Source organism: Leuciscus leuciscus, assembly GCF_965113295.1.
Source record: "Leuciscus leuciscus genome assembly, chromosome: 6".
Taxonomy (NCBI): Eukaryota; Metazoa; Chordata; class Actinopteri; order Cypriniformes; family Leuciscidae; genus Leuciscus; species Leuciscus leuciscus.
Window position 1 is genome coordinate 31,432,958 of NC_138730.1, and position 231,602 is coordinate 31,664,559.

General features: G+C 37.5%; 6 protein-coding genes across 10 annotated transcripts; 5 read left to right on the forward strand and 1 right to left on the reverse strand.

Annotated features, from left to right (window-relative positions):
• The first annotated feature begins 864 nt into the window (after positions 1-864).
• tnr (tenascin R (restrictin, janusin)) lies at positions 865-151,408 on the forward strand. Its single transcript, XM_082172606.1, has 24 exons — positions 865-1,155; positions 40,300-40,332; positions 74,877-74,929; positions 99,599-100,142; positions 105,374-105,847; positions 108,789-109,052; positions 110,748-110,863; positions 112,607-112,757; positions 117,056-117,325; positions 117,536-117,721; positions 118,516-118,605; positions 118,817-119,080; positions 120,842-121,108; positions 124,840-124,959; positions 125,039-125,182; positions 130,137-130,256; positions 131,135-131,278; positions 139,085-139,215; positions 140,757-140,889; positions 141,244-141,395; positions 142,480-142,576; positions 145,567-145,728; positions 145,883-146,046; positions 149,180-151,408. Exons 4-24 carry the CDS (start codon positions 99,656-99,658, stop codon positions 149,294-149,296), a joined length of 4,053 nt encoding a protein of 1,350 aa, XP_082028732.1. The 5' UTR covers positions 865-1,155; positions 40,300-40,332; positions 74,877-74,929; positions 99,599-99,655; the 3' UTR covers positions 149,297-151,408.
• Positions 151,409-158,957: 7,549 nt separating this feature from the next.
• On the forward strand, positions 158,958-165,811 carry kiaa0040 (KIAA0040 ortholog). Of its 2 annotated transcripts, XR_014206717.1 has the most exons (3): positions 158,958-159,162; positions 162,332-164,507; positions 164,562-165,811. XR_014206717.1 is itself a non-coding variant. In XM_082172714.1 (2 exons), exon 2 carries the CDS (start codon positions 162,859-162,861, stop codon positions 163,192-163,194), a length of 336 nt encoding a protein of 111 aa, XP_082028840.1. In that variant the 5' UTR covers positions 158,958-159,162; positions 162,332-162,858; the 3' UTR covers positions 163,195-165,811. The 2 variants fall into 2 exon arrangements, 1 of the variants encoding a protein (XP_082028840.1); XM_082172714.1 differs by having other exon boundaries at positions 162,332-165,811.
• A 157-nt stretch (positions 165,812-165,968) lies between these two features.
• tnn (tenascin N) lies at positions 165,969-200,162 on the reverse strand. Of its 3 annotated transcripts, XM_082172614.1 has the most exons (16): positions 200,035-200,162; positions 195,285-195,674; positions 193,433-193,807; positions 188,946-189,209; positions 187,979-188,161; positions 187,778-187,867; positions 178,150-178,413; positions 175,567-175,830; positions 174,014-174,277; positions 173,562-173,692; positions 170,339-170,477; positions 170,026-170,177; positions 169,808-169,904; positions 169,503-169,667; positions 169,258-169,421; positions 165,969-168,261 (listed from the first exon to the last, which is right to left on the reverse strand). In XM_082172614.1, exons 2-16 carry the CDS (start codon positions 195,667-195,669, stop codon positions 168,136-168,138), a joined length of 3,063 nt encoding a protein of 1,020 aa, XP_082028740.1. In that variant the 5' UTR covers positions 195,670-195,674; positions 200,035-200,162; the 3' UTR covers positions 165,969-168,135. The 3 variants fall into 3 exon arrangements, with proteins under 3 accessions (XP_082028740.1, XP_082028741.1, XP_082028742.1); XM_082172615.1 differs by lacking the exon at positions 175,567-175,830; XM_082172616.1 differs by lacking the exons at positions 174,014-174,277; positions 175,567-175,830.
• Positions 200,163-212,803: 12,641 nt separating this feature from the next.
• Positions 212,804-218,470, forward strand: mrps14 (mitochondrial ribosomal protein S14). 2 transcript variants are annotated; one of them, XM_082171789.1, is made up of 4 exons: positions 212,804-212,854; positions 216,934-217,082; positions 217,621-217,785; positions 218,017-218,470. In XM_082171789.1, the coding sequence occupies exons 2-4, from the start codon at positions 217,011-217,013 to the stop codon at positions 218,197-218,199; spliced, it is 420 nt and encodes a 139-aa protein (XP_082027915.1). In that variant the 5' UTR covers positions 212,804-212,854; positions 216,934-217,010; the 3' UTR covers positions 218,200-218,470. The 2 variants fall into 2 exon arrangements, with proteins under 2 accessions (XP_082027915.1, XP_082027916.1); XM_082171790.1 differs by lacking the exon at positions 212,804-212,854 and having other exon boundaries at positions 216,956-217,070.
• Positions 218,471-219,096: 626 nt separating this feature from the next.
• On the forward strand, positions 219,097-221,758 carry cacybp (calcyclin binding protein). Its single transcript, XM_082171788.1, has 6 exons — positions 219,097-219,257; positions 219,549-219,765; positions 219,858-219,954; positions 220,733-220,832; positions 220,925-221,019; positions 221,337-221,758. The coding sequence occupies exons 1-6, from the start codon at positions 219,240-219,242 to the stop codon at positions 221,494-221,496; spliced, it is 687 nt and encodes a 228-aa protein (XP_082027914.1). The 5' UTR covers positions 219,097-219,239; the 3' UTR covers positions 221,497-221,758.
• Positions 221,759-222,826: 1,068 nt separating this feature from the next.
• On the forward strand, positions 222,827-230,116 carry plk3 (polo-like kinase 3). Its single transcript, XM_082171859.1, has 15 exons — positions 222,827-223,127; positions 224,250-224,357; positions 224,454-224,570; positions 224,659-224,788; positions 224,885-224,972; positions 225,057-225,152; positions 225,507-225,705; positions 225,854-225,980; positions 226,257-226,369; positions 226,757-226,874; positions 227,600-227,683; positions 227,792-227,954; positions 228,134-228,263; positions 228,561-228,674; positions 228,804-230,116. Exons 1-15 carry the CDS (start codon positions 222,927-222,929, stop codon positions 228,999-229,001), a joined length of 1,986 nt encoding a protein of 661 aa, XP_082027985.1. The 5' UTR covers positions 222,827-222,926; the 3' UTR covers positions 229,002-230,116.
• Positions 230,117-231,602: the final 1,486 nt, after the last annotated feature.

The following is a 231,602-nucleotide window of genomic DNA, read 5'->3' on the forward strand; positions in this document are numbered from 1 at the left end:
CATTTTTCAATTACTTTTGTTTGATTTGTTCATTGTACAGTTGAAAGTCTGTGAATTTTGTCTGTAAATTTTGCCAGTAAACCTGATTTGCAATATGGGTTGAATAATTTCGATTGCAACTGTATATTCAGAAGAAATCAAATGACAGTTGGGATAAAACTCCTATTGGAATATGGTAGCAGTACATGCATAATCTTCTTAGACAGGCATACTCCACTATATTTAAAAGTACAAATTTGATCTTATTTGTGTAAACAGGCTGGTATATTAACATCCCATCATTTCGAGATAAATATATATTTATATACTTCTGCATTTTCAAAATTATATATATATATATATATATATATATATATATATATATATATATATATATATATATATATATATATATAAATAAATATAAATTAGTAATGAACATACAGGCACCAAAATAATGCCTCCTATAATGCCTGAAATGTTGTCACTGTATTTTTACAGTGAAACTGTGCCAACTAAAGCTGCCAGCTTTTACTGTAAATTTAGCTTTTTATATAGTGTGTGAGAGAGAATCCACATCTCATCCTTTTGTCTCTCTCTGTCTCCATTCTCCTCTCTCTACAGCTTTCTCTTTCAGAGCGAAGCCGAACTGAAGCTAGTGGGATTAGTTCTGGACTGGCTACTGTCGGCTATTGGAACACCCTCTAGAGGCTGCAAGAGGAGAACGCCAGCGCTAGCAGATCAATACAATGGGAGAGAGAGAGAACAAGACGGGGTAGAGAGGCATAGGGAGGGTAGGAGAAGGAAAGAGAACGAGAGCGGGGGGGGGGTGTCGCCGGGTGAGGGAGGGAGACAGAGATAGCGTGCATTTGCGTGCACGAGAGAGAGAGAGAGAGAGAGAGGAGGGTGCGAAAGGCGGATAGACAGAGAGAGACGGGAGTTAGTGCGAGAGCAAGGTGTACACGTTGCTCAGCCATCCTCATTGCAGCCGCGACAGGCAGCCAGAGAGGAGCTCCAATCTAACCGGTGGCAACAATAGACTACAGAAAACACAGCTTGACCGATCAATAGACCTTTGCCAGAAACATTGTGAGAGGGAGAAAGCTGCTCACGGACCAGGGTGGAGCAGATAAGGTGAAGATCTGAGGCAATTACAGCACCGGGTTCCAAAACTAGGTAAGTTGAGCGGCTTGTGTTTAATAAGTGCTCTCTTCTCATCGCGGCTGTGCTGTACTTGAGGGGACTGATTGGGGTTTGTGTTTTCTGCATCAGTCAAAACATTATCAATCTGAGCTTCAGAGATTCAAAGACTGTGTCTGATGTAACCGAAAGCTGTATTATTCTTCTATTTGAACATGCATTGAGTTGAATTCTTTAAAACAGTAGCCTACTCCAGAAGTATCAGTATGCATTTGTTGTTTTTGAATGACTCATAAGTGCAAGTACAGTGAGTAAAAACATTGCATGGATGGTTTTAAAGAAGTTGGTTTAATATGCCCTTTTGATGCATATTATGATTGGAGAACTTTTTTATTTTCAGTAATATCTGTTATTTAGATAATGACAATGAATATAAGTAATGAATAATGTATTTAAAATTGTTGGAAGAGAATGTTCTATATGATGCATGCAAAACTATATGGAAGTATTGAACAACTGACAAAATTACATACATATGCCACAATTCTGAATATATATATCAGCATATATAAACTGTTTAGAAATACAAATGCAAAACTGTATATTATGTAGAACATGTTTTTTTGGGTCAGCTCTATTATTTCAAAGTTTGACATATCCCAGCAATTTCCCTCAAATCTAGATGCAATTTGTTTCAAGAATTGAACACGTAGGATCTGATTGGTCTGTGCCTTTTTGCATAGATGTTTTCTGAATGCCAGCCTCACTGTACCCCAGAGTGAGCAATTATTCTGTGCAGTGGGAAAACTTTCCATCCAAATAGTTGGCGATGCTGTTATGGGCAGATAATGATGTCACATCCATTCTGTGGATAAACTGGCTGTTTATTTGTTCCACTACATCCTGTGGCACCTTTTTGGAGAAATATTCTCACTCTTGCTGTTGTTCATCCATTCCTCCTCCCTGCAGAGCTGCACTGTGAGGGATATTGTCATTTTTCTTAAGTGTTTGATTTGTCAAAGTCAGCTGAACATATTGTCCATGGGCAGAGAGTGTGGTATCGGCATTATATTAAAAATCTGGTGTGGGGGATTCTTTCTGCAGATTTATAGTGGAGAATAAATCTTAACACCTCAGCTACGAGACCTTTTCTTCACCGCGCTGCCATGTGAACGAACGATACCGCATGCCTCCCCACACAGTGTAAGATGAGAGCCCAGGGGTACATGGTAATCTCTCCGTAGGTAGATCACACCTCTCCGCTGCTCATTCCTTCCTTCCTCCTGCTCCTCTTTCATTAGTCTTAGGCATGATTTCAAAGCTTTCCCTGAGTCTGAGAATTCAGATAACGCGCTCTGCTCCCACTAGCACACAGGCCAATCTATTAAACATGAAGCCGTCAGAAGGCTCTCTCTCAACCAACAGAGTCAAATTTATGGAAATGTAAATCAATAATGTGGACCAGCAAATAGTACATTTTAAAATGTTTGCTTTGGCTGAAATGGCACAATCATTGCTAGGACAAAGGTACTGAGAATGGCACTTAAATGGAAAGACGTAATTCTAATCAAAATGTAGGCAAATTCGAATGGCGCTTACACACAAAAGAAGATATTTAGAAAAATTCCTTAATGTTTTTTTTTCTTCTCCTCCATACAATGAAAGCCAATGTGATCCAATGTTGTTTTGAACCCCACTGTCTCTCATTATATGGACAAAAGTAGTTCAACATTCTTCAGAATATCTTCTTTTGTGTTCCAGATTAAAAAGTCAGTCAGTTTTGGAACGACATGAGAGTGAGTAAATGATTACAGAATTTTCATTTTTGAGTGAACTATCCCTTTAAGATGATGTAATGTAATGACAAATCATGGCTTTCTTTCTGTGCTCATTAGTCTGCAGAGCTGTTGTCTATCCATCTTAAAATTTGAAAATGTCACCATGTGTTGAATATTCTGACCAATGAGGGGATAGTCTGCTTAGATGTGACTTTTATTAACAAATTTAGGTTTGTTTTGACATGTTGCCATGTGAAAGCAAAATAAACCAAGCAGAAAATACAACATTGGTCTCGGTTTCAGAACAAAGCAAACGGATGTTTCAGTATATGGTGAAAACATCCATAAACATGCATAACATTTTACTATAAAATACTATAAAGAAGGGGGGAAAAGATAGCCTATGCCATATAATTAATGGTTTTAATTAATTATAATGAATCAATTCTGTGAGGTTTTTGTAAGAAAAATCCATTTATTTTTCCCGAAAATACTAGTTAATGTATCGCATTGGACCGAAACTTATTTTCATACTTTTTTTCACCTTTTTGTTACACTTGTGGTGTTCCCAGTCAAAAATGACCGGCCTACAAAAAATAGCTTATAAAATAAATCATTCATTATACTATATTATCTCCCAATATTGGATTCAATCTTTTTGTCAACTTCTTCTCTTTCAATTAGGACTGGTTTTATATTTCTATTTGCATCTGATTAATCGTAGGCCTCATTTATCTGAGAGTAGGCATCTAATTGTTTGAGTAAAAAAAAAAAGCATTATTTATGAATAATTTTCACAATATTAAATAATATATATATATAAAAAAAAAAAAAAAAAAATGGCACTGTTGATCACACTAGTCTACTTTAATGTTTCACCAGGAAGTTTGTTTTGAAAAACTTTTATTTTGTACAAAATGGCACAAAGTTATACTTGTGGTGTTCCCGGTCAAAAAATCCGCATTATGGCCCCAAAAGTGCTCACTGGACCATTCAGAAGCTTAGAATGGCGCCTATAACCAATGCCATCATTATGTTTTGCAACAATTAGGTTGCGAAGGTCTTGAGACAGCTCTTTGCTTTTACCCATCATGAGATGTGTCTTGTGTGACACCTTGGCAATGAGACCTTTTTGTAGGCCATCATTTGGGACTGAACCAGCTGTTATTAATTTCCACTGACAGGGGGCTGGATTGCTTTTTAATTACTGTAAGTTTTCAGCAGTTGTCTTGGCTTTCCATGCCTTTTTGCGCCTCCCTTTCTTCATGTGTTCAATACTTTTTCCCTGTGTCATTTCACATTATTACACATAACTTAATTTCTGAACTTATTTTTGTTTGTTTCTTTGTATGTATGGCTTACTTGGGTTGTTACAAACATCTGGTGAAAAATTCATGTCAATAGCACCTTTGGAAATATATTTACTGAGAAAAATGATGACGTGTTCAATACTTATTTCCCCCGCTGTATGTGCATGTGTGCTTGCAAACATCGAGCCCTTGGACCTGTGCATGTGTGGATACACACGCACACGCACACGCACACGCACACACACATTAAAACAAACTATTTTGAGTATTACACACTTTTTCACAGAGAGAAACTTGATCCTACCCTGAACTGCATCTGACATTATCACACACACACACACACACACACGTACGTTAAAACACAAACTTTTTTGAGTATTACATTCCTTTTCACAGAGAGGAATTTGATCCTACCCTGAACTGCATCTAATATCCACTCATCCATCTGACATTGCCCCACACACACACACAGACACAGACACAGACACAGACACAGACACAGACACAGACACAGACACGTATGCACAAACTGGATTTACTCCTCAGTGACCATGTTTCAAAAGAATATTTCTTTCGTGTTCTTTGTTTCATCACAGTTTTCAGACAAAATATTATGACGTTGTTTTGGGACTAAAATGTACAAATATAGATGTTATAGCACAGACACATATAAATGCCTCACAGTGCCTTGCTTGGCATTCATTTTGTAGCAGCACAATGGCAAAGCAGCTCTGTGTGCATGATATTCTTCATCAGATCATTGATCAACACACTGAGGAGGAGGCGATGCAGGATGAATCTTGCAGTGAAGGAGCATTAGAAGATGTATCAGAAGAAGAAGGCACCAGATGCTGCAGACCTTGAAACAACTGATGAGCAGCAGTCTTCTGATGACGAGGGCCCAGCTGATGCTACGGTTACATTCTGGTCGAAAGATGGAATTCACCATTGTGCTTCTACAAAATAAATGTCAAGCAAGACACTGTGAAGTAGGATCAGCATCTTTATTTGTAAATTTTCATCTTTTTCTGTGTGAGAATGTCAAAGTCCCAAAACACAATGTCATAATATTTTGTCTGAAAACTGTGATGAAACCAAGAACATGAAAGAAAGATTCTTTTGAAACAGGGTCACTGCGGACTAAAACCAGTATGTGCGTGTGTGTGTGTGGGAATGTCAGATGGATGAATGGATATTAGATGCAGTTCAGGGTAGGATCAAATTTCTCTCTGTGAACATTTTGTGTAATACTCAAAATAGTGTGTGTGTGTGTGTGTGTGTGTATGCATGTATCAACACATGCACAGGTCCAAGGGCTTGATGTTTGCAAGCACACATGCACATATGTGTACATGAACATAATGAACATGCTCCTGAAAACTAAATTTTGCTCTTATTTTCAGTCATCCATTCACTTTTAATGGGCGTCCATTTTTTACCAAAAGTATAACTTTGTGCCATTTTGTACAAAATAAACGTTTTTCAAAACAAACTTCCTGGTGAAACATTAAAGTAGACTAGGGGGATCAACAGTGCTATTTTCTTTCTTTTTTTCCATATTTAATATTGTGAAAATTATTCATAAATAATGCTTTTTTTACTCAAACAATTAGATGCCTACTCTCAGATAAATGAGGCCTACGATTAATCAAATGCAAATAGAAATATAAAACCAGTCCTAATTGAAAGAGAACAAGTTGACAAAAGGTTGAATCCAATATTTGGTGATAATATAGCATAAGTGATTTATAAGCTAGTTTTTGTAGGCTGGTCATTTTTGACCGGGAACACCACAAGTGTGACTGTGCCATTTTTTACTAAATAAAAGCATTTCAAAACAAACTTCCTGGTGAAACATTAAAGTAGACTAGTGTGATCAACAGTGCAATTTTTTTTTCTTCATATTTTAATGAATATTGTAAAAATTATTCATAATTAATGCTATTTTTAAAAAAAAGAAAAAGAGATGCCTACTCTCAGATAAATGAGGCCTACGATTAATCAGATGCAAATAGAAATACACAACTAGTCCTAATTGAAAGAAAACAAGTTTACAAAAAGATTGAATCCAATATTGGGTGATAATATTGGGTAGCATAACAAGTGATAAGCTATTTTTTTATAGGCCGGTCATTTTTGACCGGGAACACCACAAGTGTTATAATGGTTTTGAACACAACCTGAGGGTTAATTTAATATAAACGCATCTGTGCAGCTGTATCTTGTGTTAATCATGGTTGCATAATAACATTTTCTGATACTTTTCCCTCTCAGTGAGATTAATTAACATGTAGCGGCATGCTTGTGGGTAACCAAATAGCACAACTGTGTTAGTCTATCAGGAAATGAATAATTTACATACTATTTCAGTCCAGGGGCTTTGCCTCTGCACAATGCCCAGCAGTGACTGTTGCAGAAGTTTCCTCTACTCTTGCTATTAGACTGCTAAATGGTAATTAAGCCAGGGCCCCATTTGCATGCACTCTGCGGAAGAACGCGAACATTAAAAAAATCGGACTGCATATATTGGACCACCTGAGGATCATTGTCCAAAATGAAAGCAGGTTGAGGCGGCTGCTCTCTATGCACTCCCTGTTCAACTGCCATTTAATGCCATTTTTTTTTTTTTTTATATCATCATTGACTTAAATACAGCTTAGCTGATGGATCACTTTATTATAACGCTATGGTATTGCAGTTTGTGTGCAGTTTTAATGCGCTCCTGCTGTTGAAATGACCCTTTTGAGCACAATTGTTCTCAATTTAATTACCAACCCTCAATGTTCAGCATAAGCCAAGGACACGCTAGGCGACGACAACTGTTTTTGCTGAAAAAAATGATACCATATAAAGGAGGTATTTCACATTTACCCCATCAAACATGAAGCTGTGGTCTGTTCTGTCATGGGTTCAATCTGTTTGATAAATGCTTCGCCGGCTCTGTGCTGTTTTGGTGTTCACCTTCTGATAGCCACACTAGCTTTAAATAATACCTAGGTACAAAGAGAGTTGGGGAAAGAAAATTACTTGAACACTTGCCCACTGCTTGTGCACCTGATTTTTTTTCCTGTCACCTTAACAATCTTGCAGATGATCCCCAAACTCCAGTTCAATCAATAGGGGGAGCCGGTGAGCTCTTGCTTTGGTATGAAAATGTGCTTGTGGCTTGATGATCATTTCAGAACATCAGACAATGACTGATCTGCAGCGTGATGCTCTAAATTAATGGGATTAATGTTTATTTGGCTAATCTGATTAACGAGTTAATCGGATTGAATTGTTCCAGAGTGTGCAAGAAATCCTGTTAGTAATAAAAACATATTCATCAACATTATTTAAAGGTGCAGTGTAGCGACACCAAACAGCATTATGAATATATTCAAATTAGTTTTAAACACTTACTCCATCTGCCATTGTTCAGCAAACATAGTCCTATCCTAAATGTATGCCTGTGAATAAGAATATAGCATGTCCATCTCAGTCGGGTTGCCCTAAACAAACATAATGCTATTCTTTTTAGTGCTGCTAATAGTGCAGAAATTACACACTTCCATTTTAAATGTGCTGTAAGAGAATATGCTTAGTTCTGCAGGACTTAGCTAATGAATTAGACTGCGTGCATACTCATAAAAACCCCACCAACCACAGACAAGTCAGCAAGCTCGAAAGCGCAAAATGATTTACTTGCAGAGAGCATTTCTGATTGGCTAAAACACTGTGAGCTGTGCATTTTACAGAGCCCGTCACAGAAACCGGTGTGATTTCTCAGTACACCTATTCCAGTGATGTCTGTCATAGTTGGAACATTTTATGCTTGGTATTCAAAAAAATAAATTAATAAATTATTAGTGGAAATGCACCAAGTCAGCACTTTAGGTTTTGCGTGTGTTTTTATTGGAATTATATCAAGTATACCTGACAGGTAGCTTGACAATATTAGATAAATTTCCAACTGCTGGCATATTGAAAAGCTTTGCTGAGCCAAAGAAAATCAGCAATCAATATAGGGCTAAAAACACTGTTATATAGTGCTCAGTGACAAAGAACATTTAACTTATCAGCTCGCATTCGATCAGGGCCAGCTAACAGGGCGATTGATTGCTCTGTAAAGCTCTGGAGGAAATGGAAGAAATGAATAAATCAGGAGTGATTTACAAACGCACAGATAAGAGCCAGGTATTTCTTAGCTTCTATCAGGAATGGTCAAGTGTGCTGATCTACTGTGTATGTGTTTGTAAAGAAGCAGCTAAAAGAGGACAGAAGTGAGAAGACAGCAGGTAGTCAACAGCCAGTTATGTTCATCTATACTGAGGGACATAGACAAATAAGACAGGTGTTTATTGGTTTAATTTGTCAATTGTTTTGTTGATAATGCCGAATTTGAATGCTGAAACTGAATGAGTTATTATGTGAGTATACATTAGGGTTGATCATTTAACATTTTCATGTGATTTAAAAAAAATGCATTATTGAAAATTACTGCAGGCAAAAGTCAGTGTGGATTATCTCTGTTGCACTGGAGGGTCTTCGGCTGGAGCAGGAAAACATCTCTTTTGAGTAGTTATCTTGCCAAGATTAGGTAGCCAATTAAAGAACTCAACCATCATTTCTAAATAAAACACGATTAGTAGACCAATGAAATTTAAATTAATGTCAAAAACAGTGCAAAACAAATTAAAACATAATTAAAAAAGAAAAAAAGATTAATGCTCAAATAAATATGAATGTGGCACCTCATTTTGATTTGCGCTCTTATTCAATGCATTCAATGAACCTTTTTCTCACCATTGTGATTAATTAATTTGAATATTATGCAATTCATTTGATTAAAATATATGATTTACTCGACAATGATATGCTTAAAACTGATACGTTTTTCCTATGAGTTTTTTGCATACAGAGACAACACCATTGTCAAAACGTTTCCCATTCACACGGATCCACGAAAACGACAAAAAAATGCTGTGTTCTGCTGCCAGGCCATTAGATGGCGATTAAACACTATAGACATGCATGTGCATGACATCATCGTTTTCAGAGATTCACGTTTTTGTTGTTTACACAGAGACCGTTTTTCAAAAACGTGCACTTTGAAACTCGCTTTCAAAAGTTTGCATTTTCAGGCACCCAAAACGCTGTTGTCCTGTAAATGAATGGCCAAAACGCATAAAAAGTATTACTTTTTGGTGTCGTGTCAACAGCCCCTTTTGATGGCCAAACTGGTTGGTAGATGTTATTTTTGAAATGTTTGTCTGTACAGACACTCATGCTATTGCTCTTAAACAGTTAAAACTTGTTTGTTTAAAGACTAGTCCATGCAGTTGCTGCACTGAAACTGTGATTTAAAAATACACACTTTGATTTGATCTGTGGTATACATACTGTATAAGTTCAAGAAAATAATAATGTTTTCTGATTTTTAAATTGCCTGTTTGTTTATCTCGTCCTAAAGAAACTGGTAAACAGAGTGCTATCATGACTTGTAGGGACTGTCATCTGCCAAAGTTGGCAAAATAGATAAACTGTAATGTGTTATCTCTTTAGTCTAGCACTGTAATTTTAGATTTCCAGCGTGGGTGAGGTCACATTTATTTCAGCCAATCAGGTTTGCTGCAGATCTTGCGCCTGTTAATTGACGTGATTAAGGAGTAAAACAATTATTTGCTCCAGTGAAGATTCCATCTGTCTTCAATTAGTTAGAATTGTATCATTAACTTAATATGTTATCTGCTCACAGATTTCCTCTGCTAAATGTTGGGAATGGAAATGTGCCGACTCGTGGTCACATTTTATTTGGAGCTCTGTAAACGCACACCCTCGGAGATACTGATGTGAACCTACATGTAATATATTAATCTTTCTGATACAATGTCATTTTCAATTATTGCTAGTATTCCGACATTTCAACTGGATTCTGGAAGAGACATGGTCAATGAATGCTGTCACAAGCAATCATTGACAATGTGTCAAATCTATATTGCTAAAGGACACAGGGTACTGCACTCATGCAAACGCACGCTTGCCATGTTAGAGAGAGAGAGAAACAAATACGTTAGATAAATCTTTTTCTTATTTTGCACTCCTGAATTGCTTGTATTCATTATTTCAGCCCAAGATGGCATAAAACAAATGATTTTATAACTTCTAGGCAGTGCTAGTAATTACATCAGTGGAACTGATTAAGTTCACCCAATAATTAAACAAATTTCATTGATTTCCCACAGAGACACAGTCCAGTTCACGAACACATCCACCATCCACTCCTGCTTCCTGTTCTCCCTGAAGCAATAGGCCAATCAGATGACTGCGGTTTGAGAAGGCCATAAAAGTCAGACACATTGATATTCTGTGCAACGGACTTTCCTGTCCTTTTGTCAATAGATAAAGATTGAAAAGAAGTGGTTTGTTGAAAAATAGATATATATCACACACAGCTCTTCTGTTGTAGCAGGAATCAGCAGATCTGTTGTGTGGATATTTGCTTTGACCTACTGTTTGTAGTTGTGTGGCTGGCTCATGTTGGTCTTTCCCTCGCTAGTTCTCCCCATCTGTGCGGGCAGATGGATGAACACTCCCACATAAAGATTTCTTTGCCAATTGCCATCCTTCCTGCTTTGTAGTTAAAAGAGAAAATTGAAGCATTTTTGGATCCTTTGTCTTCACTAAGCGGTCCAGCTATCATTTCATTGCCTCTTTCATGGACTTTTCTGGCTAACCATTCCAATAGTCCTGATTTGTCAGCTGAATGCATGTGAATAATATCAGCGTGTGTCTTATTTTAATGTACAAGTGCATTGTGATTGTCTGAGAGACTTGATCTAAACAAAAGCCAACTCAATTGCTGACGAGTGTAATATTTAAATAGATTCTGCCTGCCGAACAGAGTCGGTGAGGAATTTCGAGGAGACTCTGAGATTTACATTCAAATACGCCGCAGCAGTGCCATGTTGTCATTTGATGTAAATTCCTTTGGTCAACATTGTGTTCATCGTAGAAAGAGATGTTTGTAGTTGCCTCTAGGCATTTCAAAGAGACTTCTTGGACCGTATTTAAAATGATTAAAGACATGCAGTAGTTCAGCCAAATATGAATATTCTGTCATCATTTACTCACCCTCTTGTAGTTCCACATCTGCATGACTTGCTTTCTTTTCTAGACCACAAAAGGAGTTCAAATATTCATGCTGCTTTTCTTCCATAAAATGAAAGTGAATGGTAACCAGGGGCTATGAAGCTCCAAAAAAACCCCAAAAAACCACCATAATTTGTGCAATTTGAATATGTGCATATAAAATTTGTCAGTTTGTAATTGGTTGAAGTCGGCATGAAACGGAAGTTGCGATAGTCTTTTCTTCCCTATTGTGATTTATATCCAAGTGAAACGGCTTCTCGAACAAGAAAAAGATAGGGCAGGGTGGGATTTTGTCCATTGGGAATTGATTGGATCATTGGATTGTTGTCATTTGCTATTGCTGCTATCTCATGTGAGTGACTGGTTTTTGCGCCAGTAAACGTCATCAAAGAAGAGAAGTGATCTCATTGCACGTGGGAGGGGAAGTTGATGTAAATGTAACATTTCACAAAGATAGCATTATAGCAACATAACAAAAAGTAGGGGTGTAATGGTTCTCTGTAAAATATTGAACCGTACCGTCCTCCACCCACGGTTCGGGACGCACTTGCACCGAGGTTGATCTCAAATCTGATGACGCATCTATGATATGGTTTGTTGAAAATAACACGTAAAACAGATGTCAATGGATGCACATGCTGGCTCCCCAATAATACATTACAACAGCGATATCAAACAAACTAATTATTTATGGTCGAGAAAGACAATGCATGTACAGTATCAGTATTTTGGATACATGCATTATGTCTTAAAGAGACAGCAGCCTAATATTCCTGCTGTCTGTGTTTTTAATGTAAATCAAACTAAAAAAGACAAGGAAATCCCTCACAGCTCTGGATTGAATAGCTTTTGTAACTTTAATAAGGATTTATACAGTAAAATATGCAAAGTTATTTTACTTTTGATTATTCAATTATTCAATTTCTGTACCTGAAAAATAATGTTAGACCTACATGGAAAACCTGAAAAGCACTGTTTATTTTATTTGTATCTTTGCTCTCTTGTATTTATTTGTGCTGTTGCTTGTAGTTAGTTTATTTGTTCTTATTTTCTTTATTTTTATTTGACAGTAATCCTTTTTTCCATGATTATAGCACGTACCAAAACTGTGATACAAACTGAACCGTGAGCTATTTGAACCGTTGCACCCCTGGCAAAAAGTAATTAGAAACTAGTTGTGCTATTTTATTTGGTCACCATTCGCTTACATTATATGGAAAAGAGCAGCTTAAAATATTCTGCTTAACATCTCATTTTGTGTTCCGCAGAAGAAAGAAAATCATACTGTTTTGGACATGAACTGAATTTTTGGGAGAACTGTCCTCCATGCTGGATTCGGGAAAAAAATGAATTAAACTAATTAATAAATAAATAAATATAAAATGTAGCACTACAGCATGCAGAGTTTCTAGTAACATAAAAATAAAAATTAAATCTGTTCAAGAACTCAACCAGCGAATAGTGGGTTATTAATTCAGTCCAGTGCTTGCAATATCTAAAAGTATAATGTCATTTCTTTCTATAATTATTATTTTTATTTATTTTTTTTGCACATCACAAGTGTTATCCTACTAGTCACAGCTTTTTTTCTGTCAGGGTTGTTCCTCTTAAACAAGCAAGACACGTCTCCTTCTCCCCACTGCAATGAAGCTGAAATGGCCTGTGCATGTTTTTAAGCGGTGTTAATGCGTGCTGGCCTATGGAACACACATCCTTGGAGAAAACATCTCCAGTCTGATTAGCGTTTATAAAATCTAGCCACGGTCTGTGCAGTCTGACTTCATATTTCACATTACATTAACCCACCAGCGCAGCCCAGTACAATGAGGCTTTTCTGGGCAGGCAGTGTGTGCATGTGTTACACTGGAAGAGCTGTTATGAGGGAACGGACACGAGAATTGGCAACAGGTCTTTATTCTAATCAGGCTGTCTTGAATGGGAATAGAATGGGAACTATTTCAATGGATAGTTCACTCAAACATGAACAGTGTTGTCATTATTTGCTCACCCTATACTGTATGTTGTTCCAAAAACTGTAAAGAATATCCACTTTTTTTCATCTACCCTAGCTCTCTTTGGCACTTTTATGATCATTGTGGAGATAATTATCTGATTTTTCTGTCAGAAATGTCATGAATTAATAATTCTTTGGAGCCAGAATTTTTCAATGAATCATTTGATCTGGTTCACAAAACTGGTCTTAATGGTTCAGGAATCAGACTGATCTGACTCAATTATCCAGTTAACAACTATAATGACTTAACGTTTGATCTGAACATAAAGCTTACATAATGCTTCGTAAAATATGGACCGATTTTATGATTTTTATTTTTAAATCTCCAGCAGTCATTAACATTATAAACGAATGAAATAAAACATAAAGATTTCTCCTTTTGTGTTAAAAAGATGAAACTAATTTGGGAACATGGTTGAGGTCTTCAGCTGCACTGTAATAAGGCATTGTCAAGTGTTTCCGACCCAGTCTGCGCTGAATGTTTCTAAAGAATGACTTGTTGGTTGCAGGTGAATCAGTGTACCAGATGCAGCCTACAAAAGCTTCACTCGGTACAGGTGCAATATCAAAGACATTTTGTGAGAGGCACAATGTCCTTCACAAAGTATATATCCAAGCCTTTGACATGTTGTGAGGTGAAGCTATCGCCATAGGACATCGGTTTGCTTTGGTGTCATATTTGTTTTGCGCAACTGATTTATATACTGAAATCCTAAAGACAGAAACAAAATGACATTTCCATGCGTTACGCTCGATATTCACTTGACCTCAATGTGTATTGACTTTGTGCACTGTAGCGAGACAGAACTGACCAAACAAAATGCACACAAAAAAAAATGCTTTGACCTTTTATTGTCCGTGTCCAGATCAGGGACAAAACACTTGAACTCTATATGTAAAAATTCTCTATACAAACGCATGAATTATGTATTTTTAAAGAGTTTATTGGTATAAATACTGTATTTAAAATTAAGAACACTAGCAAACAAGGCTTAAGCTAGTCCCAGACTAAAATGCATGTTTGAGCTGTTTTAACTCAAAGTAACTTGCACTGACATTAAAATGTCATTGCAATTGTTTTGTGTTTTTACTAAGGCATATTTATAAAAGCTACATAAATGTCCTAATTGAACTAAGGTCTAATTCTGGCTTAATCTAAGCCCTGACTGTGAAAACAGGCCTAGGTTTCCTTAAAAAAATCTCCAGTTTGGGTAAAAAAAATCAGCTTTATACTGTTCTCACAGTCCAATCCTCAGAGTAGTCAGTATAGGCAGAGCTTCTTTGTATTCTGTGAACATTCAGCTTTGCCTCTGAGTTGAAATAAGAAGTTATTCATGTGTTCTATTTGTTTATTCATCTATTCATTATCAATTCGACTCTATCCTTTTTTGCTGCATCACATCCAGTTTTGTTCACACACTTTGTGTTCATCAACAGGCTAGTAGACTAACTGAATATTATTTATTTTTGTTCAAATAAAAGGATTACTAGTAGGATTACTAGTAGGATTACAATTTTAAGCATGTTTGGAAAGAAATCAAGTATAATATTGGTGGATCCTGAACTGCCAAGAAGTGCGTTCATTGTTGGAAAATGTTTCCCTCTCCATTTTACTGGTAAAATTGCCGATTTTTAAGACATTTAAGTTTGTCACCTAGTAGATGTTTGCTTTTCGCATTCTGATGGCAATCAAAACAATGAGTTTATGCTGCGTTCACTCCATAACTACCGTAATTTGTCAGAGATTATGTTATGCTTGTAGCGTGACTTGAATTTATGCATTTCAATGGCAACACTATCATAGCCAAAATGAATCTGCAGCAGTCAGGTGGTACAGGTCAGTGCAAGTTGTTTGTTCTTTATTATTGTAATGTTATGTGCATTGAGACATGAGGTAGTTTAACGCCGTCTCTCATGATGTTTTTGTTTTGCTCCCTGCTGTACGCGTTCATGTGTTTTGATGGAGGCGTGGCTTTGGAGACGCTCTGAAGGGAGTGTGTGATCTGATGCTTTCAAAGCTAGCTCGCTATTGTTAGCCTCTCCGATAATTGCCTACCCTACCTTTAAAACATTTAAGTTTGTCACCTAGTATTAGATGTGTTTTTTGTTTTGTTTTTTAAATGTATCCCCTTTTTTCTCTCCATTGTACTGGCAAGATTGCTGATATTTAAGACATTTAAGTCATGTAGTGCTTCTCTCTTGTCATTATTTGCATATGAAATTTGCATGCTCATTGATTGGATTGATGTACTTATTTTATCATGGTCATTGTACTGCATCTCTCACTATTTTGCATGGTGCCTCTGGGTGTGTCCAAAAATCCATATTATTAATCCGGCCTCGGGACAGGAAGCCTACCAACATTTTGTTCCTGCTCTATTGGTTTTAATAATTAATTATTTGTAGCAGAATACATTTTTGTAGTAGTCCTCTGTTCGTCAGTTAAACTGGTTTAGAAACAGATTTTACTCCACACTTAACAACCTCCAGCTTGTTGCTGGTCACTGAATCACATTTTTAGGCCCACAAGAAGTTGAAATCACCATAGTGAAGATGAGAAGACATCTGTCTATTGAGATAAGGCACAAACCATTTCAGAGCAGAATGGCAGCCGTTCAGTGCACAGACACACAGTGGTTTAAAAAGCAAGAAGCCTTTGAAGTTTGATTATTCAAATTAAAGCTAGTAGAGTTAAATGAGAGAAAGTGAACTGGAAACTCAAAAACAAAAACTATTGAAGGAAAGGAAAAAAAAGGTGTTTAATTTGTTTATTTTTGTGTGTGTGTTTTTTAACTGACAGCATTAGCAGTAAAAATACAATACTTCCATGTGCAAAGTTGACGCTTTCCAGCTCCTGCAGGACTGATGCCCGTGCAGATGTTTGTGCCGACCTGGTTGTACACTATCCAGCCTGCAGAGCCAAGAAGCCCTGAAAGGGATTAGATAAATGTTTTCTGGGAATATTTGAAGGAAACGCATGAGTCGTGCAGGGGCAGTCATGCTTGAAATTGAGTGAAATCACATATTCAGGCAGACATGTTGGATCACATACACACTTATTGTCAGCCTCTAGTGATCGCCCTCCTTCCTATGTCCTCTAGCCATTCTTATATCACTAGAATGAAGAAGCAACTCATGGGCTAGAATCATGAAGAGCCGACTATCGCGAAGCACTTCAAAGGTCACTGCGTTTCAAACTGACCATAATTTACAGTGAACACCTTTATGGTTGAGAGACCTTCGGACTAAAGAATCAATTATGTTACAAAAGAAACGGTGAAGTGGGGGATAAAAAAGTGGTCACATTTATATCATTAAAATCCTTTTGAAGAGGCAGAATGAAATCTCTGTGGACTTCCCAAGGGTTGATGTTTTTGAGAGAAAATTACATTTTTATCCTGGGTAACATCATTGCAGTTTAGACCTCAGCCTCGACATATGCCCAAACTTTCAATACAATTTGCATCTTATCATATTCTTATCAGTTATATTTAGGGTAACACTTTACAGAAAGGTCCAGTTTGTTAGCGTTATTTACTACATTAAGTATAATTTACTGCATTAGGTATCACAATTTTTACAGCATTTATTAATCTAGGTTAATGTAATTTATTTAATTAATTTTATTGGGAAAAAGAATAAAGTAACTACACAAATGAGTTAAAACATATTAACTATATTATTATTATTATTATTATTATTATCCTAGTAAAATAAATATTGTAACACTTTACTGTAAACAAATTGAAATCATTTTCTTTATTAATTGAAATTTAATTGCTTTTAATTGAAATGTTTTTCTTTAATAATAATAATTTTTTTATTATTATTATTGTTATCCCATTAAAATAAATATTGTAACACTATGTAATGAGGTTGAATTTTAAAGTAAATAAAATATTAAATTATTATTACTACTTCTACTATTTGTTGTTGTCATTGTTGTTTGCTGAGTATACCAACCCGACACAACAACATTGTGCAACAAATGTCATGAGTTTGGTACAGGGCTACAGATGTGGTCACATACAGTTGTTCGGCAAATTTTCATCTGCAAAATCCAGTCATTTCAATAGGAATCCATGCGATCATGATTTTTGCGCGAGTGCAAAAGATTTCCCCATGCAGATTCGACAAAAGGATTGAAGTTGGTAATGCGGTTTTACCGCACAGACCAACAGAAAGTTGCTTTTGTGATAGCTGTGTACATCGCTACAATATTGGCAATAGATAATTGACCTTTTTGCTTGCGAAAGTTCGCTAATGTGACCGGACATTATCTGTTTGTCCAACAAAAGGCAGACAGCGAGGGAAACCTATTTGAGTTAATCATTTCTGCCTTTTGATTTGGTGGCATTAATGGCACACTTCAGATTTAAAGGCAGATATAAAAGGAAAAATAGCTTTAGAAAAATGCATTGGATTACAGCGAACTACATGAATACCACTTCCTGTCATCTAACTAAACGTACCTGTCCTTTTATGTGGCGCAGCTGCTCGTTTAAAGACTTAAGCACTATATCTGTCTTCTCTGTACTGCTCAAAGTATCCAGACTGCTCAAATAAAGAATAATAATGCTCCGTGAAGAAGTTACAGCCTCATTCGAAGAGACTTCATTATAGACATTCCTTATTGGAAGGGGCTTAAACATATTTCTAAAGTTGCATTTTTGTGCGTCGTGATCCAGTTTAAACAAGCCTGAGCAGCCACAGTTCTCCAATTTCCATTTACCTAATTTTTTTCGGAACACTGCTCCAAAATAATCTAAGCTCGCCATGCTATTAAACAACAATAATAACAACTAGTCCTTGTTCATTGTGCCATATCTGTCAGTTGCAGTGCGCTGCTGGTGCCAGGAGACAAATTGGAAAGCCTAATTCATCCAGCAATACCCTTATACTTATGTTCTACAGAGGCAGACCTCAATATAATGCAGGAAGGATCAATAAACACCTCTGGGCTTTTCAACTGTTCTGTTCTGAACAAGCATGACAGTTATCAAGTGCAAGGTCAGAATTTTTGCTCTTTTAATCACATTTTGGCCCACCAGCGCATTTAGGTTTTCAGCATTTGAACATATCAAAACCAAAAATGCATATATTATTCATTCAGTGTTGCGTTGGTTTGTGCATGTTCATTATAATCCCAAGAAAGGGTTTGTGGAACTCAGAGAGCCACTCATGAAAACAACACCATACATTATTCTTCAAAGAAAGAAAAGAAGGGCATTCTCTGTAGACCATATCTGTTCTGCCGCTGTGATATTCATGTTGACAAGCAATGTTTACTACAGTTTGCTACTAGTTTGCACTAAATATTTAGGAAGTGGCACCTTTGCTTTCACAGATATTTAGATTCTAACCATTTTAAACTATTTAAAATCACAAGTGTGTGTGTGTGTGTGTGTGTGTGTGTGTGTGTGTGTGTGTGTGTGTGTGTGTGTGTGTGTGTGTCTTGGTAAACCCTACAGTATGGGGACAAAATGTCCCCTCAAAGGTGCCAATATCTGAAACCCTTGTCCTTGTGGGGACATTTTTGGTCCCAGAAAAATGCAGAAAGTTTTGTGTGATGGGTAGGCTTAGGGGTAAGGTTAGTGTAAGGGGATAGAATATACAGTTTGTACTCTATGGAATGTCCCATATATGGAGTCTGGAAAAAACAATCATTCACAAAATATTTTCAGATTTTCACAAAATATTAAACTGTTGAATTAAATTGATAATAATCAGAAATGTTTCTTGAGCACCAGATCAGCATATTAGAATGATTTCTGAAGAATCATGATTTCAGAAGGAAAGAGTTGATGCTGAAAATTCGGCTTTTAAACTTTTAAATTCATATTTTTATAATAGTTTTTGAGACTTTAAGATTAAATGTCTTGGTCTGGAACAAGGGTCTAAAACAATAAAACCGCTTACATTTGAAAAGTAAAAATAAATGAGTTTAAGTGACCTTCATTTACCTAAATGAAAAGACGAACTCTGTTAGTTATAATAAAAATGTGCAAAGATGTAGGAAAGCAGCCCTTACTCATTGTACTGGTAAAATAGTTGAGTGGGTTTAAATTTAAGCTTTAATATAAAATGTCATTTCTTTTATGTAGTTTCTTTGAACGCGTACAAAAAGTAACAAGAGAATGGCACTGGGCATTAAAATGAAATAAAACTGGTTTGCATAAATTTCGATTTCAATTAGGCAGGGAAGTGAGGGAGAATATTGGGGTGAGGTGAGCTTTATTTTTAGACAAAGCTAGCCCGTAGTGTCAGGACCTGCATAAGTAGTTCTCATTTCTTCTGTCTCAGATGTCTCAGAACTTCACGACCCCCACAGCCCCCTGTACTGTCAATGTGGTTGCCAAGGAAACGGGTGTCAGGCTTAGATGAAGGGTGTTGGAAATAGACAGGGGTTCTCAGGTCTGTTGCACTCTGTCCTGTGTTTCCCATTAGGTGTGGTCCACCCCGCTAACACCGCTGGCATTGCAGTAAAGAGAAAGACATGCATTATGAGTTTGTGTGCTGTTTTGCACAAAAAAAACTCCCTGAGGAGCCACTTTATGAATTCAGCGGTGGCAAAACCGGACTATGAATGAGTCCGCTGAGTCGCCAGATCATGTAACCACTCAATAAACTGCCAAATGTCCAGCTGGCGAGATCCCAGGGCTCCTGGGCAACTGCTGTAAATTAGTGCCCAATCCGACTCCCTGCTGACTAAGAAACAGTGTTTAGACTCTGTGTACCCACTGGCAAAATCGGCCCACCTGCTCACATGAGCCAGGGTCTGTGGCATTTCATCAATGCTGATGGTAAGAGCAGGGCAAATGTTGCTTCACCGGGGCAACTAAAAGTTCCCGTTTTCAGTTGAACGGTTTCAGCTGTCGTTCTGCCTAGATCAGCCAACCTTTACGTGGAGAAAGGGACTGTGTGTTCAGTCCTGCTCATTGACTATTTGGCTTGATACTGAGAGTGATAAAGGCCATCAATACATAAGCATGGGTGTGGACGGCCATGTTGTGATGCTTCCTTTAATACTGCTGTGCTGGTTTATTATTGCTGGATAGCTGATGTGATTCTGTGAAAAGACAATTTGTTTAATTTAATTGTAAATTATAGTCATCTGTCTGCTTGGCTTATTGTCTTAATTGACTTCAACCTACATTTGTTTACTGGATTCTTTCAACTCTGTCATTTGATGAAATTAATTGATACATCTAGTCACTCCAAAATTCCCACAAAGACTGTCTTTTCTTTTCTGCTCACTCTTCTTCCTTTATTTTCTCTTTTTCTTTTTTCCTTTCCTTCTGTTTTTCCTTCTCCATTTTCTTTTACTTTCTGTCTTATTTATTTATTTTTGCTTATTTTTTCCTGTTATTTTCCTCTTTGCTGAAACTTTAAACCAGTCTAAGCTGGTTTTCTGGTCTTAGCTGGTTTCCAAGCTGGTCTGTTTGCTGGTTTTAGAGAGGTTTTGGGTACTCTTCTCTTCTCCTCTCGTCTCCTCTCGATGATCATAGGGTTGCAGTAATTCTGTACCAAGAGGACTCCGCGGAACAAGAGGCAACATTGTTTACGCCCCACTTTTCATGCTGGGTTCTGTAATCAGCCTTTTATTTCTCTAGATCTCAGTGTTACTAATTATTCAAAACTCTTTTTGGTATCGACAGGAATAGGACAATTGCTTCTCCAGTCACACGTTTTAAGCAAACACTCTTGTCACGCTTCAAATACAGAGCAGTCAGTAGCCATTTAAGGGGTAATAAAACACTAGATCCCTGAGGAAAAGTGTTCGGCACTATTGGCAGAGGAAGCCGAATCTCAATACCTCTCTCTCCACCACATCCCCTTTCTCGCTGGCGTCCTGCACTTGCCAAGCAGCTGAAACTTTTGCACCGTCATGGAGATGTCAACAGTGTTACAGGCCAAACGGTGCTGCCACCTCAGCGACAACCATCAAATCCTTCTGAACTCCTTCCAAATCCATCTATCTTCCTAAGCACCCCCACATGGCTGGCAGATACTCGGCTTGGGATGTGGGTCTTGGCCGAAGAGTTCTCCTTTCATCTCTCTAAGCTTGGAGAGCTCTGAAGTGCACGTTTGGGGCAAGCAGCACTGCTTCTGTACCTGCGTTTGAACCTGCCATCATGCCTACCACGAGATGCAAACGTCTCCTCTGAGACACCCTTGCACATTTTTTCTGGCTTTACTGTCTTACTTTGCCCTTCTGACTCATAGGTGCTGGGTATCACTTTCATCTCAGTCTCCTACCTTTTATTAACTCATAACTGGGTTGCTGTGTGCCTCACTGCTGTTCCTACACACTGATAAAAAGCCCATTTACGTTGTGACATCACGCTGGGCTCTTGTCACTGTGTAGTTGAAGCAAAGGTGTATTGTAACGGCAGCACACCCATATGTGTTATCAAGCTTATTTCAAGAGCCAATATTAACAAGTTACAGTATCCACTAGGAATACACTGATACCACTTTTTCCAGAACATGGCCGATACCTATAGCTGTATTTTCGCTTATTCATATTCTTTTGGTTACCTAATATATTTAAAAATGACAAAAGCATAGGCCTATTCATTGATTTAATTTGTTTAGCAAATATATATTTGCATGCTTAATTATGATAGAGCAACAGAATGAATAGTGAAAGTAACAGAGGCTTGTACAATGCATTTTAACAGACTAGTTTATAAGGATGCACCGAAATAATAATTCTGGGCCGAAACTGACACTGAGGCATATTTTCAGCCTTTTTCTCTTTTGGCCAAAAACTGAAAATAATTTTTGGCAGCTGAAATTTCAGTGCATCCCTATAGGGTTTGGGTTCCATTCTGTGTAGATTAATTTACCACAGATTGCAAATTTGTAATAATTCTCTGTAGCTCCTGATCAACATTTTATAATTTGTCCATTATTAGTTATTGTAATCCATCAGAAACTCTTTCAGTGTGGAAGCCCAACAAGAGGCTGTATGCTATTGTTTCGCTTACAAGTCGCTTGTATGCGTGGCATGAAACAGGCCTCAGACTGGCCTCAGCTCCAACCCTCTGTGGCTCGGATCTGTGGGTTGGTGGTGCGTTTGTGTTGAATGATTAATTGTATAGAGAGCTGTGAAAATCACTTTGTTAATTGTGTGGGAGGTTGAAGGAATAGCACACAAGGATTTTCTCCTTCAAAAACAGCTTCTACCCGACTGCATCGCTTTACAGTTTTAGAGCTGTCCAAATAAATCTGTGTTTTGTAAGCGTACTCAGTGTACTCATGAAAAACAATTAGGAATAAGGTACTTGTAATTCCAGCATATTTGCTGGAAAAAGAATAACTCAACATGTGTACATAAAGCATATTTATCAAGACAGAGAGTATATGAAGAGCACCAGCAATTTGTATAGGTACACAATTCATCAAAGGCAATTGTTGCCAAGCAATACTCATAAATTCCTGCACTCTCTTATGTATGCATAGAAATTCTCTCCAGGTAGAGTTATGGCTGGGAAAAGATGCCTTAGTGTGTACTGTGTACCTCTTCAATTCACAGTACTTCAGTCTTTGACATGAAACAAATAGGTGTCCTTATATAGCCATTTATAGCCTGTCCTGAATAGAGCTACTCAGAAAAAAAAAAGCCATTGTATCTGTGTGTAAATGCAGTTTGGATGGAGGGGGAAGCTCATTTACTGTGCTGTCCTGATGAATGATATTGCTTACCGAGCGTACAGTTCGAATATCACCTTTTATGCGAGAGTGCATGATTGTAAAAGCAGATATTTGAATACAAGCTTTAAAGCAAATGAGCCAGTGAGCCAAAAAGAAACCGGTCTCCAGACTCTGATGAAAATGCTTGCAAAAAAATAAAAAAATAATGAAACAGTCAGGAAATCTTTGAGTGTATCCACAGAAGGATTCATCAAATACATGTGTGTGCTCGTGTTTCCTGCAGGCAGCACCAAACACACAAATGGAACCGGTTCTTTAAAACGAGTAAGTTGTTATGAAGAGTCGTTACTGAGTTTACAACTGACTCCCTCACTGAAATCCAACTCATTTTCGGTTATATATGTTTTGAAATTGGAAGTCAATATTGTAATGTGTACATTAGGTTCTTGAGACTAAGGGTGTTCACACTTGTAGTTTGGTTCTCTTGGTTCTTTTGGTCCGAACCAAAAAAGAAAATGCTACATTTAGTCCTGATTCACTTAGCATTCACACTGTCATTTTTTTCACACCAAACCTAAAGATACAAAATAAAAAAAACGCTTTTATGACATATATTTTATGACGTAACTTACCAAACATTCAAAACAATGCTGTGTGCTGGGCTAAATGCACTTGTTGTATGTGCATAAATGTGATGGTATTTTCTTATGTGTTGATATGTGATGGTATTTATTATATGGTATGGTATATCTTACAACAAATACAACATTACGTTAGTGTTATTGACTGTATGTTGTATTATATTTAGCCATCTTTGCTTTATCAAAGTAATTTTCCCCATCATACGGATAAAGTTGAAAGCATTTATGGAAAAGAACCATCATGACAGAAATTCACCAATGTATAAATTATAAGAAATAAAATAAAAACTACAATTTGAGATAAGAAATGCATCACATAACTGGAAGAATTAAAAACAACGAACTAGCGCTTGTTTGTAAGGAAGGTGTATGCGCGGTCAACACAGAATGAACGAATCACTCTTTGAGACAACTCGTTGTTCTCGAGTCATATTGAAGATTCGTTTAAAATGAACAAATCGTTCATGATAAATATCACTAATCAATACTAATGTCAGTACTGACACCAGTCTTTTCTTATTTGTTCATTAAATACATTGCGTTAATGATGTAAGAAGTTGCTTGTTTGAACATAAGAAAAGTAAGTCTCAGTAAATTAATAAAAAACATTAAGTTGGACCAACATAAAAACAAAAACCTTAGTTTTTTTTTTATGTAATAAAGTTAAGATAGACATACTAGAGTAAATAAATTTGACCTAAACCAACACAATTGTGTTGACTAAATTAAATTGTGTGAATACTTGCTTTAATTAAATTAAGTAAGGGTAATGAATACATCGCACCAGTGTGTTTTTTATTTATTTATTTTTTACCAAACCTGCCAAGTGTGAACACCCTGAACTGTTCACATGACAACGTTATAATTGAACATGCATATTTACAACAAAATAAATAAATAAATTAATAATTAATCATTTCTAAAACATAATTTAAATACTTTACAAAACTATTTTTGATTATTGATTGCCATAGTTGTAAGGCTGAAACATTTATATTGCACAAATACAGACAGGATCAGGGGGGTGACATCACAAATAGGATGTTTTCCAAAAAAGTACTCATACAAAATACAACCAGAAGAAACATCTTTATAACTTGTTATTCTATAATACAATGTTAATTCATTAATGACCTTTAGAAGCTAAAGAAAGAAGCTATGCACTTAATGAAGTAAATCACTTCTGAAATTTGGTATTTGAGTGATAAAGGTATTTAGAAAATAAAAAGGTTTTTGGCCCCAAAATGTTTCATTCTATGAGCCATATAGCTCAATATGATTTTTTTTTTTTGTCTGGAGCCCTGAGAAATGCTGACATTTCACTTACGTTCCCACACACACACAACAGTTCAAGAATCTTGTGTTCATTAGCGAAGTAATGAGCACAAAGTTATGATGGAGTTTTAGAATTCACTCCATAAACCCCATAAAGCCAATCTTTGCCAAAGAGAAATACCTCCTTTTTACATCCAGGAGGAAATATCACAGCCATATTTCACATTTTATTAACATAATTTTGAAGTTGCCCAGGGCTAGATTTGTATTTATACCATGTGAGCGCCCTGGTTGAATCTCATCTGAATTAAATTCAGTGCCTCAAAGTAACTGTGACATTTTGGCTGCATAAATATTATCCTCACCCTCTTGAACACTGATTAATTACAAGGCCTCCATAAACTAAAAGGCAACAGTTGCTGGTGTTTGCACTATATTATTGGCTTTCCTTCAGTTTTTCATTTTTCACAGTCTGTGTTTGTGGTCTCTGAGAACTGCCCAATTAATGTAATGTGCTCAAGTTTTTAATGCCCACTCTATTATAAAGCAGTTAAGGATTCCTTTCCATTCATATTTCCCTTGCATAACTTTGCCTGATCTTTCTGGAGGTGTTTCTTCCATGCATATTTAACTGCATGGGTCTGTACAGTACAGTGCGATAGAGAGTTAGATTTGTATGGCTTCTTTAGTGCATTGAATGGCAATCAGTTTGTTCAAATTGGATGGAACAGAAACTTCTGCTGTTATTAAATAGAACCTATAATCATATCCGTCTCACTGAGGTTAAACTATATAAATTCACACTCAGATGCACAAGTTTAAAAGCAAAGTGGGGTTTAACAAGTCTCAATGCTGCTCTCGTAATTCAACAGTGTAATCTCCTGTCACATTCTGATTCTGTCATGTTATTTCTGCTTCAAAGGGCTCGATACAACTGGTGTATACACACTGCCCGGCCAAAAAAGAAGAAGATGCTGTTTGGGTTTTAATAGACAAATGCTTAAGAGTCCATGATTGGATCATTATTGCAGTGATTATTATGTTTCTAACATGTTATATGTTTGGCAACAGTACTTCTAACCCTAATGAATGGAGTGTGTAGATTTTCATTTCTTAAGCAAACATGTAGGAAGACACATCATGGCCATATTCCAGGATAACGATGTCAAGATGCATTAGGCTCAAATTGTCACAGAATGGTTGTGAGGGAGCATGGAGAATCATTTTCAGACATGAATTGACACCTCTTGAGTCAGACCTTAATTTCATTGACAGTCTTTGGGGTGTGCTGGAGTAGACTTTACAGAGTGCTCGACTCTTGCATTGTCAATACAAGATCTTGACCAAAAACTGATGCACCTCTTGATAGAAATAACATCACAACATTTATCTTCATGCTCCCTCCCAACCATTCTTTCACAATTTAAACCAGATGAATCTTGACATTTTCATCCTGCAATATGGCGATGATGTCTCTTCCTACATGGTTGTTTAAAGGGGATGTCTAATGCCATTTCATGCATTCTGACTTTATTTACACTGTTAAAGAGTTGGATCCTCATGCTAAACATGGCCAAAGTAAAAAAAAAAAAAAAAAAAAAAACGAGTTAGAGGTATGACGGAGTATTTCTGTGCCAAATACACTCCTTCAGGGTTCGTATAAGTTTCGGAAAGTTTTTTTCCGAGTATGGCCCTGTATGACTTCATAAAGGGGACAATTCCTTGTATGGACACTTCTCCTGGAAGAGCGTGCGCACACATCAACCAGAGCAAGAGCACGAGCACGCCCATCAACGTGCTTCGTTCGTGTTACGAAAGTCGTCCGCAGTGCTGCACGGCACGCCTCCAGGAGCTCGAAAGAAGTGGTACAGCTAGTGCTGGGCGGTATACCGGTTCATACCGAAATCCGGTGTTTATTTTAGTTATGATATAAAAATTGTATATACCGCAATACCGGTGTATGTTGCTTTAACAACGATCGGAACGCGGCGCGACACTGTTTGAGAGGGGTCGCTTTTCACTGTTGCACTGTGGTGAGGGCACAGCTGTATGTGTTACTAAGCGTGACGGTGAAGATAGGTTAAACCAGATAGCTGTCAAATTATATTACAGTGTTTCCCATACATTGGTTCACAATATCAACCCAGGCTTTTGGAAAATCTATTTGTGGTTGGCATTGACATCGTTGAATAAACATGAGCACTGCACGTTTCAAAGTCAAAACGTGGTGCGGGTGTTTTTATATGAATGTACTGTGAACTGACGGTCTTTAGAAAAGTTTCGATGTTATTTCAATTGAATCTTTCTTTATCTTTCCTGATAAAGCAGCGTGTATGAGCGCTGCGCTGCTTTGTGTACAACTGTTACCAGGGAAACCGCTGTTTCTGCCATGCCTCCTGCTGGCACCTCTTTGTAAACAGCCTTGCAAACCTGTATTAATACTAGTGTGGATTAGATTTTTTCTATAATATTCACTCATGACAGTAAAATAGGTCATTCTAAGTCAATCTACTGTAGTATTTCCTCTCTCAATCAGTAGAAAATGTGGTTAACACCTAGTCATGCTTGAAAAAAAAAAAATACCATCATATAACTTACTAGGGGTGGCGCACGGTACATGAAAAAACGTCCAAACCGTTCGGTTCGCTTGTCTCGGTTCGGAGTGTGTGTGCATCGCACGGTTCGACGCATGCGCAATGTAGCATCGTGCCCGTGCTAATACAATGGTAAATCATAAATCAGATGTATGTAGAATTACATTATGATGTCCAGCAATCGATTTAAATAGTACACTGGGTTTACTTAGACATTTAATGAGATCTACTCCACTAAATGTTGTTTTTTCACGTGAATAAATGCATAGATCGACTGTTTCACGTATGTACTTTAATGGTCCAGTGGCAGAATTTTTGCCAAGCGGGTCATAGGTTCTGAGTTCTAATCCGCACTCGTATATTTTTTTTTTCTTTTTCAGCAAAACCGATTATGTTTATCAGTGGTTGTATATCAGGCAGGGACATTTGTGTGAATTTTGTTTTGTGATTTCACCGGAACAAATAGAGTCTCCTCAACGGATTGAAGCGCGCGTCCGAGTGAAGACTGTGCGGCGTGTGCTCGAGCCACAAGAGAAAACACTGTATCAGCGCTACTGATCGCAGCAGCAACGAGCACTTTGATCACTTGATTAAAAAAACCCAAATTTCAGCGCTAGATTGCTTCTTATTTAACAAACGAACGAAACGAGTACTTTGCTAGTTAACTGGAGATGTTTTATTTATTTGTATTGGTACATCCGTGCCGCAAGATGTTTCTAAAGTGGTGGGGACAATATCGACCCTGGCAAAAAGTGGTGGGGAGTCATGTCCCACCCGCAAATTACGCCTATGATGACGAGACACGAGGAGAAATTGACAAAGAACTGTCCGACACAGCCCACGTAGCTCTCACTACAGATGGATGGACCTCCAGGGCCACTGAAAGTTTCTTCTCGGTGACTGCATTACTTCGGAATGGGAAATGAGAAGCTGCGTTTTGCAAACACGCCCCATTTATGAAATAAATAAATTAATAATTAGATAATTAAGCTATATATCATATGCTGAAGTAAATTTTGGAGTGTTAAAGATTAAAAGAAAAAATAACAACAAGAACCGTACAGAACCGAAAACCGTGACCTTAAAACCGTGATACGAACCGAACCGTGGGTTTTGTGAACCGTGCCACCCCTGTCATATACTGCGAAACCGGTATAATTTTGAAAAATACTGTGATATGGATTTTTGGTCATATACTGCCCAGCACTAGGTATAGCTGTATCTGTCTTTTATAAATCTGATAAAACTAAAGACACTTTGGAGATATGAAGGATGCAATACTACTCTATAGGTACTCAAAATTAACATGAGATTGGCAGAAACTCTGTGTGTTATGTCCCCTTTGAGAAATGAAAAGCTACACACTCCATCAATTAGGGTTGGAACACAATCTCTGATTAATTGTGCTCATTTAAATAATTAAATAAACGTGTGCAAAAAACTGAGCACAATTAATCAGAAGTTGTGTCCCAAATAAAGCACTTACACTATGTACTTATGCACTATGTACTCAACCGTGTAGCATATGAGTTTAAATGGTTATTTTGTCATTCAGCATCGCAAGTCTGATAGCCCCACCCCCTCCGCTATGCAATTAAAGCTGCGACAGTTGAGTGCATGAAGTGTTCAACATTCCACACTTTGTTTTTCAGCACTATTTATACTACAAAACATCATAAAATGGTGCATCCGTAAGCAAATTGGAACACACCTAAACTTTAACTTGACACTACATCTTAAACATGTAGTCACAAACCTGCAGATATGGTTGCTCATGTCTATTATTCTGAGACATTCAAGGAAGCGAAGACATTGCTGTGTCTTTGCCACTGTAAGGACAAGTTATCAGCTAGACCCTGTTTAGATGGGCTTTTGACATCTCAGCCCCCCTAAAATATCCTATTAAGCTGTCAGCCCCCTTAAAAATGTATGATTATCTGATCTCTCTGCAAATTTGCTGAAAACAGCACTGCAAGTCATCTGAATACTCCTTTTAAAGGTTGATAATAAACTTAAAAAATGTGCTGCATTAAGTAGGCTATTATTTGTCACTCTAATATATCAGAGCACAATGGGGCAATCTACAATGTCAATGGCATTGAAAACTCATAACGCTCATAAGCTTTCATTAACCATTAACATGTATGTGTGCTTTTTAGTGCTTGAGAGGCTATCCTTTCAAACTGTAACATTGATTTTTAACATTCTTTTTACACACACACACACACACACACACACACACACACACACACACACACACACACACACACACACACACACACACACACACACACACACACACACACACACACACACACACACACACACACACACACACACACACACACACACACACACACATACGTATTCATATCATTATGAGGACATTACATAGGCGTAATGTTTTTTTACTGAGCTAATGACATTTTCTATCCCATAGCCCTAAACTTGCCCCGAAACCTACCCATCAGAAAGCTTTCTGCATTTTTACATTAAAAAAAAATTACACAATTTACAAGTCGTTTCCTAGGTTACTTAAGTAACTCATTGTGACATTCTGCAAAGATTCATATTCTCTTAAGAGAATGTATGACAGAAAAATTGAAAAAATAAAATTAAAATGAACTGAATATCAAAATAATAATTTAATTACTCTCTTTTGTCTATTGTTCTATGTAATTCACAGGCACTCTGTAAACTCTCATGGCCGGTGGTTGTTCTTCATACAGAGAGTTTGCCAATTAGTGTCAGTGGTATGAACTGATGTCAACGAGCATTCAAGCATAAGTGTGTTTATTGTGCAGTTGGGAAATAACCAAGTGGGTGGTGGATGTTACTCACAGTGGAACGGTTCTAGCTGTAAGCATACTAGTGTGGGTGGGACTGAGGCCTTAATGTGGGTTATGACCAGTCATTTAAAACACTTGATAAGGACGAGTGTGAGTTCACGGCAGTCGTCATTAAGAGATGTTAACATTGACTTCTTTGGCACAAAGATGATTGTAGTAGTTTTGAAATGTAAGCACAGCAGCCAGTGTTTGCGGGGTGTTGAAGATATCTGTGAGGACATCAAACAGCTTACTAAGGTATTCTCTCAACACCCTGCCAGGGATTCCATCTGGGCCAATACATTTTCATAGGTTGACTTTTTGCATTGTCTGCTAATCTCAGCCACAGACAGCACCTGATCATCATTTGGAGAAGTTGTATTCTTGGCTGCAGTGTTGTTGGCAAAGAAGTACTTTTACATCAGGTTGGGAGAGCTCCAGGTTTGTGCATAATTCAGAATTGAATATGTGGCTTCCTTTCAGTTTGAGAGTTGAATTGGCCACGCCCCATAGGAAGTTAAATTGGAATGAAGTTTTTTTTTTCACACTGGTCTACAAAGAAATGCATAAAATCAATAAATCTAGTTAAATTTAATTAAAATTAAATTAAGCATTCTGTTTGTTACCTCAATTCATTTTCAGGAACTGAAATGGAATTTAAAAGTCATTCTAAATTCTAAATATTTCTGAATGGTGGACAACCCTGGAGGGTTAACATCTCTCAGGAATTATTGAAAAGCGGAGTGAAGGACACATTCCATTGCTTGTCAGCCTGGCTCATAAATATTAATTAGGTAACATGGCAGGTGATTTGGTGACGGCTATATTAAGATAATCACGCAGCGTTTGCATGTTCTTTCAGTTGACCATTGGCGCAAGCTCCGTTTGAAAGCACTCCTTTTAGTTTTCTCTAATCTGACGTACCCAATTCAGATCATGGAACACTGCTAATGTGTTAAATCTGGTGTGTTAGATAAGGGACACATCCAAAGTCTGCTTTGCTGGAGGGTCTAACACTGCTTTCGCCTCTGCCATGTGTACTGGCGGCGAGTAGGCTTGGATCTATGTGTATGCTGCTTTTGATCTGAAAAGGTTCCTGATGTTCAGTTGTTTTGTGTTCTGTGAAACTGAGCTGGTCATCAAATACTGTATAAGCCCAAGATTCCTTGCTGACATGAGATCTTAGATCATCAATAGATCTGTGTGGTCTGTCAATAACACTACATATTTTTGTACAGTGTTTTAACTATATACACATAACCCAGACAAGGGGTGTTTTTTGTTGCCGATTCTATCACTTTATGGTGTGAAAGAGTTAAAAGAGAACTCTGTCTAGGAAAGGACATGTTCATTTGGAGCAAGGTTACAACGGTAAGCAAGCACACTTTCTCTCAAGCTTGGAAATAAAGACTGTAATCGCTGATACAGATTCGTACACAAGGTCAGCAGCATCCAGCGATGACAAAGAGGCCTGGGAAATAAATATACACAGTCCAGTCCAGTGTGATATCACTATATCACATTACTGTAGCAGGACCCATTGTTCCTTTCCTGAGTGAATGTCCTAGGCCAAATCTGAATTCCAACCAAGGCACTCGCTACTAGAATCCTTTACCAAGGAGGAGAGTTGTGCAAAATTTTGAATTGCAGTACTGGATTATTTTTAATTCAGTAGTTGAATGTGAAGTGAATTGACAACACACCACTATGTATGTACAGCATCCATCCATCCCCTTCATACTTTAAGATTTTCAGATTATTTTTTAAACTTTTAGAAAGCCAATATCTAGTGGTGCACGATATATCGGCTGCCGATATAATATCGGCCGATATGGTCACTTTTTTACACATCGGTATCGTTCCGATGTCAAAATAGGGCCGATGTGAACAGGCCGATAATCGTTCCTGTGTATTTGACGTGTGAAGTTGAAGATTAAGTTGACGATGCTGACTCGCGATCTTCGCAGTAGTGAACGCACCTGAGAGAAATGCACATTTCATACGGATGACATAAGCAGAGAACAGTCTGTTTTCTTTCATTTTGAATGGTTCTGTTTAAAAGTACACATTTCAAGCTTTCTATATATGTCTCAGGTCTGTGAGGCAAGTAGGCTACCTTATACGCTGAGTTTCAGTTCATTTATGAGACAAGCTCCAGGTTCACGCGCCGGCGCCTCCGTGTAGTGATTAAATATTTTCTACTATATTTATTAAATCCAGGCAATTGGTTGATGAAACATTGATTAAAATTAAGATACAATTAATACCAAACGAAATAAAATTTAAAGACAGGCTTTGTGCTTTCTGTTTGAGGTCTCTGTGAAAGTTTTAAAGCAGTCTTTTAGTGGCGCTTTCAGAGCGCTCATGTCCTTAACGGAGAACTGTCCCGTCTGTAACAAATTTTTTTTTATATATATTTTTTTAAAATATTTCTTTTTATTACGTTTTCTGCAGACATATAAAGGGTATTACAACAGATGTAAAATTAAACAAGGTGTCTGAAAGAAAAAGAAAAAATCAACAGAACAGTTCCATCTAGCAATATAGACCCTCACTCGTCAACCCTCCCACCCCGCCCCTAAGGCCACCTGTAGCACTCACAAATAGATAATAAAAACGAATAAATAAACCAGTAAATACATACACGAGAAGGTATGTGACGAGAAAGTATGTGAAGAGAAGAAAAAAAAAAAAAAGAAAAAAAAAGATGATAATAATTAAACAGTAAACAAAAGAAGAAAATCTCCCCCGTCCCCACAGAAAACTAATCAGGAGGTTTTAAAATCCCGATAAGGCCTTCAATAGTAGTCAGTACAGGGCTCCAAGTTTTATGAAATGATCTCAGCGAGCCTTTAAGAGAATATCTAATTTTTTCAAGGTGGATGTATTGCAATACCTCTCTTATCCAGTCGTCATGTGATGGAGGAGAAGCATGCTTCCATTTAAGGAGGATGGCACGCCTGGCCAGCAAAGTAGTAAAGGCAATGACGCAGTGCGCTGTAGCTGGTATATATGTGATTGGGGAGAGGCCGAACAGAACAGTCAAGGAATTAGGGACAATAGTGTAATTGAGGGCCTGTGAGAGAGTTGTGAAAATGTCGGACTAATAATCTGATAGCACCGGGCATGACCAGAACATGTGAAGATGATTATAACAATTAAAAAAAATTTTTTTTTAATAAATTTCTAAATGAATGCGACTTATAGTCCAGTGCGACTTTTATATGTTTTTTTCCTCTTCATGACGCATTTTTTGACTGATCGTTTTTTGACTCATAGCTATTCGAATACATTGCTTGATATTTGATACCCGTTCGAATTTGATTTTTCTCAAAAGTGAAAGCCCTAGTATCAGGCAGAATGTAGTTATATGGTCGTAATAGGAATTGCAAAGAACAGCAGTCGTCTTGCCAAAAAGTCCAGTTTGGCTCAATCCATATATTTGGCGACATAGTAGAAATTAAGCTAACGTCCTTCGGGCTATGCACGTACACTTCCAGGCCGGGTCAGTAGCCTATACAGTATCGATCGGCTGCAGTTTGTTTTTACTCTAAAGTCTTGATGTATTGTCACCCTAGTAAAAAAAAACAGCCTATGTGGAGGTGGAAAAATATCTTCCTTGAGGGATGATGAAGAGTTTCGTTTCACCATTGAATGGATGAAAAGCACGCTAACAATTAAAATATCCACTGTAGCTGCAGCCCAACTTTATTCTAGCCTACACGTAGGAAGTGTTCAGCATGTGTTGACGTGAACCATGGACATAATTGAAAGTTTATGCACTGGGATTTTGTTGGGATTCACTTAATATATCAGAGATTGCTGAGGGGTGTTTATAAATATCTGGGAAATTTCTGGATGTTTCTTAATGACAGAGGTTAGGTACGGAGCAGCCTACACAATCGTTGAACTAGGCTGGAGGCGTAAATTCAACAGCACAGTTTTTCAGCACTTGTCAATCTCACCATTTAACCCATTGAGCATGTTATACAAAACTCTCAGACATTGACATTGCCTATTCATTGCCTTTTCATCCTTATTCATATTGTGAATTCAGGACACACTTGTATCCTTTCTAAAAAAATATTTTTATATAAATATACATTTTTTCCTTCTGAAAATCTGATGACATATTTTGCACACAGGTAAATGTGCCCAATATCAGTCATTTCTGAAAATAAATTACAAAAGTAAAAAAAAAAAAATCTGTTTTGGAAAATTTGATTATCATAAAAATGTGTTTTCTATAGGCTACAGAGATATCGACATCGTTAAATATTTGTATCGGCCATAACAGCAATATTAATATCGGTTATCGGTATCGGCCACAATTTTCACATCGGTGCATCACTACCAATATCAAATTTAGTTTGTTTTATTCACACTTTTCCAATACATCTAGCCATTTATCTGTCACAATTTAGTCCACGAATGATGACAAAGAGCAAGGTATCTGTTCAAATAGTAAATTTACTTTAATTAAACAACACAAGAGAGAATTTCAAAGTAACAGTGTTTACTCAAACACAAACAGCACCAGACAAAGAGGAACTGAAACAGAGGGCATTATACACATGAAAAGCAAACCGGTGTGAGTACTTAATCAAAAACCATGGTAACAAATGATGAGCATGAACATTGGTAGAAAGAAACAGGAAACAAAGAGAAGGAAACTAACTATAAAACTATTTTACTTTGAACACTTTCAAACAAGACTTTATCAACATTCAAAGTTTGTCTTGAAAATTAGTTACAGTATGAAAAACATTTTTTTTATCCATTTTAATTCTATTTACATTCAAATTCAAACTGCATTTCTGAATTCTGACTGTTATTTAAAAGTCAGTTTCAACTCAAATTGCTGCACACAACCCTTTCAGGAAAAAGAAAATGTTCAATCAGAGTGATAAGCTTGCCTAATGGGATAAATCTAGATCTACCAGGATTAGTTGTATTGGCCAATTTGTTGACTGTGACAACAGCTGACACTAAAACAGGTTTTTTTCATGTTTTTGTGTGAAAATAATTCTTTTAAAAAGTTTTAAGATGAATTTCTCTTTGTTGAGCAAAAGGCTTTCTTCTGAAAAAGAATGTAACACAGTCTTTTTGAGGTACTCATGGGATTCATGCTGTCTGAGGAGTGTAGCAGATGCCTCACCTCAGATTTTCAAAGGAGAATTGATGCATGTCTTACCCATGATGGAGTACCTTGGGATTATCCTATCAAGCATGAATTTGTCATTATTGCCAAATCCTCTTTGAGCAGAAAGGTTTTTTTCTCAAATAAAACTCTTGAGTACAAATTCTCAGTTTGGTCTTCTGAGATGCAAGAACTATCAAAGCACCTTCCTGCTCAGCCATCACTAATCAGCGACACACACTATAGGGATTTAAGGGACTGTGGGTCAGTGTGTCCGCAAACACATTTGTATAAAATCCTCTTCTTCTTATCTAGCCCAGTTTTCAGCTTTGCAATAAATCACAGCCCTTCTTAAGCAAAACAAAGCAAAATCCTTCTCTCTCCAAAAAATAAGTAAATAAAATCTTCGAAGCTTACTTTGGTGAAGTGGGGATTTAATTTCTAAAGATTGGTTCAGCAGAAAACTCATAACATTAATATGGATCAAAGTCCAAGGCTTTGTTTTCCAAATTGACTGAGATTAATGAAGGATGCGGATTTTCTCATTAATTATTTGCGGAAGAGTGGTTTTACTTATTAAATATGTGTTACTGTCAAATTATGGTTTGGGAATTCATCCATGTAGATATTGCTGATATGACTGTAACTGTGTTCAGAAGCTGCAAGTAACTAAACATTTCTAGAGTGGATGCAACTATACAGAAAGTGTGTTTTAAATCGCTGGGGATAAGAAACAAACAAAAGCTAAAGATAAGCAAAAACACAAGGGAGGCATCAGGCAGTAATGGCAGAGAGAACTCTTTGCCATCCTGCTGTTCATCTTTTGTTGAAGAACCATTGTTAAAGGGGCAGACATGACAGCTCAGCCATGGCCATTTCTTGTGTGTGTGTGTGTGTGTGTGTGTGTGTGTGTGTGTGTATGCAGTATATAGGCCATGTAAAAGTTCAGTAGGGATAGTTCAGGAAGGTCAGTAAGGAGTTTTTTGTATTTGAAAGCTTTTTTTTTTTTTTTACCATTTTAAAATTATTTTTATGTAATACACACACTATAAACTATATATAGAGGTTAAATCATATTCTCAATCTGCTTCAATTCAGTTCAGTTTACATACTGCATTTACTTACTGCATTGTTTGCTTTAATAATAGTCATTATAATAAAATTAATGATCATGTTAAATGATGCCCAGTACAATATGAACTGATGGGGCTGTGTGTGTACAAAATACAAAAAAGGAAGGGAAACACTATCTCTAGCCATGTTAAATGCTCATTAAGAAAACTGTTGCAGAAATGTTTTCCTTTAGCCGATAGTTCGTCTTCATATACAACAGGGCTGTTGAGCTTGATATCAATTATGCATATGGATATGAGAAACATAAAAAGCCGATCTTATTCTTATGAAGAGGTTCTCTGAATTTTTCTGGCTTATACATCAAGCCGAATTGTCAGAAGGAGATCTAGAGGACAAATGTATTCAATAAATGATTAAATGAAGTATTATTACTGGAGAAAGCAGAGTGCCATTTCAGACACTGCTTACATGACCTTTAAACAGCTTTTCAAAACAGCTGACATTTCCTGCTTTCCTTTTTAAATAGTCCACATAGAAAAAAAAATAGAGAGAGAGAGAGCATTTTTCATTTACATTACAACTTGAGTGGGCCATCAGTATCTCACAAATTAAAAGGCCATAGAGACCTATTCAAAATCCCTGGACCCCCAAGCTTTTGGGTCCTTGAGCTGTAGTGGGCAGTGGCAGAGAGCTTGATGAATGGGGTTAGAGTACCCCGATCAATACTAACCTGAATTGCCCACACAGAAGAGAGAGAGAGAAGAATTGGTACGGGGTGGTAAATATGAGCTTAACAGATGGAAGCGTCTGTGTTTGTTTGAATGGAGCTTCTCTTGAGAGTCTTACAGCATGGTATATGCCTGTGCTGTAATGACACGTTAAATCTGTTGTAAGACAATGTCTGCGGGAGCATTTCCTCTTACGATATTGTTATTCATTAAAATCCCATCAGCCAAAATCACAGTATTCAGTTTTCTAGAAATGCTGTTCGCTATTTGCTGCTAGTATGCAGTGTATGGAGTCCTTATTTGAACTATAAAGATGACTAATTAGTCATCTTTTTAAAGTTCATCACACAGATTAAGTTCATACTGTAGATAAAACTTATGCATGGCTATGGAAATAAATTAAGGCCTTGAAATGAAGTTAAAAGGCTATAATGAAATGAAATGATCAAACAGTCTAGAATGTGTACAGTATTGTATTAATTCCTTGGTTTGTGGGTTATTATATTAAGACTTTCACTGCTTTCACAAGGACTGTACTTTTTGAGTCAAAACTAATTGGTGTTTTCTCTAGCAGTGCTTTTTTATTTTAGTTTCAAAAACATGCTTGCATTATTATTAGGGCAACTTGTCACATGTATTTCAAAAGTTTTATTCATTCATTTAACAATGTATTAATTGTTTTTTTCTGTATAGAATCAATTTTTATTGAATGATAATTGTGAAAATGTTTATCAGCTTTTTTGAAGTCAAGATTTTACAGTATGTGTCTATTAATTGACTTACCCTGATACATATTCACTGGAGTAAAAAAAATAAAATAATTTGTGACAACTATCCCCCTTTATATTTAATTCTTTCTTACTTTATTTGATATCAGTTTTTCTACTCTAAATGTACAAAGTTACAAAATATTGTCAGTTGCTGATATAAACTGACAAACGCTTAACTGACAATATATCTGCATGTTCAGTGCATGACATCTGTGCCACAATCCTACACTATTCTATTCTCCTGGCAAGGGCGATGATGGTACAGAAATATCAGGAGGGACAAGTCCTGCAGTTTTATGTCATTCCATTTGCACCTAAATCCTGCATTCAAAGGTCACATCAATAAGTCTTTCTCTCAACCACATGCACCATTAATCATTCAAACTCACGTCCGTCATCACAGAGGACTAATGTGCTGTCTATAGATCTGTTCTGCCTTGAGGGTCACCCTTCACTTTAAAAAGTATCATTGATTCCTCTGCTTTCACACTAAAGTTCTGTGAATATGTGACATCCTGTCTCAGTCTGCATTTATCTATTTTAAAAATAGATTAGATTAGACAATAGACAAATTATTTAAACACATGTAAGTGTAATAAAATGATTTGTGTTTAAGTGGAAACAATAGTGGAGATAATCATCTGAGAAAAAAAAGCAATATCACATGAGAATGGTTATCTGCAGGTAATCACACGAGTGCTGATATTCAGAAAAACAGCATGATTGACACTTTGATATTGTCCATCAAGTTTACAATAAACAACTTTAACCCGTTTTATCATCACTTTACTTTGTTTTTGTTCTACCAACACAAAGTTTTAAAAAATGCCACTGTGGAACCATCCAACACGCAGTAGTGATGTTTCATTCCTGAATGAATCAGCATTTTTAAACTAATTAGCTGAATAAATGCTTCAATGACTCGCTCATAAAGACACACTTGTTTAGTTCCTAAAGAATCAGCTTGTTTGAACGAATTGGCTGAATGATTGACTCAATGACTCACTTATAAAGAGAGTGACTTGTTGCCACGTATTTGGCGTAATTACTGTATGCAACCTGCACTCCTAAAAATAAAGGTTCCCCAAATAACCTTTCAGTGAACAGCTCTTAAAAGAACCACTTTTTTCTTAGTTTGAAAAATATTTTAATTATCTAAAGGACCTTTTTCCACTATCTAAAAAAAAACCTTTTGTTCAATGGAAAGGTTCCATGGATGTTAGAGGTTCTTTATGGAACCACTAATGCCAATAAAGAACCTTTATTTTATTTCACAGTCTGTGAAAACTCTCCACCATGAATGGATTGTGCAAACTATTAATAAAACAACACATCTTTGTCTGTATGAAAACTGAATTATTCATATTCAATACATAAAAAAAAAACAATCTTGGGCTAATGAGTAGATTACATAGGCCATGGAGTGATTTTAATAAATAAATCATCAGCATCATATTCATATGACAGTTGTTAAGGTTCTCCTGAGTTGTAGACCATCACCAAACAAACTAATGTGGCCACATAACTCTACATAATGGTATCCAGATTGTTGTTTTTATGTATTTTGTAATGCTTACTTTAACTGTACTTTGCAGTAATGCATGGTGTTTACCAAAATATATATTCTGTAGAAAAGAGCCTTTTTGAGCAAGTGTTAAATGAAGGATGTTTTGTACTCTGGTTATAAAATGAAAGACATTGCTTATTAGGTCTTCCTCAAAAGAAACATTTATAAGGGGAACATAAATAGTGCATAAGAAACGGAGCAATTCCAATAGGGTCCTCACACCATCGGTGCTCTGGCCGTAATTATGTGTTCTTCAGCAAACTAGACTTTAAGCCTTTCCTAAGACTGCAAGCACAGGAGGGATTTGCACCAGATGTAACGCCTTTCTATTCTATTCATTTCTGTTTTTAACATTCCTACATTTGCATAACCAAAGTCCGAGTGTTGTTATGCTTTTATGACCCTTTTAACAAAAGGACCAGCCTCTTCAAAGCAAACGACACAGAGCGGAGCTTAATTATTATCTTCAACCATTCAGATATTTGTGTTACAGTACAGTTCTCGCTGTGACTGTAATTGTTATGAATTATGAAAACGACTGAATTATGTAACTCACTTTTAAAAGGTTGTTGAGTTTCCACCTTTGAGAATTTGAGAAAAAGGTTAAATCATTACATTGGATGGGTTGATGAAAATAATTATGATGCTATTTTTTTTCTTCTTATTTCAGAAGACCGCTGGGGACTTTGCAGAGCATCAGAGGGTAAGTGTGAAGAGAAAGATATTCATTGTTTTTTAATTCATGCAAAATTAAATCCATTTATCCAATTTGATTTATGATGTGCCTATTAAAATAGCTCTTTTTTTTTTACTGCATATATAAAGAAAGTATTGATAAAAAATCTAATCTAATGTGGTGGTGGTGGAAAAAGAAAAGAATTTGAAGTTTCAATGTTGCAGTCTAACAAAAGCATCACACTGCCTTGTGTTGAAAGGTCAGGGAGAAGAATCTTTATCATTATCAAACTTTCATTGCAAAGTAGTGTTTTTGTTTAATCCTTCCACAATAACAATGTTTATGCAAATGGAGCATACAGTGTAACAGAACAGCATCTCAATTTATTTCATTGCTGATTTTGCTTCACAGAGAGATATCGTGGTCTCCAAGTAGCTGTCCAGGGTGCTAAATCAATACAAAGACATCGCTCAATACTAAAGCTCACCTCCTCTCCTTCTTAACAACCATTTTAGATCTCTCTATACGAGAAATGTGCATAAAGGCAAAATACCCCCATAGTCTGGCCACTCCCCATGCCAGTCACACTCACACTCACACTCACAAGGAACACCTCTCGCAAAACAAGCGTCATGAGTGGCCCACGCTAGAGAAAACAATTGCAGCCTGTGTCTGGTAACAAATAGAGAGGAAGTGTAAATACACCGCACTGTGCATGAAATCAATGGAGTCCACGGCTTTTTCTAAGACCTGCTAATGCACTCAGCCTCATAAAGGATCTTTATTAGACCCAGACTGGGGCACTTTGTCAGGTCTTGATAATGTCTCAGAGACACAGATGACTGCTGGTAAAGAGCAGGGCCCAGATGAAGAGTGAAATGGGAAAATTACTGGCTGTCCCCAAAAGCAAATTATGGAAGCTGGATATTTCACATAGGCTAGTTTCACATGACTTTTATGTAAAGTTGCTTATTCTCACCAGGGCTGCATTTGTTTGGTCAAATACAGTAAAAACTGTAAAATTGCTAAATATTATTCCAAATTAAAATAAGTGTTTTCTATTCTAATATATTTAAAAATGTTGTTTATTTCTATGATGGAAAAGCTGATTTTTCAGCAGCCAGCCTTCATTGTCACATGATCCTTCAGAAATTATTCTAATATGCCGATTTGGTGCTAAAGTAACATTTATTATTATTATCAATGTTAAAAACATTTGTGCTGCTTAATATTTTTGTAGAAACCATGATTCTTTTCTACATATTTTTTCATAATTCTTTGATTAATAGAGAATCAAAAGAACAGCATTTATTTGAAATAATATATTGAAATAGCAATACGTAGCACTAAGGACAGACTGTATTCTGCTTCTGTGTGAACGTGGCCACACACACAGCTAGACCTTCCCAGTCCATGATGAAAATGGATGGATTCAGGGTCCTGAGTTCCAATCCACAGAGAGGCTTTTGTAGTTAAAAGGCCAGACCATTATAGTACGGCATGGCCTTTTTCAAAAGCATTTGGCAGAAAGTGGATTAAGTTATTGATTTGTGGAAAATGTCACAGCATAAATATTTGCGTTTTAATGCAGTACAGTACAATCAGTGTTGACTTTTCTCAATGAGTTTTTCATTTCAGCACTACAGCTGGAGCGAGCGGAAACTGTTGCCACAATTCATGCGCTTCTCAATAAGGGCTTATGTGTTTAGCATAGCTGAATGATTAGCATGCAAAACGAAATGAATTGCTTTCATTGATTGAGTTTCACACTGTCATTAACAGCAATGAAGACAGACAAGAGGCCATGGATGACTTGGCTCATTGTGGCAGAAAGCCTTGACGTTAAAACATATATCTCGTGGGATCTCACTTAACCTTTTTGTTTCGCAGTTTAAACGTGATAAATGACTGCATTAAATGAAAGTGAAACATTTTATTATCTTCGACAGTTGAGGAGTACCTTAGGTTTCAGGCCTTTTCTTTTATGTGTAGTGGAATTTGATTGTTAAACGACAATTGTTCTCTGTCATTTACTGGTATTATGTGTTGTAGAATTTAATTAATAGCATTAATCACCATCTCTGAAACTTGTTTTTGGCTCAAACTTTTTAAACGGTGTCATTTTTTTTTTGAGAATGCATGAGGTAGTCCCTTTGTTTTTATATATATATATTTTTTTCCTTAGGGTCAGTCCTCAGAGATATTTTGAAGGAAGTTTGGAGGCCATTATGTCACCAGGACAAAAGGGGAAAGATGCCATTTTAATTAAAGTTGGCAGATTTACCATCCACATAGGGTTTAAAACATCACCCGTCTGTGCAGATCGAGGCCGAAGTACCAGCGATAAAAATGATTTATGCTAGCCAGGGCAGCGGAGAGATTTCTCTAAGGGACTGGCAGAGGAATTAGCACAGGCATTGGAAGGCTGAACTGTAATGAGGAGGAATGACATTAGATTCAAACCTTTAAAAACGATTCAGGGCCAAACAATCAGTTACTGCCTCAACATGGGCCCAACCCCTGCCTTGAGACTTATGTTTAACCTGGGATTGGAAGACCAGGGATTAGATCAAAGATTCCAGATTTTCATTAGGCTGTTTAATTAGTTTCAAACTCGAATTAGTTGCATATGTCAGTGCTGTTACCGTAACTAAATCTAAAACTATTAAAGATTTAGTTTTCGGCAATTGAAATAAAGTAAAATATAAATATTAGATGTTAAACTTAAAGCTGCAAAATCTTAATTGTTTCTTTGGCAACTAACTGAAATAAATAACTAAATTTATTTAGTTATGAAATAAGTACTTAAACTGTAAAATATAAAAAGTAAAGCTAATTAAAAATATTAATAAATATTGCAATACTAATTGCTGAGAAGAATGACCAAAATAATGAGAAGTCAATAGATTACTGAAGTGGCTGAATGAATCAGTATTTTTGAATGAATCATTTGAGTGAATAATTTAATGACTCACAGTCACTTGTTTCATTTCTGAATGAATCAATGGGCGTGTTCAAATTGAAGCGGCACTGCACAGACCGATCTGTGTATGACATCAAAGCATTTTCTTTTTTTTTATTGGTTGAATGAAAGAATCACTGATTTGCTCATAAAAGTAAATTGTTTTGTTTTGTTTCTGAATGGATCAATGTTTCTGAACCAATTGACTTATTGAGTGATTCAAATGACTCTCTCATAAAGACACTACTGGCGCAACGATGTTAGCAACAGAAAATGTCACCTGAAAAAGCCTTACCACTAATACACATATTATATATATGTGTTTTTTATTGTGGGCGTGCAAAAAATACGCTTCACATTTGATACTCTAATTTAAGATAAAACATTGTAATTTATGTACAGAGCAGAGGGCATGAATACATTTGTTGAATGTTTTCTTTTATTTAGTAAATTGTTCTAAATTAATATATTAAACTGACAGCTACTGATTATAGAGGAATGACAGTTCAATTCATATTTTAGATATATTGGTGCACAGTACACTGTAAAATATTTTCACTGCTAAATAAAATTATAATAGTAGTTCCAAGATATACTTTTTAAAATTAAATGAAACAATTATAACTCATCTAGTAAAAATCATTATCTTTGTGGCTGTAGGATCTGCAGCTCTCTGTTATAATAGAAACAGCCTAAATCCCTTAATTATAATCCTGATCTTCCAATTACACATTCTTAGTACTGTATTTCAGCTAAAACTGGGAAAAGAAGCTAAATATATTTTCTGTAAACGAAGAATCCAAAACATCTTCACATGTTTACAGAGAAAGTGTACTAAGGAAAATGAGAGCTTGCTTTGTTGATATTACCACTTTGACCTCAGTACAGTTATGAGTCAAAGACCTGCTCTCATAACGCTCAGCTGTTGGTAATGGTTTCAGAAGCTCAGTTTCTATGCTGGTTTTGAGGAAGAAAGGCAAATGTTTGAAGTGTTTATGTGTGCAAAGGGTTTGCAAAGACTCCAGGCACCAGATGCTGGAGACATAAAAGCAGCACCTTCAAAAACATTACACTCCCTTTGTTTCTCCACCTCAAACAACTCATTCTGCTGAGAGTCCCTCTGTCTCAAGAAACTGAGCTGAATTGATTCTCTGAAAAGATAATCATATTATTCCTCTCCCCCATTGAGAGACAAGGCGATTGCATCTCTAGCGTGGTGTTGCCTGTCAGCACTGCAATTTTTAATTAGCACCTGGATGCTAATATTTTATGCCTCCCCACGGCACATTTGAGAGGAGGCCAGTCGAGAACTGTTCATGTAACCATTTGGAGCGTCAATACTGTCTCCACACGAGTTTGTTTCTGAAGCAAGCAAATTCTCTGTTTGTAAATAGAGGGTGGGCAGTGGGTTACTAGGTCAACAATGGTGAGCACGTCACATTGTGGTGAACAGTGCATTCCAGGGCCCAGTTTATGGCCGGGCCCTGCTCTGTCCATAACAGTGGACAAATGTTTGCTACATTTAAGATTGGGTCTTGGTGGACGAAAACAAACAAACTGTCCAACACCATCAGATAAAGATGCTAGGACAACAGTCAGACACCTCTTAGAGGGCAAGAAGAAGACCTCTGGTACCAAGCCCAGGAAGGATATGACTTCTCATTGGTCCACATGCAGTTTCTGCCCTTCACCCCTAGAGACTAATTCCTGAGGTTGGCCTGTAACTGTGACTGCCATACAAATTCCTCAGGACCTCAGCAGCAGTGGGTGAAACAAAGAGAGACCACAATGATCCATCCAAATCCATTCATAACTATGTTTGGAAACCTTAAAACTGATTACACGCATCCATTTCATACTTATTCAGATAAATACGTATTCTTGATGGCAGCTATTTGTATTGCAACATCTTACACACATTCAGCTGTTGATGTATAAATGAATGAATGCATGAGAGTTCCATTTTTTCCCACCTTGTTTGGACTCCATTTGTTTAGAATATTGCCAAAGGTATTCTGGTGGTGGTTTGGAAAGTGAGAAATGCATTGGTAAACCTTTAAAGACGTTTTAAAGACTTCTAACTGTGTGCCTTATGCAAATAAGTTGCACAAAGCAAAGAAGGGTTGGCCACACTGTGTGTGTTCCTTCTGATGCCAGCAGCCAATCACAGCAGTGAAATAGAGAAGCGCCAAATTGCAATCTCCTCCTCATCTGAAAGGGATAAAGGTATCCTTTCCACAGACACTCCTTGTTCTGAGTCTCATGCCTGCGAAGGTGAGACATAACAGAGACACAGTTCTGAGACTCTTGTTCATCTCGAGAGTGGGACAACAACAGATTCTATGATCTTTGTCTACAGCTTGTGAGGCAGCAACAGATATGACCACGTTCTGAGCCTCCAGTCTCAAGTCCAGTCTCCAAAGAGACATGAACAAACGCTACGTTCAGAGTTTTCGTCCAGCGAGACTGTAACGACAACAGCACACGCGGGACGTGCCAGAGAGACAAAAGTGGATTGACCAAGTTCTGAGTGTCTGGCCCAGAGAGACAGAAGACACACAGAGACATTTGCAACAAGGTTAAGTTCAGGTGAGAAAACCTTCACTTCAAGGTACCTTAATCTGCATGTTCCAGATTAAGGACCTTCTGCTCCTACTTCAGGGCCTCATCTGCGCGTTTCAGATTTTAGGACCCTTGGGTGCTCCAGGAGATCAGCATCCCACAGAACTTTGTGTTCAAGGCTGTTGAAACGGATTCCGGCTCCTTTCCTCACTGCATTGTCACCCAGCACAACCAGTGTAAGACGTCAGCGTCATCGGACTGCTCACTCGACCACTTGGAACGTAAAAATCACTTAACCAAACCTCTTTCCAGAGACCTTGGCATTATTGTATATTATCAGTATATGATTTTACATTAGAGGTAATATAGCTGGTGCTAATTAATAACAAATAATCTTTCTTTTATTTGTTTGATGCATAATAAGGTTCTTCACCTTATTAGTTTCAGAGAAGATAAACAACAATTTATCGTTCCATAAGATAACGTAACTCTTCCATAGCCACACTCAACTTAATCACTTGTATTGTATGCATCTTATGCACTTTATTCCTTTATCATTTGTGGTATTCATTTAGTAGTTGTGTTAGTTATTCTATTATTTATTTTATTACACTTGTGTCTTCCTTGTGCTGATAATACAGAAGAGGCTCTACAAGTTAGCAATCTCACCAATCTTTCAGATAAATCAGCTGACCAACTCCCTACACTTTACAGTAATTCTAAATGATTGAACAGCCTCCTGTGGGGAGTTTTCTCATACTGCCAAGGTAAAAGACCTTGACTGGTGCCCTGAACTAAGAGAGGGGGGAGGTGGTCATCTGATGTACTTATAACCACACCTTAAAGTTGCATTGTGTAATATTTAGGGGGATCTGTTGACAGAAATGCAAAATCATAAACATAACTGTTTTCAGTGGTGTATAAAGACCTTACCGGTCCCCTTACATTGAAATGTGTCGACATGTTTCTATAGTGGCCCTAAACGGACAAACGCGATTATTTACTATGTTGTTCTTTGTGCAAGGAAGCTAGCTAAAGCCAGCGAATAAAACACTGACACAACGATGAACAAGTAACAATAATATTCGCAATAACATATCGTTTTACTGAATAATAAAGTAAACCTAATTTCTTAATTTATCTTTGTAAAGAAACCTCATTGCTTAACTGGCTAGTCTCTGCTGTCTCAGACAACAACATATTTTCCTGTCGGCCACCGTAACTTTTGTTGGTTGCAGTTTGCAACCTCACCACTAAATGCCACTAAAAATCACGGTCCTGATCCAAAAATCAGCGGTAACGCGAGTAGCGTCCTTGGATGGACGAAAGTAAAATCACTACAACATTTATATATTTAGCCGTAGTATTGTATGAATCATGCATTTTTTAGGATTTGGACATTTTTCAGGATCTGAACATAGGTATTTATTGGTATTATATATGTAATAAATAGCAGTGGTTTTCAACTGGTGGGAAATTTTAACAGAAGACATTGGGTCTCATTCAGTAAGAATATGTATGCATGTATTTGTGTGCAAAACCTGTGTGACAAACCTAATAAGTTCCTACATAAAAATGTACATAACCAATTGTAAAAATTACAAACTCTGAGTGGCCTTGAGTTGTAAATAGAATTTACAAATAGAATTTACAGTATTAAGCCTACAAAAATCCAACTTTGTGGAAATGGTGATGCCATGCGCATTACGTGTTCTGTCTATATGCATATAGATTCTCTTTACAAAGTGACATTGCCAACTACTTGCCTGGCATGAATAATACAGCTTTTTTAATCGTTTTCACATATCCGTGTGAACTGGAATCGTTTTGACAACGTTGTCATACACGAAAAACACAAAGGGAAAACTTTTCCATTTTTAGTACATCGTTGTCGTGTAAATGTGCCCTTAGTTGCCGGATTTTTACGAAACGCAATCAAATACCAATAAAACCTGAAGTCAAAGCAATAACCAAACGTAACAAAAACCCTTGAGAAATGTGTACTGGGGCTGCTCTGATGTATTAATAAAGCATATATTTTTTCAGCATTAGTTAACAGACTCCACCTTGCATGTTTATTAGTGCTCAGGCATGCACAGCAGCGGATGTTGAAGTTATTCACCCCGAGAGTGATGGGAGCTTCCGCCACTCCGCGCAGCATGGACAGCTAGGGTCAGTTTAATTGCGAATGGGTCAAGCAATAATGAAAGCCTTTCCCCAGCAAATAACCACAGGGCAGCAGCAAAGACAGGTCCACCCAAAATAGTGCATAAAGTTTGTCTGGCTCACTAGTCAATCACTATTGGTTATTTTTCAGCCTGTCAAGGAAGTACGCTGATATTAATGACAAATAGGTCTTGCAAAGTGCTATCTAAACAACTCCGTGATTCAAGCGTGCTTGTGAGTCTCTTTTGTTAATTACTAATTGCCAGGATTAGATCTGAGATCCATTGCCTCATGCATTTTAAATGAGGTGAGTCTCAATGATTTCTTATTAGTGCCTCTGCACAAGCACTGCATTCAACGTGTATCGAGCTGTTCTAAGTACACAGCAAAAATAGCAGAATGCCCTTAAGATTTTTTTGAATACATTCTTTTTTATATTTCTGGAATCTAATAAAGTCACCTTGATTGTGAGGCTAAAACACTTTGATTCACTTCTTTGTTCTACGAAATGAATTGAGCTTACAGAGGCTTTGTTGGCCTCATTTTTATATATATATATATATTATTATTGTTATTTTATTTTTTATTATTATTATTATTATTAATTATTATTATTTTTTTATTTTTTTTATTCAAGCAGAGGAGTGACCTTGTAAAAGAGCAGGCACGCATATGCATCATCACACTTACCAAACACTGAATACGACCTGGTTGGATGTAATGCATTCTGTTCAACACTGTCATGCTCACAGAGAAACAGGGAGGGAAAATAGACCTAAATATTTAAAAAGAAGGAGGTCAAAGGATACAGTGAAAGCATCAGTTTGCTTAGAAAGTGATAGGTACTTGGAGGGAGAGTGGTGCACAGATGTGCTGACTGTATCATCACAAAATGGAAATGTCTTAGCTTTTTAATAATAATTAGGTTATGCACTAACAATTTAAAATAAGATTTTGATAAATAGTCTAGGCCTATATGATGAATTGACCCAGGTCTGTAGCACAGTATTTGCTCATTTCCAAGTCTAAAAATGTCCAAATCAATAGCAAATTGAGTTGCTATTTTTCAAATACAATAAAAACTCTGGCATTTTAGGGAATACTTTTTCTTGGTGATCAAATTAAATGCTTAAATATTCATTCATCTGCCACTGTTGGTCCCGGGATTTTGTAGCACTACGGATAAATGGATCAGTCTGAATGTTAAGTAGCATTTTTAGAGGACACAGAGTTCTGGATTCAAATGTGCCCTAATCTAGCTTTTTATTTTAATAAATCAAAATTGCAGTTGTACAGCATCGTGAGTTGGGGTACATTTCCTTGCATTTTATTTTGTGGTTTCATTGTAATATATTTCTAAATATACATTCTACCATTCCAGCTTGCTTTAGCCCCTTTGAAGATAAATGATGAATTTTTTTACCACATTCCTCTTCAGCAAAGAACCCTCACATATCCTCCAAGTTATATTCCCACCCACCTGGAAATTAATTGCTAGACTCTGAGATGGAAAGAGAGAGAAATGCAGGCTCCATCTGCTTGTTTCTTCTGCCATACGTGCACATTAATTCAACACATCTCTTGCTGTGCTAAAATGATATCCTGATTTAAAAAAAAAAAAAATGTTATATGCACCGAATAAAAGCATTCTGCCTCATTTGAAGCTGGTAACTTATCACTGACAGTGCAGAGAGTGGAAAATTAGTGTTTTTGCTTTGAAATTATAAGTATGAACCACAAAAAGTGTTGGGAATCATCAGTATTTTTTTGTTAAATACTGAAACCGAATGATGCTCGGTTCCGTTAAGTGTTTCCGCCTGTGTGGTGTTCTAAGAAATATCGAACATACTCTAGAGATTACTGCAATACTTTAAAATGGACCACAGTTACTAAATCCACAGTGCAAAACAGGCAGTGCTTTAAAGGTAGGGTTGTCAGTTTTCAGAGAGGCTAGCAATAGCAAGTTAGCTTTGAAAGCATGAGAAAACTTCAAAGGGGCTAAAGCAAGCTGGAATGGTAGAATGTATATTTAGAAATATATTAAAATGAAACCACAAAATAAAATGCAAGGAAATGTACCCCAACTCACGATGCTGTACAACTGCAATTTTGATTTATTAAAATAAAAAGCTAGATTAGGGCACATTTGAATCCAGAACTCTGTGTCCTCTAAAAATGCTACTTAACATTCAGACTGATCCATTTATCCGTAGTGCTACAAAATCCCGGGACCAACAGTGGCAGATGAATGAATATTTAAGCATTTAATTTGATCACCAAGAAAAATTATTCCCTAAAATGCCAGAGTTTTTATTGTATTTGAAAAATAGCAACTCAATTTGCTATTGATTTGGACATTTTTAGATCCCATCCTCCCTTCAATTATATTAAAATTACAATGAACATAAACAACTTAAAGAGCACTGACCTGTACCACCTGACTGCTGCAAATTAATTTCAATGTTGATAGTGTTGTCATTGAAACAGATAAATTAGTATAAAGTCACAGGTTTCCATCTCTTCCAAATGACAGTAATATGGCGTAAACGCAGCTTAAGGGCGTTCACATGGCTTCTTTTTTGTCAAGAAAAAATTGACAAGGGCGCTGCTTTAGTAAAAAAAAAAAAAAAAAGCTGCCGGCTTTCGGTTCCAAAATCTACTAATGACCCTTTTCCTTGTGCTACTATAAAAAAATCTATAAATTTTGAAGCACGTAGCACAATCGCATTGATGCGTAAATCCTATTTCCACCCACAATAAAATACATTTTCACCTATCTAGCATTGTGGGTTCATTGCACATTCCTTTTATTTTAGATTCACTACCTCACTAGATGGATATGATGCATCCAAGATGTTTAACAGAACCTCCATTTATTACATAACCATGCATTTATATACCACATTACCAAAGGGATGACTTTAAAGAAGAATTGGCTGTTCCTTACATACAGTATATTGGGCTAGCACTGCATGTTGTGTCTGAAAAAGAAGCAGAGCTTGGGTGCAGGGTACATTACATCAATCATGCTAATCCTCCTGTTCTGAATCAGAGGGCCAGCTAAGCCAGAGGGAAGCAGTTGAAGTTCTAGAATCGCTCTTTGGAAGACAAGCCTATAATTTGATAAAAAGTGCAGGAAGGGTGAAAAGGGATCTGAGAATGAGCCGTGTGCCATATAATTTCTGTGATGAAAATTGTGATGTTAACGCCACCTGTAAATAACATCTGCAGATGGCTACTCCTTTGTTTTTTTGCACAGAGATTGTAGCACAATTCTCAGTAGTATGAGGTGAATACTGATTTTAAAAGGCAAATTAGTGTTGGCAGAATATGACTGGACTTCAAAACCAATCCAAATTAATTTATTCTCAGAAAAGGACCATTGGCTATACCTGTCCTTACATAAATGGATAATTTCACCTCTATAGAACAGGAGCACAAACTATTAATGAAACCACCTAATGTGTATTCTGAATAAAAAAAATACCACAATAAGTACAAATTATCCCAAGGCAAGGTTTCTTTATTACAGTGTTGTTCCCAAAACAAAGATAATAATAATACAAAATAAAAAAGGTTTGTGAATCATTCTTCAGTGAGTTGAGAAATAAGAAACCTTTAAGGAACCGTTAGTATTAATGTATTCCCCTTTTAAATCACCAAGACATTATTACATGGCCAAGGCACTAGACCATAGGTAGATGTGCTTGGCAGAAGTTTTGCTTTCTAATTACTCCTAATAGGAGGTCCCTATTGATTCTGTGAGAGTGCATTGATTGGTTGAATTTTAAAAAGGCATGTACCTAGACCCCCCCATTCCTCAGAGGCTGAAGCGGACACCCCCTGCTGCGACAGGGAGTCATCGATTTGCCAGGAAAACAATGTGCGTACGTGCACATCCAGATGGCAGCCAATATTGGCTAAGTGTTTGTTTTTATCTGGTGCAATCAGAGGAACTTCCTCCTCACAGCAGATTGGTGACTAAAAACCAGTAGATGGAGTTGTAAGACTTACTGGTAAAGTGTGATGCCTCAACATTCAAGTCTTTTTTCCTTTCCTTTTTTTCTTTACAATTAATTGCACTAAATTAGTGCAATGACATCAAAATGACAGCTCTACTTTTCCTGAATTAAACTTTACTATCACTGTACTTTGAGCTCTAGAGACAGAACAAGTTCAATGACAATCTACTGCTAACATTGCAATAAGTATTCACTGCCAGTTCTAGCACTCATTGCCTGGGGAAGAGGTGGTGATGTGCAAAGTGAGGATGGCATGATGTAATACTTGATCAGTCCCATTGCAATAGAGGTGGATTTAAACCATGGCAAACAGAAAGGCTGAGGGGCACTACTCTGAATCACTGAGCATCAATGGACTGAAAGAACAAAAAAGAGGGAGAGATAGAGACGGAATGATTGAGGGGAAATCAATATACGGGTTCTGAATACCTGGCTGAGATGTTCAACAAATCTAACAAGCACACTCATTATTTTGAGATTCAGTTTATATTTATAGCTTCCTTTCCAGGGATGTTCACCTAAAATATTTATATTTTGTCGTCATTTACTTGCATGTTGTCTGTATGACTTACTTTCTTTTGTGGAACATGGTATGGTAGATCATGTTCATGGTATGCTGCTCTCGTCTATACAGTGAACGTGGATGTTGACAAGGGGATGTCAAGCAACAAAAAGGACAATAAAAGCGCCATAGTAATCCATATGACTTGTGCACTATTATCCAAACATATCTGAATCCATATGATAGCTTTGTGTGAGGAACAGATTACAAATCTAGCTTGGCAGTGGTTGCCATTCACTTTCATTATATGGAAAAGAGCGGCTTCCATAAATCCTTGTTCATTGGAAGAAATTAAGTCATACAGGTTTCAAAAGACAAGTGAGTAATTAAATATAAAAACCTTTTTTTACTTTTTTGTTTAAATGTCAAAACCTTTTTTTACTTTTTTGTTTAAATGTCAAAAAGCAATGTAAAATTATGCTTAGATTTTCTCTTAATAGTGCGTGGCAACAATTTCATTCTAATATAAACTGGGTATTGACTGGAGGGAAAGGCATTATGGCAATTAATTACATCCATGCAAAAAATTATAAGCACTTTACAGAAGCCTTTTCTTTTTATGCACAAAAACACTGCCACTACCACAATTACCATCATGGCAGTACATGGATACCAAATCTCACTTAAAATGTCAAACGGCTGCTTTACATTCAAATTCATCCAATTTCCGGAAGTGACAAGCATTAGACACAAGATGGATAAGTGGGTGGAATCTGGATTTAAATGAAAGTAAAATCATTCGCTCCACTAATGAGACATGAAGCCATTTGGCTCCTTTCACTGGAGTCAGGTGCATGTAATGCTTTGGTGCTTTGCGTACCTGCATCCTGCTTGATTGCAATTTATTTTTGGGATATGGAGACTGTGGTGGCAGAAGGAACAAACCTTTTTTTTTATGTGACAGAGGAGAAAACAGCTGCAGAGTTGGCAGCAATCGCTCATGGATATTCCTTTGTCCTTGTGGACATCAGTACAGCATAAAAATTATAAACTGGAATTAACACAAAAGATTGTTTTATATATGTTATTCATAATGAAGAGATGATCTAAGAATGAAGATTTGAGATTTGTGTCTGTCTTTCATCCTTCCACAGGTGCCTAAACAGTCAAAGCATTCTGAGTTTATGACCAGTGGTGTTATTCAGCTAAAAATCCAGACAAAAATGTTGACCGGTGCAGTAAATTAGATGTCACAGAAAGGTCTTGGAGCTTGTTCTGGTGTGATGATCATAAAAAGATCATAAAATTCAGTGATGGATAAAAAAGAAATATGGTTCATGGTTGGCGATTGAGCAGATTGACAAATCCAGTAAAACCGCAGCATTCTCAGATAGAGTAAAAATATTTTTGTCATATCTCAAATAGAAGTTATGTCTAGCACACTAATTGAAAATTCGAATACAAAGTTTGAAAGTTCATATTTACTCAACAGGTGTGCAACGAAATTATTTTGACATCTAATATGGCATTGGTTTATAACCGCACCATCTTGAACTGTAAATATTAAGTGAATTACAGTACAGAGTGATGCGAGACAAATTATGGACTGCCAGGGGGCTACAAAGCCTGAGGCCATGTGGTCTGAAATTGCCAGAGAAAGCTGAACACCAAAACCCTAAGCACACACAGTACAAACTTACAACTCTAATATGGAAAATACCCTTAGGATCCCTTAGTATATAAAATCCAAGACCATCTAACATTACATTCCTTCAAAAGGTCCTAGCTATAGGGTTGAGAGTTGAAACTGATTTGAGTATAAACAGTATCAAATTGGTTATTTTTAAATGAATCAGTATCAGATATTGGATATTTAACTGTGCAATTTATACACTCAGATTATACTCCTGTTCAAAAAGTTTGGGCTCAGTAAGAGTTTTTAAAGGTTTTTGAAAGAAGTCTCAAGGCTGCATTTGTTTGATTGTAAAGTACTGAAAAACAGTGATATTGTGAAATAATATTAGAATTAAAAAAATAACTTTTTTTTCTATTTTAAAATGTAAATGTGCCTAAATTGTCAAGAATTGAACACTAATAAGACCTATGTGAAAGCTGTCATTCATTACAAATACTAGCACCAACTCAGTTTTATGATTATTTAATATATTCGTCTTATAACATGATAGAGACTAATTTAAAAACACTGCCAATCTTCATTCTGTGATTTAAAAAAATGTAATCCGTCTAGACCGCTGATTTTCCATGAAGACAAGAAGGTTATTTCAAAACTCGGATAAGAATAGGCCCACCTCATCAGGTGCAATTTCACAGAAACTGTCACAGTATTTAATTTCCCATTTCCAGTGGTTGCGTCCGACCAGAGCTCACTGGTTTAAGACAGAGCAGAATAGGCCAATAGCATTAATTGCCGGGTTTTATGGCATCTGCAGAGAAGTAATAGCTAGTCAGCAATTCTGTCCACATGATAGATTCTGCTGATGGTCGTGGGCTTTACAGCAGTGTAAGGAGGCATTAAGACAGTAATGCTGGGTTAAGAAAGAGCAGGTGAGGCCAGCAGGCAGGCCAATCCACATTTTCTCATCGTCTTCATCAGCTGCACTTCACATGTCTCTCATTTGATATTATGGATGTGCCAGGATGATGCAGGCCTGTTGGGATAGAATTACGGGAAAACTTTTAACACTGGTCTATTGTAATGTTTTCTTGAAGGGATAGTTCAGCCCTAAATGAATTCTGTCTGTCATCATTCACTCATCATTTGTTCCAAACCTGTATGGTTTTCTTTCTTTTGTGGGAAAACAAAAAGGAGAATTTTGACTTCAAAAGTGTCTTATAACACAACTTATACACTACCATTCCAAATCATACACTACCAGATCATACACTACCATACCAAAGTTTGGGGTCAGTAAGATATTTTTAATGTTTTTGAAATAAATATCTTATGCTCACCAAGGGCTGCATTTATTTGATCAAATACAGTAAAAATAGTAATATTGTGATATATTATTACAATTTAAAAAGCCTGTTTTATATATTAAAATATGTTAATATATTCCTGTGATAGCAGAACTGAATTTTCAACATCATTACTCCAATCTACAGTGTCACATGATAATAATATGCAGATTTGGTGCTCGAGAAACATTTATTATTATTATCAATGTTGAAAACAGTTGTTGTGGTTAAAATGTTTTTTGTGGAAACTGTGATACATTTTTTTGCAGAATTCTTTGATGAATAGAAAGAAATATAAATCTTATGTTACATAATATCTTTACTGTATTTTTTTTATACATTTAATGCCTCTTTGCTAAATAAAAGTATTACTTTCTTTAACATGACTGCATGTATGCACTGCTTTTGTGGTGCTTTTGTCAGTTTGCAACTATGAGCAGTGTGAACATTCTGTCTAATATATCTTTTGACCTTGTATAAAAATAAATAAAAATAAAAAATTCATACAACATAAGGGCGTAAGTAAATGATGACAGAACTTTCATTATTGGGTGAACGATCTCTTTAATTCTCTAAATAGGGCCGCAAACACACACAAAGCACTTTTTTGCATTATAGACACATTTCAAATGGGATTGGATTGATCGACTTTACGTCAGATGGCACACAAACATCCATAATGAAAAATGACTGCATGCATATATCTTACCAGAGATGCAGCTGAAAAGCATTGTTCAAAAGGATGTGGGAGGGGCGCAATCTGTCTGAATAAACCGTCTCCTCTACTATTGACCTGAGTGCCAAAGCACAACAGCAAACACAAGGTATCTATTATTGTCTTTGCAGTGTTTGCCAGCAATAGAGAAGTGCTGATACTGATATATACTAGAAAAGTGCTATCAGTTCAAAAAGAACTCAATCTCACTGACACAGCACCAGGAGTCACAGCATTCCCACTTGGACCGAATCAACACTGTATTTTGAGGCGGACAACATATTTTCTTTGTTTGTTCCTCTCCTGAAGTTTGACGATTCTGTGAGCTCTGTGATGGAAAGAGTTGGAAAGAATTAGTGGATTAGTTATATTTCATTAATGTGTAAAGTAAATTTAAAGCCCCCCATATCAAAGAGATCAAAAATAATTATTACAATTTAGGAAAAAAATTATTAACTGTATGGTGTGAAATTATTATATGTAACAACAGAGAAAATAAATAAAGTGCTGGATTATTAACAATGGACATGATGGTACTGTATATTTAGCTATTTTGTCTTTATGGACCAAAGTGTTGGAATAGCATTAGGTGAATATGAATATTTCATGACAAAACAACCTCTGATCAGTCACTAGGGCATTTGCTGCTCCTTATTAGCAAAGTCATTAAAACTCACAAAAGACATAAAAACAATACTAATTAACTCTTATCATTGTCCTTCTGGTGCACGTCCTGAAGGAAAAAAAAATGAAAGAAAAAAAAACATGAAATTCCTTTCATCACGAACTTCTTCATTAATAATGAACACATTCAGAATAATAAAAAAAATATACTGCATTTGCTCTGCCTTCATTTTCAATTGTTTTGATGCATTTTCCACCTAAGGAATCTTTGAGGTGAAATTTTTTTTTGTTGAAATGGAAAATCATTGATCCCAGTCTCTTTTTTAGTGCTTAAAAAAAGCCCAGCGTGATAATGCCAACTAAATATCTTTTAATTAGCTAAAAAAAAAAAAAAAAACTGGACTGCCAGTGTCTATTTACAAATACAAACAGCCAATCTTGATGGCAAGGCCATTTTCTCACTTCTACAAAACTTAGTTCGAATAGCATCTACCCTCTTTTAGAGAAAATAGCTGCTGCCTAAATAAATATGACTAATTTGTTTATGGTCCAACAACACTTCTGTCTTTTTGCATATCAGCTTTTAATATAGCAAATGGGATAATATCTTTAAAGTTGGCTCAGTAATCATAAATTGAAAAATGGCTTTACATGAAAGGTATCAAACCTGGCTGGAAACCAAAAGGTCCACAGTAATACACCATCGGTCTCAGTTGGCTTGCTACTATGCATTGAGAGAGTGCAACTTTTCAGCAGTTCAATCTTACGAATGGCTTCCCAATGTCACAAGTAATGGACCTTTACAGCTGAGCATGCTTACATATTTGTCTCAGGTCTGCCAAGTAGTCTTACGATAACAGATTGAACAGGTACCTGCTTTTAGCGTTTGCCGGCACGTTTGGTGCCTCGAGGCACTGACTTATATCCATGTCCTTGATAGAGCTTGATAGGCATTGACAGGTGAGTGTAAACGCAGCACTGCCCTGCCTACCTGTGACTGATGTTGAGCATTTAATGTGCATCAGCGCTTTCAGATCTTATTATGAAGCCTAAGCTGGTATGTGCCTCGGCCTGTTCGGGAAAAGCTGGGAGTCTACTCACACGTCCTCCATTTTTTCCTCATAATCTCATTGAGATCTGTCAACTAAATGGCCATTATGTTTTCCAGCCTTCAGTGAGCATGATGCATAGGCGGCGGTGGAAAATCTGACTCGGGTTCACTTTAAATCGAGTAGAGCTAACGCCGTTAGTGTAGATGGGGAAAGGGCTTATCCTTGAGAGCTTTTATGCAATGGCATTTTGTGGGGATGTTTATAAAGCATCAGCGGTAAGCGGCGATATGCATCATCTCTTTGCTTCTGGCCGTTCGGTTATGGTGAAATTGACAATTTGTATATCTCTTGAGTCATTTTATTTGGTTTAACACGTCAGCTCAACCAAGGAGAAAGGGTGAAATTTTCCGAATACATGGTCTTCTGCCAATTTCAGAAATGCATGGGTATCTGATTATCTATTTTCTACGGTGAATTTTGGCTCTTGCATTGCAAAACTTGCCATTACACCACGGTGGCATTGACACATTTTGTAATGTCTGAACTGTTACTCTCAACAAGAAATGACTTACTGCCAGGAAATGTTCCAAACAGTGTTTTTTTCCCATTACCTTAACTACCCTATTAATCAGCTAGAGGAAAATGAAACATTCGGAAGTCAGTTGTTGGCACCATATTTAAGCTTTCAAGAGAATAAGAGTGAGAAAGTGCTTAAAATGGGGAGTAAATGTCATTGAATATTTAGAGGCCAAGATCCGTATAGGCCCCTATTGCACTGTATTAGTTAGTTTTCCTATTATTTTATGAGAGGTTGTTTACTAGAATCTCAAAAATCATATTAAATGTGCATCTTGGGATATGGAATATTTTCCAAACAGGTCTCGTCTCTAAGCACAAGTATACATATTAAAAAACATGCACCAGGGGGTAAATAGAGATGAGAATTTCTGCTTATTTGCCTTTCCTTTGTCCGGTGTGAATTTCCTGTTTGGATGCTTGAAAATCACTGTTGCTGAGAAGGCCAATGACCAAGCCATTATGGTCCAATTACACTGGAAAGGACTCAATCACTCAGACATTGTGCTAAAATGGTCACCATTTCGTTTCAACAACAGACCTGCAGAAAAGGAACAGGACAAACTCAAAATGTCCTTGTGAAATAATCGAAAATCACTGCAGGGAAAGAAAAGTTTTCTTTTTCTGCCAGTCTCCCCAGCTCAATGAAAAAGATTCTGAATAATAATAAGTGTTTCTGTGACAAGGGATTTTATATGACATTATAATAGCAGACAACCTTTGTTAATGCTTTCTCTCATAATTCCGACTCCCACTGCAAATCTCAAACTTTTTAATAGTTTATTTATGGCAGGTAATAATATTCTTGAAATATGTTTTTAAGATCAGTTGCTAGAAGATCTTTATTTGCATACTTTATTGCCATGATCATCGTATTTTTGGTGAGTTTGGTGGGTGTTTTTATCATGGGGATTTGGGTGAGTGGCCAACCCTCATCCTGAGTTGAGCATGCAGTATTTCACACATGGAAAACAGCCCCCAGTAAAAATGACTTTCGATTACTTTTGACCTTAGCTGCAAATGACTTCCAGCTGGAGTAATCCATTGCTTTAAACATCAACTGTGCCCACAGATTTAGTTGGGCATGACAAAGTATCTTCCTCATTTAAATTTCTAAAAATAGATTAATGTGCTCCTCAAACTTTCATGCCAAACCAAGCATGATGGATGATGTATACCAAAGAAGCAGCCGGTGATACCAGCGTTCACTGTGCGCAATGCACACACAAACGCAGGGGTCTTGTATTTGTTTTTTTAGGTATCTGCCTTTGTTGCTGCTACTAAGCTGTTGCTCCCTCTTGTTCTGGCTGGAACAAAGGAGCTGACTAGAATTAATGTGGAGATGCAAATAAATTCTCATCAGCAGTTTGACATTATTCAGTCTTTAATGAAGAGCTGATGGGAGAGGAGAGCATATTTATGTGACCCAGCCCTGTAGGAATACAGACAGTGTTATCTCACTGAGCTACTCTCCAGTGTTTCAGTATCAGATGGTGGTCTGGCAATTAAAAAACGCCCCTAAGAAATTATTGCTTTCAGAGATAAGTGACCTTGCACATTTCCTGATACTTTCTAAAAGATAGTGTAGGTGGAAACAAAAAATAATCAGATCTTTGGACTCATGATCTGTTTAGGGACTGATGTTAAAATGATCTCTCACTAAGATGATTGATATTCTTGCTAGTGGGTTGAGACAAAAGAGCTTGCAGGTTGGTTCTGATATGCGAATATCAAGTATAACTATACTGAATGCAAATAATAAAGTGCAACCAAAGACATAATTGTTAATGCTTTTACCCACTTTAAAAAGGAAACTCATTCAATCTTTTCTTGTTGACATCAAAAGCAATGCATCCAATCAACTGTGGTTTTGGCGCACAACATTCATCTGTCTTTTTATAGAAGCCATTGATTTATGTCCCCAGTTGATGTCCAACATAAATTCGTTGTAAAGATAACCTCCTGGTGTTAAAGAACCGCTTTAAACTAGTCAGAGAACAGACAGCAAATTGAATATATCTCACTAATATAACCACTAACTATTATATGCTGCAAAATAATCGGTGATATTCGGTAATTACACGCGGTGTTAATTCAGACCAATAAATAGAAAGGTAATATTGAGTAACTTACACTCACTCATAAATGCAGTCGCTTATTAAGTTTATGAATGAAACAATAGGTGTGTTCGACTGCGTCGCTGCACAGACCAATCCGTGTATGATATCAAAGTACTGCAAGAGTGATTCGATAGCAAACAGAGCTGTCTGCTCTCTAATCGCCCTCAAGGTACTTTGATGTCATACACTGATCGGTGTGTGCAGTGCCACTATTAGTCGAACACATAGATTGTGTCCAAAATCACCCCCTATATCCTTAAAAAACCATAGTGGACATTATTGATTACACTCATTCAATCCCATAATGCACAGCAATAATGAGTGTACTACTGATGTACGCTCCCATAATGTACCGTACTGTGACGGTCACACTGAATGATTTCCTGTTTCTCGCCAGAAAATACTGCCCGCAGGTAAATGATCCTTCCATCCATTTTCCAAACCACTGGTCCAATGTGGGTATAGCAAAATATCATAAAGGTATAAGTTCCTTTTTAATTGATTATTAAATTGTTTAATTAAGGTTTATACTAGTTTCCATGACAGAGTTCAAGATAAATCTTTTCATTACTACTGGAGCTGCCCGTTTTGATAAGTTTCAGATGATTATTAAACAGCAAGCACAAACTGTGCAAAAGCGGCAGCCCTTCCGGTGCACTTGGTGTCCGAATTCGCTCACTCGTTTTCATTCACTCCTTCAAGTGGACTATATTAGTGGAGTAATGTTGGGAATAGTGAATGATGGTAGAGGGAACGATTTTGAACACAGCTGTAGTGTGTTTGAGCGAATCAATTGAACAAATGATTTAGAAATTCTCCATTAATACAGTCGCTTTCGTTTCTGAATGAATCAAAAGATGTGTTTGACTTAAAGCGGCACTGTGCAGACCGATTGGTGTATGACATCAAATTACCGTGAGAGCAATTAGAGAGCAGACGGCTCTGTATGCTTTCGAATCGTTCTCGCGGTACTTTGATGTCATGTCATCGGTTTGTGTAGCGCTGCTTTAAGTCGAACACAGCTAATGTGTTTGAGAGAATCGATTGAATGAATGTTTCCAAAACTCTCATAAATACAATTGCTGAATGAATCAATGTGTTTGAGCGAATCGATTGAATGAATGATTAAAACTCACTCAAACACAGACGCTTGTTTCATTCTGAAATGAATTGTGTCTTAACAAATGGACTGAATTAATGATTCAGTAATTCAACCATAAAGACAGTCACTTGTCACCACCTAGTGGTGTAACTATAGAAAAAAACTCCACTAATTCATAGCCAATCAAAATCGAGTATTGGAACTAACTGTTGCATAATTATAATACAATATATACTGTCACTGGGAGGCAGTTCATGTGGAGAGTAGGAAGATATTTGTCTCTATCCTGTTAAACTGGTAAGCTCGCCTGATGAACATCCTCTTATGATCCACATTCCAGCACAAAAGTGGGCCAATAGATCCCTCATCACAGACCAGAGTGTGAATGTCCTGAGGCCAGCAGGGACTCTGCCTGTCAAACCAGCCCAACTCCCTGCTGACCAACTGAAGTCAAGTGAAATATTGAGAACTGGCTTCATGAACTACACTGGTCCTTGATGGACACTTCAAACCAGGATGTCCTTTTGATGATTTTCTCATCTAGGATGAGATGGTAATTGGTGTGATTGGCTCAGCCTTGCTTGAGCTATATTTGTTCATCCCACATATGGCAATATCTATAATTTATCAAAGAGGACAACAGCAAATAGAGGACATTATTAATCACATTATACAACATTCAGTTTTGCATGGAGTATTTGGTATAGGCAATGGTCAATATACTTTCACTTTAAGAAGAACAGAAAGATGTGCCCTACAAATGACCATGATCCAGTGTTGTTTTGGGGGTTGAATTTTGTCTCAGTTTGACTTTTATTCTGTGTAAAAAATCAATTGAGCTATGCCTATATGTCTTTCTCCAAGGGGACAACCTTGTATAAGTACTAGTCCGAGGACAGCTTGTGACAGTTGTGACAGTTTTTCAAGCCTATTGAGTAAGTGTGTGTGTGTGTGTGTGTGTGTGTGTGTGTGTGTGTGTGTGTGTGTGTGTGTGTGTGTGTGTGTGTGTGTGTGTGTGTGTGTGTGTGTGTGTGTGTGTGTGTGTGTGTGTGTGTGTGTGTGTGTGTGTGCGTGCGTGTGTGTGTGTGTGCGTGTGTGTGCGTGCACTTGTGAAAGTGATGACTGCTGTCAGAAAATTGAATTCTTATCAGGTTTCTCTGAGGCAAAAGACAGCTACTACTGCAACTGCATGAACTGAGAAAGCATGAATTAGTTAACTTAGGTCTCATTCACACGTTTGCCACCATTTGTGTCATATTTCAGAAGACATGCAAACTCTACAGCCATTACAAATACATAAACAATCAATATTGTAAATAATTTCAACATTTGGAATGCAATGTTGATTCACAAGTATGAATCATAAAGGTTAATTTAGTTATGTTCTGTGAAAAAGAAGAAGAAAAAAAAAAGAAACAATTAGGGAAAACTAATTCATCAGGGCTGCGTTTCCCAAAAGCATCGTAAGCCTAAGTAGTTCGTAAAAACGATCGTACGACTGATCTTAATATTATGGTCTGTTTCCCAAAAGCATCGTAACTTAAGTAGCACCTAAAAATCATCGTAGATCTACGAGTGCTCTGGAGTAATCGTAAATCCCCAAGTTCATTGTAAGAAGACAGATTTATGAGGTCACCTGCAGGACAAACGGCAGATTACACTTTTATCTAGATTTAACAGATTACACTGCAAAGTGAGTACAAATATAAGGTTTCGATTGTACTTTTTTATTGTACACTTTATTGTACTTGTTTTTTGTTTAAATGAATGTATAAATTAAATAATAAAAAAGGAACAAAAAAATACACATCTAAATTAAATGAATGAAAAAAAAATCATAAAAGAACGAAGTAATGTGGAAAATATGCTTCAAAGACTGGGCAAAATATGGATAAAAAAATAAATAAAAATCTGTCAATGACTTGCTGACGTCCACGAAAACCAGCCATGTATTGGGCATTTCTTGCAGACCACCTTCCCTGATCTTTGAACACCCCAGGTTGCAGTTAGTTTGCAAAGTCCACCCAGATGTTTTGTTTTTCCTTATTTGTATGGTGTCCTTTAAATCTGTTAAAAATAACATCTTTGTTTCGCTCTATCTCCTCTAAAATTAGACCTACATTAATTAAATCTTTTTTGAAAGGTATCTTTTCTTGTTTTGTTTTTTTTTGTTCATACATTTTGTCAGTAGGCTATCTCCGCCTGAATGTAGACTTTAGACTTGTCTTGATTGCTAATCCACAGATGACGATTATTAGGTTAAATCTAATAATTAAGGCTAAACGTTCAGAATACGATTCCATATAAGGTTATATTTCAGCACTTCGCGAATGGACACCGACTCTTAAATAGCACGTAAAACGCGTTCTCGCGCGTTCATGTTAAGTGCATTTTTGGGAAACGCTCGTGGAATTGCTGCGAGCGTTCGTAACCTTGCACGTAGAGAGCGCTCTTAAGAGCTAAGATACATCGTTATCGGGAAACCCGGCCCAGTTCTTTTCGAAATGATTCACGAGAAGGAATCAGAAAGAACCATTTGGAGGGAACTGATTCGTTTGAAGCAATCAGAAGATCCAATGCTACATTTAAGATGAATCATTTATATAGAATTCAAATGAATTGAAACGTATTTGTGTAGTACTTTTCACAATGCATATTGTTTCAGTGCACAGAAAATGCATTTTTCAATGTTACAATCAGGAGGTATCTGTTACTTTCAGAGATGAGTTTGTCAAAGTAAATATAACAATAATATACAGATAAGATAACACAAGTTATGTGGCTAGTAAACATCATGTATTTAGTTGGAGCAAACATAATGAACATGTTAGGCAATGATTGCAGCTTGTTATCATAATGCTAGAATATAAGAATAATATTTTATTAGTTCAGTCAGATCTTCCAACAGTTTTGGGAGAAAGAACCATCTAGGGGGAAATGATTCACTGAATCAATTGGAGGATAAGTTAGGACATTCCTTGATCTTGTTGGACTGTAAAGCAGCATGTGCAATAAAAGTACATTTAAATACTTTACTGTACTACCAGAAAAAGTAGCTAAAATCAGTACTGAAAAATGTAAAGCTATGACATCACAACCATTAGTTAGTAACTCCCAGCACTGGGGAGAGTTCATTGTGTCTCTATTGAGCTTGTCCTTACTCTTAGAAGAGAAGTTGGTCACTTTTCTCCCCATGTATGAGCCCTTTGAAGTAAGGTTCTGGCATCAGTTCCACAGTCCCCTGTTGTTCCACAGTCCAAGCAAAGAACACTGGGTTGTTATACCTCATTTTCCAGGCTTTTACAAGACCCAGCTCCAAAACCTGTTGTCATGCAGTCAAACTCCACAGAGCTCTGGGGAGTTGCTTTCCAAAGGCTCCATCACACAACTTTATAAAAAACACTTTGCACAACCAGAAACCAAAGGCGAGGGAGACTGAAAAGAGGAAGACTTGAAGACAGAAAAGAGAGCAGTAAAAGGCAGAAAGAAAAAAAGGAAAGGTGATGGAGAAGCGAGCAAGAGAAAGAGAAGAGGGCAGAAGAGAATGGAGAAAAGGAAAGATGGAGGGAGGACAGGTTGCTGTGTCTGTACAAATATGGCATCTCATTGCTTCTCTATGCACTTTACAGCAGCACAGAGCGGTTCAATTGATTGTTTCATCGTTTTTAATTAGCATTCACCAAAGTGCCCGGTAGTCCTGAGGCCATGTGTCCAATGTTCTGAGGCAGGGCAGTACTTGCAATTTATGCAACTATCTGAACACTACAAGGAAAACAAGATTATTGTGCTTGCTTTTCCTCTTTGCTGCTCACATTGATAGCATCTGTGTGCATCGATGATTTCCTCAGGCAATGTTTACAGCAAATGTTGCTTGGTTTTTCTAAAACAGCCTGTCTATATTAATGAGCAGAATACATGTAAAAGAACCTTTCAAAATGCACCTACTTTCCAGCTTTTTTCAGCATAAAATAAATCTGTCTTCCATTACAGCAGCCAAAAGAAAACTGATCCTGTTAAAACTGAAGTTATAGTTCACCTCTCTAAAGACCATCCGAATGCAGTAACGGCCCAATAGAGATTCACTGAAGATTATAGGTTTTGATTTTCTCACGGTTTCTCTCGCCGACCTGATGGAAATCTGTGTCTGGCTTTTGCTCACCTTTCTCTGAAAGTGTAGTGATCTTACTAACTCTGAGTAGATCTGCTTGCATATTCTCTTAGTCAAATTTTCAGGTCAAGCCTCACTTTTTGAGCAAACTCGCATTTCTTTGAATGCAAACTTAAAGCAGGGCTATGCAGTTTCGGGAATTTCTTCCCTGTATTCTCGCTTTTTGCTCACAGGTTTCTCTATAGAGCTCCCCCTACAGCTTCGGAATAGATATTTGACAACACTGTCGAAAAACTCATTGGCGACTCTCAGATACCAGAGGCTAGTAGATCAACGACATCAAAGCAGATGGGACATTCTTTAAAACATCTTCTTCATTCGGGTTCGAACAGCGTGAGGGAGCGCAATAATGACAGAATTTTAGCAGATTTTTTTTTGCCTTAAAGCAATTCGTTACATCGCGAGACCTGATATCACGCGATACTTTCTGACGCTGCGGCCGGCGGCCCGCCGGCTCAAAGTTGCAAGGGTGGTTTTTCCGCTCACAGGCGCTTGGGGGGTGCGAGACGACCACCATTCAACCCGAAAAAAGTCATATAACTATTCCAATGACTCCGAAGCTGTTCGGTTAAGGTAAAAAAAGTTACTTTGTTCAACTTTAAGTACTGTGTGAGTGACATAGTGCCTTGTTTTGATTAATATCAATATTTCTGTAGTTAAAGTAAATCATTCTGCTGCAAGGCCATTGACTAGCCCTTCTTCAGATCTGTGAAGTGACCCTATAAAAATGCATGCTGTGTGATTCAAGCATATATTTTGGAATTTAAGTTAAAACTTTTCACATTTGTTTCAGATTGGTTACATTATCAATATTCAATACTATGTTTAAAATCGAGATTTTTATCGCCGTCAAAAGTAGGCTAATCTTAAAGCTTGCATTCATGAAACAAAACATAGATGTTTACTTAGAGGGCCAACTATATCATATCTTGCCTTTATGGCAGTTTATAAAATTCTCTAACTATAAATTGTAATCTTTTAAATTGAAAAACGAATCTATTTTTTGTAGTGCACAGACAGATTGAAAACAACCAACCTATGCATAAACATATGGTTGTACACTACAAAAATAGATTAGTTTTAGCCTAGAAGCAAGATGAGCACTTTGCAGGTCATGTTCACTACAATCGATAACTAAGACACAAGATGTGCAAGTTGGCTTAGTAAAAAATGTGTCCTTACGGTAACACAAGTAATATGTTAACCTGGAAGAGAGGTCTGATATACAGCTTTGTAATGGACGACAGCAAATATTAGGAAAGCTGATCACAGAATACCGTGATTGATGAATCAGAATAAAGTATTCCATACAAAGTAAAATAAAATTGCATATAGATCAGGGCCCGTATTCATAAAGATTCTAAGAATCCTCTCAGAAAACTCTTAATTTAGCTTAAAAACTTTTACATAGGAGTCTTAGCTTAAGAGCAATTCGGGACCGATCTGAGAGCAACTCTGAGTAAGGAAAAGACAAAAACTTTCATCTTAGTAAGGAGGCGGGGTTGACCCCGTTGCTATGTATGACACAATCTTTTGAAGACTGTGATTGGTTGGTTGTCCAAGAAGGGAAAAAAAAGTGATTTTAAGTATAGCCTAAGCCTTCACTTTGAAATTACATGCGTAATTTTTCCTATTTGACCGTTCTCACACACACACACACACACACACACACACACACACACACACACACACACACACACACACACACACACACACACACACACACATTATATATGTGTATATAAATCCTTTTTATTTTTATTTATGGTATGGTAATAATGTATCATGCATGCTGTTAATTTCCTATAAGGTATATGCTTGGCTTAGAATGATAAAAAATGATCCACTCTTTCCAATTACACTGATTGCTGGCATGTCTATTTAAGTGGTGGTTTGAATGTTGGTTTTAATGTATCAAACATGGAATTTTCCCAGTTGCCAAATATCGTAATGTAGTGATTACTTTCATTTCTGGCGCTATGGCATTTCTGTGTTGTGTCGGAGATGTTAGCGTGTCTCTAATAAGATCCGTCACAAACATGATCCCTGCACGATCTAATCTATAGAGTCTTATTAACTCACTGTTATTCATTGTCTGCAACACATTTCTTCTCCCTCTTCGTCTTTCTGCCATTTTCTCCTCTGCTAAAGAAACTCTTAAGCCTCTTAAAAGTCCTCGTCCGTGCTCCTAACAATTTTGACCTTAAGAGCTCTTTTAAGGGTTAAGATGCTTTCTGAATTACTTTTTTCTTTACTAGGATTTTTTCTTTAATTTTAAGAGTAAACGCCCACATTTCTAAGAATTTTCTTAGAATTGTGTCACTAGGAGCTACTTTTTGCATTAAGATTCTTTATGAATACGGGCCCAGATATACAACATGTCTAAGTAGTCTCAATTTCCAGAGTTGTCACGTATTAGTTGGGGGCATTTTACGTAGAACTGGTCTAGGTTATTAATTGTCTGCATAATAACAAATCCTGAGTGCCTGATAGACCCTCATTAAACATTATTATATTCATTAGCATAAAGGAATGAATATCAGATTTGGTGTCTACTGAGTTCTGAGAGATAATACCGCACTTGTGGTTTTCTGTATTCAGATTCTGTGATGCGTGATGAAGAGGGTTTCTGACCTCCTTAGACAAATACAACCGATGCTGGTTTAGCCACGAGGCATAAAAGTGCTTTTAACAAGATACTGCAACCCCCCTGCACATTATTTTCATCATCCCAGGCCCTTTTATACTCTTTTGATTGAAGCTTCTCCGATGAATGCAATGGAAGAACAGAATAAGCCTGCAGACTCATGATGCTTACTCTGTTCTTGTGTGTTACACTGAATAGTGCACTCTCATCAGAATGCAGAGAGCATTCTGGTCAAAACTTTTTTCTTTCTACTTTTCAGATTTTAAGTTTAAAAATCATTTTGGCTTTCTTTGAGGTCATAGCTTCACCAGGTGAAGGCTGACACTTTACCTAGTAAAGGGTGCTATTTCAACTCAGCCTCACAGTTCAGAATAAAATTAAAGATAAAAGCACTCAGGAAAGATCCTAAGGCCTTAGCAAAAAAGGAAAATGTAGTCCAGCTTCCTAGGATGAAAGCTCTTTTCAACCTTGTCTGCCTTTTTTTTTTCAGGCTAAAGATAGCAACTAAAATTTCATTGCAAATGTGGATTAGTATGTGCACATTTATGACATCACTGTCTTGACTTACATCTTGTCTTGACATCCAACTGAAAGACATGCATGTGTTTTGTTTTGTTTTGTTTTTCAATATAAACAGTGATTTAGGATTTTGATTAGGTGGCATGTGGAAATGTCAGGTAGCCATGGATATGGAGAAGCCGATTCTTTCTCATTCAATATGCAACACCATTTTCAAGGAATTGACCATTAATGAGAAAGGAAAATCCTCTTGATTCGCTGTGTTGTACTAAAGAAAGACAGAGAGAATGAGGGAGATGAATATTACCCATTGTCTTACAGGAAGCATATTCCTTATTCACAGGCTGTAACTAGTGAATGAAATTCATTATCACAAGTGTCGATCATAAAAAACCCAAGCCATGAAACTAATATTAATTAACATTTGACAGGTTTTATATCAAAGCTCTGAGGTGTGGCCATGGTTGCAGGCAAAACGCTGATACCGGCATTTTTGCAGGAGACCTTTCTTTAAATGGGAGGGCGTGGTGATAGATTATTCAGATACTCTAATGCAACAAAGGACATTGTTCGACCCGTTGAATTTGCTGCTCTGATCATTGAATTTCATTCTCATAACTTCATTATTATTTAATCATCTATATGCAGCCACAGAGGACACTTCCATTAATCATTTCTAACCATTAGACATACTGACCAATCAAAGTGTGTTTGCTCTCCAAACATAGTAAGGCACAATTAAATGATATGACATTTACAAATAGAAAAGAACTCTCGCACAACTTTACTAAAATATTGCTTATAAAAACTCACATTTAAATCCAAAAGGATTCATAAATCATTGAGCAATGAGGTGCTGAGATTTCAACTTTTTCATCAACACATTGAGCTAAACACCATTTTCACTTTAATTCCGAAACAAGCAATTAATCTTAATCCGATTTAATTGAACATCACCATTCCAAATGTGAATCTTTTTTTTACTTATGAAAACACAATTAGAGCAATATGAACAACATATGCCATTTTCATTATCATAATTTTACTGTGAAACATTTAAACAATATCGCACACGAACGAGTCAGTACTCGATATTAATGACTGTAAACCTAGAAAACGTACAGTATTTACTGAAATCTCTAAATTGGATGAACCAAGTTCAATTTGTCCAATACTCTGATACTCATATTTTCTGGTTACCTATAACTTCCCACATGATAAATACTGCAGGATAAAAAAAAAACTTAAAATGCTCTAACATAACTTGTGGGATTACTCATTGTATGTCAAATAGTTATCAGGAAGTGTGTTATACTTTTAAAATGGCTAATTATCTGTGCTCATTATGCATGATCTGAACTCAAACCAACACACACATTGTGTTGCAAACAACAGAAAATATACTACATTGTTTAAAAAAAAATTCTGACATGCATAAATGTACACAGTGTACTCATATTGTTTGTACTTTCATACTGTATGTTGTCAAAGTGTATGACTCTAACCCTTCCATAGAAAAAAACATTTCTCAAAGCTGATTTTTTCCCCTGCTGAAAGATACAAAAAAGTGACAACAGTTTCCAGTGACAGGTGATAAATGGTTACGGTATGGGAATCTATCTGCTGCATCAACACATCGGAAATGGGATCTCCGAAAGATAACAAATTACAGAGAACTGGTTACATGGTGATCCCTCTCTCTCTGATGCCTCACTGACATACTGTAACTGCCAGCACAGGGGCTGGATGTGAAGCACAGGACTTCTGTCATGTTTATGCTGAAGCATACAGTAAGGCCCATTAATCATATGGGAAAACTAGAGACATTTTACAGTGGTTATCCTGTTCAAATAGTGAAGGAAAAGTGTGGATGGCAAAAAGTGGAAACTAAAGTTCTATTGGTTTCTCATGAATTTTTTACATTTCTTTTTCAAGAGAAAAAGAATAGAAAAGCTACTTGCAAGCGAACTAGCCACATGGTTGATTGTAGCACTTCACAGGTTGTAAGAAGTGATTGAAGGTGAGCAAGAAATTGAGGATCGGCATCTTTCGGAGCCGGAACATTGTTGGTTGGCATAGATTGTTTGGCGTACCATTGAATGGATAGAGCATATTTGTTTTGAGCATGCTCTATGTATTCAGTTTGTGGATCCATTTTTTTGTGCCTACACAGCACTATTTTTGTTTGGTCAACCTCCTGCATTCTCTGCTCTCCGGGAAATGATTTACATTCTAAAAGTTTGCTTACTTTCTCTTCCCGAAATGCCTCAGTGGTTTTACCTACCTCCGCGGGAAGAGACACAGCATCATTTTTTTCATTATTTCATTTTTTTTTAACATTACACAAATCCTGAACATTGTTTGCTTTTGTGGACTAAATATTCAAATCAATTCAGACATGGTATGTGTCCTTAGGGGAAATGTGCTCTGTGGTTTACTCATTCAAAAAGCTCCCATCACTATCCATATGCATATTGTCTCGTCTTATAGGAAGTATGCACTTAATTTGAATCTCTCCAGAACAGTGTTAAGTCTCAGTCTACCCTAAAGCCATCCCTGTAATGGCATAATGCTACGGTCAGAAAGAAAATTAAATACTATAATCTTTCACATTTGTTCAACCTCAATGCTGACAAGGAAAGGCAGAAATAAATTGGCTTTATTTTGTTGAACAACATCTCTCCCTAAAGAAGGAATACAAAGATTGTAGCCACACTGATGAGAAAATAACTTCTGAAACAAACAGTTAAAAGGCTGCTATCCTACACAACCAAAGGCGTAGAATTTAGTAGAGATGCTAGATGTCACGGGGCTGGTTGTATAAACACACGAAGAAGATGATGAATGAATAGGTAATATTTAATAAATCCAACTTCGAACAGGAACAGAACAACATACAACACTTCCACAATAGATGCCACCGAAAACAGAATTGAACATATACAGTACAGGTGATAATGATGGTGATTGATGAGTGCACAGCTGAACATAATTAAGTGTCCGTGACAACAAATGAGTGACGAAGGTAAACGATGATGAAACATAACGAGTCCAAACTAACGTGATTGTGACACTAGAGACGTCTCCCTACCAGTATCCAGCGACAACTGAATTGTCACTGGCAATAATTTTTATCAAACAATTAAAATATATTTAAATGCAACCACTGTTGTTGTAATCTGTAAAACTGTTGCCGCATCTTAAAGGGATAGTTCACTTTGAAATAAATTTTTGGTATGTTTTAGCTTACCTCAAGGGCATCCAAGATGTAGGTGTCTTTTTTTCCGCAGTAGTTTCAGTAGTTGATATTTTTAGGTCAAACCGTTCTTGTCTGTCAGTCATATAATGCAGGTCTATGGTCATTATCTCAAAACACAAGCACAGAGTCCAAATTAAAACAATTCCCCGTCGTCCAAATTAAACAATTCCCCATCGTAAGTACACATTGATGGCCTAAGACACGAAACGAGCGGTTTGTGTGAGAAAACGAACAGTATTTATATCGTTTTTACCTCTTATACGCAGCCATGTCGAAGTGATCTGATCTGACGTGTATGCAGACTGGTGCATAGATATATACACTAGATGTCGCCTTAAAGACATTCGTTCCAATGAACTGCCGTAGACAAGGCGACATCTAGTGTGTATATATCTATGCACCAGTCTGCGCACACGTCAGATCAGAGCATTTGGACGCGGCTGTGTTCAAGAGGTAAAAACGATATAAATACTGTTCGTTTTCTCACACAAACCGCTCGTTTCGTGTCTTAGGCCATCAATGTGTACTTACGATGGGGAATTGTTTAATTTGGACGACGGGGAATTGTTTTAATTTGGACTCTGTGCTTGTGTTTTGAGATAATGACCATAGACCTGCATTATATGACTGACAGACAAGAACGGTTTGACCTAAAAATATCAAAATTGAAACTACTGCGGAAAAAAAGACACCTACATCTTGGATGCCCTTGAGGTAAGCTAAAACATACCAAAAATTTATTTCAAAGTGAACTATCCCTTTAAATGGGTCATACCATTGACATTACCTGAGAAGTCAAAATAAATAAATACATTACAAAACTGCATGTGCTCTTTCAAGGGCATGCATTTAATGCATTAACAGAGAATATAAAGTAAGTGTTTAAACATATAAGTGCTCTACATACATTATGTAGGCCTATGTACTCTGATGTAATAAAGTTAAGTCTCTGTTAATCTGCCTCCTTGTCATCATTACTTACCTTTGACTTATAACATTACAGAACTGATTAATTGTAGTCAATTTAAGCTAAAAACCTTAATGTCAATCCCTGAATAACGATTGGTAGATATTTTATCACAGAAAGGACAGAAAGCTAAATTGTAATGCTGTTGATTGCATAATGAAGTGAAGTGAGGATTATGTTATGAGTTGGGAGTTCGTACCTATATCTATAAATAAAGGCTTTAGATGACATGAAATTGCAATTAAAATCTATTATAAATTCCAAAAATGCTTTTATGCCCTCAAAAGTCAAAATCAAACCTATGCCTTTGTATACAACAGTTCAATAAACAAGTTAATTTTGAGTTACATTTTCGACACATTTTGACAGTTTGTGTAGATTTTGTGTTGATTTGCTCCACTATAAGGAAATTATAATAAGCAAGATTTAAGGGAATACAGAAAAAGAAAGAAAACATAAAAATAATGTTTTAAATGTATTTTTATTTAATTCTTTGAAAAGTTAAAATGCATTTTAACTATCTGCAAATAATATTTTTAAAATATTTCACATAATTATGCGTGACATGTCGAAAACTGCCCTTTCGATGTTTATAATTATAAATTACATGAATTGCTTATCCTAAAAGATAGGATATTCTCCTTTTAAAATGGTGAAATTTCACAAAAAAGTTCGGTCCAGCATCACTGGATCGTTTAACATTTCTATCACAAAACAGTTGTCAAATTTTAAATGTTTATCTACTTACAACTTATTGCACTCTTACACCATTAAAGTCTGCATGAAACCTAAGTTGTGATAGTCTTTTCTTCACTTTGTTGGCGTGTATCCAAGTGAAATGGCTTCTTGAACAAGTAAAAATGGAGGGTGGGACTTGATTTTGTCAAGTGGGAATTGATTGGATTGTTGTCGTTTGCTATTGATCTGTGAGTCACAGGTTGCTGCAGGAGTGGAGATGTCATTGTCCTGCCCTCACGCCAGTAAACACCAGGGTGACCACCTGGTTATTGCTCTGTTGCAGGACATACTGTAGATGTGATTTTGCAGGACAATGCGGGAAATGTGTGAGAGATAAATTTACTACTAATATACTATGTAAATTTAATTTACATTATTTGGAAAGCCTATTTGCCATTATGTTGGATGATGATATGTTTCATATCGCCAGTAAGCTTTGTTAATTGTGACCTGCTCTGGGAAATCTGGGAAATCAAGAATTTCTAATATTGAGGGTAGACAATTTGGCCACTTGTTGGCAACAACTCAGTTGTTGTGTTTCACCCCTGAATTAATGTTTTAGAACAAATCTAAGTGTATGGTTAAATGACTCATTCATAAAGATTTCACTTTCCGCCATGTACTGGCATGAGGATGTGTTATTATTATTTATTTTATATTATTAAATAATATATTTTTAATTTTTTTATTTGTTCACAGTTCAGGGGTTCTGAGATTTTAAATGAATTCTCGGGGGTCGAGAGAAACAAAATAACTAAACGTTGCCATAGTATGTAATTGTTTCAGGGATGTGTTTTATGTGCACAAGTACATTTAGGAATGCTTGCTGGGAGTGTGCATGAATGCATATGTATGGCTCAACACATTAATGCACTTCCTCTTTTATTCCAGGCGCAGGTTATCCTTCTGGAGAGACAGGAAGAGCATAAGCACTGGCACTTAAGGTAAGATAAGACTCAGTTTGTGAGATCAGTTGTAATAAATCTCTTCCAGCTGTATTTCTGAGTACACATACTACATAGTTGTGTGTGTGTATGCGTGCGTGCGCGTGTGTGATATGCATCACTGATGTAAAAATAAGGTACGGTCTGTGAGTCTTTTGACATGCCAATTTAAACATAATTTATTATAATGTCCTCCTCTCTCTCTTCTTATCTGTATCAAAGGTGTATTTAAAAAAAAAATGGACAGTTTTCACTTACATGTCAAGGTATGCCCTGTGAATTTCCAATCCTTACTTAAAGCCTGTATTTATTTATTTTTTTAAGTTCGTTCTTTTTGAGTAGTCTATGCGCTAAAGAAAAAAGAAAAACTTTTTTGCTAATTAAATGTACTTTTTTTTAATCCCTGGCGGGCCATGAGCTCATTATCAACCATTGTATGCGCTGTTGAGTCCAGGGCTACTGAGGACTCAGCATTTGCTTTTGTGAGTTGCAGGCACGAGTGAGGCTTCCAAATGATTGAAATGTTCTGGGAGATGCCACAGCTTGTTTCTCACAATAGTAAATGAGGATTTCGGTATGTGTCTCTGTGACTGGGTCCCTTGAGGGGGAGGTGACTTGGTATTTTTAACATCTTAATGAAACGCTGAGAGGGCTCCTAATTGCGGCGCGAGTGGGTAGGAGAGAATAGAGGTGAAGTGACAGCGCTGGGAGCCTTTGATCTGAGAACTCTAATCAATGGGGATTAGTGTCCTTTAGCTCTGTGCTGCGCAATGTCTTTGACAGCCCCATGACTCTCATATTAATGAGCCATTAGCATGGCTAGAATTAAGAGAGATACCAGTTCACAGATCTCTGTGGATAAGAGTTCACTTTAGGGTGACACTGATAACTCGCGGTCGCCTGCGGTGGCCTGCAGTTGTCGAACTGTTAGTCACTCCAAGTCATCTAAGAATAGTGTCTTTAATCTATAAGGAGTCCTAAATGAAGGGTGGCAGGAGCAAGTTTATTTAATTACGCTGATCGCAATACAAAGATATAATCAAGTCCTATCGCACCTCTCAAATGATACCCTCAGCCCTTGCGACCCTCCCCCAAGTCAACATTTCGGTGATGTACTGTCACATGGTTCTCTTACGAGAGGTCTCTCGTACTGCGTAAGATATCTTACGCTAGGGGAAAATCCTTTTCCGCGAGATATTGAAGCCAAAAATTATCCTTAATTTTGTAATAATGCAAAACGCGTTGCAGCAGCAATGCAGACATAGGCGAGACAGCTCGCGCGCCTATTGGCTGCTCTGCGGCAACTGCAGCAGCCTATCGAGCGAGGCCTGGCGTGACGTCAGACCCAATCAGGGCACTTCGCGCCCGCTGCGTCACGTCCCGCCGAAATGGGCGTGGTCTAGGCCTATAAATATCGCTCGCAGGCAGCTATTATCTGATTTTTCATCCTTCAAGCGAAGCACACGCATCGCTGGAGCTGGATAAGAAGCCGCGCCGTCTGAAAGAGAGCACCTTCAGCGGGACGAGTCACTGAAGTCGCTGGCCGCGCCGCCTTCCTTGCCTTCCTGCTGCGCTTTCCGGCATTATATCCTTTCTCTGCTACTGTGTTTATGTATGTGTGTGTGCTTGCCGCCGCGACACACACTCCCATTGCACTAAAAGAGCTGGGCGTCTTTTTCAAGACGGCCCTTTTCCTGATCACGCAGCTCTCGCACTCGCTCTGCCTATGGTGACTCTGAGGACTCACCTGGCATCCTTCTCCGAGACTGCTCCTCCGCCCCCCCACCCCCCCCCCAACCCGCAAAGCTTGCCGGTTCGCCCGCTTGCCTTGCCTGCTTGGGGGACGATACCTGTTCTCCCTCTGTTCGAGCCGCGCACACCGCGCCGCTCACAGAGGATGTCAGGAGCGGGCGGTCACGGGGCTAGCTTTCTCTCTCCCTCTGTTCAAGCCGCGCAAACTGCGCCGCTCACAAGGGAGGCTGGAAGCGGACGGTCGGGGTTAGTTTTTCTTTACGTTATAAGAAAGCTACCCTGCCTTCTGCGCCCCATTCATGCGTCACTCACCGGCGAAAGGAGAAAGGTGTGTTTTTAGTCCCTCCGAGGATGGACTGACCTTCAATTTCTCATACATATTCCCAGTTCCCTGACCATGCGACTGGAAATATCAATATTGCAGCAGGCGAGCCTGTTTTAATACAAGCGTGCCTGAAAGCATACGCCGAAGAAAGCATGTGACGCTCTTATATGCTCGTGCATCCGAAAACCTTTGCGTTCCCCCCCTGTGGCTCAGTGGTTTTGGTTTTTCTCACGAGAGACCGGAGTTCGAATCCCGGTCTAGCGGCAGTTAAAATTATGCCGCCAATGCTTCGCTCTGTCAGTTCCCTGAAAAGCGACTGCAGACGTGCATTTTGCAGCCAACGAGCGCGTTGCACAACCCGCTCGCCTGCACCCAAACACCGTTTCTATGGTTTCCGTGCGTCACTGGCGTAAGGAAAAAAGGGAGTTTTTCTGGTCCCGCTGCGGACGGACCAACCTCCTTTTTCCTATACATTTCCCATTCCCCTCTGGAATTCAGGCGACTGGAAATGTCAATATTGCAGTGAACAAGCCTGTTGTAATGCACGCAGGCCTGCAATAAACGCCAGCATGTTGACGCTCTCTGTTTCTATGGCAACTTCTCGCTCGTTCAGTTCCAGTAAATGTGACTGTTCCAGTGTATCCTGCAGTAAACAAGTCGGTTCTGTCACCCGCTTGCCTGCACACAAACGCCGTTTTTACGGCTACCCAGATAAATCCCATAAGTGTGAATTTTTCTGGTGTCCCGGCCACGGCCGATGGTGCTTTATGTGTAAGAAGAATGCCCACTGCCCAGTGCCCATCTCTACACACAAGCACAGCCCGTCACACAGGGCTCGCGCACATGAATCGACTCAGACCGATTGCGCTTCAAACATGGTGAATGTGCCCACTAACACCACGTTATGCATGTCTCACGGTTTCTGTAAAAACGAAACCAACGTGCACTCGCTTCACGCAAGCGAACGATGCTTTCGGTGTGATAAATGTGCCCGCTGTCCCGCGCCCACATCCACACATAGACATGACAGTTCCCACGGGAACCGCCCAGCCCTCCCCCTCGCGGTTAACCACCGCAGAGGAGTCGAGCGCGGGCAATCTGCCCGCTGTCATCAGCGCGCCCCATGCCTCAAATGTCACGAGCGCCACGCTTGTGTTACAGCACACCGAAGCTTCTCCATCGCTGAGCGAGCGGAGCGCGCTTCGTATTCAACCCCTAGCGATCCATGCAGACGCATGGGCAAAGCTACCCGGGGTTTCGAAGTGGGTGCTGAACATTATAGAAAGAGGCTATTCGCTGCAGTTTCGCCGACGCCCTCGCCGCTATGTGGCGCGCGTCGAGACCACGGTAAAAACAGAAGTAGCACATCTACTTCGAGCCGAAGTGACGAAACTATTGAGCAAAGGGGCCATAGAGCCTCTCTCTCAAGTTCAGAGCGAAGGAGGGCTATACAGCAGATACTTCCTGGTACTGAAAAAAGACGGGGGTCTCAGACCCATACTAGATCTAAGGCAACTGAACAAAGTGCTTGTGAAGCGACAGTTCAGGATGCTCACGACCAGGCAAATCCTTGTGCAGATTCGCCAAGGAGATTGGTTTGTGTCAATAGATCTGAAAGACGCGTATTTTCAAATACAGATAGCGTCACGTCACAGGCGATATTTGAGATTCGCCTTCGAGGGCCAGGCATATCAGTACACAGTCCTGCCGTTCGGTTTGTCCCTAGCACCCCGTACATTTACGAAGTGCATGGATGCGGCGCTCGCACCCCTCAGAATGAGAGGCATGCGAGTGCTGAACTATTTGGACGATTGGCTGATTCTAGCGCAATCTCGCGCAGTGCTCATAGAACACACGACCATTTTACTCGATCACCTCGAGGATTTGGGTCTGAGTGTCAATTGGGCGAAGAGCTCCCTGTCACCCAGTCAGAAAATATCTTTCCTGGGCACAGAACTGGACTCACTATCCATGATAGCGCGACTATCACAACAGCGCGCGGTAGACATTCGACGCACAGCGAACTCTTTTCGCTGCGGCGCGTCTGTCCCGCTCAAGAGATTTCAGAAGATGCTAGGTCTCATGGCCTCAGCATCGTCAGTGCTCCAGCTGGGTCTGCTCCGCATGCGCCCGCTGCAGTTTTGGCTGAAAGCGCGAGTCCCACGCGAAGCGTGGGCACCCGGTTTGCTTCGCCTCAGGGTCAATCAGAAGTGCGTTACAGCTCTGAAACCCTGGAAAGCGAACGACTGGTACCAATCAGGTGTAAGCCTGGGGACTTCCTCGAGGGTGAAAGTGGTGTCCACGGACGCGTCCACCTCGGGATGGGGAGCGCTGCTCGAGGGCAGACCGTTCTTCGGCCAGTGGTCAGAACGGGAGAAGCTCCTGCACATAAACTGCCTCGAAATGCTGGCAGTAGACAACGCGCTGACGCGTTTTTGTCCCCAAATAAAAGGTCACCACGTCTTGGTCCGTTCGGACAACATGTCTGTGGTGTCCTACATAAATCGCCAGGGCGGCATCAGATCCGAGAAACTGTACAGGCTGGCAGAACGCCTCCTGGTATGGGCTCAGTGCAACCTGCGCTCGCTCAGAGCAGCGCACGTGCCAGGGATCTTGAATATAGGACCGGACAGACTGTCCAGGAACAATGTTCCGGCAGGCGAGTGGTCTCTACACCCACAGACAGTCCATCTGCTGTGGAAGAAATTTGGCAGAGCGGAAGTGGACCTGTTTGCGTCTCAAGAAAACGCTCACTGTCAAGAATTTTTCTCCAAGAGCAGGAGCGCGCTGGCCCATGTGTGGCCCCGCCGCCCGCTCTATGCTTTTCCCCCCGTCTCTCTCCTGCCTCAGGTGATGGAACGGATCAGGGAAGAAGGATGCTCAGTACTGCTGGTAGCACCGTTCTGGAAAAAACCAACCTTGGTTCCCAGTCGTGATGCAGTTAGCAAGTACTGCCCCGTGGCCAGTACCAATAGGGAGAGATCTCCTCTCACAGGCCCGCGGCTCGATCTGGCATCCTCACCCGGAACTATGGTCCCTTCATGTCTGGGCCATCAACGGGTACATGTTGGACTCCCTAAAGGAGTATTAAACACGATCACGCAGGCTAGAGCTCCGTCTACAAGACGACTCTATTCTTCGAAATGGTCGGTGTTTTCGGGCTGGTGCACATCCCGTGGTGTGTCACCCACAAACTGTGGTGTGACGGAGGTGCTTTCCTTCCTACAAGAGCTGTTGGATGGGGGCAGGGCCCCCTCCACGCTCAAAGTTTATGTGGCGGCTATAGCAGCGTTCTCAGAAACAACGCTTGGTCAGTCAATAGGAAGGAACGATTTAGTCATCCGCTTCCTTAAAGGAGCTAGGAGACTGAATCCTCCCAGACCTCCCTCAGTCCCCGTATGGGACCTTTCTACGGTTCTGGAAGCCATGAAAGGTGCGCCATTTGAGCCTTTACAGTCAATCGATTTGAAACACCTGTCTTTCAAGACAGTGTTTTTGCTGGCTCTCGCTTCAGTGAAGCGCATAGGGGATCTGCACGCGCTCTCTGTGAGCGCGGCGTGCATGGAGTTTGGGCCCAATGACTCAAAAGTTATACTCAAACCTAAGCACGGTTATGTTCCAAAATCCCTCAACACACCGTTTAGGGCGCAGGTTATCTCCCTGTCAGCCCTACCGGTCCCTGATGAGGAAAGAGACGCGAGCCTCCTTTTGCCCAGTCAGGGCATTACGAGCTTATGTGTCTCGCTCGTCTGTTTTTCAGACAGACGGAGCAGCTTTTTGTTTCGTTTAGCGGACGTTCTAAGGGACTAGCCGCGTCGAAACAGAGCCTATCCAGATGGATAGTTGATGCTATAGCGCTGGCATACGCCTCCAAGGGCATGCAGTGCCCATTGGGTGTCAGAGCGCACTCCACGAGAGGCATGGCCTCTTCGTGGGCCTGGTCAAGTGGGATTGCCTTGCAAGATATTTGTATGGCGGCAGGCTGGGCCTCCCCGTCTACATTTATAAGGTTTTATAACCTAGAGGTTCCCGCCCTGCAGGCCAGGCTGCTGTCGGTCTAAATTTACCAGTATTATCTGACCTGATGCGATCAGCTCAGAATGCTGCGTCTGCTGAGCACAGCTCAATGTTCGACAGTATAAAGCTGGGCAAACTGTGTAAGACCCACATTTTCCCCATCAGTTCAGGCCGTACCCCGCCCTGTCTGTATGATGAAATTCGCGTCCCATCGACGCTACTATATGTGGAAAAGTGAGGCTGCACCCCTCCCTCTTCCCGGACTCCCTGTGAGTTCCCTGAGTGATTGTGCACTATATGTACCCCGGGTTTTCGCCCTTGGGTCTTTGGTGTCAGATCTCAGCATGCACGGCGTTTTACATTGGGTCCCCTAGCGTAAGATATCTTACGCAGTACGAGAGACCTCTCGTAAGAGAACGTACTCGGTTACTAACGTAACCTCGGTTCTCTCTAGAAGAGGGAACGAGTACTGCGTATCTTGCCGTGCATGCACACGCTCTGGTTGCTTCGATGATGAAAAACCAGATAATAGCTGCCTGCGAGCGATATTTATAGGCCTAGACCACGCCCATTTCGGCGGGACGTGACGCAGCGGGCGCGAAGTGCCCTGATTGGGTCTGACGTCACGCCAGGCCTCGCTCGATAGGCTGCTGCAGTTGCCGCAGAGCAGCCAATAGGCGCGCGAGCTGTCTCGCCTATGTCTGCATTGCTGCTGCAACGCGTTTTGCATTATTACAAAATTAAGGATAATTTTTGGCTTCAATATCTCGCGGAAAAGGATTTTCCCCTAGCGTAAGATATCTTACGCAGTACTCGTTCCCTCTTCTAGAGAGAACCGAGGTTACGTCAGTAACCGAGTACGTTTTGTGTAGTAGAATGCTGTGTGCAATCAGCACTAGTGTGGGCAAGTGCTGAACAGTGAACGCCTGTGGGAACTTGGGACTTTGGGGTGGTACTCGGTGTGTTTTGACCGCAGGGACCAGGGTCTAAATAAAGTTCTGGGTAAAAATTTCCCCCTCAGAAAGTCCCTGCTCGTGAGGTAGTACTTTTTCAAAGTTTAGGGACGCAGCATCAGCATAAGTTCACGCAGCATTTTGATTGGTTGAGCATTTTATTTCAACCACCATTTTTAAAAGTCTGCGTGCAGTAGTTGTATGCTATTCAAATCAACAATGGATTTGAAAAAAAACTTTGTCAAATGGTTTTACCCTATATTTAGCTTATTTAATAAATAACAGTCCTAATAACTTTATTGATGTTAAATTAATGCATTTTTGGATTTTAATTTTCATTAAACCAACCATAGCTATATAATTAAAATCCACATCAAGAATAAACACATCAATGTGTACATTACGGTATGTTTGTTTTTTTGTATGTGTAAGCCTATTATTTCTGCAATAGCTAGGTAATGACGTTGATAGGCTACTCATCATTTCAAGGTAATGTCATTGGTGAATTTGACTAAGGACAGTGAAGCTATAAATGTGTTGTTTTAATAAGAGAAATGTAAGGCTTTGCGTCAGGGGAAATACATAAGATTAGTGTAATTACAACTGCAGTCTTGTATTATTCCTGACCCTGTTTTGAAGTAAAGTAAATGAGTTGAGTCTATGATGGGAGTCAGAGTCACCTGGAAACACCCCTACAAACAGGGTTTGAAATTAACACTCGCCAACACACCAAATAAGCAATGGTGGGTAATACATATCAACTGCCAAAAAAACGAAAGCCTTTCAAGATCTGTTTAAATGCAATCAAACGATCAATTTAGTAATTGGGTTGATGCCTCAATATGATTGAAAAGCCTTCATTCAGACTGAACGGATCATATAAACAGAACTTTCTGAATCTGATATTGGATTATACCTAATGATTCATAATCAGATATAATAATATATATATACACACATATATACATATATACATTACTCATTACTTATTTGAGTAAGTACAATGTAACTACGTCACATTCAAATAAAGTCTAACTAAATTGTTTACTTACAGTTTGCGTACAGTTGGCTTCTTCGTCTTTCAACAGTTTCTTTTCTCCATTACATTGTGCCTAGTTTTCAAAACAATCTGCAATCCTCTGATGCGATCCCAGTCGTCATTAAAAATAATAAACCATCCACTTTTTTCTTTATTTGAGTGTCCTTCTGAAATCTGTACAGAGATGCAAACGAGCAGGACTCGTCAAAGCAAATGTTCTTTGACTTCAGTTTGTCGTGTTGTAAGCAGACTTAAGATCATGGAGTATATCAGAAATTGAATAGGTATATGAATACTGTATGTATCCAATGTGAATCCAAAGGAAAGAAAACTAGACCATTTTTTCTTCCCATCCAATCACAGTTGACAGCTGCAGGACAGCTATTTTTGGAGCTTGCTTTTCACTCACTATCCAACTATTCAGAACAAGCCAAAACAAACAAACAAACAAACAAACAAACAAACAAACAAAAAATATCAGAAATAAACCAGATTATCATCACTGCTTAGATTATATATATATATATATATATATATATATATATATATATATATATATATATACATATATATATATATATACATATACATACATATATATATATATATATATATATATATATATATATATATATATACATATACATATACATATACATATACAGACCCTTTCCAAAAAAATTTGAATATCATGGAAAAGTTTATTTATTTCCATAATTCCATTCAAAACGTTAAACTTCCATAGATTATAGATTCAGGGCCCACAACTTAAACGATTTCAAGTATTTAGTTGTTTATTTGTACATAATTTGGGCTTCCAGCTCATAAAACCCACGAAAACAGGATTTCCAAAAATTTGAATATTATATGAAATCACACAGTAGTTACACAGTAATACCATGGTCATTGAACCAGGATTTGGTTCTTTTGGCAGTGTGGGCAGGTGCAAATCCTGCTGGAAAATGAAGGAAGCATGAAGTGCTCTGAAAATGTCCTGGTAGACGGCTGCGTTGACTCTGGATTTAATAAAGCACAGTGGACCAAAGTCCTCTTTTCTGATGAGAGCAAATTTTGCATCTCATTTGGAAGCCAAGGTCCCAGACTCTGGAGGAAGAATGGAGAGGCACACAATCCAAGATGCTTGAAGTCCAGTGTTGGTTTGGGGAGCCATGTCATCGGCTGGTGTTGGTCCACTGTGCTGTCCACTCAACGCAGCCGTCTACCAGGACATTTTCAGAGCACTTCATGCTTCCTTCAGCAGACAAGCTTTATGGAGATTCTGACTTCATTTTCCAGCAGCATTTGCACCTGCCCACACTGCCAAAATAACCAAATCCTGGTTCAATGACCATGGTATCACTGTGTAACTACTGTGTGATTTCATGTAAAATTCAATTTTTTTGAAATCCTGTTTTCGTGGGTTTTATGAGCTGGAAGCCCAAATTATGTACAAATAAACAACTAAATACTTGAAATCGTTTAAGTTGTGGGCCCTGAATCTATAATCTATGGAAGTTTAACGTTTTGAATGGAATTATGGAAATAAATAAACTTTTCCATGATATTCAAATTTTTTTGGAAAGGGTCTGTATATGTATATGTATATGTATATGTATATATATGTATATATATATATATATATATATATATATATATATATATAAAATCTAAGCAGTGATGATAATCTGGTTTATTTCTGATATTTTTTGTTTGTTTGTTTGTTTGTTTGTTTGTTTTGGCTTGTTCTGAATAGTTGGATAGTGAGTGAAAAGCAAGCTCCAAAAATAGCTGTCCTGCAGCTGTCAACTGTGATTGGATGGGAAGAAAAAATGGTCTAGTTTTCTTTCCTTTGGATTCACATTGGATACATACAGTATTCATATACCTATTCAAATTCTGATATACTCCATGAGCTTAAGTCTGCTGACAACACGACAAACTGAAGTCAAAGAACATTTGCTTTGACGAGTCCTGCTCGTTTGCATCTCTGTACAGATTTCAGAAGGACACTCAAATAAAGAAAAAAGTGGATGGTTTATTATTTTTAATGACGACTGGGATCGCATCAGAGGATTGAAGATTGTTTTGAAAACTAGGCACAATGTAATGGAGAAAAGAAACTGTTGAAAGACGAAGAAGCCAACTGTACGCAAACTGTAAGTAAACAATTTAGTTAGACTTTATTTGAATGTGACGTAGTTACATTGTACTTACTCAAATAAGTAATGAGTAATATTAATTAACTACTAGGGGTGTGACGAGATATCGTTCCCTAATCCCTAATCTCTGCACTTAGGCTATCAACTAATTAACAACTAATTTATATTCAAGTATTTCATGCATAACAAAGAAATGCATCTATTCAACCTTTAGTGCATGAGGATGAGGGATGGTATATAGACTTTAAGTCACATGTTTTTCAAATACATCATAAATAAAATGCATTGACAATTTGTCAACCTCAAAAAAAAAAGAAAAAAAAAAAGTGCACCCTCAACAAAAATAAAGTGCATCCTCAAAAGTGCATAGGGCGAATGCCGTTTCAACGTCGTGATGTCTGTCAGCCATCGCGATGGACGATGGTATCGTCTGTCGGCCCAACCCTACCAGCAAGCGTACTTTATTGGATCTAGTTTTTTTAATTCTAGGATTTTATTTATTTATCGGAGCAATAAAAATTACGCCATTTTCACCCATATGGGCCGATAATTTATCTGTCTGATAAATATTGTGCATCCCTAGTTAAAACATTTCAAAATGCACCTGCAGACTATTTTTCCATTCATGAATATTGTCATTGAGGATTTCTATTAAATATTGTGCAAAAATCTCGTCTCGTCTCGTCTCGTCTCGTTCTCGTGAACCCAATCTTGTGTCTCGTCTCGTCTCGTGAGATAAGTGTCTCGTCACACCACTATTAACTGCATGTACTTATCATGTGGGATAAGGCATTTTTAATGCATCCTAACTTCACCCGTATGTAATTAATCAGGTCCTGTGGGAGAAATTCTGAAGTGTTTACAGTGTCTTCTCATGGATTATACAAACATGATAGAATCTATCAATTTTAATATTGATGCCTGAGAAAGAGAGAACTGACAGCGAAGGCTCAAGAGCTTTGTAATGTTATTCAGACAGGTGTGTTTCGAGTTCAGGGAAGGATCGAAATCTAGTGACCTGAGAAAGACAGCAGTGAGAGATCCCTGATCAATCGGAGCCCAAGCTACTCGATAATGAATGTGTGGGAGTCATATAATCCAAAATGCATGTCTGATTTTACCTTCTAATCCATCAGCCTTTCGATATCTGTCAGCATGCCATCAGGTGCACCATCCGGGACTTTTTTTCCTTTTCTTCCATGTTATATCTACACTCTTATCTCTTCTGGCAGCTGACACAACCACAGCTACACATACAAAGAGTGTTTATATAGTAAGATCAAACACTTAACTTTGTTTGGCAGTGCTGAAAACTAAAGGTGTTTGAATCTTTGGACTATCACTGAGCCATTGGATTTTTTGAAGTTTATGTATATCCCAAATGTGCTTCTCTGAAGGCCACATACTCAATTTATTAATAGGATCTATACCAGTGTGTATAGATCCGGCACTGCATATTTATTGCACGAGTTCATGCTTTCATTTGGTGTGCTCTTTATATGCAGCAATATCCACTTAAATTTAAATTCTTTTTGAAGTCAATACAGAGAGTATTGACTTAAAGAATTAGTATTATGATTTTGGTAGCAAAACTTAGTTTATGGAAGAAAATGAGAGCATATTCTGAAAACACATTTTAATAACTGACCACACCCACACCCGTCTCGAAAGCTTTGTGATATTATTTCTCCTTTAGTGGAAGTCAGGTAATTATTTTCTCTAAACTAATAGCCTACTGATCAGAGCAACTTTATATTGGATTTGAGCTCGCCTAGCTGCACCGTGTGAGTCAGGACTACCGTTGCTGGTGAGGTTTACAGAAGCCTAGCCTTAATGTATACAGTAGTAGACATTCAAATCTGCTGCCCTTGACTTTTTACTCGCACAACCAATGAAGTTTGCGAACTGTTTATTTTACGTGCATGCAGAGCCAATGAAGTTTGCACAGTTTCTTCCTCATTCACTACGATGCTTGATGGGCAGTTCTCCATTGCGCGTAACCGAAGAAGTTTTCTTCTCGGTAGGCAGGCTTAAAGTTGAAAATGTTATAATGTATAACGTAAAGGATTTGGACATTTACAGTCAATGTTTCCTATTTATACACGTTGTATAGGAAGAGCAGTGTGTAAGCTAACTCTTTGTGGAACTACGGCCAAAGAGCTCTTCCATTGAAAGGCCTATTGCTTTCTACATAGTCATTTTCACAAAATGCAAGCTTTACAAATGCTGCTGTATTTTCGGAGGTAAAATTTTGTACGTTTAACTCAAATGGGTAGGTTTAGGCCAGGGAGGACAATCCCGAGGACCATCACGCGCACACTCTGGAGATTATCACGTGAAACGAAACAATACCCAATCAGAAAGCGATCTGACAGAAGACTCACCTCCAGCTCGTGCTGTAACATGTAAAGTCTATGTTCACACCACCTCCACAACTTCATCTAAACATTTTTCGTTTTTCCCCTCGCAAATTTTCGGTAAAAAGCAGTCCATACACTATAAGCGCCATTTCTTCTTACCGGTTGTCCACCATGTTTGTTCACTTTAAAGTCATGTTTGATGCAAGAGATTTTGTGAGATTTCCTGTGTTCACAGGCGGGACTGGTTGTTCGTGAATTTAATCTGTTAGGGTGTGGTGTGCTTTCCTGGTCACATCGCGGCACTCCACACACTAGAGGAACAAAATGGTTATATCTATAATTTCTTATCTATAATTACATTTTTTAAATCTTGTAAGATTTTAAAAAATCTTTTAGTGTGGCCCAGCCTTAAATCAAAACAGATCATAACCATCACAATGATTTTACTTTCCTCCACTGGAATTATATAAAGATCGTTCTATCAGATCTTATGTACAGTAGCAGGGCTGTAAGTACTCAATGCCATAATCAGTTGAAATCTGATATTAAGCACAAAAAAAGAAGGAATAAAATCACCCCTGAACAAGTACACACTTCAAATAATGTAAATATGACAAAGCAGTGCTACATGACATATATCCTCCTTAGTATTAAATGTGATAGGGTGTACTGTCAGTGTTCAAAAGGTAACACATCATCAAGTTTATTTTGACCGCTGGGTAACTTTACTCAATTTCTGATACTCTATGATAGTCTATGTTGGAACAGCCCAACAATAGCTGTCAGTTTGAGGGAATAAAAAAATAGAGGGTTGTGAGAGAAAAAGATAGAAAGGTGGAAATATCCTTCAGAACGGGATGGCAGAGAATAGCTCTTTCAGAGGGGGTTGCATTTAAAGGGAAGTGGGAATTATGCTTTCTGTCTAACACAGCCCCTGGTACATTATTTGATTCACTGACATATAGGAGAGAGAAACATTATGTTATAGGGAGAGCACAAGCAATGATATCACCATAAAGACTCTGCCCGAGAGGTAGAAGAAGCTTCTGATATCAGAAAAGTTATTAAAGTTTTGTTCATTCATATCTTGTCAAACTCGCTGAGCATAAAACTACACATATCAGGACTTCATTGTAATCAGTATTTCAGTAATGCAATAGTTGAAGGCCAGACAAAAATAGTCTGTCAATGTCAGATGTTTTGCAGTCATAATGTGTTGAGCTATTGTGCCAGGACTGCCGGAAATCATTATGATGAGTTGGACTCTAACCCAACTTTTGGCATGAAAATTAACCAAAAACAAATGTGCAGCATTTTCAATGCCAACAGCAGGATTGTGTGCCATTCAGAATTAAATTAAGAATGTCTTTAAAGTTCCAATTCAATTCTTGAATTTTAATTGAGGTAGCATATACGGTACAGACGTGTAAATAACATTTTATTTTAAGAACTATTGTTAATGTAAATTTTGTGAATGTATTTTAGAAGTGTATTTTTAGATAATAATTTTTCACAATGAATTACATATGTCATCATTCTGAAATTTGAATAATCTATGTATTTTCTTATATTTATTTTTAATTTTGTAGACTATGGAAGAGAAACACTTAATTTTCTTCAAATGTACTCAAAATATAGGGTAAATAGACAGTTTGTTGTGCTTTAAGGTGAAATTACACCTGTTTTGTTGGTTGTTTTGACATTATGTAATGTATTAGTTTAATTAGTTTAGAAAAAAATTACATATCAAGGAATATACAGGCATAATTACTCAAAATTCATTATTTTATGTTCATTATTTATGTTTAGAAATTTCTCTGTAATTTGATTGTTGAATTTCTTTTAATTGTTTTCTGCAAATTTCTCTTCCAATCCAGTTTTAACTCATGAATTGAAATCGAGTCAGTTCTTCCGTTTGGAATAAAAAGAAAAGAAAAAGAAAATCTGACTCTGAATGGCAGTTTTCTTGAACTAGAGCAAAATAGGGGAGCAGTTTATGAAAAAAAAAATTCTGAGGCCTGAGTGGATTGAGGAACTGGATTGACACTTTTGTGCAGGGAGCTTCTTGAATGTAAATTAAGTCTTTGAACATCTCTCTTTCTCCCTTTACTTGGAGGTTTTGGTTTGATGACATGCATTTTTACCTCCCGGTTTCTCATGAGAGTGGCTGAAAAAAACTCCTTAGTCTTTCCTTTTAAATTCAGAATAGTACCAGCATGAAAGTACACACCTTTTGAATATTTTCATTTTCTATTAAGGATCAATCTAACCCAAGCCAGGTCTAAACTCAACAGTTTCCCAATTTATTCTGAAACGAAAATGAACACTCAAGCATAAAATTAAGTCAAACACATTTCTCTATTCACAATTCACTCATGCAAGAAATTGACAGTTACAAACAGACAGGACAGCTAAAAAATAAACAAAAAGCACAACTGCCATTAACAAAAGACTATTCAATAAATCACAACAGTTTCTTCAACAATGTTTTGGTATAGGACAATGGTTTCCCGAAACCTTCTTAACGCTACATCGTTCTTAAGTTACACCGTAAGCAGTACCTTATCGTTAATATGTGTTTCCCGAAACGTTCTTAGTTAAGTAAACCTTCTGTAAGTCATACGTTCGGAAGGTTGGTCTGGAGTCTGGACCACTCTCAGCTTTACCTTATCACTGTTGCAGGTCTATACGAATATAATTCTGAAGTTTTAATACACCCAGACAGTGTTCAATTAGGATAATTCAAGTGTTTTCATGCAAAGAATAAAATTGTCATTACACTGATTGTTGTTAGATTTTTTATTATATTATTATATCATATTATTAATTTAATTAAAGAGCGCTTTTAAAGGCCAGTGAAAGCATAGGCTACTGTCAGTTAAGTCCTATTCGGACGCTAATATTGTTTCTCATGGGCTCGTACGGTATTTTAAACATTTACAGGGGTAAGTCAGTGATTTGAGTGCCGTCCGAATCCATAATATCAGTGTTTTTTCTCACCCAACCCCCGTAAAAATCGCTGGCCAAATTAGTACCTACTGTTTTTTGACAAACAGGTCGTGTGTTAATTTAATTGCCGTCTGAATCCACATCTCTGAGTTTACAAGACGAGATTTAAAATCCACTGTTAAAATCCTTTTTGATCACTGCTGAGCACCGTATGTAAGATATACACTTTTATTACTGAAATGCTGGAAAGTATTTACAAGAACAATATTTCATCGCAGCTCCACCTCAGCGAACAAAAATGGGAAAGAGAAGAAAGCACGTAAAAATTTGAAATGGTTATTATGTCAGCAATATATGATACATTTAAAAAATATGTAGGCTAGGCTATTATAGGCTATTATAGTTTGGATTATTTTTTATAATATCCCATGAGTCCTAATAAATGCAATTTCAACTATTTCTGAAGTGCTTCTTTTATAAAGAACACCGCTTTCTTGCATAACACAGTGAAGCAGCCCCTGCACGAGAGAATAATTGATTCTCGAGTCATCGATATCAACCAATTCAGCACCATCGCCACGGACAGCACCGGGTAACGTCGCACGTAATAAGGTATATCTTAAGCAACTTCCTAAGGTATGGTTCGGGGAACATGCAAGAGACAACGTTATTGGGAAACCCAGCCCAGATCTTTGAAAGCCTTTTTTAACCATTTAGAGTGTGTTGTATGCAAACGACCACATGCATGCAAACGAGGCAGGTTTGACCTTATCCATAATTCTATAGACTGTACTCTTATTTATTTTTATTTATGACATATAAATTCAACTTTGCTTAAAAAAGAACTTCTGGTATATGTACTATTATTTTTTGCAATAGACAAAAAACAAAATTATAAAAAAGAATTGTTTATATGTTTAAGTAAAAAAGAAAAGGTTTTTTTTCTTTCAAGTTATAATAATTTATGCATCAGAGTGTTTAGTAATTTCAAATGTTTATTTCTTAGAGAAAAAATAGTAGCAATGTCTGTGTCTAACAGCCCCTTTGGTGAAAAGGAGTGTGGCCTTCACAATGTGCTTTTCGAAAGCATGTTTTTGTGTGTCCCAACATGCTTAAATCCACGTTGCCTTGGGAACTCTGGACGTGCGAGTGTGAAGGAGACTGAGAAGTAAAACCCGCTGGGTCGCAGGTGTTGGAAATGAACACTGTCCAATGATCCTGAAAGACAAGGCAATTTGGCAGGCACTGTTGGAATAATGAGAAAAGAATGGTAATGTTGCGGGGCTGAGCTCTCTTGCTGGAGCGTTTGTGAGCCGGGCCAAGGCCAACTTGCATGCACATCGAGGTGCTTTCACATTAACCTGCACAAATAGGGGTTGCAGCACCCCCAACCATCCACCTTTGACTGTCTGACTGTGGGTAACACTCACCCTACAAAGTCGTATTACGGCTCCTTACACTGGCAAAACAGACATCTCTTCTTGTCAATCTAGCCAGTGTAAGCAGAAGATACCACAGGAAGCAATATGAGGAAAACATGTTGAAGCAAGAGAGATTGAGGAAGACAGAGCGAGAGCAAGAGGACTCTCCAGAGAGGGATAAAGAGATGGATGAGGCATAGCTGTCTCTTAGGGGAACTGCTCCTCATGTTCTCTCAGACGTGACATATAGTGTTAGTAGATTAGACGAACTTGAAATAAAGGAAGAACTCCACTAACCTGCTGCCAGATTCACCTCGGCCAGCTGGAAACATCCTGTTAAACGAGAGAAGATAGAGACTTAAGACCTCGGGCCGGATTCACCAGCTGTGTGTAATTTACAATTTACAAGCCTAGTTTTGACATAAATGGGCACTAAGTTACAACTTACGCAATACTAAATATTTTTGTGTTGCACCATTCTTTTTATTCAAATGAGTCAAAGCCTCATTAATCCTTCTTCAAAAACGTGTTTTTGTCTTACTCTGATTTACTATGGTAAGCATGTTATAGGTGTTTATATTTTAGACCTAGCGGGATGGTTTATCTGTAAAATTGCATTCATGCATCAATCTTATTTTGACGTGTGTATGATGTGGGAGTGGCATAGGTTAGTTGTCACAATGAGCGAGAGAGGTTGACATGGAGCAGCTAAATTTCAAACCTCCGGGGAATCACCCGTTTAAAAGAAACGTAGAACAGAGCTTGTAATAAAACAAGAATCAACATTAGCTTGGCTTTTCAGAAATGGTGAGAACTGAGGGATTTGAAATAGCGATAGTTGAATAGTTTTTATTACTCAACAGGTGATTAAGGTATTGTATTGACCAGATAAATTGCCATATGTAGCTCTCTAATAGAGTTTATTGTAAAACATGATCTATTGTGAAGGGTCATTTCATTATGGGTTGTTGAAGTGCTGTGTTGGAATTTATTTTCAAGGAAGAACCGTGACTATATATATGTGTACAGCTGCAGTAACTTCTTCAGCTAGTCAGCTTGAGATCTTTTCCATCTGAAGTTTATGTTATCTCTTAAGCCTAGTAGTGAATTTTTTTTTACGAGCAGTAGGATAACCATATTCATCTGCACAGTCACACAGAGCCGAAGCACAACCAAAACGCTGTTCTTCCGCAAAATGCATGCAGTTTTGTTTATTAACCACTTGAGGCCAACAGTTACTGTAAATAGTGTACCTTTGAATAATACAATTAAATTCAGCTATATATATATATATAAATATCTGTGACATTGATTAGCTCACTGGAATAGCAGAGTGACTTATGGTAATGTGTTAAAAAGGTTCAAATCTTATAAGAATGATCATTTTAATAAACCAAATAAAATTGCAGCTATATAAAATGTATCAGTGGATGGCACATTGTATTTAACTAACTTGACCTATACTGGCTCCTAGCAAATAAAGAGACTTTTTTCATGTGCTGACTTCAGCATGTGCCGATAGACAGCAGCCGAAGTGAGAGGGAGCGGAGGACTATTTGGAAAAAAGTTACCCACTTTTACAGTTAATTTAAGCGGTGAGTGGGAATGAAAGAAACTTGATGAGTGATAGGAAAGTGAATGTTGATCTGAGAACTGTTTCTGCCAGAATCCGCCACTGAATAAACTTGAAATGAATCATAAAACACAGACTAGTTATTTGATGCAGAGACACTTGTGTTTAGGTCGTGAAAACGTGTTCTCATGTGAACTGGAAAACAGACTTGGAAGTTTTGAAAAGCAGAAAAACAAGGAAAGAAAAAAGGCAAAGGGGTCTCATTGAAGCCTTGTACCTGTTATTTTGCTCCAAAAATCAGCAAGCAGTGTTCCCTCTCGACTAAAACTGTGAGACTTTGTCGCTGTTCAAAGTTATCTTATCCAGTTTCATCTATAATGGCGTTTTCACTCTTTAAGACCTGTTAGAGACCGTTTACATCACGTCGGCACTGTAGCTCTTAAAGCGATGGTACACATTTATTTTCCTGGCTATCTTTCCATTATCAACAAGGCTTTTCCAAATGCAGTGCGAAGCCAACAAACATTCCCATCTGTTATCTTGGTGAGAGGTTAATGCTTTTGTTGACCTCCTGATGCCCTAACATCATGTGGGCTACATGTCTTTATCACAACACTGCTGTGCATGCTCTGTTTTTTTAAAGTCCCCTGCTTTTCTCTCTAAACAAATCATGGCTTAAGAACACAACAAACATTTACTAAACCATAGGAGAATTGTCCAGCAGGACACAGGAGATTTACCAGCAATCTTTGAAGACATGGGGACATTCATCCGGATACTGCTTGAAAATTCAAATACGCTACATCACAGGCTTGAAGATGAGTCATATCACATGAACATGTGGAAGAGCCATAATTCTGAGATCGTGAAATACAGTCATTCATGCTTTCAGCCCTGACATTTCAATCAGTGGTGTGTTTGTGTTCTCTGAAGAATGGATGATGTGTCTTGCAGGTGAAAATGAGCTCATCACAAGATTTCATAGATTCAAGCATGCACACTACTAGGAAATCAAGGTTAAGGTGGTATTTGTTTTTGTTTTGTTTTTTTAAACTGGTCCAAGCTGGTCATTGGTTGGTTGGCCAGCAAGTATGTTTGAAAACCCAGCCTGACCACTTGAAGCGTGTTAGGTCACCTGGTGCCTATAGTTTGTTGCTTGCTTATTAGCTGGTAAACCATCTTACACCAGCTACTACTTTGCAAAACGCTACCAACTTAAATTGGATTTAGTAAAATAGTTTTATGTTACTATTTAGTTTTGTTTTGGATTGAACTGTAAAGAAAAATCTCAATCTCAAATTTGTTGTAAATTAATCTCTTTACTTTCTATTTCTTGAACATCTTGAGTCAGAGGTAACTCTCGATGAAGAAGAAGAAAGATTTGAAATACTGAAATTATGTTGTCATTATCTCAATTGCGGTGCATCTTGTCTTATTTTGAAAATGTGTCATCTCACTGAAAGAAGGTGATGCTGTTTTCAGCAATGAGAAGAGATTGCTTTGCATTCATATCTTTCTTAGACTTTGTCAATTTCCTGTCTTTTCTTATACTATAATAATACCATTATACCTGCCATTATACTTATACTTGTATCATACAACTCTTGGTAACTTTACATTTTTCTAAAGGAGGTCAAAGTTTATCAGCAGCAACAACAGCCACAGAATGCTGTTTAAATAACAAGGAACAGGGATTATAAAACAGGATGTTAAATCAGCTCTTCCTACATAAAATTCAGGCCATAATGATGATATTGTTCTTTTCTTAGTTATAAAACATCCATTTCCACTGCATGTATTCTTCCATTACAGATCTGCAGCATCACTTACATTGATTTGAAGCAGAACATTTGCAGACCAGTATTTGAAAAAAAAAATTTGCTTGGCTGTGTAATATTACATTATTGGTTTCCAGGGAAAAGGTATACATTAGGGCTGTCGATCAATTTCAGAGTTATTTTAGAAATAAGGATATAAAGTATTTATATACTTTCAGTTTTCTTTTTAAGTTATATCAGTAAATGAAATGAAAGGGTTGCAGCTGTTTAAACATAAATGTAGGCCTATGTGTCAGTGAGCACATTTGCAGCCCAAATCATAGCATATTAATATCTGTTAAAATAGATCCTCATCTCAAGAAATTGACACAATTCTTATTTGTTACTAATGACTCCTTTCACAAATCTACCACTCAAAAGTATGTGGTCTATAGGATTTTTTTTTTTTAAATAGTAAAAATAGTAATAATCTGAAATATTAAAATTGCAAAACTGTTTTCTATTTTCATATATTATAAAATGTAATTTATTCCTATGATGGCAAAGCTGAATTTTCAGCAGCCAGTACTCCAATCCTTCAGAAATCAATATGCTGATTTGGTGCTCAAGAAACATTTTCTTTTTTATCAGTGTTGAAAACAGCTCCTTTCACTTCTTTCACACACTCAGACACTCACACTGTCAGTTCTGATTGCAGTTTTACCATGTGGACAACCATTAAGTGACTGAAAGAAAAATCCCAGCAAGAAACATGTGCTGTTCAAAAGTAAATTAGGATATTGGGGAAAAAGGCACAGTCAAAGGGCCCTGTGGTCTTCTCTGTCATATTTAATTGAGAGCTCTACTAATTGAGTCTTTTCGTCATTCAGTCTGATGGCACTCCATTCTCTTCAAAGGCAATGAGCTGCTTGGCATTGCCAAGATCTCCAGTCAAAGAAAAGTTTCCCATCAACCCATTATAACAAGACAAATGCAGATTTGTCTGGATGACCCGTTCTGACTTTTCCTTTGAAGGCAGCATGGGTAAAAAAAATCAGTAATTCATGAGAGAGAGAGTGTGACAGTCTCTTCAGTAGTCTGTAGTTTTTGTATGGTTCTCTAGTCTTTCTAATCTTCTCCATTAGAGAAAATACTAGAGACTAGACCATAGGAAAGACATTTTTCAAATCTCAAGAGTTTAGAGAAAAGGACTTTTTTTGACAGTTAAATTTACATTTAGTCATTTTGCTTTGTGATTTTTAAAACGACATTGTTTTGGCTGAAATTTGTGAAGCAGACTGTGTTACTACTATGCAAATTTAGAAGGTGTGAAATTGGTTGTGTAATGTCAGACCACTTCTGTGCGAATGAGAAGTGAAGTTTGCCACTCAGTCATGTAAGAGGCAGGATGGAGGTGGAATTAACAAGCCACCTGCTCCAGGGTCCAGTGCCACAAATAAAATGAGAGCAACCCGCTTTAACACACCCCCACACTCTGACAAATCTGACAGGAATATATGATTCTGCACTACAGGAACATATTCATTCTTTTGTGACATATTTTCAATATTCTAGGTAATTAATATGAAAATACATTTAGATTGTTAGTTTAAAGAGGCCGTATTATGCCCTTTTTTTGTTTTTGGAGTCTACTAGATTTTCATGCTTGAATGTTCAAAAGCATTTTTCACATATTTTTCATTGTTGCAGCACCTCCCTTCCAAGTCTGTCAGTATTGACGCTTTGTTTAATTCCTGTCTCTACGGCCTCTCCTTTCGAAAAGCGTAATGTGCTCTGATTGATCCAGTGTGTTGATTGGTCAACCAACACACATTTTGTGTATGCCTTGGACATGAATTAATTAAAAGAGGAATATTTTGATGTGTACATACCCAGAAGAAAACTCAAGACTTTAATCGAGTCGTTTCAGGCAGTTCAGAAACAGTGTTTACTGATATAGAGACTAAATCCCTTTGGAGTGGACTTACTGTATGCTTTATAATTTTGCAGGCCTTTTTCATGTTCAAACAGCAACATTACACACTAAATAAAGTTGAAAATGTAAAAAAGCATAATAGGTCCTCTTTAAAGCGAAGTGAGTGATTGGGATTGATTTGGATGGATGGATGTTTTGTTCTCTACAAATGAATTCTTCTTCCTTCTTCCTTCTTCCAAATTATGTAGCACTGGATAAATGTCTCCTACTTTTATCCAAGTGATTGGGTAGTGATAAAAAGAGTTTCTTCGGTAGAGAAGAGGATGTCTGCCAGTGCATGAAAAATAGAAAATGTCAGAGAAGATTATCAGTCTGACCATAGCCCCAAAGACCAGGTGTCAGTCTGACTCTGTGATTACAGTTTGCTCTTGTCCTGAGTTCTGTTGCTGATAATGGATTAAGGAAGATTTAAAGAAAATTATAAACTGAATCAATGAACTGTATCAACAAAATTCTCAGTCGTATTTCTCCAATAAGTTTCTCGTGCTGTAGGGAAAGCTTCTTGGTTAAATCTCCACAATTAAATAATTTTTGCAAAAAATACCAAATCAATATAAATTCTGCTTACCAGGTGTGTCTTTGTGTTGACTATTTCAGGGCTCAACAGTAAAAAGGGCCTGATGGAACGGGGCCAGTGTGAGAGGTTTTGGATGAGCTGACAAGAGCTGTCACTTCCCATAAACATTTGGATTTCTCAACATTGTTCTTGCAAATTATACTGATTTATATGTCACCAAACTGACATTGTCTACATTTGTTAAAATCACAAGAATGACTTGTTATAATCCTGGAAGCACAACTTAGAATGGGCTGAACATTATAAACAAATCAGGAGCAAAAGGAGCAAAGGAGACTGTTCCTTATATAAAAAAACGGACAGTACAAAAAATTTGGGCTGTGCAAAAATATTCCATATTCAATATTCCAACCTCTAGTATCGATACTTTTTTAAAATCACGTTTTAAATGGATTTAAAATGACGTTAACATTTCATCAATCCCTCTGTGTCAAACAACCTCCTCAGTTCCTGTAGATTGCTGACTCGCTGTCTACAACGCTAACATTTGCCTGTCATATACATTCATATGGCCAATGTCTCAGAAGTAAGTGGGAGCGAGCATGGCGGGAAATATAAGAGCGCCTCCAGCTTGCAGAGCCGACGTGTGGGTGTCGCTTTGGTTTAGGGGTGTGCGATATCACGATTTTTGATCGTGGACGATTAAAATACCTCCATGATCTGCTTTTGAAAAATATTGTAGTATCGTATTACAGTACATTCTATCAGTTGCAGTTCTGGCGCCTCCATCTCAACAAACTGTACAACGCGACATACATTCACATCACGTTAACGAAGACATAGGTACACTCAGGGGACACTGCAATTCACAAAAGTTCATTATTTGTATGTGCTTTAAAGCCTTGCCTGTTAAACATTTCATTCGGAAGCTGATGCGCTGTTCTAACATGCGCTCAAGGTTTTATAATATAATAAGGTACTGTATAATACATTTGTTCCAAACCTGTATTAATTTCTTTCTTGTGCTGAACACAACAGAAGATATTTTGAAGAACGTGGCTAACCAGACAGTTGCTGGTCCCCATTGACTTTCCATTGGGCGTATTTTCAATTTACGCAATTTGAAGGGTAATGGAAACGCGGCTAGTGACACTGTGCAATGCAAATAGCTTTGCTAATAAATTGGAATGGATGTTTTTATTTGTTCACCTGAGTTATCAATATAATGTGATACACATACCAGAACACCTCACCTGGTACACAGCAAGTTGTATTTTCAGCTCTATTATTTTTTACATTTTATTCTTTATCCATCTTTTTTTATTTATCGTATTGCAATATATCGTATCGTGACATGTATCGCGATATGTATCTAATCGTGAGGCCCTTGCCGATACCCAGCCCTACAAAAAATATTCAGAAATAGTGTGTACCAGTGTTATTTTAGTATTATTATTATATACTATTATATTATTTCTTCATATTTTGAATTAGCTTTTATATTTCCATTTTTCATTTTAGTTTAAGTCTTAATAGTTTTACGTTTAGTTAACAATAACAACACTGGTGTGTAAAACACAAATTTTGTCATTGTTCTACAAGCTTTCCTTTTCTGCAGGATGACCAGATAGTATGGAATGCCTTCATCGCACCATAATTGGCTCAATGAACTATCAATCCGATAATGCCCTATAATTATCAATTGTATTGAAAATGACATCAGAGCATGACTATAACCACCATAGGCTATAACTACCATATACATCCAACCCAATGATGACAAAATTGTTGAGCCCTGTTATTGTCTTACTTTTTCTCTAGAGCTAAAAAATGGTCTCTTCTTGTCCACAGTGCCAATCAGAGGTCTATTTGTGGAGTTGATGATCTCGCCCTAGTGCCTGAGTTGAGATGTGGGGGTGCACCATGGCAATACAAGGTTCAGTAGTGAGCCTGGCTCTACTGTTTTTTGGGATTCAGGCTGTTCCTAACCCCACCAGCAAACTAGTGAGGACAGCAAGGGTGAGGCGGCAGGTTCCAGAAGGTGACGGTACCCCCGGCAACCAGACCCAGCCCATGATCTTCAATCATGTATACAACATCAATGTACCTCTAGAGTCACTCTGTTCAGTGGACCTAGACACTGTACCAGGCCCAGAGATAAACAAAGGTACAACTGGGAGTGACAAGATGCCGACAGAGTACACAGAAGAGACAGTGGACTCGGACAGCCAGGTGACCTTCACCCATCGCATCAATATCCCAAAGCAGGCCTGTGCTTGTCCTGCGGCTGCCACCATGGAACAGCTGGCTAACCGCATAGAGATGCTGGAGAGGGAGGTGTCCGTGCTTCGAGCACAGTGTAGCTCCAGCTGCTGCGGAGAAAGCTCTGTTATGGGTAAGTTTAATATTCTGAGGTGCACAGCCTGCAGTATAAAAAAAAAAAATCTGTGATCTGACTGGATTTGCTCATTCAAGCATGCTTTCTGTTATGGTATTTTCTAACAGATAAAATGTTGTTTATGATTGAACTAAGTAAAGATTACTTCAGAATGTTTAAGCTTAAATGTTTAAATCAGCGATATCAAACTCCTTTTAGGTTGAGGACTAGATCAGATAAAATAGGGGTTTATGCCATTTATTGTATTCATATAGATTGTATTCATAATACATGCTTTTCTAAAGCTAATACAGTTCATACACGTATTTTTGCTTAATAAAAAATGTAGGTAAAACCTAAAGTTAAATATATACTACCATTAAAGTTTGGGGACAGGTTTTTTAAATGTTATAAATAATATTTTATTCAGCAAGGGCGTATTAAATTGATCAAAAGTGACAGTAAAAACATTTATAACATTACAATTTAAAATATTTCTATTTTAAATAAATGCTGTTATTTTAATCTATTCATAACAGAATCCTGAAAAAAATTTATAATGGTTTCCTCAAATATATTAAGCAGCACCACTGTTTTCAACATTGATAACAATAATAAATATTTCTTCACTGTAAAAAAAAAATTACATCCCCAAGTCAAAAATTTCTAGTGACTGATAACATCTAAATTTTTCAATTAGTCTGACGTATTATTTCTCATTGAGCCAATGTTAACAGACTATTGCAACAAGAATTGCACTTGGGCCAATTAAAAAATTTAGATGTGACCAGTCACTAGAAAATTTTGACTTGGAGAGGTTAGACATTTTTTACAGTGTTGACCACCACATTTCTAAAGGATCACGTGACACTGAAGACTGGAGTAATGGCTGCTGAAAATTCTGCCTTCTATTTTATGTATATTTTAAATCGTAATAATATTTCACAATATTACAGTTTTTACAGTAATCTTATAAATGCAACCTGTGTGAGCATAAGAAGAGACTTTATTCAAAAACATAAACTCTTATCAACCCCAAATTTTTGAATGGTAGTGTACTAATTTAATTTATAAGGCCTTTGGATTACATATACATACTAAATTGGTATATAGAGAATTAGCAGTATTGACAGGAAAAAGAGAAAATCACTGACAGCTTTCATCTAGAAGTGTAAATTGGTGCATAATAAAAAGAAAGGTTATAGCACTTTAAGATCCAAGTTATAACATGCAAAGCAACAAATCGAAGAGTTAATATGTCCTGCTGTAGCTAAATATACTTAATCAAATATCATGGATATATTGTAAACACAGTTATAAACAGGGGTGCACATAACATTTTTGGTCTTGTTCTCAGGGGAGAACCTGGGGTTGTTGCTTGGTCCTCACATTTTTTCCTTAACCCACCTCACGGGAGGAACAAATTAGAGGGATGCATAATATATTGTTAAATATTGTTATCTGACTATACCTACATCCAAAAATAAAAAAAAGAGCACACTTTAAAATAGTCAAATTTTTATCAGGCAGTAGGCTAATATGGCCTAGTCGAGTCTATGCAGACTGCTTGTTATTATCAGAGATGGCAACGCCGGCGAAGGAGGTAACTTTACGTGACAAACTCAAAAAAGGAGAATTAAAAACAAAGGCAATAGAAGGTCATCCATCCATTTTTTCCCCCAAAACGCTATAAATCCATCCTTTTTATATATATATTTTTTTTAATTTTTTTTTTATTGATGGTTTGTCTTTTTTTTTTTTTTTTTTAAGTATTTTGTCATTTATGAGGAAAAAACAATCTTACGTGAGTGACAGTTCTCCATTACGGACGCGACCACTCTGAAAGCGCCGCGGCACTAAAAGACTTTCAAACTTTCACAGAGACCTCAAACAGAAAGCACAAAGCCTTTCTTTAAAGCGAATTTCGTTTTGTATTAATTGTATCTTAATTTTAATCCATGTTTCATTAAACAATTTCCTGGTTTTAATAAATAAAAAAAGTAAATAGGCTATCTTGATTGTTTAGGCTATTTTTTAGTTATAGCCTAAGTGTAAAATATTAGGCTGTGTATACCGACATGGATCAATTATTAATATTAAATTTAATCTGTCTTTTTGTAGGCATGATGGCGTAGAGTTCTCAACGGGCCTGAAAATTACAACCCGACCCGACCCGGCCCGTGGCTTTTAAAGCCCGGACCCGATGTAACCCGACACATCAACATGAATTATCTGCCCGAACCCGGCCCGCGGCCCGACGCCGCGTCGGATTTTTTTTTCTCATACACGTATTATCATGACCAGCAGACGCGAATTCAAATCAACCTTTAATGTTCACGCCTTTTAACAATACAAACAACTGAAACAATAAACTTTAAATATATAAATAGGCTGTAGTAGCGACGGTGAATTCACCTGCAGCAAGTTTACTTTCACCAACTCCATCTTCTTCTCCAGGCTAAAGGCGTGCACGCAGCGGCGTCTGCCCCCGCCCCTCTCCATGATGCACGTTGCGCGCAGCAGCCAGACTTTCTTTACGGTGAACAGCAGCGATGATAATAAATGTTTTTTTATTTATTTATTTTTTTTACTGAGCGGAAAAGATTAAGCCCGAGGTCCGACCCGACCCGAGTCATTTGCTTATATTTTCGACCCGAACCCGGCCCGAACCCGCGGGTCCCGTCGGGTTTGTCGGGCCGACCCGACCCGTTGAGAACTCTATGATGGCGCACCAACGAAAAATCCTAAATGATGTGCCAAAGTGCGTTTTCTATTAGGCTACAATGAAAATATTGTACGGTCAGGTTTGCCGAAGTTCGTTTAATTTAGGCTATTTATTTATTTAAATAATTTATTTACTTTTGTCCATGTGCGCCGATCGGAGACGGAGTTCACTGCTGATATTCTGAGGTAAGAGCTTTCTAGTCTCGCGGCTGTCATCAGCAGCGCCTTGCATTGCCCAATCAGCGGATGGCGAGCGGATGGCGGGCGGGTGCAGTTTTGAAAATTGGTCAAAAACGTTGGTGCGGATGGATGGCGGACGGATGATGAGTTTTGCGATGCGGTTGCGGATGAAATAGCCCATCCGCGCATCTCTAGTTCTGAGGCCTATCCAACACCACAGATTGCGCACCTATCTATCCCCAAATCTTAGGTACGCAAATGAGGGTTGCGGCAATTCATCTGGTACGCATTGTTTAATTGGGTAGCGCATGCGCACCTGCGCACCACTTATGTGCATCCCTGGTTATAAATATACTTAATCTAAGCTAAATATACTTAATCAAAAATCATGAATATATTATAAACAGACAGTGTCTTTATCAACCCTGGTTGTTTTATAGTGGATTATTCAAACTTCTTGAATCAGTTTCAATGGCTTTGACTCAATTGGTGGAAACAAAAGCTCATTTTCATTTTGAAAACAAAAGCTCATCCTGGTCTTTCTGTCGGTTATGATGTGACTGCAGTGCTAAGTGAAGTAGAGGCTGTATTGTGCATTGACCCATAGGGACAACAGAACTGTGGACGATGGTAGTGTTGTGCTTGTTTAATGTCTCAAAGGGGCACTCGAGTGGATTCACACCTGCAAACCTTGGCTGTGGAGCCCCTTCAGGGCAGCTAAAAACAGCTGAAACACTGCAGTAGTAAAGGGAACGTCATATTAAGCTATACAAATGAGGTTAGATTGTGAACTAGATTAATTACAGCACTGCTGCTGGATAGGTCTTCCCCTCAAGCCTTTGATAAGTCCTCTGCTTGCTGAATCAAACCAGGCTACATGTGCTGAAACAAATAAGATTGCAAGATATTGCCTCAGAATTATTATTTATTTTTTCTGCTTCAGTTTAATTTTACTCCAACCTGATGAAAATAAAAGGAATAGCTTTCCCAGTGTGAATTCTTGAATTCTTCTGAATTATTTACCCAAGCTCATGTTGTTCCAAACATCTTTAATTTGGTTTATTTTGAGGAAAATGCATAAATTTTGAAGGACAAATTTTTAAAAGAGTGTTCAGGATAATAAAAAGTGAGATGAACGTGGACCAAAAGACCAAAAAAGCACAACAAAATTATTATAAAATGGTCTAACTTGTTTTGACACCCATAATGATAGATTTGTGTGAGAAACAGGCTGTAATTTGAGTCGTTATACACTTAAAATCATAGAGTTTGATGAATCGGTTGACCCAGGTCACAAAACCGGTCTGAATGATTAATTCATGAACCAAACAGGTCCAGTTCTTTAAACAAAGTCCAATAGAAAAGAGCGAATCTTAAGGAGAAGTATCCAGTCAGGGTGCTCTATGGTCTTGGGTTTTTAATAGGGCCAGTTCTTTATTTAAATCACAAATTTACTTATTCAGTCACAGTGTTAAAGTGCCCATATTATGCTTTTTCGAATATAACCTTTCATGCAGTGTATAATTTGTGAGTGTAAAAGGTCTGCAAAGTTTTAAAGATCAAAATGCACAACAAATAAAGTTATCATCTCCTAAAAGAAAGAATCGATTCTGAACTGCTAAAACAAGTCGTCAGCAGCTCCAGTCTCACTTCCTGTTACATACCTATGTTACAAATTAGCATAATGCCAGCCTGTGGTCTTCATTGGGTGCCAGCTAACAACACCTAATTTGACCCACCCTCAGACACTCTAGTTGTAGCTGAGGCCTGGAAGAGTTTGGTTTGTGTTTTCGACATGTCGAGAAGATGCTGCTTTCAGCGCTGCAAATCCACTTTGCATGCACTTCAAAAGGATGAGGACTCGCTCTGGAATTGATACGGTAAAATCAACGCCGTGGTCACTGTTCGTATTACTGTGTATTGAGCGCTGAGGAAGGCTCTAGAGCTGAAATTCAGATATGGTACTCGGTGTTTCGTTTCTGATACACACTATAATCGGTAGACCGATCAAAAAAGACTGGGCCATCTGACCAATCAGAGCAGAGTAGGCTTGCGGAAAGGAGGGGTTTAGAGAGACTGAATATTCGATCAAACCGTTTTCAGACTCTGAGATATATGCTGATATGCAATGTATATTATGAGAAAATTATGGTGTTTTTTTTTACCTTGAATGCATGTAAACCTAGTGTAGATGGCCTTTGTAGGAACCTTTAAAATAGCATAATAGGGGCACTTTAACAGTCGCCATTAGTCAAATTTCTCAATGGTGTTAGCGCGAGTAAAATGATGGCTTTCACTTTTGGGTAAACTGTTTCTTTAACTTCAACATATTTGTTCACTCTTAGGTCGCTTGGACTTCGTCCCTCAGTGTGGCCATGGCACCTTCAGCATGGACATTTGTGGGTGTGTTTGTGAAGAAGGGTGGATTGGCAAGAACTGCACTGAACCGCGCTGCCCAAATGACTGTTCTGGCCAGGGCATTTGCATCGAAGGCGAGTGTGCATGTGACCGTAACTTTGGCGGTGAGAACTGCTCGGAGCCTCGATGCCCAGGTGATTGCTCTGACAGGGGGTTGTGCATTGATGGTGAGTGTGTTTGCGAGGAAGCCTATGCTGGGGAGGACTGCTCGCAGGGCAGATGTCTGAACGACTGCTCAGATCAAGGAACCTGTGTGAACGGAACCTGTCAGTGCCGACCCGGCTTCCTGGGGGAAGACTGCTCTCTCATCTTCTGTGCTAATAACTGCAGCCAGAAAGGGGTGTGTAAGGATGGTTTCTGTGCCTGTCAAGAGGGATATACAGGGGATGACTGCGCTTCAGGTCAGTATTCAATGTGTATGGTTGAGTACAGTAAAATAAATTGTTATATAATGATTTATATATATTTCATTACTTGACATGTCTGTATACCCAGCCTGCCTTAAAGAGTTAGTTCACCCAAAAATGAAAATTATCCCATAATTTACTCACCCTCAAGCCATCCTAGGTGTATATGACTTTCTTCTTTCACCCGAACACAGTCGGAGTTATATTAAAAAATATCCTGGCTCTTCCAAGCCTAATAATGGGAGTGAATGGTACCTTAGATTTTGAAGCCCAAAAAAGTGCATCCATCCATCATAAAAGTATTCCATACGGCTCCAGGGGGTTAATAAAAGCCTTCTAAAGCAAAGTGATGCATGTTTTTGAGAAAAATATACACATTTATAACTTCATTAACACTAATCACAGGCTTCCAGTAACGTATGCGAAAGGAAGACCTCCGGCGGAAGAGTGACCTCTGACCCGACGTATAAAGGGTTAAGAAGACAATTTTTCCCTATTAGCCTTTTTTTTTTTTTTTTTTCTGTAAGGAAACAATACATCTGTTCTTTTACTGTAATTTATATGGTAATTCATACCTTAATTTGCAGCAATTACATGTGTTGTTCTGTTGAATTGAAGAAAAAATTATAATTTTAACATTACAAACACTTGCCACAGCTTGCTGTATTGACACAGTACAGCAGAGTAGTTAACCATTCCCCAGGAAATTGAATTTGTGCTGGACAATTCACACTTTCCACCTTATACATTGCAAGTGAATATGTAATGTCTGACTCACTTGGTGTTCTTTGAGCATTTAAAATCCATCAGAGAAGAAATTAAGCCATAACAAAAGCTTGTTTTGAGAAAATACAAAAAGTATTTTCATTGTATCTATTCTTTCTCTTTAAGCCAATTGCAGATAAACAAACCACTTTATTAAGTGAAGTCTAAATGCGACTGGTATATTGTCTTTTGAATATCAATATTAAAATCCTCTCTGGGAAGAACAGTGACCGTTTCCCTAGTTACGAGCACACATGGCAGATGCTAAACCCCATGGGAGCCCCCCTGCTCTTCTAGTCATGGCTGTAAAATTGGTGACAACTCACAGCGTAACACCATTCATTTGTCAAAAGTCACATTCACTGGGGAAGATGTGTCATATTAACCTGGCCAAAGCAATTTCTCCATCACGCTTACTGAGGTTCACAGCTAGTTCGTGGAAAAGGCTGTCGAAACCCCACATCGCTGAAGACAGCTGTCATCTCACGAGTGGGAGAGGGAAGGGCAAATCATATTAAGAACCCAGTTCTCTCCCTCTCATTTTCTGCAAGACTGAGTGGAGGCAAAATTGCTTATTTCATTGCAATTAGGAGAAAATAGTGAGGTGTTGTGTGCGAGAGGTGGTGGAATACTGCGAGTGGCTGCTCAATTATTACTCTCCACACCTCTTCTGGAGATTCTCTGCTCTCTTAGGTCTTCATATTATCAAGGGAATGAATTAGGATATGGCTTTTTCTTTCAGTTACTCTATCCAATTTTCTCATTTCATTAGGCAGATGAAACCGTAAGCAAAAAGTATTTTGCAAACAGGTAGCAAAGAGGGAAAAAGAAGTAATCAAGGAAATGGGATGTGATGAGAAGTTCCTTCTTGAAAATTTCAAATAGCTCAAAATGAAATTATTTCTTAAATGTCTTCCTTTGACAATTACTTTTTTTTTATACACAGATATTTTCTATTCAAGGAATGAAATTACAAACTTTAACATAGCACTACACCCACTTTTACCATGTCTTTCAACTATAATTCAACCAAAAGTAGGTAGTAATAAAGTAAAAAGTAAAGTAATAGCAATTTACACTCTACACACTTTGCCAAATACAGTCTTGAAGTTATTCTGAAAGACTGTTATCTGACACATTGTTGCTTCAGTACATAATAATCGATAATGTAGACAAGCAGGCTGGCGATGCTAATGCACGTACCAAGCTGAGAATAAATTCATTTGGAGTGGATTGAGAAATAACTGCTTGAATTTGTGATGTGATGCTTAATGACATTTAAAAAAATAACTCACAACACATAATGTAAATACAACAAAACTGTAACTTTATAATTTGTTACAAAATGTTACTTAATACTATCTTGTTGTCAAAATATTCTTTATTTATCTATTATTACAATAGATAAATAAATATATGCTGAATAGATTATTAGAAAATATATGATGATTATGCTGAATATGCATTTCTTGACATATCAAGACAATTCAAATAATTACAGTCAGCTTTAAATTTTGTAGGTGCTGAGACTTTCAGTTGGACAGACCATTGCTACCTTTTTTGTCTAAGACTGTATCTGCTTCGCTTCCTGGGTTCTTGTTCCTCCTTAAAAATAAAAAGGGGAGTTTGGCAGCTCGATATGGGTGAAAAGCACAGATGCCAGAGTGATAAATTTTGCTAAGTATGCACCCTGGGACTTTTTTCTCTGTTTTGAGGGGGAACAGAAGGAACACCAGTCTGTCCTGTTCGTGTGGAAGAAGCTGAATTGCTTCTTCAAGTCCTTAGTAATTCCTTAGGGCCCACTTATAGCTACTCCTATGAGCCCAGATCAGGAGGAAGTCTCATGTGTTCTGAGACCCTTGTTGCTTCTTAGTCTCATGGGTAGCCCAAGTGGGATCCTCCAAACTCTTAGCTACATATTCAAACTTTTTCAAGTTTACTACATACCGGGATATCAATGTCAGATAATACTGGATGTGGCTTGAACAAGCATGTAAATCTGTTGCCTTGCAACACCACAACATAACAATGCTAGCTGTGGTAAGTGCTTCCAGTGTGATTTGCTTCAGATCACGTTAAAGAAATTTCCATAACTCCGACTCCTAAGAATGATTGCTTTTTGATCAGAATGATTCATATTCATGTGATATCCTCACCCCTTTTTACACAGTGTCACCTCCTATGAATCTGCAAGTTCGGGGAGTGTCAGAGAACACCATTGATCTGCAGTGGGAGGGCCCTGTGTTCCTGACAGATTATCTCATCACTTATGCCCCCACAACCCCTGGTGGAGTCCAACTAGAAATCAGAGTCCCAGGAAACGTTACCAACACCACCATCAAAGGGTTGGAGCCGGGTCTGGAATACAACATCAACGTGTACGCAGTGATCGACAACATCATCAGTGCCCCTATGAACACTTTAGCCTCCACCTGTGAGTGCACTTTTCTCCTGAGAGCTCTTTTATTCAAAAACATCAGTGTTTTGGTCAGATAAGGCTTTTTTTCTATGGAAATGTCTGAGGTATTTTGCATATATCTTGAATGTGACATTTTCATTGTAAGTGCATCATTGTTACCCAAGCATGACCCAGGTTTAATAGACCTGGATGTGAGATTACACACTCTTTCACAATCTCATTTGCACACACACATACCTCATGTTACTTCTTCAGAGGAACAACTGGCTGTCTTTGCCAACAGGATATGATTAGACACCCACCACCTGGTGAGTAGCAGTGCCAGATTGGCAAAATGCAAGAGGGCCTTTCGTATACAGTCACTGCCTGTCAGCCTTGAGCAAAATGCCTTAGCTTAGAATAGAACACATCATAACAAATATTCCATTATTTGTGAAAAGCCAGTTGGGGCGTTCTGCAGACAATCACAAAGCACCACTGATTGGCCTTCTGTTTCGTACATTTTCGCAGGTAATTCAGAGATGATAATAAAGATAATTAGAACTTAATGAATTTGAAAGAAATTGCAATTTGCATGTGGCATCTGGCCGACATCATGATCTGACTTATACATCTGAGGTATTCAACTAGTGGAGCCATAATTTCTGTAATCTAACAAAGATGAGACTAATGTTGAACATTATTGCACATTTTCTGCAACTGAATTACTGTATATGCTTGTGATGTATAAAATCCTCGGAAACTTTGCACAAAGGAATGACTAAGAGAAAAAAAGAACAGTTGATACAATTTAAAATAACTAGTTTAACTTTTCTAATTTAAACTTTTCTAGTTTAATTTATTTTATAATTTATTTCAGTCTTTAGTGTCACATGATCCTCCAAAAATTATTCTAAAATGCTGATTTGATGGTCAAGAAAATTTCTTATTGTTTTCAAAGTTGAAAATGGTTATGCTAGTTAATATGTTGTGGATACATTTTTCCAGTATTATTTGATGAGTAGAAAGTAGAAAAACAGCATATATTTGAATATAATTCTTTTGTAAGATTTTAAATGTTTTTACTGACACTTTTGATCAATTAAATCCATCCTTGCTGAATAGCAGTATTTATTTCTTATTTAAAAAAAACTATATTACTGACACCAAACCTTTGAAAGGTAGTGCCAGTGAGAAGGAGAGCAACCGAGAGTACTGACTACTGTCAGAGTTTATTTAGCAAGACTTATTGTATGACTGTACATTATCACTTACTTACAAACCTTTTTATGCCATCATACATGTGGAATAAGCAGAACGCTCCCAGCAGAGATAGTGTTTTATTACTGTTTCCATGAAATTATTTTCAAATCCTCTAGAGGCTCTTACGATTATTGACACTGAAAAGGCTGAAGGTTCACTTTTGTGTACTGTGAAATGACTGTAATACTATTTCCTTAGACTTCTATTCTTTGGGTTTCCCGACTCCATGTGTTATAAAATAAATGTAAACTGATTGAAGACACACTGCATATTGAAAATAACTGAGAAAAAAAAATCTAATAAATCCTGAATATGTCTGCATAGTAAACCGCTCTGTATCTGCTCTCACTGCCCTCTTTTTACAGAGCTAAAAGCTGAGAGTAAAGATCTGTCTTGGCTGAGAAAAATGTTGATTTATTGAACACACACAGGACGGAGGCCAATAATGCATCAATCTGTACCTTTTAGATCTCTCGAATCCAGACGGTTTACTCTTCAAATCCATCACGGAGACATCCGTGGAGGTTCAGTGGCAACCCTTAGACTACTTGTTTGATGGTTGGGAAATAAGCTTCATTCCCAAGGTAAGGCTTTCCTTAGAAGGTCACACATCATTTGATTCTGCCCCTGCCGTAGCTCTTGGCGTAACAACACAGAGGTTTTGGAATCTTGTAGCATTTGTGGACTTTACCATCCACCGCATTGTAAACAAGGAAACTGCAGTGTGAGGTTTGACAGACATCTGTGCACAGCCGATAAATTAATGCCTCTTTTTAAGCCAAAGATTATTCGTTTTCTGACAGGTGCCTCTCAGCATGATAAATGTCAATCTGTCCGTGTTTGAAAGAGAATTATTTTGCATCATGGCAGAAACAACAATACATCCAGGCAGAGATGTTCTCACTAATCCCCTTTCAAATATTCCATCTGGAGAAAGGACAAAACATTTTCAGCATGTGCATACTGCACCCTCACAGGAAGATGCCAACAAAATGTGGAGCTTGTGCTTGGTGTCTCATTATGAAATAGCAGTGGGAGACATCGAAGTATGCAAAACAGCATGTTTCCTGTGCAACATACCTGTCATTTCACATCAAGGTGAAACATCTCTCCCTATGTATAATAACAAATGTGCAACAGAGCCCCAGAGGCATTTTGTTTAGTTGTAGTGTTACTATTAAGACCAGCCATTGAATCTGTAAACATCATGTTCCCCTCCAACAAAAAGATCTGACATATCAGAGGTGTGCTTTAGTGTAATGGAAACCGGTAAAGTGGGGATTATGGTTTACTTAAATGGTTCACACAAACAACTTCCTTCAGCCAGCAGATGATTTGCCAAATTTATCTGCAGACAGTTCTGAAAGCTCAGTCAAATAATAGTCACATTTCTTATTGAGCATTTGAAGAGTGCAGTTTTCTGTCATGGATGGACGGGCGGACGGACGTTTTTGTTATTGTTCTTTGTTATTGTTCTACCAGTTCATATTTGGATATTTGCCACATTTAAAAAAAATAATAATATGTGAGCAGCTACACAAAGAAATTGGATCTGAGCAATAAATCAGAATTGAGCATTGACTCGAAGGAGGCTTTGCAGTGTGAATATAGCCTTAGCTTTCAGCTAAAGCCATAGCCTATGCCCTGGCAAAGTGAGCTCATAAATCCATCATTTTTGGAATGAAAGAAGAAAATACCTTGCAAAGTCAAAAGCCTCTTTCGGGAGAATAGGAAGTGAATACAAAGAAGACGATTTTTTGGGGGGTTGATCATGGTGCACTTCAATCTTCCATCGGTGAGAGGGTTTGCTATGAGTACCGTGCCAACTCCGGCACACCACTGGGGAAATCATATTAGAAGTGGAAGTCATATCCTCTGTGGATTTAATCCTACAAAGCGTAAGAGCCGTTCTGATTTTCCACAATATTGTAATGGATGCGAGGGCAGAGACAAGTGTGCGTTCACAGGGTCAATGGCAAAGAACATACATTTAGAACAGTCACATCTTCTGAAACCCTCAAGCACTTTGATATTGCCTGATTTAATAAGCTGATGTCTTGTGGGGTGCAGTGCAGCTCTTAAAGTTCTCTGCTAAGCAAGTTGGGGGGAAAAAACAAAACTTGATTCAATACATTAAACATATGGCGAAACGCATCTGCACAGAGATTCCACCAAGTTATTTTTTTACACAGCCGACTGCTTTCTGAAAACAATCTCTGTTGATTCAAGCGGTGTACAGTTTGTTCCTGCATGCCTGCCTGCACTCTGATGCCAGAATTGTGAAATGTGATGTTTCTGTATTTGTTTGTGTCTTTTGCATGCCAAAGGACAATGATGGAGGGATGACAGCACAACTACCTAGTACCATCACATCGTTCCACCAAACAGGGCTGAGGCCTGGGGAAGAATACACTGTCAACCTGGTGGCCTTGAAAGACCAAGGCAGGAGCCTGCCTGTTACTGCAACCGTTATCACACGTACGCCTCTCACTCATTGTACATTTATGCATTCGGCAGACTTTTATTCCAAGCAATTTACAGTGCATTCAGGTTATATGCTTAGTTTTTTGTGTTCCCAGGGAGTCACATCCATGACCTTGGCATTGTTAGCTATAGAAACACCCACGCCTCACTGTTTCATTCTCCAATAACGCAATAGTTCTTTGATTTGTAATGACCTAACTAGAGTGTTGGTGCCTCCCAGTATATCCATTTTCTCTTTTCTCTCTGTAATGACATTATGTTGCAAAAATTGTATCAAGAAGCTCTGTGAAAGATTCCATAGTGTGACTTCAGGACTTTATACAGTAATTGTTTCCAAGGACGAACATTTTCATGGCTCCAGAGTGATACAACTAATGCATTATTATGGTAATTATTAATTGTATAGGAATGAGGTCTGTCTTCAGCTGTGAAATGTTCCACTGTATTCCAACATGACATTGAGGAATCAACACTGACTGGACACTTCTTGTCCACTTGTTAAAATAGGCTTGCTTTTTGGAATAGATATTATATTGTATTATATAATATAATATAATATTATTATTAGTGCTGTCAGTTAAACGCGTTATTAACGGCGTTAACGCAAACCCATTTTAACGGAGTCAATTTTTTTATCGCGAGATTAACGTTCTTTTTGGCCTAACAAACTTTGTCGTTTTTTTCACATGCTGTTGCAACAACTAGTTACGTTAGAAAAACTACAACACCACACCGGATCTAGCTAGACCGGAAACAAACCGACAGGCACGCCGCACATACTTGTTGAGAGTAGTAGGCTAACGTTACGTTTTGAGTGGATGGCGAGCGTGAGACGCCGAAATGGATGCCAATAAGATTCTGAATGGAAAGTTTACTTTTAAAAAGTTGCCAAATGGTTCCATTGACAAGACCAAAGTGATCTGTGTGTTTTGTCGTTGTGAACTGAGCTATCATCGCAGCACGTCCAGTCTGAAATACCACTTGACGTGAATGCGAATTCTCTGATGATTATTTGCTCCAAGTGAGAATGTTAGTGTGAAATTTAACACTACAGTATATGCCAATGTTGTTTTCAATAAAAAAACATTTGCACAAAGCAAGCCGATCCACTTTTCCATGTTGATAAGAGCATTAAAATGAGAAAAAAATAATGGGACATTTAGAATAGATAAAAATGTGCGATTAATTGCGAGTTAACTATGACATTAATGCGATTAATCGCGATTAAATATTTGAATCATTTGACAGCACTAATTATTATAGATAATGTAATATGAAACAATTTGATAAAAAGATGTAATTAGTGTCGACTGATACTTTTGTTATCCATAGTTGTCTGAATGAATTATGCTCGTCAAGCAAGCAAGTTTTGTGATAGACAGCATATATGCTATCAATGTGGAATTGTAGAACAGGATCCTTCATCATTAATGGAGACAAAAGTTTGCAAAGCAAACAAATGCTCCTCGGTTGGATGCGCAGTACAGGGGGGTTAGTTTAACGTTGCATTCTGTGCGCAGAGAAGATGAAAGAGAGAACAATGTGAAGTGCTTTTCCCTTCAGGTTACTCAGCCAGCTAAATCACTAGTGTCTCTTTTGTAGCTGGAGTTGACAAGTTGGAAGTGGCTTGAGCAGTGATTTCCTCCACCCATCTGCCATGTCCTGTTGTTTTCCCCCTGTCCTTGGTGCTGAAATCGGTGTAGTGCAGCAGTGAGGCTGAACAGAGGGCTCACCTTCAAACTATACTATGAACACAGTCATTTTACTGTTACTCTGCTGACAGTGTTGTCAGAACGAAACACTATTGTAAATATGTCTGACAAGACATGCAGAAAAAAACATATAGTGATATAGTGCACTCACAAAGGAAGGTGTGTAAACACCTTTCAAAAGGTGTGTGAGAGGGGCTAGACTGGGCTGGAAAGGCGTAAACTGCAAGGAGGTGTCACATTGCTTCAGCTAATGGAAAATGTCACCATGATGAATGGGTGAGTCTGCCAGCAATTATGCACTTAATGTAAACTTCACCCAAGAATTCTTCTTCTGTCACTTGCAGACAGGAGGTTTAGATTCAATTGAACTTTTCATGGACAATTGAAATTGCATGTCTGCTGTGAAAACGCCATTAATTTCTACGGGCCTCACCGTCGAGCATAATTAAAGAGACATTAATTATGCATGCGAGTCCATTAATATTTCACATGTCCACTGCGGATACCTTATTGGATAAAGAAAGACAAATTTGATGTCATTTAATTATTTATGTGTGCAAAGATTTATCTATCCCCAGAGAAAGCCTAGGAAGACGAGTTTTCGCTAAGCACACGCTTGGTTCCTCGTGAGTTTGCAAGCTGCTTCACAGTAATTATGCTTAAGTGCTAAAATTCAACATTTTTAGGAAAAAAATAAACAGTAATCTATTGCATGGTCTCTGGTGTGACTAGACTTAAAAGTGAGTCTATGCTGGTGTGCCTGTGCCTTGAATAAAACCAAGAAATCACCCTTGTGGATTGAATAGGCTGTGCAAAGAACTTAAAGTAAATATTCCCATGCATGAACATGACGTGACATCATTTCCCCATTTGCTTGGGGTTCCTCCTGAACCCTAGTGTTTGATTAACGGTCACATTTTGTAGTTGTAATATCCTGTAGAGAGTTACAATGGCATCATGAACAATATACTGTATGTTTTGGACTTATTCTTTAAAAGGGAAATGTGGTTTTCAGTGCAGTCTCACCTGGTCCAATTAGTATCGTTTTACATATCACAGCAGAATGAGGGCGAGGTTAGAGATGAGGTCAAAAGTACCAGAGATGTTCATCTTCCTTCACAATACTTGTTTCTGAGGCAGATGGTCATGTTGCCCTATATAAAGAAGCAGGTTAATTATTCACACAACCAGTTAGCATCTTATTAAAAGAGCCTGTCGGAGGCTCAGCATGGCCACTTGATTCAGTCACTTGAGTGTGTGTTTGCCTGATGTCAGTATCTGGTGAATACTTTCTCATTAACTGTCCTTTGAAAACATTGATAAGTTAAAAGTGAAGTGTGTAATTTTCAATATTAAAATACTTTTCCAGTTTAATATGACTTCATTGTATACACTGTGGCTCTAAGTTTTCAAACATTGTTTAGTTTGAGTGGTCCAACATGGACCATTAACCAGTGGCGCAGGACTACCTGTTTGGCCAAAGAGGTCAGCGTTCGGCTGCTTTGCATGGGCTAGTTAGCAGTAATAATAAAACCATAAAAAGCATATTTCTCCATTGACAGCCATTCCATGTGTTCTGATGTTGCCATGTTTTCTGACAAAGTAGTATTTTTTGCTATATAGATTATAGTAGCCTATAGTTTTGATGAGCAACTTATAGATGAGGAAAGGGCAAAAGAGGCAGTTTTTTGGGGGAAAGAAATTGGGGTGGGGAGTATATTTTCGCAATTTCATTTGGTACTTTTTGTGCCACATAAATTACACCTTTAAGATGTCAGACAGTCACAGTTCAGTATATTTAAAGTTCAAGCTTAACTTGCAAATTCAGTGTTATCAGGTTCTGCACATTCCTACAACATTGTGCTTCCTCATTTTTAAATAAGTTTTGCCACCACTTTTATGTTGCTCCATTACTTTGGTAATATTCTTATGATGTGATAAATAAAGAAATAAAGCAATAAAAATCTTTTTTGTGGACATCTTGACTACATCCAATAAAGCCATGTTAGTTCTATAGCTCAGGGCTTTTTTTGTGTGGAAAAATAAGCTTTAAGCAAATTCACATATTTGCTCATTTGTATTTTATTTTCATTTGTATTTAATAGTACAAAACAGGGATGTTTTTATGTCCATCATTCATCACTGTATTTAATCATCCAGACTTTCATGTTTTTACAGATAGTACCGGTATATTAAAATCATTAAATAAACTCCCCAAGGCTCATATGCCACAAAAAAAAAACTTTAATGCCAATGTTACAATATTCTTCTATATTATTGCACAAGAGTTTTGCACCTTTACAGATTTAACGATGTTTTATCCTTTGCTAGATTTTTTATTTTATTTCACTTTAATGTGTATCAGATCATTAGTTATTTTTTTATTAAAACTGTTTAAAATGTCAGAGTTTTAAAGGACAATTCGGTATGTTTTCTATATCTTCTCCAAGGACCCCCTGCCGTGCTTTACAGGCACTCCGGTGTCCACTGACTCATGGTTGAAAACTCTTGAAGCCTATTGAGAAGCTCTGACCACACTTTTCTCATTTTATTGATGCTGTCTTATGTTTTTTTCTTTAGTAATCGATGGGCCAACACAGCTTATTGTACGAGACATCTCCGACACTGTTGCCTTTGTGGAGTGGAGCCCACCCAAGGCTAAAGTGGACCAGATTATATTGCGGTACGGGCTAGTAGGGGTGGACGGACCAAAGACCACCTTTCGCCTGCAGCCTACTCTGAGCCAATACTCCCTCCAAGTACTGAGGCCTGGATCCACATATGAAGTATCAGTTTGTGGAGTCCGGAATGGCAGTGAGAGTGGAGCCATTTCCACAGAGTTCACGACAGGTGAAAGAAAGCAGTTCTGACTGTGTAAATAATCTTTCATCAGAGTTAAAAGAATAAAGATCTTTAAGTGAAGTAGGTCTGCTTCACAGAAGTAAACATTTATATTTGATTACAGAAATGCAACATGATAACAATGCATGACATCAATTTCTAGCTCTCTGTGATCCATCTGAGTGACCAGTTCATTATCGATTGTATCATTTTTCTTAGAAATCGATGCACCAAAGAACCTGAGAGTGCTGTCAAAAACTTCCACTAGCCTGGAGCTGGAATGGGACAATAGTGAGGCAGATGTAGAAGGCTACAGTGTGGTCTACAGCACTCTGGCTGGCGATCAGTATGACAAAGTCATTGTCCCGCGCAACGATGGCACCACCACCAAAACTACTCTCAGTGGTAGCTCAAACCTAACCTTTCCTTTATTTCATAGTACTGGAATATATAGGTTATGGAAAACAATTTAAAATGGTTTTATTCATAATAAAATTGTCTCTCTTAAATGTAAATAGATTAAAAAAAATTATATTTTCAATAAAACCGTCGAGGCTGTTAGCCTCATGGCCAGTGCTCCGGCATGTAGATCATGTAGAAAATGATTATAAAACAGCATGTCATCCCTCATTCTCATCAATCCTAACATTTTAAATATATATATATTTGTCTATTGCTTTGTCACTGATGAATTGAGGTCTTTTTTTGAGTACATCATAAAGGCATTTATTTTATTAACTCGCTATTTTCTCCCAAAACGTGAATGGTGATGAGTCAGTGTAATCTTTTTAGTGTTCTTAAACATTTGCACACAAAATACAGTTGTAGTACACTTTTGTTTACATTTGGATATGCATGGACTTTATGGAAACCTTTAGAGTGAATCCTCTTTTAAATGTACTGCCATACTGGGGTTTTTTTCTCTCTCTTTAACAGCTTTTTTATTCAAGTAAGCAACATTTCTGACAATAAGTGTTGAAAAGAAATTATTTGTTTGTTTCTCAAAGATATTACAAGTCACATCAAGGTATTCAGTTGCTCCTGATGTTTTCCTTCTCATTATGAGTTAATTCTGAGCCCCCACAAATCTATTTTTATACTTATGTAGTGACAACAAAATATATTGCTCATTTGCCAAATATACTCATCTTTTTTTAGCTCTCTCTTTCCTTTTCTCTTTCACTTTCTTTCCCCTTTAGATTTACTGCCTGGCACAGAGTATGGCATAGGAATTTCAGCTGTTGTAGGTGCCAACCAAAGTACCCCGGCAACCATGAATGCCAGAACGGGTAAGCGAGAAGATTATGGGTCTGCCGTTGCCAGATCACAGTGAAATAAGAAATGAGTTTGTATTTCTGCTGCTGACCGTGCAAATCTGTTTTTGCCAGTAGAACTGATATATGATGTTTGTGATGGCATAAAAATATCTTTACTGAACCAAACAGTGTAATACTCCCATTACAAACCTTGAAACAGCCACAGTATACTCTGTATCTTTAGGTCTGGATGTCCCCTTGGATTTGACAGTCACAGCCTCCACAGATAACACCATCAAGCTGTTGTGGGGCACAGTGCAGGGGCCTATTGATCACTATAGGGTGACCTACACATCCTCCACTGGAGTCACAACTGAGCTAACGGTGCCCAAGGACGTCACCACCACCACACTGACAGGTCTAGAGCCGGGCACAGAGTACAGCATTACAGTCGCAGCACAGAGAGGCAGGCAGCAGAGCACTGCAGCTACTATCGATGCTTTCACAGGTAATTTGATCTTTTGGGAACTCGAGTACAGGAATCACTGTTGAGTGTCCAAAGCATTGCCTCACCACTGCCTCATGACATGTCATGTCAGTTTTGGGCTGAAGTCTCTCGTTAATCTCTCCGATAATTGCATGAGTAATGCAGCATGGTGTGGTAGTAAGACTTTTGCTTCAGTGTCAACAATGGGCAAAGAAGATTTAACAGCTCCTGTAGATTTTGTTTTTGTTTTTCCACAGCAGGTTCATTTCTAGTCAATTCTAATCATCCTTCATCAAAATTCTAAATTCATATGTCCTTTACCTCAGGGGTTCCCAGAGTTATCAGTCAATTGAACATATTTAATCATTTTGCTTGTGTGACATTTTGTCTGTTGTTATCACTCACTTGCCTTCGCCTGGCGCATCAACACTTGTATATCTACAGCATCAAGATTTTATCATATTTCATTACCATTTTCCACATTTATTCATCCAATTTCCATAATTTGCTTGATGTCTACTAATAAGATCATGTGATTTGTTGATAGCCCTAATAAAAAAAAGTATGAAATTAAAATTATCTAACAGAACATTGTTTTAATTTTCTTATATTTTAAATAGGGATGTCAATCAATTAAAAATAAGCAAAAGACATTGTAAACAATAAATTGCGTATATTTTAACGTTATGAGAAAATGATTCAAAGACATTGTTGTGGTAGACAGGTAAATTATTAAATAGACATTTATATTTCCATATCATTGATCATAAGCCTATCACTGGCCTGCAATCTACAATCCATTTTATAATTGATTTTGTCAACACATCTGATGTTAACCTAAAAGCTGTTTACACAGGACATGTTTTTCTATTCCATCTGCTATTTTTTTTAATAAGTATTATTATTTTTATTGTTCTATGTAGACATGCAAGTCTTTGGCTGTTGCATCACATCTTGAATGCCATATTTTTATGACGACATGTCACGCTCAACTTTGAAAATTAGGTTTGAGAACCCTGCTTTCTCATTCATTCTTTTTTCTGGTTTCATTCTGCACTCTGTCCAGCTGTTTTTGAATCCATGAGTGCATCCTGCGTGAACGGCTCTGTCTACTCTCGGTAGTGTGGTTTGGTGAGGTTTGTTGGCTGTAGTAGTGATATGAAAGTGGTACTTCAAGCTTCAATTGCTCCAGTGGTAAAAAATAAATCCCTTTTTATGGGATTTACGCATGTGTCAGGGGGAGTGGTTAATTGCATATTTTTTATTCCACTGTTATTTCTGTAATTAATGCACTAAATTATTGGATTAAATTAACAGCTCTAATTTAATTTAACATTTCTATCATAAAATTTGGGTTGGAGAATCCCTTGTTGGAAAACACTGCTTCACTGCTACATTTCTTTCTTTTTTTTTCTTTTTTTTTTTTACATCTACCAAAGAAATAATCCTTTCAGACTTTATCTTCCTTATGCATCTTGTCTTTGTTGTTATCAGTCACTCACTTGCTTTGGCCTGGTGCATCAACACATTTATATCTACAGCATCAAGATTGTATCATATTTCATAAGCATTTTCCACTTTTTTTCTTCATTCAGTTTCGATCCTTTGCTTGATATCTATTGTCTGACTGCATCTCTTCTGCAAACTACATCCAATCACCTCATTGTTTTTCGTTCTTGTACTCTTCATTCCTCCTTCCTGTGAGGATGTGCCAATCATTTAAGAGATCTTTAATCACAGGGGCAAGCATTTCGTAATATCGTTGTTGTCATTCAATTTCAGGGTTCCGCCCTATCACGCAGCTCTTCTTCTCTGAAGTCACATCTGATTCATTGACTGTGGCGTGGAGTGCACCGGCACCGCCTGCTGACGCATTCATCTTGAACTACAGTGCCCAGGACTCCAGTGATGATTCTGAAATAGCTCTAGACGGGTCCAAAACCAGAATCACCCTCACTGGTCTCCTGCCCTGCAGGCGGTACACTGTTACCTTGGTCACAATGCACGGCAATGTGACCTCAAAGCCAGTTATAGGCTCAATTGCAACAGGTATTAATACTAATGATGTTCAAGGATATTATTTATACAATATGTCTGAGGGAGTTTAAGTGTGTTTATTTAAAGGTATTGCGGAGGATTTTCTTTTTCCGGGTGGATCATCAAGACTATTGGTCCTCCTAAGTGTCAATCATTCTGGTGATATGTTTACGTTAGGCCGTCGTACGTGCTCGTGCACACGATTCACACGATGGCGTGCGCTCAAAACACAGGTTGGGCTTCCCACTGATGCCTCAGTCGTGAATTTCTACTTGACAGGTAAAGTTTGGCATGCTATTTGGAGAAATGCATTTAAAATCACTGCTGGTAAAAGTTCATGTAAGCTATGATTAGCTATGCTAGCCGTCTCTCTTGCACACATTTAATAGGCATTCCCTCTCGGGAGCAGGTAGAGTGTTGCGCATGTGCATTTTTTCAAAAAGTGGAGAGGGCGGTTCTTTTCTAAAATTCGGGAAAATCCTCCGTTATACCTTTAATGTTTGATTTATATATATTGTTTTTTCTTTAATTGAGTTTACACATTTTACACAAAGGCCAATGCTCTCAAAACAATTCCACATGCACTTTTCCTAAACAGAAGGGCTTTTCACACTGTGCTTAACCCCAGGTTTTTGTCGTTCTAAACCTTGCTTTTAACTCAGGCTAGAGGAACGTTACACACTTGTGTGAAACAATACAGTGTTAGAATGTTACAGCGACAGCCAATAGCGTGCCTTATATTCACATGCTTTGGACAGTCATGGAAACGCAGCATGTTGCATAAACGTTTGAGGCGGCAAATGGCAACGGAAAACACAACAGTTGGAGTGAAGAAGAGGCCGTATCGTTTTTTCCTTTATAGTCGGAAAAGTCTGTTCAGGAAAAACTTGAGAGTACAGTCGCCAATGTATTAAATGAGGATGTGCAATACTTGAGACTTTATGTAAACAGATTGCTGCTGTGTTCGTCCAATGACAATTATGCAAATAAGAATGTTAACCCTGTTAAAATGGTACACTAAAGTGGTACATACACCACGTTAAAATGGTGCATGCACCATTTTCATGAAGCATTTCAAATTTCTCTGATTCATGCTTCTTGCATTCAAAAACAGTCGACACAGTCAACTAAAATACCATATTCTCAAAAGCACATGATGGTATGCTGTCAAATAGCACCGTATTGAGACCTGCTGGGTTTGAAATGCACACAATACAGGAAGTTCAATTTATGAAATTGTCAACTATCATGACTTTGCTATTTATATTAGAGTCATCAGTGAAAACCTATTTATGGATGGTGGCCTATTACCATATTCTCCATTTCTGAAATCCAGTTGTTGAGTTCTTTTCTTCCTAGATATAAAAAGTGTTCAACCGCAACCTTACGACAAAGAGCAATAAAAGAGGCCTGCAGCGATATTGAACTACATTTGTGCCTTTTATGGATTCGCCATTCACACTGTTCTTTCCTTAAATTCATCACTTGAGAAACGTGTTTTGTTTGATGTGAATAAAATTCTCTGGCTTAACAGAAATTAGAGGGATTTTTACAGAAATTACAGAAATTTCAAGAGAATGAACAATCTGTATTGAAAAGAGAAGTGAAAATTGTACTTCACAATGGAATGCAGTGCTTGCATTTGCATGCTCACACTAGATAGTGCTTATTTTTATTAGGGAACACTTTAAGGTTTTTACACTTTGTTTCAGTTTTATTAATTTCACTAGACAGTCATTTATGAGCATGCGCAGAACAAGATCCCGTCTCCACCTGCTGGATTTCCCCATTATGATACTTGCACACAGCTGCACAGCAGATTTTTCACCATTTTGTGTCTTAATTAATTCAACCGTGTGTAATCCTCCCCTAATTACCTCTCTCTGAATATGGAGGTGTCAAGAATTATTCAGCTTTTCTGTCAGTGAACTGATATTTGCAGTTGCCAAAGGAGATATTTTCTCGGAGCTATTTCTAAACATAGAAATGAGCTCTGCAGAGGAACACCTGCACAGCAGCTTGATTAGTTCAAAAAAAAAAAAGTAAAAGTTTCTACTTTTACTTCACATGATATTATTATTATAATGACATGATTTGTGCGTGAGCACTTTAAGTACTTGCACCTTTTGCCGTCTAGTGTGTTTTAAAGCCTGTTTTCTTAGAAATGTGTTAAGTACATATCAACATGTTCCTAGTTTAGTTAGAAACCATATTTGCACTCATTAACACTCTACATTAACATAAGTAAAGAAGGTCACCATATGCTCAACAATAAGAAACAGAATAAATGGAGATGGAATGGGCTGAAAAAAAAGTTGTTCTTTCTGCCCTTTATTCAAAGTCTGAAAATATATTTATTGACTGCTCTGCTGAGAGTGGAAAATAAATTAAGATATGCATACATGAATAATCACGACTCATTTACTGAGGAATATTTTACCCTGAAAGCATTTAAATGAGGTTGACAACCTGTTTATGAATTGCAACCCAGAGTTTATGAATTGAATGCATTAGTCTAATGAATATGGGGAGGTGTGAATGGCTTTCCACTCGCTTTAAGGACTGGCCACTTCAATAATTGCAGGAATAAATCTGTTTATTTCCTTTTCAATTGTCAGAAAGCTACAGAACCACTGTTAGTCCGTTAAGATGTTTTTTCAGAGGCAGTCTAACCTTTGCTTTTTGCGATGCTAAGAGCTATTGGGACAGATAAACAAATCGTGAAAGAGTCCCTGCTGGACAGCTGCAGACAATAACAATGTAAATGTCCTTGTGAAGAGTGTCGTTTGTCCAGCATACTCATACTCCTCCTCTTCTCTAGGGCCTGTTGGCAAACATAAATAGGAAATAAATGACATGAGAACAGAAAAGAATTACAATGACTAGTCCATTGAAATGAATTACAAATGAAGCATGCAAATACAATGGAGACTATATAATAATAATAATAATAACAATATATTAATCAATTGTATAATGTGATATATTTATATAATATTTATTTTACATGCAGCACCTTATAGGTGCAGATGCCTTGAGATCACAAGATCAAATTAGTACTGCTAATTTTGTCTTGGTAGTTCCCTGTTATTGGAAATTTTCAGTCCCCGAATAAGGTAATCATGTCTAACTGTGAATAGTGCATTTCTACAATCAGAGTAACGTTATCGAGTGCTGATTTTATGAGTGCACTATCTGTACACTTAAACTACTGTTCAAAAGTTTGGGGTCGGTGAGATTTTTTTTATTGTTTCTGAAAGAAGTCTCTTATGCTCACCAAGGCTGCATTTATTTGATCCAAAAATACATTAAAAACAGAAATATAATGAATTATTATTAAAGTTTAAAATAACCATTTTCTATTTTAATGCATTTTAAAACAAAATCTATTCCTGTAATGGCAACGCTGAATTTTCATCAGCCATTTCTCCAGTCTTCAGTGTCTTCAGTGAAATCATTATATGCTGATTTTGTTCTGCTACTTAATATTTTGTGGTATATTTTGTCTTCAGGATTTTTTGAAAGTTCAAAAAAACATAATTTATTTGAATTAGAAATCTTTTATAACATTATAAATGTCTTTACTGTCACTTTTGGTCAATTTAATGCATCATTTCTGAATTAAAGTATTAATTTCTTTCAGAAAAAAACCTTACTGGCCCCAATCTTTTGAACGGTAGAGTAGATCTAAATCAAATATACTTTATTTCTCACTCATGGTCATCTTGTCCCCCATGATGCAGGAATGGATCCTCCCAGAGACATGACTGTGCTGTATGTCACCGAGGAATCTGTAACCATATCATGGATTCAACCACTCGCACCCTTTGATTACTACAAAATGTCTTACCAATCACCAAAAGGTAATTCCTCCACAGTATATTTAAAGCATGTTGAACAAAGACAAATAAGCCAGCATTACTGTTTGTAATCACCTCACAGGCAGGATGGACAATGTGGTGATTGACAATGATGTCACCAACTACACCCTAACCAGCCTCCACCCAGCAATGGAGTACGAGATCAAGCTGAACGCAGTGAGAGGAAGTCAAGAGAGCAAGGTCATCACCACTACTGTGTTCACAGGTATTTCTGCTCTCAGTCAATTACTCAGAGACTAATCATATGCTACTGCACATTCTCCAGACATGTATTGTAATTTACCCTAGGAAATGTCTTTTGGTATTTCGTGAAGGATGTGCTCTCATAGCCTCGTTCGTCACAGAACTTTGATTTGATAGAAACATGGATGACAGACTGAGGAATGATGCACATCATTTACCATGTGATGAGTGCCATCTCTCACCCTGTGCGTTCCGCCCGTCCTCTGGGAGGCTGCCAGCCGTCTTGCAGAAGTGAAATGAAATTTTACTAATGGAATCAGTGATCAGCGGGGATGCTCACCTGCCATCGTACTTGAACAGCTCCACACGGCGGTGACAGGCAGCTAGTACTATGAATGGATTGTGTCTCATTCACTCATAATTGATAAGTGTTCTTACTTATATGTACAGATCTTTCTTTTGCAGAAAATTTCCATCAGATGCACAATATGTTGTGTCTAAATTTGATCTTTACCCCGTTTATTAATACTCTTGATCATTCTAATGAGGATTATTCTAAGTAGTGTAAAATGTAAGTGTGCGTGTGTGTACAGTATATATACAGTACAGGCCAAAAGTTTGGACACATTACTATTTTTAATGTTTTTGAAAGAAATTTCTTCTGCTCATCAAGCCTGCATTTTTTTTATCAAAAATACAGAAAAAAATCTAATTTTGTGATATATTATTACAATTTAAAATAATTGGTTTTCAATTTATTATACTTTAAATGATCATTTATTTCTGTGATGCAAAGCTGAATTTTCAGGATCATTACTCCAGTCTATCACGATCCTTTAGAAATCATTCTAATATGATGATTCATTATCAAAGTTGGAAACAGTTCTGCTGCTTAATATTTTTTCATAACCTGTGATACTTTTTTAGGATACTTTGATGAATAAAAAAAAAAAAAGAAAAGAAAATGTTTTAAAAATAGAGATCTTTTGTAACGACAATATACACTACTAGTCAGTAATTTGGGGTCAGTAATTTTTTTTCTTTCTTTTTTTGAAATAAATCAATACTTTTATTCAGCAAGGATGTGTTAAATTGATAAAAAGTGATAGTAAAGAAGATTTATATTATTAGAAAATATTTTTTTATTTTGAATAAATGCAGTTCTTTTTAACCTTTTATTCATCAAATATATTAGGCAGCAGAACTGTTTCCAACACTCATAATAAATCAGAATATTAGAATGATTTCTAAAGGATCATGTGATAGACTGGATGTCACATGTGACACTGAAGACTGGAGTAATGATCCTGAAAATTCACCTTTGCATCACAGAAATAAATGATAATTTAAAGTATAATAAAATGAAAACCAATTATTTTAAATTGTAGTAATATATCACAATATTAAAAAAAAAATCTGTATTTTTGATCAAATAAATGCAGGCTTGATGAGCAGAAGAAACTTCTTTCAAAAACATAAAAAATAGTAATGTGTCCAAACTTTTGGCCTGTACTGTGTATACATACAGCGGGGGAAATAAGTATTGAACACGTCATCATTTTTCTCAGTAAATATATTTCCAAAGGTGCTATTGACATTGCTATTGCGATGTTGGTAACAACCCAAGTAAACCATACATACAAAGAAACAAACAAAAATAAGTTCAGAAATTAAGTTATGTGTAATAATGTGAAATTACACAGGGAAAAAGTATTGAACACATGAAGAAAGGGTTTTGATTTCTGATAGAGGAGTGAAAAGAATAATCAGAAGAGTTGTCCAAGAGCCAACACCAAGTTGTATGGTGTTTTTAGGGTAATGTGCACTGCCATTTCTCCTCCAGATGTGGTGTGTATTATGGCATCCAAACAGTTCAATTTTGCTCTCATGTGACCACACTATATTCTCCCAGTATTTCACTGGCTTTTCCAAATGTTGTGCAGCAAACTTTAAATGAGCTTCAACATGCTTTTTTTTTCAGTAATGGAGTCTTGCGTGGTGAGCGTGCATACAGGCCATGGCGGTGGAGTGCATTACTTACTGTTATCTTTGAGACAACAGTACCTGCTATCTGCAGGCCTTTTTGAAGCTCTCCACAAGTGATCCTTAGCTCTTGGACAACTCTTCTGATTATTCTTTTCACTCCTCTATCAGAAATCTGGCAAGGAGCACTGGTCGAGGCAAATTTATGGTGAAAATATTGTCTTTCCACTTCCGTATTATGGCCCCAAAAGTGCTCACTGGACCATTCAGAAGCTTATAATGGCGCCCATAACCAATGCCATCATTATGTTTTGCAACAATTAGGTTGCGAAGGTCTTGAGACAGCTCTTTGCTTTTACCCATCATGAGATGTGTCTTGTGTGACACCTTGGCAATGAGACCTTTTTGTAGGCCATCATTTGGGACTGAACCAGCTGTTATTAATTTCCACTGACAGGGGGCTGGATTGCTTTTTAATTACTGTAAGTTTTCAGCAGTTGTCTTGGCTTTCCATGCCTTTTTGCGCCTCCCTTTCTTCATGTGTTCAATACTTTTTCCCTGTGTCATTTCACATTATTACACATAACTTAATTTCTGAACTTATTTTTGTTTGTTTCTTTGTATGTATGGTTTACTTGGGTTGTTACCAACATCTGGTGAAAATTTCATGTCAATAGCACCTTTGGAAATATATTTACTGAGAAAAATGATGACGTGTTCAATACATATATATATATATATACACACACACTACTGTTCAAAAGTAAAAGTACGATTTTACTCAGCAATTAATACTTTAACTCATTAAGGGTGCATTAAATTGATCAAAAGTGACAGTAAAAACAACATTTATAATGTTACAAAAGATTTCTATTTCAACACAAATTAATACATATGCACGGTTAGTGTATGAAAGCCAAGTGAACCTTTTCTCTGTGTATTGCTTTATGTTAAAAGCTTGACTTGAGAATAGAATAGTGCTTTAGACTAAACATAGGAATATTTAACTTTGCGTCTCAAATGACAAATCTCCAGGAAAGGTCTTTGTCCCAGCTGTGCATTATATCACTGAAATGAATTAATTTGTCTATGTCTCGAGCCTAGGAAGTTAACTAATTAGTCATATCAATGGATGTAGTACAATAGAACAAACAGATGCTGGCCTTTGCTTAAAGACTGCTGACTTGCTTAATAACTAGTAAGGAAGTGTGTGCCTATACATCAGAACACAGCTACACTCCCCATTGCAACTTAAAGCCTGACAGTTTTGTTCAATGCTAATAAAAATATGACATGCAAACAATCTCAAGCTGCCCGTGTTGACAAATCTCACCAGTGCTGTAACAATGCAAAGTGACAAGTAGATCTTCTTTTAAAAAATGTATCTTTTGGAAACAGCTTATTATGTAAGGGATAATGTACATCCAGCCGGTTGTGATCTCAGAGTAACCCTAATGCTGGTGATGAGGACCCTGATGCGAAGCGGAGGGGTCTTTTATCAGCCTGAAGAGCGCTTATTAGATAGCTACTTGTGAAATAAGTAAATAATTAGTCACGAAATATTGATCTGGTCGAAGCATTTTATTAGGTTTTTAAACGCAAAGCTTTCACGGAGAGAGCAGTTACTAGCGCGGCAAGTTCAAACTAGACAGACATTTAAGGAATACGATACAGTCATACCACTTATTACACAGCATTTCGCCACATAAATAATTATGGGGATAAGAGATGTTGATTTGAGATGAAACTGTTATAAAACCATACCTGTTTGTTATCTTATAATCCAACAGTGTACAAAACAATAGTCGCAAAATGACGGCAGCTGCGTTTGTATGAAACGAGAGAGCGAATCCACGATACTGAATGACATAATTAAATAACTGTACACAAAATATTGATTCGACTGAGTTTTAATATTTTATTAGCTCACCAAGCGCATAACTTCCACAAAGTAAAACCGTTCCTAGCAAGCGTATATATCGCTGCTGACTTCAGTAACCCGGATGAGCCTGTGTTATCTGTTTTCAGCGGTTGTTATCGGGGAATGACATACTGCTGGATGGCACGATTGACCAATCAGAATCAAGTATTCCATAGAGCTGTGTAATAATAATTGGATATAGAGAAAAGTCGGGCTTATTTCAGCTGTAATGTAAAGAGTGACAAGAGGGGTTGGTATAACATGATGGATCTGGTTCATGGATATGTTCTGGTTCACAGCTCTGCCTAATGACCTACTGGGGATCATCAAGTTCACTTTCATTACATAAGGGAAAACGAATATTCTCCTCCTAGTCTGTCAGCGCAGGGCATGTCAAGACACCGTAAAGCAGAGCGAGGGGACGGTGCGATGAGGAATTGGGGGATTTTGCCTCTGAACTGCTGTCAGGCAACTGAGATCAGCTTCTCTGGAAGGTTGTGAGAGGGCCTACAATATCTTGGAACAGAGTCAACAGAATCTAATGGGAGGGTCAGATCTCTACAGCTGTAGAAGTGATATGGCTATTGCAAGAGAGGCTGGCAGAACAAAAATACGAGGGACAGGATGGGAAGATGGTAATGTGCGATTACAGTCCACTGACCTCATCTTAGAGGACATACGCCACAGTGCAAATAGGAGAGTGAGATTTTTCCTGTCTGAAAAAAGAAAGGCCATCTGTGAAAGTCACAGCATGGATAGAGGATTACTGAGAACAACATTTCTCATTACTCACTTGTATGGAAATGCTATTGAGAATGAGCTCTGCACACATTTGACTGTCTAATTTCCCCCTCGATGTCGGCTAATTAAGGAAATTGTGATCTTCTTCAGCCAGATAATCACAACAAATTAGTTCCAAGCTGCTGAGGTGCTCTAATTTTAAATTGCCGCTGAATATCGTTTGCACAGAAAAAAAAAAAAAGGTGAAGATGAGACGGCTGCCAATTACCTTGGCTTAGCTTATCTAAGACTGTCTGTCTGTAACCTGCACGCAATCTTCTGTTCCACACAGCTATGGACATGCCAATGGAGCTCACTGCATTGAATGTCACACCTCAGGGGGCTCTGCTGCGTTGGAACGCCCCTATTTCCAGTGTTGATAACTACGTGCTCACCCTTACCCGTAACCAAGGTATGTGGAGGCCTGATGAAGGGAAACACATCTCTGTAAAACTTTCATCAGCATCATTTACTCTTTAAATCACATCCCAAAAGCAATAAACACTAAACGAAATGTAACTTATTTTCCCATGGACAAAGATAGGCTGCTTTGCCATTTCAGATCTGCAGGTAGCAGAGAAAAAAACCCAAACCAAAACAATGCGCATATGCAAATGGTTCTCACTCAATGGCATTAATAAAATGCAATTAACCATATAATCATGGGTAGTTAGGATGGTAGTTAGAATAAATTGGCTTATCAACTTTTAATAGGGGCGAAGAAAAAGCTTCTCGTATCTTTTGTTTTTTTGAGATCATTCAATCAATCTTTAACTTAGCAGAAGCTTGCCAAATTAGGTAGATGCCAACATGGACAGGTTGCTTGTCACCCTTTAAAAAAGCATCAGCAAATTTATGCCAGGTAAAAAAAAATAAAAATAAACAAGTGAAAAATACAATCAAGACTATGTTAAATGGTCTCACCTACATCGAGGATAAACATGGTTTGTGCTGACCACAGATTATTTGTATGGTGATTTATTGTCTTCTGAGAGCATGAAACCATCTAAAAAGTACATTTAGAAACCAAAATTGTCATTAATGTTAATAATATTGTATATTGGTGAGCCAATGCAGTTCATGTAATTTTGAGTATTTTTGTATGATAAAACTGTTGTCACTACATATGTGTAATGTTTGCTATTTAAAAGCCAATTCAGTTAATATTTGAATTTCAGTTATAATGCATGATTTTTTTTCTCTCTAATTATTAAAATAAAATAAAAAAATCCAAGAATATTTGCAAAAGTTTTTCACTTGCAACTGCACTAATGGAACTTATCTTTCCAGTTACGGCAGACACCTTCTTAGTGGAGGGTAGCAAGCAGGAGCACCAGCTGAGTCAGCTCATTCCCAGCACCACCTACTCACTGGCCCTTTATGCCACCAAAGGTCCTCTCACCAGTGGCACTGTCATCGCCAACTTTGTCACACGTAAGTGCAACATCTCTGTGCCCTGTGTTCTAATTAAAGACTAGAGGAGGTCGAGACCACACAGATATTTTTATATAGCAAATGAGCTGCTGCTCCCGGCACAGAGGGCGGAGCTTCTAGAGCTCATGTGTTAGCATCTCCGATTACCTCACACAGACATGCATTGAACATTTTTAAAAAACTTTCAGCCTTTTATGTTCAAACTGGAGTCATACAAAGATGGAGAGACTCAAGAAGTGACAACATGTAGAATGCAACAGGACATTTCTGAATGGTTAGTTGATGAATTTATGTAGCTTATGTGTAGTTATCTTCTAGTCATTGATTAGCATATTCTGTCATGATAGTCTATAAATCACATTCCTGGGGGCGGGGTTTATGTCACTAACCCGGGCTGAAGCTTGTGTAGTCCCTTCCAGCCATTTGTTGTAGTCCTTAAAAAGCAATTTCTGTAAAAGAAAATGTCTCCCTTTGCTTTGAACTTTGAGCGTTGTTTAAAAAAACGTTTATTTAAATTGTAATAATATTTCACAGTGTAACGGTTTGTACTGCTTTTGATCAAGCTTTGGTGAGCAGACGTCTTTCAAGAAAATTTTAACATTTTATTGACCCCAAACTTTTGAACGGTAGTGTTGCTTATACTGCCATGCACAGGCTTGGAGGGGTAGCAGTAAAATAATGTAATATTTATTTACATTACTGTAAATAAACTCAAAAGCTTAGATATAATTTTGAATGGGTTGACAGGACAAGTCAATAATATTTTATTTTTAGTTTAGTGCCCTGTTTCTCAATCCTGCTGCTGAAGGCCCACATTTTAGGTGTCTCAGTAACCTGATGTACCCTTACAATGTCTTCAGGTCATGGAGCACTGTACTAATGAGCTGATGAGTTGAATCAGACATCCAAATTGTGCTGAGATGAGCAGGATTGAGAAACACTGGTTTAGTGGCAGTTAAAGTTGCTGACTTCATTTCAGTATTATCTACAGCTTTTTATACACCATCGCAGTGTACTCTAATTTGATTGGACAACCAGCATCCCAATAGTGCTGATATTTAACCTATGGTTACGCATTACCTGCAGTCAAATCACAGCTGTGAAGACATTAAGTAAAACAGCACTCATGCTTAAATATCCAATAGACAGCTGAAAGATTAAGCACTTCTCTAATTATACTATCATCCTCTTTTAGTTTAGCAGAGATGTAAAGCAGAAACAAGGCCGTTATTTTTGGGTTATCTTTGTAGTTTGTGTAACAAAATACTGAAGTCAGCAAAGCTCCAATTCCCATGTGAGAACAGAGAGGAGATCAGCATCACTACCCATCTTTCCTCACAGTGAGGATGTTCGCGGAGAGAGGCGAGCTGTCTTTCCCACACAGAAGACTGAACTAGAACAAGCAGTGATTTCATTTCAAGCTGCTTTATTCTGCATTGAAACTTTCAGCTCATCTATTAAAGGGGGTGGTTGGACCGAGCCACTTTCAGATGCATTAGACCTCAACTTTAATCAAGCGGCCCTCCCAGAATACTTCATTAGTTTTGATTGTTTAGAGGAAATTAATTTGCACATAAAAGTGTCACAGGCCATTGGCTTTGCAACCCCAGTGCCAGCTCAGTGACGTGCAGAATCTTGACACAAAATCGCTTGATGAGGTTTGTGGTGTTCATTTGCCTCCAATACCTAATGACAATTTAATTCAGAAACATTTCTGCTCCAATAACAGTGGATTTAGATCCTGCCATGCTCTGATAAAAATGTAACAATGTTTTATTTGCCTGCAATGCCTGAAAAAACGTAGCTGAAATTACCATCCTGCGGTGTTTAAGAATCTGCCCGCTCCCGCCCTGAGGGAGGTGAAGCGTCATAGATGCATCATTTTGGAATTTATGAGGAGGCTTATGGAAGCTTAAAGGGATAATTAAGATGACAACAACTAACACATTTCATGCTCCATTTCAGGATTAGTGCTGTCTGTCATTTTGATTTAAATTACAGTTCTAAATTCATTGTTAAAGAGATTAAGGTGAGGACAGGAATATGAATGTGTTCCTCAGATATACATACAAGCATATCTCTCCATTCCTCCACGGTAGCATTTAAATCTCCACAGGTGCACTTTGTTAGTAATTGGGAAATCAAGAGTAGAATGCTGTTCAATGTTTTGTTTGGTTAGATGTTTTATTTTATTTAATTTTTTGAAAGAAGTCTCTTATGCTCATTAAGGCTGCATTTATTTGACCAAAATTACCAGAAAAACAGTAATATTGTGAAGTAAATTTTTACCATTTAAAAAAACTTTTTTTTTTTTTTTTTTTTTTTTATATATATTTTCAAATGTAATTTATTCCTGTAATTTTCAGTAGCCATTACTCCAGTCTTCAGTGTCACATGATCCTTCGGAAATCATTCTAATATGCTGATTCGGTGCTCAAGAAACGTTTCTTATTACCTACAGTATGTTGAAAACAGTTGTTAAATTTTTTTCCTCAAGATTTTTGGGTGAGTTGAATGTTAAATATCTTTACTGTCACTTTGATAATATAGTATTATCTCAAAGGGACAGTAAAGACAGTTGACATTCTATTCAACCAAAAATCCTGACAGAAACGTAACATTGCAAGTAAGCTTGTACATTTTACCAAAAATATTCCATGTTGAATTTGTCATATTTTATTAATTAGTCAGCCGCAAAGAAAAACGCTATAAACACAGTTTAATAAACAAAACAGCTCAAGGTATTTGATATATATATAATACTGGCTCTCACGGCATACAGTGGGTACGGAAAGTATTCAGACCCCCTTAAATTTTTCACTCTTTGTTATATTGCAGCCATTTGCTAAAATCATTTAAGTTCATTTTTCCCCTCATTATTGTACACACAGCACCCCATATTGACAGAAAAACACACAATTGTTAACATTTTTGCACATTTATTAAAAAAGAAAAACTGAAATATCACATGGTCCTAAGTATTCAGACCCTTTGCTCAGTATTTAGTAGAAGCACCCTTTTGATCTAATACAGCCATGAGTCTTTTTGGGAAAGATGCAACAAGTTTTTTACACCTGGATTTGGGTATCCTCTGCCATTCCTCCTTGCAGATCCTCTCCAGTTCTGTCAGGTTGGGTGGTAAACATTGGTGGACAGCCATTTTCAGGTCTCTCCAGAGATGCTCAATTGGGTTTAAGTCAGGGCACTGGCTGGGCCATTCAAGAACACTCACGGAGTTGTTGTGAAGCCACTCCTTCGTTATTTTAGCTGTGTGCTTAGGGTCATTGTCTTGTTGGAAGGTGAACCTTCGGCCCAGTCTGAGGTCCAGAGCACTCTGGAGAAGGTTTTCGTCCAGGATATCCCTGTACTTGGCCGCATTCATCTTTCCCTCGATTGCAACCAGTCGTCCTGTCCCTGCAGCTGAAAAACACCCCCACAGCATGATGCTGCCACCACCATGCTTCACTGTTGAGACTGTATTGGACAGGTGATGAGCAGTGCCTGGTTTTCTCCACACATACCGCTTAGAATTAAGGCCAAAAAGTTCTATCTTGGTCTCATCAGACCAGAGAATCTTATTTATCACCATCTTGGAGTCCTTCAGGGTTTTTTAGCAAACTCTATGCAGGCTTTCATGTGTCTTGCACTGAGGAAAGGCTTCCGTCTGGCCACTCTGCCATAAAGCCCCGACTGGTGGATGGCTGCATCTCTGGAGCTCAGCCACAGTGATCTTTGGGTTCTTCTTTACCTCTCTCACCAAGGCTCTTCTCCCCCGATAGCTCAGTTTGGCCGGACGGCCAGCTCTAGGAAGGGTTCTGGTCGTCCCAAACGTCTTCCTTTAAGGATTATGGAGGCCACTGTGCTCTTAGAAACCTTAAGTGCAGCAGACATTTTTTTGTAACCTTGGCCAGATCTGTGCCTTGCCACAATTCTGTCTCTGAGCTCTTCAGGCAGTTCCTTTGACCTCATGATTCTCATTTGCTCTGACATGCACTGTGAGCTGTAAGGTCTTATATAGACAGGTGTGTGGCTTTCCTAATCAAGTCCAATCAGTATAATCAAACACAGCTGGACTCAAATGAAGGTGTAGAACCATCTCAAGGATGATCAGAAGAAATGGACAGCACCTGAGTTAAATATATGAGTGTCACAGCAAAGGGTCTGAATACTTAGGACCATGTGATATTTCAGCTTTTCTTTTTTAATAAATGTGCAAAAATGTCAACAATTCTGTGTTTTTCTGTCAATATGGGGTGCTGTGTGTACAATAATGAGGAAAAAAATGAACTTAAATGATTTTAGCAAATGGCTGCAATATAACAAAGAGTGAAAAATGTAAGGGGGTCTGAATACTTTCCGTACCCACTGTATATATGTTTGTGTGTAAACCTAGAATTACTTTTGATATATTTAACTAACGGTATTATGTTCTGATATGACTTTTCACGCCCCTTAAATCTGTGATAGTTTCTTATTAAAATGTTAGGTAACACTTTATTTTAAGGTGATGTAGTTACACGTTACTACATGTACTTACTATAGTAGTAACAGTAAATTATGCATAATTACAAATAACTAACCTTAAACCAAACCCTAACCGTAACTCTTTAGTACGTACATGTGGTTAATTAATATTACTCAGTACATGAGTACAATGTAACTACGTCACCTTAAAATAAAGTGTAACCAAATGTTGTCTTGTCTGCAAGTGCAACAAATCATTTCATATCTAGGACATTTCATACCTTTAGTTCCAGAGAATGAGAGGTAGGATTGGAGAAGGAGAGCTGTACTTTTTAACGCCCTGAAAAAAAACAATAATACATACATTTTTCTGCACATAGACAGCAGATGGCTTTTGAAGACATGCAAAAGAAGCATCAGCATTTGTAGTATGAAAGGAAAGTGTGTGTATGTGTTCAGCTTGTGTGCCTGTGCTCTGCTGGAGGGAGAGTGGCATGTTGACTGATAAGAGATCACGTTGAGAGACAGGATGCCGGTGAACACACACTAATTGTCTTCCCTCTGAAGTGGATCTGTCAGTGTGCCTGAAACCTATACTACACACGCAATCATGTGATTTATTTTGTCCTGAGGCAAGAGAGCATCTTACATGCCTCCAGCGGGTGTGCTGACACAGCTCCAAACATACACACTGATACATAGACAAAGCATCTGATAGTGAAAAATCAGCTGAATGTCAGGTGGGGGATTGTCATTTTAAACATGCTCTGTTAATGTAGCTGTCACGGTCACATGCTAGTCACCATCTCCTCGCTACATTTCCCATCATCCTCCCTGGCCCTCACCTGCATGCACCTCCCAATCACAGAGATCGCTGTCACCTGTCACCAATCTTCACTGATCATCATACAGCACTATATAACTCTTCCCACTGCAGTTCACCATTGTCTGGTCTCAGCGTTCCCTCAAAGAACACTTACCTGACTCCTTACCTGCACGATACCTACACGATACCTACCAGAACGATCTGTCTTCAGTCATCTGCTTCCTTCATCCATCTTCAGTCATCTGCCTCGATCTCCATTTCAGAACCTGCAACAGATAAGAGATAAGATTGATCATTACTCATTCAGATAGCCATCCTGAACACGATATTCAGTTACTCACCTGCTTCCATCGTTGCGATCACATACTTCTGCAAATAAACCTGTTGATAACTTTACCTGTGTGAATCCTTCTGTTTCATGACAGAAGACCAGACCCTAAACTTAAAGTATGGGCGTTTCCCTCATCCATCAAAACCCAACGATCTTCTGATACACTGTTTCCAGGATGGCCGCCCGATCGAAGTATATGTGAAAGAGTTCCTAGAAATTTCTCACCAGATCAACTGGACAGATGATGTCCTAAAGAACGAGCTTGGACTGGACAATCCTCTGCACCAGCCAGCTTCAGCCGCAAAACCATGTTCATTCACACAATACCTGTATCATGTGCTGTTGTTGAGCGGTTCAGCCTTCACCGTGGGTGAGGCTGATGATTACATCGCCATTCAACCACCATCACCAGTCATCTTCCTCACCACACCGCCTGAATGTCTTCACGTCATACCTGCCGAGCCAGAGACTGTTCGCGCCTTGTCAGCCGTGCCTGAGAATTTGCCGCCGGTTCCTGAGCCCGCTTTAGCCCACAAGCCAGCTCCAGAATCTCATCCCGTCGAGATCACCCTTCCAGAGTCGCGTACCGTCAAGACCACCCTTCCAGAGTCTCGTCCCGTCGAGACCACCCTTCCAGAGTCTCATCCCGTCGAGACCGCCATTCCAGAGTCTCGTCCCATCGAGACCGCCGTTCCAGAGATTCTTCACGTCATGCCTGTCAAGCCTGAGTTTTTTCATGTCATGCCTGTCAAGCCTGAGCTTCTTCACGTCATGCCTGTCAAGCCTGAGCTTCTTCACGTCATGTCTGTCCAGCCTGAGCTTCTTCAAGTCATGCCTGTCCAGCCTGAGCTTCACGCCACGCCTGAGCCCTCGTCTCTGGCCAAGATCGCCGCTGCCACGTCAGAGCCTATTTCTGTCCCAAGACCTGTTCCTGAGCCTGAGTGTTAGCCCATAATTCCACCCAAGAAAATTTTGGTGGGGGCTATAAGTCCTTGGCCATAGTGGCCAAGCCGGGCTCTCACGGAAAGGCCACGAAGGCCAATCTGCCCTGGTCTCCCGTACTTCAAGCTCTGCCCTGGCCTCCCGAACGGCAGGCTCCGCCCTGGCCACCCGAACTGCAGTCTCCGCCCTGGCCGCCCGTACGAAAGGCTCCACCCTAGACTCCGAACTGCAGACTCCGTCCTGGCCGTCCGAACGGAAGGCTCCGTCCTGGAGGCCTCTGGTCCCTCCTAACCACGTCCTCGTCAGCCTCCAGGATGCCCGCCCTCCCTCCCCGGGTAGACTCCTTGAATTTCTGCCTGCCTTCTCCAGCCCTTCGCCCACTCCTGTTGCCAGCCCTCCGCCTGCTCCTCTTCCTCCCCCTCATGATTTCTGAAGCCATGTTGTTTTGAGCCAATCACTGCTGCCATAAATGCCATGTGACTAAATACTATTGGGAGCTGCAGGAAAATTATGACAAAAAAATATGTTTTAAAGCCTCCAGAACAAATGGAAGACTTCCAAATTAAATGTTGCTTGTAAAAAAAAAAAAATTGTCTGCATACATGAATATTTTTGAATGCAGTTTGAGGTACAGTAGGTAAGGATTTTTTGGAACAAAAATAATCATTCAGCAAGAACACATTAAACTGATCAGAAGTGACAACAAAGACATTTATAATGTTACAAAGGATATCTATTTCAAGTAGAACTTTATATTCATCAGAGAATCCTAAAAAACACACACAAAAAAACATGTATCATGGATTTCCACAAAATTTTTAAGTAGCACTACTGTTTTCAACATTGATAATTATAAGAAATGTTTATTGAGTAGCAAATCAGCATATTAGAATGATTTCTGAAGTTTTATGTGACTCTGAAGACTGGCGTAATGATGCTGAAAATGGTGAAACACATGGAAATCTAAATGTATGTCATAGTTATTATATGCATTATATACACAGTCAACCCCAAGAAAAACATAAAAACAGCTAAAAAGAAACAAAAACATAGATTTGTGCCGTTCAAACATAGTCCATACAAGTAAATATTATCTGACCAAAAAAAGTTACTGGGTTTTACAATCAAAGTGTCCAGTAGATGCCAGTGTAATGTTGCTTGTCAAATTTAGTAATGAGACTTTACTCTAACAGATGTGTTTTGTCTATAAATTGCTTTTGCTCTTTGATCTTTGTTTAAACAGCCATGGATGCGCCCCAGAACCTGACAGCTAGTGAGATTAACCATCGAAGCGCCCTCATATCCTGGCGACCGCCCATCGCAGACATCGATAACTACATGCTGACCTACAAAGCAGCGGACGGCAGTCGAAAGGCAAGCATAATGAGGGACTTTAACTTGAGTGACAAATACAGATATAAAGTAATGCAATTTGTAACACAAATTTAGAAAACAAAAATAGGAAATAAAAATGCATGAATTATAGTGTGAACATTTTATTGGTGGTTTTGATATTTTGCTGTTCACATTTCTGTGCTCATGGCATTTCAGATTTGAACTGTAGTTGATGTACAGCCTGATCTTATAAAACTTTACGATCTAACATAAACTAAATTCCGCAGAGATCAACCATCTAAGGGAGCCGTTACATCTTTTAAATCTGCCTATCGGAAAAGATCAATTTAATTAAATCATTTAACAAAGTCATTTCAAAGTCTATTAAAGACTTCCCTGAAACAATTTCTCTGAAATGAGACAGTAGATACAGTATCTGTTTCAAATAATTGCATTACTTTTAATGCATGATCACTGTCCTATAATGTTTTTTAGGTCATCTGTATTTAAACAGCTTGACTAGAAAATGCAATGACAAAAATGAGGTTATGGATTATAATCTTTAGATTTATGTTGTTATACACAGACACGCACACAATCAATGCAACAGAACACTCTGACCTAGTAGCCAACTGTTAGTGTTAGTATCCGTCCAGTGGGTGTCAGTGGTGCACAGATGATTTAAACCCTGCTGGTGCATCTTAGACATAAAATATGTATCTTTCCATTAGAGCCAGGTTGGCATAATAACAGACAATATGGGAATTGCCAAAAATGATAATACAGTGTAGTCTACATCCACTATGTGTTTCAGCCTATATTTCAGATTCAGGATTGTAAAGGAATCAAAATGAGAACATAAAAATGGACCCACTCTGCTACAAATGGAAGCTTCCCTAAGACAATTACCTGCTCAATATCCTCTGCGTACTGACAAACATTAATGCAACTTCATTAGAACACTGCTGTGCTGCGTAATTCACATTACACATTGATCAAAAGGAAAAGGATGAATATGGAATCAAATGTTGTTTCAAAGGCATGTCCATCCAGGTCCTCTGTAAATCCTCTGAGTGAAAGTTCTGAAAAGGCACAGAAAATGTGTGGCACATTAGTTTGATAAAAGTGAATTTTTAAAAAACAAAAGAGGGGAAGTGAACTGTCATGAGCTATAGACCAAAATAGAAACGCTGTTTCTCCCCAGCAGCACCAGTGCCTGATAAGCCTCTTCCTCCCCATGAAGGGCTTTAGAACTGCCAATCATATGGAAGAAAACACTGGGAGGAAAAGCATTGTATGAAAAGCACCCAACAGTAAGCAGCTTCAGATCACAACAATTTGTCAGGCAGTTCTTAAAGTGATTGTGATCTGTCTTCTGTTTGTTTATGAGGAATATCTTTCCTACCCACAATGCTAAGAGCTGCTGTTCTTTGTACTATCTCTAGGCACATTTTCCACAAAACTGTTCTTCCACCGAGCAGTTCTTTGTTTAGTTTTGGTGTACAGTGTTTGAACAGAGGTAATGTACTAATGCCTCTGCGTGCCTGCGGATCAGTAGACTGTGTTTGATTGTGTTTTAGGAGCTGATCTTAGATGCCGAAGACACATGGATTCGTCTCGAGGGGCTGGCGGAGACCACCGAATACACTGTGAGACTGCAAGCCGCCAGAGGATTAGAAACCAGCGCCATTGTTTCTACTTCTTTCACAACAGGTGCAAATCTTCCACATCTCCTGTAAACTTCGGGTTCGATCGGGTTTGTTCACCTCATTAGGTACAAATGCGAACTATTGCCCCATCAACGTCATCAAGTACAAATCAGTAGCGACACATTCATTGCATCTGTTCGCATCTTGCTTCACCCTCATTTATTGCCTTGTGTTTCTGTGACTTTACAAGTACCCGACTTCCAAAGATAGCATTTCATAACGTCTCAGGCAGAAATCAACAAATTTACACTTCATTGTCGTGGCGGGGATGCAAATCACCGCTCATTAACCTCCCAGTGACCCTTCGCTTTCTTTTGCTCTGTTGTTTTGGATGTTTCTCAACCCTTTTCCTCCTCAGGAAACCGATTGTTTCCCACGCCACAAAACTGTGCGCAACACCTCCTGAACGGAGAGAACCTGAGCGGAATCTATACCATCTACATCAACAGAGACCTCAGCCAAGGTGTGCAGGTTTACTGCGACATGACCACCGACGGAGGCGGCTGGATAGTGAGTGAGAGATCTGACTATGACATCTGAACCCTGTCTGTATTGTCTATATGTTTGGCACAATGTATGATTTACACAAAATCCCACAGTGCCATATTATAGGATTGGCCCCTGTTGAAAAGACCAGTTTAGACCAGCATTTTTGTTTTTCAGACTGGTTTGTGCTGGAGTATCCAGTGTAGCCATGCTGTTCAAAAGCAAACTTTTAGATGAAACATGCTGTTTTAGGTTAAGCTAGTTGAGAACTTGGCGTCAACACCAGTACATATATATCCAGAGTCCAAAATATCTCTCTGGCAGTTAAATTGAGAAAATGTATTGGCAAGAAATTTTTTTTACTGGCCATACACACACACACACACACACAGACACATATATACACATGCACATACATATATATATAAAACATGAAGTTATTCATTATATATAAAAAAAAAATGTTTTGGTACTATGACTGATTATTTAGCCATTTCTAATTTTATTTTCAAATTATTTATTATTATTTTCATATATAGTTATGTATTATATAATTTTTCTTATATAGACATTTTATTATCATATACAAGATCATAATATTATTATCACAAAAAAATTTGGCAATGTCTGTCACTCATTAAAAGCACATAGAGGTCTGGAGAAAAAAAAAACATATTTCTGATGATGCATTTTTCTACTGAGGAAAAATTTGGTGAGTTTCTTTATGAGACATACATACACCACTTACATCAGCAAAGGCCAGACTATCGATTTTACAATTTGACTTGAACCATAAAGTTAGCGGCCAATTGGCAAATAACTATATAATTGCCTTTGGCGCATAACAAGTGTAAATTGAGCCTTGTCTGTATCCCGCACCAGAGACCAGTGTTCAAAACACAACATATGCTGGTGATTCATTCTGCACATTCTGCTCTTTTCAGCAGGGTCACTGACACAGCTGCCTCTATTGCAATGTCATCATCCCAAAGTAAAATGACTGTTGGGATAAATTGCCATTCATGTGCTCCATATTGTCCTAAACGCATTATATTTAATTGGCGAGGAGTGTTATGCGGCAGCTGTACCTCTGCTGATTGTGTTTCAGGTGTTCCAGCGACGTCAGAACGGTTTGACGGATTTCTCCAGGAAGTGGAGTGACTACAAGATCGGCTTTGGCAACCTGGAGGATGAATTCTGGCTCGGTGAGAAGACGTGAAATACACTTGAATTATAGACAGAGCGGTTAGAGCTGCCTGGAAAAAAAGCTGCTACGTAATGACTCATTAAAAATATGGTCGTTTTAGGCCCCATTAAACTCTTCAGGCAGATCTAAATTTGGTCAGCACTTTCTGGCAAATGTATGAGTTTTATTTAAGCATCAATCCCTTTAAATGTAACTCAGTGAGGAGTGCTCTTGACTAGCAATCAGATGGTTGCTTCATTTAAATGTTGGATAGGTATTTTGGGAAAACATCTAGCTTTAACTTAGTACTTAATGCTAACTTGCTCCAGGGACACTGTATATCTTTCCTATTTACTTGCATTATATGTAGCATACTTTCAAATGAGAGACAGTGTAGGGCTGCTCTGAATAAAGATGAAAATAACACAAAGTCTTCTAGCTCTGTGAGAGGCTGCATCAAAGCACCATCCTTTGAAATTCTCCATGTGTCCTCCTGCATTCAGTATCTAGAGTTTGTATCGGCTCTGTGCTTCAGGACCCCTCAGTCTGTTACTGGTGACTCTCAGCTTTCAGATTCTGTTTAAATGATCCGGTAATTATTTTCATCAAAATCCAATTTGATGGAAAACAATAGAGCCCATTTTCCTTTTTATCCCTGATGCATAAATCTTATTAGAAAGCTATAATTATATTCATTAAAATTCAGGGAAAAAATAACGTTTGTGCACAGCACGGATTTCAGAGCATTGTCTCAATTACAGATAAAAAGTAAACATTACAAATTATGCCTCTGCAGACATTTAGGCCTGGATAATATGTATAACGATATTTAGTGTGGAAGGAGCACATTTGAAAGATTTCAGCTCATGAGCAGGAAGTAAACACTGTTTGCAGCAGTGCTGCATTTCTTGGTACGTTTGAAGAGCGGCATCTTCACATACTACATTTATATACACAATAGACATTTAACACAATGAAATCACTTTGTGGCTGTTGGAGTAGACATGGCCATCATTGTGGTAAATGCAACTGCTGTAATCACAAGTATGCTTTCTTACCAAGGTAATAATTAGCAGGGCTAGGTGGTATATTCTGGGACCAGTAGATATTTTGCTATACCGCTGTATAACCACAGCATGATTTAAAAAAAAAAAAACAGACACCAAGCTGAAAACAGTCTATTCTGTGTACTGCATCATAGATGAGTGCTTACGTTTTATATATATATATATATATATATATATATATATATTTATATTTATATATATATATATGTATGTATGTGTGTGTATATATATATATATATGTGTGTGTATATATATATATATATATATATATATATATGTGTGTGTGTACTGTATATATATATATATATATATAGTTAGTTAGTTAGTTTTTCAACAGTGAGACACTCTGCTTGGTCTGGTGGAAACATGGTGTTAACTGTAGGTTGTTTATGGTATCACAACTTTGTGTCAGCTATTTATATATTATTGTGTTGAGTTTTTTGCTTTTAACACCATATCTCTACAGTACTGTCCTATCTGCATGGTTGAACTCCAGCCCCATTTCTTAAATACACCATTCAGAAGTAACTGACTGTCATGACCAGGTGAGGAATTACAAGGAGAGCCCAGGGACCATGGAGAAGTAACAAGTACCACAGGAAAACAGACAGACTCTTCTTTGAATGCTCGAATGAAGCAGGGCAGCAAAGTTTATCTGCCAAGTTGTGTGGTTGATGAACATATAGTGTTTGTAGTCCAGTTTAGTTGTATTTGCAAAAAAAAAAAAAAAAAGGTGTGTAGTACATGACAAGTCTTTCATCATTACAAAAATAACTTCACATTACATAACAGCTGGGCTGAAAAGTAATAGACTCCGCTAGTCTGTTTGCCATTATTCCAAGAGATTTGCAGTCTTCCTGAACTGAGAAAAAAAAAATTTATTTTCTTTGCAACACATTTGAAAATTATTAAAAATATATATTATTCAGGACACTGGAATGATGTTATGAATTTTCAGTTTCTGCTTGAAATAATGCTATGATAATTGGTGTGCAGACTACATTAACCAGTCTGACTAACTGGTTATTTTTACTCACTAATACAGTTTTTACACATTTCACTGTCTTGTTTTCCAGTAAAAAAAAAAAAACTTTATTAATTATATTGATTCTTTCCTTTTTTTATTATGTTGATTACACCTTCGGCAAATGCATTTTCCTGTTTTAAGCAAACATCTAATAACATTTTGTGAGGTATAAATAATATAATAATGGTGATTAAAAGTAATATGATTCTGTAATATTTTAGATATCATGCCATGTGATGCCTGGCTGATTTTAATCAAGTAATAACCCAGTCTCCTGCTGGAATTGTACTGATTGGGTCAGTAAAAAAAATGGTGTTCATGCTGCTATTTAATGAGGTTCCCCCCCACCGCGTTTTTTACTAATCTCATTACAACATGGCTGCCCTTAAAGATGATCTTTGACCATGTCAGGTGATTCAGATCGTTTTCCCTCACTGTTACAGTTCATCAGCCTTCTGCTTCCTAGGTTCATTCTAAGGCTTTAAATCCTGAGGTGAGTTTAAGGGCTTAGTTACAGTTCAGCACATCCTTGTAGACACTCACAAAATAGATGGAGTTCTATTATCAGGAGACATCTACGCTATCAAAAAGTGATTGTGTCTTTAGCCAGACAGGACATTTCTCCACTGCACAGTCAGACAATTTGATTATCTTCAATAAACAGACTGTTTATCTGCAGTCTTTTGCTCCTTATCTTCAGAACATATAAGAGTCAGAGAGAGTGAGATGGACCACCAAACAAGCACGGCTTTTATATTAAATTATGGGCTCTTATCAGTGTGGACCATATTTGAAGACAACATTTTCACATGTTAAGGGGCTGGAACACAGAGATGGGATGGTTGGATGGTAGATAGTGTTCTAGGTGTGTTCTTCAGAACTTTTTTTATTTTTTATTTTTATTTCGCCATGCAGGGTTGGACAGCATTCAGAAGATTGCAGCTCAAGGTCGTTACGAGCTCCGCATTGACATGAAAGACGGCCAGGAGTCTGCATATGCCAACTATGACAGGTTTTCCATCGGAGATTCCAAGAGCCTCTACAAACTGAGGATAGGAGAGTATAATGGCACTGCAGGTGTGGCCGGAGGACATTTGGGCATTCATTTTAAATACATTGAAAGGAAATAACTTGATTTTTTATTCATTTAAACAACCCAAAGATGATCTCTCCAGAGTGGTTTTGGATATTTAAGCCTATCAATTGTAATTATGGTCTCTTTTTACCCCAGGTGACTCTCTGAGCTACCACCAGAGCAGACCTTTCTCTACCAAGGACAAGGACAATGACATTGCTGTCACCAACTGTGCACTGTCCTACAAGGGAGCGTGGTGGTACAAAAACTGTCATCGGGCCAACCTTAACGGGAAATACGGAGAGTCCAGACATAGCCAGGTAGTCCTAAGCACTGGACTGAAATGTCTGGTATATCCACATAATTAGCCTAAAGGTGCGGTCACATTTACCGTTGTTCTGCGAATCGTCTCGGGCGAAATCCAGTCAGTTCAATAGAAGTCAACGCAATAGGGAATTTTGAGTGAGGACAAAAGACATCTGGATTTGCAGTCAAGTCAAGTATATTTGTATAGCGCTTTTCACAATACAGATTGTATCAAAGCAGCTTCACAGTATTAAATTAAAATAATACAACAAAGTTTGTTTCTAGTGGAATTTATTGATTGATCAAATTAAATTAAATATCCCCAAAATATCCCCAACTGAGCAAGCCAAAGGCAACAGTGGCAAGGAACCGAAAAACTCCATCAAGTGACCTAATGGTGTCCTTGCTGTGTTGACCAATAGAAAGCTGCTTGGTTTGAAAATGACTTATGTGTAGCTGTGCTTCATACATCACTACACTATTGACAATAGACAACGGGCCTTTTTTGCATTTCGCTAATGTTACCGCACCTTTATACATGCATTGTTTCCCGCACATATGGAGTAACAAGTAGGCACAAACTGCCTACACATGCAAACTCTCACAGGAACTTAGTACTTTGATTACATCTTAATTCGGCTATTTAATCTTACACCTACAGGGCCTTTGTTAGTTGTGACTCATTCTTTGTGGTTTTGTTTGCAAGGGCAAGCGCTAAAGACAGGAAACATGCAAGAGCATTTGGAAGCAAACTGAAAGCAAATAAAGCTTGATAAGTGAGATTCACAGGCCAATGGATAAAAATACTGTAGATCCGTCCTCGCTTAACTGTGTTGTGTCATGTCCTGTTGTCTCGCTGTCTGCTTTCATTTCAGCTTTCTGACAAGCGTTAGCGGGTTGGTGTAGCTTATAAACGATAAGGTCATATTTCCCATTGGTATCTATCTGTGATATTTTTTTCATAAAAGCAGAGGCTAACACTCTGAAAACTAATAAAGGCCTATAATATAAAAAATATTCTTTTGAGAGGTGTTCTTGACTTTGTGAGGTATTTCAGTAGTAATAACATTGAATTGCTAGACAATTGCTTTTTGTACATAAATTGTAAACGTATGTTTTTGTGCTTTTGGATTGATACTGAAATGTACATTATCAACATACTGACAGCATCTAAAAACATTTTTCTTATGTATAACTTACCTACAAATTGTACAGATCTTTGCAACTTTTCTGGCAAAACTGAAACTGGTTCATTGCACAATTCCATAAATTCCATAAAATTAACCTATGAATTCAGTATGGTTTCACAATATTGTATATCAGTTACTGGATATTATGTTTTATAGCTGTTGGTCTGTATTTAAATGTTATGCTCATTTCCAATATTGTTACATTTAGATTACCTTTGCCGTCATCTAACACTGATTATTAAAAAAACGAATTATTTTATAACAATGTTAAATAGCAAATCTTAAAACCAATATCAATTTTCAGACTATCCATTGATGTTATGATGCCTAATTTCACTTTTTTTCACCGTTTTTTGGTGTTTTTTTTATGAGTTATTGGATATAACATGAAAATAGTAATTGGCTTACTAGGATTTTAATAGCGGTGCATCCTTCAACCCCCTGGGGTCGGCGGCGATACCAGCTCGTTTTTTTTCTTATGATTCTTATAATCTTATAATCCTTTGAATTTCATAAGATTCATAAACATTTATACACTTAAAGGTTGGGTAGGTAGGAATTGTCTAAAAAACTTATTTTCCAAATTTGTTTAAACTTTATTTATATATCAATACACAATTAAAATGTAAGTACTCTGAAAAAGAAAGTATAAAAATCGAGTGTCTGTAGACCTCTCACGACTGTTTTAAAGACAGCTCATTATTTCCATTCACTCCACCCCCTCCCTTCTGGGCTCCTTCCAAAGCCACGCCCCCAAAACACATGAACGCGCGACTCCGACCGCTGAGCTGGAAGATGCATTATTTACCTGAGACGAGCGGAGAGGAGCGCAGTGCAGTGACATCATGTCAGAATCACATGTAATAAAAAAATCTATCTTTATCAACAAATAAGATGTATTTTAGCGCTACAGCCCTCCCTCCAGAGCGGAGCCTGCCATGAACACGCAGGCTAGTAAACATGCAGGGACACTGATGACGGCGGATAAACAGTTATCGCACATTCACTGGTAGGGACGAAACATCAACAATATGCTTTACATTGACTATCATGGCCTGCCCATACTTTGACTACAAACTTGGTCCTCAAATCATTACGTATTTTGCAATACATGTAATGTAACTTCATAACGTTGCACTCTTTCTATAAGTTATAAATAGCTAGCAAGATAATAATGGTAACGTTACAGTATGTAAGTAATTCTTCTAGCGATGTGTAATGCTAAATAAGGTTTGCTAGTACATTATTTCAGCAACATGACAAGCCAGTGAATTAGCAGGTTTCTATTGTTGCTTTGCACAGTGCGTGACATTTTATCTGTATGTTATGCGGCCAGAGTTTTGACACTGAGTCAATGGGCTCCGACGGGCTTGTTTATCGTCATCGGTCTTTTTCCGTTTACCTGTCTTTGTTGTATGAGCAGGTGCCACTCGAGAAATTGGCCATTTTAGTTGTTTGTCCGCCATTAGCACAGCTGCGCGGCACACCGGCTATCTTGATTTTGAACGACGGTACGCGCTGTGCGAGAGAGGGGTGTGATCAGCGCGTACACAAGCTTGATTGACACTGCTAAGACACTCCTCCTGGCTCTGATTGGTTGTTTCTTACCGGGAGCGGTGTATTTCTGCAAATGGCAATAGGACCACTGGGAGGAGCCTGGGGAGCTTGATTTTTTCACAGATTATCTGTCTCACATTCTACTGTCAGGACATAATGACAGTTTTAACAAATATGTAAAAAATACATTTTTACAGAAGTTACCTACTGCAGCTTTAAGTTATAAGTACAAAGAGTGAAAGAGTTTAAAATGCTAATACAATGTCAGTATGTTGATATTTTATGTTTAATTTTCTGTCTAAACATATGAAAGTGTATCTGTACTAGAACGACATTTTATGAGATCGCTTTAGTTAATATAACTGTTTGTGTCTTAACATTATGTGTTTGACTTCCGCAGGGTATAAACTGGTATCACTGGAAAGGCCATGAATTTTCCATCCCTTTTGTGGAGATGAAGATGAGACCTTTCAACTACCGCAGCATCAGTGGCAAGCGGAGGAGGTCCACCCATTAATCCACCGTCCTACTAGCTGTTTCTATTTTTAAATGGGGCGAGGAGGACACAAGGAGCGATGTAACTTATTTAAATCTTTGAATGACAAAACCCCCTTGACGAATGTTGGTTGTAAACTAAACCTTGAGGTTCGGTGACTTTCTTATGTGTAATGCAATTTGTTCAGTTCTGGGAGAATGAAGACTAAGTTTCGTTATTGTTCAGCACGTTTACAGTGTGAGGCCTAAGAAAAGAACCTCATTAAATGAAGAAAATAGATCATTTCTCCCTTTGAGATAAAAGATTTTGGGGAAAAATGAATGCCCCTAAAAATGAGATGCTTCTATTTTTATAAATGATGAGAAATACCTTTAAAGAGTAACTGAATGATTTTCATGTTCATGTGACCCATCACAGTGTTAGATTTTGCATTTACTGCACCCTGAAGCCTAATTTCATCTCATATTTAAACTTATATTAACAATTGGCCATGGTACTGTTGAACACAAAATTCTATCATCATTGAAACCTCAGAAACCAAAGAACTATTCAGTATCTGAGGGCAATTCAGACTAATCTGAAACAAAAATGCTTTTCAATCAAATAATTTGTCCCATATTTTGATTTATTTTAAATTGTACTATTTTTTTGCAAGGCTGGGGTGCGTTTTCCGAACAACGACGTACCTCGCTGCTTAACTACCATAGTTCGATGCATCGTTGAAGAAATCAACTAGCTAGTCACGACTGTTTCCCGAAACCGTACTGTCGCAAAGTGGTCGTTCAACCACGTTGGTTTATGACGTCACGCACGTGGTGGAGTAATAACTTCTTTTAATGAATCTGTTTGAGATCAAATTAACGCTAGATGTTTTGCTATAAATTACAGACATGACATCTGAGGACTATTTCTCATTTTTCTCAGTTATTTTGCTTTATTTCCAGATTCAATCATATGCTCGTTCTTACATAGTCGAGCTCGTTCGCACATGCGCATTCTTCAAAAACGGTGCTTTAAATCTCTTGATAAACTAAAAGACGTAAATGACATTTGTATGTATTCTAAATAAAAGATACAGGTTGTACTGAATGTCAGCTTGCTTATTTTGCTCAAGATAAGGATTTATTTAGTCCACATGTCATGCAAACTAGAAACTACTCTTCTAACCACAGGTGGAGAGCTGTCGTTCCAACCACACAGCTTTACGATGCTGTTTGCGAATGTTCGTTAGAACGATGGTTTCGGGAAACACTGACTCATTGAACTATCCTGATAACGACGGAACTTGCGAACATAGTTGGCTAACAATGCTTTTGGGAAACGCACCCCTGATTAGTAGTAAAAATATCACATCATCCCACATCAGTGTTTTATTTAGATCTGTCTAAAAGAGCATATAAGCTGGCCTGAGAGCACTGATATGTACATATGAAGAACTCATATGGAGAATTTTTGCATAGCTCCGTCACACACTCCATGCTTTACAGTGTTTCAAATGTTTTTGTTCCTGTAGAATAATTGTGTCCATCTGTGTCTTTGTAAATCCTCTAGGTTAATAGCAATTCATAGTTGAGTGCAGGAGAAATGCAGTCTGTGTTTACCACTGCAGAGAGAAGACCATCTGAAGGGTTCTTTTCATAGATGTTTCTATTCCTTTCATTCAGAGTCAGTCTAAAATGGATGCTGACTAGCAGTCGGGCTTGAGCTTTTAAGGCTTGGCATATACACAATAGGTCATAAAAGCAATGCAACTCCTATAGTGCAACTTAGAACATAGTCTTTCTTCTTTAACGTTTTGTACCTGACAAAAATGTATTATTTAATTCTGTAGTTTAACATGGCCTCAATGTATTTTGTACAGTGACTGAAAGGTTTGTGAAGGAGTGCAACCATGAGATATTTTTCTAAACCTTTCCTCATGCAGTGTAACACTTACCTCATGCAGCAAATGATATTTCTTTTTCTAGTAGCAAATCTCTCTCTCTCATTTCTGAACTAGAGGGTGTTTTTGTCTAATTAACTCACTGAAGTTGTAATACATTTTTTTCTATGTATTCACTTTTTGAAAGTACTGAAATAACAGTAGCATAATACAGATATGCTGGGATTCAATTAAAACATTTTAAAGATCTACATTTTATTCTGAATTTCAATTTAGTGCAAAACCAAAAACTGAAAATGATTGACTCGCTCTCATGCTGTTCCAAACTTTGCTTTTTTGTTTTGTTTTGTTTTGTTTTGTTTTTTGGAACACAAAAGGAGAATTTTGAAGAATATTTTTGGGTTTCGATAACATCAAATGTGATTGTCACCACAGAAAATATTACAGTACGTGGTCCCAAACACCAAGATTTCTTTAAATATATTTTTTTAAAGTCAGATTTAAAATTCTGATTCTTCTGCTTCGGTATATCTGCATGCTCTGCATAGATCTTTTTTTTTTTCAGGTCTCCAGCGTTCTGTTTCTCTAACAACACCTGTTTCCTATAGTCACAGATCTCCTAATGAGCCTCTTCTGAGAGACAACACTATGATGTTTTCAAAGAGTTTCTACCCTTTTCCTATGCTTCTATTTTTTTCTTATCTTTTTGAGGGGTAACATTAGAGAGTGTAGCAACAGCTGGGATGGGAAATAGAAACCAAGTCAATTCTTAATCAGCTCAAGCTAATTGCATTGAACACTGAAAAAGACTTAGATTTTGCATGCACCAGAAGGCATCATTTTATCCATTTACTGTTCTGTGGAGAACATGGGTGGAAATATGTGTACCTTCTTGTGTTTTCTAACCGTTTTCTTCAGCAAACTAATTGTTTGTGGTTCCCAGGACGCAGCCTTCTAGTTATTTTTGAAAGAGGAATAGAGACTTCAGTTTGTGATTGACCGCTTCTCAAGAGAGAGACAGGGACAGGTTTTCCTTCATTATTCATTGACTCAGCATATGGTGGAGACACTTCAAGTCCCCTTCCATTCTGACATGCCTCCTATCCACCAAACCACTTATGGCTCAACATTCACCATGGAAAACACTTAAAAACATGTTACACATAACACTTGGAACTCTAACTCTGTGTTATGCAGGCAATCTGGTCATTTCACCACTCTCTTGTACTTTTATTTAATTTTGAACAGTAGGATATTGTAAAAATCCCCTACATTTTGTACCTAAATGAAAATGTGTTTAGCATGAACACTAATGACGCAGGCAATGTGTGCAAAAACAGTATTTGAGACATTTTTCCCTAACTTGCTAACCACATTGTCAGATAACCTTGGATATTATTGTAACAGATCGAATTAGCTCTAGTTTAACTTAAAATGTGCTGTATAGTTCCTTTTTTAATACATTTTCTACACATTAATAAAATATTCAAAATACAAAATCTGAGTTTGATTGTGAAGTGATTTGGGGGGTGGGGGGGGGGGGTATTTTTAAAGAACCATTGCATGTTGTGTAGCCAATTAAAATCCTATAAATGATTAACCTTTTTTATTTATTTTTAAAGCATAGGCTACTCATTCTGCAGCGACCGAGTGGTGGCGCTTTCCATCCGCTGTTCCTCTTGTCTTGCCTCTTGTGTTTGCGCGTAAAACAAAATGTCAGTCTTTGCATTTGTGGTCGGGATTTTTCAGTATTTTTTTCTTTTCTGCAGGTTTCATTGATATACCAGTAAGTAGTGGCAAGTTTTGTCATTGAATCATTCACTCAAACGATTCGTTCACAAAACATTGATTCATGAACTGTGTTGCTCGGAAACGCGAAACCGTTTCTGCTTTGACTTCCTTTGGAATTATCATTGGTCGAGCAAAAATACACAAAGTAATTCAAAATTGCATCTAAAAAGTAAGTCACACAATATTATTGAACTGTGGTGAAGATTAAATAAAGCTTTGCGAAGCACTGAGGCTTTCCTCTTAAATGTACCTTTCAAACTAGTGAAATAAATAATTCATGTCTGTGTATTGACACTAAAATCATAATAAAAAATTTAACAAATTAATTAATAAAATCTGCGATCTGTCTATTTTAACTATGCCCCAGTGGGGACTCAGCTGTTATTTCATAGTCAAATGAACATTGGGCTTTACATATAAATTAGTTGTTGTTGTTCTAATAATGATAGTATAGTAAAGAAAACAGCACTAGGATTTACTCCTTTTCAACAAGAGCAAGCAGTCACCTGGTTCTGCAGGTGAATGAATCTTCAGATGTGCTAAAGTGCATTTGGCGAAGCGAATTAAACTCATACGGTAGCCTACTTCAATGTGGAAGCACTTTGGATATAATGTGTCGAAAACAACATCACTGTTGAACTGTTTTATAGGCTGTGAATAACACTCACAATCATGCTGTTATAGTCTGAATATGCATGGCCTCTGCATCAAAAAATGATATGAGAATATATGCTCCTGTAGGAAACGTTGAGAAGAACGGGGCCGTGTTGAGTACAGAAAGGATACATTATCAATGGTGGTTGCTTGGTGACAGAATTTTATGTACCGTTTTTATGTGCTACTCTCCTAATGCTGCGTCACACGCTTCACAGCCATAGACACACTCTTGCTAGGTGTTAATTTATGATCCAAAAATACATAAGAAATCCTCTTTGTATGTGATTCTGTTCAGCGCTACAGCTGTAATAACCCCTTTTATCTAAATAAGGCGGGTGGACAGAAGTCTTGAACTGACTTGCTGGGGCTTGTATTAAGTAACATTAATGCTTGCCTTTTCAATGCTTTCTCTGAGGTAGGAGGTACAAAATAAGAGCAATGCCGCAGGTATTTACTGTGCACACTTAAAAGTGTCCCGATAAAACGCTTTATAGCCCGATCATCAACCGGAAGGGCTCTTGAAATGGTTGACCCCTCTGGCATCAGAACCTCTTCGCTCTATTATCAGAGCTCTAGGTCCTTGTTTGCACCGTGCCCAGGGTGAGTCTGATGTAAGTAGGCAGAGTACACCACCCCCAAATCTTCACAAGTCACTGAACGCTGCAAACTAATCACTCCTGACACCAGAATAAGAGGCTGGGCGGCTGCCTGTAGGAGGACTCACTAATGGCAACACACACACACACACACATACGGGGGTTAAATCAGAAACCAAGTTCAACTCTCTGGAACAGCTTCAACAGAACAAGTGGAGGTACGTTCAGGGCCAGTTCATGCACATGCTGTGGAGGAAACACCAGCGATCAATGTACATCTAAAGGTAAGCTTCATACAGTCGCAGGTGATTCCTAAACAGAAGGATGAAGAGTTTGCTAAAAGAAGTAATGTGTCTTTATTTGAAGTTTCTTTTACCTGACCCTTGACAGGTCAGTGGTGCTGAGAAATCAAAAAAGCTGCATGCTTTTAAAGAGCTATGGCATACTGTAATAGTGTTATTTACTGCTATAAAAGTATAAAATATGTTTTATGTTGGTTCATCAGTCATGCAAAGCATTAGAGCTTATTTTAATATTAAGATACTAGTACCTGTCTTTAAATATATATTATTTTTCAGAATAAGATTATTCAATCCTACCAGTATGTAAATGACTTCATGGTTCGTTTAGGGTCAATATAAATTGTAAACTATAACTATGAGCTTTTTTCATCTTTAAATGATGGATTAGTCATTGTTTTGATTGTAATGAACAATAAGTTCATATTGCACCTCATTTTGTGACATGCGTGACGATTGTTGACGAAGATATTGCTTGGATTTCCAGTGCACACTTCAACTTGATGGATGAAATAAAGCTTTCCAGAAAGGAGCTCTTAGTACAAAAGCAGGCTTTTCTGAGTTCCTCAGCCATGTTGGAATTCATGCTCTCAGGCAACATCAACCTTCTTGTATTGAGCATGCCCGAGCTTTTGTCCTTTTATCAAGATGTCACAACATTTGGTGCAAAAACCACAGAAGTGCCCTTTAGGGCTGGAAACCCAAAAATGAGCATGTGACCGAGGCCTTTTATGGGATGCATTATTTTGAAACTATTCTGTCATTTTGTCCTCAATTTTGTCCAGGTTAAACCCAATCCAAGAGCGAGTTTGGCCCAAATTAATCATTCTATTTTAAGCTTTCTGTTGTCAGCTGAAATGACATTGTAAAACAGAACTTTAAAAATTGTACTGACCTTGTTATAACTATCTTTAAAAAAAAAATAATATATATATATATATATATATATATATATATGAAGAGTTCAGATGCAAAAGCCTCTAAATGCCATCTGAAATTTTCTTCTAGAATGATCATTTTTATCAAGCTAGTATATTTAAGTTCAGTAATTTCACTTAAATGGCAATGAAAATTACCTATTAATTGTAATTTAATTGAAATTACTGAACTTAAATATACGAGCTTGATAAAAATGATCATTCTAGAAGAAAATTTCAGATGGCACTTAGAGGTTTTTGCATCTGAACTCTTCAGTTCTTTATTATATATATATATATATATATATATATATATATATATAATAAAAAAGCGGAAGTAAACATTCACACATTCAGCCACAATCTCTGTGATCATCTCTTCTAAACTACTTGCTATTGGGTCATTTAGGCTGACTTTCTGAATATCAACAATACTGTCATATGTTTAGACTACCTAACATCATGAGATATTGTGTTAACAAGACTGTTGCAATAATCTAAATAAAAATCTGAAAGTTTGAGACGCCTTAGATAATGTTAAAGGATTACCCAAACATGAAAATTCTGTCTTCATTTACTCACCCTCATGTTGTTCCAGACCTGCATGCATTTCTTTCTTCTGCTGACCACAAGAGATTGAAGAATGCTGAAAGCCAAACCGTTTCGGTTCCCATTGACTTCCATTGTATTTTTTTGTCCATACAATGGAAGTCAATGGGAAACGAGTCGGAAACTGTTTGTTAGCAAAGTTCTTCAAAATATCTTCTTTTGTGCTCCAAAGAAGAAAGTAAGTCACACAGGTTTGGAACAACATGAAGATAAGTAAATGATGACGATTTGATGGGTGGACTTTCACTTTAAGACATTCAATTAAAAATAATACACTGCACAAACTATAGTCCTAACTACATGTCTCAAACAATTGGACTAATGTTATTACAATTATTGAACTACAGTATTTGACAGAATTTAGTGGACATTTAAGAAAATTAAATGTATGAATATAAATGTATTAAGAAAATGTAAGCTTAAAGTATATTATTGTTTTATGTTTGAAAAAATCACTGTTTATTAAAGTATAGAACAAAGCAACAAGCCACTTTTGCATTTTACTGCAATTTGGTGATCAGCAGAACAGGAAGTGAAGCAAAACAACAGTGATGGCATATGATAAAAACAGACCAATTTTTCATAAATATTCAACTAATTAAAAATAAAAAACATGAGCATAAACAATTCTTCCATGAAGTAGTATAGTTTATTAGCCTAACAATGTAGGCTCTTTATATGAAAATAAGGTGAGGTACAGTCATGGTGCATTTTGACTAGTCTTAACTTCAAACATGGATAACCCAAACAAGTTTTAAAATTCTATTTATAAAAGCATACCGATTTTGATTCATAAATGTTCTATTAAATGTTCTAACTCATTACTTTCCACCTCTCAGAGTTTACTGATCTAAATATAAAAGTGACAGTGAGTGGGAGGAAGGGAGGGATGGGTGGCGACCGGGTGATGTGCGTGAGTGAAGACAGGAAGCTGAATTTCAAGGTTCAGCACAAATTCATGTGATTGTACATCATTTCTGAAAGGAGTAGTTCCCTGTTTTGAGAAATGTCCCCCTCCAAAAGTCCAACACGCAAAGATTATCTCATACTTGGATTGAAATGAAAAACCATACGAAAAAAAAAGAAATGTAAAAAGTTTCAATTCCTGTGTAAATGACCTGATTCTTAAGTCACAGCAGTATAGAAAGTTAGGAGGGAGTACAGTAGGTCCATTTATGGCAGAGCACAGAGCATTCTCTGGTCCCTCCTCTTGTTTTCATAGCACTGTTCCGATACATTTCATTAGAATGACTCATGAGCTACAGTTCTGACTGGTTGGGAACGGCCTGGACTATATTTGGATTCAGAGGCAGCCCTCTTTATTTTTCATTAGGACTGCACATAAACTTAACACCCTTATGTTTCCGAAGCGCACTGTGCCTTTGGGATGTGCAGATGTTGCTTCTGAAAGATCCAATCAGAGGCCAGAACGTCAGACAGAAGGATGATGGAAGATGCTGGTTGAGAGAGATCATTTTTGAGTCAGCCTTCTTTGGAACTTTAAAGTTGGGTGTGAATAACAGCTGTAACTAGAGTCTTAACCTCAAGCTAGTGAGACATCAAAGATGATGAGTCCAGGTTTTACATTATCAAACACAACCCCAGTCTGCGAGAAGGCGTCTTTAAACGTGTTAAATGCAAACAAGACTTCTCTTGGTTAAAGTGTTAGAAATGAACGTCAGCAGGGTTGGAGATCTTCCTGTGTCACTTGGTTGAATAAGAGAAGTTCAAGTCTTGAACGTGCCCAAAATAAACACTCAGTTCTGCATTTTCATGCTTGATAGAGTAAAGCCCACAGTATTTGTGCTGCTTCATTTTAGTCATAGTATAATATCAGGTTAATTAATATAATTATTACATTGATATTACACACTACCAATCAAAAGTTATGGGTTATTCATTTTTTCAAAGAAATAAATACTTTATTCAGCAAGGATGCGTTAAATTGACCAAAAGTGACAGTAAAGACATTTATAATGTTACAAAAGATATGCGTTTCAAATAAATGATGGCCTTATGAACATTCTATTCATCAAAAAATCCTGACATTGTTTATCACAGTTTCTACAACGATATTTAGCAACACATCTGTTTTCAACATTTATGATAATAGTAAGAAATATTTCTTGAGCAGCAAATCAGCATTTTAAAATAATTTCTGAAGGATCATGTGACACTGAAGACTGGAGGAATGATGCTGAAAGCTTTTGCCATCACAGGAATAAAATACATTTTAAAATATATTAAAAATAGAAAAAGATATTTTCAATTCTAATAATATTTCACAATATTATTGTTTTTACTGATTGTTTTACTTTTATTGTTTTTGATCAAATAAATGCAGCATTGGATAGTATAAGATAATTCCAAAAAAAAAAAATATATATATATATATATATATTTGAACAGTAATATTATTATACTACTATAGACTCTATTTATAATTATTTTTAGTTTTTAGTTTTTTTGTGAATGTTGTGAGACCAAGAGAAATGAGGCTAAACTGACACAATTTTACATTACCTAAAGTCAAGCTTACTTTTCCTTTTCAAATCTAATTATACAATGGCTTCTTTTAGACACTGGCATTTTGATGAGTATGAGTAAATAAACCCTGTTACTGTTCATTTTATAAATCTTGCAAACCATAAATCAAATCTACTAAAAAACAAAACTGCTATTTCTCTTGCCCTCATTCAATGTCAAGTATTAATTTAGATTTGATTGCACTTCAATCTAAATGCATAACAATTTCTTAAATTAGAAGAAAGCTTTTGAGACGAATCTCTAATTCCTCTGTGCACTTTCAAAATGCTGCCATTACATGTTGAATTTTTTTTTGTGGGCACTATGTAAACACAGTGACACATTTTCCCCACCCTTCGTTCTGTGACATCACAGGGAAGTTGAGTTTATAAAGTAACCACAAGAATGCAGTGTGTGTCAAGCGAAAGAGTTGCGAGCAGACAGAGGGCTCTTTCTTAAAGCGTACGGCCTACAGTGACTCAACTCCTCCTCTCTCACGCAGGTACAGCTGTGGATATGTGCCTTCCAGTCAGAGCAGCAGATTGTGTTGCTGAAAGCAGGGTTATGTGATGCCCGCAGAGACGTCTGGACTGACCTCTGATCAGAGCTGGTAAGGTTTAATGCTTCTGGGCTGAGAAATGATGGATTACTGTCCTGATGAGCATCTGTTTGTCACATGTGGCATTGCTGAGAACAGCTAACTCAATTCAGGCCATATGCCCTTTTAACTTCTGAGTTCCTCCCGTGTCGTGACTGACATTCTGTGTAACGGAGAAGCTTGTGGACATGCTGAGAAATATGTTTTTCTGTTTTTATATTTAGCACATGTGTATTCTCTTAGCTTGTTTTGGGCTGATATTGCTTAAATAACTTGACCTTTTTCAGATTAGTCCTGGCAAAGATGTGGTAAAACTCATTCTGTTTATATTGCCGCCCGGGATTGTACACTCTACTTTAAAGTCTGGAAAAATATTGCTGTTTGGCATCACCAAAGTAGGAATGTAGGAGATACAAATCATTCATGAATATAAACTGGGCACCGTAAATGAAGGGCAGGTGGAGGCTTATACGGGCTCTTTAAAAGTCCTCTGCTTTTGTAAATATTTCCATCACAGGTCTATAGCAGCAAGCAAGTGTTTGATTATAAGACAGACGCTTTAACTTTAGTTTAATACAGAGCTTCCAACAGATGAAACTAAGCAATTGTGAGTGAAGCTTTCTCAGCCATGTTCGCCCTCTTTCTCTCAAACACATTTTGCGCCCTGAGGGCCTGTGCTGTATTTAGACAGTGTCCTCTCTTGTGGAAGGTTAATCATGTCCCTGTATTTGTCTTTTCGAAATGTGTTCAATCTGGTTGTGAGTCTCCGAAAAAAAATGCCTTTACTATAGGTGAATCTAACAACCTCCTCATGAAATGCGGAGGAATTCGACATGATGTGCACAACGGCATGTCTTTGCATGTAACTGATGTTGTCGGTGAAATTCGGTGCTCCATCCTGGCTTTGTGTGAAGCTGAGAGAGTCTTCCTGTTTAACATTCCTCTGCAGATCTTAGAATTATTTAAAGGGATTGTTCTTCTTCAGAGGGGTCATGCTGAGGAGGTGAAGGATTAGAGTAAGAACGGAGAGCTGAATGCTCTCGAAGTCTTACGCAAGTCTACGACTGAAACTTCAAAATAGAAAACGAGATATGATGCATTTGCAGCGTTAAGTTATGTTGAGATTTTTTATTATTTTTGTCTTTATAAAAGTCACTTCCTCTTACATAGGTGTTTTTCACAAGAATCTGCTGCAAAAACATATTTCCTGTTGAGAAACTGTCTGCAGGAAGCAGGGCAAACACACTGCACACATCAAGTTTGTGCAACACATTTGGAAATAGGTTTTCTTTTCTTTTCTTTTTTTCTGTTCCACAGTGAGTTTGTGAAAGAAAATTCATATTTCAGTATATGTACAATATATAGAGGTACATTTCTCAAAATTAGTTTTTTTAATCATTTCATAAATCATAAATTATATCTAAGCCTACTGTCTGGAGAAAAAAAAAAACATCCATGTTTTTAGGAATAAAATGTTAAATCAGGCGAACAATATATTAACAAACTCCTCTGTAAAATCCTTCAGAATATAGCCAGGAATAAACCTGGAAAGTTTGGGAATGTAAGTGCTACTGAAGTGGACATACATTTCCAGAAAAAATTTAACAATTTTGAACCTTCCTTTATCCAATGTTCATATTTATGTTCTGCAAATGTAATTTAGTGCATATTTAATTAGATAATGACTTTTTAGAAAACTTAACTGAAATATAAAACAGCTGTCTTGATGTTTGTGATTAATCAACTTGGAAAATAATGAATATGGTGACATCTGTATTATGCCCTATTCACCTGTGGTGTCTTAACTTATAAATCATTTCTATAGTTTTATACCTAAATAAATGAACAGCATGTACGGTCTCTTTTGAAACCGCTTCATGCAACTTACAAATCTTTTGTTTCGAATCTGTAATTCGGAGCTCGTATCAAACTCACCAAGTCACATGATTTCAGCGAAGGAGGCTTTTTTACGTCATATTGGATCAAACCTTGGTTTCAAAACATTTCAAAATTCTCACGGTTCACTGCTGGGGGGTGGTGGGGGAGCTATTCATGAGTGTCCAATATGATGTTTGGTCAGTTATATAATGTTCCTTTTTAATACATTTTATGAATTTTCATACTTATCCATGTATAAATGGAGAACATTGAATTGCTCCTAATTGACCTATTGCCAGGTCTTGCCTATAATTACACAAAACAAGCATCAAACATTAAGACAACTTTTACAGAACCTTCATATTTAATGGTATTTAATGATTTGATTACCTTTAATTTGATATGCAAGTGATCAATAATCATTATAAAAAATAAAAATCATTACTAACAATTACATTTACTCTAAATACTGTATTCAGTGGTTTTAATTTTTCAGGAAAACTTCATGAATCCACATCAATAGGTCTAAGTGTAGTGTACTAACCTTGAGACGAGTATCAACTTAAACTTACCTGTAATACATCGGTTAAACTTTCAAAATCGGTACAAATTTACTTCATTATTATTATTATGTTGATGACATTATGTTGCTGTTGTGTTTGTTGTCCATGTCCGTTAACTGTCATGTTGTGGTTTTCCAGTGTATTTTGGTTTTCTACCATCATTGTGGTATGTCTGTTGACGTCAGTGTATAGTTCTTCGGGCTGTTGAAATAATGCCTTATCTCTCATTGTTTTATAGTAATATATTTATTATTATTACTAACTTACTTACTTGCTTATATATTTATTTGTTTATTTGTGTTTTAGTATACATTGATAATATAAAAATATATATATATTAAAATAATAAAATAAAAAATAATACTAAATCAACTTTCTGAGCAACATTGAATTAACTATCAATCTGATTCTACAATCTACAATATGAAGCTCATATCAAGTTGGTTTTTTTTTTTATTTTTTATTTTTTTTACAGTGCACATATTTGCCAATTGCCATTAAAAATGTAAATAAAAAGCACATACAAATATGTATTATAGCCCAGTCAGAAGCTTATACAGTTTGGTTCTTAGACCTGGTTTGACTCGTGTAGCTGTGCACTCATGACTCTGTCCTGCAACATTGATGAGAGTCAGAATACATGAGAGACATTGAATCACTGAAGGATCCACAGCTGACTTAACTTCTGCTCTCTCTCTCTTTCTCGCTATTTATTTCTCTGTGTCTCTCTCTCTCTCCAGAAATGCCCCAATTCCATCACATCTGTGAGAGTCAAGGCAGAAGAGACTAAAATAGAGTTGGTGTCTCCAGAGGGACTGATGCTGAGAGGAATCCACCCAGTATAAACAGGACCCACGATCTCCGCAGTCCTCACAGCCACAAGATATGAATCGTCAAAAGTCAAAGAGAAACATCTCATAAGCAATGCTTTGTTGTTAGACCCCAAAGGCAAGGCGTTTTATGAGATGAATAGTGAGGTTTGGGATTAAAGCAATAACTGTGTGCATCAAGGATTTTGAAATTGTCCGTCCATCATTTATTACAACGGGTGTGATATTTCCTCAGGATGGGACTATGACATCGGAACATTTAACAGGCCTACACTGAACTGTCCATTTGAGCCAGTTCCATCACTGTGCTTTAGTTTCTTGATCTCCAGATAGAAATCCCACGCTAATTACTGGTTTAATCGGATCTCCAGTGGCTTTACATCTCAGATCACATTGGATTTGATCTCTACAGGGATTTGAAGAACTCTTGCTGAACCATGAAGGAGGCAATCCTGCAGTTTTTCGATGATATATGGAGCCTCGCTTCATCCAAGCATGACCAGAGCATCTACAACACGGTTTGCCTGGTAGTGCTTCTGACTCTGCCGCTGGTTGTGCTCTTCACATCTGTGCTGGTGTGCTGTCATTGTTGCTGCTGTCGTCATGCCAATGGACGTCGGTGTTGTCGCGGCAAAGGCGAGACCTCAGTCACAAATGCGAAGTCCGAAAAGAAGAAGAAAAAGAAAAACGGCAGCCAGAACAGTGAAGACTTGTGGATCTCAGTCAAAACAGATCCCATGAGTAGTGACAGACTTGCACTCACTATGGTGTAAAAAGCCACGTTGAACAATGAACAATTTTATATTTATTTATCTTTATGGTACATGTAAAGGTACAAAGTGTTGCAGCAGTGTTTACTAAACATATGCCTGAATGTAGAAAAAAGAGAATTTCAAGAGACTTTTTGTATAGAAGTGTAATTTGGGAGTGAATGAATGTGCAAGAATATGCTTTATGATGTGTGTGTGGTCCTGAAAGGCTTTCCCAAAACCCACATTGTAGGTGAAAAGAAATGCACATACAACAGTCAGTCCAGGGCCATGGATTTGATTTGCTGTGTTGTGTTTTTGCATTTGACTGCGCTGCTTTTCTATTGATTTTTTGTGTGTAAACACGCTCTAGACGGACGTGTTTGATCTTTGTGCTCATGCCTTTCTCCAGTCTCACGCATGACATGGCTTTCTAAAAATGTGGCGCTTAATTAAAAATAGTTGAACTTTTATTTTTTTTAACTCATCTCTAGGCATTTTTTCATTTCACTGCCATGAGTCTCGCGTTTTTAAACGCAAAAATGTGTTCTGTGTGAATGGCCCCTAATAGACTGTCCAAAAGCACCAGGATTAGTATCACTCCACCTATCTGCGTTTCTGCATTCCGGTGAGGATTTTCAGTGACTCTTTCTGCATGTTACATTGTTGCGCCAGTCATTGATTGGTTCAGTCAGGAGCGAAAATAGTGACTGTCTATATGAGTGAGATTCATTCATAAACAAAGCTAGTGACTGTCTAAATGAGTGAGTCATTGAATCATTATGGAATCGATTCATTCGAAAACTGATTTATTTTGAAAACGAAAAACAACTTTTGTGCTGTCTGTTGCTAGCAAGTGCAACAGTTGATTCTGGTTTGGATTCATTTGAAATTTGTTCATTTGTGCCAAAATACACGATTGAACACAGTATTGCAATATTGTGTCTAAAATGTAAGTTTTATCATGACAACTCTCAGGATATTTTTAGCATGGTATTGGATATGACAGTGTTAATTTATTTGGTCTTGGCAGAATAGGTCTGCTACGCTGCTGCTGCTGTTATTGCTGTTGTTGTAGATTATTGCTGGTGCTTCTGTAGATTATTGCCTGCACAGAAACAGGAACTTGCTACTGCTAATACATTTGCTGATACGCTGCTGTGAGTATGTAAGACATACTACTGCTGCACAAATAGAATATATCAATTACCCATAGCAGATATATACAGGTGGAGCTGGGGAGGTGGAGGGTTTTAGACGAACTCTGAGAGTGTGCTGCAAACTGATATAGTGAATGGTAATCAACCGTTTAAATGTTGAGCAATGGCCAATGGCTGGTGACATGAACCAATCAGCTTGTGCCAAGAAGTTATCGCAATAAATATCATAAGCTTGTCTTAATGACCAATCAGCCTGCGCCATCAAGAGTTTCATGACAGAACTAGGCATTTACTGTACTCAATATGAAATTCTTGTTTATTCAAATGCTGTACAAAAGAAACATTACACTCGCAGTTGTGTTGTTTGTCTGAATATCAACACGGATGTGATTATACCTGCGATATCGGAACAACAGTAATAGCCAATTGCTTGATTAACATTTCTAATCGAACCAGATGTCAGAAATATGTAATAATTCCAAAGAGCTCTTCACAATTACAAACGCTTCTAAAATCTGCACTTAAACCAAAACATTTCCCAAAGATGTCAAAGACATCTAGTGATGCACTTAGTGGGTCACAACCACTTGTCCTTCACTTGAAGGATGTGATGCATTTAAAATGACTTGCTTGAAATGGCTTCAGAAATTGATACTGTCACACAATTTCCCTATATAACCTGCCTTTCTTACTGTCAACTGACTAAACCATAATTTAAAGAAAAATGGGAGTGGGAGTGGGAGTGGGAGGGGGGGATGTTATGTTGGCTCTGTGACTCATATGGATGAATTTACTAGAGTATAGATCAACAGCTCAAAGACACTTAATCTCCCTCGTAATCTCCCCCTAAACACCTCTATTCACAATAGACTGAAAATGATTATACTGATCTCAAAACTCAGACTGTTGGATACAGCATTATCATCACAGTTGTGTGTAATTGGGCTTGCTGAGAAACAAACTTTGATCTTCTTGCACTATTCAGATGCAGGGATGTTTGCAGTGCCATAATTAGATGTTTATGTTGTTACTTCAACACATTTTGATTATGCATTTCAGAAAGTCATGCATTTACACCCACCATCATGCTTTTTTTCACTTAACTGTTGTGTTTGGCTAGCACGCATTATTGTATTATCGGGTAAAGCAACCACTGAATTATTCATTGCATAATCAGTAAAGTTGGGCCATAGCTACTTGTCCTTCATTGATTTTGGTTTCTGGTACAGCTGGAAGGAGAACATTTTTCATTAGTTTAAACAACCAAGCTGTCAAGTTCTGTTTCCTGTGCTCTCGTTCAAAATATGTGATAGCAAAGCTTTGATAGTTGAGTTTTGCATGAAAATGAGTGTCAGTTTGTATGAATATGCTTCTCAAAGTCTGTTGCTATGCAGGTCGATGCATGTAGATATTTCCAGCCTTGTTTTTCAACCCAGTTTTTTGTGGGATATACAAAATTAAATAAAATTATTTTTTATATATATTGGCCTGTAGTTAGTTTTTTCATACCTGTCAAAGTTAACAAACTTAACTAAAGGTATACACTAATGCTGCATTCTGTGCTACCACCGATGAAGGCTGTCCCAAAACAGCGTGAGGCCGGTTGCGTGATTGATGATGAGCGTCATCGGTCTAGAATCTCGATTAACCCTTGAACGCATACCTTGGGTCTTTATTGACCCAGGACGTTATTCACTACCCTCCTCCTCATTTTATTTTTTTAAAGTTGGACATCAACCTTCTTAGTATTCCTCAATCAATTCATTATAAACAATATAACAAGAGACAAATTATAAAATGATAAAAGAATGCCTGTTTTCCCATACATTTTTGGTAAAATGTGTATATGGTCTAATGATGTATATGGAATATTCCATTGTATATGGAAGCTAATGATGTATAACAGTGTAGGTATATTTTTTCTGCACAACAATAATCTTTGATGACTTAATAAGTGCAATTCACTTTTATTCCACAAGATGGCAATGTCTGATACACAATGATAAAGTAACATTTCACTCATAGTTACTGCAGGCGGAAAACAAAAGAATAGGAAGTATCATCAGCAAAACTTGAAATGGCTCATCGATTTACTGCAGAGCAAGTACTGAACGCAATCAAATATTAGTGTCACTGTCACTTGATGGTGGATCTGGTGAAGAAGCTGTCAGCAATCAAAATATTGATATTGAAGATGTTGAAAATGATAGTTTTGAGAATATGTTTGAGATTGCGAATATGAGCCAGATGCTGAATACTGGGAAATGAGCTTTGACAAGGACAGTGATGGGTATAAAACATCTGCTCAAACTGAACCCTTCCAAGATCCAAAAGGTAACAAAATATGCTTAATTTTATTCTTCTGTAAATGTTACTTTAATATCAGGAGAGTTTTATATTATCGTGACAGGTAGATATCCATGTGTATTAGATATAGATCCGGGTCGCTAAAGATCCGAATATGTAATAATGAATGGTGAAACATTCAAGCATTTAAGGGTTAACAACTTTTCAATTCTGCTTTTTAAAGGCTGTTCAGACTCAGAAATCATGAAATGAATTGCATTTTATTTTATACACCAATTATTTTTTTACTCTGCATATATAATTTACTCTCAAGTGCACTTTAAGTTTTCACAGAACATCAAATGGTTCATTCACATTTAAGAGTGTTTCTCAACACTTAGCACTTGGTGAACATTTTGCAGCCATGGACACACCCTATTGCTGCAGTTTTCCATCACATAACAGTCCTGAGAGCGTCAGGAAATTCTCCCCTGGCTGATGGTTGCACACACCCACTGCCCAGATCCCTCCACACAAACAGACCTTGTTTTGTCTCATGCTCCAGCTCACACTAATGCAGGAGGGGAAGGTGGGGAGAGGAAATATAACAAACCCCATTCAAAACAGTGATTCAGCCATGGACTGATGAGGGAAAGATGAAGCACGCAAAGCTGCAGGCGGAACACATGAGACCTGTAGAAGAGCCAATACAGTCCTGCTCCTGCTGAGGCTGATATGCCTCCTTCTGATGTCAGTTCCTCTGTAAGAACAGTCATTTTACCGCTATTATCTAATTTTACACTTCTGGTTACTCTGTGGGCAACCGGCCCACTGTAGAGACAATGACGCTGAAATGCTGCAATATGTGGTGCAATTTTTCTAATTTCCCATAATTTGTGGCTGTAGAGCCAGTCAAAACTGATCCTCATACATGTATGAAAGATTCCAAATGCTTTTTATTTCAACAAACTTTATTTCTGTAAAAATATGTGACACTTAATTTGGTGTCTGTGTCAGGAATTATAGTACAACTGCAGTACGCATCCAGATGGAAGACATTATAGCTTAGACTTTATTATAAAACGTCTTTTTTATGCATGACATTTAAATTTGATCATAATTGTCAAATATTATGATGGGGGGAAAATCATTAATATCCATTAAAAACTTTAGAAATTATCATACATAGTCCTTTGTTGCAAAACACTGAGATAAAATAAAAAAGAGGTTATGTAAAGGTCATTATACAATATCCCCTTACTTATGAAAAGCACCCTTTGAGTAGGGAATGGCACTGTGATATCGGTTTTCTTTCATATACAGTGTGTATATTAAATTAAAGAACTAAAGCATATTCTATTCAAAATCTGCCTTTTGTAACGATACAAAATACAGTTACACAGCATATAATCTACAGCGGCTACATCTAAAGTGGCTTTCCTGATATGAAGATCTATTCCAACCTGGTTTGATCCAATTCCCACACGTTTTGGATTTTGTCGTTTTTGTCAAGTGATTGTTAATTCACAGCTACCCTCCTCTTCAGTGACCTCTTCTGTCTGCCCGCTGCGCCCACTGGGCGGATCTTAATTTCGGCAAAGTCAAGAGAGTGCAGGTGCCCCTTCCATGGCTCCCAGTTTACTCCCTGGAAGACACAATCAGGAATGTATTTAAGGCATTTTACTAACATTCATGAACTCATTAATGATATCATTAGGCAGCATCTGAGAAATATAAAGCAGTAATTTTTCTGTTCTGTTGCCGGTTCAAAAGTTTAGTGTTGGTAAGATTTTAAAAACTTTTTAAAAGAAGTCTCTTATGCCATCTAGGATGCACTTATTTGATCAAAAATATAGTAAAAACAGTAATATTGTGAAATATTATTACAAATTAAAATAAATGTTTTCTATTTTATTTCAGCATCATTACTTCAGTCTTCAGTGTGACATGATCCTTCAGAAATCATTCTAATATGCTGATTTGGTGCTCAAGAATCATTTCTTAATATTATCAGTGTTCAAAACAGTTGAATATGTTTGATATTTTTGTCGAAAACACAAAGTTTTTTTTTTTATGATTCTTTGATGAACAGAAAGTTGAAAAGAACAGCATTTATTTTAAATAGAAATCTTTTGTAATATTCTAAATCTGTCACTTTTAATAATTTAATGCGTCCTCCTCACTGAATACAAGTATTAAAGGGATAGTTCCAAAAAAAGTACAAGTTTTAAAAGTTGGTACTCCTCAACACCAAAGCTTAGTTTGACGTTTAGAGAAAAGAAATTATACTCTTTGTGGCCTAAAATGTTGTTTTCACTCCTCAGTGAAAAACATTCAGTATAACCTTCCTGTTAGCCTCACAGAAATAAGGGCTCTAATGGGAACATAAATCTCCAGCCAACTTGAAAGTATCGTTTTATTTGTGAACTTATGAGATCTGATAGATTCAGGACACTGCTTTTCTTCTGAATTATTGGGCTATTCTTTGTAAATGGCTTGGCTTTAAATCCTGCCTTCAGTGTTGTAATTTGAGAACTCCCTCTGCTGGTTATTACATCTCATTACATGGCATAACCACACCAATACAGATCCCTTATTTTTTTTAAATATCAGTCAGCTTAAAAAAATCATCATTACTCACCATACTGTGTCTGTTATCCCCAAATCTGCCGTTCAGATTGGCCAGGTGGCAGTTCTTGTACCACCAGGCACCTTGGTGAGTCAGAGCACAGTTACCAAGCGCAATGTCATTGTCTGAATCAACTGTGGAGAAAGATCCTCCCTGGTGGTAGGTCATGGCATCACCTGTGCACAATGTGTTATTAATAAAATGGCTTTGCTTCATATAACTTGGTAGGCATAATAAGATTACATAATTCAACTCACCAGCGTTTCCTTTGTAGTTGCCAATGGTAAGTTTAAACTTCTGTTTGGATGGTGCTACTTTGAAGTTATCGTAGACGGCATATTTCCGCTCTGATCCCACGCCCAAATCGAAGCGCACCTCATACTGTGTAGCAGTATTAGTCAGCTCATGGATCTTCTCCAAGCCTGGTCAAAAAATCAAAAAATCAAAACAAATAAAATTCATCAGAGCAGCTCAAATCAATATCTAGTTCTGTATGAACCAAAGACATGGCTAGGTGAAAGGTTTCAATAAGCATATAATGTGAAATCTTTATTGGATATACCAAGCCAAAATTCATCTTTCAGTTCTCCAAAGCCTTTCATATAGTCTCTCCAGCGCTTCATGAAATCTAATTTGCCACTGTTTCGTCTCTGGAACACCTGTGGTTGATGCATTGTAAGTTGTCAGATACAACACTCATACTATACTATACTGTAGATGCAAAATAAATAAATAAATGAAGACAGGAAGAATATTTCATAAATGAAACTTAGCACTCACAATCCAGCCGCCACCATCAGTCGTCATGTCACAGTACACCTGCATGGCTCTGCTACGGTTGCTATTGATGTAGATTGTGTAGATGCCACTCTCCATGTTTCCATTCCTCATAATCTGAGTGCAGTCCATTGGGAACGGGTAGGCCACACCCACTACAAATAGCACCAATTTAATCAATCAATGATGCTTTTTATTTCTATTAACTTTCTTTTATTTAATATTTAGTGCAAATAAGGCTTGATGATATTATGTTTATGTTGATACACTAGGAGTCAAATAAATGTGAATGAAGGAATATGGTATTGCATATTACCTGTACTAAATATTGTCTCCACTACCCTACTCCTCTTTGAGCCCCTGTAGGCAATAAGGGTGACAATGTACTTTTTCCCCATTGCAAGGCCAGAAAGGGCAAATCTATTGTCCCGCGCAGTCAAAGTTTTTTCCAAAGTCTAAAACAATAAAACAGAGAAATTAATCAAACAAAGAAGGACTCAGTTGTGCCAAAATGACAAATGTCTCATAGTATCATATAAGTTTGGCCTACTAACAAACAGAACAGCTACAATTTAAACAGGGAACACTTTACAATAAGGTTCATTAGCTAATGCTTTGGGTATCATATCTAACAAAGAACAATCTTTTTTTATAGCATTTTTTTGTGTTACATCAGTTTTATTACAGCATTTATTTCATATTAAAATAAAATACATTCACTACTGTTTAAAAGTTTGAGGGAAATTAAGAACTTAATACTTTTATTCAGCAAGGATGCATTAAACTGATCAAAAGTGACAGTAAAGACATTTATAATGTTACAAAAAAGTACGGTTTCAATTTCAAATAAATGCTATTCTTTTAAACTGTTAATCAAATTAAGTGGGATTTTAACTATTAATCGAATAATCCAAAAATGTATCACGGCTTCCACAAAAATATTAAGCAGGACAACTTTTTACAACTTTGATAATAATAAGAAATGAGAACAGGGAACGAGACACTGGGTTGAAGACGCTATGGGGGAACGCCCTCATATCCAATCACGGCAATCGATATTGACCAGCGACAGCCTGACGTCACTACTAGTGCAACCCAGAAGTATAAAAGGGGCGCCTAGAGAACATGTCATCCACTTATTGCCTGAAAGGACTGTTCAGCAGGCATAACCTGCTGAACAGTCATAACATTACAGTCGTAACCTAAACGTTCCCTTTCGAAAGGGAACTCGCACTGTGTCAGTGACGCTATGGGGAACGATAAACAATCCCACCCCATGCTGAGGGGAGTGCATGCCAATTATGGCTTGTGACAGAAACTGTCAGAAATGGCAGTTATTTCAAAGAAAATGCTAAGAAACATTCCCCCCTTCGGGTCACATACAGGCTGTCAGTGACATTATTCCCTACTGTCACTGCCCAAGCTATAAGCCTCAAAGTGGCCTCCGAACAACGGAAGGCCTACCAAGGCCGCTCAAAGCCTTGGAATCAACAGCTTCCATCATGGAAGGGGTTCCTTTAACCCTTTTAAACCGACTGTGTCGTCGCCGACACATACCAGCAAGCTGTATTCATTTTACTGTAATTCTTCAACCGTTTGCACGATCAAAACCATCCAAATTGCCCCTGACAGTAGACAACATGCGCTTTTCAGCAATATACGGCTTAATTTCATGCTTTCCATCAGCAATTGACAGCAGCTTTCTGGCAGAGCGGGAAGGAAGATAAGATAATTGATAAACTCATTGAAGAATTTGGGTTGGATTTTAATTTGGTAGGCTGGATTTTAGATTTCCTTGTATCCAGAGTGTTGAACAGTACAAGTATTTGGGTACTGTATTAGATTGTAAATTGACGTTTTCCGCAAATACTGATGCTTTGTGTAAGAAGGGGCAGCAAAGATTGTATTGCTTACGGAAACTGAGGTCATTTAATGTGGATAAAACATTGATGTGCATGTTTTATAGATCCTATATTGAGTCGTGTTTATCCTTTTCATTGTTGTGCTGGTTCAACTCTCTGAATGTGAAAAATAAAAACCGTATTGAGAGGATGGTAAATCAGGGAAACAAAATAACAGGGCGGAAGCAGATGACTATGGCTCAGTTATACCATAGACAGGCTTTGGGTAAAGCCAAGAACATTTTGTTAGATGATTCTCACCCCTTGTATTCTGAGTTCCATCTTCTCCCGTCTGGTAGCCGGTATAGAACTCCACTTAGTAAAACTAATCGGTTTAAAATTCATTTGTCCCCTCAGCTGTAAAGTTTTTAAATTCTAGGTAAATGTATTTATTGGGTACCTTTTTTTTCTCCTATTTTCGTGTATGTGTGTGTGACACTGTTTTATGTGTATGCTTGTTTGCTGCAACCAAATTGCCTTCGGGAAATGAATAAAGATGAACTGAGGTTCTAAAGGGTTAAGGGAATATGGCCAGGGGGTCCAAAAGGAGTCCCGTCCAGTCACTTTCTGAGGGGAACAAAGTCCACCCCACATGCCACCAGGGAGGCTGACCTGGTCAAATTTATTGACCTAGTCTTGCCAACAACCTGTCTGTTTCCTAAACAGAGTCTCTCAAAAAAAGAGATGGCAGTAGTTCACTCACAAACCGGATCATAGAGATGGGCAATACTGAGTTCTAGTCTCCAGCATAGCGCTTCTTAACTCCCGACCTTGGTCCAAATCTTTCAGCAGATCAGCGTGGTATGCTTGCAGCACAGCCATTGTGTGCAAGGCATCACCAGCCAGAACCGCTATCGCGTATGCCCTTCCATTTAAGCGCGATGTTTGTTTACAAGGCAGGGCCAGAGCACTTAGTGTCGATGCCTCTCCAACTGCAAGATAGTTCGCGAACCTCGTCAATTGAGGCAGACACATACCCGTGTTCGTGCATCCCCTCAACATCAGCGTAGTTTGCTCACTGAAGGCTATGGATGCATGCTGAACACAGGTTCTTCCATGCCTTTTCAGTCTCATTGTATAGATCGGGCAGGAATGGAAGGCTCACGGGAGTTGAAGCGTTATGGCTGGAAAGAAACCGTTTGTAAAGTCTGCCACGAGCAGTCTCTCCATCACGCGCTACTATGGCAGCAAAGCCTCGCTGAGCGTGTTCCATAACACTCACAACTCATCATACAGGGCAGGGTGGCTGTGAGGGTTCAGGTTGTAAATCCTCTTCACCCTCATCAGCCATCTCCTGCTTTCTTGGGCTGCCAGTAGAGCACTCACACACACACACACACACACACACACACACACATACATATACATATACATACATATATATATATATATATATATATATATATATATATGTATGTATGTATGCATGCATGCATGCATGTATATATATTTATATGCATACTGTATATAGTAAAATGATAAGTAAATTAAGAAATTAACAGTAACCTACATTAATACATGCAGTAAATGTATTGTGTATTGTTAGTTCATGTTAATCTTAAAGTATAATTACCTTGTAAAGTGTTACCATTAAACGGATACAGTATGCAATTGAACATGTTTGTGAGTAGAGCAAACCTGCATACTGCCATCCTCAGCCCTGTAGGTCAGGATGTAGCCATCAATATTAGCCTGAGGAGCTTTCCATGTAATAGTGGAGGTTTCAGTCTGAACATCAATGGCTTTGAGATTCTTGGGTGCATCAATCTCTGCAGATCAACAAAAAAGTGCTTGGTTAAATGAAGTCGACATTGTGTGTCTGGAAATGGTCATGAGAAAACAACTCATCCTTAATGAGCTCTTAATAGATGAGAAATATCTCTCCTTATAACTATGAGAGTTAGCCTTCCAGTTAGTGTTGAAAAATTATGGATTCTTCCTCTTTAAGCTTTCTGTGCTTTATTAATTCAGTTATCACTACTGCTGAGACAAGACCTTAGCAAAGACCTTCGTCATGCTTCATTTGACATTTTTAGGCAGAAGACAAAAGCACAGGCACACAGCCACGCTGCCTGCATTAATCAAATAACCTGTTTCAGCTTCTGTTGTGGCTTTTCTGCTTGAGCGAGAGCCTTTCACAGCCCAGACATAGACTGTGTAGAGAACTCCAGGCTTCAGACCAGTGAAACTGTAGGAGGTGCTGTCAGCTCCTACTCGAACCTCCTGACCGAAGCCATCTATAGAGCTGTAGCTCAGCATGTAGCCATCAATGTCAGCCTGCACCCTGTCCCACATCACAGACGCCGAGTCCTCTGTCACCTCTCGGGTTAAGAGGTTAGTAGGAGCGTCTATATCTAAAAAAGCCATTTGTACAACAGTGTTAATGCTTCAAGGAAGTGCTTCCATTGGTCTGCTTCAGTTATTTTTCCATTTTCTGGGATTTATCTCAAGATTAAGAGTTGAACAGTGAAAGATATAAAATAAATGAAAAGGTTTTGTTGTGTGAAGTACTTAAAAAGAGAAGACATCTATGTACATTCTATATGTTTGTCAATGAATATAGGACTTAAGGTGAACGTGATTTCACCAAAAAGAACATGTTCATGGATCAACATTCCAATCAATCAGTCAGATTTGAGGGATAGGTTAAGGTTACAGTTAATGTCAAGTTTAGGCTTACAAGGGGTAGGGGCTTCTACACCATTGTTATTTACCAATCCTTTCCCTCTGATTTTAGGGATACGTTATGGGTAGGGTTAGGTTTAGGGGTAGGAATAGAGTTAGGGCTATGTTTTTAGACAGGAATGTTGTTCCAGGATCAACAAAAGATGTTGATCCAGGAACATGCCTTACTTTTCAAAATCACGGCAACCAGGACATAAACTAGTAAACCTGTAGGGGGTGCTGTAGTTTCTTCTCATTTGGCCAGAGTTTTGATTGTAACATAGATGTCTCTCTTTTCTTTGATCAAGAAATTAGTGGGAGTGTGTATTTCTAAATTAACCATTAACACAAATGTGTTAATGGTTAATTTAGAAATACACACTCCCACTAATTTCTTGATCAAAGAAAAGAGAGACATCTATGTTTTTTAGGTGTTAAAGGTGTTTAGGTATTAAAGGTGAAGCATGTCATTCTTCACCACTAGAGGCACCAAACAGAATTGCAAAAATAGTTATTGTTTTCAAGCAGGTTTCCCAAACATCCATCCATCCATCCATCCATCCATCCATCCATCAAGGCTTTCTAAACATTCTACACAGTAATATGAATTTCTTTGAATTTCAATTAATTTTAACTCAACTTCTTTACTTTCATAATCAAATTGCAATTCTGCATCCAGTTTGTTTCCTCAATTCTTTCTAATTATTATAAAATTCAATTCTGAATGGTGGACAACGTTTAAAAAAATGACACATCACTTTTAATGCACATTTCTACACTTGAGCCATGCATGATTAAACAATTTATCTGTAGAAACATAAGGCTACCTGTCTGAGTACAGAACAATAACTGAAATTTAGGGAGGGTAACACTGAAAGGTCTTATTTAAAGCATTATTTCTGCAAACAGATAAACGGTCCAAAACAGAGAACACTGTGTTAGTTTGCATGAGCCGATTGGGAAGATACAGTTCAAAAACCTGTTAATGCTTCTGTTGAGCTCTTTTTGCTTGAGCGAGAGCCTTTCACAGCCCAGACATAGACTGTGTAGAGAACTCCAGGCTTCAGACCAGTGAAACTGTAGGAGGTGCTGTCAGCTCCTACTCGAACCTCCTGACTGAAGCCATCTATAGAGCTGTAGCTCAGCATGTAGCCATCAATGTCAGCCTGCACCCTGTCCCACGTCACCGACGCCGAGTCCTCTGTCACCTCCTTGGTCATAAGGTTAGTAGGAGCATCTATGTCTAAAAAGCCATTTGTACAACAGGTTAATGCACCACATTGCAGCATTAAAGCCATGCAGGTATAGGCAATGCAGCAGAGGAGAAGACAATGTATCCAAGTAAAGGAATGCATCACTGAACCATGAAGAGGGTAGAGGATCTATCCTTTTCATACCGATACAACGAATGCAGGATGCAGATTAGGGTTGGGCGATGTCTACCAATTTCACTGTTCAGTGAAACATCACGATGGACGATGACATCGGGAAGTAGGGGGTAGATATTTTAGATATTTATAGATAGTTTCCTCTACATCTCATCAGCAATTTCGATTTTGGCACGCTCTGCAGCAGCTGACCACTAAGGACCGAATGTACAGTGACGTGACATAACTGCCAGATTCAATGGATCGCGATGCCGGCTCAACATCGTGATGTCTGTCAGCCATCACGATGGACGATGGCATCGTCTATCGGCCCAACCCTAATGCAGATAGCAATTGATATTATTTCCCATCACAGTTTGACTTAATTTGAAAGTTGATTGATCTTGGTAAAGGTTTTTATCTTATCTGGTGCTGGTTGCTTCTTTAAAAAGTTGAGTGAAAATAAATGACTTTCATTAGTGTAAATTTGGAAATGCCCTGTGCTTATGAAAAGTGCAATTTTCTCAAATTAGTGTTCAGCTTGATTAATGCGGCCAGCAGGTTCTGTTAGAACGTTGCAATTCATCATTAGACGACAAAGAGACGGAAAACAAAACAACACTGCTGTATGATAGTACTTTTAAAAACATGTCTTATATAAATGTCTTGTATGAATGCTTATGGGAATTTAAACAAATAATGTATAAAAAAAACGAACAAGAATTTCTTGCAAGCACTGCTTTTCTGTCAGTGTCTGTGTTGTTGTGTGAGCACAATAAATAACTGGTCAATCAACACTCCTTTTATGAAATGTGGCAGCATAGTATGAATATGTATATATAATATTTATAATTTTTATGCTGTTATTATTATTATTATTATTATTGTCATTTCAGTAACCTCCAATCCACATTATTAAAATGTGAACTAATCGTTCCTGAACAATGACAATAAAAATCTACTGTTTGACTACCTCAAATTTGTTAACCTGATTGATACTTTGCATTTAATTGGAAGATTTACACATTAAAGTGAAGCAGTAACACAATACAAATACAAATCATGGTAAAATAGGGTAGATAAAACATGCTCAGACAGTGTGAATTAACATTTGCAAAGAGCAAACATGTTTCGAGAGGAGTGATGGGTGAATTATTGTGCAATCAACAGAGATGCTAATGCACTAATATATGATATATATTAACATAAAATCGGCATTACTGCATTACATATTAAAATGTCTGAAGCTAATTAAGTCAGCTACAGAAGCAAACATTATGAAACACTGTCATTTGTAAGTTCAGGCACCAGCTACTATTTAATCAACATTTCCTACAAAATAATCCAAACTTTAGATTCCCTGATTCCTGTAAGCAAAACCTTAGATATTCCACTTGTTAAAGGCTGTATCAGTCTTTCATAAAAACTCAATGTAAACAGAAATAGACAATGAGGCTCACACTGTAGTGCACAGATTTCTTCTAATGCTCTTTAGATGCTGTAATGTGAACAGTGATAAATGGTCATGGAAACCCGACAGAGGATACGCATGGGTACATTTGTTATATATCCAAGTGCTTCTGTTTAGGTTGTGTTTCCTGACTGAATGTCAGCTGCTAATGCACTTAGACCATCTGGTTTACCGTCTACAGCAGCACCCACTGGAGAAATAACTTTCTTATTCTCGCTTTTAAACTTGAATTGCTATGAAGGAGTCTTATTATTACAGGGTTGGCAGTTTAAAAGAGCTGAAAAAACATCACTTCTATATGTGTTAATGATGCTTCGTCTTATGGAAAATGGAAAATACTAGAAAATGATGGCTCCACAATATGCGGTTGAAAACTGGTAAGTTGCTGCTGCTTGCAACACTGATTCCCAGATAACATACATAAAGATCAAATCTGTACTGTGCGCCTGCTAAATGCACAAATGTAAATGTTTTCTGCTAGGAATGAATGCAAAGGCCTTGTTGGATAGATAAAAGCTCTGTCAAAAGAAATAAAATCAAGCAAGGAAATGACTGCTTAGATGCACATGAAAGCAATGAACATCTGAGAATGAGAATGCCACTCTTCCATCCACTGAGAAACTAGAAAGATCAAAGCCAAGATCCCTTGAGGGAATGCTTGAGATGAGGAAATAAAAACAGAGGGTAAAGCCCCAAATCCTCACCCAGAAGGTGAAGAGCTTACCCGTCTCGGCCTCAGTCATGCTCTTCCTACTGGAACGAGAGCCCTTATAGGCCCAGAGGAACACTGTGTACAGGACTCCTGGCTTCAGAGAGGTCAGCTGGTAAGACGTAGCGTCTGCTCCCACTTTAATTTCTCGGCTGGTGCCCTCTGCAGAGCTGTAAGTCAGCGTGTAGCCATCGATCTCAGCACGAACACCATCCCACGTCACAGTTGCGGAGTCCTCTGTCACCTCCCTGGTTGCCAGATTGGTTGGGGCATCAATGTCTGTTATATAAGATAAGTCAAGGCATTCAGATAAAATAAAATTCAACACTTGTTGCACCAATAAAAAAGAAAACATTTTCTAAATTAGTATTTTGTCCAGCAAAAATATTTAAACAATTTAAATAAACATTTCGATTCTTGCACACAATAAAAAGAAATTAAATAAAAACAATAATATTTACACAAAATATTTATGATAAACGTAAATAAGTAAATATAATTACTCTTATATTATTTCATATAAATTCTCTGTATTTTTTGTTGCATACATTTTATTATTAAATTATTTTTAAGTATTTAATGAATAATGTTTAAATAAAATATTTGATATTTAAATATTTATAAAATTAACTTTTTTTGATAAATTTACTTTAAACATGATACATTTACTTCCCACACCCCCATTCTACATGGATTTTGCAGTTACCTGACAAAACATTTTTACAGTGAATTGATTCTTCGTGAATTCATTAATAGATGGCAAACTTGTAGTATTTTGTATGCAAGGGAAAATAACTGCAGGAACAAGATGCTGTTTTTGTATTTCATCAGGCTTATGGATTCTCAATTATCAAGACCTGAAGAGCTGAGGATGTGCGCAGGGTCATATAGGCAGTGCGGTAAGCATTTGTGAGCAGTTTCACTGGAACTAAGAGAGTGTCCATGCAATGCAATGGAGGAAGTGAGGAGACAAGGAAAAGCAATCATCATTTAGGTTACCGTTCTGTGACTGTGGCAGGGTTAGCCGAATGTATCCGCATCATGGAAACTGATTCCTGATGCCTTCCAAGATTGCTAGAATCCACAGCTCTCATTTTATGCTCTCTGATTGCCAAGGTGGGCTTATCATGTTTGACTCGTCTGGGTTTAAGACATGGACCAGAATACAAAACAAAACCTTACACTGGACAGCAGACAATACCAATGCTAAACGTATTTGTGAGACCTTGAAAACTTCATGATACTGCAATTACCTAGTCAATATCTCATTACACAAACAACCACTCATAAACCACGTTGTGTGCCAAGCAGCTCTTTTATGTGTTATTTCTTATACACATATTACAGAATGTGCTTTATAAAACAGCATGTGGCCAGAAGGAATGAGCCAAACTGTCAAATGTATCTCTATTCCTTTCTCTGACCACTGAAGTATAGTCAGATTTGAAATATTTCTCCCAAATTTCTCTGGACACATATCAAGCTTCCAGGCCAAGGTACAGCAGGGGAGAGCAAATAAGCTGGAAGCACTTTTCTATCCATCATGACAATCAGGGCAGAATTCATGTCTATTTCAAGATCTGCATTGTAGATACGTGGTGAAGATACATTGCAATGCAAAATGATGCACAGAAAACGATGAGATTATTCATTGACTTGTGAGTGCATTCATTTCATCTGCATTGCATTTAGCACCGCAAATAAGAAAAGAAGCTCATACTGTTGATGAATACACTGAATATAAGTATAGAGCTCGGGGTACGAAAGACACAAGGAACTCCTTAGCATGCTTTTGTAAACTACTGTAGTGCATCTAATAGTTACGATGTGCCTGTGTTACGTAATAGAATTAAAATATAGCTTTAATAAATTGATAACAATTTGTCCAACCCGATCTCAAGGCAATTTGTACGAATTTTACGAGGTGGCTAATTCGTACGAATTCATACGACCTCACAAATTCGCGAGGTAGCGTTGAATTTGTCCTTATACCATATATAGGTACACTATGCAAATTGTTTTAGGTAATGTCTTTTATTAGAGAAAGTTTTCTGAAGTTAAAATAGGCCTTGCTCAAGAGAAAACAAACACCTGAACCATTTGTTTTAATGATTCTGATAGCCCTTCCTGGTAAATAAAGCTTTAAAGTAGTGCAGATCAAGATGTGAGGTCTTGCTTACCCCAGGACATTAAGTTCTTTGAAGCAGTCCAATCCAATGATTCTTTCCACTGAACAAATGATGCATTAAACTCCCTTGTGGTGGCATAACTACACCTGATTGTTATGGAGGAGGTGAGGACACGTTGATTTCAGGGTAGTACAAAAGTCTGCGGCAGATTGAATGTCTTCAATTGTAGAAGAAACATCCCCTATAGAGCAATTTTATTCTTTTTATAGAGGCAGTCCTTTCATTTAATTTAAAAGTTGTTTGTCTATGGTTCCCAGGAATAAAAAAAGAAAAAAACTCAACAGTGCTGTTCAAGTCATTGATGCTAAAAGAAACCCGTTTTTTATGTTGGGGGGGTTCCTCGTAAAGCCCACAATCAGATCTATAAATTTCACTGTTCATTCTCAGGTCAGTCTGAAAGCTTCAGTTGTAAAACATAAGGAATTCTACATTAAAGAGTATGGTCACCCTACATTCCATTGGATGACAAAAAGAATAATATACACTCTGTGATGCACATGCACAAAATATGTCATGTCCATGAAGAAGCATTGAAAAACCATTTCCTGTTCCTACGGTTTGGTGAGACTACGTGTGGGAGTATCTGGTGCTGTAATTCATAAGTTGCTGAGCAGAGGGAAAACCCTGTCTACTGGAGGCCCCTCTAATAGCTGCTGTAGCTGTCAGGAACAGACTTAAAGGATGTAGTACAACCGTAAATTTAAAGGCGCAGTCAGGTATTAAATTCACACTAACCCGAGCACTTTTTGAAAATGAGAATCTTGTTGAGGCTCAGATTAGGTATGTGCAACAGAAATCAAATATTACATTTGCAATAACACCTGGCCTGGAGCCACCTCACCCAGACTATCCTGCTATCACTCAAGATGGATCAGATTAGAATAGACTATTTAAAGAAAAATAACAATTGCCATGTGCATAGGCTTTCTAACATTAATATTAGGCTACTATAGCAACATTTTGGCTGAGGACAGTCTGTTTAGCAAAGTCACATTTTGATTGCCACATTTGAGACATTAACCTACAAACGTCCCTTGGCACAAAGAACACAGCTCTACTGAGTAATCTAAAGGTATGATGATTTATTTTTTCATGTAGAAGGCTAGGTAACTGGTCTTAGTTAGCTGACTATTTCACTGTATTGTTATTGTTTGTCCCCGGCCGCACTTCAGGTTGTTCAAAAATAAAAATATGCATCTGTTAAACGCATCGCAATGAGTGTCTGTTTCATGGTAAAGCAGACACAATTAATTACTTTTGGCATTATGGTAACTTGTCTGTTTTCATGGTAAAACTAATGAAATTGTGTATCTAAGACACTTATATATGGTGGTCAGGGTTGGGGAGTAACGGAATACATGTAACGGCGTTATGTAATCAGGATACAAAAATCCAGTAACTGTAATCCGTTACAGTTACGTCAAAAAACGTAGTAATCAGATTATAGTTACATTTTGAAAAAAGAGGGAATACTTTCAGGATTACAATGGTTTCATTTAAAACTAAATAAATAAGTATTTTGGCATAATAACACTATATGAAGCGCTGCTTGATTATACAGTAGTTCCTGATTCTGTTGACAGTAATGACTCACGTGTGCGACCCGGTCGCTGGTGCATGTGCAAATAACAGCTTTCTACAATCTCCTCAGATGCAGATTGAATCACTGCTGCTAGTAGAAACGATGCTGCCAGCGGGTAAAATTGCTTTTAATTCATGGAAATTCCGCTGCTATTTTGGAGAGTAGCTTTTTTAGTACCCAAAATGTCCTTTCTTATCTTTTCTCACGTAACGGGAAGTTCGCTGTCTAGGTAACGTAGGGGAACTCCCACTGCCGACGCCCCAAGTTCAGTCAGGCAAATTAAGAAAGATCACGGCTTTAGGCAACATGTAGGCCTATTTTAAAATAAACTAATATGTAGATCGTGTAAAAATTTTAAATGTTGTGTTTTTATTTTTTAGTTAAAAAAGTAAAAAAATAAAACAAAATAATCTGTAATACCATACATTAGCCACTAGATGTCTGTATAGCCCGTTACATAAATTTGTCTGTGTGTGTATTTTGAAAATATTGTACACTGGACCAAATTCTTAATAAATAAAAGGTTTTTTTATATTTTTTTTATAATATTTCTTCTTGCTTGACTTTATTTATATACGTGACCTTGAAGTAATCCAAAAGTAATCAGTTACATTACTTTCATACTATAGTACTTGGATTACGTTACTGAATACTTTTTTTATGAAGTAATTTGTAACTGTAACGGAATACATTTTTAAAGTAACCCTCCCAAGCCTGATGGTGGTTTAAAACGTGTCAATTTCATGGATATCGACAGGGCCGGCCCGCGGCATAGGCGGTATAGGCAAATGCTAGGGGCGCCACTCATCCATAGGGGCGCCAGAATGAGTGAACGAGTGAATTTTTTTTTTTTTTTTTTTACAATTAAAAAAAAATATATATATAATACTATTTTAAAACCATTAATTCGAAATACTACCAAAAAAAAAAAATAAAAAGTCCGGCTCACCAATCGTCCCCCGCCCATCGAGTGCTTGAAGTGCGTCAGAAACAGAGCGCGCGCGCGATCAGTTGTTGGTAATTAGTTGTGTAGCGTGCGCGACTCCGCATCCAATGTAGACAGCACTGCTTTTGTTAACACACAGCTCGCAGAAACGGGCCTGGCAGCTCGCGCCAGTTCTAGACGCGGTGAAAGTTTCCTGATTGTGACGGAAGGCCGAATTTACATGACACATTATAAATGAGCATAGTCTGCGATAGATACAGTGCCAAAAAGAAGAGAAGAGGATAAAAGGGGATAAAGACAGAGGTAAAGTGATGTAGTGAATGAACAATTTATGGCATAGGAGTAAGATACTATAATTTCATGGCAGTTATTTTTACCTTAAACTTAATATTAGCAGTTGTTCTGAGTTCTCCAGAGTCCCCAGACTGTGTGGTTTTGTAACAATCATGTCAGTTTTAAGACGCATTTTTTATTATCACTTTTTTTATTAATGTTTTACTCTACAGTTGTGCAGTTGTGGGGATACAGTACAGGCCAAAAGTTTGGAAACATTACTATTTTTAATGTTTTTGAAAAAAGTTTCTTCTGCTCATCAAGCCTGCATTTATTTGATCAAAAATACAGAAAAAAATAATAAATAGTGTGATATATTATTACAATTTAAAATAATTGGTTTTCAATTTATTATACTTTAAATTATCATTTATTTCTGTGATGCAAAGCTGAATTTTCAGCATCATTACTCCAGTCTTCAGTGTCACATGTGACATCCAGTCTATCACATGATCCTTTAGAAATCATTTTAATATTCTGATTTATTATGAGTGTTGGAAACAGTTCTGCTGCCTAATATATTTGATGAATAAAATGTTAAAAAGAACTGCATTTATTTAAAATAAAATAAAAATATTTTCTAATTATATAAATCATCTTTACGATCACTTTTTATCAATTTAACACATCCTTGCTGAATAAAAGTATTGATTTATTTCAACCAAAAAAAAAAAAAAAGATTTCTATTTTTAAAACATTTAAAAAAAATTTTTTTTTACTATTTATTTATCAAAGTATCCTAAAAAAGTATCACAGGTTATGAAAAAATATTAAGCAGCAGAACTGTTTCCAACTTTGATAATGAATCATCATATTAGAATGATTTCTAAAGGATCATGTGATAGACCGGATGTCACATGTGACACTGAAGACTGGAGTAATGATCCTGAAAATTCAGCTTTGCATCACAGAAATAAATGATAATTTAAAGTATAATAAATTGAAAACCAATTATTTTAAATTGTAATAATATATCACAATATAAAATTGTTTTCTGTATTTTTGATCAAATAAATGCAGGCTTGATGAGCAGAAGAAATTTCTTTCAAAAACATTAAAAATAGTAATGTTTCCAAACTTTTGGCCTGTACATTTTATGGCATAGTAATGATATTTATTTACAGGTTTATTCAAAATAGCAAAGTTCACATTAAATCTTTATTGTAAATCGTGCTATAAAAGATAATGGGGACTTGACTTGAATGCTATGTAATGCTCTTGGTATTTGTGTTTAGGCTGTAATGTGTGTGTGTGTGTGTGTGTGTATATAGGCCTATATATATATATATATGCTAAATCATGAACACAATGACGGGGTGAAATGGGCTGTGATGCATGGGGCGCCAGGTAAAATCTTGCCTAGGGCAGCAAATTGGTCAGGGCCGGCCCTGGATATCGATGAGTCAAAATTTCAAATATGTTGGCCTAGGCAATTTTCCTTTTGTTTTATGTAGTATTCAAAGTTCGGCCATCTGTATTTGTTCAGTAGCTTTAGTTTCATAGTTGTAGTAGCGACAGGTTTGTTTACGGTCCAGCAAATACGTGAATGGGCCACATTTGATGTTCTAGATGGGGTTACTTTGTGTTACGTCATCGCCCACTTTCATTACTCTGCTTGCGCCGGCTCTGAATAACACCCAAACTATGAACTACCAACATACAATCATTCTGAGCCAATATTCAAAAAATCCAACACAGAGCTAAAGTGTCCAGCAACTTTTTAGGCAACACTCCGACTGTGTAAAGGAAATGATCTTTGCTTGGAAGGGATTAGCGCTGTAGGACTAATATGAGGTCAGATTTTAGCTACCTGACAGGGATCAAATAGCCTGAAAAAGCAGTTTGCTTAAGTTTGAAGCTCATTTAAAGTGATAGTTCACCCCCCAAAAATAGCATTCTATCTACTCACTCTCATGTTGTTCAAAACATGTATTAATTCATTCTTTCTTCTGCTGAACACAAAAGAAGATATTTTGAAGAATGTCGGTAACCAAACAGGCCCAGGTATATGGAAGTCAATGGGGCATTGGGCCTGTTTGGTTACCCATATTCTTCTAAATACTTATTTTGTGTTCAACAGAAGAAAGAAACTCATACAGGTTTGGAACAGCATGAGGGTGAGTAATTGATGACAGAAACGATTGACTGATTGATTGATTGATTGATTGATTGATTGATTGATTGGACTGCCACTGCGCAGGAAATATAGGCCCCGTTTACACTGCAGGTCTTAATGCCCAATTCTGATTTGTTGCCCATATCAGATTTTTTTGACCGTCTGTTTACACTTTCTTTTGTGACCGATATCAGATTCATGTGTTTACACATGACATACTATCTGAAACATCATCTCACATGCTTAAAGGGGGTTCTTGCACAGATGGACGAACGCGAAATATGCTTGATGCTAGGTTGCGAAGTTTGCCAAACATCACCATGATTTTGAGACGGAGGATGACGAAAAGTGCCATCATTGCAGCCTGCGCATATGCTTCAGTTATTGTGTGCGAGAGAGATCTCAGGACTGGTGGGACCATATTGTGGCGGGCTTTAACGCAGTGGGTGTGAAATTTTAGGATGAACAAGCCAACCTTTGATATGTTGTGTCAACGTTTGTCCACATTCCTCTCCTGAAACGACACAACGTTTCATCAGGCCATTCGTCCCTTTGCAGACACGCGTCAAGGTTGCTCTCGTCATTAAACTGCAGATACGTAGCCCAATGCCTCAGAAAATCCGATCTGCCTGTTTACATGACAGTCGCACTGGCACACATCGGATTTATATCGGATTTATTTCCACATATGAACGAGGTCTGAAACCAATCTCGAAATATCTGAATGCATGCGTTTTTTTTCCTGTTTACACGGTCGTAGAACACATCCGATCTGTGTCACATGAGCAAAAAAATCGGAATTGGTTCACATTTCACTGACTGTGTAAACAAGGCCATAGAGACCGGAGTCATAGAGAAAATGAGTTTTTACGTGCATATGATACACATATTTCGCGCATATGATACGCACTTTATGGCGTATAATACGCACGTACCCCACACCACTAATCCTGCCCAAGGGGTTTACAGTGCGTATCATATGCACGTAAAAACTTGCCTATAAATTGCACGATAAATACAAAGCATACTAGAGACACATTTCATGAGATCGGGTTGGATCAGCTGACTATGAGACTTGGCAAACTCTAACAGCTAATTTATCTATCTTAAGCACCTTTGGGTAAGAGCTGAATTCCCATAGGTAAACAGCCTGACAAAGTAAACTATATTTATGCTTACAGCAATAATTCAAAATCTAGCATTTCCCTGCCCTACATTTGACATATTAAAGACGCACCATGAACGTAACTGTGGTTATGTATGATAAGTTTTCTTTGCAACCATAATTTTGTGTCTTTAACCATAAATCTGAAGGGATGATCTTATTATTGGGCCAAAAGCACTGTTGCATAAATATTAAACGGGGAATATTACAGCTCCTAAAAAGCCATAAATATTAGTCCAAGCATTTAGGCTATGAAATGCTAAAACATGAAACATGCCTTTTAATGATTTAAGGGCTATGGCTAATTGACATTTTAATAAGGGGAATATTATATGAGCAGTCCATCAGAATTATTCTGCAACATTTCCAAAAGGCACAGACATGCACAAATCACATTTTTAAAATACTTATTTTCATTATACATCATTGGGGATTTACAGACCACAATACTAATTTATTTCCACATCATTTGACAGGTTTGGTTAGTATAAGGATCTCATTGTTGGCAGACTATCAGCTCTAAAGCAAACTGGATCACTACCTTTTAAATATCTACAGCTCCAACCACTAAGATACTTATAATAATACAGAAACCGATGCCTCTAGGGTTCTTCATGAATATTTGTTGGTTTTGGACATGTGTATTTTTTCAGAGCAAGAAATGTTAGAACTGCCACATTTCAATAGCCCTGGGTAAAATAATAAAATGGATTTGTTGTTTTTTTCAGTCAAGGAAGCAATTTAATTGATTTATGGTGACAAGGAAAATATCTGTCTTGCGCACTAGGCTGTAAAGATTTTAACTACCATTGGACACTGAACCCTTTCAGAAGAAAATATTTTCTGAGAGTAAAGCATGAAAGGACTCCATCCATAAAAAGATTGTTGTGGTAAAGATTTCTATCTCTAGCATCAACATCAGAACAATAATCGGATTTCTGCATCTATTTGTCTCTTTTATTTTTCGCTTCCTTAATTTCTTTCAGTATCTTTTAAAGTTGTAATTTCTATACAGACAAAGGTCAGGTTTGACCTTTTGTACCGACAAGAATAATAAAATGTGAAATCATATATAATGTGACAACGACGCGGGTTAATAAACATATTAAATATTAATGTTGTATAATAAAAAAGAATGACCTTAAGCCTTGCAGAAAATAAAATAAATAAAAAATGGATTCTGTTTTGGGTTTAGGGGACAGAAAATATAGTTAGCTCAATTTAAAAATGTTATAGAAGTCAATGAAAAGTCCCCACTATGATATACATTTTATTTCCCACTTAATGCATTGCAACGAGGCACATTACTGACCTGTGACCCCTGTGGCATACGATGGTTTGCCTTCAATTTCACCTTTGATCACTTGTACACCTATCTGATATTCTGTTCCTGGGTTGAGGCCTGAAAAACACACATTCATGTTGTTCTCACTACACAGCCAGTGAATTCAACATACACTGTCTGAAGCTCAGGGACCAATGATAGTAGATGGATGCATTGCAGCAGACTGACCTACAATGGTGTGCATGGTTTTGGCCTCCTGGCTCATTGCCACGTTCTCCTGTCCTCCCTGACCATCAGGGCTAGAATGGGTCAATTTGAAGTGGTCCACAGCGATCGCAGGGTTCTTCCAGTCCACCTGGATGGAGTCCTCTGTCTGGCCCACCACCTTTATTCCTTCAATACCAGAGACCTCTGGACAGAAAAGCAGATCGGGGCAATATATGTTATGCACAGTAAACAGCTTAAAGTGATTTTTGTTTATGTTTCACTGCGCAATATGACAGTAGCCTTTAACTTTACACTCATTTTGTTTACCAGTGGTATTGTAGAATTACCCTATTCTCTGAATGTATTTGTCCATGAATACATTTTTTCTTAGGAGAAATCAAAACAATGGAGTTTGGAGAAATGGAGCAATCAATTGCCATTTCTTTCATATTTTTTGAATTGATGTCTCCGGTACTCCTCTTACAAGCATCCGTCCTTAACATTCTGCCACCGGATGACAGAAATGAGTTACAGCCTAGTATTCTACCACTTCAGACTGAGTTGGTCCTTCTCATCTCTGTGATGGAAATGCTTTCAGACATTCCAATTCTTTGTTAACCAGTAACTGACAATGTCCCATGCTGACCATTCATCTTTGTCATCATATCCATATGATCAGCACTTTCTCATGGGAGTCTAATGTGCTGTTAGAGAATGTGCAACTGACCACATCAAAATGCTCTTGTGAACATCCCATTGTTACACAACTGCAAACATTCAATTCCACGAAAATGTGTTCTCGGCTATTCATTGAAGTCTACAAGCTTAGTTACATCTGGCATTTATGGTTAACACGAATACCCCCATTTCTTTTGTTTACAAGGCATTGGAGACATAAAATCTATTTTAAGCTGTAAATAAATAAATTAACCCCCTAATACTGCATGATTACAAGTATCTCTGTAGCATTTTAAGCCATCATTCTTACCGGTTGTAGCCACTATCTCATCAGAATCACTGTTAATGCCCCTGATGACAGCGTACACCTGCACCATGTACGTGACTCCGGGTCTGAGTCCTGTGATTAGGTAGGAGTTTTTCGTGTTTTCCACCTGGACCTCTTTAATGGCTCCCTCGTCTCCCTTTGGATAGTAGGACAGGATATAGTACTCAGCTCCTCTTACAGACTCCCACTCCACCAGCAGAGATACATCTGTGACTTTGATCAGACGGAGGCCTTTTGGTCCTAGAACTGAAGTATGAAACAATGTTGTCACCATTGGGAGTTTATAAGCATTCTTTTACATCAGATGACTTACAAAGTAGTAACAATTAGTTACTCTGAATTAAAAATAAAATCAAGTAGAAAGACTAAACAGTAAAACCTACTTTGAATTTTTACAGGCTCATAGTCAGTGTGCTGAACTGATGAATCAGATCATTCCGATTCAAAATCATTCAGACCATTTAGATCAACTGATTCATTAAAAGGATCCGACTCAAAAGAACAACTAATTCATGAATAAGACATTGCTACTTCTCTCAAGTATACACCAAGGAGAGCTTTTCATTGAATAATTTAAGTACATTTTGATTTGTTCATCACACAAACTGCAAAAGACTTGTACCCTGACTCTTATGGGCCACTTTTATGATACATTTATGGTGCTTTTTTGTTGTTGTTGGCATTTTAGAGCTTGATAGCCCTTGTCCCCATTCTCTTTTATTATATTTAAAAGAGTGGCCAAACTATTATTTGGAAATTCTCCATTTGTGTCCCACAGAAGAAAGAAAGTCATACAAATTTGGAACGACGTGAAGGTGAGAAAATAATGACTTTGACTTTTACCCAGTTCTCTTCTTTCATTTCATACGCTTGTTCACATTTTTGCAGCTCATCTTGCCAAATACCAGGTGATCCTGAGATTTACTGAACATCTTAGCTTGCTCTTTTTGGGAGATCTTACATTTTCACTTTGGTTACTTTGTGGTTTTAGGCCTCCATCAATAAGTATGGATTTGAACAAAACTGCACATCAGGAAGAAAAGAGGAAGGTCCCAGACCAGTAACAATCCAGGAGCCCCAGAGTCAGACAGACTGTCAGCAGCCTAGGGAGCGAAGTTTCCATTAACACATTACCCACCGGCTTAAGGGGAAAACATAAAGGAGATGGTGGATTTAAGGAAACACTGTTAGAGGGGGAAAAACATCAGGGAACTCCATGAGGGGGAGAAAAGGGTGCTGTGGAGACCGCATTACCCAGGAAAGAATGAACAGCAGGTTTGGACATTTTTCAACATGGAGAGGGGGCAGGAAGTCAAATGTTTTTCTTAAATTCTGCAGGAGCCTTTCCATCCAGTGGCAGTTAATATGGCAATTCTTGCCGTTCTCTCCAGGGTTTTCCAGTAACAATTTCACCCGTAAATAATATCCCAAAAGGCCAGCAGAACTAATTAATTATCATCAGCCAGCTGGAAAGAAAGCATAAGTGCCGGAAATGCATGTTCCCACTGATTGATTGTAAGGGATAACCAAAGCCATTAAATTACAATTATAACACAGTTTTGTTTGGACTTGGACACACTAGCATAAATCAACAGTGGTGGTTCTTCTAGCCAGAGCAGCATCAGCCTGATGCTTAAAGTACCTTTAAATAACCATAAATGCCATTTTAATAGCATTTTATTGTGATCTGTAATAGATTATAAAAGATTTTGATGTCACAATCATATAAATTTATTGTGAAATTGGGCAGTCGAGGCCTTAATGGTTAGAGTGTCAAACTGGTAACCTGAAGGTTGTGGGTTCGATACTCAATATCCCATTCGCTCCCAGAGTGCCAAAGCAATAATGGCTGCCCTCTGCTCCGTGTGTGTTCGTGTGTGTGTCCACGGTTTGCAGTGTGTGTGTTCTCTACTCACTGCTCTTAATGTGTGTACACTAGCTTGGATGGGTTACCATACTTGGCCTTCACTTCACTTTTTCACTTTTATCTGACTTTTTATGCAGTGCCTAAGCCTGTGGCAGCAGCAGATGTTTCCATAGAAGGAAAATCTAAATCTAATCAGCATCTACACTGTGTTGTTGATTTGCCATTAAGACATCCACCAAAAACCACTAGACTCATTGTGGTCAGAACAAAGTTGCCACGCTGATCTTTTATATGATCGACCAAATTTACGATTAACGTAGAATCGTTTCATGGTGTTTTCTCCGTTTTTCATACAGGTCTAATCTATGTGGGTTTGTAATCACTTCCACATAATCTAGGTCTGCAACCCAAATTTATTTATTTATACAGTACACTACCGTTCAAATTATCTGCTGTTGTTGATGTTGTTTTTAAGAAATTAATAATTTTATTCAGCAAGCATGACTTAAATTGATCAATTCCTCTTTTAAATAAATGCTGTATTTGTGAACTTTCTATTAATCAAAAAATCCTCAAAAAAGCATTCACAAAAATATTAAGCAGCACAACTGTAATCAACATCAGTAATAAGAAATATTTCTTTATCCTCAAATAAGCATATTAGAATGATTTTTGTAGGATCATGTGACACTGAAGGCTGCCTGTGTAATTGCTTTAAATTGTAATTATTTTTCAAAAAATTTTTGTATTGTATTTTGATCAAATAAATGCAGCTTTGGAGAGCATAAAAGACTTCTTTAAAGAAAAGAAAAAAAAATTCATAAAAAATATTATCAAACCCAAACTTGTTTTAGTTTTAAAAGGAATATTAAGTGTTATACCAAAACATGTCATATTCACACATTTCTGTTTACTCCATTCTACCAGACGCATGATATAATGGGAATTTAGATGTATACAAATAATTTTGGACATTGTTTTGGGTATTAAAACAACTGGCATTCAAACCCTAATAAATACCTCTTAATATAATAACCCCTATATGTTTTATTGCTTCTGGTGTACATGGTATAACTTTTAAAGCATCATCCAAGAATCCTCATAAGATTTCACAAGTCAGACATCTCATATATGCAAGAATGAGTGTGGTTTATTAACAATGGCAGTTCCCTTCCCTATAGCGTTAGATATGGAGAATGTTTCAGAAAGTTATGGACAGCTGAAACCCTCAAGTTATATTCCAAAGCCAATTAGTGTCAAGATCATGAGAATGTAACAGCTAAATTGATCTGTTTGACTAGTTTGCAGTGCTTGCTTTTAACTCCCTACTATTATCATTCTTGGAGTAAATTACACTGTGCCCTAACTCCCCTAAGAAGCCATTTCAGAAGTGTTAACATAGATGATGTGTCACACCCCAAGGCTCTGGCCATGGCTAATATTTTTTGAAACTCAGCTTATCTATCCATGCATTCCAACTCTGAGGCACTCCACTTTTATCTGAAGGTCTGAAGGCGAAACGCATGGAACAGAAGAGGATTGATGAAAAACAATTCCCTTGTGCTAATGAGGCCTATCTTTTACCTTTTCTTGCAGCCCAACACTGAAAAAGAGAGTTAATACGAGCAAATGAACTACCTCAAAGTGTTCAATTAGCTCTTATATAAGCGTTTATTTGAAAAGTGTGAGAGTAGCTGTAAATTGTAAAGTTTGCACAATGTCAAAGCTTGAACTAGAAAAGTTGCCCCTTACTTTGTAATCTTGAAGAATCCTCTCAAATAAAGCATATACTATATATAGCCTAAGTATGAATTTTAGTACTCAAAGTTTTTGATTATATGCCCGTTTAAAAAAAAGAAATGCATTGATTTGCATTGATCTAACTCATGCTTGTTTGTTCAACTCAAAAAGATGAGTATACTGTAGATTTTTTTATTAGAAAAACTTAACTGAGATGCATTATTTGTGTTGTAAGTTGCCAGAACTTGAGAATAGTAAGTAAGCCAAACATATACAATTATTTTTTCAGCATATTTAATCTAAGATTTATTTTTACATGTATTCTTCACTAAAAATAACCTGTGCATCTGTAATCAGGGTATTCTGATTAGAAAGAGAATGACTCTTATTAGTCTGTTCACTAAGTGAAAATAGCAGTATTTTCTTTGCAATAAGTGTGAATAGTAGTTAAACGCTCTTTATAGGTATAGTGCAAATAGTGGCAGATACTATTTTCTCCTCAGTGTATTGTAGTATATTATTTAACAGTATGCATTATAACAACATATTCAGTGTATGACTGCATTTATTAAAATCATAAATAGATGCTGCTTTATTAGGACAGTATCCCCAATAACTCTGCTTACCAGTATCCAGATTCAAACTCGTGTCAGTCGCATCAAAAGCTAATGCCACCAACCTCACTCTCCACACCACTGCTCCTGTTATCAGCAGGATTTCTTTTGTAATTTTGTCTGGCTCAGTCAGACAATAGAGGGCGGAGTTAGTGTAAATAGCCTCTGCCTACAAGGTGGAACACTCAAATCATAAAAAAAAAATTCTGTAAACCCACTTCACTTTTTCACACTGAAGACAAACTTACCCGTGGAGCAGTCGATTCCAAAGAATCCCTCATCGCAGATGCACTGTCCATCCACACAGCGTCCATTACCTATGCAGTCATTCGGACAGGTCGCGACACTGCAGTCTTCCCCTGAGAATCCACTAAAGCACACACATTTGCCATCCACACAGTGGCCTTTATCTTTGCAGTCGTTGGGGCACGTGAGCTGGCTGCAGTCAAGGCCGGTGTAGCCTTCATAGCAGACGCAGCGTCCGTCAACGCAGCGGCCATTATCATTGCATTCATCAGGGCAGGATGAGATGGAGCAGTCTGGACCCTCCCAGCCTGGGTTACACTTACAACTGCAAGAGTCATGCTGGTACGTGCCATGCCCACTGCAGCTGGTGTCCACACCTAGCAGAGGAGAATACTCTTATCATATTGAAGATATGAAGTCTTACTACCAGTGCATTTAAATCTGAAGTGGAGAACGGAGCAGAGAGTAACAAAATAGAGAGAATGTGTAATGTATAATTGCAACAATGAAATTGATTTTGAATTAAATTGACTGAATTGCAATTCAAAGAAATACAGCAGGTAATGGCATTCCGGGAAATTAAGTTATTTGACCTTGGTCCATAAATCTATGGCTGCATCCGAAGTCGCATCCTTCCTCCCCGAATTCACGGTATCATAGGGCCTGTTTACACGTGGTCATTTCATAAGTTTTTACTGATCGTCTCCACAACACGGATATAAATCGGATCTTCAATTCCCGCGCTATATGCAAAATTCTATATGCAGTTCACGTCAGCGAAAGTAGCCTAACTGGTTTCATTAATCATCAGCTAATTTCAAGATCAAAAAAGACCGCAAGGAGAGAGAGAGGCATCCACACTGGTAAGATAGTCTCACTACTTTTAATAAAGATGATTGTGTTTTGAGCGTCTGCGACTTACTTTCTGTTTTATTTGCGGCAGTTTGAGCGTTGGCTCTCTGAAGAGATACACAGATGCATCTGTGGCGATGCGTGTTGCGGTAGCGCCGTTATATAGCCTATAACATGTGTTGTTGTTGTTGTTTTGTGAGGAGTAAATCTCACACATGTGGTTTCAACAACCAAATGAATTTGCACTTGTCCAGTTTCGTCTAGAATGCGGCCCAGACAGACCACCTCCTGAAGTGGTTTGAGCGATCGGATTTAAATCCATCTCGAAAGCATTTCGGAGGGCATTTACAACTGGTCTTTTCACGATCGGATAGCTCTCTGATCAGAGAAAATGCATGAAGTGACCTGTGTAAACAGGGCAGGCCCATAAAAGAGAAAAAGTACCTGGATGACCTACTTCTTCCGGCGTGACACTGTGCTCAGGATTTGTGAATGGAAGTGAAGGTCACATGATTATGACAACATTACGAATGTAGTTACGTCCAGATTATATTCATACTAAATTGGGGTATTGGGGTTTAATGGTGCTGCCTTCAAAAATTATAAATTCAAATTTGAAAATTCAATGCATTCTAACTTAAAATTCTGTATTCTAAATAAAAAATGACATACATCTCTGCTATTATTTGTAGTAGATAGTAGTATTTTTAATCGAAGGTGCCTGAGTGAAGTTTCTGATCATTCTGGTCTAATGTAACTGATCACATCCAAAGTTAGTCTATATTGTAACATACATACTGTATGTAATTAGAAAGAAAGGCTGGGGTGTCACATGTGATAAGAGACACATAAGACAATTCATTTTGCACTTTTTTCATTATGCACTAAAACGTTCAACTATGCAATGCTAACTAAATAAAATTGGCATACATTTTTGCTAAATCCAAGTAGCTTGATCTTACGTTTCTTACAGTCAGGGAATAATCGTTAGTATACTAATACCTGACCCTCCTCTGCAGCAGCCCTGAGCGCATTGGCCTTTTAGGTACGTGACCTCCTCCTCCAGGCCATTTACACGGTACAACAGGGATTTGAAATCCTCAGAGTCAGTACATCCACAACCAGCCGGCTGTAGCCGTATGTTGTGCTTGAAGACAATGTCATTCTCTCCATCCACTGTGACTAACTGTCCTTCTGAGGCCTCGTCCTGGGAAAGTTGTCCCACTTGAGAACTCTGCTTACAACCAGAGTCAATCCTGTAGACATGGCTGAATGTGACTTCTTTCTCTGCTGGAAGCACCTCCTCGGACAGCACAAGTTGGGACAAGGTAAAAAGCGTCCCCAGAAGAAAGAGACCTCTCTTCAGCCGGTTGAATCTAACAATCATGGTTTCTAAAAGAGAGTAAAAAGACATGAACTCTTGGAGAATCTTATGATGATTGTGTGGTCGAATTTACAAGCATTTCTTACTCAAAATATCAAACTTTCCTTATGGTTTGCGGTCACACCTTCCAGTAAGGAGCTTGATTTGCATGCTATACACATGAAAATCAATGCGCAAGACATCACATTATGTTTAATGGAGCGAAATCTGTTTTACAAGGCCAGTGTTACAGATGTCTGATGCTACTAGGAACTGGGCAGACCTTATGTTTGCCAAGCACATTCCATCAAAACCATTAATTGCACATCCACAACCACAAGGGCTTCTGGGAGCAGAGAACACTTCAAACTAAATGATGTAATCCCCATGACAATTATGTCATTCAAACCTTTTAATACATCTCTGCAAAGTAGGATGTTTTACAGAAGAGAAAACCCATGCTTCAAAAGAGCCACCAGGGACTTGTTTGCTTTAAAACTAAAATATGAATTAAAATAACTTTCTTCTCCTGAGCACCAGCGGAAAGCAGGGCCCTAAGTTAATGTAATTCATTTACAGTAAGTATGTGAATCTTGTGTGGTCTGGGAATCTTGATGTGGAAAAAAGGGTTTTTCTCTTAAAAGACTGATCATAGTTTATACTATCCTAAGTATACTTTACTACTATACTAAGTTGACTATAAGTAAATGTATACGGCAGATCTTTATAAATTACTTGATAAATGACAGCATTCTTCTATAAATAATCTGATATAAAACTTTAAAAATTACATAATATAATTAAAACAAAAAATCAGTTATTTGAATATTTGTTAAATATATATATATAATAAAAATAAACATAAAAAATATAAATCAAAAATATTATTTACATGCATCTGATTGTTGTAGATAGACAGTATATAGAACTTGAGTAAAAAAAAATCATAAGTACCCGTAGAAGATGAGACATATCTAGCCATTATGCAAAGGCAAGGGCCCCTGTGAGCCTACAGGACCTTAAATGACAGCCATCTACTCTGCTTTTACAGCCAGATAGTTTCACTGACACTGCATAACCTGTGATAACAACCGATTAATATCTATATGCACTTTTTCTTTATGGATTTGAATTATGTCCTTTTATCAATCTCAACACTGTAATAAACAGAACATGACAAATGGCTTAAAAATTCAGCACCACGTTTTTGAATTTGTCATTTATTCATTCCACACCTTGTTTTGGACCATAAAGAGGATCTTTGTAAATGTGGCGCTTAAATATAAACACGGATCAACACACATCAAAGTCCAGAAGCAGATGTGGAATGGCAGAAATGCTGAAATGAGGAGACAGAGCACTCCCTCAGGACCCAGATAGAAATGTGAACAGAAGCACAGAAAAATCTGGAGCTCATGCCGTACGGATCAACCAACTGAGAAGAAAACAGTGCTGGCGGCTGTTGTTTTTGACAGATTCTCTTTTGCAGATGTGGACAACTATTCCATTGCATTAGTCTGAGAAGACTTCTAACGGCCATTTTGGGTTCATCAATTTCCAAATAATAACCTTAAAAAAACAAGTAAAGCAATGAATCATTCACTAAATGGCTTGTCCAGCCAATATATTCTTGTCAATGCAACCCAACTGTATATGTCCAATAGTAGACCTCAATACAAATAGCAACTTCAAAAACAACATCAATAGCACAAACAAAATGTCCACACAGAGCAAAACAATTATCCTATGACAGTAACCACATAACAAATCAGCAACACAGTTCATATGAAATAGTTTGTTACGGTCTGTTGAGCAATTTGTGACTATTTAGAGGAATAATGTTGGTTTAACATGTGTTTTTATGTAGGCTAGATTCAAAGACATTCACATCTGTGACTCATACTGGAACAAAGTATTTCACTCTGCATTATCTTTTCTAATTGATATATCAAAATAACAAAACTCGACTCACTGGGTAATATTTAAACACTTAACACTGAACTCAAAGAGGCAGGAGAGTCTCTCTATCATCTGAAGGACTCCCTGATGCTAATTAGATTGGATGGTGCAATATTGAAGCATGGAGTGGTGAGGTCCATGACGGTCCTGCCGTAGCCCACATCACAGGCCCAGACACCACACACATGCTAGAGCTGCAAGGCCCTTTGAGGGTCTCGTTTATTGCTTTCTGTCAGAGGCTTTTATTTCTTGTGCGCTGTTTCTTTTTGCTCTTTTATTTATCTTGGAAGGGACACTGGAAAAGCCTGCCAACTTTCTTCTTCCACAGCTACAGGAGGGGATGTTTGAGTCTGCATGCACATAAACACACTGAAGAAGATGCTCTGTTTCTATCACAGAAACTGAACAGACAATACAAATCGCACTGCAAAAACACAAAATACTTTTTACCCACATTTTGCATGTAACTGGCCAATGCATGATTTTATTATGTATAAAATAAATATAGAGGAACAGACTGTTAAAATTAGAAAAATATAATAATAATAATTCAAAGGATATGTCTTATTTTATGCCTTTTTTTGTGCAGTGTAGAACATTCAAGAATCTCCTTGAGTTTTACAAGTTGATGTCCAATTGGACACAGTAATGTTTGAACATTTCTTTTCTATACCCAGTGAACAATTCAGCAAGCCGTGCCCAATGAAATCCCTGCTACAGCAATAGTGGAAAGGATGCTTAAAAGAGCCTGGTTCAAGACATAGAAGAGATGCAGGCAGCTAAGTGGCCGTTGGCTGTTTTCTCTTGGATCTCGACACCAAGTCAAAACATAATCTGTCAATGCTTTGACTGGGACTTATTCATGGCTTTTAGGAACTACAAGTGCAAAGACCTACAAGCAATAAGGCATATGAACAGACTGTGAACAGCATAAATCACATTCTGAGAGGGGAATAAATTGAGTGAGGTAGAAGGCGGGAAAACAGAGAGCCAGACTGTGCCGTGCCATGCCCTCTCCTCTCCTGAGACACATTAGGAAGAAGACAAAGACAGTCTGTTCCACTGCATCTGAAGCGGAGCCCCAGTTGCACCATTAGGAAGGAGATGCAGGGCTTACCGATGCAGAGACAGAAGAGGCGGAGAGGTGAGGAGTGCAGACTGTGAGCCGCAGACATGCAGCACTAGTGATTTTCCCCTTTGCTCTTCAGCTGATGAGAGCTGAAAGCAATTAAGCTTAAATCTAGGTACAGACTCATTTCCTCTCCTCAGTATGTGAACCACTGGGGAATGAAACCACAGCAGCCTTAGAGGATCTTTCAGATGCCCAAAACTGATTTTGTTAGCCTGTAATGTGTAATGTGCGGGCAGCATATAGTAAAACTCCAGTGGGCTGCGTGCAACATCTGCTGTTCATCTGATCTGGGCTTCTGATAATACCTGAAGCCAACACAGTAGCCTTTCCTCCTAATCTGGCAGACGAGGGGGATGTTGCTTAGATCTTGTGTAAAAGTGGGCTCTGAATAGGTTAAGTAAAAAAAAAAAAAAACTTACAGATGGAATGAGCAGGAAATACAGCCTTATGACAACCATATTTTATTCTGTTATGGCAAGTAGGAAGGTTTCAAAAGAAAACTGACAAATAGTGTACCAATACCCATTGCAAAGTAATATCAAATATTTTTTAATAAATATGAAATAGTCATTTGTTTGAAAAAAAAAAAACCAACGAAATTATTTAAAACCCAAAAAAAAAAAAAAGGCTTTCATTTGCAAACCGTGCTGCCAAGCACCTGACTTCAAACACGTTTTTCCACTATTAGGCATTGTCCATTGGGACACATATGTTATCTTGTCAAGACTGGGAACCCCATTGCTGTACAAGATTTATGTATCAACTGGTCATTTTAAGGCTTTCATTAAGCACTTTTTATTGAAATGAAGCTGTTTGTACTTTTAAACCAGAGATTATTGTCCCAAATGACAAAATATGAATCAATGTCAATGCTTTCAGTATATTTATCTAAAAAGGATACATTTGGCAATGGTTCTTTACAAGGACATTTACATGGAGCATGGACATTTAGCAATTACAAAAATAGAAAAGAAAATGTAAAATTTAGATTGCACTATATTAGTTCTCTGTTTTTAATCTGATCTGACTATTAAATATAAATTACTTAATGTGATTCAGACATTTAAAAAAAAATTTTTTAACTTGAATAATACTAGGTCATTTAGATTTGATCATAAAGTACATTTTAGATTAGCTGTCAAAAAACATGTTTACAGTGTAGATTAAATATTCATTAAAAAAACATAACACCATAACATAATTTGATGTCGATAATCACATTTTTACAGCCATTTTTATGGCTGTAAAAAAAGTGAGAAGTTCATGCACATGCAATAATGAAGCTGCAGATGCCTTACCCCAGAATATTCCCTGCCACAGTAATATCCCTGCTCACTGTCCGACGCCTATTACTGCAAGCACCTGTTTACAAGCTCATAGGCATTCAGGGCCCTCCTGTCCAGCAATGTCCCGGGAAGTCCTTCAGCTCTCTGCCTTCAAACTGTTTAAATGTCCTCATTGCAGCACTGAGCCAATGGCCAGCCTGGGTGTGGCTACCTCCAAAACTCAACCATAGAGGACAGAACTGAATGAGGGAGGTAATGTTGAACATTGTCTGGAACTTATTTCATTAAATACAAACTTAACAAGAGCGCTCCATGCATACCACCACCCCTCGCAGGTAAATTTTGATGAGCGTTTTTTTATTTCAGAGCTTTTCTTACAGTAGCAGTGCTAATCAATCTATTTTCCAGGAATTGTGATATATAGCTTCTGACAGGCATGTAGAGCCAAATTCAACATGGTCCTGAGCTTAAATACAGCACCAAACTACATGGTGCAATAGAGCAATATTTGTATGTGTTCTTTCCACAAATTCTTTCCTCTTGATTCCAAAACTTTATAAATGGAAATTGATTCCTAATCTTATTTACAGCTTTTGGTTTTGTGCCGTTTATAAAAAAATTTCAACGCTAAGCATGTAGTCAACAAAATGTACACATATTCAAATGCATAAACTTCAGCATAACAGCCCTAACAAAAACATACGACTTTGATTATTATTGATTTAACAAATTAATTTCTTTGGAGAAACTCCACACATATTTTTCTGTCAGCCTATAATCAAGATTTTAAGTGGAACGGAACAGCAATTATCAGAAGTCATCAGTAAAGTTGTTTGGCTATAATTTCCCAGGCATCTGTTGATCTCAGGGTGTTGTGTTACACTGAGGTGAAATGCTTGGGCTGAAACTGGAGTGCAGGCCAGGTGTAATGTTTTTAAAGAGAAGCAGGGGTCTGGCTTTTTACATAATGCTGTCGTATATTATTCCTCAGACAGTAGCTTCCTCATGGAACACTTTCAAAGGATTTTGTCATTGAAAAAAGTCACAATTATATGCCTTAAAATATTCCCTTTAGTCCTACAGCAGACATACTCAATGTTTAATTTGTTAAGGGCTAAACGTAGAGCCTGAACACTATAAAAAAATATTTGGCACACCTGATTGTCTCCATAAATATTTTGATTTTACATGTGGTTGGAATTTGTAGGGAATAAGAACAGGGAGAAATTGTTCTGTAGTCAGGAAATGTCCAGCTGCATGCTGAAAAAAAAAGTCATGCAAGTTTACAGAACCTCTCACTCAGCAGTGATTCTTTGAGTAAGTGATTGTGTCCGTGTCTATGTCTTTAATTACCCCTGAAAAACACAGTAAACACTGTTACTACTGGTTTTTAATTACATGCCATTTTCCTTATTGGGTGATTGATTTACAGACTGCAGTACTATAGTTTGAATCCTCGAAAAAAGGCAGACTTAAGTTAAGGTCAAATTGAAGTCTACACTCTAAAAAATGCTGGGAGGTTTTAACCCAATTTTGGGTCAAATATGGACAAAGCCAAATGTTGGGTTAAAAATGTAATAACTTTTTTTAACCCACCGGCTGGGTTTGTCCATATTTGACCCAAAGTCGGGTTGAAACAACCCAGCATTTTTTTTTTAGAGTGTAGTCTATGTACAAAATCTATGTACCCTTTATGCAATATTTCATACAAATTTCATATTTTGCTTTTTTTGATTGATTGATTTTGATGACTAGATTTGAAGGGATAGTTATCCAAATAATACTGTCATTGTGTACTCACCGTCATCACTCTGACTGACTTTCTTCTGTGGAATTTGCTATATTTTAAGTCTTCTAAAATCATATAATATCCGTTTTAAAAAGACACAGTAAGTTAATGATCCATTTTAATTTTAGAAAATTACTGTAACTTTAAATAAACAAAACAGCAACAACAACAAATGAGTCAAGTTAGAAGTGGCAAAATATTTAGTGGTCTTATAATGGTCTTAACCATTTTAATCACAAATCTCTGGTCAAGAAATTAGCAAAAATTGCACAAATACTGTAGATAAAGTAACTTAGCACGGAATAGCCTTCCTCAACTTGCAAACAGCTTTTACAGGAAGAAGAGTCAGTGTTCCACTCAATGTTAATGGCTTCAAAGAGTTCATGAGTAGTTGTTTCATTAATGAGTTTAATGTGAGACCCAATATTCACTATAGGGTTCAAATCTGGACTCTGACCAGGCCAAAACATGAGCCTGATGGACTTGTTCTCAAGCCACTTGGTTGTCTTTTAAACTTGGGCAGGAGCCTTGTCTTGTTGAAAAATAACATCTGATCATCACTCCCGGAGATAACAACTTTTCACTGATGGGAAGCAAGCCATTCTGCAATATTCTCCTGTACTCCAAATCATTAAATTACTTTTCACAGTGAAGTAGCTCCCCATACCAGCAGCTAAAAAGGCTCCCACACACAATCATAGCTCTTCCTCCATGAGATGCATTTATTATTATATTTATCACCAGATTCTTGAAGACTCCGCTCTAAAGCATCACCATGAGTTTCACTGTGATTCATCACTCCACACACAACTTCCCGTATTCTGGCCAAAAAATATTTTTAAGTGCATTTGACCATGCACCATTTCCTGACCAATAATGTGCGGTGAACAATTAAAAGCTTCTTTTTTTTTTTTGCATGTAACTGGCTAAATATTTTCTAAATAAAAGTATTGCACCCTTGCTAAAGTCTTAATTTTTATTTATTTTTTTTAAAGAAAGAAAATTACTGACCAAACAAAATTGACGAGTATACTAAAATAATTTTTTTGAAGTGGCAATATTTATTTACCACTTAAATACCAATGAACTATGCATGAGAATGATATATACGTTTGTAAGTCAAGCTCTGGGTACCGCATGATTTACATGTTCCAGAGAGCTCTAAATCATTTATCCTTTGAGCGATACACATGTTTGAGGTCCCCCCTGACACGTCCTCAGATATATTCAGTTCCCTTTTGAATTATTGAATTATGTTCCAGTTTTTCAACCCTAGTATTGAGATGATACCCACAAAGGAAATATGACTTTCATCTGTCACTCATTTTTCACCCCTGGCCCTCTCTCTCTCTGTTTATTTGAGAAGAGGATCTGTGTGATTAATGTGTTTGGCCACCAGTGTTGTGTGTACAAGAATGCAGCAGAAATGTGGCGTGGCGTGAAGCAGACTTATGGCTTTTACCATGCTTTTTATGAGGCAGAGGCTCAGCAAGAGTTTGTGCATGAGGGAAACAGGGATATATTTCAATAAAGACTATGTGATGTACACAGAATAATAAATAAAAAATGGTGGGGGGAGGAAAATTTTTTGATTGCTATGCTGGAAGTTTATGATGATCACAATTACTAAGCAATAACCTGTAGCTATAAAAACATAAACACAATTTATAAGCAGACTACACGTTAGACAAACTCAGAGGAGTACATTTTGTTCCACAACCCATCTCTCTTCTGTTGAAAGTTAAACTTAATACAGCGTGTTTGTTTTGAAGTCTACCATAGAGGTGCAGAGACTTGAGGCTACAAAGACAAGCTGCAAGGAAATCTATCAACGAAAATAAAATCTCTGTACTTAAACATATTTAGATGGAATGCTTCTGGGTTTTATTAGACTGGTTTTGAAGGTCAACCCCACCATAAGAGAACTAAGAGGGGAAAAAAAAACATTTAAATGAAAGCCATAAGGTCTCAAGCTCTGCAAATAAACCTTCTACCAACTTATACGTGTGAGACACATATCCATTCATCTATCTACCTGTCTCCAAAGCGGGGAACATAACAAATCTTTCCAAAGCTATGGCAGGAAGCTACGAGGAACCGAATCGGGTGTGCTCCAATATTGCTGTGCAATTCTTTACTCACTGAACCGAGACATCGTTAGCATTAACGATGGGAGAAAATGTGATCCTACGAATAACGATTTGCTCTTCAAAAGTTGACCGATGGCCTTAATCGCACAAACACACTTAAGGATGATTGTTGTTGTAACTCAAAGCAGGAATATGTATGGCAATAAACATACTAGTATGCAGGTGACCTTTAAGTTCAGCACAAAAGGCATTCTTCACATTCACGCCATCTCACTGAATCACATCTATGTGAGGCTGATTTATTTTAAATCCATTGCAGGACTCTTCGAGACAGCATGTTCCCAACCTGAACAATGTAAAAGAGCTTTGTTGCTCTATAAGGTTCATGGCTTTCGACAGCCTTTCACTTCCTAAAATGAATACAGAGGTAACGTAAATGCAAGACATTAAATGCAAACATTAACAAAATTGATCAATCAGTCAATAAGTATGTCAATAAAGACTTTAAAATATGTCAAAAAAGACTTTAAAAGTAGACACCATAATAATAAGATAATCAGAATTTTTTTTCTATAATTAGTAAGTTAACCTTAATTAATATCACAATATTATTTACCCTTTGACAAATGTATTTCCATTATAGATGACTGAGCAGTACTTTGACAGACCAAAAATAACTTAAATGCATCATATTGGAAAGTTGAGCTGAGCTCAGAGCAGCTAAACAATAGAAAGGAAAATGTTTAACACGGTTAGTTGTATTGTTTCTTGATTTACTGCAAGTAACATGTTTGCCTCAAAAGACAACACTTTTTTTTAGTGGCTATGATAGCATAAACAGAAATCATTTTTTTTGCAGTAACAGTAATTCAGCATTTTCTCTACCATATTTAAAACTAATTGCAGGACATTTAGCAACACATGTCACCCAGCTTTTATTATGATATTCTATTATCCATCCAGCTGTAGTTTGCAACATGTGCCTCCAGCCACCAAGCGAACGCACAGAGTAACATTATAACATCATTTTCAACACACTCAAACATATTGTTATGATCGTTTTGACCAAGTAAAACAGTGCTGCGTTACCCCACAAATTTAATTCGTCAAACAAACTGACCTGTATGAGTAACAAAGTTCAAGTTCAGGGAAGAAGGTAATCGTAAAATATACATAAACAACAAAACAAAAGGAGCGTCTGCAGCCGACTGACGCATATAAGCATAATAAAAACAGAAACATAAAATGTCCTGTTCCCCTCTCGTCCTTTACTGTCGTCATTCCTTATTATCCTTTTGAATAAGCGGCCTCTGTGGGAACTTGCATACTGTAACAATGATTTGATTTCTCTGGATTTAAACATTGTTGGAAACATTTGGGATCATGTAAGTACAAGTCAACAAAATACAGTAGACTATATAACATTGTATAGTAGTTTTTGTACATGTTAATCCAAAAATCGTACATATTGTGCCTTTAATTGGTTGGAAAGAATAGACCCTGAAAGAGATGTCTAAACTCTGCTTTAAACACTCACAGTTAAACGCTCCTGAATATTAGCCTTTTAGTTAGACAGGTTCAAACCATTTTGTAAAAATCTGTAAATATAGTGTTCCTGGAGAATTTCACCAAGTATCATACACAATATTAATAATGAAACCACACAAAACAGGTCATAAAAATATCATATAACTGATAACAGCATCCCATAGGCATAAAAATAACTCACCTCCCTCCCAGAGAGCAAAGCTCGTCTTCTCTCACCTGTTTCTCATTAGCCACCGAGGTTCTTTCCTCTTCAGATATAATGTGATCTGGACACTTGACTTGAAGCATTCTATTTCAATCTGCACTGCAGGGCTCAAAAATACATTCTTTCTTTATAGTATAGCAGAGGTCAAATCTCTGGGAGAAGTGTCCCATATGGCGCTACTGGTTCTTTTCACCATTTGTGAATTGCTCAGTTTTTTCAGTTTTTTTGTTTTTGTTTTTCATTCCAGACAGACTTTTCTTTGATAGGTTGCACGAATACGAGGCAACAAGTGACAAGTTTATGAGTTGATCATTGAGCCATTAAATGAATTGATTCGTTAAAACACATTGGCTGCGTCCGAAATTGCATACTCTCATGAGTAGGTTATTTTGAATAAGTAATTACTTCACGACCATTAAAAAAGTACCGGTAGTATGTGTGAAGAATTTAATCTTGACATACTACGTTCGCTATAAGTTACCCTTAACTCAGCGTCACCACCATTCACAAATCCTCTTCCGTGGCCTCATGGGACAGTAAAGTGTCCATTGTATGCACACTTAAGAATCTTGCCGGAAAAAGTGTTATCCGGGTACTTTTTGCCTAATATTTTATGAGTACTGTGAATTCTGACATACTTTTCACATGCATTTCGCCTACACTGATAAAAATGATTTTGTGGTGAAGTAAATACTACAGAAAAAAACAATGTAATTTACATGAAAAAGTTAGTTCAGGCAAAAATATAAAAAAACGAAGTAAATTCTATATTAGAAGCCTCAATTCAAGCATGTAGAAATGAAAGCATAAATATCAACGTTATAAAAATAACTAAACTTTTCTGATACTGGTGTTCCCATCATGCACTGGGCCTAGAATAATTAATGAGGTTGATTTTCCAGCTGTATTTACACTGTTTTATCTTTGCTTTTGTTGTTAGGATTAGTAACTTGCCATTTTGTGCCATTTGGAGTTCATTTTCTACTCAAAATGACAAACACAAAAAACACTAAAAAAAATGTATATTGTTTGAGTGAAATGTATTGCAAAGGAAACTTCAACTAAATAGATATTACTCAACCTTTTACTAGCCAAGTTAAAATTACTTATTTTCTTTGTTACTTTCACTTAACTTAGTTAAGTAGAGTTTACTTAATTCCATATGTGAAATTTACTTTAAAAATCAGTGTTAAAAAAAAAAAAATCAGTGTATTCATGGATTTCATCAGGTCCCTTTCCACAGGTGTATTAATCAAGCACAATGCAGTCTGCATTCATAATCTAGGTGCTTGATTTTATACACCTGTGGAAAGGGACCTGATGAAACCCATGAATATATAGGGAAGTATGCGATTTCAGATGCAGCCATAGTTATACAGTGCACTAATCTGTAAGATCTTACCTTCATACTATTGAAATACAAACCGGATGACAGAACACAACGTGTGCACCATTACGCTGATTTCACGCAGCCGCCATTTTGAAATCGAAAGAGAGGCTTCGGTGGGAAGAACCCCGGAAGTAAAGATAAACAACAATGCCTTGGATTACCAACCTAAAGCTGCTGCCGCGATTTACACTATTGGATGTTACTATTCAATATAGGATATGTATATAGTTAATTCCTGCTTCTTTTTTTACATTCTGAATTATATATAAAAAAAATATTTTATTTATAAATGAATTTCACTGTATATAGTCTAAAGTATGAAAGAAATGTATGTACAGTTTTAGAATTGACACACCATCATTAAACACAACAATACGCCATCGCATTCACGACTCTCCTGTGATTAAAGGCGACACTTCCGGTTTTCTTCCAACCGGAGCCTCGCTTTCGATTTCAAAATAACGGCTGCGTGAAATCAGCGTTTAGCAAACTATGTATAACAATTACAGTAAATAATAGTAACGTTACATTTCTTAGTAAAATGTTCTATATTTCCATGTTTTCTGGTATAGAGAACCAGACAAAAATACTCTTCCGGGCCATTGACAGAAATTTCCGTGTTTCTGTGTTTTCACTGTCACACGCTAGGGGGCGCTACGACACATAAAGTAGATGCATATGTAAAATAACATGATATTCAATATTAAACAGAATATAAATCAAAACTGCCTATTGTTACTGAATGAAATGTCGACCCATATGAGCTATATGACGGTGCAAGCTTTGGGGGTGAACTGAACTCGATCTACTCCATCTATCATCATTCTGAATCCGATCCAGACGTAGGCTAGCCTGGCAAGCCAAACCTACATCAAGATGTTTAGTCTGACTCTGGCAACTCACCATAGACACGGCTTAATCCGATGGGCGGGATAAACGGCTGTCTTTCAAATTCCCTCTGCACGCAATAGGACAGCGCTTCAACCAACCAGGGCCCGGTTTCCCGATAACGCTCACTCTTAGCGCGCTAAGAGAGCTCGAAAGATATATCTTACCAAAGGTGTTTATGTTCCTAAGTGTGTTCCCCGAACCATATACCTTTGGAAGCTGCTTAAGATATACCTTCTTACGTGCGACGTTTCCCGGCGCTGTCCGTGGCGATGGTGCTGAATTGTTTGAAATCGATGGCTCGAGAATCAATTATTCTCTCGTGCAGGGGCTGTTTATGTGAAAAAGCGGTCATCTTTATAAAAGAAGCACTTCAGAAATAGTTGAAATTGCAATTTATTATGATTATTGGATATTATAAAAAATAATCCAAACTATAATAGCCTATAATAGCCTAGCCTACATATTTTAAAATTGTAACATATAGCCTATTGCTGCCACAATAACCTTTTCAAAAATTTACGTGCCGCCTTTTCTTTCTCATTTTTGTTTGCTGAGATGGAGCTGCGATGAAATATTGTACTTGTGTAAATACTTTCCAGCATTTCAGTAATAAAAGTTGACATCTTACGTACGGTGCTCGGCAGTGATCAAAAAGGATTTAAACCGTGAATTTTGAATCTCTTGTAAACTCGGAGATGTGGATTCAGACGGCAATTAAATTACCACACGACCTGTTTGTCAAAAAACAGAAGGTACTAATTTGGCCAGGGATTTTTACGCGGATTGGGTGAGAAAAACACTGATATTATGGATTCGGACGGCACTAAAATCACCAACTTACCCCTGTAAATGTTTAAAATACCGGACGAGCCCATGAGAAACAATATTAGCGTCCGAATAGGACTTAACTGACAGTAGCCTATGCTTTCACTGGCCTTTAAAAGAGCGTTTTAATTCAATTAATAATATTGTTTAATAATATAATTAAAAATCTAACAACAATCAGTGTAATGACAATTTTATTCTTTGCATGAAAACACTTGAATTAGCCTAATTTAATACTGTCTGGGTGTATTAAAACTTCAGAATTATATTCATTTAGACCTGCAACAGTGATAAGGTAAAGCTAAGAGTGGTCCAGACCAACCTTACGAAAGTGTGACTTACAAAAGATATACTTAGCGTACGAACGTTTCGGGAACCGTCCCATAAGGTTAAGAGAGAGGTTAAGGAATAGGTTAAGAACTACTTAGAGATAAGAACGCTTTGGGAAACCGGGCCCAGAGCGTTTTCCCAACAGCGGAGCTAACGTTAGTTGATAGATTCAACTTTTACCATATCTGGCCGGCAAAACGACGAACACATCTTCCTTTTTTTAAGAATGACTTCAGTGCCGTTCTTTGCTCTTTTCTCAAAGAAAAGCTTAACTCCAAGTCCTCCAGAGTCGCGGACAAAGCCGATTCGAAAGATGTTCGCCAGCAGCCGTCATTCTTTGTTTTCAAGTCGCAGCCAGGTAACCGTCGCAACTCTGTCGTCATTATGTTAAGCCCGCCCCGCCTAGTCTATACACGACGTGATTGGCCTGACCCAATTTAGGTTTTTGCAGCTCCAAAGTCTATGGAGAGTTGCTAGACTGCCCTGGCTGCAAAATACATTTTGCTGCCGCTAGGGTGCGTCTAGATTTCTAGGCTAGACGTAGGCTATTATTTGACAAAAACGCAAATGTTCTCAGCTTTTTGCTCAAAATGTTGCTTTTTATGAAACTTACCCATATAAGTGTTGATAAAAAAAAGGAATGTATGAAGCTTGAATAAAACTTTTGTTTGTTTATTTCAAAGCAGAGGGTCTGTTCTTTCTTTTGACATATTGCATGTTCAGGTATTCAGAAAATATTCTGGAGCCATAAAACTTTTTGGAAAATGATCAACTTTTTTCAAAAACGCTGGCGGGGAAAGAGTTAAAGTGAAAGTTTATTGCTTTTACATTAATAAATGACCTCTCACTGTAGCTTAAAGTTTTCTTAAAAAAGCATTGCAGCCAGAGGATTGATATAATTCAAGATCATGTGTGAAATGTTTCCAGAAGTCTAATCAAATGAACTAAAGTACTTCACCAGTCACATTCTCCATGCTAAATTAGATATCCTCCACCCACCCACTCAGGTGGGTGCAGAAACACTACACTTCAGCTGTCCACAACTCCATACATCCACATAGTTTAGATGTACTGTTGAAAATAATGCACCATGGCATGAGGAAATCAGTCATGCAATCTCGCCTCTAATGGCAGCTCTCAAAAAACATCTATAGATTCAATTTATCCTCTTAGTTAAATGGTTAAACAGGTCAGAAACACATGCTGACATGCACATGTCAGGGTTTTTCCTCTCTCTGCAGACCATTCTCAATTACCCGACTCAATAAAAGAAGCTTTCTTAAAGTTTACAGACTCTACTACAGTATTGTGTTGGGTGACTCCGCTCCACTGAGTGGAAAAGGGTAAAGGGTGCCCTGAGAACACACTTCCTGTTAACCTTGGTGGTCCCGTTGAATGAATTCACAGATGGCCGTGTAAAAAAAAAAAAAAAAAAAAAAAAACTCTCAAGAGGAATAAAGTCCCAGTTATCATTTTATATTTCATTTTGGATCCGACTCATCATAAACGTCCATGTGCTGTGTTTGATGGGATTAACAGTTAAGTTTGGAAAGCGGGATCGCTCTGATTGTGATGGTTGGCCGTGCGAAGTTCATTCCCTCTGATGTCTCTATTTCATAATAATGTCAAAACCAGACATGCATCGAGGACAAAACATTAATCAAATACTAGTTGTGCTTCTGTGCTAAGATTAGAGGTTTAATGTTCAGTAAAAAATGACACTGCTGGGAGTCATTCTAAGAGCCCTTGTTTGTTTACTGAAATTGATGATGAAATTAAATGGGACTTCAGGATGGATGGATTCTCTTTTTTCTATACATTGGCCTCAGCATCTGTTGAACAGAAGGACCCGAGTATATAAGGTAGATAAAAACATGAACTGACCCATGGAGAGACAGAGGAACAGGGGCTTCCGACAAAATATAGACTCGTTCGGCAAGGGTTAGTCCTCGGTCCCGGGCTATTTGATTGACACAGTCCTGAGGGAGCAATGCAGTACATTCCATAATTCAGGAAGGCCTTGACCTCAAGTCCAAAAAGGACTTTACCTCATCGCTGGAAGGCTGCCTGAAACTATAGTAAGCGCAATAACTGCATTCATAGTCATATGCTATTCATTTTGTCAAAAATTCTAAGCTTCTTTTTCACAAAGGTTACACTTTATTTTAATGGTCCACTTTAAACATTCTATTAAGTAACTTTGCAACTACATCAACTTACTCTCATTAGTATGTATTAGTAGACTGACTGTTGTAGATATTTCGGTCAAGGTTAGGTGTCAGGGTTTGGGTTAGTAGAATAAGTTTACATATAGTCGCAAAGTTACTTATAGTCAGTAAAATGTCTTTTGGGAGACCATCAAAATAAAGTGTAGCAGATATTAAGCAGACAGTCTACTAATACGCTAACTGATGACAGTTATTTATAGGCCTAGTTAGTAGAATAAAGGACAATCGAAATAAAGTGTTAACAAACAAATTATAACGTTTTTGCCACTCTCTAACTACAATTTTGCTTGAAAACTTAAAAAATCATGAAAAAATCGAAATAAACTTTTAAAGCCACTGGTCCAGAACGCTAGGTCTTGGAAACCAAACAATCTTGAGGTTACGTATGCAAATCACCTGTTACCACATATGGTAAAGAGCTCAGAACATGCGTCTCCACACGTGTGGAACATTTGAATATCGTCAAGTGAAATTTGTGGGAACTTTCTGAAAGATGCTGCCTTCAAGTGCACCATGGGAAACTCGTGCCTCTAAGGCATTTATTATTACGGCATGTCACGCATTCAAGTCAGAGACATAACACAGAAGCCTAAAAAAATAAAAAATAAATTACTTTGTGATAAAAAAACAAAACAAAAAAACATCTGAATTCAATACATAATTAATTCATAATATAAAACTAAAAGTTTGTCACATATAGCAAACTGTGAATGTTGAGTAATTAACTTTACAATTCGTGTCTATCAGCTGTTCTGTACATCTTACCTTTAAAATTGGTATGTAAAATTAAAATAACTTTCAAAATCCTTTATAATTCAATACAGACTTGCTTTCCACTCACTGATCTCTGAACCCGCCCATAGGGGGTGGGATCTCACGATAAAACGGCGTCTTTTCAGTTTCGAGTAAACTAGTTGTATAATTTCTTCCGATACTGCCCTCTGTAACCGGTAGGCGTGGCTTGGGAGTGGCCTAGTAGGGCAGCGAAGCAAGTGCATTCTGGGAGTTGTTGTCTTTCATCCACATGAGCCTAAAATACATTTTCTGGCTTTTCTCAGTCTAGAAGGCACCAACTTCTAAAATAATTTCACATTTCTACTACATAAATGACCCAATTTAAATACACAATTTTTCCAGCGGTGAAATATCCCTTTAAACAGCAACAAAATGTCAATCTCAAACTCATTTGGTTTCATATCATGCCAGGTTCAGTTTTGTTTCTCATTTTCACACTCCAGTGGGGATCAGCCTGGAATGTCTGAATATGAATATTGAAGTGATGAAGTGAAGCTCTTCAAAACAGTATGTTTAATTTTTTAAAGAACAAAGCGCAGAACGAATCTTGTTTTTAGAAAGCATTGCTCTCATTAGATCTCAACTAGGGTTTCAAGTGGCCTGGGACAGGCAGGAAATTTAATAAATAGTGTTTGAAGCCCACGCTTCGGAAATATTCAGAAGAGCAGAGTTGCAGATATTAGATTCAGCTTCAGAAGAGCAGCACATGCACATCACAGTGTGGCATTCTGCTTCATATTGGTGAGTTTAAAATACACAACTGTGCTGTGGAGTTTTTAGAATAACAGCACTAATGCCCACATGCCCAGAGATATAATTATTTGCACAATGTTTCGTGTGGAGCTCTTTAAAGTGTATTAAAATGTAAAAATGATTTCATTATGGTAATTTTAGTGACCGATGGGCACATATCACATTTAAAAACTCCCATAGAAACTGATGCAAAGATTCAGATGGGGATTTTTTTGCTCAGTGTCAGTTGCCAGGTATATTTCTGAGTAAACATCCAGAAATGGCTAATGAATTAAATATCAACAAATTACATAATCTCCAGTTTCAATTCAAAGTTGTCAAAACCTCTTTGTAGGTTTGTCTTCTTGTACATAAATTGATAATAAATAACATGAGCCTTTAGAGTTTAGTTAATTGCATGCTTAAATGGGTTAAAAACTAATGCATAGTAAATTTGTATTGTTCTAAAAACATACTCAAGTACATTTTTAATACATTTAATAGTACATCTTTTTCACCTGGCAACCCCTGCAAGACCTGTATTTTACATGACTGATCTTCTTTATAAAAGTTGTGCAATTTGACATATGTTAGTATTTTTCTCAGAACACATCTCCCAGTATCTTTTAACAAAGGCTGATTGCTTGGGAAATTCTAGAGGAATTTACTAGAACAGTTTTTTATGAATGCCTTGGGGTTGAACTCTAACCATGTCATGCAGAGAAGCACATAAGGAGTTGTTTGTTGGTTGCTATTTTGTTGTCGTCTGCTTTTTCTTCCTTCTTTTCGGTTGCATTGTTTTAATGGGGGATTTATTCTGTGGCAATGACAGACTGGTAGATGAGCATAAGAAATGGCATGTAAACCTCATTAAGTATGAAAAGAAAAAATATCAGCAGACACAAAATGAGCAAACTTACCTCTGACATCAAGCTGCGAGGGAAGAATTTTAAAACAGAAGTTTCACTCTCTCCTCTGTTTATTCTTATAGTTTGTTGGCCTATTACATGCTCAACAAATTTGCTGTCTAAACGTGCCCAGATTCCCTATTTGTACAACCAGTCTGCATTACAATCAGACATTTTTTCTCTTATTGTCTGTAAGAGAGCTTGTTTCTCTTGTATTGAACTGCTAACACAGTGCAGGTGTAGGATCATGATGATGGTGACCTCAAAATGTGTCAAAGGTTTCTGTGCAGGATGTTCATGTGTCCATTGCATTTTCACTCCTGAAAATGTTATTTGTGAAGACCAACCTGTAAAATTGAGCCAAGTTCAGCCAACTGATGCAAAAGGTTGTTGTTGTTGAATTAAAATTATTAGTCAATGATGCGTGACAGGTTAATGACAGGTCATCCTGAGATAGGTTCAAATTAAAGAGTTAGTTCACCCAAAAATGAAAATTCTGTCATTAATTACTCACCCTCATCGGTCCAAATCCACATAAGACTTTTGTTCATCTTCTTAACACAAATGAATTTATTTTTATTGAAATGTGAGAGCTTTCTGTTCCTCCATTGACAGTCTACGCAACTACCACTTTTGAGGCCCAGAAAGGAAAGACATCATAAAAGTAATCCATGTAACTCCAGTGGTTTAACCTCAATTATATTAGTGCCTATCGATTACTACCTGCTCCTGCCGATCGACTGTCCTGCACAGTTCATCTCCAACCCTAATCAAACAAACCTGCCTTTAATTTTCAAGTGATCCTGAAGACCTTACCCATATGAAAAAAACCTGCATGGTTCATATACAGCAACCATATCTTCCTTACTTAAATCGGCCAGAATTACCTTCTGTGTTTCATATAAGGCCAATACATGTCCTATACAAAATCAGACCGATTATGGCCCATTTTATACTAAATGGCACACATACAACTTGTAGGGGATTTTTGCATTATATATGAATACTGTTAAAATACTTATATGAGTTTTACATGACAAAAGTGTGCAAATGTATATGGTATTAGTAGAAATATATAAAACTCAAATACAATTCATATATAAATCATTTAAAGTTCTTATATTGAATCATATGCTAGTCAAATTAAAGTCATATAATTTATACACATTTTGTGTCATTTGTTTATGTGTTTCATTCAGATTTCATGTTTTGATGACCAACATCTGATTCACTTATATGCAGTTGGCAAATTTTTAAAGGGATACTCCACTTTAAAATGAAAATTCTGTCATCATATACTCACCCTCATGTTGTTTCAAACCTGTATGAATTTCTTTCTTCTGCTGAACAGAAAGGAAGATATTTAGAAGAATTTCAGTAACCAGACAGTTTCTGGTCTCATTGACTTCCATGGTATTTTTTTTTCCTACTAAAAAACCCCCCCACAATTGACCAATTTATTTACAAAATATTAATTTCCAACGTGCTTTCACGAGAGCACCACGACGCATGCGTGTTGTGTTGACGCGAAAGCAGATGTTGTTGCATGAACACACGTTGAAGATTAATATTTTGCAATGTTTTTTTGCACAAACAGACCACTCATGTCGCTTCATAAAATTGAGGTTAAACCGCTGGAGTCACAGGGATTCCTTTAATGATGTCTTTATACTTTTCTGGGGCTTTAAAGTGGTAGTTGCATAGGCTGTCAATGGAGGGACAGAAAGCTCTCAGATTTAATTAAAGAAATCTTCATTGGTGTTCCGAAGATGAATTAAAGTCTTACGGGTTTGGACTGAAGTGAGGGTGAGTAATTAATGACAGAATTTTCATTTTTCGGGTGAACTATCCCTTTAAAGAAGCCCTGGCTGTTGATTAGGGCATATATGCCTTGAATCATCAGTTCTCTGGGGATTCAGACAGAATTGGAAAACCTGGATGTTATTTATAAGTGTTAGAAATCAGACCGGGAAAAGTCATGTAAATTAATAAAAAAATTGTTAAGCTCTAAAATATTTTATTGAGTAGAAATTGAGTAGTCCTTAGTCCTTTTCTTGTAAATAACTAACATAAATACAATTTTATAAAAGTAACCCAATTCATTACTAAATTTAAAAAAGTGGAAAGAACATTCAACTCCTAAAACTTCAAGTATCTTGCTTTTTTTTAATTAATTTAATTAGAATTATTTTAGCAACTTTTTTGTTATTTACAGACACTATGATTGCCCATAGATTAAAATAAGTTTTGACAAAACTAGGCAAAGACCTTGTAATATTGTTGAGGACAATGAGTGGCCTTGAAGTAAAAAAAGGTTGAGAACTACTGCTTTAAATGCATATGTAACCTATATTACAAAGACTTCAAGCATAAATCTTATAGATTTAGTCAAATTGCGTCTTTTTTTTGTATAGGGTTTTCAAAGTGTGGTTCAGGAACCCACAGGGGGCCGCAAGGGAGTGCTGGGGGGTGGGGTCTGTGGAAATGTTTAGAAAAACAAACAAAAACAATTTAGGCTACAATAACATTTATGGATTTAAATAATTAATGACATTATTATTATTTTTTGAACAGTACAAATTAGGCCTTTATACAGTAAACTACATAGATTGCTTTTAAATTTTAGGATGGGGGTCCTTCACATGAGGATGATCATATTTGGAGGTCCGTGGCATCTAAAGGATTGAAACCCCCTAGAGACAAGAGGATCCTATGTTGTTGAATTAATAGCAACATTCTGCCACTATCTGGCTGTGTACCGCAATTACACACAGGCCATTGTTTAATTGTAGTAGGCTACTGCTCTTCGTACTTTCTGAATTGTTTACTGATTATTGTGTCATGTGAGTCCGTTTTCCTACACCACTATTTTCATGTCTGGTGATCTAGATGCTCAGAGACCTACAATCCTGGACTTTACAATAATGAATCGCAGTAGGCAACCTTGCAGACAAAGCCAGTTGTCGACATTTTCAGCTGTGTCCTGTAACGACGGAGTCTCTTTTTTCCTTCCCCTTTGTGTGTGTGTGTGTGTGTGTGTGTGTGTGTGTGTGTGTGTGTGTGTGTGTGTGTGTGTGTGTGTGTGTGTGTGTGTGTGTGTGTGTGTGTGTGTAAATGGTTTACTGCTGTTTAAGAGCGATAACAATACTTTAATGCTTGGATGAACATTAATATGACCAGTAGATGGCAGTAATGATAAATCAAATTCAGTTCTCAACCTACAAACCACTGTCGAGGTCAGTCAGTGCTGGATCAACATGGCGGCGGTATGGAAGCTCCTCGGCACGGGGATGGGGTTTCTGCAGTCGTCCTTGCCTGTTTGTAGACAGGTAAATTTAATGTAAAAATCATAATGTGTGAATGCAAAGTCTGTAAGGACTTTTAATGCATTGTATTTCAATTGTGATCCTGTTGGACACTGTAATGTTAGACCAAGAGATGCTGGTGACATTTGTAGTTTACGTCTGTCAGAAAGATTCATTTTTAGTCATTTGTATTTTTTATAAGTTGTAAGGGGTTTTGTAAGACCTATGAATCTACAAATGTAAAATATAACGCTTTATAATAAGGTTTAGTTATTTATTATTAGTTAACATGAACTAAGAATTAACAATACTTCTATAGCATTTATTAATCTTAGCTAATGTTCATTTCAGCATTTACTAATACATTATTAAAATTGTTATATTTGTTGAGTTAATGAAACATAAACTAACATGCACAATCAATGAACAGCTGGATTTTAATAAATACTGTAACACATGTATTGCTCATGGTTAGATCATGTTAGTTAATACACTTACTAATGTTAACAAACAAGACCTTATTGTAAAGTGTTACCATACAATCTCATCTGATGTCCTTCAGGCCTACAGAAGTTCACTTGGAGTGGTGGAGCAGGTCAGGAGCTACTATGTTGACTGGAGGATGGTACGGGATGTGAAAAGAAGACAAATGGCATTTGAATATGCAGATACGAGACTGCGCATCAATGCCATTAGGAAGAATACTATTTTGCCAAAAGAGCTACAGGTATATTCAAAGTCTTGCGGTTTCACTTCAGTTCTAGTTTATACTCAGTTTTTCATTTACATGAATGACTTACAACCTTTAAAATCCTGCAAAAATAAATGATTTTATGCTATTTAACTCATTTACAAAGTCAGTAACGTTTATTTTGACTTGATGCAATGATTTAAATGTCAAAATATTGCTCTAAAACTAATAATAATAATGGCCATGTCTTCATGTTTATGTATTTAGGAGATAGCTGATAAAGAAATCGCCGCACTTCCTCGAGACAGTTGTCCCGTGCGCATTCGCAACAGGTGTGTGATGACATCACGTCCACGTGGAGTGAAGCGCAGGTGGCGTCTTAGCCGAATTGTTTTTCGGCATTTAGCGGACCACAACCAAATGTCTGGAATACAGAGATCAATGTGGTGATCAACCATGGGATTGTATAAGTGGTCATTCGTACAACCTTGTCATTCAGTGTATGAGCTTTACAATCTATGAATGAACTTGAGCTTGAGTTTGTTATGCCATTAGAAGAGAAGGTATTCTTACGAAAGTGCAAAGACACAGAGCTGGAAAACAAACAAGCTCCTGCTCAAAATTTTTTATTTTCTGCTAAGTTGATTCAGATTGATGGACTGATGGCTAATCTAATATAAGTTATGTTAGTGTAGATACAATAAAAAAGTGTTATGTGCTACTTTTGTGTTTTGTGATTTATTTGCATTTTTTGCATTTTTTTTGTGTGTGCTCTGTTCAGGTTTTATGTATCTAACCTTATTGTGGATTACTTTATCTCTTTGTTTGGTGTCACACTTAAACATAATTTAGTTTTACAAAAAGAGGAAGATATTTAACCTATCAACAAGACAAAGTAAATAATTTATTGCAAGTTTCTATGAAAATGTATTCAATAATCTGTGCATTTACAGATGAACACTTTACATTAAGCAACAGTAAATTAGTACATTTTAGCTAAATAAGAATATTTTGTGGTTGATAAACTGTTTATTTTATATATGCACAATGGGCGTGTGTGTGTGTATATATATATATATATATATACACACACACACACACAATCGTATTGCTATACAATTGTTTTTTTTTTACTGAGATGATGTAAAGCACATTGGTCAACATGTGTTGTTTTAATGGTGCTGTATAAGTAAAAGTGACATTGACACACACAATTTTAAATACGTTTTTTTTTTACCTGATAGATAATGTAATAAATTTGCAGTAATGTAATTCATAAAGTAACTATAATCTGATTAGTCGTATTTGGTTTAGTAAGAATTATTTTGTAATTTAAGGACTTTTATTTTGAATTGAACGCGGAAGCAAGAATCTTTCTAGAAAGAAACAGCGCTTCATGCATTCTAGTGGACACACGTTGACGAACTGAAAGCAAAGATCATTTTCATAACGTCGATAAAATTGTCGTGGATAGTTTCTTCAGGACAGCGATGGACATCAATGAACTGGTATAATATTCTGTTTTTCAGTGTTTTAGTCATTGTAATGGCATGTAGTGAGAATATAGCGGTCTGCTAGGTTTATTCTGTATTGCACTGTAAGCGCCCTTATGCAGTGGCATAAATAAGCTTATAAATGTGAATGAAACTCATGTTTTACTTTGAAAACTTATGGGATTATATACATGTTGGGTGAATTAAATATTACTAGACAGTGAGTTGACAGCTGCTGAACTCACCTGTCCTGTAATGAACATGTTAATATCCTGAGCTTGATATCAGATGTGACTGTGTCTCTAGATCGCCGGTCTTGAGAGTGATTTGAAAGAGATCACGAATCTGATAGAGAAATGTGAACGACAGCGCGTGCGGGACGTCTTGACGCAAGAGCACAAGAAAATAGAGAAAGAGCTGGCACAAAAACAACGAGAGCAGAAACTGCAGCAAGCCAAGAAAGACTCTGGAGACAAAACTGAAACAACACTCAAAGGATACACAGTCAAAATCAACAATTTTGGTGCGTTCATACCTAATGATAATAGGTATAGGCTATCCCACCGTGATAAATATTGTCTAATTGGCTACACATGTCGTTTGTCTCTGTTTTAGGATGGGACCAATCTGACAAGTTCGTCAAAATCTACATCACACTAAAAGGAGTGCATGCTATTCCAGCTGAAAATGTTGAGGCTAACTTCACAGAGAGGTGTGGTCTCGCATTAAATATTGCTGAATTTTGGTTTGTGTTATCATTTTTATTATGGTAAAACCATGGACATATATTTCGGCAACACTTTACAATAATGTCTCATTTGTTAAAATTAGTAAATGCATTACCTAAGATGAACTAACAATGAGCAATATATATATATATATATAAATTTTAAAAAAAAGCATTTATTAATCTTTATTCAAATTAGTTAGAAAATTTTATTGTTCATGGTTTGTTTGTTAGTTTACAGTGCATTATTTAATGCAACACAACTTTTAATTTTACAAATATATTAGTAAATGATGAAATTAAAATGGACCTTTATAAATAAAGTATGTAGAAGGGTTTTTAGTTCATGTTAACTAATGTTGTTAACTAATATTAACAAATGAAACGGTATTGTTCAGTGTTGCCCAACTTTCTTGTTTATTATTGTGTCCAGTATTTATTTATTCAAAATTCAAAGTCGGGGAGAGTGGGGCTTTGCCACAGAGATAAATTCTTTAAAAACGTTTGATATATATTTTATTATTATATTATATTTAATAGACGTGCATAAATTTGCTTCGACAAAGTGAATTTTTACATGTTACATGTTAGCTACTGTTTGCTCGTTTATCTCTCAGTTGCAGGCACCTGTAAATGATAGTCTTTTCTAGATATATGGTCATGTGACAAAATGTATTTACTAGGTTAAGAGGGTGAACATCTTTTTGAATCGTGGTGTTCTTAATGGTCAATAAGTGTAACCACTGCTCTCGTGTTTTTACAGAGGTTTTAATGTTCTAGTCAAAGATCTGGATGGGAAGAACCATCAAATGACCGTCAACAACCTTTTATTTCCCATTATTGTTGCAGAGAGTAGTAAAAAGGTTTGTCACTTTCTTAAAGTTATTGTATATTCTGTTGCTAAATTGGTTAAAATTGCATAGATAAAAAGGCTTGTCAATTTATTTGTTTACAGATAAAAACAGACATGGTACTTATCATGTGCAAGAAGAAGTCAGCAAAAAAATGGGAATGCTTGACACAAGTAGAAAAACTGTCTAAGGAGAAAGAGTGAGTCAAATGTGCACACTTTCATTCTCTATTCGTTTTCCTTTTTTATTTATTTTTATCTAAAAACAAGATTTTAAATTGAATGGTGTAGATTTATGCATAAAAATAATGAATATTATAATGTAAATTAATATGATCCAAAATAAAATAAAAATTATAAATTTGTAATCATGAGTTATGTTTATTATTATTTTAACATGAGATGAAAAAATATTTAATTGCAGTATGCACTGCTATCAGAGTTAGTTAGCATAGTACCAAATTTGGTTCTGCAAATTATGTTTATAAGTCATAAAATGGTAACATATCTGTTTCAGCAAACCCAGCTCGAATGAGAACGCTGATCCAAGCGAGGGGCTGATGAGCGTACTGAAGAAGATCTACACCGATGGAGATGATGAGATGAAACGCACTATCAACAAGGCCTGGGTTGAGTCTCAGGAGAAGAAGGTCAAAGCAGATGATCTTGACTTCTAAGCCAACTTATTGATCTGCTTCCACATTCACATCAATTCAGCTGCTGCACACATGCCATTCCACTTTATTATTTTATGCATTTTTTTACTTTGTTCTTGTTAAATGCGGCTGTTAAAGAACAATGTTTTTGATGTGTTTTCATCCCCCATTGTAATTCCTATCAACAAATGTTCAGTGGATTATCATTCATTATTCCTGCAGTTAGGACCATATACCTAAAAAGTGGAAAATAAAATAACAAATAAAAAAATAAGAAAAAATATCACTTCTGATGTTGTTGATTTTCTTGTTGGGGGGGGGGGGGGGGGGGGGGTACTTGTGCTTCATACTGTTCAGACAGTATGATGAAATATTGCTGTCATGCAATAAATATTATTATGGTGTGCAATCAGACAGGGGACACACAGTATTTAAAATAAAATAAACTGGATATGATGGAAAGGAAAACAGTATATTTGTTGATTATAATTTTAATACGATCTCAGACTGCTTTTCTAGAGCAGGGGTTCTAAAATTGGAAAACAGAAAGTTATTACTTATGACGTTCCAGCAGATCCCTTATATTGACAAAGCCAAAGGCATTCAGCTATCGCAGTAGTTAAATAAAAGTCAGAAACTTTTGGATATGAAGGAAAGCAATATGTGTTAATTATTATTTTAAAACGGTCTTAGAACATAATGTGCGTTTTTAAGTAAAAAAAAAAAGAAAAAGACGTAGTAGTTTACTTATCAAGGCACAAGGGGGCGCATGAAACCACGAGTTTTTTAGTTCAGTTCAGTATATTCCACAATGACGTAATTTGGCTTCATCCTCGTGGAAAAAAATAGCCTGTGTGATGCAATTCAATTGTTCAATTTTTACAAAAAAAAAAAGTCTGCTTTCAACTCTGAATGTTACATGATAAAAACACTCACGGCGGCCATATGTGTATTTTGTTTTCACGCAGAATGACACGAAATTATTAATTAATCCTCACACACACTTGACCAGTATTAAACAGTTAAATCGATAATGCTAAACAAATTATATAAAAAAAAACTTTATTGGCATGTCGTTTTGTACAAAAACCCTAAGCAGAGGAAAACAGAAACACTTTTAATAAACCATTCAGTGCATGTCATCCAGAGATCCATAATCACGTCAACCGTGATTGGATGATGTGTTCTCAGGTTTTCATTCACTTTTCTCCAGCACTTTCATATGCGTCTCTCTGATCTTTGATTGAATCTCCACCAGCCAATGACGTTGATTCTTTCCAGACGTCCCCGTCTTTCGGCCCCGCCTCTGCCCATGACGTCACGAACAGTTTATATACTGCTTGACTCCGGCGTCCGGGCATGTTTGATTCACAGGACTAGAGAACTTGGCCAGACTTTGGGACTTCACATAAAGGAGGTTATTTTCTAAGGCGAAGGATCTATATTAATGAATGGATCCTGCTCGTTTTACCACAGCGCAGCGTCTTTCCTGTAAAATGATGAATCCGGATTTGTTCAAACCGTCTCAAGCGGTTCAACCGCCCGCCAAGCCGAACCGGAGTAAATCAGAGCACGTTAAAACGGAGGTCGCGCAGGTGGTGGTTGACGCAAAGTCTGGAAGATCGTACTGTAAAGGAAAGCTTTTGGGAAAGGTACCACTCTTTTATATTTACACCATACATCAGAGCTAATCATTTGAATAAATTATGCCATTTGTTACTGTCTCGTGCCGCGTTTCCTGATATGCTGCTCTAACGTGGACGCACGGTGCGCAATGTGTCGATCTCGTGCGTGCTCGGCTGGTTTTGGGAGCTGTTCATGGGTGCACCAGAACCACTGGACCGCATCCCGCCCTGTCTTTGAATCTAGAACCTGCCTGCTGGTTATAAGACAGTGTTGTCTTGCGATTCTGATCAATTACATATGGTTTTATGCAAAGACAATCTTTGCAATTATGGAATTGACTGGATTTTTATAAGATTCCAGACTTGATCCAATGTCAGGGAAAGATGAATGAATGAATGCATCAATGGAAATGATGCTGCATTGCTTATGATCAGTGGAACCTATAACCACTGTTAGTTTCCCTCTCATGTTTTCAAAACAAGGCTCTTATTATTTTAATTAGACGATTGATTATTAGAAGTCTCATCATCAATCCCAGTTTTTAAAGTGCCGCATCATGGTGCGATGCTGTAAGGATGGTCTAGTGGGAAAAGAATACGTCATTCCTTTGTACATGTGGTTGGGACCAGGGTCAGAAATTAACTAGGGATTGGGGCAAAAATTACCCGAGATATTTGAAACGTGGAGGTGAACAAATTGTAAAAAAAAAAAAAATCTTTGCATGTTATTTTGTTTTGAAAGGAAAACATCTGTTTTCTGCAGATTTAAAATGAATCCGATATGACAGCTGGTTTACTGATTACCACTTTACTGGTCTAACGTTACTTACAATCTCCCGCAAAATAAAAATATTCGGCAGCTACAAAAATTGTTGACCTTGATGTTAGAAAGGTATGCTAATACTGGTCGGTACATATTGAACACCATAAAAGCTGGCTGCCTATACAGCATTCTTGACATCAGTCGTGGAAAATATGAATCAAACGTTCAAACATGCTGGTAATCTCCAAAGATATTGTCTGTGTCTGAAAAACTAGTTTGTTGCTTACAGTCATTGAGTTTTGAGACTGTTGAACAGGGATCTGCATTTAATCATCACCTGTGTACACATTTTGAGTGATTTAATTTATTATGGCTTTTGTTTCTAGGGCGGTTTTGCACGATGTTATGAGATGACGGATCTTGCCAACAACAAGATGTATGCTGTGAAAGTTATTCCTCAAAGCAGAGTCTCAAAGCCACACCAGAGAGAGAAGGTAAATGGATAATAACCGAGTGCACATGTGAATCGTCATGTTTCCAGCTTCCTCCTTTAATATTTATATTCATCGTTTTTTTTTTTTGTCCCACAGATCATTAATGAAATCGAGCTCCACAAAAGCCTCCAACACAAGCATGTGGTGAAGTTTTCCCATCATTTTGAGGACCAAGACAACATTTACATCTTCCTTGAACTCTGCAGCAGAAAGGTGAGCTGCTTTACTAATGACAGACCTCTAATGTTCACATTTGGTAAAAACAAGGCACTGATTCTAATCCTGTGCTTCATATTTTCAGTCTCTGGCACACATTTGGAAAGCAAGACATACATTGACAGATCCCGAAGTCCGTTACTACCTCAGACAGATCATATCTGCGCTCAAATACCTCCACAACAAAGGCATCCTCCATAGAGACCTCAAACTAGGTATTGTTTTTGACTCTTTTTAGCCTGCTGTTTTAATCTTAGTATGACATCCATTAAGTTCAGTTGGTTTGATAGTGCTATAACTTGTTTTTTCAGGTAATTTTTTTGTGAATGAAAACATGGATTTGAGATTAGGAGATTTCGGGCTGGCAGCAAAGCTGGAGACAGTCGAGCAGAGGAAGAAGTGAGTTTGCTTGCCTTTTACCCTCAATAACTTTCATAGAAATGCACATGATCAGTGTGCTGACATAAAATGCTCTTTTTGCAGGACCATCTGCGGGACTCCAAACTACCTGGCACCAGAGGTCCTTAACCGACAAGGCCATGGGACGGAGTCAGATGTTTGGTCGCTGGGTTGTGTAATGTAAGTCTTTTCAAGTCTACTCTAGACCATTTTATGGTTATTTTGTAGACCAGGGAATCCCAAACAATAAAATAAAAACAATAAAATGCACTTTTCATTTGTTTACTTGCATATCACATGACCATTAATTTGTCATCAGAGAACCTCAAACATCCAAATGTGTTCCTAAATAATTAAAATATTAACTTACAATCTCAGGGGGAATAAATTTTTTAGGTCTGACCCAAAAGATTGGAAATTTCTGGTGTTGTCTTCTATATTAATATACTGTTTATATTATGGAGAGTCCCTACTTGATTTATGTTGCATCAGATGTGACAGCCTTGATGACAAGCTCTTTTCTGGTCTATTTAGGTACACACTCCTATGTGGGAATCCACCATTTGAAACCTTAGACTTGAAAGAGACCTACAAGTGTATTAAGGAAGTGAGATACAGCCTTCCTCCATCCCTCACTCCAGCTGCACAGAAGCTGATCTCCGCAGTCCTTCAGAAAAACCCCTGTGACCGCCTTACGCTGGATCAAATACTGTCCCACGAGTATTTCACAAAGGTTAGTAATCATTCATCTGTGTCCAAATGCAATTAAACCTTTTCCTTTTAACTTGATTATAAAGAGCAGTTTAAGTGTTTACTCTTCTTAACCAGTTCCTTATTTTAATTCTGCAGTCCTCTAATCTGTTTTTTCTTCTCTCCCTCAGGGCTTCACTCCAGAAAAACTCCCTACCAGCAGCTGTGTGATGGTGCCTGAGCTTAATCCACCCAGCCCTGCTAAGAAGTTCTTCACCAAGATGGCTAAAAGCTTCTTTGGCAAGAAAAAATCAAAAGGTATGTACCTATTCTAACCACTCTTTCTATGAGATGTTTGGAACAGTTTTATTTTCATACTATTATCTTTATTGGCTTGCCTTTATGTTTCCAGATTCTTAATTTTAGTGTTTAGTAAATTGCCAAGCCGACATTTCTAATTTAAGTTTAAGTTCATCAAATATTCATATTTTTATTTCAGCTTTTTCTATTACTGAAAACATTAATAGTTTAACAAAAACACTGGTTTGGAATGAAACCATAGTTTCTGTTATTGACCTAAAATTGTCATTGCAGCTGTTGAAAAGACCCCTTGTGAGGAGAAGGATGACATTTCTAAACTGGTGTCAGGCATGGTGAAACACTCCATCGGTCGGCAGATGAGCTACAAGACAATGGGAGTGAATGAGGTAATAATGCATGTCGCAGTTATGTGCATTAGTGCGTATTAATAGCGTCTCCGCTCCGCGGCTGACTCATGACTGTCGTAGAAAGCTGCGTCAGTGTATGCAGTTTTGCACCATAGCTAGAGTGGGCTCTGTGGGGACGGTTTTTGAAAGCCGCTGTAGATGAATGAGTACAGTAGTCCACCTATTGTGCTGATTGTCTCAGAATAACTCCGTACTGACCAAACCCAAAATTACAAAACCAAACCCACATATTAATCACCTGACAAATAGATATTTTAAGCTTGAGACACAAGATTGGAAAATGAGTGTCCACTGCGCATGATAATTGCTTATAACTGAGCACAAGGAAGTACTTATGATTGTAAAAACATTGTGACTTCCTCTTAGGCCACTTCTCCCACGGTTCAACTGGCAAGCTCTGGCCCTCTGGACACCCCGGCCGAGGAGGAGTCCCGGAAGTCTGCATCGCGCTCCTTCAAAGGGACTGTCGCCAGCAGCACTGATGGTAAGGGACCGTAGCAGCTGATTTGCCCAGACATACAGCAGTAAATAGTTTTGGATGTGCATGTGTGAGGCCTATTTTATTTTAGACTCAACCCCTCAGGCTTTCAGTGGCAGCCATTAAAAACAAGTTTGTCCAAAAACTTCGTGCCCTAATTCATTTTAGTTTAGCAGCAAGATTACTTTTTTACATTTTTATACTTCATATATTTGGCTGGAACTTTAGTTATACCTCTCTTATATTTACACTATCAATCAAAAGTTTAGGATCAAGTGAATTTTCTATTCTTAAAAAATATTCCTAAAATAAATAAATGATCACGGTTTCCACAAACATTACGCAGCACAACTGTTTTCAACATTGATGCTTCTGAATGAATGAATTCATAATGAATGCTGCTTGTGCACCAAATCAGCATGTTAGAAGCATCATGTCACACTAAGGACTGGAGTAATGATGCTGATTTTGTCATCACATGAATAAATTTGCATTTAAAAAAAACTCATTTTAAATTGTAGTAATATTTCACAATATTAATGTTTTCATTGTATTTAATTAAATAATTGCAGCCTTGGAGAACTTTAGAGACTTCTTTCAAAAAAATGAAAAAAATGTTTGACAGTTTACATGCATATAATATATAACCAAGACGCAACAACATTTTTATATATTTGTGTACTGTTTTGTTTCTGCCTGCAAATTAAAAAATCTTTCCTTTTTCCCCTCAGCTTGTGACGATATCCCTACCCCTGCTGCTGTTGCCGAATCTGCCATGAAGGTTCTTAACAGCTGCTTGTCTTCCATGCCAACAGGTTTGTTCCCACACTCTGTTCACACCGAGGTGCTTAAGCAATGGCCATTTCAAGGTTTACTCTTAGGCCATTGATCATGTACTCAAATATTGTCCTTCCCTCTTCCAGCTTCAAAAAACCCGCCCTGCCTTTCCAAAACCAAGCCTTTTATCTGGGTAACCAAGTGGGTCGACTACTCCAACAAATACGGCTTCGGTTACCAACTCTCCAATCAAAACGTCGGCGTACTCTTCAACGAAGGCACTCATCTGAGCCTGTGTGACCAGCGGAGGTACGTCAGCTTGCTTTCGGTTCTCTAATGAGCCTCCAGTTTGGCATTTTGAACTGAGCTCTGATTGACCCACATAGAGTGCTTTACCCTTTACAAAGTCTCTGCTTTCGACCAAATGCTTTAAGCTTTACTTTTACTTGTGAAATTCTAATTCTCCTTTCTTTTTTATTCTTCTGCAGGACTGTACATTACTGTCTGACAAACAACAAACACTTTAGCTTTCCAGCTGATGCTTTACCAGAGAAGCTCCAGAATCAAAAGCACATAGTGGATTTGATGGCTAACTACATGGAGCAGAATCTTATGGAGGTAAGTCCATAAATTGGTCCATAATTTAAACATTTGAGTTGTAAAATAATCTAAGATAAGTTTAAATGATGATATTATAAAAAATAAAAAAAATTATAAAATAAATTAAACTTAAGTTCAGCACCAGCCTTTTTAACCATATTGTATTATATTAAAAAAATGAAGAATTTTTTTTTTTAAATGATTATTGGCTTTTTAAAAATATTTAGATCCTATTTTAAATCATTTATAAATCATGAATCTGTATAAAATAAAGCTATTTATATAAAGTTTTAAAATAAGTTTTCCTTTTTGTAGGGTGGCGACGTCAATGGTGAGAACCAGCCACCTCCAAGCTCTTCTCCATTATTGCTGCAGTGGATCAAGACTGATCACGCCTTAGTCATGCTCTTTGACAACCGAACCCTACAGGTGAGTCTCTGATTGTGCAGGAACGACAGATGAAACATTGACGATTTGGCCACTGACCCAAATTGAACGACTGACCTTGCTTGGCTGATGCAGTTCATAACGTTTCCCTCTGCTTCTGCTCTTTCCCAGGTTAACTTTTACACGGACCACACGAAGATAATCCTGAGCAAGACCTCGGACTCTTTGTACCTGCTGACGTACATCAGCAAGGAGCGCGTCTCTTATTCCTACCCTCTGAACGTGCTATCCGAATGGGGCTGTGCTCCGGAGCTCCGGCAGCGGCTTCATTACGTGGTGCAGCTTCTCCAGCACTACACCAACCCATAAATGAACCCCGCGGAACCGCTGTTCTGCTTCGTATTACGATTTGCTGCTTACCGCTTCAATTTGGGAAGCAAAAAAGGACTATGACAAAGAAAATCAGGGGAAGCTTCCACGTTGCCACGAAGATCTCCTGTCCTTGGTCATCGGCTGGCCTCTTTGAACTATGGTGCACTATTCTTTTTTTCTTTTTTTTGCAACTGAGCCTACACCAACAGTATCACACTACCAGCTTGACTCACAGTGTGCACAACCAAAATTTGAGCCCGTTCATTTTATTATTTCGATTTTTAGCTGGACTGAAGTGCAGATGGCATAAAACTCACAGGGTTCTTAAGCGTCTTGCTTTTGCTCGCAGTGGCTCATGCACTGCGCAAGATGGGCGTGGCTTTTTATGCTCGATCACTTGGCCTTTTTTTTTTTTTTAAGAGACTTTTATTTCACTAAATGGTACACAAACTAGAAGAGCTACGGACACCAAATGGTTATTCTTTTAATAAGTTTAGTTTTAAAGATGGCAGAGGTGAATAGCTGAGGTGGAACTGTAATTCATGGAGGAGCAGTTAGGAGTGGGAGTGACTAAAGTGCCTTTCTGATGGATTCCTCTGTGCAATAATGGCCCTGAATCTCAAGCTTGAGACACAAAGGGAATGAGACGGGCTTTATATAGTCTTCATATTCGGTTTTCCAAGCAAATTGGGCAGGAGTGGGGGAAGAAACACTACAAATACACACCTGATATAAGCTTTTTGCTCTTAAAAGTTATTATATCCCTAATGTCTGTACTTGAGGGAAAAAAAAGACTATGTACTCAGTGTGCCTCCAGCTTTGTTTACTTGACATGCTCCATCATAAGTAATCATAATGTCCTCAAAACTGTGACCTTGGCTGTAAGTGATGTGTTTAGAATACCAACATTGTGAAAGCCATTACTCTCTCAGACAAATCCTAACTAGTATTATTAATTAACTGTGGCACGTGTTCTATTTATTTTTTTATTTATAGTTTTTTATTTATTGATGTAACATAATTGTGTGGTGTCAACACTGGGAAATGTTCAGTATGATCACTTTTTATGTATTGGGAGAGTGGGGGGGAATAAAGTTTATTGAAAATATAAATGTTCTGTCTCTCATGATTACTTCAGTTTTAAAGAAAAACAATGTAAAACATTTATTTACATAATATATGATATGTAAGGAATAATTGACGACAGGCCGTTGAATTATTAGAAAAATAATGCACACCCGAGGTGGTAATACTACAGTTATATTATAAATATATATAATGATGAATATCAAAATCAATGAATGGAAACTGGGGAAACTTTTTCTCTAGTTCATGTTGGCCACAAATACTCTTCAGTTCAGCCCACTCATTTTCTATAGGGTTCTGGTCGGGACTGGGATGGTCATGGCAGAAGCTTCATTTTGTGTTCAGTGACACATTTAAGAGTTGAAATTGATGTTTGTTTTGGATCGTTGTCCTGATGGAAGATCCAACCACGGCCCATTGTAAGATTTCTAGCAGAAGCGGTCAGGTTTTGGTTTATCTGTTCGTATTTGGGTAGAATCAATGATCAGTGTTGGGAAAGTTCACTTTCTACATGAACTAGTTCAAAGTTCAGTTCACAAATTTTAAAATGAACTAGTTCAGTTCATAGTTCAAACTTCAAAATTTTGAACTAAAGTTCACAGTTTCAAAAAATGAACTAGTTCAGTTCTTTTTTTCCATATGTTGCTGCGAGCTATTATTTTTCAAAATTATTGCCACAGCCCATATAAAACCACAGACAGCAATTATGTTATCAGTTTTAACACTGAAACTATATGTGTCAGATTTCATCTTTATATCCAATTTTAAAATCCTTATCCAACCAGGGTTTAGCATTGAGGGTAGGGTTGCCAACTAAACAAATGCGGGACAATCGTGCATGGTTCTTTACAGGAAAATGAGGGACACTCAAAATATTTGTAGGCTATAGGCTAGGCCAACATAACACAGTAGGCCTATATGTCATTTCAGGTTCGTATGTGTTTAAAAGGTTTTCAGACAACACATTTGTTTTGATTAAAGTCATATTACACACAAACCATAGTTCAAAATAATAGTATTTCAATCTGAAATAGAAAGCTTTTGTAATTATACACTATTTTTAAAGAAATTAAAGAAATGAATAGCCTACTTTTATTCAGCAAGTAGGCCTACATTTATAATGTTACGTTTTTTTTTATTTCGGATAAATTTACTTTGAACCTTTTATTCATTTATTTCATTATTCATCATTCATCATTTTTTTTATTATTAATAATAATCAGAAATGTTTCTTGGCCAGCAAATCACATCAGTATATTATTCCCTCAGGACGATTTCATGCTTTCTTGCGTGGCTGGATGTATGTTGGACTCACAATAATCACGTTGTTTGAATTCGTCAAAACTGATTTGCCGAAATCAAAACCCAGTCGGACAGTGAAAGGGATTTGCCGGTAGCGCGAGTCCGGATCGAAGCGACCAGACAGCGGAGGATTCTGTGCGCAAATCAAACAATGATTTGTCCCAAAATAATAATTAATTCTCAATTTAGAGTTTGTTATTCGTATGGTCT

Excerpts from the sequence above, each read along its gene's own strand:
- tnr (XM_082172606.1), top strand. The coding sequence starts at position 99,656 with ATGTGGGGGTGCACCATGGCAATACAAGGTTCAGTAGTGAGCCTGGCT. Across the intron at positions 121,109-124,839 it reads TATAGGCTCAATTGCAACAG|GAATGGATCCTCCCAGAGAC; the intron begins GTATTAATACTA and ends CCCATGATGCAG. Across the intron at positions 142,577-145,566 it reads GGAGGATGAATTCTGGCTCG|GGTTGGACAGCATTCAGAAG; the intron begins GTGAGAAGACGT and ends TTCGCCATGCAG.
- kiaa0040 (XM_082172714.1), top strand. The coding sequence starts at position 162,859 with ATGAAGGAGGCAATCCTGCAGTTTTTCGATGATATATGGAGCCTCGCT.
- tnn (XM_082172614.1), bottom strand. The coding sequence starts at position 195,669 with ATGATTGTTAGATTCAACCGGCTGAAGAGAGGTCTCTTTCTTCTGGGG. Across the intron at positions 187,868-187,978 it reads AACCATGCACACCATTGTAG|GCCTCAACCCAGGAACAGAA; the intron begins GTCAGTCTGCTG and ends TGTGTTTTTCAG. Across the intron at positions 175,831-178,149 it reads CATGACTGAGGCCGAGACGG|ACATAGATGCTCCTACTAAC; the intron begins GTAAGCTCTTCA and ends ATGGCTTTTTAG.
- mrps14 (XM_082171789.1), top strand. The coding sequence starts at position 217,011 with ATGGCGGCGGTATGGAAGCTCCTCGGCACGGGGATGGGGTTTCTGCAG. Across the intron at positions 217,083-217,620 it reads CCTTGCCTGTTTGTAGACAG|GCCTACAGAAGTTCACTTGG; the intron begins GTAAATTTAATG and ends GATGTCCTTCAG. Across the intron at positions 217,786-218,016 it reads TTTTGCCAAAAGAGCTACAG|GAGATAGCTGATAAAGAAAT; the intron begins GTATATTCAAAG and ends TTATGTATTTAG.
- cacybp (XM_082171788.1), top strand. Across the intron at positions 219,955-220,732 it reads GAGGCTAACTTCACAGAGAG|AGGTTTTAATGTTCTAGTCA; the intron begins GTGTGGTCTCGC and ends GTGTTTTTACAG. Across the intron at positions 221,020-221,336 it reads AAACTGTCTAAGGAGAAAGA|CAAACCCAGCTCGAATGAGA; the intron begins GTGAGTCAAATG and ends TATCTGTTTCAG.
- plk3 (XM_082171859.1), top strand. The coding sequence starts at position 222,927 with ATGGATCCTGCTCGTTTTACCACAGCGCAGCGTCTTTCCTGTAAAATG. Across the intron at positions 224,789-224,884 it reads CCATAGAGACCTCAAACTAG|GTAATTTTTTTGTGAATGAA; the intron begins GTATTGTTTTTG and ends TTGTTTTTTCAG. Across the intron at positions 225,153-225,506 it reads TGGTCGCTGGGTTGTGTAAT|GTACACACTCCTATGTGGGA; the intron begins GTAAGTCTTTTC and ends TGGTCTATTTAG.